Source organism: Taudactylus pleione, unplaced genomic scaffold, assembly GCF_031769625.1.
Source record: "Taudactylus pleione unplaced genomic scaffold, aTauple2 ptg000005l, whole genome shotgun sequence".
NCBI classification, from domain to species: Eukaryota; Metazoa; Chordata; class Amphibia; order Anura; family Myobatrachidae; genus Taudactylus; species Taudactylus pleione.
The window spans coordinates 17,618,177-17,906,534 of record NW_028284408.1 but is presented as its reverse complement, the minus strand read 5'-3'; the positions used below and the strand labels follow the sequence as shown (position 1 = coordinate 17,906,534).

The following is a 288,358-nucleotide window of genomic DNA, read 5'->3' as shown; positions in this document are numbered from 1 at the left end:
CCTGCTAACAATTACCTATGTAGCACCAGCATTTTATGTTGCGTTTTACAATTTGATATATATTTGTCAGTCTATTTAGTTAATTCATTTTCCTGTTGCTTGTAGTTCAATGAAAATTATTTTTTTTGGCTTGCTTATGCCTTTATTGTAAAATATATACAACAGTACATATAAAGGGCCCTAACCTGAAGTACAAATAAGAAAATCTGTAATAAAGAATATACATCTCACTGTCTACAGTATATGCTCATCAATACTGCCTCATTTGCTAAAATGTTTCTTAATTTGCATATAAGTTTCTTTGTTGACTATTCATAGGGTTGAATTCAATTAGCTGGCTTATATAATAATAGGTCCAGTATGTGGCTGACACACATATTGGGCCTATTTCAGCATGGATTGATATTGCAATAGCGTACGCAGACCGATCGATGGTGCATACTGGGCATGCGTATGCAGCGCAGTGTGTGTGCGAGTTAGCATTGTGAAAGCATTGCGATTACTCAAGCAGAATGAAAGCCGTCACAGAGTGAGTGACGGGCTGTGAGTGTTTGGGGCTGGTGACGGGGGAGTGGTCAGAGAATTGCAGGCGTGCCAGTCTGTTTGAATGCTGTTGCATGGACGTGCATAAATTAGCCACTGAGACGGCATACACAGCCTGAGTACTCACTGCATTTAACAAGACTTGCAGTTTCTGAGTAAGGTCAGTCCTGCTGTAATTGTGCGTGAGGGGCCGATGTTACTTGATGTTTCCAATGTATATGCAGGACTGCAAGGTATTAGAGATGTGAGATAGTGGTAGTGGGTGTCAGGGCTGTAGCTAGGGTAGTGCGGCCGGTGCCATGGCACAGGGCACCACAGGTCAGGGGGCGCTGTTTGGTCCTGTCACATTTCTGTTTATTATCATTCTTGCTTGTAGCTTCCTCTTATTTCATCCCCAGCATCTCCTGGCCTCATCCACCTCTTCCCTGGCCCTTCCCCATGAAGCCACACCCCTTTTTTGGGTGAATTATGTCCCTTTGAAAAATGAGGGGGGCGCCAATGCTGTTTCTGGCACAGGGCACCAATAACTCTAGTTACGGCTCTGGTGGGTGTCTCTATGCTGGTTGTGCGACGGCTTTGCAATTGCATTCATTAGCATATTTTTGCAGCAGATCTCCATGCGTAAATGCTGCTGCAATAGCGATCCATGCTGAAATAGGCCCAATATGTGCGTTAGCCACATATTGGGCCTATTATTATATAAGCCATGAGGCCCACTGTGTGGTATTTTAAACATGCATGCTACTGCAATCCACAGTATTCCATTAGAAATGAGACCTTGTATGGTTCACGACAATGCCACGTGGTAATTGTGCATAGTGTGACTTGTGATAAGTGCATGAAAAAGTGGGGAATCACCCTGAACCCAAATAAATGGAGAATAAGATTGTAGTGTAGTATAAACATGTTACTGGACATGAACAATATACAGTATTTGAAGTTTTTAAAAGATGTCAAATGGCTGATTTTTACAATGTAAAAATGATAGTAAGCAAGTGTTTGTGGCATGTTAAATAACGAGTGTTATTCCCGTTATCACTTGTTAAGTTGATACTAATCTTAAGTAGTGCTCCAACCAATCACCTTCTAACTGTCAAGATAACGGAGATTTGGGCTAGAACCGAGGGCACATAAACTTCTAGTCAGGGATAGAGGGGTTAATAAAGTTAGGAGTATGTTTTGTTTGGTTCGACAGTGCGTCGGCAGCAATGATAGGCTGATGGGTTTAGGGGGTGTGTTAAGTGAGAGGGTGTGGCGAATCTACATTGGTAATTCTGCCTCTTTGAATTTGATCTCCCATCCACCCACTCACCCCATTGTGTCTTGTGCAGTCTTTATTTCATGCAGGGAAACACCGGCAATGTTTAAGTGTCCATCTTGCGGTAGTATGAGCGGTGCACACCCCTTCAAGGCACTGGTTTGGCTGATTTCACCCTACGGGGGTCAGCGGCACCTCTCAATAGTGGGCATGAGTAGTGCAATGGCATGGGTGTCGGATACCGCATCACTTGCTTAGAAAGGGAGAGTTGGCCCTTGCAAGTTTCAATATCACACTTGCCCTTGATATTGGGATAGTTGGCCCTCATGATTTGTGACATCCTTTGCCTTAGACAAGTGGACGCTGGTGTTTGCCGTTTTTTCTTCTGCCACCATACTTATCATTGTAACAAAATAAAGCTGATCATTTATTTTGAATGGCAATTTGGTCTCCTCTGATTATTTTTAGTTAAGTATAGTTTAAATTTATGGGCACATCTATCATCTGACGATAGATAGTTTATGTGTTTGAAACTGACAATTAGGAACTGATTGGTTGGAGCACCATTTAAGATTAGTAATGAGTGATAACAAGAATATCGCTCGCTATTAAATATGCCCGTAAAGCTCTAGATAATTTTAGGATACATAAAAATGACTGTAATGTGATTTTTATACTTTTGAAAAATATTGAGAAGAAAACAACACATGTAACCAGCATCTGCAACTTCAAACACACATTTCCCATCTAGAGAATACCTCCACAAACATATCCCTCAAAATGAACCCATTTGTGAGCATTTAAGAAAAAATGGGTAGAAAAATGGTATCTTTATTTATCAGATTATACTATTTAAATTAGGGATGTGCAGGCTCGGATAGGTTCGAGTTTGCACGTGGAGTTCGGATTTTTCCCTCCAAAAAAACGGAACTCAGAAAGAGGCAAAACGTCATCTTTCATGGACGAACATCATCATTCCTGGACTTTTGTCCAGGAATGATGATGTTCATCCATGCAAGATGACGTTTTGCCTCTTTCTGAGTTCCGTTTTTTTGGAGGGAAAAATCCGAACACCACGTGCAAACTCGAACCTATCCGAGCCTGCACATCCCTAATTTAAATACCTCTTAAATGCATTATTATCAATTGGCGGGGGTTGTAGCAGAGGTTCCACAAGATACAACAATTTTACCCATCTTTTCACATAATTAAAAGCCATAATAACTCCCATTAACATGTTAAATTAATGTAAATTTCTAACTGAAGAGCAAAAGCTCAGAGAAGTGGTAATTGTGACAAATCACGGCCAATTGAATTCGGCCCATACAGTATTATTAACAATTTTTATTACCTGTTTCTTTTATGCTTTCAAACAGCTTTCATTATTGGACAGTAATGTCAGGTAGGGGTATTTGCTGAAATGTGTTGGTGACCATAAAATGAGCCTTTGGACTTTGGACTAATAGATCAGTTTGAATGACAGAATATAGCATCACCATCACATGGTGCTACTGATAATATAAGTGACATAGGCTACGTCCTCCATATTTGTACGGGTGTGATCATGGAGCTCATGTTATTATTTGAATTTCCAGCAGTTGGCACCAATGCCATGCAGACCTATCTCACGCGGGTCCGGTCGCTCAGCATAGAACATGAGGCTCATGCAGATGTTGTGATTCAAACCTGAAGCGACAGTTGGACTCTCCCAGCGCAGAGACCAAAGAGGAGATGTGAGGAGCTGCTCTGTCTGAGCCTCTTCCAACTGCCCTATTCACCTTTCCAGAGTCCAATTTGCAAATATTGCTGCCATCATGCAGGTTTTCGTGGTGCCCCAACATGTGACATTTCTACCAGTCCGTCAGGCTCCCATGTACCAATACGCTGATGATGTCTCATCCCATAGACATACTGAGGGAGCTGGTAAGTTGTGAAGCTGTGAACATTAGTGCCAGTAGTAAATGGTAATGATAGAATAAAATAAATGAAACCCAGGTAAACAGAGTAGAAATGGTCACATTGTTTAATGGTAATGGGATTAATTCAGTACAAGTGGGTATAGTTATTGTAAGGACATATTTCTATATACTGTATTCATATTCTTTGATGTAAAGATACAAACATAGAGACAACCTACAGTATCTATCCATCTAAGTGCCAAGTAGCAGCAAGGATGATTTATGAAGCTTGTTTTCTATAAGGAAACATCATTACATAATTATTACATAGTAATTTAGCCGCTATATATGTTAGCAGAACTCTTTTTGGTGATGGTTACAAATGATGGTGCCAGTCTGCCGTTATAGGTGGGAATGCTATAAGTTACATGCTTTTTGGAAACAAGAAAAAATGTTACATTCAAGATTTTTATTCTTAATATTAGATTAGACAATAGGTTAGATCTTGTATCACATTTTCATGTGCCAAATAAGTAAAAGCCACATCAAATATTACCCTTTTATGGTAAAGATAGTGCTATAAGTAGACGTTGTAAGGAAAAGTGTAAAACACACATATGCAGAGTACTGGACATAAATTAACAACAGGTACAATCTACTAAAAACAGCATTAGACAACACTAATATAAGAAACATAAACATCATCAATACTTTACTAATTGTCTACAAAAACCCACCCTAAAACCAATGCATGTGTCTGGTTTTTGGGGCATTTGTGCCTATATTTAAATGTATGTAAAACAAATAGCACATAAAGATGGCGGCTAATGTGGGGAAAAATGTAGTTCCTGCTGAAGGGATTAAAGTGGTGGAAATAGATGGATTGGAGTGTTTGTTATACAGTATGTGAATACACATTTATTTCTGCAGATACTGTAAATCACTAATTAAAACATTATGGTCTATGCATTTAAGAAATTAAATAAAGACACGTGTATCTATGGTAAATAATAATGTACTGCACCTCTGCATTTCTTTGATTTGTAGATTATCCCATTCCAGTTATTTTTTGTACTTAGCAGGGTCTGGATGACCATTAATTTATTGATTTCTTACTTTGAGATTCAGAAATGCAATCTGCAACATGTGAAAACTGTTTATTTAGTTGCAAATGTTTTTGTTTTCCCACAACTCATTCTCTTTATTTCCCATTTTTCTTTTCCCCAGGACAAACCTTGGGTGCATATGATGCCAACTATTTAAATGTTCCTCGAAATGGTGAAAGATCTGCATGGCCACTAGTGGTTTACACACAAGGTTCTTTGCCATACTATGAGCACCTACATCCAGTCACTGTCTGTCCTGAGGCCCTCCCTATGTATGGGTGGCATCAGAGGCCTCATACTATTGAAATCATTCCATATTGTCCATGTAATTCATTGGTCCCAGTACCATACAAACCCCAAATAAGCAATATCCAAGCAATGGATGTGACTGGGCATGTTCAGTACCGTGGACTGACACAAATACGGTATATACCACCTACTGAGAGTCAGGTCACCAGGGGACAAATGCAGCAGCAGCAGCGGATGCCCAGGATGAAGCAACCAGCACCAGCCCATAGGTATACTACACCTGCAAGATCTGTAATGGAGTCTCTTCCCAAGGACGTCCTTTCTCCTGACTATAAAGATCCTGATGTCTCCATGATGGTTTCCAGCATGGATTATTTCTATAATGTCAGTACATATGGAATCACAAACCTGGCCACCCCAAACAAAAGCAGTGAACCCATGTAAATAAACATTATTTGTATTCGAGTCATTCCTGTGTGGATGAATTATTTTGTAAGTAATGTTTTAATTTGTGATTGTGTTGTCCAGATGTAGAATATAAACTAGAGATGTGCTGGTTCGATTCCCAGAGAACCGACAACAACTTAATTTAGGGGTTCCCGAGTTGAACCGAGTTGAGTTCGGAATCACTGTGGAGTACCGAATTGACCCGAGTCCCAGTTTGGGTTTGGAACTCGGATTTTAAAACCAAACTCGGGTTTTGGATTGCATGTAAAAAGGTCAAAATTACATAATTTTAGCTGTTTTTTTTAATTTAAAAAAAAAATAATACAGATCCAAAACCAAAACACACGAGGGTGGTTACGCAAAACCAAAACATGAATCCAGATCCGAAACCAAAACATGGGGGTTGGCGCACATCTCTACTTTTTTATGTTTTAGCAATATTTCAGACACTTGGGGTATATTTATTAAAATCGTTTAAAATTGTTTCTGAGTCTAAATCACACATTTACTAATACTTAAAAATGGCAAATCAAAAATTGTCTGTTAGTAAATGTGCGATTTAGCCCCAGAAACACAACATCGATGTTGATCAATTTTAATTGTATAAAATCGATCTTTAGTAAATATACTCCTTTAAATTATGCTATGGTAGCTGTTTTGGATTTTGTGCCGTATTTGGAGAAAAAAAAAGGCCTGTTGAATGCCTAATTTTTACTTAAATTTTTACTTCAATTCCTTCACTTTGCTTTTCTTAGTAGCCTACCTAATGGGTATTCATGGTCATATTTATTACGGAGAGTTTGAAAGTGTCTTTCAGCATTTGCCCTTTTGCTAATGCTACTTTTGAATAACATAAATGAAACATATTTATCTTTAATATAAGAAAAAAAAAATCTTCCTCCCACTCATTATGATAGTAATATGTATTAGGCCTTCTTGCACTTGTGCACAGCTCAGCCATTGCAGATCCTCACAGAAAGGATTGTTAAGCACTGCAGAGAAATTATTTGATGCTCTCTCATATGTCCACAGACATATGAGAGAGCTTCTTACTGAGAGACCAGTCCAGGCAATTGTAAGTTGTGGAAATGTGCTGCACAGGAGCCAGAAACTAGAGAAGCTCTTAGATTCTGCATAATAATGGAAGGGCATTACCAGTAAAGTCACAGGATGACAGCTAGGAGTAATAAAACTAGCGGTAATGAAGAATAAATAAAACACAGGCCCAAGAAGAGTTTGTACCATCAGAATGTGATGCAAAATAAGTCACAGCTCTATGATAGGGCTTGCAGTATGCCATCATCCAGCACCAGAGGCGCCAGGGTCAGAGTGAGTGAGGGTTTAGAGTCTCTGATGGTGTGTCAGTAGAGAGAAAGACTGTAGGGAGCTGCTACTGTATACTCCATGCTCAGCACTGTTGATGTCACAACCACAACCATGAGGTATTGTGGAATTGGTGATGTTGCAAATGCAGCGAGCTGTGGGAATCCCACAAGTTCCTGCAGGTGATGTGGGGACCATGGGGGTGTTGTGGGAGTGGTGATGTTGCAACTGCTGTGAGTTGTGGGACTCCCACAACTCCCCATGGCTACCACAACTACCCCCTGGTTATTACAGAACTGGAGAGAGTTGTAGGAGTAGTGATGTTAGAACTGCAGAGGACTTGTGGGAAGCGGGCGACTAGAGATGTCAATGAGGTCAACTGGTGGACTGTGGTCGATGTGTTTAGTTACCCCTGACTTATCTGACAATGCTCCAGTTGGATGTTAAAGTCTGGCAAGCACCTCCAGCAGACACCATAGAGGATCTCTACTCCTGTGCAAAGGGTGACTTGTGGCACAGCAATTTCCCTCCAGGTTAGTCTCTGCAGAATGGTCTTTCAGTCTCTTTCAGCTCTGGGTTATACTCTTGAGGGGCTTTCCACACTTAGCTACTCTGACTGGATGCAACATATCCCTCACAGCTGCACATGCACATTTTTATTAACCTGCCTCCAATATCTGCTTCTCTCTCACCACTCCTACAATCCTGTCCTCTGTGGGGAGACCCTTTGAGGTGAATTTCTCTAAGGTGAGTCTCTCACTGGTGTGACTGTTCCTTTTCGTCTCTGCACTCACACTGCACCCATTTTCATGGCTCACTCTTGGCTCCACCCCTTTCTGAACCATCTTTTCAGTCCAGCTCTTTAACTCCTTTCCAGACAGACCTGTGATTGTTCTGCAGTTCGCGGGCATTTAGTCTATTTGGTCACTGTGAAGCACTGGCCCTTCTATTTTCACTCCCTCGCTGCAGCATTCAGCACAATGCAACTCCTGTTTTATAACCTCCCTCGAGCTGCTGGAAGTACTTTCCCTATGGGCCTGGTGAACAATTTTTAATCTGTTGAACCTGTTCTACACCCTTAAAAGTAGAAGTGGTTAAGACACCCTGACTACATACAAGGATTAGTAATAACTGGCATTGGACTAAAATAGGGCCAATGATTTGCCCAACAAGGATTGGTCAATCTTGGAATTTTACTAGCTTTAACAAATGCATCATATGTTAACATAGTAGGAGACCTAGAGATACTTTCCCATCCTCTTGTCCTGACACCGCTCCATGGTGTTGGATGTCTCCCCTTTATTCTGTCTGTCCATACATATCGGGCTAATCTTTCTGCTCTTCCTCAGATTCTTCATGGACCTCTTCGATAGACCCTGAGAATGTATAACCCTTCTTTACTATCATTGTTGACTGTTTTGATCTTCCCAGACAAGAAGTTTAAGATGAATCAGCACTGATGGTTTCTGGAAAATGAACATCGCTGCCTATGGGGAGATGTTGGTGGTGGTGTGACTTTACAGGACCCGCTTGCTTCTCAGGTCGCACTTTGTAGGAAGGAGATCCAGGAAGTCTTTCCACTATGACATGTAAGTCATCTCACCACCTGTTAGTCAATTTATGTTTTCCAGGAATCCCTAAATGACATATTAATACTCAATCTCTGGCGATCAAAATGTTTTCACAGACTCTGACATCATGTCTCTTTTTGTTTCATAGTCCAGACTTGGCTGAGGCTTCTTATGCAAATAGGTAGGTCACTTTTAATTATTTTCTTAATACCTCTACATATTTGAGATGGGATGTAACAGATGGTTATTGAACATCAGAGACTACAAAAGAAATGTGTATAGGTAACCTGAACATTAGAGATCCAAGTTATATGTATAGAGGCAACCTGGCCTCCATTTCAGACATCAAGGTGTATGAAGAAAGTCCGAGTGGCATATTTTCTGTTACAGTTGCTAGCCTTACAACAGTTTGGCAGACAGAAAGACAAAATGTACTTGTACTACCTCCTAGAGGGAAGAAATAGGAAAACATAGGGCAGTTTGTGAGGAGATGTTATAAATGTAACCAGCCTGGGCATTTAGTCAGACAGTGTGATCGGAATATCATGAAAAACCCTAAAATATGTCTAATCCCAACTAGAGATAAGTGGTTCGGTTTTTCACTTGGTTCTTCCTGCCAAGTTTGGATTTGAAAACAAGGCTAAACATCATGTTTTCACTATGGGGGATCCAAGAGGTTCATGAAAGATGATGTTTTGCCTCGTTTTCAGATCCAAACTTGTGTAAAGTTGGTGAAAAAATTCCAAACCACTCATCTCTAAAGCCCAACAAGGCATCATGAAACAAGTAAGGGGGACCAGAAAACCCTATGATTACTGATTTGAGAACTATGGGTAATCTTTATGTAAGCTGGATCTCCATACCACCATCTCAGCAATGCCTCCCTCATGCGGTGCTGCTGGTGTGGGGTATGTATAATGAGTGATGTATTTTAACATAAGGTAACTCTTTCTACTGATGTCTTAACTATTCAGTAAATTTTTACTCTCAGCGTGGGTCACATGGGGAGTGTTTGGGATCTGTAATCATAAGTGGGAGATTCGGAGAAACCCCTGCCCAAATATTACCTGGCCCACACACACAATAATTATCATGACACACTATAGCCTCCAGCACTGCGCAAATCCTGCTGATACCAGAAGCAGCGCCGGAGGTTACACAAATGTTATACACCCATCAAGAATAACTTTAAAATCATCTGTCTAATATTGTGTAGGTCCCACCTTGTGCCATCAAGCAGCTCTGACCCAGCATGGACTCCACAAGACCTTTGAAAGTGTCCTGTGGTATCTGGCACCAAAATGTTAGTAAGAGATCCTTCAAGCCCTGAAAATTGTGAGCTGGATCCTTCGTGGTTAGGACTTGTTTTTCCAGCACATCCCACAAATGCTCAATTGAATGGAGATCTGGAAAAGTTGAAGTCCAAGTCAACACCTTGCACTCTTTGTCATGTTCCTCAAACCATTCCTGAACTATTTTTGAATAGGGCTACTGCTATCAAGGAATACCATTGCCATAAAGGGCTGTACTTTTGTCTGCAACATGTCAAAGTAATATCCACATGAATGGCAGGATCCAAGGATTTCCAGAAGAACATTGCCCAGAGCATCACATTTCCTCCACTGGCTTGCCTTCTTCCCATAGTACATCCAGATACCATCTCTTCCCCAGGTAAACAAATGCATACACACCTCACCAATCACATGATGGGGCACCCATGACCATGTTGCCAGTTCACCGGTTGTCCTCGTTTTTACTGCTGTTGGAAGGTATTAGCCTCTGCATATTGGGAACATTTTGGAGATGTGTTGGCCCAGTTGTCTGGCCATCACAATTTGGCCCTTGTCAGAATCACTCAGATCCTTTCACCCATTTTTCCTGTTTCTAACACATTAACTTCAAGAACTGACTGTTCACTTGCTGCCTGATATATCCAACCCCTGGACAGGTGCCATTGTAACAGTTAATCAATTGTATTCACTTCACGTGTCAGTGGTCTTAATGTTATGGCTGATGGGTGTATAAGTTGGCAAATAAAGAAACTTCAGAGATGTATTTTTTTCATAAGTAGGCAAGTACTGTATACTGTATGGGCCTGATTCAGAGCCGGACGGAATTAGCGCTCGCTCGTCCAGAAAATAGGGGTGGCTATTCAAATGAACCGTTCGCTGTTTGCGGTCTGTTCACGCCTCTAGGTCTGAACGAGCGAACAAAACTTGCGGTCGTTTTTGGGAAACTACGCCCCCTGGCCGCTCGCATCCTACATCATGTCCGCTATTTATTAGATTAATCGAGTACATCGACCAGGGTATGAACTGCTCGCTATTCTTGGGGTTGGTTTTTCCAACCACAATTTTGCGAGCAGTTCTGACTATAAAATAACCCAGTGACGTGGTCAATGACGCTGCTGTTTTAAATATGCACACCCATAAAACGCCCGTTTTGACCTTTAAGCACGCCTGCGATTGGATCTCCACTCCCCGTTTTCAAACACCTTCCCCTGTTACCACCCACATACGCCTCATCCTGTCACTCAAATTAGCAGGCATTCGCTATTTTGCGAGCACATGAATTTCGGCCGCACTGACTGGTTCGCGCATGCATATAACTATCCGTACGCATGCGTAGTTGGGCAAACATCGCTCGGAGCGAACGAGCGGCCGCTTACGAGTGGCTCTGAATCAGGCCCTATGTTCCTTGGTTAAATGAAAGTGACTAAGGGAACTATTTAAAAAGGAGGCCTTCCCCCATACCTTCCACTGTGCTAAAGCATATGTTGTAATTCACCAATTTATTTAAGTACAAAGTTCTTGCAAATATCAATCAGGTTTTTTTTACAAGAATACCACATGAAGGTATGTTTTTCAGCAACACAGACTATATTCAATCTATATAAGAGGCTTTATAAGAAGAAGCATCAATGTAATTAGCACTTCCTATTTGACAACTTTTTTAAATGCTATAGGCAAGGGCAAACCCATTACTTTCTATGGGGAAGTTATTAGAGATGTGCGGGCTCGGTTTTCAGGACACAGAACCAGCGTATGCTATCGCAGGAGCTTAATTACGCATGCCCCTGTAACGGCATTTAAACACCCAGAAACACCTGCATTTCTCTGACCACCCCCCGTCACCACCCTGAAACAGTTACTTCCTGTCAATCACTGTGTGAAGACTCTGCGTACTCACTGCGATTGCTTCCTGATCGCTATGGCGGGTGTCTCATACACATGCGCAGAATGCAAACATCGGCTGGCTGTGAAGTGTGAGCTGAGCTGCGAATTGAAAAAAGTAGAAAAAATATTTTCTCCTATTGTTTGTACTATGTCTGTGCGCTGTTCCCAGTGCCTTTTTCCACATACAGTACATATAAAAGTGTTGTGTCTCCACACAGTATGAGCTGAGGGCCCGATTCAGACCCGCTCGCGAGCGCTAAGCGCTCGCAGAGCGGGTCGATGGTGCCCTAGTGCACATGCGCACGATGGAGGGAGCTCCGTCGTGCGCATGCGTGAGACCCGCATAGCAACAGCCAAGCTGTCGCTATGGGTCTCGCACCAAAGGGGGTGTGCTGTCGATGGTGAGTGACAGCACGCCCCCTTTGGTGGGCGTGCCGGGGGCGTTGCTGCCCAGACGGAGGCGTTCCCATGGGAATGCCTACCATCTGGGGCCGGCCCCACTGACATCACTAGTGATGTCAGTGGGAGTGCTTTTGGCTCTGATAGAGCCAAAAGCACTCCTGGGCTTGCGGCAGCGAGACCCTACCGCAGGGTCTCGTCACAAGCCCGATGGTCGCGATGGTCTTGACCATCGCGACCATCTTTTTGGCCGCTCGCATAAGCTGTGGGTGGTCACCCACAGCTATACGAGCGGCCAGGAGGCCGCTCCAATTTTAGGTAGGAGGGCCCTGATTCAGAGTGAGTGCTCTGGTCAGAGCGTCCGGCTCTGAATCAGGCCCTGAGTTTGTTGCAGGTGGTGGCCAGTCTTCTTTTATTTGTCTTTTATCAAAATCAAAATATTTTTGCGTGCTCTAAAAAATTCAGGCTGTTATACTAAAGTGTTTAAGAACACTAATAGTCAGTAGGTCAAGGGCCACGGCCTTAATACCTGCACAGTGTGTTTTCCATTGGTGGCTAGTTTTTTTTTTATTTGTCTTTTATCAAAATCTACATTTTATTGTGTGTATTATCCCTCATACACAGACTATCTGGTGCTTATAATGTACTACAGGGGTGTGTTACCCAATAAGTTAATACAGATAAAAAACCAAAACATGGGGCTCGGCGCAAATCTCCAGAAATTGCTATCACTGAAACATGGACCCATTACCTTCTATATAGGTAAACCAGTTAGTGGTGAAAAACTGTCATTTAAAACTGGATTTACACCATTAGGGAAGTTGAAAGTCTGCCTATGCCATTGAACATGCAGTTAATTAGATGGGAAAACTTAAATAGGCGAATGAGTGAATTGGAATATATAAAATTACAAGTGGAAGAATTACCTTTTCAATTCCCTTTAAATAGGCTCCTAAGACTCTTATGATGTAAGTAAGGTTGTGTATGGAGCAGATTTTGAATGCAGAGAGCCTTTCTGACCTATTACAGAGGATTTATTTGTTTTGTGAGACTCCATTAGCATAAAATAATTGTATGTGAATGACATTCCCAAATTTGAAATGTAAAAAGATATACACTAATGTTTGTACTAATAGTTCAAATATACATTTTTATAAAGATGACAGGTACAGAGAGGCAAACTGAAATAAATTAAAAAAACAAAACATAAAGGCTTGTTAGATAACACAAAAGGTATCTTGAGAATAAATTAGAAGGGCTACTTAAATAAGTGGTGAGAGCATTCAATTTCCAAATGACATACATAATAAGTCCTCATTGTAATTGTACGTTCTAGTCATTACATTTTCTGATTGTCATCTGTCTAAGCACTACATTGCCAAATGTAACTCTTATTCTGTAGGTGCTGCTAAGTGTTACTTAACGTTTGCCTTGTTTCCTATGTAAATTCTGAAAGCACAAGGATCCGGGCAAAGTGTTAAGTTGTAAACTGATTGAGCTTTATCAGCAGAATTCTGTGCAGTTCCCTGAGAAAGCACATACAACGACAGCTAAATAACAGATTAATGTGACACATTTCTCTGGCTTGTTGAGTTAATCACACACGTACACATTTGTCCATAAGAGACTTTCAAGGACACTGTGAACGCATGTTTCTAACAGCTTCAGGGCAACGTTTTGACATAGTTCTCAATGTTTGGAGTAATGAGCTAATTTCACAAGACCAGACTTTTCCCCCACCAGAATAAATAATTCACACATCCATAGCTATCACAACAAACCAGTCATTTCAATCAGCCATTTACATGCATGTTTAATTACGTGTCTTGTTACAGTACTACTTTAATCTTTATTGTAGCAAACCCTTTCACTATTCACATGTACTTCCCAGCATTCTAATGGGACAAAGAGGAATTGTTACACTACTTTCCTCTTCACACATACATATATGATCCCAGACAGGGACAGAACTATGGGAGACAATGGAGGCGCCTGCTGCCGGGCTCCAGCTTTGAAGGGGCACCTCCTCCATTGTCCACAACATATTCACCCCACTTAGGGCTGTAACTATGTACCTGGAGTGTACCGTCACGGCCGCCCAATATATGGCACCCCTTCCCGGCACCTGAGAAGCCACCATACACTAGTGGAGGGCTCCATGTCAGACCATCAGCTGCTGCCTTCATCTATCTATAGCCTGTCTGCATACAAAGTATTATTATTATTATCGTTTATTTATATGGCGCCACAAGTGTTCCACAGCGCCTTACAAGGTACATAACCAAAAAAGTGACTTACAGTAAAATACAATACAATGAAGGACAAGGACATGGATAATATACATTGATACATTGGTGGCCATAACACCCAATTAAGCAACAGAGCATAAGCACCAAGTGTTAGGTGTCCTAGTGGTGAGTAAGAAGTAGATGAACATAAAGTAAGGAGAAGCACAAGAGGGTAGGGGGCCCTGCTCGCAAGAGCTTACATTCTCAAGGGGAGGGGCAGACAGATGGGCATGATACAGATGGGGAGGACAAGGAGGAGGGAGCATGTAGTAGCAAGTTAGGATGAGAGCTGGAAAGCATTGATGAAGTAGTGGGTCTTGAGAGCCCGTTTGAAGGATTGTAGAGAGGTGGAGAGTCTGATAGGGAGAGAGTTGGAGCAGCACGGGTAAAGTCTTGGAGGCGGTAGTGGGAGGAAGTAATCAGATGGCATGAGAGGCGGCGTGTATTTGTTGAACGAAGAGGGCGGACAGGAGAGTGAAGGAGATGAGGTCAGAGATGTAAATGGGAGAGGAATGTGTGAGGGCTTTGTAAGAGAGTGTGAGAACCTTGAATTGGGTTCTAAAGGTGAAGGGGAGCCAGTGGAGGGCTTGTAAGAGAGAGGAGGCAGATGTAGAGCATTTGGAGAGAAAGATTAGTCGAGCCGCAGCATTGAGGACAGACTGGAGAGGAGAGAGATGGGAGCTGGGGAGGCCAGATAGGAGAAGTTTACAGTAATCCAATCTGGAGATGACCAGTGAGTGTATTAGGGTCTTAGTAGCATCCTGGGTGAGAAAGGGTGGTCTGACCCTGCTACATTACAGTGTTAGCGGCTGTGACGGGGGGGGGGGGCACCAAATTATAACTTGCCTCCGGGCACCTGGGATGAACTTACGCCACTGATGTGACTTTCACATTAAAATTATCACACGCCAAACTCACTTTATACACATATGACCGATGCGATAATATACAGATATTAGCAATTAAAGAGTAGAAACACAGGAACCCTTGAGAGCCTGTGGAATAAATAAAATGTATATACAGACTAAAAGAAGTGACAATTTTTAAAGTATATGGGGGAACTGTGCTCAGCAGTATAAATGTGCCTCCAAAAAATGGGTGGTGAGGTGTATGGGCAAGGACGCCATTCTCAAATTTGGTTAATACGGTAATGGTGTCTTAACCAGGATATATCTGCCCTTGTTCTTTAGAGGAGGTTGAGGAATATAAAGTTCCCTTCAGGCCTTTTAAGTCTCTTTTACATGGACTTTATAAAATGTGCTCTCCTGCCTCCCAATATCAATATTTTCACACTAATCTTCAAGATTTTGAGAGTGTGAAAAAGGGGTTAAATTTCTCTCACACACTGCTGCCTGTGTGTACGCTCAAGCTCTGATCCTCATTTATTACATCACCAACATAGTGACAGGAAATCACAAAGATACTCTTGTGCAAACTTTAATTGCTTCCAATGCAAATTACAGCAGAACATATGGAGTATATAAGACAAGGTTAGAGTGGATTCTAAAGCTGTACTGTGTTCTCTCTCTTTCTTGTCTGAAACTAGTAACTACTGTACTTTATTTCTACAGTTTCAATCAGGGGCGTTGGAACGATTTTATGTTGGGGGGCAATAATAATAATAATAATTTTATAGTAAGCGTATATATATTTTAGCACCCCTTAGTTGACCTCCATTTTAGCTCACTCATTGCCCCTCCAACCCCAAAGCACACAGAGCCCCTCACAGCACAGACACTGACACACTTACTGCCCACCTCACAGCACCACATATTGCTCCCTCCACCGCCCACTTCACATCATCACATACTGCCCCTTTACTGCCTGCCTCACAGCACCCCTCTCAGAAGAAACAAAGAAAGAGGTGGTCCCAGCACAGGATAGGAATTTTTATATTTTATTTATTTAGGTCAATTCTTATGGGTATACAAAAAAGGTGCTCCCAGAAGCCAAGTAGTACATAGAAACAAATTAGAAAAAGTGCTTCTCTCAGGGACACACTTGGAATATTTAGTATGATTAAAAATTATTCTAGTTTTTATGTTTGGACACACTTAGACAAACCATACAGTACATGTAACAATTGTAGACATAAACAAATACCATAATTTAGGCAAAGTGAATAATTAGGACGAATATGGATAAAATGTATAAATCAAGGGTCCAATATCACTATTGCCAATTAAAATACAAAAACGTTAGACAACGTGAAGGTGAAAATATGTAGGAGAAGTGATAATAAAGAATTACACAAAGGTTTAGAAAAAATGAAATTAAAAAACCGCCACTTCAATCTGCATGTGGCAATATACAGGTGAAATTCCACTATTTATGAAGTTCTATAGAGTCCATAAATAATAGGTAATTGAAAGTTAAGTAATTCAATTAATACATCTGCAGTACAGTACCCCTCTCAGCACAGTACCCCTCTCCCCTTAAGCACCCCTCGTCCATTACAGTACAGCACCCCTTTCAGTACAGCACCCCTCCCCTCAAAGCATCCCTCTTCCCTCACAGCATACCACCCCTTACCCATCACAGTACAGCAGCCCTCATCCATCACAGTAAAGCCCCCTTCTCCATGCTCAGTACAGCACCCCTCTCAGCATGGCACCCCTCACATCACACCACCCCTCTCAGCACAGCACCTCTCTCCTTTCACAGCACCCCTTCCACTCACAGCACAGTACCCCTTTCAGCATAGCACCCCTCACCCATCACAGTACAGCACCCCTCTTCACTCACAGCACCCCTATTCCCCCAAGTACATCACACCTCTCTCCTCACTGCACAGCAACCATCTTAGCATAGCACCCTTCACCCATCACAGTACAACACCCCTCTCTCCTCACAGTACCCCTCTATCCCCACAGCACAGCACCTCTCTCTGCATAGCACCCCTCTCCCATCACAGCACAGCACCCCTCTCAGCACAGCACCCCTCTCCGCATGGCACCACTCTCCCCTTACAGCACACCTCTCCCCTCACAGCACACCTCTACCCTCACAATACAGGCCCCCACTCCCCTCACAGCACAGCACACCACTCAGCACAGCAGCTCTCACCGCATAGCACCCCTTTCCCCTCACAGCATCACCTCTCCCCTCACAGTACAGCCCTCCTCTCCCCTCACAGCAGGGCAACTCTCTCAGCATAGCACCCCTCACCCAACACAGTACAGCATCCCTCTCAGGACATCAGCCCTCACAGTACAGCACCCCTCTCAGCACAGCACACCTCATCTAATCAGATTATTTACATTATATAATTGTTGTGATGCAGCCGCCCCTGCCCTTCCTGGCTTTTGCTATGAACTAATTCAGTACCGATCGCAAGTGCAATAAAACTGCAATCACCTATGGATCGCAGCTGCGAAAATATGCTAATGTTTGCCAAAGCACAGCCGGCATAAAGATGCCCACTGCTGCTTTGTTATATCCATCCAACCTTGCTCTTCTGCGTAAACATCGGTACCATTAACGCACATCGGCCTATCATCAAGCATTAACAACAGGTCTGACTACTTACAGAAACTGTAAGTCTTGTTGCACACAGTGAGTACTAAAGCTGCGTATGCAATCCCACGGGCTAATTTATGCATGCCCATAAAAGGCGTTCAAACCAACAGGCACGCTTGCTTTTTTCTGACCACCCTCCCGTCACCACCCCCAAATGCTGACAGCCTGTCACTCACTTTGTGATGGATTCCTCTGTGCGTCCATAATCACAATGCGATTGCAGTGCACGAGCAGTGCGGCTTATATGCATGCACAATGGCAAACAATTGCTCGATCTGCGTCGGTATTCGCACTTACAACAGGTACTGAATCAGGCCCTTGGTCAGGTGGTTGCTGGAGAAGGAGCTGTGAGCTGTCACTCACAAGCTCCGCAAAGGCCCATGATAGGAGCTGCTGCGGCTGGACATGCGCAGCAGCTTTCCCGCAGCCCTTTTACAGTTTACTGCGAATAAACTGAGCTCCGATCGAAGTAGCGGCCATCAGGGGAGCTGGCAGTCAGAGAAAACCGGCCCGGCAAAGGGGAGAGGGGAATCGCCCAGCAGGAAATTTCCCGCTTTCCCAGTGGCCTGGAGATAGGTCATATTAGAACAGATTACTGATGTGCATCTATATCTGTCTATTTACTGCCTTTCTCAATACAGAAACATATAAAATAAGCCAAACAGACATTAAACTAGTGACTTTGGAGTCTCCTTTGTAGGCATTAGTATAGAAAAATAAAATATATTGCTAAGCTTCGTGTAAGTGTTTATAGGTAGAGCTAAATATGCATATATTCGACGTGTGTATTGTCTGGACTATTCAGTAAGCCTGAGTTTTACAGTACACTGTGATACAGTTTTATTTAGCTACTGTACATAGAGATTGACTGGCTAAGCATTTATAAAGTGTGCACTGTATGTATGCCACCTTTTAGTGTGCATTAAACACTTGCCTGGCATGGTCGCATGTGATGTGACCAGCCAGAAATGCCCACTAGGCTTCTGTGGGAAGCTAATCTTCCCATAGCCGCCTATATCAGAGGGACCTACTGGTCCCTCTGCACCCTCTGATTCCCCTCTGCTGGCCACAGTTGTTAATATAGTTATTTATTCATAAGTATGCATATATGCATATCAGTGATGTGCAGTGAGGTCAATGGCTGGGGAGGCACTGGATGATTAACACCCCCCTTATAAAAAAACAGTGTAGAGTTTCCCCTATATAACAGTAACCAGCACCAGGCTGAACCAGCCAGGAGGATAATGCCATAGCAGGGGGTACACTCAGTGTGTAGTCAGCCAAAACTAGTCTGAATTCCTCAGAAAGTGGGGATCCCCAAAAAAATAAAAAGGGGCCCCCTCTCCAGAGCAACAATCAGCCCTGGTTGCAGTGGGAGTGGGGTTCATTGTTCTTTACAAGCGGCCTACTTGATCCCAGCATGCTGGCACTTGGAGAACCACAATATCTTCACCTGCGGGGCAGAGCTTTTCCACTCTTTTGCATGTCCGCCGCCTCCCCAGGGCTTCTGGCGTCTTCATCTGGGGGGCAGCGACCTTTCAGCTCTTTTGCATGGCCGCCACCTCCCCAGGGCTTCTAAAGTCTTCACTGGAGGGGTGGCTCTTTTGCACGGCCACCGCCTACCCAAGTTTTTTGGCTTTGGGAGCTCGTGCACGCCCTTTCCCCACTGGCAGACTGCCAGCCCCTGCATCGCACTGGCTTATATAAGCCAGTCGAGGCAGCGGGGCGATGATGTTGTCAGCCGTAATTGGCCCGCGGCGGTCATCTGGACTTTTTAAAATGACGCTGAGGCATTTTTTAAATTGGCAGTGCTTCCATACTCTGCAGAATGGCTAGCAGGAACTTGATCCTCTCGGATCCAGGCTTGCAGCCACTCTAGCTATCTCCGCCGGGTACCGCGCCTACGCCAGGCTGTCGCAGCCACTAACACCCGCACCTCTGCCGTATCCCCGCCGCATATCCACCCAGTAATGACAGCGGGTCCATTACTGGATTCGCTGTCCAATCATATCTGCCTGACTGACAGGGTCGTGCTTTCATGTGGATTCGCTGTCCAATCACATATGTCCTGTCAATGGGGCATTTCTATAGGTGCAGCATTCCCCTATATTTTCAGTGGGCTCTGCCTCCCATGACTGCATATCCTTGATGCATATGCTTCAACTGAAACTTTGTACATAAGTAAAACCAATTCCTGTACAGTTAAAATTACAACCCAGCATCTCTAGTAAACCATAAGCTTCTGCAATGTGACTAAGATGCAAAATGTAAAGAAAAATACAGTACGCTACACCTCTAGAGCATCTCTGTTGGGGATAAAGGCATACTTGCCGACATTCAGCTCCCTCCTTCCGGGAGGGGGCTGAATGTCAGCTTACACACGGGGGGCGTGGCCGCATGTTAATGTTGTTGCGGGGGCATGGTCAGTGTGGGCCGGGGGCGTGGCCGCGAGATCGCGGCTCCACCCCCTCTTCACAATGCCGATGTAAACGGCATTGTAAAGCGGGGGGCGGGGCCACGATGACGCGATTCAGCGCAAATCGCGTCACCGGGCCCCCCGCTGCGGGGGTTTTGCTAGTAACTCTGCTGGGGGATAGGGAGGGATGGCGGCTTGCGGGAGGCTTGCCTGCCTTTCCGTGGGGCTGGGAGCGGCACCCGATAATCGGGAGGCTCCTTGCCAAATCGGGAGGGTAGGCAAGCCTGGATAAGGGATTAGAGATGTTAATGACAGAGAAACCCCCTTTACATACCGCTTCTCAGTATGTACTAAAGGGATTTTCTCTGCCTGCAACCTGCCTGCGCAACATCACCCTGCACCTGGGTTACTTAGCGCTGCCATAGACACCTATGCCAGCGCTAAGTGTTCCAGCTGTTACAAAGGGGAGAGGTCTAAGGGGAAAGGTCACTTACCATCTGGTGACTTCTCCAGCGTTGATATCACCTCCTGTAGCTGCCGGTATCTGCTTCTCCTCACTGTAGAAGCTGGCATTGCTTGTTGTCATTTTAAAGTTTGTTGATAAAGATTTGACAAGAAAAAAAAAAGTTCACTGCTGCAGCTGTCGGCCGCCGGGATGGTGAGTCAGACACAGGCTGTCAGGGGAAAGGGGTCTCAGCTGTTACCGCCGAGGGGATGACTTAGCGGTCACCCTCCTCGGCAGGTCTATTTTTAGTAATAGCTGCGGTACCCAGCTCCTGCTTCACAGCGCTAGCAGGTATATGGAGTCTTAGTAAATAGTAAATAGACCCCTTGGCGATCTCCACTGCCTCCTTGGCAACAGCAGCTGCCACCAGGCATGGGAAACAAATGTCCTAACACAGGCTACACACCAGTGACATGCAGTGAAGTAACTGACTGGGGAGGCACTGGCTAGTGTAACAGCATGCTTAAGGGGGGCATCCACTAGACGATTTTACTCCCTGTCCAATCTCTAAACGATTTTCCCTTGATTTTTTCCCTTGAAATTTTATCTTTCAGTCTGAACGATTTGCAAACGATTTGTGAACGATTTGCAAACGATTTGTGAACGATTTGCAAACGATCTTTAATAGATCAAGTGAAATTGACCTGCATGTTCAGTCGACTGACGAGACGATCAAACGACCAGCGGGAGCGCGCATCATTGATCGTTAACGACCAAACACTGCACGATTTATAAACGATTGAACGATAACGACGTCGTTATCGTTCAATCGCCTGCTAAAATCGTGTAGTGGATGCCCCCCTTTACACATACATTTATGAACCCGAGGGATCATGTGGGCATTATACAAAGGTGCAGCGGTATATAGTGCTGGAAATTTGGTGTGTTTTGATCAGGGATGTATGGAAAAGGTATACACAGGGGCAGTGCCTCACCTCACCTGCCATACATGTTTTATTGCAGCTTTGACTATAAAAATTATTAGAATAATAAAAAGATATTTAGAATATTTTCTTTAAAGTTTTGTTATCATTTTATAGTCAAAACTATGGAGTATACCTACTGTGAGTATGATAGGAAAGGCTCTGCCTCACCTGAGCGCACATCACTGCTACACACAGCTACAGTACACCAAGCTGTCACATAACCATAACAATTATGAAAATGGTGAGTGACAATAAATGTAGTAGGAGATTTCTTTGAGATTTCTACAATGGCTCCTTCATGTTTCATGTTCCCACTTACCACTGTCTCTTCTTATTGCAACCACACCACAAGTGTCTGAATAAATATGCCATTCGCCAAAGGTTACTCTATTATTTCTGACTGATAATGCTCCTGCCTAGCTACATAATGTACTCTTTCCCCACAACAGTTACAATTGTAATCTCTACCTTAGGTATCAAGTGACCCCCAGACCTTGAGGACAGTAAGTTCATTTGGACACGGCCATATTTACCTTATACCATATAATTTGCAGTAGGGAACACGGTACTGTTGGCAGAATAACATGACTGTAGGGTCTCTCAGTAGTAACTACTAAGCCTTGGAGAGAGATAAAGTGGACGAATATAAAGCATCAACCAATCAACTCCTGTCATTTTTCAAACACAGCCTGTAAAGTGACAGTTAGGAGGTGATTGATTGGTACTTTATCTCTGTCCACTTTTTCTCTCTCCAAGGCTCAGTACATAGACTCCTGTGTTTGATTAGTGTTTGTAAATACAGATATTTGGCTTTAAAAGGCACTTGTGTGCAATGCCAGGAAGTAAAGATTTCATAAGGACAAATAGATAGATCTGTCATTACTGAGAAAAATGACTTTGCTTTGGTATGTAAGTGGCATTACAGACAACACACTCTTCCTCCTCTTTGTCTGGGTTGTCACCGGCTCAGTGCTAGATAAATTATAAATGCTCCTCGGAAAGACAGTTCATAAAGACAAATTTAAAAATAACACTGACTTTTTAAAAGTGCAAATTGAGTCAGCACAACTGAAGCAGAAAGAACAGGGCTTTGTCTCTATTATACGGTTGTCATGGCTAATATGAAACATTTTACTGCTGGCTGATTAGAAGCCATATGTTATCTCCCAGATTTTCATATCAATACTGTTTGCTAAATGTGTTTTTTAAAGTATCGAAACATGGAAAACATTTTAAGAAACTTTAAAAGTATTTCTACAACTTAGTTTGTTTTGTGTGGTAAAGAATATAAAGACTATGGGGCGATGTAGAGTTGAACGGATGCCGGTTTGTGCAGCACACCTTGCATCTTGTGCATGCTCTGGAATTAAGTGTATGCAAGCGCGAGGGATGAAGTCTTGTACTCGTTTCAGTTACATCTACACTTGTGACCAAGGAGAGGTAACTGGGATGTAATAGGGCATTCTCACATAAGGAGAGTGCAATGAGGGCATGTCAATGAACTGTGACCTATGCAGAGTTGTGCGGAAGCATAAATACACGGTCTGTATTTTGCGTCAGTAATTCACATTCTCTCTAACCTCTTATTGCAATGATAGAAATCTGTTATTGTCATAAAATACTAATAAAATATTGCTAAGTGATACTAACCATATCGCTACACTTATTGGCTCTGCTCATGGGCAACTTGGCTTTGCAAACATATGCAGAGGAACTGGAAGCCCTAACTTCAGCTTCCACTTCTTAAAAAATGAATAATGAAAAAATATATATTTTTTTATAAATCTATCTATATATATAAAATCAAATATCCTGACTGACTGACTCACTGACTGACTGATCAACGCCCAACCCAAACCCCTGGACCTAGAAACACGAATGTCGGGGCATATATTCCTTCCATGATGTAGGTGCCCACTAAGAAGGGATTTTTAGAAATTCGACTCCTAACGGGATGAAAAGGGCTAAAATGTTTTGTCCCCCTGTGCAATGTCCTGACTGTCTCATCATGACTGTTACACAGTTCATATTCATACACCAACTGTCATCCCAAGTGCTGCCAAACATCACTGGTAGTTAGTGTGGGTCCCCTATTTGAATACTGAGGGAAGGGAATGTGTTACGACAGAGGTGAGAGAGGAAAATGTGTTACTACACAGGTGAGGTAGGGGAATGCCAAATGTGTTACTATGGGGTAAAGGAAGGGAATGTGTTACAACACAGGCGAAGGAGGGGATTGTGTTACTACATAGGGTGAGCGGGTGTAATCTGTTACTACAGAGGTGAGGGAAGGAAATGTGTTACTCCAAAGACGAGGGAGGGGAATAAGTTACTACAGGTGTGAGGGAAGGACTGTATTTCTACACAGGTGAGGAAGGGAAATGCTGAATCTATTACAACACGGACGAGAGAGGCAAAGGTGTTACTACAGAGGTGAGGGAGTAGAATGTGTTAGTACACAGGTGAGGGAAGGTAATGTCTTACTATAGCAGTGGAATTTGTATGAAATGCCTACAGTCGAGATGCTGGCTGTCAATAGATTGACAGCGGCATCCTGATGCCTACAATCCCGGCAGGGGAATGGTAAGTATTGTATTATTCCCTTGCCCTATTCACCACCTAACTCTTCTTTACTGTACCCTATCACTAACCCTCCCTACCCCTCACCATAACCCTCCCGGTAAGTGCCTAAACCTAACCCTCGCCCCATAGAGCCTAAACCTAACCCCCCTACCTTAGTGCATAACCCTAAACCTCCCCCCCTAAGTGCCTAACCCTAACCCCCACTGTCTGGTGCCTAAACCTAAACCTTCCCCACAGCTAACACCTACCCGGCCCCGCTATACTTACAATCGGAATGCCGGCTATAGGGAAGCTTGCTGTTGGGATTCTGGCATTGGCATCTCCAGCCATGTAGGGATTCTGTCTTCAAACGCTGATTGGGATTCCGGCGCCGCAGGTATATTAACGGCATCCCATAGCAGTGATGCATTTCTTTAGAGTTGAAGGATTAATTTTTTGTTGGAGAAGTGAGATGGAAACAGTAAATATCTGAGGTCTACCCAGATGAAGCCGGGTAATTCAGCAAGTAATAAATATACCCTTGGGGTTAGAAAAAAATATTTATTTAAGTAAACAAAGCATTTATTTGTAGTAATAACCTAATAAATGAGACACTTTCTTTGCTGGTGAGATACTGACTAATGGTAATAACTGTTGCAAGAGTAGAATTGTTTTGCCTGCAGACATTCATTATTGTACCACTCTCCAGCCCTTTGGCTCAGAACTGGCAGAAAACAGTGGGACCCAGGTACACCCGTCTACTGTTCGGAGAAGTCTGGCCATAAGTGGTCTTCATGAAAGAATTGCAGCCAACATCCATACTGTTAACGTGAAAACAAGGCCAAGCAACTAAACTACAGTATGCACTAACACATATTAACTGGGGTGCAGTAAAATGGCAGCAGGTGCTCTGGACTGATGAGTCAAAATTTTAAATATCTGGCTGTAACAGAAGGCAGTTTATTCACCAAATGTCTGGAGAGCGGTACAATAATGAGTGTCTGCATGGTAACAGTAAAGTATGGTGGAGGTTCCTTGCAAGTTTAGGCTGCATTTCAGCAAATGGAGTTGGGAATTTGGTCAGGATTAATGGTATCCTCAATGCTGAGAAATACAGGCTGGTACTTATCCTTCATGCAATACTATCAGGGAGGCGTGTGATTGGCTCCAAATTTATTGTGCAGCAGGACAACGACCCCAAACATACAGCCAATGTCATTAAGAACTATCTTCAGTGTAAAGAAGAACAAGGAGTTCTGGATTTGATGATATGGCCCCCGCAGAGCCCTGATCTCAACATCATCGAGTCTGTCTGGGATTATATGAAGAGACAGAAGCCTACATCCACAGAAGATCTGTAGTTAGTTCTCCAAGATGTTTGGAATGGAATCAGTATGAAATACCGACAGTCGAGATCCAGACGGTCAAAATTCCGACACCTGGATTCCGATAGGGTTAACATACCAACACTTGGTGGTCGGTATGCTAACCCTACCCCTCTCCCTACCCTAACCCTCCCTCCCTGGTGCCTGAAACTAACCTCACCCCTAGTGCCTAAACCTAACCTCCCCCTCCCTGTACCCTAAACCTAACATTCCCTCCTTAGTGCCTAACCCTCCCCCTAGTGCCTAACCTTAACTCCTAAACCTAACCCTCCCCCCAACCCCGTTACATTCGGCATCCCCGCGGTCTGGGTGCCGGCACCGGGATTTTGACCGGCGTCGGTATTCTGACGCCGGTAATGTAAACGTCGGCATCCAGACTGCCGGGATGCCGAACGCATACCATTTGGAACAACCTCCCTGCCACGTTCCTTCGAAAACTGTGTGCAAGAGTACCTAGAAGAATTGAAGAATTGATGCTATTTTGAAGGCAAAGGGTGGTCACACAAAATATTCAGATTTATCATCTGTTCATTCACTTTGCATTTTGTTAATTGATAAAAATAAACTATTAACGCTCCTATTTTTTAAAGCATTCTTACTTTTCAGCATTTTTTCCACACCTGCCTAAAACATTTGCAGAGTACTGTGTATATATACAGTATATAAAATAGATACATGGTTTAAAAGGAGTACTTGGCCATAACTTCCTTATCCTTTCTTGGCTTAAATCTTTCCATGTAAATCTCTTTGTCTCTCTCACTCGCTCTCTTTCATTTCTCTATCACCGTTAGGAACTGATTGGTTAGAGCATCATTATGTTACGATTGACAATAAGAATATCACTATATATATATATATATATATATATATAAATAATTTGAAGAAAAAAGAGTGCACTCACCAGGCTTTTTCAAAAAATTAAAGGTATACTCAGCGTTTTATTCTTGCATCACATAGTCATGGATAGTCAACGTTTCGGTCCATGCGGGGACCTTTCTCAAGACCAACAACCTGCACAGCAACCACACATAATGGAGATGAAACCCTGCACTGACACCTGTGTGCTCATATACCCATAACAACAAGGCACACCTGCTGCATAATTAGCGACCGGAAGTAACCTCCTCCAAGCTCCAGCCTAATTACATCAGTGTCTTAGCTTAATATACATCATACCTTATGCGCTCACTCAAAATCGAACTCATCTAGGTCAGATAAGGCCACGCGCTGCTCAGAGCATCGCGGCATAATCACCACAGTCTCAATCGAGACCGGCAGTCAGGAAATGCAATACTAAATGGCTAAGAGGTGTGGAACGCATAACCCAGCAACACAGTGCTGCCTTGCGTTCCACCTGCATAAGGTACAATAGAAAACATTGGTCACATGAGCTATCACCAAACTGGATTGGAGGTTTGGAACGCATAACACGGCACTGGTTAGCATTCCACCTACATTAGATACAGTAGACCACAACAGTCACATGGTCCGTCACCAATGAACAAGAGAACTTGGAGCGCATAACCTAGCAACAAATGCCATCTTGCGTTCCATCACTTATAACTCAATGTAACCAGGGTCTAGAGCACACAGGTGTCATTAATCGCACCCATTAAATGCCACTTAGTACCTCTAATGTACAAACATACAATACATATGAAAATATTAAAAACATGAAACACATATAATACAATTAACCTGATCACCAGCTGTTTTTAAAGCAAAACAATTTATAGTAAAGCCAAATCCAAACATTTCAGGTATTCATTTGAACGATAAGTCCTTAGACAAAAATAGAAAAAGAGTTCATCTCATTGAGACCTTTAGGGGCCACTGTTCCTAAATGGTGCATCCACCATGATTGTATATTAGAGGTACTAAGTGGCATTTAATGGGTGCGATTACTGACACCTGTGTGCTCTAGACCCTGGTTACATTGGGTTATAAGTGATGGAACGCAAGATGGCATTTGTTTCTAGGTTATGCGCTCCAAGTTCTCTTTTTCATTGGTGACGGACCATGTGACTGTTGCGGTCTACTGTATCTAATGTAGGTGGAACGCTAACCAGTGCTGTGTTATGCGTTCCAAACCTCCAAGCCAGTTTGGTGATAGCTCATGGGACCAATGTTTTCTATTGTACCTTATGCAGGTGGAACGCAAGGCAGTACTGTGTTGCTGGGTTATGCGTTTCACACCTCTTAGCCATTTAGTATTGCATTTCCTGACTGCCGGTCTCGATTGAGACTGTGGTGATTATGCCGCGATGCTCTGAGCAGCGCGTGGCCTTATCTGACCTAGATGGGTTCGATTTTGAGTGAGCGCATAAGGTGTGATGTATATTAAGCTAAGACACTGATGTAATTAGGCTGGAGCTTGGAGGAGGTTACTTCCGGTCGCTAATTATGCAGCAGGTGTGCCTTGTTGTTATGGGTATATATGAGCACACAGGTGTCAGTGCAGGGTTTCATCTCCATTGTGTGTGGTTGCTGTGCAGGTTGTTGGTCTTGAGAAAGGTCCCCACGTGGACCGAAATGTTGACCATCCATGACTATGTGATGCAAGAATAAAACGCTGAGTATACCTTTCATTTTTTGAAAAAGCCTGGTGAGTGCGCTCTTTTTTCTTCAAATTATTTATATTAGCTCCTTCTTGGATTTACAAGCCTGAGTGTGGCACCCCAGCAAGGATGTGCATATATAAGTGAGTGCTGCTCTATTCCTGGTATATATATTTAGATATATATATATACGGGGCTGGCTCTTGGGGTGGTCGACCATTGCGGTCGAACAGGTGCGCCACCTCATAGAGGGCGCACCCCTCCCAACATCCCAATTTCAGCGGGACAGCACTGTCCCACTGTTCCACGTGTGGGCGGAAGTGTCCCACGGCTGGTCTGGTCGGGAGGTTGGGCACCAGCTGTGCGGCGGTGCTGGAGTCTGGAGTAGCTGAATGGATGCTGCACTCAAGTAATCATCAACACAGCCTGCAGCCCGATAATACATATTAATATTTGTGCTTAACATACAATAATTTCTGGTGTAATACCAAAACGAAATCAATTCCTGTCATTGCCATTCATTTGTGAAGGGATCAGTTCTACTATGTGCAAGTGTGATCCTTTCAGTACCTATATCCTACAGTAGTTTGGAAAGTATTCGCTAGACAGTATCTCTGAGAAAATAGTTTCATTGTTAGATAATCAATACTGTTATTTATTTGCATTATAATCTAACTCCGTGGTAGCACCCTAGGGACAGAAAATCACCTTCTGCAGGAATGCCCAGCTCTTCAAGGGATTTTCTATTATGCACATCAGTGCTCTCTTCCATGGCAAGTAGCAATTTCCTGATTGTTACCAGTTGTAAAGCATTTTACAACAGTCTGTAGTAGGGAATGTTGCTACCAGCCTTACCTAAACCTGGGGATTTTGTCATGTGGTTTGATAAAGCTTTACAATGAAGGAAACCTTTTAGGCCTTATGATGAGTGAATGCTACACCAGCTGGTATTGAGTATCTAGCTTCAATTGAAGGATCCAGATGACACAGCATTACATAGTCTTACAATGTCCAGAATAGGCAATGCCTGGAAGATAAGATACAAGAAAAAAACATGCTAGGTAAGATACATATACGATCCTTGCAAAATCATTACATGATCCTTGCAAAATCATTAGAACCGTGCGTTGTTCATCTTACACCAGAGAGTACTAGGCGAGGCAGCCATCTTGGGCACACAACATAGGTAGCAACATGTGAGATAAGCAAGGTATAAGACATTGAATGGTAAAATGAAAAGTGACTAACAGAATACCCAATGAATAAATAGTTCCATGTGTTCTTCATCCTGCCCATGAAAGTACCAGGCGAGGCAGCCACCTAGGGCAAACTACATAGTTTATAGTGAGCAGAATGAGCAATTCATAGAAGTGTAACATGAAGTGGGGAATTACTATAGAAACAAAAGTACAGTAGGTTGAAGCTGGAAAAGATATTGGGTAAGTGGAATTTGAAAGAATGGGGGCAAGGGAGGTATTGGTAGAATAGTGGCTACATGATAAGGCAGTAAAGAGAGACATTGAAAGCAGTCAGTGTATTGCAGACAGAAGTACATAGTAATATAGATTAATGACAGAGGTGCCATACTGAAAATCAGTGAGGACAGAACAGCTAGATAAAAAATAGAAATAATAATAGTCAACGCTAAGCAACAATGTATAGAATTACCAGGTGAAATTGCAGGAGCGTGCATTGTGGAGTAGTAACATGCAGAGGATGGAGTGCTTGAGAACTTGTGGCATTTTTGAGATTAGACAGTGAGGCCAAATCCAGTTAATATCACAAATGTCAGTTAATATCACAACTGCTATAAGATGACTGAAGGCCAAGGCATGTTGCTTTTGTTTTTCTAATCCTGAGTCACGGCAACAGCCTAATCCTGAGTCACGGCAACAGCCTAATCCTGAGTCACGGCAACAGCCTAATCCTGAGTCACGGCAACAGCCTAATCCTGAGTCACGGCTGTGGATTTTCTGCCATACAACCTACATAAAAGCATACCTTTCATGCACATAGAAGCCACAACAGAAGCAACAATATAAATCAACTTAGAAGCAACAATAAAAATCATGTTTTGCTGTTATCAGTTCATGTCCAATCACAGAGTGCAGAACAGTAACAGTTGTACTTCTGAATGGGCAGTGTTGCAGACAGGGCAATCTGCCTCCATCAAGGATCCAGCCCATGTAGATTGATGGGTTTTCTAGGCTGTCTGAACTGTAGTTTAATGGCCTTTGCCAACCTATAGCAAAATATCTGTATCAATCAATCTGTCTATTAATCAAACTGCTTCTATATAGAAAAGTCCTTTATTAGTCTGACCTTGTGTTATTGTGCTATGTTTTCAGTGGCCTTAATGCATTAAATAAATGATCAGTATATATAATTGTCCCTCATCTTTTCCAAAGCCCTTCATTTAATTTATTTGCCCAGAAAATGTACATACTGCAGCCTATTGGCAGAATTTATGGTGTTAGTAGGTGTCAGTAATGTGCGATGGACGTTAGTCCACACAGCAGATAACTTAACCAGGCTTGGTAACACAGGGTTAATGCAGACATGCACATACAGTAGTAATAGGCAGATCCAGCCAGGAGCTTGAGGGTTAATGCAGGTGTTGTGCGTAGATGGAGTAGCACACACCTGTATATGGTGGCAGTGGCCAGGGGCGCTGAGGGCCGTACCAGGCTGGAAGGAAGGGGGACGTGGCCTAATCGCTACGGTGGGGGGTGCCTGGCGCAAAGCTAGGGCGGTGCGATCAGTGTGATCACTCCCCCCACAGGCAGCCACAGTCTCCCACTGCAGCCCAGCACACAGCAGCATGTGCTGGGCTGCTGTGAGGTAAGAAGGAGGGTGAGGGCAGGCCTGTCCAGCAAGCCAGGGCCCAGGTAATTAGTACCCGCTCCCCTCCTCTCAGCGCCTCTGGCAGTGGCCCTCTAATAGTGATCATTAGTGACACAGGGGGTGATTCAGAGGTGGATGCAGTTTGAAATCTGCGCATGCGCCTGAAGCGCACTGCGCATGTGTCCTGATGTTTACCGTCTGGAGATGCAGAACAAACTTGCATGGAGATCTGATGGGCATTTCTTGGCAGTGGGGTGGCTAAGAGTCGCGGGTGTGTCGGTGTCAGTGACTGGGACTAAAAATGCAAATGCTCTGACACAGGCAGCCATTGTCATTCAGACAGTCTGCGGCTACCTTAGGCAGGTGGAATAACCGATGGTGCACCGATAGTGCATATTTGTACGCACATCGGTAGATTCCCGAATCAGCTGGTGGGCATCTCAATAGGATCCTCATCGGCCCCTGGATGCTGCCATCTCTGAATCACCCCCACAGTGAGGTTGTAATGCCTCCGCTGTGTAGCAGTCTCCGGTTGGAAGGGGCTGGTAACTATATTTATATAAAGTCGCAGAAGCAATACTGGCAAAAGATGCACACATGGACCAGCAGCATCCGACTCAGGGGTCTATTTACTAAGCAGTGTTAGGAGACAAAGTGAAATGAGATAAGGTACCAGGCAATCAGCTCCTAACTGCCATCTAACAGGCTGTGTTTCAAAAATGACAGTTGGGAGCTGATTGGCTGGTACCTTATCTCATTTCACTCTGCCTCCTAACACTGCTTAGTAAATAGACTCCTCAGAATCAGGCTCCTTGTGTCCAAGATTCACATACAGCATAAGGTGATCATGTCTATCCTGATGCGCTGATAGTCTAACCTGATGCATTTTGTGATCAATTTCATTAGATCTAGTACTATCAGTTACCAATCGGACAAACTTTCACACTGATAACTGAGCTTATTATTCCAAAAAGCACCACCCAGATGTTACTACAGTAGGTTCACAGTGACTCTTACCCTCCTATCTTGCAAGGTACTACTTTTTGGTCCTCCCTAGCTGTAAAGTCCTAAATTTGAAGGGGTCTCGTGTAATTGACATCATTGTAGATGATGGTTAAGGGCACTAAAAGGATGGGTGAGACTGGGACAAAATAACTGGGCTTATCTGGGAACCTGAGCCTACTAGGGAGACGTAACAATGCCCCCAAAATGGTGTAGACATGCACCATGTGGTTATGTGCAGCTGTTGCATAGGGCCTTAATATTCACAAAATGTTGTGGCCACACCGCCACATGTTTGGCCATGGCCCCTAGCCTAGAACCAGTGCCCGGCAGATTTCTTAGTGGTCGTCATCTAGGGGTAAATTTACTAAAGTGAGAGTTCTTAGAAATGGAGATGTTGTCCATAGCAACCAATCAGATTCTAGCTATTATCTTCTAGAAGGTGCTAGTTACTGTAAATGTTAAGTAGAATCTGACTGGTTGCTATGGGCAACATCTCCACTTCTAAAAACTCTCACCTTAGTAATATACCAGCTAGTATTAGAATTTAAAGACATACAGTATGTGACACAAATAGATTCACTCAGAACATAGGGCCTGATTCAGACCCGCTCGCTCGGAGCTTGCAGCAAAACGGGACGTTTTGTAGACGGGTCGGGGGGGTGGCTGCACAAAAGGAGGCATTCCCGAAGGAACTCCTGCCATTTGTGGGCGGCCCTACTGACATCACACGTGATGTCAGTAGTGAACTTCCTGCTCTATTAGAGCAGGAAGTTCACTGGGGCTTGCGGTGGACGAGACCCTACCACAAGCCCAATGGTTGCGATAATCGCGATCATCGCTAGGCCGCCCGGAGCTATGCGAGAGGCCTGGCGGCAGTTTTTTATTTTTAAAAATCCGCCCTGATTCGGAGTGAGCGCTCGCAAATAGCGAGCGCATCTGAATCAGGGCCATAATGATGTTTTTACATTGCAATCCGCATGTGTTCTGTGTGTTATTTTTTTCAGATTCCTCTTTCCAAAATGCATCTTAATAAAAGAGAAAGCAAACAATGTACAGAGGGCCTGATTCAGAGACGGATGTTCGCTCTGAATCAGGGAGGTTTTTTTTCGTTTTGGAGCGGCCTCCTGGCCGCTCGCATAGCTGTGGGTGACCACCCACAGCTATAGTGAGCGGCCAGGTTGATGGTCGCGATGGTCAAGACCATCGCGACCATCGGGCTTGCGACGAGACCCTTGTGGTAGGGTCTCGTGGCCGCAAGCCCCAGAGAGCTTCTGACTCTAACAGAGCCGGAAGCTCTCCCACTGACATCACTGGTGATGTCAGTGGGGCCACCCACAAACGGCAGGCGTTCGCTTGGGAACGCCTTCATTTGTGAAGCCACCCCCTGACCATGCCTACCAAACGGGGCGAGCTGTCAATCACCATCAACCCCCTTTGGTGCGAGACACAGAGCGACGGAGCCCCCTTCGCTAGCCGAGTTTCGCGCATGCGCACGACGGAGCCGGCTCCGTCATGCGCATGCCCAGTAGGCAAACATCGACCTGGTTGCGAGCGCTCAGCGCTTGCGACCGGGTCTGAATCAGGCCCAGAGACCCGAGGCAATGTACCATCTTGAACTCTATTGTTGCTAATTTGCCCAAATGTATAGCTGGCCGACATTGCTTGGAGTTGTGCAGATGGAGCAGGTGCATTATCATGCAAAAACTTGTAATCCCCACAGTATCCTTTGGATGTTAAGGGGCCTAAACACGGTACGATTTGCAAACGATCCAATCTCCTTTCTGATTCCCTTGAACTCCTGAACAAATGATATTGTGCCTACAAATGGTATGATTGTACAAACGACCAAATTATATAGATGGATCGTTAACGACTGCAAATCGTTAACGATATATCGTTTGGCAGCAAACAACCTCACGTTGCATCTGCTGGAACATTTGAAAATAGCGGAGGGGAGTGGCCAGGATCAGTGACGACCCATCGTCCATGGCATCGTTCATCATGCATACACACAAAACGATGGATGCCAAAGAGTGAAAGATAGGTCTATATCTTTCTGCAGGTTCAAGAGATCAGCGACCACGATCAGCGACAGTGGGAGCGCACCTCGTCATCGTGATCATCCCCACACGCAGCACTTTTGAAACGATTGGTACTTCCAATCGATCGAAAACGGCCAAAGCATGTAAAAAATCGTACCGTGTGTGTGGGCCTTGAGTGTTATTGTGAGTATTTTAACTATTCCTAACCCTTTCCCCCCATAACCCTAACCCTCCTTTAGGGGTGCCTATCCCTAACCTCCCCCCCTAGTACCTAACCATAACCTCCGCCCAGTGGTACCTAAATCTAACCCCCCGTTCCCGCACCCTAAACCTAACCCTCCCGGGGGAGTGCCCTTTCCCTAACCTCCCCCCTAGTTCCTAACCCTACCCCCCCTTCCCTAGCCTAACCCTAACCTTCTCCGGTGGGGGGGTGCCTAACTCTAAGTCTCCCCGGGGGTCCCTAAACCTAACCCCCCCATCTCCGGGCTAAGTGATCCACTTACCCATCGCATACAATCGGGATGGCGGGGGTCAGTGTACGGCATCGGGATTAAAAAAGTCGTCGGTATTTCGACGCCTATGTTAAATCCCTTGCCGGGATTACGCTGTCGGGAAGCTGGCGGTCGGCACTTCGACCGCCGGCTTCCTGACCGCATACTGCAATGTTATATATATTAAAATGAGAGAGTTTTAAACTGAAATTTCTCCACTCCCGCTGGTGCATATTCTTTGTTGAGCAGAAGAACCATGTTTTCAGATCCCTCATTGTCTTCAACAAAATTACTATCAAAACCCATTATCTTCTTTCATTAATATCTTAATAAATTAATTACTTCAGTATTTACTAAACTTCATTTGCAGAGTAAGGCTCTTATAAATTAATCCGGATAATGTGTGTGGATGAGTGTAAAAGAACTTTAAATATTTGGCATGGAACTACGGGCCTGGTTCAGACCCATTCGCTAGGCTGCGTTCACACGTAGACGTAGACGTAGTGTGCGAACCAGTCCATGCGAAGCGATCGCACCCTGTATAAAGATGCTCCGAAAGCATGAGTGACAGGGTGTGCCGCTTGTGGTGGTGACAGGGGGTGGTCGGTGGAAACGGGGGTGTGGTGGTGCGAACGCAGGCGTGCCTGTGTGTCTGAACGCCATTCCAGGGGCGTGCATAATTAAGACACATCATCAGCATACACATCACATGGCTGAATTATACACTGCAGCACTCGCTGTACTTGCTGTAGGGTATGGTCAGCCACAAGTGCTACGTATGGGTCCAATGTTACCGATTGTGTAATACACTTCCTGGAGATGATGTATGACGTATGCGTCTAAATACATTCCGCAATTGCACGGCAAGACATAGTGGGCATGCTAATGTCTTGCTAGCGATCGTGGGATTTGCATACTTTGGCTGCTGATGGCTGCTTGCGAACACATCCTAGCGAACGGTTCTGAATCAGGCCCTAAGTATACAGTATCTTGTCATGGGGTTCCAGTCAATAGGTAAGAAGGTCGACAATGTCTACATAGACAACAGATGTTAGACAGGCAATAGGTCGACAGGAACAAAAGGTCGACCTTAATAAAGGTCGACAGGTAAAAAGGTTGACATGATCAAAATGTCGACACACAAAATGGTCGAGATGCTTTATTTATTTTTTTGTTAGGGTTAGGCACTTACCGGAGGGTTAGGCACTAGAAGGGACAGTTAAGGTTAGGCACTTTCCCTGACATTTAGGGTTAGGCACAATGAGGGAGGAGTAGGCACCAAGGGTCGGGTAAGTGTTAGGAAAAAAAAAGTGTCAACCACTTTTTGTGGCAACCTTTTGACCCAGTCGACCTTTTGTACCTGTCGACCTTTACTGTGTCAACATTTTGTTCCTGTCAACCTTTTGTCCCTGTCGACCTACTGCCTGTCTAACATCTGTTGTCTATCTAGACATTTCCTATTCGTGTCTATTTTTCTTACCAAACCCCTTGTGATGTCTTTCAGCCTCTAATGCTCAATTAACAAAATATGTTGTGATATTTTTGTTATTTTAATGTTCTCTACATAGCTATCCTCTCATAGGATAATGTCAATAAGGTTCTTGGTCACCTATCAGTTATCAGAGCTTTGTTCTGAATGCACAGCTCCAACTTCTATTTTGGGACATATTATTTCTAGCTCGTGACATCAGAGGGATGTGGAAACGGTGCCAGCTTTCCTTACGTTAGCCACTTTCATTTTGATATTTCGTAGTTCTGACAATTATTATTGACAATTGCTCCTGATTATTGTTCCTGCAAAAGAATATAACAATCCTCACCTATTTGTTGAAGGTATAAAACAAATATATAGTCATACTGATAGACTTGTGTCATTGTGTCCACATGGAGTTGTGAACTGAAACCAGAGGTAAAGTTACGTACATATGTCTCTACCTTGAATGGTCTTGTTGATTTTGTCAGGGATTATACATTTGCGCAGAATGGGTCCTGTGCATGCGCAGTTTTCCGATAATCTGAAATCTACGTAAATAGCGCCGATAACATCTGGACCTGAATCAGGCCTTTAGATCAGTTGGATCATTGTGTGTAGGATCTACAGTGCAAAAGTATTTATTTAGTGCAATTGAATTAATTTGGTCAAATAATCTGATGCTGTGCCCCTATCCTGGATAAAAAAAAATATTCAACAAATCACTTCAAGCCTAGCAGTGTGTGCTCGTGGCCAGGCCCGGCGACAGGGGGGTATAACGGGTACTCTTGTCCCGGGCCCGAAGGTTTTGTGGGGCCCCGGGGTTCCAAACAGGGCTATAGTGCCAGCAGCCCTGGCGTCACTGACGGGGATCTGCTGGTGCAGGTTGATGGGAATGTCTCCTACTTAGTATGTTCGGAGCTGTTGCTGCTGCTGTGTAGAGTGCCGGTGGCTGACCCTTGCAGGGGTTGAGAATGGAGGTGCTGGTGACTGTGTTATAGTGAATCTTCCTGGTTGCAGTCGGGGGGCCCTCAGAGACATCATTGTATCGGGCCCCAAGACTTATGTTGCCGGCCCTGCTCGTGGCCATTCTAAAAGATAAGTAATATAAACACGTGCCCTTAGTTCCTTCTTGTCCTCCTCTGTGAGTGAAATCACCCTAATAGGTGCATGTTATAAAGTAGGCATATTTTATCATGTTATATACTAGCACCCCTTCAGGTATTCCCATTGACTGCTCACCTTTACTTTTCAATTTGATAAGTTTGACATTTCAAACTTTTCAATTTGATAAGTTCAGCTAATAAATAATAATTGTGCATTCAAATATGCAGAAATATGTCATATTAAACCTTGCAGAGTATTTTCATGTAGAACTACGCAAGTGGACAAGCTGTGCCCAAACCTTTGCACACAACGGTAGATGCACCTGTTTTACTGCAAAGTGACACTTAAAATGTAATTCAAATGCTGCCGCTTAGTTAAATTCCACAAGGATTAATGCATTGTGGAGACATGGGAGCAGATACAACATGTCCTTGCAACTAAAACGGGATTGAATACATTTTGGTCATGGAAGAAAAGGTCAGAAAAACAATATCTATTCAATCTTACTTTGCCAGCCTGAAGATTATATTTATATATATATATTTTTTCTATTCATTTATGTTTCGCAATCCTTTACAGCTTAAAACACAACCTAAAAATCAGTGTCCGGGCTGTTTGCATTTCTGCCGGCTGCTTATTGTAGGGCTGGGCTAAAGCCCAGCTGCTTGAAAATCCCAGGGGGCTCAATTCAATTTCCCAAACACACCAACACAGGATTGCCTATAAAAAGAAATGAAATGTGAGAAATGCACCAGCTAAGTGCATTGTCAGACAAATATAATAACATTTCAAGCCACATTGTTTTTCTTGAATTGTAAGCCTTCATTTTCCTGGTGGGAGTCTGCACATTCTGAAAGCTATTATACGATACACTAGGCTTTCCATGGCTGAGGCCTTCTGCAGTATGGTGAACCTGTGAGGATTAAAGTCAAGTTAAAGTCATGCATGTTTGTACTACCTTAAAAGAGGCTTATCACCATCTTATTTATATAGTCCATTAAAGCATTAATATTTTTTTCTACCACTATGCTTTGGAGTCTATTTCTGCTCCCTGTATAATAACTATTTATATGACTATCCTGTCTTAGAGCAAGAGTTGCATTTGGTGCTTCCCCATTCTCTTGATTGGCAACTTTTATGTGATAATAGTGAGCATGAGCTTAAGGTTCAGGATGCCAGCATTGGATATAATAAGTATTTATCAAGCTGCTCGTCAGTATAGAGTACAGCGGCTTTAAAGCAACAGATAAGTTAGAAACGGCATATTTTTTGTAATAATAGATTAACTTAAAGAGATACGACTATATGGTAAGATGGACATTTATTTAATCAATCCTTTTAATATTTTTCTAGAAATCTGAACACTGTCAAGAATAGTGCGACTGGGATGAATAATCGCATTTCCACCTAAGTGACAGTAATTATATAAAAAATAGGCATGTCCTAGAAACCACAGGGTTTGATTACAAGAGCCCAGCTTCATTCACCATTGTCCTATGTCATCACCCATTCTTCTAATCTTTCACACCTCAGTTTCTCCTGCTACATCTCACTTTCCGATAATTATTATACCTGTTCCCAATCCGTCTGTTGTACAAAAAATTAGTCATGGTGTCTAAGGAATGCTTTGATGGAATTAGAAAGTAAACTGTAAGGCTGGTAACCCACTGGCATTCATTCACTATGCTGGACTTGCATTTTCAATGAAAGTGCAATGCATGCAAACACAATAAAATAAAACCCATCTCTTCCTATACTGTAGGGGGATTCAATTAGCATTGATGGCACCGACTCTAGGTGCCAGCGTTCTGACTGTTTCTCTGGCAGCTCATGATTGCCAACATTAGAGTTTTTCTCTTGCAACACATAGAGGTACACTGGAAAATGTGCGATCTTGGGATACCAGAATAATCACTGATGTGTGCAGCCGGACATCGCAACCATTGAATACACCTCTTATTTGTCCATACTCATTTACGTTCATATTTGCCATGTGGCAGGTTTTGGTTGAAAGTATGTCACTGTACTTGAAAAAGCAACTTGAACTCTATGGGGACGCATTGTGTACATACCAATATGGTTTATAACAAGCAATTTACCGTAACTAGTTTTATGTTTTATTTCCCACCCTTGCTTTCTATGGTGCATTAATTCCAATAGCACACATTTGTGCACTACATGTAGAACCTCTTTAGAAAGGAATGGGCCATAGACATGAATGGAGCTCTACAGTATAATCAATAATCTACTGAAGTGTGATAAAAGCAGGATGCCCGTCAGACTTCTTTTACTGCCAGCCATTCACATAGGTACTAGCATGGGAAAAGGTTTTGATTGGTTGAATCTTTTTCGTATTGCAAATAGAGCAGTATGTGTCTTTTCAATAATGGGGATGATTATTATTTTTCTTTCCAGTGGACTATAAGAAGAACATTCTATTATATTTCTCTTTGTATAAAAATAAGAAGATTGGTTCTGAATTTGTTTTGAACCCAGATAGCAAAGGGCAACTCGGAACAATAACAATAGTAATGTGCAGAGGAGATAATACTGAGATTCAATGGAGACAATGAGAGGGGATTCCTCTGGACTACTGGAACCACCAGTGTATATGCTAGTATATACATGCAGAGTATAGAGGCATTAGTTGGCAGCTGAGTAATCAGAAGACACTGTCGAGCAGGTGACTAACCAGCAGAGTATCCACAGGAGCCACTGGAGAGCAGGAGGAAATCTGGCAGACTATCTACAGGAGAAGGTAACTACAGTAACAACTGCAGCAGTCAGGTTGGCCGGCACATGTGCAGACAAGGATCTGATACTGCTGTGCAAGAGAGGGGTTCTGTGTTGAACCACGTCCTGGCTCAGATCACTTTGGGGTCCTGAGTAGAACCGACACCTGACTTGGGCCTTCGTTCTTAGGCCCCCATTTAGTAACGAGTGTTATCACGAAAACGAGTGATACATTTCACTGTGTATGATAAATGGTGCTCCAGCCAATCAGCTCCCAACTGTCAACTGTTAGAAAAATGACAGTTGGGAGCTGATTGGCTGGAGCACCATTTATCATACACAGTGAAATTTATCATTCGTTTTGGTGATAAAACTCGTTACTAAATGGGGGCCTAAATGAGGCCCTTAGTTTGGATCACAAAAATAGATCTCACGTGTTTTGGATTGTATGTACAGATGTGTCCATATACATCTATGCTCCGTGCGCTACAAGTCGCGCTACACAAATTGCATAAGCACCGTGTGACTCGGTAGCGCAAGCATCTTTTCATGCAACTTTTGTCCCTTAAAATGCACAAGAAGCTTATGCTGATTAAAATGATATGAGGCATGCCTAAATTCTGTGTGCGACTGCGGCTGTATCTATATGTGAAATGCTACGTTACAGTGTTAGCGATTGTTTAGCATGCAAGGAGCTGTATGTATGGACACATCTGAATGTCCCACCCTCATAATTTCAGGTGCCATTTCACACAGGAGAGTATATGGAGAAGGTGTGGGCTGTAGTTCATACTGAAATACTACAGTACATACTAATCGCCACTAGAGAGAAAACCAGAAGCAAGACCGAACCCAAAACATTTGAGGGTGGTTTTGCCAAAACACGATGATGCTTTAGATCCAAAACCAAAACGCGAGGCTCTGCGCACATCTCTAGTTTTAAAAAAGGGTGCCCTACTAGGAGGGAGAACACCCAATGGAGCAAGGCAAACCATCAGGCACTCCCCCAGAGACTACTAGTAAGGGCTCCAGCAAGATGGTGGCCACTAAAGGCCGAACTGAATAGTAAGGTGCTGACAAGATGGTAGTGTCCAGCAGGGCTCTGCTGGAGGAGAGACTCTGGCTGGGCGCTCACCATGGAGACCAGCATGGGATGCTGGCCAAACCCCAAGAGACCATTAGAGAGACCTCCTTCCCCTGTGACACACTTTCCTAATGTATTTTTTTTACTTAATTGAATGTTTGAATTAACCCCATTTGAATATTTAGCATTCTTGTGATTTGCAGATGCAAAATTATTTTAAAATATATATCAATAAAGGTTATCACATTTTAAATATGTGATTGTGAGTCTTGTGCAGCCATGAAAAGATATCCTTTCTGTATTGTTTTTGATATTTCAGTCCAGACCAACCAGTTTAGGAGAATTAGGCATACAAGTAAAGACATACGAGTAGTGTAATACATGAACATGCCTTTAATTATGCAAAGTATAAAATGCAGGTACTTAAAAGTCAAAGTTAAATAGATTATCTCCACTGGCTCTTAGATGCTCAAATGTGACAAATGGAGGAACGATAGGGCTTTAATAATTCAGCATGAATTATTATCAGGGCCATAACTAGGGGTTTGTGAGCAGTGCCTACCGTAGGCATGACATTATGATGTCACTGGTTTATGGGGCGTGGCCAGCAGAGAGCGCACTGCCACCCTGTTACGACGCTGAGTATAATTCAAGGGACAACATTCTTCAGTAACTCCCTGACTGTTACAAAAATGTATTCACAACCTAATTTAATCATTTACTAAAAGCCAAACTAATTTCCTGCATACATATAGCAATAGAACAACCAAGTCTGTCTAACATGTGAATTAGTTTAGCCTGGAAAGGCACCCTGCTGGCTAGATGCAAAGGGTGAGCGGCAGTGCTGCCCACAGAGCTCTGCGCTCTGTGCGGCCACACTGCCCGCACACCACTAGTTACAGCCCTGTATATAATACATATGAAACAATATTATATTACATTAATTCCTTGTGGAGATATATTGGGCCTATTACAGATTTGAAAGGGAATCCATATTGGCTTCCACATTGTATGCATGTAAAACAATGAACAATAAGGATTATACTTTGAACTAGTCAAATAAATTTTAATCAATCAATGCTTGTTGGGATGCTTAACTGGGTTCTTTGCATTTCTGTGACAGAAGCGTATCTCTCAGTAATTCATTATGGTACAGTAAGTGACAGAAAGCAAACCAATAATGCTTTCTTGTCTTCCTTCATCAAAAGAATTAACTCCTTGTTTGCTGACAATGATTTACGGGAAACCATGTTAAACACGGTAACTTATGATTTTGGATACATCTTGACCACATTGAAATTTTATTTTCCTAATTCTTCTGATGTGATTAATATATAATCATGACATAAGTCCTGATTTATTCCGCAGATTAACAAATCAGTGGACAGGTTAGCAAATATTGTGATTGATGAATAAAATGTTGTCATATGTAAATGAGTTTATCAGGTAGGACATACTGTAAATGTAGATGGCTGTACTTGGTAATGATAGGGTTGTGTCTTTTATTGTTAGTGGAAAAGGCATCGGTGCAATGACTGCCTCTCAGACTTTCATGACAAGAGCGGGCATGATAAATTACTTGTTCGCTTGGCAAATACAAGTCTGGTGATCAATAAGAGGCAAGTGCAGATGTATCTCTTCCTGGTAAAAGACATTAATAAATAAATGTCAACTTATTTGATATGCTGTCATTTTTTTAGCTGTATATGCAACTAAACCAATGGTTCTGTGTGAAAAATTAGGAGACACATAGAAGACATAATTGGCAGATCTCCACCTTATAATTCCGTCTTTAGTTTTGTGCTGTAAAGGTATTTTTATAGCAGGAAGTGTTTTAATGACTTCTGTCTTAAGAAAGATTTTAGTGTATTTATTAACAATGTGGGTTTTATTATCCACTTCATCCTAACCTTACTGGTTATTCTGTTTAAATTTGCTACAAATATAGAATAACAATTTCCATACAATGATCTATGGGATTTGCTTGCAGCTCACAGCTCCCAGCACTTGACCTTCATCTTTGATAGATTACATGTCTTCAACATATATTTCGCTTCACCATTAAAATTCCCTTAATCTGATTGCACAACTAAGTAATACAAAGAAGCTTTAGATAGCATTTAAAAGTCAAAATTAGTGAAATTGGTTCTTGTCCTTGGATATGTGTTTGTAGCGATTCTAAGTTTAACCATTTCTCATGATTTGCATTGAGCAGTGACTGATAACAGTGAGACAGAGTAGAGCTGTGACTCATATATACTCTATAGCACCTTAAGGCCTAGCAATGATACATGCCTTTAACCACCGTACTGGACAGTCATTTGATTCCTTGGCATTTTGAAAGGAAGGTTGCTTTCTAAATACAGTGGGGCTGATTCCGTATGGCCACGGTAGCTTACTTACTAGCTTTTCCTAATTTGAGATTCCCGTGTGTATGCTGGGCACCCGTGCACCGCCAACTGTTTTTCCATCTACAGGCACATACATCATCATTAATATCTGTACATACACTGATTCCATGTTGAGTACAGAAGATCCCTCTGATTTAGGCGTCCCTTCTCAGTCTGCGCTCTATTGAATTATATTACATGCCCATGACACTCCCACTAGATGGAACAGTTTTGTGCATCTGCATGGTCGCAACCCAGTTACCTCCCAGTAATGCTCATTTAATGGAAAGAGTGGTCTGATCAATAGATCTGCACTTGCAATCTTCCTCTGTGTGTCTGTATGATTGCTTCGTCACATATGCAGTCACCGATTTCTTTCTATGGCACAAGCGCAGTATGCAGAAATCTGCAAGATGCATCCGCAAACCCAGTTGTATACAATTCAGAATCAGGTCCAGTATGTCGCCTCCAGCTGAAAAGCCAGAGTCCAATCTCATACCTCTCAACATCCCAATTTCAGCAGAACGGTCCCACTTTTCGGATATTGACCCACTGTCCCACTCATGGGCCACAGTGTCCCACAGGTGGGAGAAAGGTTGGGGGAGCATTTGAATACCGCTGCTCTACACCACACTAAATAGATGATGTGCTCATGCAAATGGCACTTAAACAGTGGGGGGAGTAGAGCCTGAGGCATCCCAGCCACTCAGGGAGCAGCACAGGGAGTGTGAAGTGTAGCCACAGCCTGGGCCAGCGCCATCATTAGGCAGCTTTAGGCATGTGCCTTGGGCACCGGCCACTGGGAGCGCTGCTGAGTCGGAGTCCGTCAAAAACTATAAGCTAAAGACATCCTTTCTGTACAGTGTGCTGACAGCGGCTGCGGGTCTAATCAGCGGCAGCTACCTGTCACCCCACACACATGACTTCACTACACTGGTCACTGCCAGTGCATCATCCTCCCGGAATTTCAGCGCTGACATGCACTGTTTACAAGCATGGTACCTGCCCACTGCCAGCTCTCTCCTCCCCTCATTTCCTCCTCTTCCTTTGGAGAAGACGAGGAGCAGACTGGCAGGCTAGCTAAGGGCGGCTGACTGAGATGCAAGGCGCCACAGAATAAATCAGTACATCCCAGGTATGCACAATGCTAGATAATGATCAACTGGATCATTAATGGGCATCTCAGATAACAGCTTGTAACTTGTTTGGTTATCTGCCAGATCTGCTCAATTTGGCCATCCATAAGTGTGGACATATTTGAAACTGTCATATATTGTTCAGTCAATGCTTTGGCTATTTATATAATATTAAATATATAAATGAAGTCACTTTGGTAAAGGTATAGTGGGACAGAGAAAGAGGGTGGGGGCATCCTGAGGAGATACAGCATACAGTATGCTGGATCAAACTTGCCAAATTCTGTCTGCCCCCCTAGCATGAGGCAGCCATGTCGGCACTCTGGAGGAGCGGGGCTCAATGGAGGTGGCCGGGTCTGGTACATGGCTCGGCAGAGGTGGGCTGGACTGGGGCGTGAGTACCCGAATAGCATCATTGGCCGTCTGTGTGTGCCTGGGTGGCCCAAAACCCAGAATACTTTTCCGACCTTTCCGGCTGACCAGGAGCGCCACCCTATTTTGGCCGTTCTGAAAGTGTAGGCAAGTATGTGCTGGATCCATACTTCTAATATATATATATATATATATATATATATATATATATATATAATGGCTATTAAATACATACTATATATATGAATTGTCAGGGTCTGACCATGAAAGTTAGGATTTCAAGGTACATGTCAGAAGCTTGACAAACATCTGAGGATCACTGAGTCCACAGTCTCTTACTCCATGTTTTCTGTTGTTAGGGTAACAATGTTTTATAAATGACAGTTATCCTCCATTTTGGTTGTTAGTTTATAAGTTAAAAAATGAATTAGAGGGAGGTGGTCACTGGTGCTCCTAGGGAATTTGTCCATATTGGGAGGTCTGAGTTGCATGTAGATGTTGTGAGTGACATGTGGGAGTGTGATGGCATCTTGATGGGATATTTTGGATCTGGTTCTGCCGAGTTCTTTTACAGGTTGTGTTTTCATTCTTGAAATTAAGGGCAATGTGTGGTCCTTTTGAAGTGTAGGGCCTTTGAAGTATATCAGGTTGCCCATCAGCATTTTACATCTGGACTGCAGTCTTACCAGCCAGGATGAGATAAGAGTTAAGAGTTATTATTTAGTTTTTACAAGTCTTTGAGGGGCAAGAAAGTGTGTATTGTGTGTATAGGGAGGGGGTAGACTGAAGCTTTGCCTAGGGCTCCAATATACCTAGCACCGGCCCTGGTCCCACCCCTTCCTGAGGCCACATCCCCTTTTCAGAAGCGCACACCTTCGTCGCACACATGGTCCCAAATTGTAATTTAAGAATGTTGAGAGGTATGCATTCTCAGCATCCCTTATTCTTTAGACTGTTTAGGTAAAACTATATAATAATAATAATAGTAATAATAATAATAATAATATAAGCTCCAGATGTACTATTATTAAGCTCCTTGTATATTTCACTGGAGACTATTGTTGCAGCACCAGGTTTCACAGAAAAATGCATTTATGCAGTACGCGACTGTGAGATCAGATTTCAGAAGGGGAAGTAAGTTGCCAAATTTATCAGTATCCATTGATGGTTTGAATGTTCAGATGGTGGAGTCCTAACATGGCCTGTAAATACAATGTCACTAATCAAAAAGGCACAACAACTCTTTTTCTTCCTGAGGCATCTTGTCACGGTTACAGATACTTGAGACTCCTGGGAAGAGTCAGGCTTACTAGGTAGAATGAACTGAGGTGGTTTTAGGAATGACCTTTTCATGAAATATCACTAGCACAAAATAAAAATAAATCGAATTTATTCAAGAACAAAAACTGTATGGCAAAGTTCCACATTAAATCTCAACAACACAAAGTTCATGACATGCACTAACAGGTGCAGGGGTATGCCCCTGTAAGAAACAAAGTTCGAAGTACACACTGAACTGGTGTGGGGAGAAACCCAGAGTCCAACACGAGGCTAGAGCCTCAGGATAGGATGGAAGTCAATAACAGGGTTGAGCCCTGTATCGTGATGGAGGTCCGGAACGGGGTTGAGCCCTGAGATGTAACAAGATCCGGAACGAGGTTAAGCCCTGAGACGTAATGAAGATCTGGAACAAGGTTGAGCCCTGAAACTTGATGAGGGTCCGGAACAGGGTTGAGCCCTGAAACGTGATGAGGGTCCGGAACATGGTTGAGCCCTGAGACGTGATGAGGGTCCAGAATGTGGTTGAGCCCTGCGATGTGATGAAGGTCCGGAGCAGGGTTGAGCCCTGCGGCGTAATGAAGGTCCGGAGCAGGGTTGAGCCCTGCAACATAATGAAGGTCCAGAGCAGGGTTGAGCCCTGCAGCAGGATGAAGGTCCGGAGCAGGGTTGAGCCCTGCGGCGTAATGAAGGTCCGGAGCAGAGTTGAGCCCTGCGGAAGGATGAAGGTCCGGAGCAGGGTTGAGCCCTGCGATGGTGTTCCGATGAGGATAGACTGCAACGGTGCAGTTGACAACTGTAGAAGAAGGAACCCCAATGTCCGTATGAGTCAGTTATAACAAGTAAACCCAATAGTGTAGCGTAGAATGGAATAGCAGTAACAGAGCAGGATAACAACGGAAAGACAATGGCAATGCTGAGCTCTGTAGTGCAGCTGATAACCTGTATCAGAACTTGAACCGGAAAACACGAGCAGGAATGGAGCGAGGTCCACAGCATACACCAGGCACAACGGGGATCTGGCAGGAGTCCAAGGGAGACCTGAAAGTAACGTTGCACAGACAATGAGGCATAGTTAGTAACAAGCTTTATACTAGAGGTCTGTGATCAGAGCCGGCCCTAGCCAAATTAGTGCCCTAGGCAAGATTTTGGGTGGTGCCCCCCCAAAGGATCTTAAAAAAGTGTGTGGTCTCACAGCACTGTGGCCCCTTCCCCATTGTGCTGCGCTCCCAGAACCCTTCACTCAGCACAGATCACAGCACAGTACCCCTCACCCATCACCCCTCTCCCAGCACAGCACCCGCACTGACCACTAGCTGTCGTCCAGGTGCCTCATCCCTGCAAACCACCGCTGACCGCTCACTGTTTGCTGCTGCCAGGCCAGATTGGAGCTGTCAGGTGAGCTCCGATCATGGACGCTGTACAGTGACAGTAGCAGCTGCCAGAGTCTGTGTCCAACCAGCAGCAGGTGCCCTGGCCGTGCATGTCTCAAACTGTTGCCGGCTTTAGGCGGGCTTCGGTGCCCCAAGGCATTCCAAATGCCCTAAGCATTTGCTTAGTTTGTCTATGCCTAGGACCGGCTCTGTCTGTGATCCATAGGCAGTTCAGAACATGTGACCCAAATAGAATCAGGTTTGGAATAATAAGCAATCAAGGAATCCAACAACCTGACGACACCTAAGAAACAGATGATCACTTTAACTCTCTGCACACTGCATGTGATGAACGCCAGCAACCAGGATAGATCCTCCAACTACCACAATGGAACTTTGGCAAGTGTAGTTTATCTTTATGTACTGAAATAGTCGAAGTCCTGACACATATGAGGTATGCAGGCATGAGTAAAGCCACTCTACTAAACTTTTATATATGCTTAATTGAGAGTGTTCTAACCGGCATCATTGTCTGGTATGGCAACTGTACTGCAATTGAGCGAGATGCGTTAGAGTGCCTGGCAAGAACCTCTAGAAAAATCATTGGAGTGCGATTGCCAATCATTCATGAGCTCTACAGAACTAGGGTTCTACAGAGAGCTAGGAACATTCTATCTGACTCAAGCCATCCATTTTAACAAGCTTTTTAATAAGTTACCATCTCAAAAGAGGCTCAGAACGCTGATGATTGCATGACAGTTTTTTTCTGTCTGCGGTACACATTTTGAATAGTACTCTCTTAGCTTGAGTGGTGTTACTTTTAATATGTTAAAAAAAAATTATCTGTTGTTCATTGCACTGTTGTGTTTTTGTACAATGTAAATTCATCTGTAAATTTGTACTGTATTTGCTGATGACAATAAATGCATATTCACCTCCGCTTCACTGTGCCGAGATTACCAGCTCCTCCCGGACTGCCCTTGTGTATTCTAAAAGTGGCCGGCTGCGGGGGAAGGGGAGTGGACGGTGGTGAGGAGGTGTGGGTGTGTGGCAGCTGGAAGACTTTCCCACTATTCTGAGCAGCCAGAAGCGCCACCCAATTTCAGGAGCCTCCTGGCCATTCCAGGACAGTGAGCAAGTATGGTGCAATTCGCGGCATTTTGCTGCTAGGGTGCAGGATCTAATGATACTGTGGTATCTCGGGGGTTGTAAAGGGCACAGATAAGGTACCTCACAGCTGAGATGACAGCTCCAGAGGATCTTCCTTCTCCTTTGCCAATAACTCCACAAGCTTTATCCACCTCAGGCTGTAGCAGAGAGGCTAGCCCCATACACACAGTAACATGACATAACGTGACAGCCTTGGTAAATACAACAATCAAGTAGATTTATTAAAGGGGATAGGAGGACGTAGATCTAGGTCAGGTCACTGTATGTAATATATGATTACTATACATATAACAGGAGATTGCAGCACAAAAGTGAATATAACAATTTCAACACTGTGGTTAGCAATATAGTAGTGAATAGTCAATGGGCAAAAACTGTTTCCAATAGTTAAACGGGCTTCTTTATTTTTGCTGCTGCAGCATCTCTTTGACTATAACTAGGAAAAGGGCAATTTGTTGGTTGTCTCAATAATATACTATACTGCAGACACACAATTACCCTTTGCAAAACACATTCATACAGCACTGCATACTTGCCTCTGTGAGGAAGCAGCCAGGTCAGCACAGCAGGAAGCGTAACACGGCATAAGGGGGTTGTGGCGGGGTCATGACACGGCATTAGGGGAAGAGTGGAGGCGTGATGGCGTGATTGTGTCATTGTAGCCTCATCCCATTACACAATGCCGAGAATGTGAAGCAGGGGACGAGGTTACGATGATGCAATTCAGAGCCATTCACGTCATCATCCCACCCGCTGCAGGGTGTGTATGTGTGTAGAGAAGTGGGGGTGGGGTCCGGGTGGCATGCAAGAGGGTAGTGGCTGGCCAGGAGACTTGCCCACTTTTCAAGGCAGCCGGGAGCTCCACCCAATTTTTGGGAGCCTCCCAGTCCTTCCGGGAGAGTAGACAAGTATGGTATACAGTAATAGCAACACAGATTATTACTCAGCAGATCTAGCAAAAAACTGAAAACTATTTCATAAATTCAAGATTCACGTAAATCTCTGATGTTTTTTGATCTGTGCATGGGCAGGAGCTGCACTGCGCATGTACATATCTTGTCCTGCGCTGTCGGTCGCAGTGCCACAAAAAGCTGCAGCATGATTGATATGCTGCTGGTGTTTGATGGCCCCATTCTTTGGGCGTATCAAAGCCAGTTGCTGTGTCATTGGACACAGCTTTACTGGACACGACAGGGTGATTTTGCTGGACATCCTGATTAACCCTAGGGTTACTTAGATGTCTGGTATTCACGCAGTTGATCCAATGCTGCGTCCCAGTCTCAACTGCACATATGCGACCACAAACATACAGTCCTGTTGCTCACTTGTCTCAATTTTGGTGCGTAACAACTACACCTTGTGACAGCCTCCTATATTGCAATGTCCATTGGCTCCTGTCAGAGAGAGAGGTATCACATTGTGAATAGTCCAGTTCCATCCCCTTTAGCTGCCACCTACATCTCCTCTCTGGTCTTCTCCAAGAAAGGAGATTATTAAAGTCGGTAAGTATAATCCTGCTTTATGCATTTGGCATAGCCAGGGTATTTCAGCATGGCGCTAGGCGAGTGTTACCTGTGAGGTCATTGTGGCGCGGGCTGTCTGGTGGCGGAGCTGGTGTCTGGCGGGGGGCTTTGGCTGCGTGCGTTGTTGTGCGGGCCTGTTGTCACTCTGCGCTGGTAAGGCCTGGCGGTGTCTCCATTCCGTTTGGCATGGGCGCCGCCATCTTGCCTTCTGGCCATGTGATGCGGCTGGCCAATCCTGGTGAGTCACATGTTCCCTCCGGCCAGTAACAGCACGGCATGGGGTATTTAGGAAGGGTCAGTGCCTTCCTTCTTTGCCAGTGCAATGTGTATCTCAGCCTAGCTGAGAGGGAGTTCTCTGTGCTTATCCTGTTCCTGTGAATTCGCTGTCTGTCAGTCTGCCTGTCAGCTCCTAGCTTCCGCTGGACTACCCCGCTTCCTCCATCACCCTTGCCCACACCTGAGTGCCTGAGCCTGCTGACATCCTGCGCTTCAGTTCACTACTTGTATACCTGGCTTGTTTATTTTCAGTTCACTACCTGCATACCTGGTTTGATTATTTTCAGTTTCACTAGCTGCACACCTGGACAGCTCTAATTGTTTCTACTTGGACATTAACCCTTTTACTCCCACCACAGAACTCTTGTGCACATTTATATATTCCAGGACTTTTATTTACTGCCATTATATGTCTACTCAAGCACTTATTAAAAATCCTAGTTTAATTTTCAAATCTGCTTCTGTGATCGCTCCTGCTACCACCACGGGTCCACAAACAACCCAGAACATCACAGTTTGCACTGGCCCATGGAGCCGGCCACGGATCAGGATTCAGGAGTGGATTTGTTCCTGTGCATTTCTGGTCGTTTAGAAAATCTGGAAAACATGCAGCTTCAGATGGCTCAATTTCTGCAAGAGATGTCCAAGCAACAGGATAGTTTGCAAACTTCCTTTTCTACTTCTGAAGTACCAGCATTTACATCTGCATCAGCGTCTGGGAATACAGGAGGCAGCTCATCTCCCTGCTGACATCTTCCTTTACCAAATAAATTTCCTAAATCAGTGTGACATACATTTTACCCTGCAGCCTGACAACTTTCTAACTGCAAAAACTAAAGTGGCTTATATAGTCTCTCTGTTATCCGGCCAGGCCTTGGAATGGGCTTCCCCACTCTGGGAGCTCTCAGATCCGCTGCTGGATAATTATGCAGGCTTTGTGTCATCCTTCAGGAGGATTTTTCGAAGAACCTGGGCGTACTGTATCAGCATCATCAAACATTATGACACTGAGACAAGGGGTCCATCCTGTCAGTCAATATGCTGTGCAATTTCAAATTTTAGCATCAGAGCTCAAATGGAATGAGGAAGCCCTCACCTCGACCTTCTGGTATGGGTTGTCAGACCGACTAAAGGATGATCTAGTCACTCGAGAGCTTCCTACTAATCTGAACAACATGATTTCGTTGTGTATCAAAGTTGACCTACGCTTCAGGGAACGTCAGGCTGAAAATAACAGAACTGACCGGCAAAGGTCATTTACCCCCTCCATTTCTACCCGTCCCATTCCTTCTCCTACTGAAGAGGAGCCTATGCAGGTGAATCATACACACCTCTCCAAAGAAGAACGTCAGAGAAGAATGCAAAAGAACCTCTGTCTGTACTGCGGAGAGTCCGGTCACCTGCTGATCTCCTGCCCCCGTAAACCGGGAAATGCCAAATCCTAACTGACCCTGGAGACATCAAGTTAGGAGTTATGAACCCGTCTCCAAAAATTAAAGATTTCACGATTACCCTAGCCTTGGATCTTAAACCCAAACCTGTCTTTGCTACTGCTCTACTCGACTCGGGAGCAGCCGGAAATTTCATAACGTCTAGTTTCATAGATAAATTTCAGATTCCTTGTTTGTCTCTCAACCATGCCATCTCTCTGACCTCTATAGACGGACGCCCTCTAACTAACGGGATAGTCACCAAAGAGACTCAACCAGTATTGGTCCGAATTGGGGCACTTCATTCTGAGTCCTTAAAATTCCTGGTGATATCAGAGGCCTCTCAAGAAATTGTTCTTGGTCTACCCTGGTTACGTCAACATAATCCCAGGATTGATTGGAGTTCTATGCAGATTCTGTCATGGGGTATGGACTGTCAGAAATCCTGTCTTCCAAAAATTCGACCTGTGAGAAAGACAGTTCCATTAGTTTCTTCTGCCATTCCCAAGGAATATCAGATGTTCGCCGACGTTTTCTCTGAACAACAAGCAAATATCTTACCCCCTCATAGGGAATGGGACTGTCCAATTGAATTGATATCTGATAAGATACCACCTCGTGGTCGTACCTATCCGCTGTCCTTGCCTGAGACTCAAGCCATGACCGAGTACATCCGGGACAACCTGGCAAAGGGGTTCATTCGCCCCTCTACTTCACCTGCCGGAGCTGGGTTTTTCTTCGTTGGCAAGAAGGACGGTGGTCTAAGACCATGTATTGATTATCGAAGCCTTAATGACATTACTGTAAAGAATCGATACCCTCTTCCCCTGATTACTGAGTTGTTTGATAGGGTCAAGGGCTCTGTCATTTTTTCTAAATTAGATCTAAGAGGGGCTTACAACCTCATTCGTATCCGAGCTGGCGATGAATGGAAGACCGCTTTTAATACCAGAGATGGACATTTCGAGTATTTAGTAATGCCTTTTGGATTGTGTAATGCCCCTGCTGTCCTTTCGTTAATGAGATTTTCCGGGATCTGTTATATGTTTCGGTTGTTGTCTATCTGGATGACATACTGATTTTTTCGCCCTCTGTGGCTAAACATCAAGAACATGTTAAAGAAGTTCTGACCCATTTGAGAGAAAACCACCTTTACTGCAAACTGGAGAAGTGCGTCTTTGGAGTACCCAGTGTACCTTTTCTCGGCTATGTAATATCTGGCTCCAGTTTAGAAATGGACCCCAAGAAGGTACAAGCAATTCTGGATTGGACCCGACCTCAGACACTGAAGGCCATCCAGAGATTGTTGGGCTTCGCCAATTATTATAGACGCTTCATTAAGGGATTTTCTACACTGCTGGCTCCCATTACAGCCTTGACCCGCAAAGGTGCTAATCCTGCCCAATGGTCACCTGAGGCAGAGTCTGCCTTTCATCTTCTAAAACAGGCCTTTATCTCAGCACCAGTTCTTCGACAACCAGATCTGGACAGGCCTTTTTTGTTGGAAGTAGACGCATCATCTGAAGCTGTGGGAGCAATCTTGTCTCAACGTTATGAGGACAACAGAGTCCATCCGTGTGGGTTCTTTTCTAAAAAATTCTCACCTGCCGAAAGGAACTACGCCATAGGTGAGCAAGAACTACTAGCTGTAAAGTTGGCGTTGAAGGAATGGAGATATTTGCTAGAAGGCGCCAAGTTTCCATTTACTGTATTTACGGACCATAGAAATCTCCTATTTCTCAAAAACCTCCAATGTGTGAGTCCTCACACATCCTGGCGGGGGCTTTGGCTGCGTGCGTTGTTGTGCGGGCCTGTTGTCACTCTGCGCTGGTAAGGCCTGGCGGCGTCTCCATTCCGTTTGGCATGGGCGCCGCCATCTTGCCTTCTGGCCATGTGATGCGGCTGGCCAATCCTGGTGAGTCACATGTTCCCTCCGGCCAGTAACAGCACGGTATGGGGTATTTAGGAAGGGTCAGTGCCTTCCTTCTTTGCCAGTGCAACGTGTATCTCAGCCTAGCTGAGGGAGTTCTCTGTGCTTTCCTGTTCCTGTGAATTCGCTGTCTGCCAGTCTGCCTGTCAGCCCCTAGCTCCCACTGGACTACCCCGCTTCCTCCATCACCCTTGCCCACACCTGAGTGCCTGAGCCTGCTGACATCCTGCGCTTCAGTTCACTACCTGTATACCTGGCTTGTTTATTTTCAGTTCACTACCTGCATACCTGGTTTGATTATTTTCAGTTTCACTACCTGCACACCTGGACAGCTCTAATTGTTTCTACTTGGACATTAACCCTTTTACTCCCACCACAGAACTCTTGTGCACATTTATATATTCCAGGACTTTTATTTACTGCCATTATATGTCTACTCAAGCACTTATTAAAAATCCTAGTTTAATTTTCAAATCTGCTTCTGTGATCGCTCCTGCTACCACCCCGGGTCCACAAACAACCCAGAACATCACATGGTGTGGTGGGGGTCATAGCAGGGTTTTTATTAGCGGTGTGAAAGCAGTGTCATCACCCCGGGTTGCAAGGACGTGGGGGCGGCACCGTCGCTGCCCCACAACAGCTGCATTTGGCTTTCACGGTACCTGGAACGGCAACCTGCCTCCAGTAGTTCTGCAATAGGACGCTCTAAGTGCTATACTTCATGGTGCTGGTGGCCTTGCCACAGAGGTGTGATATCATGTGTTCAGGGGCGGGGCTGGCACAGGGCACAAAATCGCCATGCTTTGGTACTGGGTAGGAGTGTGAGGAGATTGTTCCAATCGGATCTGGCAGTTAATGCAGAAATAGAATAAATATGTAAGTAAGTATAGATAACATTTGAAACAATACAAATGTAATTTGAGGAACACTAACAATACGTAGCCTTGGAGTGAAAGAGTTTATATTCCATAATCCAAATGTCAAAACAGATATGTGAGGAATGACAAACTTGTGACAGAGAATATGGAAATAATATACAGTATATAGCGTGAGCCTTGCAAAGCTGGGATTTACAAGTAAACCCGGGTAAATTTCACAGTGATGTCAGAGGCAGCTTTCATGCAGAAAAATAATACCTTATAAAAGAAATAGTGCCCATAACACTGCATATGCAATTTTTTTTAATCATTCAGCAAATATTCTATCATACAGTATTCACCACTAAATGACTAATTTGCCTTATATTTGATATAGAAATCTCTGGTTACAAATTGCGCCTGTAAGGGAAACCAAATAAAGTATGTATCCAAAATAAAGTAGTAGAAGCACTAAATAAATTGAAAACAAGTAAAAACCATACAAACACTTATTGTATTTAGTGATTCTATTACTTTATTTTGGATAAAACATACTTTATTTATTTTCCCTTACAGGAGCAATTTGTAACTAAAAATTTATATTGCTAATTTAAAGGGACTGGGTACTTTTTACCTACAAATTTTGCTGCCCAAGCAATAGACCCATAGGTGGGCACGAGGGATATAATATAATCATATATTTGATATATTCTAAATGGCTTTCAGTGTATTCATTTAAAATTAGACATGATAAATGATGTAGAGTGAAAGCAAGGTTATCTCTCTGCAGTATTCACAAAGTACAGTCCATTTTTACAACACCCTATGGAGCAGTATCTTAGGAGAAAACCAGAAACCTTTTATCAAATGAAAGAGGGCATCTCTAACATGGTAGGTGGTTGCGCTTTGATGTGACGTTTATAAATTACGCAGAGCCCCTCTTGAGATTTTACCACCTCTCTCTACTCCAAGTTAACTAATAAAAATCATACACAGGTTTTGCCACATTATCAGCCGTAATATTTCAGACATGTTTGATAAAATAGTATGTTTTAAATAAAATTATTTTTTTTAAGGATGTCGTTGGCTTTAAACTTTGCATTTGTTTTGTACCAACTATTTAAAAGTTAAACAAAAACATGTTTGAAGAATAAAACAGTTTTCTTTTAAATCAATACTACAGAGACACCTAGGCCATTCTATGCTGGCATTGCAGCGGCTTTTAACTTCATACACATATTTCATCACTTTTACTTTTGTACTTTCAGGTCTAAATAACAATGCAGTGGTAATGGGAATTATTCGATAGTTCTTTTCTTTGTCTTTGATTGTAACCTCTGACCCCTGTGTTGCATGTACCAGCTGTCTGAAGTGATCCCAGGTGAAGCTGAACCAGATGGTGCATGAAAGTTCTGGTAGTGCCTGCTCTAGAATATCATTTCCTCTGCTCAGAAGTCTCACATCTCCGAGGAGGTAAAATCCCACTTGCATACTGCAGAAAATAACAATAAATACTTGAGGAGAAAAGTCAATAAAATGATCTTTTTTTTTGTAAACTTTAAAGAGATTTCCTGTAATGGAAACAAATTGCACCACAGCCACCTTCAGTAATAGAATCTGAAAACACAATATCCAAAGTCAATTGCTGCAATTTCTTTCTGCATTAAATATAGCGATCCGAATTTCAGGTTGGTCAATCTGATAACAGAATAACAAGCAGCATTGTAGATAACAAAATGCATTCAATTATAATGTATATATGAAAAATACAAGTAAATAGCTATCAGATTCTAAATTGAGTAATTTGATTTTCCTGTCCACATTTCTCCATCTACAGTAAAACAGATATTTATGAGCTAAACTAGATTTTCTATTATACTCTGTATTTTCTTTGCCTGCTTAAAATGTGTTTGTTATAAAAAAAACATGCAAAAAGCATCACATGTAACCAGAACAACTGTTAATGATGGAAACAAATAAACAATATTCTAAATGCCCAAGACAGAAAATTAAAAATAGAATGATAATCTGCATTGGTTTCAAAACTAATAAGAAAATAATTTTCTTGTTGCTATATGGACAGCAGCAATGAACAGAAGTGATGGGATGAAACTGAAAGTGTGGTCTACAGAATCCAAGAGTTCTCTTGTGCCTCCCCCCACCATTGGGACAATTTTCATGCTCTGCACATGTGTAGGCATCGCTGTGCAAGTAAGCGAACCGGCCTCTGCAATCGGGAAGCAGTTCAATCAAACAGTGAATGACAAGTAGTGACTGTTTATGGGTGGAGAGGGGGGGTGCTTGGCGGAACGCAGCGTGCCTGTGCGTTTGAACGCCATTACAGGGACATGCATAATTAAGCCCCTGCGATTGGATACGCTGGCAGAGGTCTAGATGGCGACAGGAAGTTTAGCAGTTTGTGAGATAGGGTCAGGGCAACCACAACTGTGAAATTGGTTCCGATGTTACTGATGTTTTCGATGACTTGCTGATGCATGTTATGGGAAGTCGGCAGCTTTATATAGTGATGGGCGTCTTGGTATAGTGCTGCGGTTGCCGTGCGATTGCATTCATTACCATATTTCGCAGCTAGTGGCTGTGTGCGAACGCAGTCGTGTGATCAACCTGAATAAGGCCCTAAATCCCTCATTCCTTCAGGCTATCCCACAGTCTGCATTGCTTCAAGCAGGCACTGAAAACCCACCTGTTCATAAAAGCATATCCGTTACACTCTCCAGGTCTCTCACTCTTGCTTCCTGCCCTTAGCTCCCCTTTATTGGTTCACTCCTTATGTCTTCCATTTGACTCCCCCTTCCCTTTAGACTGTAAGGTCCATGAGCAGGGCCCTCCTCCCTCCTGTTCTCATTACCTACTTCTCTTGCACACCGGTTACACTTTATACCTCCTCCTTGGGCTCGCTGTCCCTGGTCTTTCCTTTGTTGTTTTAGTTTCTTTAGACGACCTACACCCGTTTTCTGCAACCACACTTATAGGTACAGGTTTTGGCTGAATATTTCCATTGCACCCCTTTCATCAGCAGCTGTGTTGAGATTTGTAGTGTTAGTTGTTACTTGTCTAGTGTATTGTATTGTACTGTTTTACCCTGTGCTGTCTTATTGTTTTGCCCTATGTGCGGCACGGAGGACCACTTGTGGCGCCCTATAAATAAAGTTTATTATTAATAATAATAATAATAATAATAATAATAATACAATACTGTAGTTATAGAGTCAAAAGTCAGAAGGAGAGAGAAGAGTCACATTATGTCAGCCATGGTACTATACAGGTCAACAATGACAAGTACAAGTACAACCTCTTTATACATTATACATATCACATTGTTTCTTTTATGAAGGGCACAGCATGGCAATGTCATGGGTTGTCTTGATTTTCCACATTTACAGATCTTTAATGACTGCGGGAAACAAAATTTGATATAGCATTAAAATGTAACATTCCACAAGTGTTCATATACTTCTGCTTATATATACGTTTGCATTACTCTAGTAGCTGTAACCAGATTTTCCAAGTAACTTGTAAGTGTCTTTGCAATATAAATTATTCTAAGGTACAGGTTGAGTCTCCCATATCCAAATATTCAGAAATATGTTATTTTTTTAGCATGACTGAGATATGAAACCTTTGCTTTTTTAAGGTTCAATGTACACAAACTTTGTTTAAGGCACAACATTATTAAAAATAAAGTATAAAATTACCTTCAGGCTTTGTGTATAAGATAAGGTGTATATAAAACATAATTTAATTTCATGTATGTACACAAACTTTGTTTGAGCCACAAAATTATTGAAAATATTGTATAAAATGACCTGCAGGCTGTGTGTATAAGGTGTATATAACACATACATGCATTCTGTGTTTAGATTCCCATTCCCAAGATATCTCATTATGATATGCAAATATTCCAAAATACGGAATATTCCGATATCCAAAATACCCCTGGTCCCAAGCATTTTGGATATGGGAGACTCAACCAGTACTTTCATTTTCATTCAGAAAACTAGAATTGATTTAATTTTTAAATTAATATATAAAAATGTATATGCCAATAATTAGATTGGTATATGGTCATTATTTCAACATTCAGAATGTTGACATGAACAGAACATTGACATTAACAGTGTTGAGAAATAAAGTGGGCATTGTGAATGTCAACAGACAGACTGTCGGTTTTTGCAGATTTTAGTGTTAGGCTGCAGTTAGGGTTATTTGATCTGCCTATGGAAAACTGCATTGTCCACATTCGCAATGTCGATATTATGGCAATGTGTGTCGACATTGTGAAAGTTGACATTTAACATGTCAACATCCCATCCATGTCGACATTCTGATTGTTGACTTTTTGTACCGCACCTATTGGATTAATATAACAGGTAAAGTTATTTTTTATGTGTGACCAATGAAATTTCAACAAACGTGATACAAGTTTTTACACAAACTAGTGCTGTAACTGATTGTCAATGCACCACAACCTATGCTGCTCTAACACACACTGTGACAGTCACCTCCAAGCCACAACCTGTTCTGCTATTATATATACTATGAAGGGGCCACAAGCTCTCTTCTCACCTGTTGCTGTGGATCTATTTAAACTTAGCTGACACCTTAGTCGACAGTCGGTATTATGACCGCATCCCGTTTGCGCATGTAAACTCAATTTGAAGCACCCCTTTGAGATGCGCCGTATCTCGGGTTAGTCAGATCTTGAAATATATTAACTAGAAGACATAAGTTTAGAACATGCAAGTTTTGTAGTTGATCATAGTGTGCGCATCTTTGCCTGGGCGCATCTGTACAATAACTGTAAGGGCTCACATATCTTGCGTGTATCGGATGTGCAAATGCACGAATACAGATGCATATCTGCTTGTATGCAAACAGGTGATCTTTACATTCAGTCAGGTCCATAGTTCACATTTATGTAACCATATACAGGAACAATGTAGAATATCAAATGCAAATAGGTCACAACAGAGATTGCTTACTCTACATAAAGGACCACAATTGTTTCTCGGGTCTGAAACAAAATATGAGAAGCTCCGTAGTGCTACATGTAATCACACATTTGGCCAAATGTAATAGGGTGAGAGTTTAGAAAATGTGAGAGTTTAGCAGTAGGAATACATACGAATTACCGCCGGACACAAGTCCGGCGGTTCAAACCCCGGCAGCGGCAGGCCAACACGGCTGAAAATCCAGATCGTCCTCAGGTAAGTATGTTCTAACCTAACCTAACCCCCCTAACCCTAACCCTCCTTAGGGGTGCCTAACCCTAACCTTTCCCCCAGTGCCTAACCCTAATCCCAACTCTAAGTGCCTAAACCTAACCCCCCCCCTTCCCCGCCGCCTAAACCTAAGTCCCCCGGGGGGTGCCTAACCCTAACCCTCCCTCCCCCTAGCCTAACCCTAACCTCCCCCCCGGAAGCTCTAAACCTAACCCCCCCTTGCGGCTGTCCGCAGCGGTGCCCGGCATCACTTTGATCGGGATGCCGGGCGCCGGTCTCCCGGCGCCAGTAAAATGACAGGCGTCTAGATTTAGCTGCCTGTCATTTAACCCTTGCCAGAATGAAGCAGTCGGGAAGCCGGCAATTGGGCTTGCGTGCGCCGGCTTCCCGATTGCATACCTAGCAGTAAACTCTCACATTGGTTGAATTTTATCTTAATCATGGGAAAACATCTGGATGAGAGTTTAAATGGTGAGAGTTTTTGAGTCTAAAAACATGCAAGTGTTCATGTTCCTCTATTACATTGGCTGAGTTTAAAAAGTGTGAGAATTTACTACTAAACTCTTAAATTTTCTGAACTTTCACCTTATTACATTTGGCCCATTATGTTTTTCTGGTCACATTAACTCTACCAATTATCACTTACTTTCAACATGATGTTTCCTCTACAGTGAGATGTTTATCAAATAAAATTGATTCAATCATTTCTGCTAAATGTAATTAATAAGTAGTCATTACTATCTCTGAATGTCTAGATTATTTGGGCAGCTACATGATTTAAAATGTTTAAACTAAAGAAAGAACATGTCTCTAATTGCATATTTTTAAGCATGAAAGATTTAACTCTGTATAAAAAGTGCTACAAATGATGTGTTGAAAGGTGTAATTTGGAAAAGTACTATGTACCAGACATTTGCCTCTTCTCAATTTGACAAGAATGAGTGACAAGAAACCTTTCTAGCATAGATGTCTCATAGATACAATATACACAGTGGTAATTATAGTTGCTAAGCTATCGTGTAATGCATAAAATTAGTAAACTTAAGCTGTTGTCATTGATTTCTTTTATCCAAATCCAAATGTTTCCAATAAGAAACTGGAAGTTTTTGGTTTACAAAATCAATAACTATCCTATACTGTACCTTGTTCCTTTAAGTAAAGGTACAGTAACTGACCCATGACTCTGTAGTTGTACATAAAGTAACATAATAGAAGCGAACTACCCAGGTTTATACAGATGCTGATTTTTACAGATTTAACCCACATTGTTTATTATTATACAAGCTGGGACACCCGGCATTGCCTGGGTTGAATACTGGACCCTGAAGTACACCTGCAGCCTTTATTTGTTTACATTGTCCTCACCTATATCCCCATTTACTGATCTGAAAAGGATCCCACTCACGCAGACAAGGTGGGCCGGTCCAATCAGAGCCATTGAGGGGGTCAGCAAAGTTGATTTGGTTCTGACCCTGACAGACAGTCATGGAGAGACAGTGTCGCTGGTCACAAGGCAATCAGAGCTTGTGGACTGGCAGCCAATCAGCAGTGGCGGCTCCTGATTGGCTGCGCCAGTGCCAGTTTCAAATTGCACCAGTACTATCTATCCATGTCTGCTGCTGGCTGCCGGTGTGGCAGCTGCAATTAGCTGGCAACCTGGCCCCAAATCCACACCTGCTGGCTGCTGATGGCACACAGGGGGAGACAAGAGGCTGCTGGAGTGACACGGGGAGGTGAGTTGCTGGGGGGGTGGGGCACAATGTGTAAGGGGCACTACTATTGTGTGGAATAATGTGTTATATGGGGCACTACTACTATGTGGCATAATTTGTAAAGGGCATTACTGTGTAGTATAATGTATAAGGGGCATTACTTTATGGCATAATGTATAAGGGAACAATAGGTAGGAACCTGCGCTTCAATATTACGGATGCTGCACTTCAATCCACTGAGGTGGTCATACAACACCTCACAACATAGCATAAACAATAAAAAATGGGAAAAAAGGCGCAACCTTCTAGAATATAATAAACAATGAATATGAATAATCCCAATACAAGTCCACAAAATCGCTAAAGAAGTGAAAGAAAATGTCCTCCTTCAATTTTCAGAGTTGGGTAATTCCGACAAATGAGATCCTCGTGGTAGACATGCAAAAAAAGGAGAAAATCGCAATATAGCGTAATATATTGATTTTAATCACATAAAAATTGACACAATATCAAAGCAGCGTACCAGAGATGGCGGTGTATAATGCACACCCATTCACGTATAAGCCAAACAATCCAAAGTCTCCCGGGTACAACCTGTAATGGCAGCTCCTGGATGTGTACTCTTCCCTTAGATGTTAAAAATCCACTAGTGCTGTGTTCCTTTCACCAATGCGTTTCAACTCCTATCTGGAGTCTTTTTCAAGGTGTATGTGGTTGGTGGCTTAGTCAGTACCTTAAATATCCCCTGCTACCCTCTGATAGGTTTAATCTTGGAAGGAGTCCAATAATAACCAACCAAAATGGGGCAAATTTGGAAATATGAGCTCAAAGGAAAGACAAGCTGTATTAAATCTGAGTGAAAACTCAGATATTACGATAAAACCCGCCGATAAGGGAGGTGGAGTTGTAGTTATGGACTCTGTTAAATATGACAAAGAAGTTATGAGGCAGCTCAATGACAGAGAGACGTATGGACCTTTGAAAACTAATCCTAGTGACAAAATAAATAAAAATCTCAAAAGTATGTTACAAAAATATAGAATAGAAGGGGCTATAACGGAAAATGAGGAAAAATATATGTATATTGAAAAACCTACTATTCCAATATTCTATATTCTCCCCAAGGTCCATAAAGACTGTACCAATCCCCCAGGACGTCCAATTGTGGCAGGTACAGACTCTGCCACTTCGAATCTGTCCCATTTTATTGATTATTGTTTACAGCCGGAGGTTTTAAAGATCCCATCTTATTTAAAAGATACCACTGACGTTTTAAATAAATTAAAAGAAGTAAAATGGAAGGATAATTATATATTGGTCACAGCTGATGTTAGTTCGCTCTATACTATTATTGACCATTCCCATGGTATAGAGGCTGTTAAATATTTTCTCACTAAGAGTGATACTTCGTTGTGTAAAATTAACTTTGTCTGTGAGGGCATTAAGTTTATTTTGGAAAATAACTTCTTTTGGTATAATGAAAATTTTTACCAACAGCGGAAGGGAACAGCCATGGGGACACGTTTTGCCCCTGCATATGCAAACCTTTTCATGGGATGGTGGGAGGAGCATTCATTTGTCGGAATTACCCAACTCTGAAAATTGAAGGAGGACATTTTCTTTCACTTCTTTAGCGATTCTGTGGACTTGTATTGGGATTATTCATATTCATTGTTTATTATATTCTAGAAGGTTGCGCCTTTTTCCCCATTTTTTATTATAATGTATAAGGGGCACTACTACTGCGTGGCATAATGTGTATAATGTGTACTGTGTGGCATAACCTGAATGGGATCTGTGTGTAATAATCTGAATGGGTTCTGTGTGGGAAAATGTATGGGTTTTTTTTACCTCTGGGGGGGCCTTATTAAGATCTTGCTAAGTGGCCCACAAAGTTCTAGTTATGCCCAGGAGTGCCAAGAGGGAGGGCTGGCTACTAATTACAAGGGTCTGGGCTTGTTGGAGGGGCCCGGCAGGGGCCCAGGTTCAACGCTGCCCCTCCTCCCTCTTACATGTCAGCAGCCCAGCACATGCTGCTGTGTGCTGGACTGCAATGGGGGACTGCTTGCTGCTGCAGAGCAGCAGTCTCCTCTGCATGTGGGGAGGAGCGATCACACTGACTGTGCCCCCTCCTGGATTTGTGCTGGGCTTAGGGGCACACAGCGCCCACCTCCTCAGTGCACAGCACCACTCTGAGCGCTACAAAAAAGTTTTTCCCTAAGAGGCAGAGCCGACCCTAACCAATATGGTGCCCTAGGCAAGATTTTGTCTGGTGTCCCCAGTAGAAAATCCCAGGTTCTCCCCTCGCAGCACACTGCTGTAACTAAAGAGACAAGGGACAGGTTTTAGGAGACAGTTCATTATACCCCCACCTCAGAAAGCATTCTACAGGGCAAATTCTCCCCTCACAGCACTCCTCTTCCCTCACTGCACTGCACCCCTCACCCATCACAGCACGTCACCCAGCACAGTACCCCCGACAGCACAGATTACAGCACAGCATCCCTCGCCAAGCACAGCACAGATTACAGTACAGCACCCATCACCCCTCACCCAGTACAGTACCTCTCTCCCAGCACCCATCAGCCAGCACAGATTACAGCACAGCAGCCCTCATAGCACAGATTACAGTACAGCCCCCATCACCCCTCACCCAGTACAGCACCCCTAACAGCACAAATTACAGTACAGCCCCCAACACCCCTCACCCAGTACAGCACCCCTCACAGCACAGATTATAGTACAGCACCTCTAGCCCAGCACTGATTACAGCACAGCACCCATCACCCCTCACCCAGTACAGTACCCCTTCTCCCATCACCCATCACCCAGCACAGATAACAGCACAGCACAGCACCCCTCGTCCAGCACAGCACCCCTCACAGCACAGATTAGAGTACAGCACCCATCACCCGGTACAGTACCCCTCTCCCAGCACAGCACCCCTCACAGCACAGATTAGAGTACAGCACCCATCACACAGTACAGTACCCCTCTCCCAGCACAGCACCCCTCACAGCACAGATTACAGCACCTCTAGCCCAGCACTGATTACAGCACAGCACCCATCACCACTCACCCAGTACAGTACCCCTCTCCCAGCACCCGCCACCCAGCACAGCACCCATCACAGCACCCCTCACAGCACAGATTAGAGTACTGCACCCATCACCCCTCACCCAGTACAGTACCCCTCTCCAAGCACAGCACCCCTCACAGCACAGATCAAAGTACAGCACCCATCACCCCTCACCTGGTACCCCTCTCCCAATACAGCACCCCTCACAGCACAGCTTAGATTACAGCACCCATCATCCCTCACCTGGTACAGTATCCCTCTCTCAGTACAGCACCCCTCACAGCAGATTATAGTACAGCACCTCTAGCCCAGCACTGATTACAGCACAGCACCCATCACCCCTCACCCAGTACTGTACCCCTATCCCAGCACCCGTCATCCAGCACAGATTACAGCACAGCACCCCTCACAGAACAGATCACAGCACAACACCCACCACCCCTCAGCCAGCACAGCACTCCTCGCCCAGCACGGCAAAGACAGCACCCATCACTCACAGCACAGGCATACCCCCACACCCCACCTACTCCCCATTTGTCTTTATCTCCCACTGCCCCATAGCAGTAACTATCATCAGCTCCCTGAGCCCCCACTGCCCATATGTCTTTGTCTCCCCCTCCCATAGCAGTGTCATCAGCCCCCACTCCCCATATGTGTCTGCCTCCCCTCATCCAGCTCTTACCTTTATGCTGTGTGGTGGGGCAGGGTCTAGCAGCAGCTCCGCAGGTGTTGCCTGGCTTCTCCTCTGCACAGCTAGATCCCCTTCCGTCCTCCTCTGCAGTCTGCAGCAGCTGCCTCATGAAAGTGAAAGTAAACATTTCCTGCTTGTGTGAGAAGTGTCCTGCTGCTACTACAGTCTCCTGACTGGCTCGGGTTGCCGCACCGAGCCAGCCCTAATCTTGGGATGCCCCCTAGGCATTCCTGTTGCCCCTAGGCATTTGCCTATAATGCCTATGCCTAGGGCCGGCCCTGCTAAGAGGGCATGGTCACACCTCCGGCAATTAGGCCATGCCCCTTCCTTGGGCCCAGGGTGGCTCTCTATGACCCTGGTAATGCCCTTGTATGCAAACACAGAGGCTCTGGATTTAATATGAATTTACATGAGTCATCAAGTTTGCTCAGAGGTGAAAAGGATACTTTTTTTGCAATCTCAGGTTTTTGTCAGACTGCCAATTTCCACTGGAGCCAGCTCTGGAACCTGTGTAATTTAAGAGTGTCCCTATTTTTAGGAATTGTGTGACAGTGTGCGGCTCTAACGAAGTTGGAACCTAGGCAAAAATCTAATCCTGGTCAAACTACACCACCATATCAAAATTGGCCGAGTTAGGTCCAAAACTCTGGCCATGTATAAAAGTCAAAAAGCTGGATAGACAGACACGATTTTCGCTTATTATATAGATATTTTTTTCTAATGATACACTGCCCTGTTTTTTGTTTAGTTTAGTGAGCAGGTTCTTATCCACAGCATGTGTCAAAACTCTGCATGCTCTTAAAATTTACAGAAGTAAAGTAGACAAAATTAGTTTATATTGTTTTATTATCAGGTGAAGTGATCATGTTCATGTCATTTAGATGGGTAGTGTCTGGATTTGCTTTTAAAAAGGCTCATGTACATGGCTTGGAGTGACTCAGCTAGTCTGGATGTTAGTATGAGGCAGGTTTGTGAGTGACAGACCTTGGCATATTATACTAGTGCCGCTGCACAGAGCACAGGGATCTGTGGGCAGTAGCGCAGACAGGGGGGGTTTCTGAGTATCCAGATAGATGAGAGAGCGAGCAACATGTTTATTAAGACCTGCCCCCTCACGTCAAAATGCTGCAATTCACAGGTCAATGGGGAGGAGGCAGAATCAATATTACACTATTCCATTAGATTTGCGGCCATTTGGCCCCACCACTCACGATTGCACCGTTTCTTGCAGCATTTTCCCCTTGGAGTGAGGGGCCTAATTACATGGTGCCTGGTCTTGACCCCATCTGCTACCTGGCAGCACCCGGCTCCTAATCACCCCCCCCCCCCGACTGCAGAGGATGGAGCTCACTCCTGAGCTCCGTCTTCCGGGTCCCGCAGTGCACTATGGGAGTGACGTCACGACGTCACTCCCATTGTTCCGAGGAGCAGGCACCGGGGACGGACAGCAGCAGGCACTGGTGCGGGGTTTTACGTAACTGGTTTTTTTTATGTGTGTGTATGTGTGTGTACAGGGGGGAGCTCACTACTGGGGGCATTACAGGGGCCGCACTACTGGGGGCATTACGGGGGCTGCACTACTGGGGGCACTACAGGGGGCATTACAGGGGCCTTACTATTGGGTGCACTACAGGGGCCTTACTATTGGGAGCACTACAAGGGCCTTACTATTGGGGGCACTACAGGGGCCTTACTACTGGGGGCATCATATGGGGGCACTACAGGGGCCTTACTACTGGGGGCATCATATGGGGCACTACAGGGGCCTTACTACTGGGGGCACTACAGGGGCCTTACTACTGGGGGCACTACAGGGGCATCATATGGGGGCACTACAGGGGCCTTACTACTGGGGGCATCATATGGGGGCACTACAGGGGCCTTACTATTGGGGGCACTATTTGGAGCACTACAACTGGGGGAACTACAGGGGCCCTTACTACTAGGGGCACTTCAAGGGCATTACTACCGGGGCACTGCAGGGAGCATTGCTACTGGGGACACTACAGGGGACATTACTACTGGGGGCATTACTACATGGGGCATTATTACTGCTGGGGGCACTGCGTAAGGGGCACCATTTCAGTGGGCATTGCATAAGGGGCACCATTACAAGTGGGCATTTAGTGTTTTAGGGGAACTACTACTGTGGGCATTGTGTAAGACCTATGTTAGGGGGGCCCCTTAAAATTGTTGCTATGGGGCCCAAAAAGTTCTACTTACGCCCCTGATACTGTGTATATATATATATATATATATATATTAAAAACAAAAAAATACCAGCACTCACTTGTTGCAGAGCCTTCCAAATGCTTGCTGGGGTGCTCGCCTTGGGGTGTGGTGCCCCTCCACATATATATATATATATATATATATACAAGAAGTATGTGGCACTCCCAGTCCACATACTCCGAGAAAAAACAGTGTGCTTGAGAAAATGTGATTGCACCCTTTTTAACTAGTTATCTAACTTGTGTCAGCTGTTTTCCTAGGTGCTTTGCAACAGGTGTGCTTGGTAACTGTCTCACATTTAAAAGCAAAGTTGCTGTGAGCTTTAAACCTTGATAGCATACCCTGAGTTTAACACTAATGTGATGGCTATGTCCATGTTATAATTCTGAGCAATAGAGTAGGGACTTGCAGTAAAGTGGGGTCCCGTGACGCGGGCTGCAAGCTTAAATGCATTGATCAATTCATGAACCAAAACCCCACTGTTTATTATGCCTATTATTATTATTATTATTATTGTTAGTTATTATGGTGAGTGCAGAGCCCCTGTGATTTCTATAAATATATATATATATATATATATATATATAATGAAATGGTAGACTCTGTCTCAGCTAGTGACCTGCTCAATTCCCTACCTGAACCCTCTTGGAAAATTCTCTTCATTTGATCTCACAAACGAAGATGAAGTATCTACACTCTTCTCATCCTCCTACTCTATTACCTCTCCTCTAGATCCTATACCCTCACAAATCAGTAAAGCTCTGTCTCCTGTGCTTATCCCAACCCTAACTAAAATCTGTAATCTCTCTCTCTCTACTGGCAACTTTCCATCACTGTTCAAGCACGCAGTGATTACTCCCATTCTGAAAAAACAAAATTCTGGCCCTAATACCCTCTCAAATTACCGTCCTATCTCCCAGCTCCCATGCCCCTCCAAGCTACTTGAGAGACTTGTCTACACCCGCCTCACACACTTTCTTAACTCACACAACTTATTGGACCCACTTCAGTCCGGCTTTCGTTCCCAACACTCCACAGAGACAGCACTGACTAAGGTAGTAAATTATCTTGTCACTGCCAAGGCTAAAGGCCATTACTCACTCCTAATTCTTCTAGATCTCTCTGCTGCTTTTGACACTGTTGACCACTCTCTTCTCATACAAACACTGCAATCCCTAGGTCTTAATGACACAGCTCTTTCTTGGTTTTCTTCCTACCTATCTGATCGCTCTTTTACTGTTCGTTTTTCTGATTCTGCCTCCTCTTCACTACCTCTATCAGTTGGAGTACTGCAAGGCTCTGTCTTAGGTCCTTTACTATTCTCAATCTATACCACCTCTCTTGGCAAACTAATCCGCTCTTTTGGATTTCAGTACCATCTGTATGCGGATGATACTCAAATCTATCTATCCTCTCCAGATTTATCTCCATCTGTATTGGTCCGTGTCACTGAATGTCTTTCTGCCATTTCATCTTGGATGTCATCTCGCCACCTGAAACTTAATATTTCTAAAACAGAATTAATTATATTTCCACTGGCCAATAACAGTTACCAACCTGATCTCTCTATCACTGTTGATACCTCGACCATCCACCCCGCCCCACAAGCTCGCTGCCTTGGTGTCATCCTTGACTCTGAACTGTCCTTTGTTCCCTATATTCAATCTGTCTCAAAATCATGTTACATACATTTAAAAAACATATCCAAAATTCGACCATATCTCACACAAGACACTGCAAAAACTCTAATCCATGCACTTATTATTTCCCGCATTGACTATTGCAATAACCTCCTTACTGGTCTTCCCAAAAACAGGCTATCACCATTACAATCCATTATGAATGCAGCTGCAAGGCTTATCTTCCTTGCGAAACTTTCTTCTTCTGCTGCCCCGCTCTGTCAGTCCCTCCATTGGTTGCCGGTTTTCTACCGTATTCAATACAAAATACTTTCACTTACACATAAGGCTATTAACCAAACCACACCAACATACATCTCTTCACTCATCTCAAAATATCTCCCAACCCGACATCTCCACTCAGCACAAGATCTGCGTCTCTCATCCCCATGCATTACTTTCTCCCATTCACGGTTACAGGACTTTCTTCGCGCTGCACCCACTCTATGGAATAACCTACCTCGCACAATAAGACTTTCCTCTAGTCTCCAATCCTTCAAGCGTTCCCTGAAAACTCACCTCTTCAGGCAAGCTTATCAGATTCCGGAACCTCCCACATAACATTCATAGCTTCCATATCTAATTACATCCCCTTTTACAGTCCACACACAATCTCACACATCGTCTTTCTCTCACATCCTCATGACATTTGGTCGACATTCCTGTGTGACTGGATCATGCAGCCAACCAAGAAACTGTGCATTCTGGCTGGACCAAAATGCAATATATAGCACCTATCCTTGTGTATCAATGCCTATTTCCCTTAAGATTGTAAGCTTGCGGGCAGGGCCTTCCTACCTATATATCTGTTTGTTATTACCCATATTTGTTCTATTAATGTTCCAATTGTAAAGCGCAACGGAATATGCTGTGCTATATAAGAAACTGTTAATAATAATAATATATATATATCATTACCCTTGAGGAAGTCTGTGGAACAGACAAAACGCGTTGGTGAGCTCCATACCTGCCTTACATGAACTTACCTGAGAGACTTAGGGGTCTATGTACTAAGCAGTGATAAGTGACAGAGTGAAAAGTGATAAGTCTGTGATAAGTGCCAGCCAATCAGCTCCCAACTGTAATTTTTCAAACACAGCCTGTGAGATGACCGTTGGAAGCTGATTGGCTGGCACTTATCACAGACTTATCACTTTTCACTCTGTCACTTATCACTGCTTAGTACATAGACCCCTTACTAATAAGATAAGCAACGGGCATTTTACCATTGATCTGCATAAACTTGCACAAAAATATTTACTATGCTTAGTTTAAAATCCCTCTTTTAAATATTGATTTTTCCTGCTGTACTGTGTTTATTTTTATGCCATATTATTTGTATATAATACTGTTCTTATTAATTTAATAAATAATGTTAATATTTTTTATATTTTTTTATATACAAAGTTGATGGGTCTATAATTTTTCATTGAAATATATACTGGATTCTGTTTACATATAGAGATACATGCTCTGTAGCGTTATTTGCAAATTTTTTGCATTGACACTTTATCTATATCAGATACACCTTTTTAGCATATGCACTTAATTACCAGAGAATATTTTCAAGGATATACACATAGCCTTGATTATATATATATATATATATATATATATACAAAATAATTACTTCAAGGGCGCTACAACACACTTAATAATACAGACAATTCTTATATTCTTCATAAATAACAATCCCTTCAGGGTTTATAGGCTCCAGTTATTTCTGTTTTGTGAATGTAGATAACAACTTTCGTGCTCGCTTTTCAGAGCTGATCGGAGAGTTCATATGACAAAATTTGTTTTAACGTCCGATACCCTCATACCAGAAAAACACCCAAGATAGGCCAAAAAATCTCTTAACAAAAACTGGAATATCCTTCTGATGGATCCTTTACTCCAAAAGATCCTACCGACAAAACCACAGATTATATATAGAAAATCAAGGAACTTAAAAGATTTACTGGCACCGAGTATGCTGAGGGATAAAGGAAATGAAAGACCAACTATGAACACTTTGAAGTGCAATGGAAGCTATAAATGCGGACATTGCAATATTTGTAAATTTCTTCACCCCAAGAGAAAAACATTCACGAATTCGGACGGATCTAAGGAATACACTATAAAGAATTTTATGAACTGTAACTCCACATCAGTGATATACCTGTTAGAGTGCACATGTGGACTCAAGTACATAGGAAAAACCAAGAGACCACTAAAAATCAGAATTCAGGAGCACATTAGGAACATTAGAAACAGAGTTGAAGGACATGCAGTCTCCAAACACTTCTCAATAAAACATGATTCGGATCCCGAAGATATCACCTTCAAGGCAATAGAACACGTTACTCTGGGAGAAAGAGGTGGGGATTTGGGCAATCTGCTATCAAGAAGAGAGATGTTCTGGCTGTTTGAACTGGACACACTGGCACCTAAAGGCTTCAATGAATACTACGAAATTGCTCCTTTCTTGTGATATGCTCCATTCCTATCTACCAATATACCCCCAGGTTATGGAGGGGCCTGAGTAGTACCCTGAAGGTTCATCTTCTGAGGGAAGTCCAGGTTTGGTAGAATATCTGGCATTATGGACCATCGAAATATGTATTTGCTGCCATACCATCATGTGTGAGCCCAATCTCGTCCGATCTTGGAAGCAAAGCATGATTGGGCCAGGTTAGTACCAAGGAAGGTAACCCATTGAGAATACCTGGTGCTGCAAATTCAGCCGGCGGTTTGGAATATAACCAGGCTAGAGAATGATAATGCCTAAAAAGGGAATTATAGCATATTCACAATTGCAAGCCTTAAGGCCAAGGAGTGATTAATGATATCAGAACTTTACAATTCTAACTACCCAATTGAATGGAAAGAGGTGGATCTTGGGTTTGACTTATATGATTATCCAAGAAATCCTTAGAGTCTTTGGAACCTCCCCTTCAAGAAAAAGAGTAAAAGAATGATCCCCATACTTCAAGTACATCTTAAAACCGATTGTAACTATCTAACTGGATGAAAAGAGGTCGTTTGTCTGAGTCGGACCAATATGAAAATCCAAGGAATTTTTCAGAGTCTTTGGAACCTCTTCTTCAAGGAAAAGAGTGAAAGAATGATCCCCATACCTTAAGAACATTTCACAACTTATTATATCCCTGAATTTCTGCTCCTCTTGGTTGAACTTTTAAAGAAATTCCTTTTTGGAATAAATATCTAAACAATATCCAATATAATTATATACATAAAACAATTCAGTACATATTCATAGTGTTTTTAGATCAAACTATTAATATATTATTATTCTAATATATATTTATGCCTAAGGAGAATGTTATACTTAGACTAATCATTTAATGATCTAACCTATATATCCAGCATCAAAACAGATTACCCTCCTTAAATGGAATGCTTATCCTTTATTATTTTAGTTTCAGATAATATGGAAGACACCACCTACTCATTATTCACACTTGGGCAAAAAACATACTAATTCTATAGACAAGAAGGGCGGAAGCATTAAGTCCGGAGAAAACAATGGGGCGGAAGAGCTCAACACATCTATTAAGTAAGGGCGGAAGTGATGTGCCGCGTCCTGGAGCGAAACGACAGAAGGGTTGGTGGAAGTGACACGGCTCACCTCCGAACACGTCAACACACGGCGGGCGGAAGTGACGTGCCCAGTTCGGAACACGAGGAAGAAAACGGAAGTGCTTGATCGCGCGCTATGGTCTAACACAGCTGCCGGGAACGGATGTGACGCTCCAATTAAGGGCAGAGGCCAGTTCACAAAGGGCGGAAGTTGAACTTAAAAGATCGCCGTTTGACTATTTATAACTAACATTTCTTTATGGGAAACCCTGTAACACAAACTATTTTAAATGATGGCTTGCTGAATTATGAAATCGCTTGGTTTTGAGGTCTCCCTAAGACAAAGGAAGTAGGGTGAACACCTGACTCTCATTTGAACTCAGTGTGGTATGAATACAGGACCACCACACTGAAGCAATATCCCCTTGATGAAGTCATAGTGATGAAACGCGTTGGGACTGTTGGCTGCCTCATGCACTGTGGAGAACTACCTCTCTCCTTCAATCAGATAAGCTGCTTAAAAATATCAACTTTCCTCTACTTTGTTTTTATCTATTTACTGCCAGTCGTAGTTTTTATGGTCATATTTATTTATATATTTTTATGTGCAGTTTTTCAATAAATTGTCATAATTTTTATTATACTTGGCACTAGCACTTTGTTTCAGATTCATTATATTTTTGCACTAGCACTTTGTTGTCTATATGAGTTCAACAAAAAATTATTTTTTTTTTTTTATCTAGATGTAATCAGATATATCATATTTTGCACTAAGCACTTTGCTATTTATTGGTTTATTATATTTATTAATTAGCGTGAAACACGCCCCTCTATATGGTTTGAGGTATAACTACATTTGTAAACCATTAACTTATCTACTGTACATTTTACTGTGTGTGAATCTACACATCTAGCAAACTAGTCGCCTGATTGTCAATTCTCTTGTTTTTCACTTTTTAAAAATACTCACACTAGTATTACACTATTGTCTCAGAGCGGACGCCGAAAAAAATAATAGGCTAAGTTGCTATACATTTGAATATTTATTTGTTTCACTCAGTAAGTCACACAGGTAGTGGCGCTGTACCCATCTATTGCTTGATACTTCTTTCTTTTTGGTGTTGATTGGGGGAATAGCTGCCTATACTTGTTTAATATGTTTAGAAATAAAGATCGTGTGAATAAAAGGAGTGACCTATGCCAAAGAGTGTTCAATGAAAACACCCCAATATGTGAAAATGTCCCCACACAGAACATGGATAATATGTTCTGGGAAATGGAAAAAATGCTCACAAAAGAAGTAAAGGCATGGTGGGACATTAGGGGACTGGAACACTATTTATCTGTTAACAGAATCCCAAGAGGTCTAAGACTTATTAAGAATCCAACGTTTGGACTGGATAATTCAGATTTTTTAAAAAAATGGGATGACATTTTACACAAATGCTCATTAGAGCTTATAAAACTAATAATTGAGGAAAAAAAGGCAGTACTCTCAAATTTAGAGAAGAAAATCATTAGAATGGAACCCCAGATGGAAGAACACAAAGAAAAAGAGGAATTCAAAGAAAATGAAAAAGTACTACTTAGAAAGGTGGAGAGAGTAGAAGAATCAGTCATGAAGAGCAAAGAAAAGAAGTTTATTAGAGATAAGAAGGACTACGAGTTGAATAAAGTTAAGAATTGGACGAGATTCCAGAAAAAAGAGAGAACCAACACCAGATATGAGTCTGGAGAAGGACCTAGCTGGAAAGTAGCACCCACAAGAAGGTTTAGCTACAGAAGAAACAGAGACCCCACTACTTATACTGGCCCAATAGGACTTAAACCTAGAAATAGGTTTTCCACATTACAACATCTGGACTCAAACAGTGATAATGAGCTTTTTTTATCACCAGCACAAGATCATTTAAGCAACAAAAATCCAATGTTCAGAGAAACCACCAAAACAGCCTCCCCCCTGAAGCGAAGGTACAGAGAAGAAGAGGAAAACGGGGTGGCAGGAGGAAGAAACCAAAAAAGGAGGAATTTTTAATAGATCCGAAATCCAAAGGCATATTTAATTTATCCCAGCATACACTCACTAAATCTGAAATAACGTTATTAAGCAAAAGCTTGAACTGTGCCCCGACAAGAAGCATGAACAAATTTGACACTTTTATTGATTTAAACAAGTTTGTGAGAAATCTCACACTCAAACGACATTTCCTGAGAAAAGAATCAGCACCTCTAAAGAACTATATTGCCCCTAATTCAAAATCCGGTCTTAGAGGTAAATCAACATATTACCCACTGGAATCAAAAGGGACTCACATAAACGTTTTCTATGAAATGGTAAAGAAGGACCTTTGCAATAATCAGACAAACTATGCACCAATAAAAAAACAAAATCTAAGTAATAGAGAAAAGGAGGCACTAAAAAACTTAAAAGAAAACCGTGAGATAGTTCTAAAACCAGCTGATAAAGGGGGGGGTTTGGTTATCATGGATTATGCTTACTACTTAAAAGAAGCACATAGATTACTGGATGACCAAATTTCTTATGAAAAATTGACCAAAGATCCAGTTGAAGAATATACAGAAGAACTTAGAATCATTCTACTCTTTGGTCTACAGAGGAATATTTTAACCAAAGAAGAATTTCAATTCTTAATGAAATCAAACCCCACAACCCCGATTTTCTATTTTTTACCAAAAATACATAAGTCACTTACAGAACCTCCAGGGAGGCCTATAATAGCAGGTATTGACTCCCTCACATCCAACCTCTCCAAATATGTTGACATCTTTTTACAAAAATATGTTATCAAACTAGAATCTTATCTAAAGGATACTACGAGTGTATTACAGCAAACCGAAAATATAACATGGAGATCAACTTATAACTGGATAACTATCGATGTACAATCATTATATACATGTATTGAGCATGAAAAAGGTATCAACGCATCAAGAATGTTTTTAGAGTTGGATGAAGAAATTGAAGTTCCACACAAAGAGTTTTTATGTGATCTTATGTCTTTTATACTTACTCATAATTATTTTAAATTTTTAAATCAATTTTATCATCAAATCTGTGGAACCGCAATGGGTACAACTTTTGCTCCCAGCTTTGCGAATTTGTTCATGGGATGTTGGGAAAAGAATTATGTTTACAGTAATAACCCTTTTAAAGACAATATCATTTTTTATAAGAGATATATTGATGATATTTTAATTATTTGGGAAGGATCGGAAGAATCTTTTAACGATTTTTTAATTTTTATTTCAAATAACAATATGAATCTTAAATTTACATCAAATTTTAACAACAGAAGTACTGAGTTTTTGGATTTGATTTTAACATCAGAAGGTGACCAAATTTGCACAAAAATTTTTATAAAAGGAGTAGATGCGAACAGCTACCTGCATTACAAAAGCTGTCACCTGGACAAATGGAAGAACAACATACCATACTCCCAGTTCTACAGAATTAAACGTAATTGCAGCAATGCTAACGTCTGTAATGAACAACTTGATATTTATGCAACCAGGTTTAGAGAAAAAGAGTATCCGGAAGCAATCATCAATACAGCTATGCAGAAAACGAAAAACCTACAGAGAAATAATCTACTACAATATAAGACGGAGAAACCACAAAAAGAAGAAATGGTACCATTTATTACAACATATAATGGACATGAGAATCATATTAAAAAATCTCTTAACAAAAACTGGAATATCCTTCTGATGGATCCTTTACTCCAAAAGATCCTACCGACAAAACCACAGATTATATATAGAAAATCAAGGAACTTAAAAGATTTACTGGCACCGAGTATGCTGAGGGATAAAGGAAATGAAAGACCAACTATGAACACTTTGAAGTGCAATGGAAGCTATAAATGCGGACATTGCAATATTTGTAAATTTCTTCACCCCAAGAGAAAAACATTCACGAATTCGGACGGATCTAAGGAATACACTATAAAGAATTTTATGAACTGTAACTCCACATCAGTGATATACCTGTTAGAGTGCACATGTGGACTCAAGTACATAGGAAAAACCAAGAGACCACTAAAAATCAGAATTCAGGAGCACATTAGGAACATTAGAAACAGAGTTGAAGGACATGCAGTCTCCAAACACTTCTCAATAAAACATGATTCGGATCCCGAAGATATCACCTTCAAGGCAATAGAACACGTTACTCTGGGAGAAAGAGGTGGGGATTTGGGCAATCTGCTATCAAGAAGAGAGATGTTCTGGCTGTTTGAACTGGACACACTGGCACCTAAAGGCTTCAATGAATACTACGAAATTGCTCCTTTCTTGTGATATGCTCCATTCCTATCTACCAATATACCCCCAGATTATGGAGGGGCCTGAGTAGTACCCTGAAGGTTCATCTTCTGAGGGAAGTCCAGGTTTGGTAGAATATCTGGCATTATGGACCATCGAAATATGTATTTGCTGCCATACCATCATGTGTGAGCCCAATCTCGTCCGATCTTGGAAGCAAAGCATGATTGGGCCAGGTTAGTACCAAGGAAGGTAACCCATTGAGAATACCTGGTGCTGCAAATTCAGCCGGTGGTTTGGAATATAACCAGGCTAGAGAATGATAATGCCTAAAAAGGGAATTATAGCATATTCACAATTGCAAGCCTTAAGGCCAAGGAGTGATTAATGATATCAGAACTTTACAATTCTAACTACCCAATTGAATGGAAAGAGGTGGATCTTGGGTTTGACTTATATGATTATCCAAGAAATCCTTAGAGTCTTTGGAACCTCCCCTTCAAGAAAAAGAGTAAAAGAATGATCCCCATACTTCAAGTACATCTTAAAACCGATTGTAACTATCTAACTGGATGAAAAGAGGTCGTTTGTCTGAGTCGGACCAATATGAAAATCCAAGGAATTTTTCAGAGTCTTTGGAACCTCTTCTTCAAGGAAAAGAGTGAAAGAATGATCCCCATACCTTAAGAACATTTCACAACTTATTATATCCCTGAATTTCTGCTCCTCTTGGTTGAACTTTTAAAGAAATTCCTTTTTGGAATAAATATCTAAACAATATCCAATATAATTATATACATAAAACAATTCAGTACATATTCATAGTGTTTTTAGATCAAACTATTAATATATTATTATTCTAATATATATTTATGCCTAAGGAGAATGTTATACTTAGACTAATCATTTAATGATCTAACCTATATATCCAGCATCAAAACAGATTACCCTCCTTAAATGGAATGCTTATCCTTTATTATTTTAGTTTCAGATAATATGGAAGACACCACCTACTCATTATTCACACTTGGGCAAAAAACATACTAATTCTATAGACAAGAAGGGCGGAAGCATTAAGTCCGGAGAAAACAATGGGGCGGAAGAGCTCAACACATCTATTAAGTAAGGGCGGAAGTGATGTGCCGCGTCCTGGAGCGAAACGACAGAAGGGTTGGTGGAAGTGACACGGCTCACCTCCGAACACGTCAACACACGGCGGGCGGAAGTGACGTGCCCAGTTCGGAACACGAGGAAGAAAACGGAAGTGCTTGATCGCGCGCTATGGTCTAACACAGCTGCCGGGAACGGATGTGACGCTCCAATTAAGGGCAGAGGCCAGTTCACAAAGGGCGGAAGTTGAACTTAAAAGATCGCCGTTTGACTATTTATAACTAACATTTCTTTATGGGAAACCCTGTAACACAAACTATTTTAAATGATGGCTTGCTGAATTATGAAATCGCTTGGTTTTGAGGTCTCCCTAAGACAAAGGAAGTAGGGTGAACACCTGACTCTCATTTGAACTCAGTGTGGTATGAATACAGGACCACCACACTGAAGCAATATCCCCTTGATGAAGTCATAGTGACGAAACGCGTTGGGACTGTTGGCTGCCTCATGCACTGTGGAGAACTACCTCTCTCCTTCAATCAGATAAGCTGCTTAAAAATATCAACTTTCCTCTACTTTGTTTTTATCTATTTACTGCCAGTCGTTGTTTTTATGGTCATATTTATTTATATATTTTTATGTGCACTGTTTTTCAATAAATTGTCATAATTTTTATTATACTAGGCACTAGCACTTTGTTTCAGATTCATTATATTTTTGCACTAGCACTTTGTTGTCTATATGAGTTCAACAAAAAAATTTTTTTTTTTTTTTTTATCTAGATGTAATCAGATATATCATATTTTGCACTAAGCACTTTGCTATTTATTGGTTTATTATATTTATTAATTAGCGTGAAACACGCCCCTCTATATGGTTTGAGGTATAACTACATTTGTAAACCATTAACTTATCTACTGTACATTTTACTGTGTGTGAATCTACACATCTAGCAAACTAGTCGCCTGATTGTCAATTCTCTTGTTTTTCACTTTTTAAAAATACTCACACTAGTATTACACTATTGTCTCAGAGCGGACGCCGAAAAAAATAATAGGCTAAGTTGCTATACATTTGAATATTTATTTGTTTCACTCAGTAAGTCACACAGGTAGTGGCGCTGTACCCATCTATTGCTTGATACTTCTTTCTTTTTGGTGTTGATTGGGGGAATAGCTGCCTATACTTGTTTAATATGTTTAGAAATAAAGATCGTGTGAATAAAAGGAGTGACCTATGCCAAAGAGTGTTCAATGAAAACACCCCAATATGTGAAAATGTCCCCACACAGAACATGGATAATATGTTCTGGGAAATGGAAAAAATGCTCACAAAAGAAGTAAAGGCATGGTGGGACATTAGGGGACTGGAACACTATTTATCTGTTAACAGAATCCCAAGAGGTCTAAGACTTATTAAGAATCCAACGTTTGGACTGGATAATTCAGATTTTTTAAAAAAATGGGATGACATTTTACACAAATGCTCATTAGAGCTTATAAAACTAATAATTGAGGAAAAAAAGGCAGTACTCTCAAATTTAGAGAAGAAAATCATTAGAATGGAACCCCAGATGGAAGAACACAAAGAAAAAGAGGAATTCAAAGAAAATGAAAAAGTACTACTTAGAAAGGTGGAGAGAGTAGAAGAATCAGTCATGAAGAGCAAAGAAAAGAAGTTTATTAGAGATAAGAAGGACTACGAGTTGAATAAAGTTAAGAATTGGACGAGATTCCAGAAAAAAGAGAGAACCAACACCAGATATGAGTCTGGAGAAGGACCTAGCTGGAAAGTAGCACCCACAAGAAGGTTTAGCTACAGAAGAAACAGAGACCCCACTACTTATACTGGCCCAATAGGACTTAAACCTAGAAATAGGTTTTCCACATTACAACATCTGGACTCAAACAGTGATAATGAGCTTTTTTTATCACCAGCACAAGATCATTTAAGCAACAAAAATCCAATGTTCAGAGAAACCACCAAAACAGCCTCCCCCCTGAAGCGAAGGTACAGAGAAGAAGAGGAAAACGGGGTGGCAGGAGGAAGAAACCAAAAAAGGAGGAATTTTTAATAGATCCGAAATCCAAAGGCATATTTAATTTATCCCAGCATACACTCACTAAATCTGAAATAACGTTATTAAGCAAAAGCTTGAACTGTGCCCCGACAAGAAGCATGAACAAATTTGACACTTTTATTGATTTAAACAAGTTTGTGAGAAATCTCACACTCAAACGACATTTCCTGAGAAAAGAATCAGCACCTCTAAAGAACTATATTGCCCCTAATTCAAAATCCGGTCTTAGAGGTAAATCAACATATTACCCACTGGAATCAAAAGGGACTCACATAAACGTTTTCTATGAAATGGTAAAGAAGGACCTTTGCAATAATCAGACAAACTATGCACCAATAAAAAACAAAATCTAAGTAATAGAGAAAAGGAGGCACTAAAAAACTTAAAAGAAAACCGTGAGATAGTTCTAAAACCAGCTGATAAAGGGGGGGGTTTGGTTATCATGGATTATGCTTACTACTTAAAAGAAGCACATAGATTACTGGATGACCAAATTTCTTATGAAAAATTGACCAAAGATCCAGTTGAAGAATATACAGAAGAACTTAGAATCATTCTACTCTTTGGTCTACAGAGGAATATTTTAACCAAAGAAGAATTTCAATTCTTAATGAAATCAAACCCCACAACCCCGATTTTCTATTTTTTACCAAAAATACATAAGTCACTTACAGAACCTCCAGGGAGGCCTATAATAGCAGGTATTGACTCCCTCACATCCAACCTCTCCAAATATGTTGACATCTTTTTACAAAAATATGTTATCAAACTAGAATCTTATCTAAAGGATACTACGAGTGTATTACAGCAAACCGAAAATATAACATGGAGATCAACTTATAACTGGATAACTATCGATGTACAATCATTATATACATGTATTGAGCATGAAAAAGGTATCAACGCATCAAGAATGTTTTTAGAGTTGGATGAAGAAATTGAAGTTCCACACAAAGAGTTTTTATGTGATCTTATGTCTTTTATACTTACTCATAATTATTTTAAATTTTTAAATCAATTTTATCATCAAATCTGTGGAACCGCAATGGGTACAACTTTTGCTCCCAGCTTTGCGAATTTGTTCATGGGATGTTGGGAAAAGAATTATGTTTACAGTAATAACCCTTTTAAAGACAATATCATTTTTTATAAGAGATATATTGATGATATTTTAATTATTTGGGAAGGATCGGAAGAATCTTTTAACGATTTTTTAATTTTTATTTCAAATAACAATATGAATCTTAAATTTACATCAAATTTTAACAACAGAAGTACTGAGTTTTTGGATTTGATTTTAACATCAGAAGGTGACCAAATTTGCACAAAATTTTTTATAAAAGGAGTAGATGCGAACAGCTACCTGCATTACAAAAGCTGTCACCTGGACAAATGGAAGAACAACATACCATACTCCCAGTTCTACAGAATTAAACGTAATTGCAGCAATGCTAACGTCTGTAATGAACAACTTGATATTTATGCAACCAGGTTTAGAGAAAAAGAGTATCCGGAAGCAATCATCAATACAGCTATGCAGAAAACGAAAAACCTACAGAGAAATAATCTACTACAATATAAGACGGAGAAACCACAAAAAGAAGAAATGGTACCATTTATTACAACATATAATGGACATGAGAATCATATTAAAAAATCTCTTAACAAAAACTGGAATATCCTTCTGATGGATCCTTTACTCCAAAAGATCCTACCGACAAAACCACAGATTATATATAGAAAATCAAGGAACTTAAAAGATTTACTGGCACCGAGTATGCTGAGGGATAAAGGAAATGAAAGACCAACTATGAACACTTTGAAGTGCAATGGAAGCTATAAATGCGGACATTGCAATATTTGTAAATTTCTTCACCCCAAGAGAAAAACATTCACGAATTCGGACGGATCTAAGGAATACACTATAAAGAATTTTATGAACTGTAACTCCACATCAGTGATATACCTGTTAGAGTGCACATGTGGACTCAAGTACATAGGAAAAACCAAGAGACCACTAAAAATCAGAATTCAGGAGCACATTAGGAACATTAGAAACAGAGTTGAAGGACATGCAGTCTCCAAACACTTCTCAATAAAACATGATTCGGATCCCGAAGATATCACCTTCAAGGCAATAGAACACGTTACTCTGGGAGAAAGAGGTGGGGATTTGGGCAATCTGCTATCAAGAAGAGAGATGTTCTGGCTGTTTGAACTGGACACACTGGCACCTAAAGGCTTCAATGAATACTACAAAATTGCTCCTTTCTTGTGATATGCTCCATTCCTATCTACCAATATACCCCCAGGTTATGGAGGGGCCTGAGTAGTACCCTGAAGGTTCATCTTCTGAGGGAAGTCCAGGTTTGGTAGAATATCTGGCATTATGGACCATCGAAATATGTATTTGCTGCCATACCATCATGTGTGAGCCCAATCTCGTCCGATCTTGGAAGCAAAGCATGATTGGGCCAGGTTAGTACCAAGGAAGGTAACCCATTGAGAATACCTGGTGCTGCAAATTCAGCCGGCGGTTTGGAATATAACCAGGCTAGAGAATGATAATGCCTAAAAAGGGAATTATAGCATATTCACAATTGCAAGCCTTAAGGCCAAGGAGTGATTAATGATATCAGAACTTTACAATTCTAACTACCCAATTGAATGGAAAGAGGTGGATCTTGGGTTTGACTTATATGATTATCCAAGAAATCCTTAGAGTCTTTGGAACCTCCCCTTCAAGAAAAAGAGTAAAAGAATGATCCCCATACTTCAAGTACATCTTAAAACCGATTGTAACTATCTAACTGGATGAAAAGAGGTCGTTTGTCTGAGTCGGACCAATATGAAAATCCAAGGAATTTTTCAGAGTCTTTGGAACCTCTTCTTCAAGGAAAAGAGTGAAAGAATGATCCCCATACCTTAAGAACATTTCACAACTTATTATATCCCTGAATTTCTGCTCCTCTTGGTTGAACTTTTAAAGAAATTCCTTTTTGGAATAAATATCTAAACAATATCCAATATAATTATATACATAAAACAATTCAGTACATATTCATAGTGTTTTTAGATCAAACTATTAATATATTATTATTTTAATATATATTTATGCCTAAGGAGAATGTTATACTTAGACTAATCATTTAATGATCTAACCTATATATCCAGCATCAAAACAGATTACCCTCCTTAAATGGAATGCTTATCCTTTATTATTTTAGTTTCAGATAATATGGAAGACACCACCTACTCATTATTCACACTTGGGCAAAAAACATACTAATTCTATAGACAAGAAGGGCGGAAGCATTAAGTCCGGAGAAAACAATGGGGCGGAAGAGCTCAACACATCTATTAAGTAAGGGCGGAAGTGATGTGCCGCGTCCTGGAGCGAAACGACAGAAGGGTTGGTGGAAGTGACACGGCTCACCTCCGAACACGTCAACACACGGCGGGCGGAAGTGACGTGCCCAGTTCGGAACACGAGGAAGAAAACGGAAGTGCTTGATCGCGCGCTATGGTCTAACACAGCTGCCGGGAACGGATGTGACGCTCCAATTAAGGGCAGAGGCCAGTTCACAAAGGGCGGAAGTTGAACTTAAAAGATCGCCGTTTGACTATTTATAACTAACATTTCTTTATGGGAAACCCTGTAACACAAACTATTTTAAATGATGGCTTGCTGAATTATGAAATCGCTTGGTTTTGAGGTCTCCCTAAGACAAAGGAAGTAGGGTGAACACCTGACTCTCATTTGAACTCAGTGTGGTATGAATACAGGACCACCACACTGAAGCAATATCCCCTTGATGAAGTCATAGTGACGAAACGCGTTGGGACTGTTGGCTGCCTCATGCACTGTGGAGAACGACCTCTCTCCTTCAATCAGATAAGCTGCTTAAAAATATCAACTTTCCTCTACTTTGTTTTTATCTATTTACTGCCAGTCGTTGTTTTTATGGTCATATTTATTTATATATTTTTATGTGCACTGTTTTTCAATAAATTGTCATAATTTTTATTATACTTGGCACTAGCACTTTGTTTCAGATTCATTATATTTTTGCACTAGCACTTTGTTGTCTATATGAGTTCAACAAAAAAATTTTTTTTTTTTTTTTTTATCTAGATGTAATCAGATATATCATATTTTGCACTAAGCACTTTGCTATTTATTGGTTTATTATATTTATTAATTAGCGTGAAACACGCCCCTCTATATGGTTTGAGGTATAACTACATTTGTAAACCATTAACTTATCTACTGTACATTTTACTGTGTGTGAATCTACACATCTAGCAAACTAGTCGCCTGATTGTCAATTCTCTTGTTTTTCACTTTTTAAAAATACTCACACTAGTATTACACTATTGTCTCAGAGCGGACGCCGAAAAAAATAATAGGCTAAGTTGCTATACATTTGAATATTTATTTGTTTCACTCAGTAAGTCACACAGGTAGTGGCGCTGTACCCATCTATTGCTTGATACTTCTTTCTTTTTGGTGTTGATTGGGGGAATAGCTGCCTATACTTGTTTAATATGTTTAGAAATAAAGATCGTGTGAATAAAAGGAGTGACCTATGCCAAAGAGTGTTCAATGAAAACACCCCAATATGTGAAAATGTCCCCACACAGAACATGGATAATATGTTCTGGGAAATGGAAAAAATGCTCACAAAAGAAGTAAAGGCATGGTGGGACATTAGGGGACTGGAACACTATTTATCTGTTAACAGAATCCCAAGAGGTCTAAGACTTATTAAGAATCCAACGTTTGGACTGGATAATTCAGATTTTTTAAAAAAATGGGATGACATTTTACACAAATGCTCATTAGAGCTTATAAAACTAATAATTGAGGAAAAAAAGGCAGTACTCTCAAATTTAGAGAAGAAAATCATTAGAATGGAACCCCAGATGGAAGAACACAAAGAAAAAGAGGAATTCAAAGAAAATGAAAAAGTACTACTTAGAAAGGTGGAGAGAGTAGAAGAATCAGTCATGAAGAGCAAAGAAAAGAAGTTTATTAGAGATAAGAAGGACTACGAGTTGAATAAAGTTAAGAATTGGACGAGATTCCAGAAAAAAGAGAGAACCAACACCAGATATGAGTCTGGAGAAGGACCTAGCTGGAAAGTAGCACCCACAAGAAGGTTTAGCTACAGAAGAAACAGAGACCCCACTACTTATACTGGCCCAATAGGACTTAAACCTAGAAATAGGTTTTCCACATTACAACATCTGGACTCAAACAGTGATAATGAGCTTTTTTTATCACCAGCACAAGATCATTTAAGCAACAAAAATCCAATGTTCAGAGAAACCACCAAAACAGCCTCCCCCCTGAAGCGAAGGTACAGAGAAGAAGAGGAAAACGGGGTGGCAGGAGGAAGAAACCAAAAAAGGAGGAATTTTTAATAGATCCGAAATCCAAAGGCATATTTAATTTATCCCAGCATACACTCACTAAATCTGAAATAACGTTATTAAGCAAAAGCTTGAACTTTGCCCCGACAAGAAGCATGAACAAATTTGACACTTTTATTGATTTAAACAAGTTTGTGAGAAATCTCACACTCAAACAACATTTCCTGAGAAAAGAATCAGCACCTCTAAAGAACTATATTGCCCCTAATTCAAAATCCGGTCTTAGAGGTAAATCAACATATTACCCACTGGAATCAAAAGGGACTCACATAAACGTTTTCTATGAAATGGTAAAGAAGGACCTTTGCAATAATCAGACAAACTATGCACCAATAAAAAAACAAAATCTAAGTAATAGAGAAAAGGAGGCACTAAAAAACTTAAAAGAAAACCGTGAGATAGTTCTAAAACCAGCTGATAAAGGGGGGGGTTTGGTTATCATGGATTATGCTTACTACTTAAAAGAAGCACATAGATTACTGGATGACCAAATTTCTTATGAAAAATTGACCAAAGATCCAGTTGAAGAATATACAGAAGAACTTAGAATCATTCTACTCTTTGGTCTACAGAGGAATATTTTAACCAAAGAAGAATTTCAATTCTTAATGAAATCAAACCCCACAACCCCGATTTTCTATTTTTTACCAAAAATACATAAGTCACTTACAGAACCTCCAGGGAGGCCTATAATAGCAGGTATTGACTCCCTCACATCCAACCTCTCCAAATATGTTGACATCTTTTTACAAAAATATGTTATCAAACTAGAATCTTATCTAAAGGATACTACGAGTGTATTACAGCAAACCGAAAATATAACATGGAGATCAACTTATAACTGGATAACTATCGATGTACAATCATTATATACATGTATTGAGCATGAAAAAGGTATCAACGCATCAAGAATGTTTTTAGAGTTGGATGAAGAAATTGAAGTTCCACACAAAGAGTTTTTATGTGATCTTATGTCTTTTATACTTACTCATAATTATTTTAAATTTTTAAATCAATTTTATCGTCAAATCTGTGGAACCGCAATGGGTACAACTTTTGCTCCCAGCTTTGCGAATTTGTTCATGGGATGTTGGGAAAAGAATTATGTTTACAGTAATAACCCTTTTAAAGACAATATCATTTTTTATAAGAGATATATTGATGATATTTTAATTATTTGGGAAGGATCGGAAGAATCTTTTAACGATTTTTTAATTTTTATTTCAAATAACAATATGAATCTTAAATTTACATCAAATTTTAACAACAGAAGTACTGAGTTTTTGGATTTGATTTTAACATCAGAAGGTGACCAAATTTGCACAAAGATTTTTATAAAAGGAGTAGATGCGAACAGCTACCTGCATTACAAAAGCTGTCACCTGGACAAATGGAAGAACAACATACCATACTCCCAGTTCTACAGAATTAAACGTAATTGCAGCAATGCTAACGTCTGTAATGAACAACTTGATATTTATGCAACCAGGTTTAGAGAAAAAGAGTATCCGGAAGCAATCATCAATACAGCTATGCAGAAAACGAAAAACCTACAGAGAAATAATCTACTACAATATAAGACGGAGAAACCACAAAAAGAAGAAATGGTACCATTTATTACAACATATAATGGACACGAGAATCATATTAAAAAATCTCTTAACAAAAACTGGAATATCCTTCTGATGGATCCTTTACTCCAAAAGATCCTACCGACAAAACCACAGATTATATATAGAAAATCAAGGAACTTAAAAGATTTACTGGCACCGAGTATGCTGAGGGATAAAGGAAATGAAAGACCAACTATGAACACTTTGAAGTGCAATGGAAGCTATAAATGCGGACATTGCAATATTTGTAAATTTCTTCACCCCAAGAGAAAAACATTCACGAATTCGGACGGATCTAAGGAATACACTATAAAGAATTTTATGAACTGTAACTCCACATCAGTGATATACCTGTTAGAGTGCACATGTGGACTCAAGTACATAGGAAAAACCAAGAGACCACTAAAAATCAGAATTCAGGAGCACATTAGGAACATTAGAAACAGAGTTGAAGGACATGCAGTCTCCAAACACTTCTCAATAAAACATGATTCGGATCCCGAAGATATCACCTTCAAGGCAATAGAACACGTTACTCTGGGAGAAAGAGGTGGGGATTTGGGCAATCTGCTATCAAGAAGAGAGATGTTCTGGCTGTTTGAACTGGACACACTGGCACCTAAAGGCTTCAATGAATACTACGAAATTGCTCCTTTCTTGTGATATGCTCCATTCCTATCTACCAATATACCCCCAGGTTATGGAGGGGCCTGAGTAGTACCCTGAAGGTTCATCTTCTGAGGGAAGTCCAGGTTTGGTAGAATATCTGGCATTATGGACCATCGAAATATGTATTTGCTGCCATACCATCATGTGTGAGCCCAATCTCGTCCGATCTTGGAAGCAAAGCATGATTGGGCCAGGTTAGTACCAAGGAAGGTAACCCATTGAGAATACCTGGTGCTGCAAATTCAGCCAGCGGTTTGGAATATAACCAGGCTAGAGAATGATAATGCCTAAAAAGGGAATTATAGCATATTCACAATTGCAAGCCTTAAGGCCAAGGAGTGATTAATGATATCAGAACTTTACAATTCTAACTACCCAATTGAATGGAAAGAGGTGGATCTTGGGTTTGACTTATATGATTATCCAAGAAATCCTTAGAGTCTTTGGAACCTCCCCTTCAAGAAAAAGAGTAAAAGAATGATCCCCATACTTCAAGTACATCTTAAAACCGATTGTAACTATCTAACTGGATGAAAAGAGGTCGTTTGTCTGAGTCGGACCAATATGAAAATCCAAGGAATTTTTCAGAGTCTTTGGAACCTCTTCTTCAAGGAAAAGAGTGAAAGAATGATCCCCATACCTTAAGAACATTTCACAACTTATTATATCCCTGAATTTCTGCTCCTCTTGGTTGAACTTTTAAAGAAATTCCTTTTTGGAATAAATATCTAAACAATATCCAATATAATTATATACATAAAACAATTCAGTACATATTCATAGTGTTTTTAGATCAAACTATTAATATATTATTATTCTAATATATATTTATGCCTAAGGAGAATGTTATACTTAGACTAATCATTTAATGATCTAACCTATATATCCAGCATCAAAACAGATTACCCTCCTTAAATGGAATGCTTATCCTTTATTATTTTAGTTTCAGATAATATGGAAGACACCACCTACTCATTATTCACACTTGGGCAAAAAACATACTAATTCTATAGACAAGAAGGGCGGAAGCATTAAGTCCGGAGAAAACAATGGGGCGGAAGAGCTCAACACATCTATTAAGTAAGGGCGGAAGTGATGTGCCGCGTCCTGGAGCGAAACGACAGAAGGGTTGGTGGAAGTGACACGGCTCACCTCCGAACACGTCAACACACGGCGGGCGGAAGTGACGTGCCCAGTTCGGAACACGAGGAAGAAAACGGAAGTGCTTGATCGCGCGCTATGGTCTAACACAGCTGCCGGGAACGGATGTGACGCTCCAATTAAGGGCAGAGGCCAGTTCACAAAGGGCGGAAGTTGAACTTAAAAGATCGCCGTTTGACTATTTATAACTAACATTTCTTTATGGGAAACCCTGTAACACAAACTATTTTAAATGATGGCTTGCTGAATTATGAAATCGCTTGGTTTTGAGGTCTCCCTAAGACAAAGGAAGTAGGGTGAACACCTGACTCTCATTTGAACTCAGTGTGGTATGAATACAGGACCACCACACTGAAGCAATATCCCCTTGATGAAGTCATAGTGACGAAACGCGTTGGGACTGTTGGCTGCCTCATGCACTGTGGAGAACTACCTCTCTCCTTCAATCAGATAAGCTGCTTAAAAATATCAACTTTCCTCTACTTTGTTTTTATCTATTTACTGCCAGTCGTTGTTTTTATGGTCATATTTATTTATATATTTTTATGTGCACTGTTTTTCAATAAATTGTCATAATTTTTATTATACTTGGCACTAGCACTTTGTTTCAGATTCATTATATTTTTGCACTAGCACTTTGTTGTCTATATGAGTTCAACAAAATTTTTTTTTTTTATCTAGATGTAATCAGATATATCATATTTTGCACTAAGCACTTTGCTATTTATTGGTTTATTATATTTATTAATTAGCGTGAAACACGCCCCTCTATATGGTTTGAGGTATAACTACATTTGTAAACCATTAACTTATCTACTGTACATTTTACTGTGTGTGAATCTACACATCTAGCAAACTAGTCGCCTGATTGTCAATTCTCTTGTTTTTCACTTTTTAAAACAATCTTTATTAAAAAATTTGCAAATTCAGATAGATAAATGTATAAATATGTTAATACATCAACATCTTTTATACAGATAAAAATAGATTTTCCACACCTTACAAATGAATGAAGGTTTATAACATAATGTCCACCATTAGTGTAAACCCTATGCGTTTCGCCTTACGTCAAGACTTCATCAGGGGTAGATCTCGAAATACATATATTTAAGGATATAGTATGAAAGTGATCAGAACGGCTCTTGGAATCAATAATTAACCTCACACTCGTTGAACAATTGTGGTAGTGGGATTGAGAGGAAGAAGGACCTAAAAAGTGTTGTATAACCTAATGTTGATGATCTAAAGATCTGATTTATCTCAATATGTACAACGAGTGTGAGGCTAATTATTGATTCCAAGAGCCGTTCTGATCACTTGCATACTATATCCTTAAATATATGTATTTCGAGATCTACCCCTGATGAAGTCTTGACATAAGGCGAAACGCATAGGGTTTACACTAATGGTGGACATTATGTTATAAACCTTCATTCATTTGTAAGGTGTGGAAAATCTATTTTTATCTGTATAAAAGATGTTGATTTATTAACATATTTATACATTTATCTATCTGAATTTGCGAATTTTTTAATAAAGATTGTTTTACATTGTATTAATGTTGGCCTTTGGGCCTATCTTGGGTGTTTTTCTGGTATGAGGGTATCTTATAGAACCTCAAGAAGGACGTTAAAACAAGTTTTGTCATATGAACTCTCCGATCAGCTCTGAAAAGCGAGCACGAAAGTTGTTATCTACATTCACAAAACAGAAATAACTGGAACCTATAAACCCTGAAGGGATTGTTATTTACGAAGAATATAAGAATTGTCTGTATCATTAAGTGTGTTGTAGCGCCCTTGAAGTAATTGTTTTGTATTTATGTGTTGGTCCTACTAACAGAGGACTTACTGAAAGGAGCGGCTGTTTTTAATATAGCGCAGGTTGGTTTTGGTTGTATATATATATATATATATATATATATATATATATATATAAAAAGTCTGGTCTCTATTTATTTGCACTGTTATTATCACTGATATGTTTTTGCTTTATTTATTGTACTAGGACACGATAGCTTTATGATCTTGTTACACTTATAAAATATTATTTATTTATTTATTATTAAGCACTGTTGTTGCTACACACAAGTTCACTTTTTAAATAAATATATATATATATATATATATATATATATATATATAATCCAGTGAAAGAAAGGGCACTCAGAGATGACAATGGGTACAAAATCTGTGTATAAACGTTCAAACGTTTTCAGGGACACAGCCCCGTCATCAGGAACATACACATACAACAAATGAAACACACTTACCACCACCGATATATACCTCACCAGGGTGCCATCCACAGCGCTTCTCCACAGCTCACGCTGCGTGTAGCCGCCTCCCACCGGCATCAGTCACTGACGCACTTCCGGGTCACGCTACCAAGGTAGCCATAGGAACCACATGAGTGCGTTCCATCGGCTAACTGCATTCGTGCCACACGTGCAACCACAGTAGCCTACCGCCGCGGGGTCGCCACAACACAAACGGCTGATGGGTACAGCTGTGTATGGCAATCCCCGAGCTAGCCAAAACACAATAATATATAAGAAAAATACAATGTGAGAAAAGACAATACATACATATAAAACATATAACCAATAACAATGGACAGTACCATACAGGATGAAAACAATGTCATGCAGAGTCAATACATAGCATATACATATATCTACAGCCCAAGAATTCCATAATCAATGCAGAGTCTCACACACCAATGGATACACTTAATAGTACAAACTTATGGAAATAGCCTAGCAACCCCCAATTACATCAAACAATTCCAATTAATTTTGTCATTCAGCCCACCCGGTTTGGTGGTGCCCAAGCGCATAATCCACCTAGATTCTTTAAACAATAGTGACCTAGCTCGGTCACCACCTCGTAGGGAAACCGGTACATGGTCAATCATATAATACCTAAGAGAATCCAATGCATGTCCAGCTTCAGCAAAATGCCGAGCTACTGGCTGATCGATACCTCTGCCACTCAACTGCATGCGAATGGCAGAGCGATGTGCTGCCATCCGCTCCCTGAATTTTCTTATAGTCTGGCCTACATAATACAGCCCGCATGGGCATACAATTACATATACAACATGAGTAGTTGTACAGGTCAAAACAAATCTGATGTCATACATAACATCTTTGTGCGGATGTTTGAATGTTTTGCAGCTCAACATCATTTTACAAGTGGTACACCCACTGCATTTATAGCACCCAGGGCTCTTAAAGTACACATTAGGAGGGCTAAGTTTAGAGAAATCAGAGATATCAGAATGAACCAGTCTATCTCTCAGACTGCATCCCCTCTGGAAGGCAGCCAAAGGTCTCTTTTTATTAAACATAGATAATTCTTTGTCAGTACTGACAATCGGCCAGAGAGCCCTAGTGGCTCTCCTAATAATAGGGCTTGCAGTCGTGAATTCACTGGTCCATGGGATCACATTCAAATTATCCCGTTTTACTGGGCTAAGTAACGTGTCCCTCTGTATCTCAAGCACCTCCTTCTTTTGTTGCTTAAGTAGACCCACACCATAGCCCCTGGCGGAGTATTTCTGAATCAAGTTATCTAACTCTACCTCCACTTTAGCTGGATCACTGATTATGCGGGCAACTCGCATCATCTGAGAGCGAGGTAGTCCTCTCTTTAAAGCCGGCGGGTGATGACTAGATGCCATCAGAAAAGTATTCCTGTCAGTGGGTTTACGAAAGAGCCCATTCTGGATTTTACCATCGACCACTGTGATGGCCACATCCAGAAAGTTGGCACTATCAGGGCTATATGAATATGTAAATTTAATGGGTGAGTTAGATTGATTAATCCCTGTCATAAGAGACTCGAAAAGTTCAACACCACCTAGCCATATTAGGAATACATCATCTATGTATCTAGTAAACATATAAATATGTTTACTAATCTCTTGATCTTGAAAGAACATGCGCCTTTCCTGGTCAAACATGTATACATTAGCATACGAGGGGGCCACAGAAGAACCCATGGCACACCCTTGTAGCTGTAAATAAAACGACCCATCAAAAAGGAAATAATTCCGACGCAATGTTAATTCAAGAACAGATAAAAACAACTCATGGTCAAATGCAGACCTTGCCAGGTTATCATGTAAAAACTTTTTCATAGCTAACATGCCCCCTTCGTGTGGAATCACAGTGTACAAGCTACAAACATCCAAACAGCACAACAATGCCCCCTCAGGTAATTGATCTATATCAATCAATTTTTTGAGAAACATCGTAGTGTCTTTTAGAAATGTTGTCTGTAAATATAACAGTGGTTGTAATACAAAATCTAACAGCTCAGACACCGGCTGTAACAAAGACCCTCGGGCAGAGATGATAGGTCTACCGGGAGGTTTTACAGGGTCTTTATGTAGTTTGGGCAAGGTAAAAATCACCGGCACTTTCGGATGTTGAAAACATAAAGCATGATATACTTTGGGGTTAATGTAATTGTTATCTCTAGCTTGAGACAATATAGTAAACAGCTCCTTTTGATATAATGATGTGGGATCATGAGTCAACTTTGAGTAAACCTCAGAATCAACTGGTTGCAGATCTCATTACGATAATCATCAATCCCTTGGATGACAATGGCCCCGCCCTTGTCGGCCGGCCTGATGATGATATCTTTATATGATTCAAGAGCTTGAAGGGCCTGAAATTCCAAATTAGATAAATTTGGATAAATTTAACATGGGGTGGCAACATATCTGGTGACAGAGTCATGCAATAATCGACTAAATTTTTTCAGTGACGCGTTGGTAGACACAGGGTCAAAATTAGATCTAGAGGATTTTCTAAGGAAAATATCCTGAGCAGAATCCGTAGTTTGGGGACTAACATTACCATAATGTTCTTTCAATGTCAATTTTCTAGAGAATTTATGCAGATTCAATTTCCGGGTGAAATCATCGTGTCTATTGGTGGGCACAAAGCTAAGACCTTTATTCAATACCCTCATTTCTAACGAAGTGAAAACATGATCAGAGAGATTAAAGATTAGTGCTTCTTTCTGCTGGTCACTTTCCTTCCTCCTCTTCCTCTGCCCGCCCCTGCGGGTGGGAGTTCGTCTAATGGGGTTGGAGTAGCTGTATGTGCCACATCTAAAGGGGCAGAGGATGCTGTCGCTACATCCTCCGTCTCAGACATCCTGAAGTCGCTATCACTACTAGATCTGTGCTGATCTTGCTGTGAACCAGGCCCCTTCCTTTGCCACGGTCTTCTTCTTTTCACAAACATCTTATTGGATGAGAACATCTCACCACCAGACAACCACTTATACACCCTATTTTCTTCATAGTCAGAATCCACTGCCAAATTTTTAACACGAAACTTATCCACCACTCCACCTGTGCAAACTAATTTTCACCTGAGGGGCTAAATGAGTCTGGGGGGAGGGGGGGCGCATGCAGAAGTTTTGCTTAGGGTGCCTAGAAGTCTGATAAAGTCCCCCTTAAAAATCCTGCATGTGCCCAATGCTGACCCACAATCCATGCATCTGGATAGCAAGGTACCTGGAATGGCAGCCATTGTCATTGGATACTCCAGACATGCAAATGGTAGTCTGTACAGCACCCAGGAGCATCCTGAGAATGCTCCAGCAGTGCTGCTGTCTTTACCGCCACTGGCGGTTCTGCCCTCTCAGCATGGCATCATGACGCCATGCAGTCGAAAGAGATGTAAAAGTTGCTAATAGCAACAAAACAGCTTCTAACTGTAATTTTACAGACTGTGATAAATAACTGATCGATAGAAGCAAATTGGTTGCTTTGGACAAGTTCTCCACTTTATCTTCCTCAAAGGTTTGATACAATACATCTCCCCTTTTATCAGTCAAATGTAAGTCATTGAGCTGGGAAACTACAGGATAGGTTTCTGCACAGGGACATAATTCTACCCAGCCATAATACTTAAATGCACATAATGCACATAGGGCCTGATTCAGAGCCGCTCATAAGCGGCCGCTCGTTCGTTCCGAGCGATGTTTGCCCAACTGCGCATGCGTACGGATCGTAATACGCATGCGTGAACCAGTCAGTGCGGCCGAAAATCGTTTGTTCGCTAAATAGCGAATGCCTGCTATTTTGAGTGACAGGAGGAGGCGTATGTGGGTGGTAACAGGGGAAGGTGCTTGAAAACAGGGAGTGGAGATCAGAACGCAGGCGTGCTTAAAGGTCAAAACGGGCGTTTTATGGGTGTGCATAATTAAAACAGCAGCGTCATTGACCACGTCACTGGGTTATTTTATAGCCAGAACTGCTCGCAAAATTGTGGTAGCAAAAACCAACCCCAAGAATAGCGAGCAGTTCATACCCTGGTCGATGTACTCGATTAATCTAATAAATAGCGGACATGACGTAGGATGCGAGCGACCAGGGGGCGTATTTTTTCAAAAAACGACCGCAAGTTTTGTTCGCTAGTTCAGACCTAGAGACGTGAACAGACCGCAAAGAGCGAACGGTTGATTTGAATAGCCATCCCTATTTTCTGGACGAGCGAGCGCTAATTGCGTCCGGCTCTGAATCAAGCCCATAATACATAATAAGTGCAATGCACATAAAAAGTAGAATACTTCTTGGAGGTGGCTGTGCTGCTTTTTTAATGTTGCAGGCTTACCGACATTGGGGCTGGTACATGTGATCGCATTGTCACTGCCCAATTCCTGCCCTGAAACACCATATTTCACAGAAAGCCAGATCTGGCCCAATTGTGTCCAACTCAGAATAGGACAGACATTCACAAATATACATAAATTTGCTTCTGCGCATGGGTCCATTAAGGGAGATCTATCCCCGACTAGCCCACTATAAAGTAGGGGTGTGCACCGGCCACTTTTCGTGTTTTGTGTTTTGGTTTTGGATCTTTTTTCGTGTTTTGGATCTGGATTGGTTTTGCCAAAACCACCCTTCCGTGTTTTGGGTTCTGGGTTTTGTGTTTTGGATCTGTATTTTTTTGAAAAAAAAGCATAAAAACAGCTTAAATCACAGAATTTGTGGGTTTTTCTGCTCCTATGCAATTATTAACCTCAATAACCTTCATTTCCACTCATTTCCAGTCTATTCTGAACACCTCACAATATTGTTTTTATGGCCAAAAGATTGCACCAAAGTAGCTGGATGACTATGCTAAGCGACACGAGTGGGCGGCACAAACACGTGGCCCATCTAGGAGTGACACTGCAGTGGCAGACAGGATGGCAGTTTGAAAAAAGCGGCCCCAAACAGTACATACTGCAAAGAAAAAAAAGAGGTGCAAGATGGAATTGTCCTTGGGCCCTCCCACCCACCCTTATGTTGTATAAATAGGACATGCACACTTTAACAAACCAATCATTTCAGCGCCAGGGTCTGCCACATGACTGGGGTTGAAATGATTGGTTCGTTTGGGCCCCCACAAAACAAGCTGGCAATTAATGTGTCCCTGCACAAACTGGCTCTACGGAGGCAAGATGTCGTCCTCATCCTCCTCATCCACCGATTCCTTGGATAAAACAGGAAAAAGGGATTTAGGTGTCCCTGGACTGCTTACGGTCTTAGCCAAAGTTTCTGAACTTGACAGTAACTTTTTATGAACGCGTTGCAGGTGCCGTATAAGGGAGGATGTTCCTAGGTGGTTAACATCCCTACCCCTACTTATTTCACCTTTACATATGGTACATATGGCAAGACAGTTGTTGTCCGGATTTGGATAGAAATATTGCCAGACCAAAGAGGTGGAATGTTTGGTCTTCTGCCCAGGCATGACCGTGATGGGCTTTTTCATCCCACGGACAACAACTGTCTCCCCCAGAGCCTGATTTAAACAAACCACATCACCATCAGAATCCTCCTCGCCAACTTCCTCCTCAGTGCCAGTTACACCAGTATCCTCATCCTGTTGTACTTCAACAGTGACATCTTCAATTTGCATATCAGCAAGTGGACTGTGGGTGCTCCTTTCAGCACTTGCAGGGGGCGTGCAAATGGTTGAAAGAGCCATCTCTTCCCGTCCAGTGCTGGGAAGGTCAGGCATCGTAACCGCCACCACACTTGGACTCTCCTTGGGGATTTGTGATATCTTCTTAGAACGCACAGTTCTTCGCTGTGCTTTTGCCAGCTTAACTCGTTTGATTTTTTAGCGGGAGGAGGGCTTCCATCGTCATGTGAAGCTGAACCACTAGTCATGAACATAGGGAAAGACCTTAGCCGTTCCTTGCCACTCCGTGTCGTAAATGGCATATTGGCAAGTTTACGTTTCTCTTCAGATGATTTAAATGTTTTTTTCAAGGTCATTTTCCTGAACTTTGTCATTTGGCATTGTATGTGCCTTCTACTATGACATTGGGCATCGGCCTTGGCAGACGACGTTGATGGCATGTTATCGTCTATGTCATGACTAGTGGCAGCAGCTTCAGCACTAGGAGGAAGTGGTTCTTGATCTTTCCCTATTTTATTTTTATCGGAGAAAGTTTGGTCCTCTATTTATGTTATATTGATATATACGTGCGGCTAAGGCGCACACAAACACAGAAAATATTTTTTATTTTTGCTGGAGAGTAGTGCACTTTGTGGGTTACACCACCCTTTAAGAAATGAGCCAGCCGGCTCTTTACTTATGGTACACAGGCACATGCTTGGCGCTGCTCCTTTGTTGATGCACGTGCAGCCACAGTGCACACAATTCACAAACACAGAAAATATTTTTTTATTTTGTTTGGAGTGTACTTTGGGGGTTACAGCACCCTTTAACGATCAAGCCAGCCGGCCCTTTACTTATGACACAGGCGCACGCTTGGCACTACTTTGTTGATGCACGTGCGGCTACTGCGCACACAATTCACAAATACAAAAAAATATATTTTTTTATTTTGTTTGGAGTGCCCTTTGGGGGTTACAGCACCCTTTAACGGACAAGCCAGCCGGCCTTTTACTTATGGGACACAGGCGCACGCTTGGCGCTGCTCCTTCGTTGATGCACGTGCAGCCACATTGCACACAATTCACAAACACAGAAAACTCTTTTTTATTTTGTTTGGAGTGCCCTTTGGGGGTTACAGCACCCTTTAGCAGTCAATCCAGCCGGCCCTTTATTTATGGGACACAGGCGCACGCTTGGCACTACTTTGTTAATGCACGTGCGACTACTGCGCACACAATTCACAAACACAGAAAATATTTTTTTATTTGGTTTGGAGTGTACTTTGGGGGTTACAGCACCCTTTAACGGTCAAGCCAGCCGGCCCTTTACTTATGACACAGGCGCACGTTTGGCACTACTTTGTTGATGCATGTGCGGCTACTGCGCACACAATTCACAAACACAGAAAATATTTTTTTATTTGGTTTGGAGTGTACTTTGGGGGTTACAGCACCCTTTAACGGTCAAGCCAGTCGGCCCTTTACTTATGACACAGGCGCACGCTTGGCACTACATTGTTGATGCACGTGCGGCTACTGCGCACACAATTCACAAACACAGAAAATATTTTTTTATTTGGTTTGGAGTGTACTTTGGGGGTTACAGCACCCTTTAACGGTCAAGCCAGCCGGCCCTTTACTTATGACACAGGCGCACGCTTGGCACTACTTTGTTGATGCACGTGCGGCTACTGCGCACACAATTCACAAATACAAAAAAATATATTTTTTTATTTGGTTTGGAGTGTACTTTGGGGGTTACAGCACCCTTTAACGGTCAAGCCAGCCGGCCCTTTACTTATGACACAGGCGCACGCTTGGCACTACTTTGTTGATGCACGTGCGGCTACTGCGCACACAATTCACAAACACAGAAAAAATATATTTTTTTTTAGCACTTGGGGGGAGCACCCCTGACGGACAGAGGACCCCCTGGACAACACTACAGCACCCCTTTAGGACTGGGACACTGCACAGGACTTTGGAGTGGACACAGCCCCTATGGACAACTGACTGCACAACACAGTCCAGCCAGCCCCTATGGACTTTGAAGTAGTGGACACAGCCCCTATGGACAACAGCAGCACAGCGCAGCACAGCACAGCACAGCACAACACTACTCTGCACTACACTACACTACACTACACAGCCCAGCCAGCCCTAACTCCCATCCTCCCTCTTCACTGTCCACAGCCAAGTGAGAAAATGGCGCCGACTCGGGTACCTTATATAGGATCCAAAACCCGCGAGACCCGGAAGGTGGGATGATGACGTTTTGCCTCGATTTCAGATCCGAGTCAGGCGGGAAAGGTCGAGCCTGACTCGGATCGGCCTCGGATCGGGGGGGCTCGGGGGGGTTCGGATTTCAGAAATCCGAACCCGCTCACCCCTACTATAAAGGCGAATGGCTCTGCATGGCCATCATAAGTGTCTGGTTTACTGCTAATCATTGGTGTGTACTTGCTCTTCAGGGCCGGCTCTAGGGGTGTTCGACCAGGGGCGCCACCCATAGAGGGCGCACCCCTCCCCAACATCCCGATTTGAGCGAGACAGTACTGTCCCGCTGTTCCACCCGTGGCCGAAGTGGCCCGCGGGAGGTTGGGGTGCTAGATCCCAGAGTCTGAATGGATACTGCGCAATGCGTGTGGCATCCATTCAGTGATGGGAGAGGGCTGGGGGAAGCCAGCTAGTGAGGCTCCCCCCTGCCTGATGTTATTTGGAGACATCTCCAAATAAAGTCACTTTGGGGGCGTGACATATGGTAATAAGACCATGCACCCATTTTCAATCGCACGCTGGGGCGCACTGTACAGAGCCAACACAGGGTGCTCCGACCCCTGGGGCCGGCCCTGTTGCTCTTGCCGTAACAGGCTACTGCTCTACATGGGTCACATTGGCTTATACATCTCCTTAATACAGCCCCCATTCTGCCCGTATGGTTGTAAGGACTGATACATGCATGATGTTTGTAGATCTGTGTCTGTACATATACATACTTTCACTGTCTGAGTAAGTGCAGTGCGAATTCATGCATATCTGCTACACAAACTGGTGTAACATACCAGTAAGTATTTGGGTTGAAATTATGCCCCTTTCTCATGTGTGTTATACAGTACCATGGTGCATGTAAGCAACGTAGGAGAAGGCCTATGGGCGTTACTAGGCAACCAGGCAATCAGGAGAGTGACACAACTAATCTGAATGCAGGAAGCAATGTCTAAGTAGATGTTTTCTGATTCTGGAGTTAGTTTCATTAAGTTACTATAACCAGTGATAATACCAATGGTATGCAGTCCTGGCATCTTTTTTATATTAATTCTTATAAATAGTCCCAGAAATATGAGTACATTATTGCAATCAGTAGGCCCATTTTGCCTCTGTAGGTGCAAGAGCACAAGACTATGATACGTAGTCAACACGGTTGGCGTAGTGGTTATCATTACTGCCTCACAACCCTGAGGACAGGAGTTCAGTTCCTAGCCAAGGCAATATCTGTGAGGGGTTTGTATGTTCTAACAGTGTTTCTATGGGTTTCCTCCAGGAGCTCCCGTTTCCTCCCACACTCCAAATACATACTAGTAGGTTAATTGGCTTTTTACAGAAATAGTAACCCTAATGTGTATGTGTGTGTACCCATGCTGTAGGGGATATATTGTAGATTGTAAGCTCTACGGGGCAGGGACTGATGTGAATGACTGCAAATTCTCTGTAAAGCACTGCAGAATATGTGTGCACTATATATATAACTGTTAATTTTTATAATGAATATTTTTGTTCATGTGATAGGGAATACAGACTGTAACTTGTGTGCTATACAAATAACTGTAAATAAATGATACATATTGTTGGTATGAATGTGCAGTAGGGAAACACGCCCCTTACATCCAAAGCTAAATGAGCCCTTAGTGTCCAGATGTACTGTAGACCTTTGTCAGTAAACACAAAGCAAAACTGATCTTCAAAATGAATAGGAATAGATGAGAAAGCAGAACACAAACTACAATATGTAGAGGTAGGAGAAAGAATTGTAGCAGGGTCTGAACAATACGTACAAAACATAAATCAGTATTATTTACAGCTGTGTAGAAAGCGGTATATATACTTCCCAGGTTTCATAACAGCAACAATAGATGTTTTACCATGTTCATGACATAATAAATCCTTCTGTATAGGAATCATGATTTATTTGGTGCATTCATTCTTCCGATTGAAGCTGTTGTCTATACAAATAAAATTAGCAGGTAATTCTCCCTTAGTTTTGTTGCAGATAAGTATTTTTACCAATTAGGTTTTGTTGGGCAGCAAGTAGTAAAATTTCCAATAACATTTTTTCTTGCTTGAGTGAGTTCAGTGACAGGGTATAAGCACTTTACAGATATTTTCTTAGTACATTTGGCAAGGCTGTACTGATCAATTGATCTCTATGAGTCCAATTTTGGTTGTAACAAGTAAATATATTTTTAATCTCTAGCTGGAATGTTTTAGGTTTTAATTAATTACATTTATGGATATCCACAGTATGTGGTGTTTAATCATAACTTTTACCTGCATTGTTGCATAAAGTAATAGATTCCAATCCAGTATACTTAAGAATGTGTCATTTATTAATTAATTAAATAAATAGATCTAGCCCTTAACTGGGAGCAAATATCCCCCAGGGTTAATGCAGCAATAACAACGATTGATTACAATAGAGAGGTTTTATACCTTCCATTACAGTCTTTAGGTAATATGCACCCTGTACACCCACTGACATCATCATATAGACAAGCATATTCAAATATAACATTAGACAAGGTTTGACATAGTTTATTCTTATGGTCTCTTTCCTTTTGCTTTTGGTAGTCAAATAGAAGTAGATTCCTTTATGAGATGATCATGGTTTTCTGCATCTCTATATTTGGTTGCGTGAATTTCCCCTTTCCAAAATTATGCATAAATGTACACTCTTTCAGATAAACAGTTTCATAGGGAGCGGCCCTTAAAGTAATCTCATGTCATTTCTTCATTTAAGTGAGTACAAAGCAAAATGGCTGTGCAAAGGCCATATTGAATTTCATGAACTGTATTCATTATAAAGCATACAGCATATGTAAATATGGAATTATGTAAAATATAATGTTTTTTGTAAATTAGTTTTCCACAGTGGACTGTGTCTATTTTATCCACACACATTACCTTTCTCAGGAGCATTTTTATGATATCACTAGTTTCTTCATAGAACGAATATAATTGTGTAGCACGACGATATAGTGTTGTACATTTTTACGTGTGCAGAAGGGAACATGGCCAGTTCACCTCCGCAAACCCTAACCCTCCCCTCCCGCAGCCTAACCCTAACCCTCCGTACTGCAGCCTAACCCTAACCTTCTTCCTTGTGCCTAACCCCTAACCAGGGGTGTCTTTAGAGAAAAGGGGATCCGTATGCATCGCCTGTCACGGGCCCCCTCCTATCACCCTGGGGGCCGGCAGCCGACTGACGCGACTGGCCGGCCAACGCAGGATCAGTAAACACTGGGCACGTGCAGATCGCCGGGGAAATGGCGCGGCCTCCATTTTATCTGCAATTTCCTCACAGTGCATGCGGAAAACGCCGGAAAAATGGTGGCCATTTTCCGGCATTTTGAGCAGCGCTGAGACCCAATGAGACCTCGGAGAGGTAAGTTTTAGATAATATGGGTGCAGGGTGTGTGGTATGGGCCCCCTGGACCCAGGTACCCGTGTGCACCGCACACCCTGCACCCTTTATAGATAACGCCCCTGCCCCTAACCCATACTGCTGCTCACCCTGATCTTCACATGGAGTGATGAGTATTATGTGCCTTTAACAATGATATGGAATACTATTTTTTCATTTTTGAGAATGCACTTTATGCAGACTTTGCCCGTTAACACTTTTGTGGAACTGATCATGGGATCCATGACCTGTACTATATAAAGATGTTTTTTGGATTTAAGATGGTGTGCTGATCATCTGTTATTGGACTGCTGCTATATATATATATATATATATATATATATATATAATTCAAAATTCCTTGTAGGTTTGAGTACTGATTTATTCCATTAGCCTATACACGCTACTGTTCTTACATTCAGCTTGCTCACTTTATTACAGCAAAAAGTATGGATATGAATAGTGAAAATAATTTTTTGACATTTGCCTGCGCAACAGAAGCACCCTCCGCAATTCAATGTGTCAAAATAAAGCTGCGTCTCTTTTTATACCTTGCTTTTACAGGAGGACTCGCTTGGAAGTAAGAAACTTTGTCATATTCCGGAGTAGCAATTAAAAGTTTTGGGAGAAAAATGAATCATGTTATTATGACAACTACAATATGATGACAGCACAGGTAAGCCTGGAGCAGTGTCATGTAGTTTTTTTCCTAACATAAAATAAATTCACAGTGAGGGCATTTTAAACTTTGTGTTATAAAATTGACCTCAATATTAAAGAGTATACTCAACAATAAGTTGGAATTTTGGACAAAGAATGATATTTTTCCTGTACAAAGAATAGACTTATATCTAAAGACTTCTTTTCAACTTTCACACACAATGAAGGCTATCCAGGGTTAGGGGCATACAGTATGTATTAAAGCTTGATGTGAGATAAAATTGTGAAATATGTATCACCAACCAATCAGCTTCAAACTATCATTTCTTTCACAGCCTGCAAAATGTAAGTTAGAAGCTGAATGGTTGGTGATATATATCTCACAATTTTATCTCACATCAAGCTTTGATACATATGCCCCTTAGGGGCCTATTCATTAAACATAAAAATTCAATGGAGATAATTAGCTTTAGAACTCTCAAGGAGTTCTAGCTAATTATAGGTGGAATTCATCATTCCACCTCTCCATAAGTATCTATTCCGAAAAGCTGTCATTTTTGCGATGACAGCTTTTCGGGAAATAGATACTTTTCCCTGCCTACACTGCCTTATCGCATCTGGAAACAGTGCTGCGCATGCGCTGTTACATCTGTAAAACCAGCGCATGCGCAGCACTGCCTACAGATGCGTTAAGTTTCGTACACCCCCCCGACCCCCTTCGCTCACCTTCCCCCCCCCCCCCCCGACTTACCTGTCCGCGCAGCAGCCTCCGGCTCCGTCCTGCTGGTCTGTCATGTTGTTTCCCAGCAGACCACATGACAGATTAGAAAAAAAAAATGTTTTTTTCTTTTTCTAAACTTTCTTGTGCTCTGCTGGGGAGCACACATGACAGACCAGCCTCCGAAGCCTGAGGACGGAGCAGAGCGCCGGAGGGACTCGTCAGGGGACCTGCACACGCGGATACAGGTAAGTGGATTCTGCTATTCGCCACCTCACAGTGGCGAATAGTAACTGCATCAAATTCCGAAAATTGATAATTTTCGGAATTTGATGAATACCATAATTTCCACATCCCCATACTAACGTATGGGGAGTGTGGAAATTAACGCAGGGGAACTTAGCAAGGAGATATCTGTGGTATCTCCTGTGTTAAGTCTGTTCATGAATACCAAAATAACGTTATTTAAGGAAAATGTCCTTAAAAACGTTATTTTAGTGTTGATGAATAGGCCCCTTAGTCTTTTATTATGATGTGAGTCTGCTTATAAAATAAAATCACTTTGCGCCTGATGCTGAGTTATGCGCAATTCTGAGTGCAGACACATCAAGCGTTTTATAGAAAACGGCATATGCGTCGCGGCCTGCATGTGCAACATAAAGTACTTCAGAGTGATTGTGAGTCATGCACACATATGTTACTTCTCACTTGCAGCTGGATAAGTAATCCAAGGTGGCGATGGGTTGGTAACGGGCCATTCACACATAGAATAAATGCTGTGGGTGTGTACACAGAATTGCGTCCTATTCTGAGCTGCACGTATGAAGAGGATAGGCTGATGCAACTGCTGATGACAGTGGTGACAACTGCTCTCCCGAAGGTAGGGTTAGGGGGCAGTGTGGTCACATAGATGATTCCTGGTGGATGTTCGTATGGGACTTCTGATTGCAGAAAGTGGCCAGAATTACATCTGCATTATGTGCAGCTCAGAATAAGACCCTTGTCAGTCACTGCATACTAGATCGACATTCTACCTCATTTATCCTCAGAAGATGCAGCACTTTTGATTATTCTTTTTGTATTTGGTTGCTGCATTACACAACATTTTTTGCATGTAGTTTTAAGGTGCTGTGTACAGTTTTTAGCATCTTTTATAAAGAGAGAGTTATTGGATTTGTAAGATAGGTGATTTATGCATATAAGTGTAAATTCAGTTATTCACCTGATCCAAAATCCAATGAAAGCTCTTTGAGGCAAGAAGACTGATAATAGTCAGGTGCGTAGGGAGGGTGGAGCAGCTGGAGATTTGCTCCTGGTATCGGCAGAGGGTGCTGTCTGGCAAGAGTGTTTTATCCACAAGATGGTCTGTAGAGAGTCTATCAGGCTGACAGTCGGAGGGGGTGCGGTGGCACTTTTGCCAGTCGTTGGCAAGGGTGGTGCGTGAAGACACTTCAGTGGTGGTATCGGTGTTAGAGATGCAGGCTGACCTGAGAGCCAACAGTGGGGTGACGAGTGAGGCACTGACCAGCGAGAGTTCAGTGGTGAGACATTCCAGATGTGCTAGCTAACGCACCACAGACCGGGGAAGGGGACACTGAAGGGCTCAGCTGTTGCTGTACTGTTGGAGCAGGTAAGCAGAGCAAAGTTAAGGTAAAGGTGACTTTTTTTTTTTCATTTCAAATTAGCCTCTCATGCTGGCCACATAGGACACACATTCTGTCAGGGAGTGGGGGGAAGGGGTGGGGCGCCGCCATAGTGTAGACATGCTCTGGGCGCTATGGCTCCACAATTCCTTCCTTCTACTTGTAAAACTATTATTGAATATTATATTATTAATTTGTAAGTTGAAAATCTTGTGACATTATTAAATAATACGGTGTGCTTGTCAGTTGCAAAAAAAAAATAATCTACAGTTGTTGATGCTGAAGGGATTTCTTATTTAAATTCATTTCTTTACAAATGTTTCAAATTGATTAAATCAACATTGTGTGACAGAAAGTGGCTGCAACAAGTGTGTGGGAGGACATCTAGATGGAGCACTCACACAAAGCAAGCAAATCGCTATCTAATATAAATGTAAGACTCTGAGAAAAGAAATCAGGAAGCAAAACAATAAAATAAAAGCTATTAAACCATATTGTATGGCAATATGGATTTACAACCATTCTAGATGATGATGAACATATTAAGGATAGTGCCAGCACCACAATCCATAGTCCAAAATAAATACATTTTTATGTTGGGGGTGCTCATAACGATAAGAATACTATAGTCACCAAACATAACATTCCATGTCACTGAGCCTGGTTTGTTAAATTATGCATACCCTTTTTTAGTGATGATCTGATTGGTCATTTCGATTTAGGCTTTATACAGAGGACCTGATTCAGACATGGACGCTAATCTGATGGCAGCTGCGATTTCGCACAGAACGCAGCTGCGAAAATATGCTAATAGTCCCAAAGCCTACCCGAGCATAAGGACGCCCACCACTGCCTTCTCATAAGCGTACGACGTCACTTACCTGCATAAATATTGGTGACATCGACGCAAATCGTGCAGCCATCTTACCTTTGTGGTAGATCTGACCTACCGCAGTCTTGGGAAGCTCTCCAGGCAGAGGGTTCACATACTGTATAGGAGATTGCAAGGTCTAATTTATGCACGCCCATATAACGGTATTTAATTAGTTAGACATGCCCGTGTTTTTTTTACATGGACTGAAGAGGTTGCCACCCAAGGGTTGGGTAAGTATGTAATTGGTGGTTTTTTTTTAAAATAAAGTATTATAAGTATAACCTCCTGTGTCTGTGTAGTGTGGTTAATTTAATATTTTCTTTACAGATGGACTACAGGTGCAAGCGGCCCCTTAATACTGTATCTGGGCATGCTGGCACCCAAAGCCCAGGGGGTGCGTGGAAGAGCCCTGGGCTTTCAGCCCAGGACAGGTTGTTCCTTGGAAGAGGAGACCCCATTTTATTTTTTGGGGTCCCTGCTTTCAGAGTAATTCCAGCCCTGGGCTGACCAGTTTGGGGATGGTTAATGTGATGGCAAGGGGACTCCACACTGAGTGTCTCCTCCTGCTATGCCATTATCCCTCCAGCTGGTTCAGCCCAGTGCTGGTTATAGGGGGGACGTCACGCCATTTCTCCCCCCTATTTTCCAAATTAGAATAGGCTGAGAGGTCCAGGGCTAGTTACTAATTTGGGGGGCAAGGGAATCTCATACATTCTTTTACATTTTTTTTTTATTATGTCGCTGTCACAGCAGCATCTAAACTAGCAGTTTTGGAGCAGTATGTTAGTAATATATTTTCTACTAAGCTTTTAATTTTAGGCTTTTATTACTTGTTTAATGAAAATATTCTATAGGGTCATATAGTTTATTACATTGCAATCCTATCTGCCACTACTGTGCCACTATGTTTCATAGATGTGCTATATTCTTTTAAACTGCCATGTGTTTGTGCTGCTGCCCTGTCGTTTAGTTTAGCCACTCAGCTCACTGCAGCCTCTGATTAATACTGGTAAAAACAATATTGTGAGCTGTGAGCTAGTCAATATTGACTTACAATTACTGGAAATGAATGTCATTGATGTTATTAATACTGTAGGAAACAGGCCTAAATTACACAAATGTAGCTGTTTTTATACATTTTTAAAAGAAATCCAGACCTAAAACCAAAACACAGTGAAGATATAGGGGTCTATTTACTAAGCAGTGTTAGGAGAGCCAATCAGCTCCTAACTGCCATGTCACAGGCTGTGTTTGAAAAATGACAGTTGGGAGCTGATTGGCTGGCACCTTATCACTTTTCACTCTGTCTCCTAACACTGCTTAGTAACTAGACCCCTTAGAACCAAAACACAAGGGTCTGCACTAGAAACGTGCCGTTCGGTTTTCCTGAAATATAAGGAGTGGTGTAAGGGCCACAGGCAATGCCATCTCCTTTTATTATTTTTGAGAAATGCTGGGTGTTGTGCATTTGTAGCTTTTATTAAACCGTTTTCCTACTTTATATGAGACTGCTCTTTCTGTCTGTTTCATTTGCGTCCAATGCTATTTTATTTTTATTGTACTATCAATAAAGACGGGGATTTGCCAGCCTGTATATTTTATTCAACTGCCATCCTATTTTCTAACTAAGGCAGCTTTGTTTATCTGTTACATTATCTGTTGCATTTGCTGACTGCACAGTCTGTATAGCAAAGCCACAGGTAAGACCTATATGCATTTAGAACTACAGTATATAGTAAGTCAGTCAGGGGAGAACTTTGGGGCGTGGGGCCCCTTGAACTGCTCTGCCTGGACTTCTTTGGGGCATCACCATTTAACACTTATTTTTAACACTTTATATCACTCTATGGGCCTGATTCAGACCCACTCGCGAGCGGCTGTCCGCTCGCAAGTGGGTCGATGTTATGCACTGAGCATGCGCACGACGGAGGGAGCTCCGTCGTGCGCATGCGCCAGACGCGACGAGCGAAGGAAAGTCCTTCGCTCGTTGTGTCTGATCAAAGGGGGCGTGCTGTCGATGTTGATTGACAGCACGCCCCCTTTGGTGGGCGTGCTGGGGTTGTTCCCACGGGAACGCCTCCCGTCAGAAGCCGGCCCACTGACATCACTAGTGATGTCAGTGGGAGTGATTTTGGCTCTGATAGAGCCAAAATCACTCCGGAGCTTGCGGTTGAAAACCTCAACCGCAGGCTCCGGCTCGCAGTTTCGATGGTCGCGATGGTCACGACCATCGCGGCCATCAAAATGCACGCTCGTATAGGCTGTGGGTGGTGACCCACAGCTATACGAGCATCCAGGAGGACGCTCCATTTTCATGGAGGGCGGCCCTCATTCAGAGCGTGCGCTCTGCTCAGAGCGTACGGCTCTGAATGAGGGCCTATGTTTGTTTTTTTATTTATGTAACATTTTCATACATTTTCATTTTTCTAACACTTCCAACACTAAGCAGCCACTTTCACTTACCTAACACCTCAACATTTCACTGCTATTCTTATTTATGTGGTGCCCTGGGGTGGTTTGGCTGAGATGGTTTGGGGGTGCCCCACGCCCCAGACTTGAACCCCCATTATGTTAGGGACTTACCTGATGAAGGTTACCTTGACGCTGGTGGGTAAGCTCATAACTTTGTAAAAATTTATGCCAAAAACCTTAGATATGATGTATATTAATAATGGTTGTATGGTGCATCTCCTCTCCCCCTTTTTCTACATTTTCTCCCAATGTCATCTCATTGTATTAGGGGTAGGAAATGTACCTTTCGTTTGTGGACTGTAATCCGGGGAGCATATTAACTCCTAAAGGGGCCAGTGTGTAGCGTGGCATCACCTTCTAAGTGATATACGGGAAGATGGCACATGCACACAAGAGAGCAAAGGCTCTGGCACAGTTCCACAGTCTTTGCTTTCAATGCACAGCGTGATCTTCCCAAAGATGTCACTGGGCAGATGGCGCCACGGAGGAAGAGGGACACGCTTGACAACACAAGGTTATTGTACTACGGGTGCAGGGCATACTTGCCGACTATCTGGCTGCTCCTTCTGGGAGGGAGCAACCAGATCGGCAGAACAGGGGGCGTGGCTGGCAAAAGGGGACATGGCCAGGCAGGCTGAGGGCAGTTTGCGGGTGTGGCAGGGGGCGGGGCCACACGATCACGTCATTTTGGCCCCGCCCCCACTACACAATGCCAAAAAAACCAGGCATTGTGAAGCAGGGGGCAGGGCCAAAATGACACAAATCGCGTCAGTTGCCCCCCGCTGCTGGGGTTTAACAGGCACTGGCGGGGGGGAGAGGGGGGATTGGTGGCAGGCGAGAGGCTTGCCTGCCTTTCCGGGGGGGCTGGAGCTGCACCCATTTATCGGGAGGCTCCCGCCTGATTCAGGAGGGTAGGCAACCCTGGTGCAGGGTGTGTGGTGTGGGGCCCCCTGGACCTAGGGGCCTGTTGCACCACACACCCTGCACCCATTAAAAATATGTATATGACTGTCATATTGCTGATTCTTTTCAGCATTCAGCAACCAACTTCTGCAGCACGACTACAATCTGCACTGCAACCAACTAAAGCAAGAGCTAGTAACAAGGTGCAATTAAACACTTTGGGGCTGATTCTTAGTCAGACACAGTGCCCCCCATTGTGCGCATGTTTTGATATATATATAATTCCGCTGCAAGCCCTACATTGATGTACAGCCCTCCGTCAGGATGCGCTCACTTTGAGCATCTTTCCATGTTTGTGTCTACGGCCGAGTTGCATTTAACCCAGCATGAGGCCCAGAGTCATTATTTCTGATTTTTTTTATTTAGGTTTTTATTTTGGGTAAACACACATGAGACTTTAATGTTTGTTATGGCTGTTTCCACTTTGGATAAATACATGGGGGCTAATTCTGAGTTGTAAGCAAAGAAAAACAAAAGCAAATAATCTTGTACCTTGGCAATGGTGAGTCAGATTTAGAAGGGGCAGATAGATGTAGCTATGAGAAGGGTGTGTCCAAACTGAAATCTAAATTGCAATGTAAAAATAAAGCTGTTCAGTATGCAAATAATATACATTTATTTGCACCATACTTACCGACATTTATTATCTGCTCCCCGGGAGATGCCCTGAGAGCAGACACTACTGGCCACTTTGGGGGCAGGGCCTGGTCTCTATGTCATTAGTCCCCGCCCCCGCCATGGCAAACTGTCGCAAATCGTGGGAGCACGAGGAGGGGGTGGGGCTAAATGATGAGTTCTCATGTTATTTAGCCCTGCCCCCTCCATACGGAGCCGCGATTCACTGCAATTATGCAGAGATTCCTGGCTATCATCTCCCCATCCTGCCCCTTCACTAGGAAGTGGGGGGGATGTGGGAGATCCAGATACTCTTCCTGGGGTGCGGGGGGTTCCCCAAAAATTTGGGAGCCTCACGCAAATTCCGGGAAAGTAGGTAAGTATGATTTGCACCCAGGGCTACCATCAGAAATTGTGAGGCCTGGGACTGACAAAATAGGTTGGGCCCCATTTCCCCCGCTACCTCTAAGTCTCATGAGTCATGACTTACCTTATCACCTTGAAGAATGCTTCTTCTCCTCCAGGTCTGGCTGGCACTGCTCCTCACACGCCACAGCTCCTCTGACCTCTACCTTCCAGCGTGGTGTGACATCATGAAGTTATGCGCACCGAGTTGAAAGGGAATTTTTTTATTTATTGAACAAGGACAGGGACAAATGCAGGATTTTCTGGGGGGGGGTTTCTAATATATATTATATAAAGATATCATACAAACTCGGCACTCACTGCTTTTCAAACTGCAACTCCTTTGAATACAGGGAATGTTGGTTCCAAAATAATTTGTTAAGCTGACCACCACTTCACGGTCATTCCCATCTGGCCAGTCCCTACACTCAGATAAATGATCTTGGTCTGCCACCTTTGGCTCAAGCTTGCATACATTTTAAACATGAATATGGGTCCTGGCTTAAAGAGACAGGACCACACACAGGGATATCAGTTAATAAGCACCTGGAGAAAGACAAAAAGAGTTCGTCTTACATTTGAAAAACAGGGTGCCCTAGCAAGTGTGACCACAAAATCGAAATAAATTACAGGCTTATTCCACGGCACTCAACCATCTGGGGTGCCCTTGGTATGTGTGTGTGTGTGTGTTTATGAAACATTATATATATATATATATATATATATTTTGTGATAGAAGCACTGGAGAAGTCTGGGTTGGCATATATGTGTGTCCCAGATTCCTTTCATATGTGTTTTAAAAACTCCTAGGAAAAGTCTGTTATGCCAAACAGACCAGAAGTGTCGGCTTTTGGTAAAAGCCGGATAATGGGTCCTGGGGGTGTGGATGTGAGAAGAGAGGGAGTGCTCCAGCCACAGACCATTCCAAGTGTTGGGCCTGTCAGTCTGAGAGCAGGCTGATTAGTAGTTGCACCTGGAAGTGGCTCAGATAAGCTGTGTTAGGTTTTGGTTCAGTGTCTCACATATGCTGGGGAGAACAGACACTGAGGTTTGTTCAGAGACACTGTGATATTTGAAAGTGCTGTGTTTGTGTTAAGGCAGTAGGCCCTGCCACTTGTCGAGAGGGAATAACCTGTCTAGTTAGTGCCCAGATGGGCTAGGATTTATTTTTATGTTTTGTTTATTTTGTTGTTTATATTGCACAATAAAACTGGTTCCGACCAGCTTGCACGAAAACCCTGGACTGGTGTGTTGTTTCCTGGCTGCTGTGTGTAAGGAGATGTCATCTACCTCAGGAGAGGGACCCCCTACCCCGACTATATCACAAGTGGGGAGAATGTGGGCAGACACACAGAAAACTGCAGCAAGTGGAGAAGTTTTGCATTGAAAATTTAAAGAGACAGACACCAATTTGTTGTTTGGATGTCAACCTGTGTTTTATGAAATCCATGAAGGTGGCATCGGTAGATGCTTAGAGAAGCCAGATTCCTCTTCCATCCTACACCTAAAGACAACATGGAGGACATTGTTAAGGCCTTGCTCCAAGCTAACAAAACTCGGCAGGAAACTAACAAAGCTCTGCAAGAAGCTACCAGAGCTCAGCAAGTTGCCATAGAGGTAACCTGCCAGGCCTAAAGAGAGGTGGTACAACAGCTAGTAGTCCGGTCTGGAGATGCTTCCCCTGCTCTTCCAACTCACACCATACGGGCCTGTCACTTCTGTGAAAAGATGACCCAGAATGATGATGTGGAAGCTTATCTTACGGCCTTTGAAAGAACCGCAGAAAGAGAGAATTGGCACTAAAGAGCAATGGGCAAGTCTTGTGGCACCCTTCCTGTCTGGAGAACCACAGAAAGCATACTATGACTTGTGTCTGACCGATGCAAAAGACTATGTTAAATTGAAACAGGAAATCTTAACTCGATTGGGAGTCACAGTATTTGTTAGCGCCCAACGAGTTCACCGCTAGGAGTTCCAAACAGAAAAGCCTCCACGCTCGCAAATGCATGACCTCGTCCATCTTACCACAAAATGGCTACAGCCAGAGACTCTAACGGGACCACAGATAATGGAAAGGGTCATCATGGATCGATATCTGCAGTCTCTACCTGCAACTCTGCGCAAGTGGGTGAGCCATGCAGACCCTAAAACAGCAGACCAATTGGTTGAACTGGTGAAGAGGTAAGTGGCGGCTGAGGAACTGTTGAGTGTGCCCCACTGAGCCCCGATTCCGCAACGGCGATCTCCCGTGATCACTGGTAAGATTGTTGGGGAGAAAGGTGCTGGGTGATGGAATGTACTTAAGACTGTGGGTTTGAAACCTGGAGATAGGCCAGCCAGGCCAGGGAGGTTCCTACCCTATAATAGACTTGATAATGGTAAGATTCAATGTTTCCGATGTCGTGGTTTGGGCTATATTGCTGCTAATTGTTCACTTACCTCTGAACCTATGCAATGTGATACTGTTTACGTCAATCGCAGAGTGTCTTTCTTTGCACAGCCAGCCTGTACTGCTGACCGACAGGCTGAGACAGATAAACAAATGTGTGTAGTTACTGTAGAAGGCAACCGAGTAGAGGGTCTGTTAGATTCTTGTAGCCTGGTTACACTTGTGAAAGCTGAACTGGTGAACCCCTTGAAGCGTAACGGGAAAACTGTTGGTGTGACCTGCATACATGGGGATACTCGCTATTATGTTACTGCAGAGGTGAACATAGAAACACAATGTGGTTCCGTGATAGTCTCTGTGGGTTTAGTGCATGGCTTGATGTATGATGCAATATTGGGGAGAGACTTTGCTCACTTCTGGAAGTTGTGGGAAAGCCAATTTGTTATAGAAGTAAATAACCCCGACCCATTTGAGGAGGTTACTGATGTAGTAGCAGAGGGAGTTTCTTCAGAGTCTGAGGTGTTCCCCTTTTCTAGCATGATTGGCGAACCAGAGAATGCTGAGAATGATGGTGGCTTACCAAGTGATGTGCCTCCTACTGAGATGGGAAGTGTTATGGAGCCAGTTGATCGTCTGCCTGATCTTGAAGTCAGAAAAGAGCTCTTTGCCGTGGAGAAGTTAAATGACCCTACTCTGGTAAAAGCCAGGGAAAATGTAACACTGATTGATGGTAAATCCGTAGACCCTGATAGTCTTTGTCATATCCTCACATGGCAGTACACCAGGATTTTTTGTTTCAGGTGACTAAGAAAGGGGAAGATGTTGTGGAACAATTAATAGTTCCAAAGGCATATAGAAGAACCATGTTAGACCTGGCTCACGGTCACATAACTGCAGGTCACCTAGGGGTAGAAAAAACCACTGAGCGAATCTTACAGAGGTTTTTCTGGCTTGGGGTCCATAAAGAGGTTTCTGACTATTGTGCATCCTGCCCTGAATGTCAATATCATGCTCCAAGACCGCATTTTAAAAGTCCACTTGTCCCATTACCCATTATTGAGGTTCCATTTGAAAGAATAGCTATGGATTTGGTTGGACCGTTAATGAAATCTGGCCGGGGCCATCAATATATTCTGGTGATAATGGATTACGCTACCAGGTACCCGGAAGAGATACCATTGTGCAATACATCAACAAAGACCATTGCTAGAGAATTAGTCCATGTCCTTAGCAAGTTCAGAATACCTAAGGAAATCCTGACTGACCAGGATACCTCAACAGCAGGAAGTTAAGGAATTTCTTATCAGAAATAGGGTTTTGTTTTCAGATATACCAGGCAAAACCATGACATAATCACTGACCCAGGGGTTAAGATTAACCTTAAGCCCTATAGGTTACCAGAAGCCCAAAGAGAATCAGTATCTAAAGAAATAAAAAAAAATTTGGAATTGGGTGTAATTGAAGAAACACACAGTGAGTGGTCAAGTCCCATTGTGCTTATTCCAAAGCCTGACGGGAGTCTGCGATTTCCGAAAATTGAACAGTGTGTCAAAATCGATGCCTACTCAATGCCTAGGGTGGATGAACTAATTGAAAGACTAGGAACAGCCAGGTATTTAACCACTCTAGACTTAACCAAAGGGTATTGGAAAGTGCAGTTAACTGAGAATACCAAATAAAAGACAGCTTTTTGTGCACCAGAAGGGTTGTTCCAATACAAGCTGTTGCCCTTTGGGTTACATGGGGCACCGGCTACCTTTCAAAGGATGATGGACAGAATTCTAAGACCCCATAGACAGTATGCTGCTGCTTATCTAGATGATGAGGTCATTCATAGTCCTGATTGGCAGTCTCACTTGCCCAGAGTCCAAGCAGTCCATCTATAAGGCAGGATTGACAGCCAACCCAAAAAAATGTTGCCTAGGGATGGAAGAAGTAAAGTATCTTGGATACACCATTGGCAGAGGTTTGATAAAGCCACAGCTTAATAAAATTGAGGCAATACAATACTGGCCAAGACCCCTGAATAAGAAGCAGGTGAGAGCCTTCTTAGGGATTACTGGGTATTATAGGAGATTTATACCAAATTTTGCCACCATTGCAATCCCTGACTGACTTTACCAAAGGCAAGCAGAAAGTCATGGTTAAATGGAGTCCTGAAGCAGAGAAGGCTTTTCAGAAGTTAAAAATTGCATTGTGTACCCAACCAGTTCTGATGACCCCTGATTTTGACAGGGAGTTTGTTGTGAAAACTGATGCATCAGATGTAGGCATAGGAGCAATCCTGTCCCAGAGTAAAGAGTGTGAAGAACACCCTATTTGTTACTTAAGCAGGAAATTGAATGTGCATGAGAGAAACTATGCTACGGTTGAGAAAGAAGCATTGGCCATAAAGTGGGCATTAGAAACTCTCAGGTACTACTTGATGGGAAGGAAATTCAGGCTGATCACTGACCATGACCCTTTGAAATGGATGTCAGAGCAATTGGAGAATAACAAGGTGGTTCTTGGCATTGCATAACTTTAAGTTTTCAGTCGAACACAGGACAGGAAGCTAGCTGGCCAATGCAGACGCTTTGTTGTGTGTTTATTGTTTAGGGGTTGCAGTTGTTCCGCCCCACATGTTGAAACAAAGGGGGGGGGATATGTGATAGAAGCACTGGAGAAGTCTGGGATGGCATATATGTGTGTCCCAGATTCCTTTCATATGTGTTTTAAAAAAAACCCAGGAAAAGTCTGTTATGCCAAACAGACCAGAAGTGTCGACTTTTGGTAAAAGCCGGATAATGGGTCCCGGAAGTGTGGATGTGAGAAGAGAGGGAGGGCTCCATCCACAGGCCATTCCAGGTGTTGGACCTTTCAGTCTGAGAGCAGGCTGATTAGTAATTGCACCTGAAAGTGGCTCAGATAAGCTGTGTTAGGTTTTGGTTCAGTGTCTCACATATGTTGGGGAGAACAGACACTGAGGTTTGTTCAGGGACACTGATATTTGAAAGTGCTGTGTTTGTGTTAAGGCAGTAGGCCCTGCCACTTGTAGAGAGGGAATAACCTGTCTAGTTATTGCCCAGACGGGCTAGAATTTATTATTATGTTTTGTTTATTTTGTTGTTTATATTGCACAATAAAACTGGTTCCGACCAGCTTGCATGAAAACCCTGGACTGTTGTACTGTTTCCTGGCTGCTGTGTGTAAGAAGGTGTCCATCTACCCCAGGAGAGGGAACCCCTGCCCCGACTGTACCACAAGATGTATATATATATATATATATATATATATAATTGCGGGTGTATGGAGGCGGGGCTTGCTGCATTGTGATCAGAGAATTAGTAGGGTAATTGGTCCATGGGAGGGGAATGTGCGGGCTGTGCAGCGGTGGGAGGAGTAGGCGCAGGCCCCCTCCTATTCATCTAGTGCCTGGGCCTGGTACTGTTGTACTGGCAGTCCCCCCCTGATGGCAGCCCTGTTTGCACCCCTTGCAATGGAACATGGTTTGTCCAGGTCCAAAGCTTTTTTTTGCTTTGCTCCCAACTCCCATATTGAGCATGAAATTCTACAAATGAGTACACATGACATTCTTCAGATGAGTACACCTGTATTTGCCTTAATCTCAGTTGATTATGTGGATGAGGCTACACTTTAATTGATTGAATATAATGTATACACCATAGCGCTGTATTTGTTTTGATTTTACGATCTAGGGCCGTATTCAATTAGTATCACCTCGGCAAAAAAGTTCAGCCTACCAGACTTTTTGCCGCCTTCGCCTGTTTTGGAGGTGAAAACTTTTCGTGCATGCTCCCGATTTACTCTGTATTCAATTCCCAAACAGGCAAAAACGGGACCCGGCGAATGTGAACCAGGCGAAAAATGCAGGATGAATTGTGGGAATCACTCTGTACCCCAGAAAAAGATGGGCTGACTTCGGAAATAATTATGGTAGGGTAATATTTGCCCCAATTAAACTAGTTAGAATACTTAAGTGTTTTTTTGGGTGAAATTTTCTTTTTTTTGTGGGGGGGAGGGGGGGTACCAAGGGTTCTGGATGGTTTCCCAACAACTGCAAAACAAAATATAGATTTTACACTTTTTTTCTCCTGCTATTCTGTGGAGAAAAAGTTTAATCTATTTCAGTGCATTCACTTTTCGCTTAGGTGAAAACGGAATGGAATTGCATACAGAGATAAATTTTCAGACAAAATTATCTCCATAAAAAACTAATTGAATACAGCCCTAGATGGTTCAGATCTTGGATATCTTCATGGTATCTGAACATTAATGTATCTTATGCTTTTCTTATGATGTATATATATATATATATATATATATATATATAATTGCGGGTGTATGGAGGCTGTATTGATGCCCAAGAAGAGTAAGTGCAATAGCTATATAATGGATCAATCCATACATTTTGTGAAAATATATATACTATACATGTTTTATTTTTATTTCTCTTTCACTCTGCACTGGATTTCCTAAACCATTTTCGATATTCAAAAACATTTTCAGCAATCAAGGCAGCCACTAAGCCACCTTGCTGCTGCTCATTAACTTTCTGATTAGGAATTTGGTCAGTGGCGGATTTTACCTAGAGGCTGCAGGACTGCAGCCTTCCAGTAAAAAATCAGCACGCACAGGGACTGCCTACCAGTGGCAGTGACTTCCATTGTAAGTGCTCCCTGCTAATCATAGCTGAACAGGCAGTCCCAGGGGGAGGTGTTTTCTTCCCCTGGGACGGCCAGTCTGGACTGCGATTGCAGGAAGCCACTCCTCTGCTATTACGGCAGCCCTTACCAGCTTCTAGGGGCAGCAGCCAATGCAGTCCCTAGAAGCCAACTAGTTGGCTAATTTGTGCGCATGCGCATAATTATAGAGACCCCACCACGGACAGCAGGTAAGGAGTGTAAATGATATAAACACTAATTCAGCAACAAAAACAACAAGCTTACACAATAGGATGTTATCAGTTTTCTACCATTTTTCACCAAATTTCATCACTGGAGCACCACCTGACCAAACTATGGGCCTGAGGGCCTAATTCAGACCCGCTTGCGAGCACTGAGCGCTCGCAAGCGGGTCGATGTTAGCCCAGTGCGCATGTGCATGACAGAGGCGGCTCCGTCGTGCTCATGCGCGAGTTCCGGATATGGGTCTCACTACAAAGGGGGCGTGCTGTAGATGATGAGTGACAGCACGCCCCCTTTGGTGGGCATGTCGGGGGGGTGGCTGCCCAGACGGAGGCGTTCCCATGGGAACGCCTACCGTCTGGGGCCGGCCCCACTGACATCACAAGTGATGTCAGTGGGAGTGCTCTCGGCTCTGATAGAGCCGAAAGCACTCCAGGGCTTGCGGCAATGAGACCCTACCACAAGGGTCTCGTCGCAAGCCCGATGGTCGCGATGGTCTTGACCATCGCGACCATCTTCCAGGTCGCTCGCTATAGCTGTGGGTGGTCACCCACAGCTATATGAGCGGCCCGGAGGCCGCTCTAAAATTAAGAGGGACGGCCCTGATTCAGAGCGAGCGCTCTGTCAGAGCTTCCGGCTCTGAATCAGGGCCAGAGTCATTACAGATCGCTATTGCGATCGCAGCTGCGATTACGCACGCAGACCTGTTGTGAAAATATGCTAATGTTTGCAATCGCAAAGCCGGCATAGAGATGCCCACTACTGCAATCTCATCTGTAAGGCCTTGCAGACCTGCGTATACATCGGGAATATCGAGTAACATCGGCCCCTTGTACACAATTACAACAGGTCTGACCTTACCAGAAGTTGCTAACCTCGTCGCATGCAGTGAGTACTCACTAATTAATGCACGCCCATGCAAGGACGTTCAAATGGATAGGCACGCCTGCTTTTCTCCGACCACTCCCACGTCACCACCCCCAAACACTGACATCCCGTCCATTGATCTGCGATGGCTTTGTATCTGCGTAGGTGACTGGAGTTCCATCGCAATGCCAACTCACGAACGCGCACTGTGGTGCATTCACAGTACGCACCATCGGCCGGTCTGTGTATGCTGCTGCAGTTGCGATCCGTGATGAATCAGGCCCAATTTGCTACATCATACACTCTACTAGAGAGTATATGTAGCTAACCTAGGACAGTGTACAGTGTTTCACATATGTAATCCCTGAACAAAGAAACTCCACAAAAATGAATATACGGTTTATGCAATGTACATTTGCCTACATATCCTATGAGACAGTGTATAGAACAGCACAAATCAAGAATTAAAAGGTTAAATGACTATTTTGTATAAAAAAAAAATAATATACTGTACAGACTGGAAAATAAATGGCAGGTCTACAATCAAAGTGATCTGGTATTACAAAGGGATGTTTTCTGTCAGATTCCAGAATGCACTTGATTTTAAAATCACCAATAATTTGCTTCCCATTATACAGAAAAAACATTTCTGTTTTCAAAGGCTTTGACAGTAATTGTTTTCTAAATAATGGCCTTTTCCAGACTAAACTGCAGAGGATAATGGAGAGGGGTAAAAAAGTTCAGCCATTACCCGATCCATACAAGCAATCAATGCTTTCATCACTATTTCTGAGAACAGTGTTACTTTCTAAAGCAAACTTATCAAAACATTCTGGAAATGTTTTTTTCTCTGCATCCAGGGCCAGATTAAGGTTTGTGGGTGCCCAAGGGCAACTAAATTGAGTGGGCACCTACCAATATTATTGGCATTAAGATACGCTGGAAATGTTATTTAAAAGTATAATGTATAGATACTCCTAGCACCACAAATGTGTTAAACACACTGTAGTGCCCCCAGTTCTCATTATGCTACATAGAAACTCCAGTTCACATATGCCACAGTGCCCCACATCCTGGTAATGTTGCTATGTGTGGGTGCCCCCTGCATATTAGATACTGAAATTATGATTTATGTGCTCACAGACACAGGAGTGCTGGTCACATTTGATGTTAAGCATAAGCTAGTGGCCTAAGGGACTCTCACCATATACATATTTGCAAACAAAATTGAGCACTACAGAAAAGAATGTAAATATAACTAACCATGATATTTTATAGAATTTTTGGAGCTTATGCCCCATACGGAAATGTGCATCTCGCACAAAACAATACACAGATATCCTGTATGTGTAATGAGCAGTGGCGCAACTAGGGTCTTTGGAGCCCAGGGCAAGATGAAAAATGGAGCTCCCCACCAACTGTTTGCACCAAAAAAGTGGGTGTGGCCAGATGCCACATGGGGTGTGGCCACTGAAAATGGCAGCGTGTCAAAATGAGACATGAGCGTTTCTCGTCATTCTGGGAATATTAATTTCCATTCCATATGCACCTTAATGCCCCCAGTAGTAGTGCCCCTTATGCAATGCCCACAGTAGCAGTGCCCCTTATACAATGCTTAGAGTAGCAGTGCCCCTAATGCAATGCCCCCTGTAGCAGTGCCCTCAGTAGTAGTGCCCCTTATGCATTGCCTCCAGTAGTGCCCCTTATGCAGTGCCTCCAGTAGTGCCCCTTACACAGTGCCCCCAGTAGTGGCGATTATACAGTGCCCCCAGCAGTGCCCATTATACAATGCCCCTTATACAGTGCCTCCATTATTGTCCCTTATACATTGCCCCCTGTAGTGCACCTTATACAGTGCCCCCAGTAGTGGCCATTGGGACTTATGCGCAGAGCACAAACATTGCACGCAGCCGGGCGATATTTGTGCTCTGCGCATGCATATGCATCGCAGTGCACATGTGTGAACCGGTCACTGAGATGATCAGGAAGCAATCACAGTGAGCACACAGTCCCATAGCATAGTGATGGACATGAAGTGACCATTTGGGGTGGAAGGGGGGTAGGCCGAAGGAATGCAGGCGTGCCTGTGCGGGGGGTGCCGGCTGCACCAGGTTACACTATCTGAGGGGGTGACACCAAAATAACTGCTCTGCTATTTTGGTGTCACCCCGTCAGATGGTGTCACTGAGAAGCCAGAAACCGGAGAGAGGTAGGGGAGAGACTGTGGGCTGCCCAGCAGCTGCTGGCGCACTGGGTAAGCCCACTGTGTGCCGAGAACGGGAATGCCCCCAAGATCGACACACATAAGGGACATGGCTTCATGGACCATCCATTGCACGAAACCACAACCCTTTCTCACTGCGTGCACCTGCGGTGCGCAGAAGAACTCCGACAAGTTGCACTGAGTGTCACCCAGGTAAGTGACTCTGACAAGTCGCAACGGGTGTCACCCAGGTAAGTGATTCCTCTGACAGTGCCTATTATACAGTGCCTCTTGTAGTGCCCATTATACAGTGCCTACAGTAGTACCCCCAGTAGTGTCCGTTATACTGTGCCTCCAGTAGTGCCCATTATACAGTGCCCCCAGTAGTGCCCATTATACAGTGCTCATTATACAGTGCCTCCAGTAGTGCCCATTATACAGTGCCTCCAGTAGTGCCCCTTATACAGTGCCCCAGTAGTGCCTATTATACAGTGCCCCCAGTAATGCCCCTTATACAGTGCCCCAGTAGTGCCCATTATACAGTGCCTCCAGTAGTGCCCCCAGTAGTGCCCATTATACAGTTCCCCCAGCAGTGCCCATTATACAGTGCCTCCATTAAATGCCCCCAGTAGCGCCCACTGTGCTTTATACAGTGCCCCCAGTAGTGCCCTGTACACATAAAACACACACACTCACAACATAGACACACATAATTTACTCACCAGAATCTCCGCTCCCACACCCGCCACCGTCCGCTCCTCCGACATGTCGCCCTTCACCCACTGCGAGAGCTGGAAGACGGAGTTCCATTTGCTTTAGTGTACAGTGGCACGGACCACACTGCCCTGGACTGCGGGGGGCCCCCGCGCCCAGCCAGGTCTGACAGAGCCCAGGGCACGTGCCCTGCTCAACCTCCCCTTTTAACTTTATTTGTATAGCACCAACATATAATATTGCACTTGACAGAGTTTGTTTTGGTGATCACAAGCATTGGTCTTTATCTTAAAAGAGTGTCAGGGAGAACATACAAACACCGCACAGATAGTGTCCTGGTCAGAATAAAACCCATGGCAATTTATTTATAGAAATCATATGCCTGTCTATGGGCTGAACAGCAGGTGTAATAGTTATTTCTTATCAGTATGGGCTAGATGCAAAGTGAGCTCAACAATATGGGAGATCAGCAAATCTGAGATTTTGTTTTACAAGCAGGATTCTAAATTACATGTAGTAGAAGTGAAGATTATTTGCATTTGACAGCATGTCTGACTATGGTACGTGTCAAATCTGCCATCCAGAAGGTAATACCTGATTTTCTTCTAGAAAGAACAAACTAAATCCAAATGCAAATGAAAGAATGGATAAAACTGAATCTGTGCGCCCAGCTGAGAGTACAGCAAAACAACACGTTTCTATATTCCTGCAAAATGAAGTAAAGGCAGTTTTGATGTCAACTCAATTTCATGAGTAATACAATTATAAAGAGTGAACATAGTATCATATACGAAAATTGGAAAAGTACAGTAAAAGTGAATGACAGTAGGAATTAGTAGGCATTACTGAGTGATTATTTATTTTACTCTCCAGGCCATGTGCATAAAAACAAGTTTATATGGCATCCTACAAAGCATCACATCAGATGATTATGGCAAGGAAGGAATGTGTACCTACATCTGTGTTAACCCTTCCATCCATGCTTATATGCATCCACAGACCCCATAACAAAGTTTATGGAGGGCAATGCCGTTCCTTCTACACAGGGGTCCTCAAAATGTTCCTCTGAGCATTTGGGTGGACATGCTAGCACAGTGAAACTTTGCTTTCAGTTCCATTGCAGCAACTGTTTAACTGTCTAAGGGGTTGGGTATAGGATGCCGGTGCTCGGGATCCCTGCGGACAAAATCTCGATGCGGCATCCCGACGGGTGTTGGCTACTGACACCTGTCGGTAGGTATCCTAACCTTTCTCCTAACCCTAACCATCACTTCCCGGTGCCTAACCTTAACTCCTAACCCTCCAACTAACACCGCTACTTACCTTCGTGATGCCGGCGCCATACTCTAAGCGAGTACTCTAAGACTCAGCATACCACGTGCCGGGATATTGACTAGATCCCCTCTAAGGATACCCTGCACTGTATCAATGATATGCTAATAAACAACCTCCATTTAGTCTTTAAGAAAAATATTTTTCTGCTTTTTTTTGTCTTATAAAATATAAGATGTTTGGAAACAAAGATAAAGCGTAAATGTCTTCTAATCCTCTAGACCTCTGGTAAATCCGAGCAAGCTCTTTCCTTGTAATTCAGAACCCCTGCAGGGAAATTAATCTCTGTGGAATTGCCAAGTAGTTAAGAAAGGTCATCTTAAAGGATGATCTGAAAATGGTTCTTGGTCTTTCATTTGAGAAACCATCTTGAATATCAAATAAAAAGCATTACAGCACTGTACGATTTGGAGTGGTAGAAACATTTTTTTATTTTAAAAATATTCCTTTATTGATATTGGAAAGACACAAGAGTGCAATTTTACCACATATTACTCCACTGCCCGTGACGCTAAGGATGACTGATAGAAAAGAAGGCCTGTATTGAGAATTGACACAAAATAGTTATTCATTGAAATTCACAAAACTACACCTTAAAGATTGGATTGATTATAGTTTCATCAGTACCATGCTGCCTGTGTAATTATTTCAGGGATGCTGACATTTGAACAAAAGAATCCACAGAAAAGCTATTTTCTTTTGTATGTAGTCTCCAGAGCAAAAGCTTGAAGGGGAGATCATAAATACATTTCAGGAAATGGAGGTTATATATTGAATGGGAATTATGCAATGCCTCACAGAGACACAGCTTAAACCATAACATATATACAATCCTCATTCTAGAAATGGATGAATGCACATATTTATCTGGATGGATATTTCTGTTCCTCTGCCATTCGCATCCAGTGTAATGTAACCATCTGTATCAATTGTTATTTTAGGTTAAAGGGAATTGTTTTTCTGATAGATGTCTGGTGGAATCATAACACATATTGCTGTTTTCTTTCACTCTTATACCATCAGTTTTGCTAATTAGATTTCTACCTGCTTATTTGATTCAATAGTAATAATAATACAAATAGTAATGATGATAATAATAAACGGGTTTTGTACTGTATACTCCAATTGTTAGCATTTGTAGAATTATTTATATTATCTGTGTATATCTGATGCTATAATATGCACACAAAAATGTGACATACAGCAGGCTTATTTATACACCTCAGCACTGAAAGCCAGGGGCTTATACATGTAAATATAAAGCTATTAGTCAACAACTCTTTAATTCATTACTGCATTTTTTGTATTTGTAGTAGGGATGTGCAGGCTCGGATTAGTTCGGTTTTGCACGACAGGTTCGGATTTTTTCCCCTCCAAAAACGGGACTCAGAAAGCGGCACAACGTCATCTTTCATGGACAAACATCATCATTCCTGGACTTTTGTGCTAATTTGAAGTCTTTGTGCCAGTTACCTTACTTACATCTTTTGCTTGGTATACACTGATTGAGTAGCTTGCCTTTTTGTTCTCTTGGGAGGCACCCATAAGAGTTCTGCAGCTGACTTAGGGCCTGATTCAGAGCCGCTCGTAAGCGGCCGCTCGGTCGCTCCGAGCGATGTTTGCCCAACTGCGAATGCGTACGGATCGTAATACGCATGCGCGAACCAGTCAGTGCGGCCGAAATTCATGTGCTCGCAAAATAGCGAATGCCTGATAATTTGAGTGACAGGAGTAGGCGTATGTGGGTGGTAACGGGGGAAGGTGCTTGAAAATGGGGAGTGGAGATCCGAACGCAGGCGTGCTTAAAGGTCAAAACGGGCGTTTTATGGGTGTGCATAATTAAAACAGCAGCGTCATTGACCACGTCACTGGGTTATTTTATAGCCAGAACTGCTCGCAAAATTGTGGTAGCAAAAACCAACCCCAAGAATAGCGAGCAGTTCATACCCTGGTCGATGTACTCGATTAATCTAATAAATAGCAGGCATGACGTAGGATGCGAGCGGCCAGGGGGCGTAGTTTCCCAAAAAACGACCGCAAGTTTTGTTCGCTCGTTCAGACCTAGAGGAGTGAACAGACCGCAAAGAGCGAACGGTTCATTTGAATAGCCACCCCTATTTTCTGGACGAGCGAGCGCTAATTGCATCCGGCTCTGAATCAGGTCCCTACTGTTAAGTTTTGCTCTCACTTTACATTTGCATATGTGACCTCTCACAACTAGATCCACCTGGAAGTGGAAGACCACGTGTTAAAAGCACATAATTACTCATTACTTTAGTAAATATATGTGGCTGGTTCTGTTGGCTGCAGAGTTGTACAGACGTCTCTCCCACAAAAAAGATGATGAAAACATTGCTTTGATGTATTTTTCTCCACAAGGAATGTATCTGCACTTGGAAGAACTACAACTACTATCTCCTCTAGCCAAATACAGGGCCTGATTCAGCAAGGAACGCACGTATGCAGATGCACAACCCGTCCGCTGCGAGAATATGTTAATCAATGCATACGCACGGAGATAGCAGCACAAGATGCAGATACCCAGCCCCATACTAAGCCGCCCATCTCCCTTTACTCACAGCCTGATCAGCACGCAAGATAGCGTAAACATCGGTAACATTGAGAACCATAAGAACCATTAGCATAATAGTGGTTGACCTGACCTGCCGCAGGATTTTGGCCGCTTCCTGTGTACAGCTTACGGTATGGCTGCATATGTCGCCACACTGCCTTAATTATGCTCGCCACTATAACGCATTATAACGCCTGCATTCACCTGACCACCCCCCGTCACCACCCACAAACGGCAGTACCTGTCAATCAGTTTCGGAAGGGACTGCGTGTAGTCTGCATACCCTAACTCGATCGCACTGGCTAGTTCGCGCACACGCAGTGCAATGCATACGCATGCACAGTGCAAAAACATCGGCCAAGTACGTGTGTGTTCTCTCCTTTGTGTTCCTTGCTGAATCAGGCCCACAGTCTCCAATCTTTAGTATCTGGGGCTGAGCAATACATCATAGCTGAGTAACCATCTATGATACCAGCAATCTCTTAGTCAACACTAAAAGCCAGGACAAAACTTGGCCTCTGAAGCATACAGCAGCATAAACTAAAAGATTGTTTATTTACAGACACAGTAATTTGCTGGTTGATGACAATGATGACAGACAGTCTCATTGCCATCTGATTAGCAGACGTATGTCTCGTTTAAAGATATGAGCTAGTGACGATTATGACGATGAAATGAATAACCTGTGACTGATACAAGTATGGTAATATGTTATATCATTGAACCTTGGAACTACAAGGCTCAATTGCCGCTTTGGCGTATCCTTGACCATAGCCTCCAATGGCTATCAGTGCTTGCTGAAGATTGTGTAACTAATAAAGGCCCCCATACATTAGCAATTGATTGCAGCAGTCGTGCAATTTGCAATCGATTGTGTATAAAAATCTTTCCCTTTTTCACTCGATTGCAGATTGCAGAATTGCCACAATCGATTGAAAAAGGGAAAGATTTTTATACACAATCGATTGCAAATTGCATGATTGCTGCAATCAATTGCTGATGTATGGGGGCCTTAACACCAGTATGCACTTTCAGTGTGAGCCTGCTGTACCATGTAACCCCACAAACAAAACAAAATTCTTAAAAAAAAAAAAAAAGGACAGCCACTGAGAGATTAATCTTTTGTTTGAAAGAAATTCTGCCCAAAATTCCTTATATTATACTTTATTGATTTATATTGAATCATATTTGCCAACTCTCCCTGATTGTCAGGGAGACTCCCTGAAACTGTAGCAATCTCCCTGTCTCCCTGAAGAGTCTAGCAATCACCCTGATTCCACTTTACCCCCATTATGAAGATGTTATATATAAAAAACAACAGATATTTACATTCAAATGGGATCATTAGTATCATTTCCCTTTATTGGTCACAGGGCACAATGATCCCTATGGCTACATGCATTTTCTGAAAAGTATCAGTGTGTTTTCATCAAGAAGTAGATCTTACTAACTATTTTTGGACTCATTTACATTTGGATGTAAGGCAAATTTATGACAAGCCTCTCACACGCCCACTTTACCGCCACGCTCATAGGTGTTGCTTTCACAATCTCCATGAAAATCTTTTTCAAAGTAGACAAGTATGTATTGAATCCTATTTTTTTCATGTCCTAAGGAAAGGAAACACCCCCCCCCCATCCAAAAAACCTCTATCCTTCAAAATGTCTATGATGCTAATGAATGAAAAGGGGCCTGTATGTAAAGAGCCAATCAGAGCAACTTGCCTCTGACTGGATTGAGAGTAAGAAAACCACTATAATTGGCTTATAACACTTTATTAGTACTGCACCTTTATCACAAAGATAAATATAAATCATTATATGAGATCAGCAGAAACTCTCCTTCAAGCAGTTTCTAGCAGTAAACATATGTATTGTACATACAGTAAACTTACAGTAATTACTAAAATTTATATAAGTCTGCTCCCCTTAATACAGCTCATCCTCTGTGGGGACACAATATGTAAATAAGGATAAGGAGACGCAAAATATTGTAGTAACATTTGGAAACTAATAATCCAAATTTACATTGTAAACATCTCTGTTCACATATCTGTTAACTTGCCACTAAGGGTGGCATACACAGCTGATTGCAGACCTCGTGTCAGCGTTCCCTGGCATGGCTCCAAGCCGGGACACCTCTGACCAGACCTCAAACAAGGAAGTTCAAAGCTCAATCCAAGCCGCACTGTGGTAGCTGTCTGCTCACATGCAGACTGGAGATTAAATCCGGCACAAATACAAAGTAAATGACATTAACTACAAACATATGTAATTTTCCCTTTCAAAAGTCAAAATGAAATCTTTCTTTCAGTAGTTCAAATGGAAATGTCAATTACGTAATACAAATAGATGGCCATGGCTTAATATAATATATCCACAATGCAAATGATTAAGTTATATCAGTACTATAGTGTTAGAGGACAATACGCAATCAGCCAATCAGAAATGGATAGGTAGTGTTGCTTTTAGACTTTTATGTCATTGCATATTGTTACACCACCCCTCCAGACCTATTGGAGATACGCCCCCTAACATGCCACATCTAGTTGTGTCTCAATTATGTGACTATGCCCTTATTGTACTCACCTGCTCTTGCCAGTTTCTGCCGACCCTATTCCATCTCTCCAAGTAGAAAGTGACACAAGTCAGTGATACACATATAGTTGTAGGCAGGTGTGGAAATAATGCTGCAAAGTAAGAATGCTTTCAAAAATAGAGGCTTTAGTTTATTTTTATCAATTAACAAAATGCAAAGCGAATGAACAAAAGAGAAATTTATATCAAATCAATATTTGGTGTGACCACCCTTTGCCTTCAAAACAGCATCAATTCTTCTAGGTACACTTGCGCACAGTTTTTGAAGAAACTCGGCTGGGAGGTTGTGCCAAACATCTTGGAGAACTGACCACAGATCCTCTGTGGAACCACAGATCCTCGATGGATGTAGGCTTGCTCAAATCCTTCTGACTCTTCATGTAATCCCAGACAGACTCGGTGATGTTGAGATCAGGGCTCTGTCACTTCCAGGACTTCGAGTTCTTCTTTACGCTGAAGATAGTTCAGCGAGTTTCATGTTGTCATACACTTTGTCAAGGATACTACTGGGTGTTGGTGGTTCTGACAATATATCGTCTCTGCTCCAGAGAATGGGACACAAGGTCAGGCGCCACCGGCCTGGGAGCACCTATTCCAGACACCCATTGTTTTATACCATTTTTTACTTCATCACAAGCACTCCACTTTCTCTGCATATTCTATAGGGTAGTGCCATCTAAAGATGGCATTACCCACCGGGCAGAATTACAGGAATGCATTGCCGCGATGAGTGCAGAAGCCCAGGACGAGGGCCAACGCAGGTGCAGATTTTGGTGGTAGCAGCAAATATTCAAACAAGAACTTTAAAAGCCGAAGGTGAGAAGGGTTCCATGTGAACAGCAGTTCAGTGCTTAGTACATCTGAGAAATGCAGTAAAACCCCCCAAAATTAGTTTTTTTCTGGGTTTTACCGCATTTCTGTACTTACTACATTCTTCCATCTGTGTTAATATCATCCCAGAAGTTTAAGGTTGATTCATTAGATGAGAGTTAGTTAAAGGAGCATTTACAAAAAGAATAGAAAAAGTGTGTATTGCAGTTCTTGAAAAATAATTCCTTCTCTTTGAGGGTCTGCCTTATCCTCTCCTCTGGATTAAATAACCGCAGAGGGTTATTTACTAATACTGATTTTTTTTTAGGGGTGTGGCCTATTTACGTGAGGCATGGCCACCCCCCCTTAGGATAAAAAAATGTAAACCCATCATGTTTGCAGCGCTGCACGCTGGGAGGGGGGGTTGGGGCGCTGTGGACTTTTCACTCCGGTGCAAAGCCAGGGGGGGCGGGATCAATGTGATTGCTCCCCCCCACAGTCATAGGAGACTGCTGCGGCTGTTTCTCAGTCTCCCACTGCAGCCCAGCACACAGTAACATGTGCTGGGCTGCTGTAAGGTAAGAGGGAGGGAGGAGCAACGTTGGACCCGGTCCCCTCCAGCAAGCCCAGGCCCAGGTAAATAGTACCCGCTCCCCCCCTCTCGGCATCCCTACCCCAATGTGACATAGCCATTCTGTCCCCGATGTGAAATAGCCATTCTGCTCCCTGTGTGACACAGCCATTCAGTGCCCGGTGTGACACAGCCCTTCTGCCCTCGGTGTGACACAGTCATTCTTGGCCCGACGTGACACAGCCAGTCTGTGCCAGACGTGACACAGCCATTCTGCGCCCAGTGTGACACAGCCATTCTGCCCCCGGTGTGATACAGCCATTCTGCCCCCGATGTGACACAGCCATTCTGCTCCCTATGTGATACAGCCATTCTGCCCCCGATGTGACACAGCCATTCTGCCCCCGATGTGACACAGCCATTCTGCCCCCGATGTGACACAGCCATTCTGTCCCCTATGTGAAACAGCCATTCTGCCCCCGATGTGACACAGCCATTCTGCCCCCTATGTGAAACAGCCATTCTGCCCCCGATGTAACACAGCCATTCTGCCCCCGATGTGACACAGCCATTCTGCCCCCGATGTGACACAACTATTGGGCCCCCAATGTGATGCCACCATTCCACCCCCAATGTGAAACAGCCATTCTGCCCCCGATGTGACACAGCCATTCCGCCCCTAATGTGAAACAGCCATTTCTACCTGGACATGCTGATATATAAATATAAAGTTGCAATATCTTTCACTTTAATAGCTAAATGCTATCTTAAGTAATGCCCCAATTCACATTATTCTGTCAAACATATGTGCATAAAATCTGTGCTGATTTCCCTTGTGTGCAATAAAGATCTTAGAGCAATATTTCTCAAACCTAATCTTTGAATACTGCTAACAGTAGAGATTTTAGTCTATCTCTGCTAAAGCAAAGGCAAGTTAATTAGTGGTTCAGTTTGAAATCCAAAATTCTACATTGTTAGTGGTCCCTAAGGGTAGAAATTGAGAAACTGTATGTTAATGCTATGACCACTTACTGGCCCTAAACCCCTTATCAGTCAATTAAACAAATGAGTGTTATAGAATGTATTGACATTGACACTCCCTAGGGTTTTTCTTGTATGATATCTTCATGTGGAGAACATTTTAAGTTGAGTGTGATAAAAATGGATAGAACGTCATGGCACACTGTGAATAATTATGTAAGCATATAGTGTGTATGAAAGAGCCATTTCTACCAAAAATAGCTCTGCGCCTGGTGTCATGCCCACCACAGTCCCATGCCCAACATACATATACTGACTGTGCCCTGTGTAAACACATTAGTCATCATACACTTCCTGCAACCAGCTCAAATGCCCCATATCCATCAAATTCTTATGATCAACATAATAGCGCCATGCCTAAAACAATCTAAAGTAGCAAGTACATTGAGTACAGGTAATGCTGGAACTAGCATTGTGGTGGGTAAATGGAAAAAAAGACAGTGCATTTGGGCGGAGCTTTTGTGCTAGATGCATTTTGGGTCACTATAACTGTGTCTGTGCTCATGATGCCTTCATGTCTACTATTGTCCTCTATCCACATGAGTTTGCCAACATTATGCCTACATACTGTATACCACATCATGCTTATTAGAAATACCTCACTCTCACTACAATCATGTGGGCAACATATACTGCCTGTGCCCAGAGTAAACTCTTGACAGGCACCACAACCCCATTCTCCAATAAACCTTTGCACATGCTTCTTCTGGCATTCCAAGCCTAATAGCCAAAGACTAACTACAGTGTAATATATATATATATATATATATATATATATATATATACATATACACACACACACTATAATACCTACAATGCGCTACAAATAGTAGTAAAATTGTACTAAAAATATTCAATAAAATTCAATACGTTCAATACAACTCTTTAGTATAGGCTGCTACCCCAAGTTACTGTAGGTCCTTTACCAGGCCAGGAACGAAAAATTCTATGGATTGGGGGATCTTAAGGTGTCTTAAGGTTCCTGAGGCAATGGTTATGAATTGATATTCCTCAGATGTACTCAATCCAGTGAGGATGACTATTCTCAGCATGTGTGCTCAGTTCCCTTGTCAGGTAGTGATTCACACATGGAATAGGTCCAGAGTAATTCGAGTTAGATGAAAGATATTCATACATTGTGTTAGACCCTCCTGATGTGGGATGCTCGTATATAAGTTCACAACATCTATGGTGCATAGTAGTAAATTGTAAGGGCACATGTTGCGTTGATGTTATTTCTAAAGTATTTTCTATCTCTTATGATTGAGTATTTCGCCAGATATTTCCAGTGCTGTTATTCCTCTTTTTTTGTGATTGTCTTCTCTTTTTGGTGTTTGGGTATGTCACCATAGTTACGGTGTTAAGCGCCGTGTCGGGAGTGACGTGAGTCCCGGAGTCGCGCCTGGATGACGTTTGCATCCCCCACACCGGCAACACATCCTGCAGCACATGCATGAGTGTCTTGGTATGTATATAAAATGTATTTCAGTTTTGTATGTATTTGGTCCCTGAGGAAAATATTGTTTATAAAGATTGAAACGTTGGAGTTGCTATGACCTAGTGATCCAGTTATTTAAGTCCTGTGAGTGCTGCCGTCATTTGGATTTCTATACACGGAGTGAGTTCTTTCACCCCGGGAGGCAAGTGTTTTGTTATATCTTGGATGAGTGCTGGTCTGTTGGACTTTTATGTATTACATCACAAGATGTGTGACATGGCACTCCGTTATTGATTATTGACATTTAATCCTCGGCTGCTATTTTTTGCTGAACAGCCATATTTCAGCTAATATTTTTAACCTTTGTCTTGTTTTTATGGAGGAAGATATTTAATATGCACTGGCAATTGTTATAGAGCATATATCTGCATTATCCTAACAAACATTCTCACAGGTAACTTGCTACCACACATATGTACTTAAACGAGTTTCTTTCAGCATAAACCTCTCTCAGCATGGCGGAGGGAAGTGGCTTCATTAATGTAACTCTTCCCATTGGCGAGATTCATAGCTTCTCTGATTCTGAAGCGGAGAATCTCTATTTTAAAGATACTTTGTCTGACACAGCGGGGAATGACTCTCTAGAAGAGTAATATTTTTCTATCTTTAAACTCAAAAAGAAGGAGGTTGATTTTCACCTCCACGGTGTGACCCTCTCTTATTATCACAGAGAAAGAAAACTACCAAGAGGCTTTAGAAATCGTAAGGTCCCTATCAGGGCCGGATTAAGGTCTGTGGGGGCCCCTGGGCAACAAACTTGTGGGGGCCCACAGCAAAAAAAAAAATCTAACTTTTAGGGGCCCCCACAGAAATAAAACTACTTTTATGGCAGCCCCAGCCAGCACCACACTAATAAAAAAAGAAAAACAAACACATTAATAAACTCACCCTCCAGGTAGCAAACAGTACAGCCTCCGTTCTGCTCCTCAATTCTTCATCCTCTTCACACAGCAGTGGCGGCGGCGTCGACAGTCCGGAGTCCAGCTAAGGAGGCTACTGCGGCATTTCATTTCAGGCTCCCCCAGTCCCCACTCAATCTCCTCTGCAGTGCTGCTCACCTCTGGGGGGTTGCACAGCGTGCTGCGTGACCTCTGAAGTCACGCCCGCTATGCCACACAGCGCCTGCACACCACGCTGCATGCTCGCTGCCGAGGGCCGCTCTAAGCAAAGTGCTTCATGCTGCCCGGCTAAACTGTGCACTGCGCCATCAATCCAGGCGTTTTTGGCCTATGATCCCGGGATCCCCCCGATCCCGGGAATTGGCCTCTATTGTAGAGGGGGAGTGGGTCAGTGTGTGGGGGCCCTCTATGTGTGGGGGCCCCGTGACGACCGCCCTGTTCGCCCCGCCTATAATCCGGCACTGGTCCCTACTATCGGACGCCACAATGTGGATTTTTGCCGCCGCTGGGTGGCTGTGTTGAACAAATGTTCCCTGGATTTGATTCTTCTTGTTATAGAGGAATTTGCCAGGGAACTAAGCTCTATCAGAGATAAAATCAAATTATTTGAAGCCACACAACTCCCCCAACTGGCGCATGCCAAAAAATAATAAATGGATTGATGAATTGAATGCCCAGGTTGAGGCATGTAAACAAGATTTAATCAAATATAAGAAAGAAAAACTATTTAAAGTGAACAAAGATTATGAAGAGCAGAGCGTGTACTCATGGGCCACAGATAAAGCCCCTTCAAGACACCGCATCCACTATAAAAGAGGCTTTAATAAACCATATATAGCTGAGACTGATGCCTCAAGTGGAAACAACACCTCCCAAAGCGATCAGGAGAGCACTCCATCTACCTCATCCCAGAAGCCCTCTTTATGGGTTACTACCCGGGCCACACGTGGCATAGGAAGAGGCAACATACTAGACGTGGGGGTCAGAATCAGAGGAAAAAGATCCTACAAAAAAGAGGACTTAGTAGTGAATCTGTCCTCGCATATTCTCACTTCGGCCTAGACTGACTTATTAAAGCATGGACTATCTTTTGTACCCATGAACAAATTCAATGCACTTGATTGGAAAGTAGATCTGTGGAGATTTAATAGAAAACTAAAATTAAAGGAATACTTTAGTGAAGCCTCCAGTAACATCATATATACAAAAAAGAGTGCCCTGTCAAAAAGAAATCATTTTTTGAATCCCAATCCTCAAATTCCTCAAATCGTTGTTTTACTCAAATGGTAGATCTAGAAGTGCTAACTGCATCCAACAATACCTATGAATACTTCCCTAAATTACCAATGTGTCAACAACATGCCTTAAAATCACTCAGTGAAGATCATTTGATTGTGATACGCCCCGCAGATAAGGGTGACGCCATCGTCCTACAAGATACAACTGCGCACTGTAGTGAAATATATAGACAACTGAACAACACTGAGGTATAAAAAAGCCTGTCTTCTGATCCAACTTGGAAATACAAACAAGAGCTGGATGATATACTTCATAAAGCAGTGAAACTTAACTATGTCACTGAAAAAGCTAAGTCGGTGCTTACAATAAAACATCCTGTGGTCTCCCTTTTGTACTCACTCCCTAAAATTCATAAAAACCTTGCCCCTTGAAACGTTGGAGTTGCTATGACCTAGTGATCCAGTTATTTAAGTCCTGTGAGTGCCACCGTCATTTGGATTTCTATACACGGAGTGAGTTCTTTCACCCGAGGGCACCAAGGCAAATGTTTTGTTATATCTTGGATGAGTGCCATTCTGTTGGACTATATATATATATATATATATATATATATATACATACATACATCAGTAGAAGGTGCAGTACTCCCGGTTCTTCATAAACGACACAAATGCGGTATAAGATATAAAGCAACGTTTCAGTGCTCTTTTATTAAAGCACTGTCATCAGGCCTGATGACAGTGCTTTAATAAAAGAGCAGTGAAATGTTGCTTTATATCTTATACCGCATTCGTGTCGTTTATGAAGATCCAGGAGTGCTGCACCTTCCACTGCTGTTTGTAAGGTACTTTGTGCGAGGGCCGGCGGAGTATTTTTCTAACTAGGAGAGCCGGACTCCATTGACTTCTATATATTAGGGGTGTGCACCGGCCACTTGTCGTGTTTTGGTTTTGGATCTGGATCTTTCTTCGTGTTTTGGATCTGGATTGGTTTTCCCAAAACCACCCTTGGGGTCTGGGTTTTGTGTTTTGGATCTGTATTTTTTTTTTAAAAAAGCATAAAAACAGCTAAAATCTCAAAATTTGTGGGTTTTTCTGCTCCTATGCTATTATTAACCTAGATAACATTAATTTCCACTCATTTCCAGTCTATTCTGAACACCTCACACCTCACAATAGTGTTTTTATGTCCAAAAGGTTGCACCGAGGTAGCTGGATGACTATGCTAAGCGATACGAGTGGGCGGCACAAACACGAGGCCCATCTAGGAGTGACACTGCAGTGGCAGACAGGATGGCAGTTTGAAAAACTAGGCCCCAAACAGTACATAATGCAAAGAAAAAAAAGAGGTACAAGATGGAATTGTCCTTGGGCCCTCCCACCCACTTTATGTTGTACTATAAACAGGACATGCACACTTTAACAAACCAATCATTTCAGCGCCAGGGTCTGCCACACGACAGTGGCTGAAATGATTGGTTCGTTTGGGCCCCCACAAAACAAACTGGCAATTCATCTGTCCCTGCACAAACTGGCTCTACGCAGGCAAAATGTCGTCCTCATCCTCCTCATCCACCGATTCCTCAGCCTCTTCAGTGTTGTGTACATCCTAATCCTCACAGAGTATTAATTCGTCCCCGCTGGAATCCACCACCACAGGTCCCTCTGTACTTTCTGGAGGCTGGTCTCCCTGGAAGAGTTGATAATTCATTTTTATGAACATCATCTTCTCCACATTTTGTGGAAGCAACCTCCTACGCCTTTCGCTGACAAGGTTCCCGGTTGCACTAAACACTCTTTCGGAGTACACACTGGAGGGGGGGCAACTCAGGTAAAATAGAGCCAGTTTGTACAGGGGCCTCCAAATTGCCTCTTTTTCTGCCAGTACAGGTACGGACCGTCTGACATGCCTACTTGGATGCTGTCACCGATGTAATCCTCCACCATTCTGTCAGTGGTGACAGAATCATATGCAGTGACAGTAGATATGTCAGAAATTGTTGCCAGGTCCTTCAGTCCGGACCAGATGTCCAAACTTGGTCCTGCCTGCCCTGCATCACCGCCAGCGGGTTGCTTAGGATACCTAAGTTTTTTCCTGGCAGCCCCAGTTGCGGGAGAAAATGAAGAAGGAGCTGTTGACGTGTCACGTTCCGCTTCAGCTGACAGTGTTTTCACCAGCAGGTCTTTGCACCTCTGCAGGCTTGTGTTAGCCAGAAAGAGAGACACCACATAGGCTTTAAACCTAGGATCGAGCACGGTGGCCAAAATGTAGTGGTCTGATTTCAACAGATAGACCACCCTGGTATCCTGGCAAAGCGAATGAAGGGCTTCATCCACAAGTCCCACAAGCCGAGCAGAATCGCTCCGTCTTAGCTCCTCCTTCACTTTCTCCAGCTGCTTCTGCAAAAGCCTGATGAGGGGAATGACCTGACTCAAGCTGGCAGTGTCTGAACTGACTTCACGTGTGGCAAGTTCGAAGAGCTGGAGAAGCTTGCACAACACGGAAATCATTCTCCACTGCACTTGAGTCAGTTGCATACCCCCTCCTTTGCCTATGTCATAGGTGGATGTATAGGCTTTAATGGCCTTTTGCTGCTCCTCCATCCTCTGAAGCATATAGAGGGTTGAGTTCCATCGCGTCACAACCTCTTGCTTCAGGTGATGGCGGGGCAGGTTCAAGAGTGTTTGCTGGCGCTCCAGTCTTTGGCACGCAGTCGCTGAATGGCGAAAGTGACCAGAAATTTTTCGTGCCACCCAAAGCGTCTCTTGCACGCCCTTGTCGCTTTTCAGAAAATTCTGCACCACCAAGTTTATTGTGTGAGCAAAACATGGGACGTGCTGGAATTTGCCCAGATGTAATGCCCGCACAATATTGGTGGCATTGTCAGATATCACGAATCCCCAGGAGAGTCTAAGTGGGGTAAGCCACTGGGCGATGATTTCCCTCAGTTTCACTAAGAGGTTGTCGGCGGTGTGCCTCTTACTGAAACCGGTGATACACAGCGTAGCCTGCCATTGAACGAGCTGGCGTTTCTGAGATGCTGCTACTGGTGACGCTGCTGTTGTTGCTGCATAAGGTGATACATCTACCCAGTGGGCTGTCACAGTCAAATAGACCTTAGTCTGCCCTGTTCCACTTGTCCACATGTCCGTGGTTAAGTGGACATTGGGTACAACCGCATTTTTCAGGACACTGAGGACACTTTTTCTGACGTTTCTGTACAGTCTCGGTATCCCCTGCCTAGTGAAGTGGAATCTAGACGGGATTTGGAACCGGGGACACACTACCTCCATCAATTGTCTAAATCCCACTGCACTAATGGCGGATACCGGATGCACGTCTAACACCAACATAGCAGTCAAGGCCTCAGTTATACGTTTTGCTTCAGGATGACTGCTGTCGTACTTCATCCTCCTCGCTAAGGACTGTTGGAGGGTCAATTGTTTAGTAAAAGTAGTGGTGTTCCTACTTCCTCTCTGGGATGATGAACGACTCCCAGCAGCAGCAACAGCAGCAGCGGCAGCAGTAGGCGTAGCAATGCAGGATCCTCCGGAGGAATCCCGGATAGGAGAGTCAGTCATTCCAGAGACATGGCTTGCAAGACTACTTCCGATCCTGACTAAGGAGGAAATTGACGAGGAGGGAGTTGATGGTGTGGTTTGCAGGTGCTTGGATACAACAGGACAACGGGATTTAGGTGTCCCTGGACTGCTTACGGTCTTAGCCAAAGTTTCTGAACTTGACAGTAACTTTTATGAACGCGCTGCAGGTGCCGTATAAGGGAGGATGTTCCTAGGTGGTTAACGTCCCTACCCCTACTTATTTCACCTTTACTTATGGTACATATGGCAAGACAGTTGTTGTCCGGATTTGGATAGAAATATTGCCAGACCAAAGAGGTGGAATGTTTGGTCTTCTGCCCAGGCATGACCGTGATGGGCTTTTTCATCCCACGGACAACAACTGTCTCCCCCGGAGCCTGATTTAAACAAACCACATCACCATCAGAATCCTCCTTGCAAACTTCCTCCTCAGCGCCAGCTACACCAGTATCCTCATCCTGTTGTACTTCAACAGTGACATCTTCAATTTGCATATCGGCAAGTGGACTGTGGGTGCTCCTTTCAGCACTTGCAGGGGGCGTGCAAATGGTGGAAAGAGCCACCTCTTCCCGTCCAGTGCTGGGAAGGTCAGGCATCGCAACCGCCACCACACTTGGACTCTCTTTGGGGATTTGTGATATCTTCTTAGAACGCACAGTTCTTCGCTGTGCTTTTGCCAGCTTAACTCGTTTGATTTTTTTAGCGGGAGGAGGGCTTCCATCGTCATGTGAAGCTGAACCACTAGTCATGAACATAGGGAAAGACCTTAGCCGTTCCTTGCCACTCCGTGTCGTAAATGGCATATTGGCAAGTTTACGTTTCTCCTCAGATGATTTAAATGTTTTTTTTAAGGTCATTTTCCTGAACTTTGTCAGTTGGGATTGTATGTGCCCTCTACTATGACATTGGGCATCGGCCTTGGCAGACGACGTTGATGGCATGTTATCATCTATGTCATGACTAGTGGCAGCAGCTTCAGCACTAGGAGGAAGTGGTTCTTGATGTTTTCCTATTTTATTTTTATCGGAGAAAGTTTGGTCCTCCATTTATGTTATATTGATATATTCGTGCGGCTAAGACGCACACAAACACAGAAAATAATTTTTTATTTTTGTTGGAGACTAGAGCACTTTGTGGGTTACACCACCCTTTAAGAAATGAGAAAGCCGGCTCTTTACTTATGGGACACAGGCGCATGCTTGGCGCTGCTCCTTTGTTGATGCACGTGCAGCCACAGTGCACACAATTCACAAACACAGAAAATATTTTTTGATTTGGTTTGGAGTGCACTTTGGGGGTTACAGCACCCTTTAATAGTCAAGCCAGCCTGCCCTTTACTTATGACACAGGCGCACGCTTGGCGCTACACTACTTTGTTGATGCACGTGCGGCTACTGCGCACACAGTTCACAAACACAGAAAAAAATATTTTTTTTGCACTTGGGGGGACCACCCCTGATGGACAGAGCACCCCCTGGACAACAATACAGCACCCCTTTAGGACTGGGACACTGCACAGGACTTTGGAGTGGACACAGCCCCTATGGACAACTGACTGCACAACACAGTCCAGCCAGCCCCTATGGACTTTGGAGGAGTGGACACAGCCCCTATGGACAACAGCAGCACAGCACATCACAGCCAGCCCCTATGGACTTTGGAGGAGTGTCATAAGTAAAGGGTCAGCTGGCTTGACCATTAAAGGGTGCGGTAACCCCCAAAGTGCACTCCAAACCAAATAAAAAAATATTTTCTGTGTTTGTGAATTGTGTGCACTGTGGCTGCAGGTGCATCAGCAAAGGAGCAGCGCCAAGTGTGCGCCTGCGTCCCATAAGTAAAGGGCCGGCTGGCTTGTCCGTTAAAGGGTGCTGTAACCCTCAAAGTGCACTCCAAAAAAATATATATTTTTTTTGAGTTTGTGAATTGTGTGCGCAGTAGCCGCACGTGCATCAACAAAGTAGCGCCAAGCGTGCGCCTGTGTCATAAGTAAAGGGCCGGCTGGCTTGACCGTTAAAGGGTGCTGTAACCCCCAAAGTGCACTCCAAACCAAATAAAAAAATATTTTCTGTGTTTGTGAATTGTGTGCACTGTGGCTGCACGTGCATCAACAAAGGAGCAGCGCCAAGCGTGCGCCTGTGTCCCATAAGTAAAGTCCCGCCTGACTCAGATCTGAAATCGAGGCAAAACATCATCATCCCGCCTTCCGGGTCACGTGGGTTTTGGATTCTATATAAGGTACCCGCGTCGGCGCCATTTTATCACTCGGCTGTGGACAGTGAAGAGGGAGGGTGGGAGTTAGGGCTGGCTGGGTTGTGTAGAGTAGTGTAGTGTAGTGCAGTGTACTGTTGTGCTGTACTGTGCTGCTGTTGTCTATAGGGGCTGTGTCCACTCTTCCAAAGTCCTAAGGGGCTGGCTGTGTTGTGCTGTGCTGCTGTTGTCCATAGGGGCTGTGTCCACTCCTCCAAAGTCCATAGGGGCTGGCTGTGTTGTGCTGTGCTACTATTTTCCATAGGGGCTGTGTCCACTCCTCCAAAGTCCATAGGGGCTGGCTGTGATGTGCTGTGCTGCTGTTGTCCATAGGGGCTGTGTCCACTCCTCCAAAGTCCATAGGGGCTGGCTGGACTGTGTTGTGCAGTCAGTTGTCCATAGGGGCTGTGTCCACTCCAAAGTCCTGTGCAGTGTCCCAGTCCTAAAGGGGTGCTGTAGTGTTGTCCAGGGGGTGCTCTGTCCATCAGGGGTGGTCCCCCCAAGTGCAAAAAAAATATTTTTTTCTGTGTTTGTGAACTGTGTGCGCAGTAGCCGCACGTGCATCAACAAAGTAGTGTAGCGCCAAGCGTGCGCCTGTGTCATAAGTAAAGGGCAGGCTGGCTTGACTATTAAAGGGTGCTGTAACCCCCAAAGTGCACTCCAAACCAAATCAAAAAATATTTTCTGTGTTTGTGAATTGTGTGCACTGTGGCTGCACGTGCATCAACAAAGGAGCAGCGCCAAGCGTGCGCCTGTGTCCCATAAGTAAAGGGCCGGCTGGCTTGTCCATTAAAGGGTGCTGTAACCACCAAAGTGCACTCCACAAAAAATAAAAAATTCTCCTTTTTTTTCTGTCTTTGTGAATTGTTTGGGCTGTAGCTGCACCTGCATCAACAAAGGAGCAACGCCAAGCGTGCGCCTGTGTCCCATAAGTAAAGAGCCGTCTGGTTCATTTCTTAAAGGGTGGTGTAACCCACAAAGTGCACTAGTCTCCAACAAAAATAAAAAAATTATTTTCTGTGTTTGTGTGCGCCTTAGCTGCACATATATATCAATATAACATTAATGGAGGACCAAACTTTCTCAGATAAAAATAAAATAGGAAAAGATCAAGAACCACTTCCTCCTAGTGAATGAAGCTGCTGCCACTAGTCATGACATAGAAGATAACATGCCATCAACGTCGTCTGCCAAGGCCGATGCCCAATGTCATGGTAGAGGGCACATACAATCCCAAATGATAAAGTTCAGGAAAATGACCTTAAAAAAAACATTTAAATCATCTGAGGAGAAACGTAAACTTGCCAATATGCCATTTACGACACGGAGTGGCAAGGAACGGCTAAGGTCTTTCCTTGTGTTCATGACTAGTGGCTCAGCTTCACATGACGATGGAAGCCCTCCTCCCGCTAAACAAATCAAACGAGTTAAGCTGGCAAAAGCACAGCGAAGAACTGTGCGTTCTAAGAAGATATCACAAATCCCCAAGGAGAGTCCAAGTGTGGTGGCGGTTGCGATGCCTGACCTTCCCAGCACTGGACAGGAAGAGGTGGCTCTTTCCACCATTTGCACGCCCCCTGCAAGTGCTGAAAGGAGCACCCACAGTCCACTTGCTGATATGCAAATTAAAGATGTCACTGTTGAAGTACAACAGGATGAGGATACTGGTGTAGCTGGCGCTGAGGAGGAAGTTGGCGAGGAGGATTCTGATGGTGATGTGGTTTGTTTAAATCAGGCTCCGGGGGAGACAGTTGTTGTCCGTGGGATGAAAAAGCCCATCACGGTCATGCCTGGGCAGAAGACCAAACATTCCATTGATCTGGCAATATTTCTATCCAAATCCGGACAACAACTGTCTAGCCATATGTACCATATGTAAAGGTGAAATAAGTAGGGGTAGGGACGTTAACCACCTAGGAACATCCTCCCTTATACGGCACCTGCAGCGCATTCATAAAAAGTTACTGTCAAATTCAGAAACTTTGGCTAAGACAGTAAGCAGTCCAGGGACACCTAAATCCCGTTGTCCTGTTGTATCCAAGCACCTGCAAACCACACCATCAACTCCCTCCTCATCAATTTCCTCCTTAGTCAGGATCGGAAGTAGTCCTGCAGGCCATGTCACTGGCATGACTGACTCTCCTATCCGGGATTAATCCGGAGGATCCTGCATTGCTACGCCTACTGCTACTGCTGCTGCTGTTGCTGCTGGGAGTCGTTCATCATCCCAGAGAGGAAGTAGGAACAACACTACTTTTACTAAACAATTGACCTTCCAACAGTCCTTAGCGAGGAGGATGAAGTACGGCAGAAGTCATCCTGAAGCAAAACATATAACTGAGGCCTTGACTGCTATGTTGGTGTTAGACATGCATCCGGTATCCGCCATTAGTGCAGTGGGATTTAGACAATTGATGGAGGTAGTGTGTCCCCGGTTCCAAATCCCATCTAGATTCCACTTCACTAGGCAGGCGATACCGAGACTGTACAGAAACGTCAGAAAAAGTGTCCTCAGTGTCCTGAAAAATGCGGTTGTACCCAATGTCCACTTAACCACGGACATGTGGACAAGTGGAACAGGGCAGGGTAGATGTATCACCTTTCACCTTACGCAGCAACAACAGCAGCGTCACCAGTAGCAGCATCTCAGAAACGCCAGCTCGTTCCAAGGCAGGCTACGCTGTGTATCACCGGTTTCAGTAAGAGGCACACCGCCGACAACCTCTTAGAGAAACTGAGGGAAATCATCGCCCAGTGGCTTACCCCACTTAGACTCTCCTGGGGATTTGTGATATCTGACAATGCCACCAATATTGTGCGGGCATTACATCTGGGCAAATTCCAGCATGTCCCATGTTCTGCTCACACAATAAACTTGGTGGTGCAGAATTTTCAGAAAAGCGACAGGGGCGTGCAAGAGACGCTTTGGGTGGCACGAAAAATTTCTGGCCACTTTCGCCATTCAGTGACTGCGTGCCAAAGACTGGAGCGCCAGCAAACACTCTTGAACCTGCCCCGCCATCACCTGAAGCAAGAGGTTGTGACGCAGTGGAACTCAACGCTCTATATGCTTCAGAGGATGGAGGAGCAGCAGCAAAGGCCATTCAAGTCTATACATCCACCTATGACAAAGGAGGGGGTATGCACCTGACTCAAGTGCAGTGAAGAATGATTTCTGTGTTGTGCAAGGTTCTCCAGCTCTTCGAACTTGCCACACGTGAAGTCAGTTCATACACTGCCAGCTTGAGTCAGGTCATTCCCCTCATCAGGCTTTTGCAGAAGCAGCTGGAGAAAGTGAAGGAGGAGCTAAGACGGAGCGATTCTGCTCGGCATGTGGGACTTGTGGATGAAGCCCTACATTCGCTTTGCCAGGATACCAGGGTGGTCAATCTGTTGAAATCAGACCACTACATTTTGGCCACCGTGCTCGATCCTAGGTTTAAAGCCTATGTGGTGTCTCTCTTTCCGGCTGACACAAGCCTGCAGAGGTGCAAAGACCTGCTGGTGAAAACACTGTCAGCTGAAGCGGAACGTGACACGTCAACAGCTCCTTCTTCATTTTCTCACCGCAACTGGGGCTGCCAGGAAAAAACGTAGGTATCCTAAGCAACCCGCTGGCGGTGATGCAGGGCAGGCAGGATCAAGTTTGGACATCTGGTCCGGACTGAAGGACCTGGCAACAATTTCTGACATGTCTACTGTCACTGCATATGATACTGTCACCATTGACAGAATGGTGGAGGATTACATCGGTGACAGCATCCAAGTAGGCATGTCAGACAGTCCGTACCTGTACTGGCAGTAAAAAGAGGCAATTTGGAGGCCCCTGTACAAACTGGCTCTATTTTACCTGAGTTGCCCCCCCTCCAGTGTGTACTCCGAAAGAGTGTTTAGTGCAGCCGGGAACCTTGTCAGCGAAAGGCGTAGGAGGTTGCTTCCACAAAATACGGAGAAGATGATGTTCATAAAAATGAATTATCAACTCTTCCAGGGAGACCAGCCTCCAGAAAGTACAGAGGGACTTGTGGTGGTGGATTCCTGCGGGGACAAATTAATACTCTGTGAGGGTGAGGATGTAAACAACACTGAAGAGGGTGAGGAATCGGTGGATGAGGAGGATGAGGATGACATCTTGCCTCCGTAGAGCCAGTTTGTGCAGGGACAGATGAATTGCCAGCTTGTTTTGTGGGGGCCCAAACGAACCAATCATTTCAGCCACAGTCGTGTGGCAGACCCTGGCGCTGAAATGATTGGTTTGTTAAAGTGTGCATGTCCTGTTTATAGTACAACATAAGGGTGGGTGGGAGGGCCCAAGGACAATTCCATCTTGCACCTCTTTTTTTTCTTTGCATTATGTACTGTTTGGGGCCTAGTTTTTCAAACTGCCATCCTGTCTGCCACTGCAGTGTCACTCCTAGATGGGCCTCGTGTTTGTGCCGCCCACTCGTATCGCTTAGCATAGTCATCCAGCTACCTCGGTGCAACCTTTTGGACATAAAAACACTATTGTGAGGTGTGAGGTGTTCAGAATAGTTTGGAAATGAGTGGAAATTAAGGTTATTGAGGTTAATAATAGCATAGGAGCAGAAAAACCCACACATTCTGTGATTTTAGCTGTTTTTATGCTGTTTTAAAAAAAAAATTCAGATCCAAAACACAAAACCCAGAACCCAAAACACGGAAGGGTGGTTTTGGCAAAACCAATCCAGATCCAAAACACGAAGAAAGATCCAGATCCAAAACCAAAACACAAAACACGAAAAGTGGCCGTTGCACACCCCTAATATATATATATATATATATATATATATATATATATATATATATATACTCAGCAGCTGGTGCAGCACTCCTAGCGACTCATTTATACACAGACTCTAAGGCGGCACGTGGCGCAGTTGAATAATACAGGGAGAGCCGGACATCCTGTTCTGTGTGTATATATATATATATATATATATATATATATATACGAGGGCTGATTGAAAAGTAATGAGACTGCCTCTTTTTTTCTGTCCCATGGGTAGACGTGGCAACACTATGCTTGTTATTGTGAAGCTCATACATCGAAGTGTCGAAATCTGCAATTGGACTGCCGTAATCTTCTTTGTTTGGTCACAGCGAGTGGAAGATCTCCGTATGCTTCATCATGGCGGATGAGGAAGACGTGTCTGTTAAATTACATCAGAGATGTGTGATTGAATTTGTTTTAAACTTGGAAAAAGCTGAAATGCAACTAATGAAATATAATGGCAAGCATACGGTTGAGAAACAGTTAGCCGTGCAGAAGTATTTCGGTGGTGGAAGCACTTCAAAGAGAGAAATACGTGAGTGACTGATGAGGTGCGTTCTGGGAGACCATCCACCGCGGTTACAGGTGTCAACATTGCCAAAGCTGCGGAGATGTCACAAAATGACAGAAGGTTAACGTTACATTAATTTTTGGCTTCACTTGGCATCTCATTCAAACGGGTTCTGCATATTGTGACAAAGGTACTGAAAATGCATCGCATGCATGCCAGGTGAGTACTCAGAAATCTCACGGAAAAGCAGACATGACGACGAGTTGAAGAAAACCGACTTTAGAACACCGTTCTAAAGTCGGAGAGAATACCAGATTTCTTGACATTGATTATGACGTGAGGCATATCGTGGGTACGTTATTAAGATCCGGAATCCAAACAACAGTCCAGTGTATGGAAACACACAGATTTGCCTCCGCCTAAAAAATTCCATGTGATTACTTCACCGTGTAAAGTCATGCTTCTGCTGTTCTTTGATGCGCACGGTATGATCCTACAGCACTGGTTTCCCCGTCGACAGACAATTAATGGTGACTACTATGTAAACATCCTGAAAACCCATTTTTTTGTGGAGCCATGAGGAAGAAAATACCACATTTGCTGGAGAAACAGTGGTTTTTGCTCCAAGACAATGCCCGACCACATGTTGCTGCTGTTGCATTGGCAGCACTGACTGAAATTAATGGGACAGCATTCCCGAACCTTGAAAACACAACTGCGTGGAAAGAAGTTCTGAACAGATGATGAAGTAAAAAATGCCACAGCTGCAACCCTATGTATATATATGTTTTGGTTTTGACAAAACCATCTTCAATTGTTTTGGTTTGGTTTTGTTTTTGGATAAAAATTTATGAAAACAGCTAAAATCATGTAACTTGGACATGTTTTTGTTCCTATAGTATTATTAACAACAATAACATTAATTTCCAGTCAAGTTTAACCACCTCACAGAAGATGAAGAGAGAGGGACTTAAATGCAATCCAATATAGTCTAAATCTGTTTTTTAGATCCAAGTTCTGACTTGCGAGCAGAGCCGAGTCAAGACTTGATTGAAAGTGATCTGAGTTGGGATTCGGACTGTCTGGCACTCACATATCCAATGAACAATTTGCCCAGGTGTCCCAATCCAGTAGGATGCAGGATATTTCACACACAAATCAATTAAAACAGACGGCACACTGGGTCTTGCATAGAAAAGTCATTTTGTATTGATAAATTCAACAATCACATATTACGGTTATATCTGTACTCGGCTGGTCGAGTCTGGACTGAATCATTGGAATGGTTGCTGACTTGTTCACGTTACTGATTAAAAGGCTGCTCCGTGTAAACCCCCTAGAACCCAGGCTAATGAGGTCTTCTGCCACTAACAGCGACCCGCTATTCCCTTAGAACTAGAAGCATTCACTGGTACTTAAGTGGCTGGCTGGTCTTACAACTCAGAGTAGTAGCGGTTTACATGGATTACCTCTGGGAACCAGAGAATTGGGTTAGATACTGGATAAGAGTAAAAAGTCAGTGGAGCAGCCTCGGAGCCATATGTGCAGCTTTGCAGCCAGTAGTGCAACTTGGAGAATAGATGAAGAAACTAGAGAGTCAGTGGTGCGGCTTTGAGAGCCGAAGGTGCAGTTTAGAGTACCGATGGTGCGGCTTAGAGCCGATGGTGCAGCTTTGAGTGCTAACAGTTCAGCTTAGAGCCGATGGTGTGATTTTGAGCACAGTTGGTGTGGCTTAGAGCCAATATTGAGCACAGTTGGTGCAGCTTTGAGCCGATGGTGTGGCTCAGTGGTGGTGGTACAATTTGAAGAATTGATGGAGTGGCTTGATAGTGGGGGTGCAGCTTTGAGAGCCAATGGCGTGGCTTTGAGTGCCATTGATGCAGCTTTGAGTGCCGATGGTGCGGCTTAGAGCCAATGGTGAGGCTCTGAGTGTTGGCGATGCTGCTTTGAGAGACGGTGATGTAGCTTTGAGAGCCGGTAGCAGCTTGAAGGCTGATGGAGTGGCTAGAGAGCCAGTGGAGTGGCTAGAGAGCCAGTAGCAGCTTGGAGGCTGACAGATTGGCTAGAGAGCTGGTGGAGCAGCTAGGGAGCCGGTAGCAGTTTGGAGGCTGATGGAGAGGCTAGAGAGCCTGTGGAGCGGTTAAGGAGCCAGTAGCAGCTTGGAAGCTGACAGAGCGGTTAGGGGGCCGGTAGCAGCTTGGAAGCTAATAATCAAAAAACAACAGATAGAACCTAAATTAGAAGCAAAGAAATTATAAAAAATATAGAAACAGATGTTTAACCATATTGCAGCTCCCAATTTGTATCCTGGAAATGCTAACAATCAAAGAAACTATATATAAGCACAAATAAAGCACTTAGGGAGCGCTAGTAAGAATCATTTGTATATTCATTTAATAATTAAACATACATATAAACAAATAACACTATAAAAAAGCCATATAATTAAGCTAAATAATTAAAATAAATACATAAAAAATGTATAAAAAATATCAGATGTAAGATAATCTCCACTTTAGCTATTATGCTCAGATAGCATGCTCAGATTAAAACGTTATACTGCCACAACAGAGAAACGCATTAAGGGACTTCTGACAGGCTTCTCCACTAATCGCTAAATTGCTCTGGTGATCGATTTGGACTTTGGATTAATAAGTCTCACTACTGAGTACCGGATAGCGTCCTCCTTCACCACCCTGATGCAGTGTTGCTACCATGGATGAAGCTCTGCCATTATACCAGGTGGGCTCCTTTAACATCCACGGAGTGGTATAATTCACTGTGAAACAGCAATCTACTGCTGCCACTGTATTGGGATTGGATGCAGTGTTGTTCCCAAGGATGCTGCCCCATTATTATTACAGGTGGGTGCTCATCATATCCACGGGGAGTGCAATCCACAGAGGAATTACCACCTAATCACTGCTGTACCATGATTGGAATGTGTGATTGTCTCTCTATATTGGCATAATAAGTTCAATCGACGGTTGGGGAGGCTAAGTATAATATTATACCTAAAGACACTCTTTTGCCACATTGCTCCATCATTGGAACACAATCTCTCTTCATCAGCCAGTGTAAAGAGACTTTTCCTCATAAGTAAGTACCCAGAGCTTAATACCAGTACTTGGACGCATATACTGGTATTAGTATTCAAACTATGGGGATTTTTTCTATGATTCAATATAAAGAGGATTATCTTGATCACATCTGAGCATAATAGCTAAAGTGGAGATTATCTTACAACTGAGATATTTTTTATACATTTTTTATGTATTGATTTTAATTATTTAGCTTAATTATATTGCTTTTTTATAGTGTTATTTGTTTATATGTATGTTTAACTATTAAAAGAAAATACAAATGGTTCTTACTAGCGCTCCCTAAGTGCTTTATTTGTGATTATATGTGGAAGCTAATAAAGCGGCTAGAGAGCCGTTAGCAGTTTGAAGGCTGACGGAGCAGTTAGAGCCGGTGGAGCGGCTAGGGAGCCGGTAGCATCTTGAAGGCTGATGGAGCGGCTAGAGAGCCGGTGGAGCAGGATTCACAACAATCAGGATAATAATAATGCTGACCATGCAGCAGAGCCGAGAGATGCACAAGGAACTCTATAGTCGGTGAGGCGGCAAAAGGTCGGCATGCACAAATAGGAGCAGGAACTAATCATGCCGTGTTGTGGATACCACGTGCCATCCTGCAGAGTCTGGATCGCCCAGCACCAGGAACAATACTGCCAGAAGGAGGAACATTGCTGGATAGGAACAAGTCATGAGCACGACTTGTAACAGTTCAACTATTATTCTGATGTCAGCCTTGGCATTGGCCTGGTCAACTGTGATTGGTTTGCCAGTAGTTTTAATGAGGTGCTGGCTCCTGGGCCTGTGTGGGTTCCTTTGTTCTGGCTCTGTCTTCCACAGGATTCCATATCTTGCCTGGTCCCTGGTTCTAGCTGTAAGATGTCTAGGAGGTGTACGACCAGGGTTTCACGGCGTAGAGGTTTGTGGTCCTTACCGGTGAGGGCGCTGTGGCACGGTCCTTCTGGCGGGGGAGCTGGTATGTGGAGACTGGCATTGCGTGTATGCAGAAGTCTGCCAGCGTTGGACAATCCTGGCAAGGGTAAGTCTAGTGGCATCTCCATGTCACGACTGTCTGGGCGCCACTATGTTGTCTTTGGCCATGTGACATAGCAGACCAATCGTCTATGGGTCACCTGCTCTCTCTGCCCTATCACGTGCCGTCACTGGGTACTTAAGGGTGTTTTGTAGTGCCCTGTAGTTGCCAGTGCAACGTGTTCAGAGAGAGTTCTCTGCACTTCTGAAACCTTAGACATGTGCTCCGGTGCTTGCCCTAGCTCCTTGTCAGTCTCCGGCTCCCTGCATAGTCTGTACCCTCCCTGCCCACAAACGCCAGTAGACTGTCAATCACTGACAGTCTGCGTGCAGGATTGCAGACCCGTTCTGCACATGCACAGAATGGGTCATCAGGAATCTGCGTTCAGCAGTGCACTTGCATGCACTGCTGAATTAGGCCCATCGTTCTTTTTTATTTCAATCCATGGTATCTTCTCTAAGGCAATCACATCCTTCACTCTCTCTGCAGCTCACCCCTCTGTACACATTGCAGCCTCAATAATCTACTCCCCGTTTGTCAACACGCATGAGCTTTTTACTTATCTATATAAATTGACAATAATACACACAACCTGTCTACATAAAAAACCTTCATACATCTCCCACAACTATATTTATATCTCTCTCCTTCAACTCCTATTAACTGGTGACATATCACCAAATCCAGGCCCTTCCCACATGCCCCGCTCACAACGCATTATAAATGCAGCAAACCTCAGACACATCACATGCCTACCATCACCTTCCAAGCCATTAAAATGTGCCTTATGGAATGCACACTCTGGGGGTCATTCAGACCCGCTCGTGAGCGGCAGTACGCTCACAAGCGGGTTGATGTTCCCCCACTGCGCATGCGCACGACGGAGGGAGCCCCGTCGTGCGCATGCGCGAGACCCGGCGAGCGACGGGCTCTCCATCGCTCCGGGTCTCGCACCAAAGGGAGCGTTCTGTCAATGTTGATTGACAGCACGTCCCCTTTGGTGGGCGTGCCTGCCAGACGGAGACGTTCCCATGGGAACGCCTACCGTCTCAAGCCGGCCCCACTGACATCAGTAGTGATGTCAGTGGGAGTGATTTTGGCTCTGATAGAGCCAAAATCACTCCAGGGCTTGCGGCAGCGAGACCCTACCGCAGGGTCTCAATCGCAAGCCCGATGGTCGCGATGGTCAAGACCATCGCGACCATCATGGACGCTCGCTATAGCTGTGGGTGGTCACCCACAGCTATGCGAGCGTCCATGAGGACGCGCCAAAAAAAGGTAGGAGGGCCCTGATTCAGAGCGAGCACTCTGGTCAGAGCATTCAGCTCTGAATCAATTCCTCTGTCTGCAACATACTAACATCCATCCATGACCTCTTTATTTCAAACAACATCAACTTTCTGGCAATAACATAAACATGGCTCACACAATCAGACACTGTCTCCGCTGCAGCACTCTCACACAATGGCCTACACTTTACCCACACCTCCAGGCCTGGCAATAGTAAAGGAGGTGGGGTAGGAATATTACTGTCCCAATCTTTTACATAGGTACCAGAGCCGTAACTAAACATTTTGGTGCCCTGTGTCAGAGAGAGCATTGGCGCCCCCCTCCACCATTTTTTAAACAGAGACATTAGATAGTGCACCTAGAAAAAGGCCATGGCCTCATGGGGAAGGGCCAGGGAAGAGATAGGGGAAGCCAGGAGATGCTTGGGATAAAAGAAGAGGAAGCTACAAGTGAGAATGATAATAAACAGGAAAATTGACAGGCCCAAACAGCGCCCCCTGCCCTGCGGTGCCCTGTGCCATGGCACTTTTTGCACTGCCCCAGTTACGGCCCTGATAGGTACCATCACTCAAATTTACATAATTTGAAGTACATTCTATCAGGAGTTTCACTCATTTCTCTCTGTGCATTGCTGCTATCTATCGCCCACCTGGGCCACACCAACAATTTCTGGATCAGTTTTCTGCCTGACTCCCTCACTTCCTAACCTCAGACATCTCCACCATCATCATGGGTGATTTCAATATCCCAATTAACAGTCCACAATCTCCTCATGCCTCCAAACTTCTCTCTCTCTAACCTCCTCTCTTGGCCTCTCCCAATGGACTGACTCCTCTACTCATCAAGAGGGCCACTGCCTTGAAGTTGTATTTACCAGACTATGCTCAGTTTCTGAATTCACTAACTATCCTTTCGCTCTCTCAGATCACAACCTGATCACCTGCACACTGTCCTCCATTATATCAACCTCTATGTCAATCAAATCAACCAAGCCTCTTCAAACCCGCAGAGATATTAATGCTATTAATTTTCAACAACTAGCTACCTCTCTGCAACAATTACTCTCACCAATTTCTATGTTCATTTCTCCTGAGACTACTGTATCACATCTGAACCAGACCCTAGAAATAGCCCTTGATGAAGTGGCTCCAGCTACCCATTACACTCCATGTAGACTTAGACGTCAACCATGACATTCCAAATTAACAAGTCATCTACAAAAACTCTCACGTAGAACATCAGTGGCGTAAATCTCGTAATCCAAGTGACTTCCTTACATATAAGACTATTTATCACTCTTATCGTAAGACTCTGGACACTGCCAAACAAACATATTTCCAATCTCTCATCTCTGCCCAAGCTTCTAACCCAAAGCGACTTTTTAATACATTTAAATCACTTCTTACCCCTCCCTCACCCAGCCCACAAAATCTTGCTTCCTATTTCAAGGACAAGATTGATAAGATCAGAAGTTAAATGGTGGGCTCTTCCCCAGCCAGTGACCTGCTCAATTATCTACGGAACCCGCTGGCACATTCTCTTTATTTGACCCCACAAATGAAGATCAAGTATCTACATTTCTCATCCTCCTACTCTAATTCCTCTCCTCTGGATCCTATAAACTCACAAATCAGCAAAGCTCTGTCCCCTGTGCTCATCCAAACCTTAACTAAAATCTGTAATCTCTCTTTCTCTACTGGTATCTTTCCATCACTGTTCAAGCATGCAGTAATTACTCCCATTTTGAAAAAATTTAATTCTGACCCTAACTCTCTCTCAAATTACAGTCCTATCTCCCATCTCCCATGCCCCGCCAAGCTACTGGAGAGACTTGCCTAACTCGCACAACTTATTGGATCCACTTCAGTCAGGCTTGTGTTCCCAACACTACACAGAGACAGCACTGACTAAGGCAGTAAATGATCTGGTCACTGCCAAGGCAAAGGCCATTACTCACTCCTTATTCTTTTAGATCTCTCTGTTGCCTTTGACACTGTTGACCACTCTCTTCTCATACAAACACTACAATCCCTAGGTCTTCAAGACACAGCCCTTTCTTGGTTCTCATCCTACCTATCTATTCGCTCTTTCACTGTTCGCTTTTCTGATTCTGCCTCCTCTACGCTACCTCTATCATTTGGAGTACCAAAAGGCTCAGTCTTAGCTCCTCTGCTTTTCTCAATCTATAACACCTCTTGGCAAACTAAGGGCCTGATTCAGAGCCGGACGCAAGTGGCTGCTCGTTCGCTCCGAGCGATGTTTGCCCAACTGCGCATGCGTACGGATCGTAATACGCATGCGCCAACCAGTCAGTGCGGCCGAAAATCGTGTGCTCGCAAAATAGCGAATGCCTGCTATTTTGAGTGACAGAATGAGGCGTATGTGGGTGGTAACAGGGGAAGGTGCTTGAAAACGGGGAGTGGAGATCCGATCGCAGGCGTGCTTAAAGGTCAAAACGGGCGTTTTATGGGTGTGCATAATTAAAACATCAGCGTCATTGACAACGTCACTGGTTTTTTTTTTTAGCCAGAACTACTCGCAAAATTATGGTAGCAAAAACCAACCACAAGAATAGCGAGCAGCTCATACCCTGTTCGATGTACTCGATTAATCTAATAAATAGCGGACATGACGTAGGATGCGAGCGGCCAGGGGGCGTAGTTTCCCAAAAAACGACCGCAAGTTTTGTTCGCTCGTTCAGACCTAGAGGCGTGAACAGACCGCAAACAGCGAACGGTTCATTTGAATAGCCACCCCTATTTTTAAGAAGAGCGAGCGCTAATTGCATCCGGCTCTGAATCAGGCCCTAAGCTCTTTTGGTTTTCAGTATCATCTGTACATGGACGATGCTCAAATCTACCTATCCTCACCAGATTTGTCACCATCTCTGCTGGTCTGTGTCACTGAATGTCTCTCTGCCATTTCATCTTGGATGGCATCTCGCCACCTCAAACTTAATATATCCAAGACAGAATTAATCACATTTCCACCAGCCAATAGTAGTTACCTACCTGATATCTCTATTACTGTTGACAACTCGACAATCAACCCTACCCCACAAGCCCGCTACTTATGTGTCATCCTTGACTCTGAACTGTCCTTTGTTCCCCACATTCAATCTGTCTCAAAATCATGTTACATACATCTAAAAAAAATAGCTAAAATTTGACCTTATCTTACACAAGACACTGCAAAAACTCTAATCCATGCACTCATTATTTCCCGCATTGACTATTGTAATAGTCTCCTTACTGGTCTTCCAAATAACAGGCTCTCATGACTACAATTCATAATGAATGCAGCTGCGAGGCTGATCTTCCTCGCCAAACGTTCATTGTCTGTTGATCCACTCTGTTAGTCCCTCCATTGGTTACCGGTCGTCTACCGTATTCAATATAAAATACTTACACTCACACATAAAGCTATTAACCAAACCCACATACATCTCTTCACTTATCTCAAAATATCTTCCTACCCGACATCTCTGATCTGCACAAGATCTGTGTCTCTCATCCACACACATTAATTGTGGTTACTTGGTTACAGGGCTTTTTTCAGGCTGCACTCACCCTGTGGAATGCCCACCCATGCACAATAAGACTTTCCACTAGTCTCCAAACATTCAAGTGTTCCCTGAAAACTCACCTCTTCAGACAAGCTTATCAAATTCCAGAACCGCCCACATAACCTTCATAGCTTCCCTATCTAATTACATCCCTTCTTACAATCTACACATAATGTCACATATTTTCTCTTCTTCAATTTCACATCATCCTGACCATAGGTCAACTTTCCTGAGTGACTGGATCATACAGCCCACCAATAACCTCTGCAATCTGGCAGAACCAATTTGCAGTATGTAGCACCTATCCTTGTGTATCAACACCTCTTTCGCTATAGATTGTAAACCTGCTAGCAGGGCCTTCTTATATACCTTTATGTCTGACTGTTACTACCCAGTTTGGTTCTAGTAATGTTATTTCCATTTGTAAAGCGCAACGGAATATGCTGCACTATATAAGAAACTGTTAATAATAATAATAATAATAATAATAATGATAATAATAATAATAATATTACATATAATAATATTGCTAGCAGATATACAGTACACCTCGCTAATATACTACTCTGGGTAGTTCATGTGTTTTGAAATTTCTTATCTGGAATATGCTGCGCTATATATGAAACTGTTAATAAATAAATATATAAAATATAACTAAATACCCTTTTGTTGGTTGATTCATTTAAGTTGATAAATTAAACCCTTGTTTGTTACTAGCTTGTAGTGACGTTAACTGCTGGAGAGTTTTCTGGTAATCACTGATTAGGAGTGCTATTTGTATTACTACATCAACCTGCTTTAGACAAACTTCTATCTAATTTGGGAAGCTAAGCAGTAAGGGCTTGGGTGTATTCCTGGATATTTTAGGGTCATATTTACTACAATCCGAATTTTAAATTCCGGTTGTAGTGTGATATTTCCATCTAAATTTGCATTGCGAATTTCAGAAATATCACATGGATGTACTAACATCCGCATGCAGGAACAGAGCTTGCGATAAAGCTCTGTCCCTGCGAATCCCATCCGAACACTTCTCTTTGTATTTTTGTTTTAAACATAAAGGGAGAATGTGTCTGTGCATGCACCACCGCCGGATACAGCAACAGTTATCGGTGCTCTGGTGATGTCCCCTGGGGATTCAGTCAGCTGTTCTCCCGGCTCCTGCACTGTGACCCCAGCCAGCTGCTCTATGCAGCAGATGACCAGTTCACAGTGCAGGAGCCTGGAGACCAGCTAACTGGAGCCCCAGAGGACATCACCAGAGCACCAATCACCGGCCCCTGGATGCAGGTAAGTGTTTTTTTTGTTTTAACTATTTTTCCACAAAGCTGATCACAGGGGGCCGCCTCCCGCCTCTGCTCTGCCTGCCAGAGCACAGCAGGAGTCGGCGAACCGGGGGAAACCCTGGACAACATCATCTCCAGGTGCTTCCCCGGGTATTTTTTCACAATATATTTGTAGTAAATCTGGGCAGATCACATTTCCCATTACAAGTATGGGAAATGCAATCTGCTTACTAAAAATAAGTGCTCATTAGGGCCTGGAGTAGAATTTTGAACATTTTACTCCAATTGCTCTTTAGTAAATTCATGTGATACAAAAATATTGTGAAAAGGGTATAAAAACACCAGTTTTCACAGTATTTTAGTAAAAAAAAAGTTAATAAATAGACCCCTTAGTCTTTCTTGGTAAGTTTTGTGTAGTAGGCTATTCAACATTTTAGTTGTCCTTTTTTGTACAGTCTCTTATGTATTTATATTCTTTTGGAGATGTGGTCTCAAGAACTGAACACAGTATTCTAGATGAGGTCGTACCAATGACCTATACAGTGGCATTATCACTTCTTTCTTCCTGCTACTGATTCCTCTCCATATACAACCAAGCATCTGACTTGCCTTCCTCATTGCTTTGGTGCATTGCTTCCCTGCTTTCAGGTCATCTGAAATAGTGACGTCTAGACCTCTTTCCTCCTCTGTAGTTTTCATTATAGTAACCTTAATAATATATTCAAGTTCTTGGGTTTTTGGACCCAAAAAGATGATTTTGCTTTTTTTTGGTATTAAACTGTAGTTGCCACAATTTTGACCATTCCTCTAGTCTACCTAGGTCCTCAATCATTTGTTTTATTCCCCCTGGTCTGTCTACCCTTGTGCCTATCTTTGTGTCATCTGGTCATCTGCAAAAAGGCATACTTTCCCTTTAATACCAGTTGCAATGTCACCAACAAAGATATTAAAAAGCACTGGTCCAAGTACAGACCCCTGGGGTACTCCGCTGGTAACCTTTCCCTCCTGTGAATACACTCCATTTACTACAACTCTCTGTTTCCTACCCTGCAACCAATTTCTTATCCATTCAACCATTTTAGAATCCAATCCCCCACTTTCGAGTTTATTTATCAATCTACGATGTGGGACTGTGTAAAAAGCCTTACTAAAAACTAGACAAGCTACATTCACCAGTGTTTCCGTTATTTTCCCTACTACTGATGTAAGGCTCACTGGTCTGTAGTTACTTGTCGCAGGTATTGTATCAAAGAATTAGGTGCATCAAGAGCCATAGAAATTTGAACAAAAGATAGAAAACGAAGCTCTAGAAAAAGGGGCACACTCAGGATATACAGTAGGTCATACTAAAATTTTACTTTAGATTTGTTAATTAAAAAATTGAGTCTATTAAATAACAAATATAGGACCTAATTCAGACCTGGTCACTAAGGCGCGATCGCTCGCTTCCAAAAGGGGCCGGGTATGCAAAATCCATGATCGCACTGTGTAGTGTAAGGACGCCCTCTATGTCTTTGTGAGCTACTGTCGTGAGCGCACACTGATGTCTAAAGACGTCCCCTTTCTCCTCACAGCACACGTCATCTCTGGGAAGTGTATGAATAATCGGTAACATCGAGAGCAATTGGAGCTGCTCGTAGCCCTTGAGGTAGACCCTACCCCGCCGCAAGCACTGCGGTCATTGCTAGCTGAAATTCAACAAAATGAAGTGTACAATGACGCATCCATGGTAATTATGTACACCCATAAAACTCAGTTTGGACACCCAGACACGCCTGCGTTCGCAGCACCACTCCCCCGTTCACAAGCCCCTTCCCTTGTTACCACCCACAAATGGCACTATCTGTCACTCAAAGTAGCGCTCAGTCTTTGTGCTATGAGCACACAATTCCACATCACAGTGACTGGCTTGCGCATGCGCACTGCAACTTATACACATGCGCACTGTGCAACAGTCGCCTGGCAGCGAGCAATCGCGCCCTAGCAATCGAGTCTGAATCAGGTCCATAGACTGAACATGAGAAAAACAGAAAAAATACATAAAGAGCAAAATAACAATAATAATAAAAGTGCAAAGATGTGTAGTGAAAATGATGTGTTATTCCACTATTATATAGTGAAGAAAAAGGTGAAAGAGGTAAGAGTTTAGAAAATAAATAAAAAATAAAGTATATAATTTAAAATGCACCACATACTTTTATCATTAGTATCAGTGATAATTCACAATAATTTGAAAGAAAATTCCCTATATTAATCCACTCTTATAGACGATCGTATGAACAGGCAGAACCTGAGCACTTATGTGCTCAGGTCAGCTAATTCCTCAGGTGCCCATTAATTGATATGCTTGGGAGAGGTTCTGTCTCTTTAGGCCTATAGGCTAGCAGACCTACCCATGCAAAAAGCATAGTTTGAGTATAAAATCTGTGTGATACCTAGAGATAAAGGATGCAGAACAATTGGCCTGATTTTTGTGAGTCAGTATAAGGACTGACCAGAAGGGGAGACTTTAACAGAGTTAGAGGGAGATTTATCAAAGCTTGGAAAGAGATAAAGTGGAGAGAGATAAAGTACAGACCAATCTGCTCCACGTTAGCTCTCTCCAAAGCTTTGATACATCTCCCCCATAGCCAACTTAACAAATGATTGCAATATTTTGGAACAAACATTCCCTTAATCTAAATGAAACACAGTTTGGAATGCAATTAGTTGAGTGCAGAGCATGTATGACATATATATATATTTCTCTCTTTAACATTTTGCACACAGAAATATATTTTTGTTATAAATGCACAAGTACAGGAATATGCTAGCTCACTGTGACACCTTTTTAATTGCTCTTGGGACCTGTGAAATGATTGTGCATGAACTATTTGTAAAACGATCCTTACTGCATGTAAAGACTATCAATAAAAGTTGCATGAGATGTTATCATAAGCAGTTATGTTAATAAACATCAGGTCTTGAGGACTCTGTCACACAAAATGTGAACAGAATTCATTTTTTTGACAGATAGTTGCGAAGCAGTTATTACTTATGCTGAAAGGATACAAAAAGTGTATGACATTATTGCTTCATGTAGGCAACCAAATAAGTCTGTCAGCTTACGTACTGTATGTCTGGGGCAGCTGGTTTACAAATGATCCTGCAAAATCTGCAACAACGGAGTTTATGGTGCATGCAGAGCTACATAATGGCAGATCGTTAGTGTCATTAGTTTCAGGGATAATTTAAATTTTCATCTGTTTCAATTTGGCATGAAGTAATAAAATAGAGTCCCCGCTATATGGGGTAGGGGGCAGTGGTGTTGAAGTGGGGATATAGGACTAATCTAATGTGTGTTGCACCATAGTGGATTATTTAATGGACAATTGAAACAGTAACATAATTTGGGATGTAGTCAGGATGCCGGCGGTCAGAATCCCGACACAGAGAGCCCGGCATGGGACTAAAGTTTGGTGTCTAAATACCGACACCTTTCATTAGCCCCAAGTCGAAATCCCAACACCTGGCATAGGGTTAGGCACCACGGGGGGATTTAGGATTAGGCACCACCCCCCGAGTCTTAGGGTTCGGCACCCCCAAGGGAGGGTTAAAGATACTTAACAGCCGGCGTCGGGATTATGATGTCTCGGGCTTTCAGGGTCGTCTTTTAAGCCATCGGTATTTCATACCCAACCCATATATTTCAGGGTGGGAGGATTATGGGCCAGTATTTCAGCACCATCAGCTCACATCAAACGTGTCTTCATAAAGGCGGCAATGGGGTACAGAGACAGCAATAATTCAAGTTAAGCCCACTTATTCCTAAATTCCTCACAGGACACATAGCCCAAACAAGTGCCCCAATTGATTTTAGCCCTTATGCTATTATTACCAGTTATTATTATTACCAGTTACTTATATAGCGCACACATATTCCGCAGCACTTTACAGAGAATATTTGGCCACTCACATCAGTCCCTGCCCCAGTGGAGCTTACAATCTATATTCCCTATCACATGCTCTCACACATACACACTAGGGTTAATTTGTGTTGGGAGCCAATTAACCTACCAGTATAATTTTTGGAGTGTGGGAGGAAACCGGAGTACACGGAGGAAACCCACGCAAGCACAGGGAGAATATACAAATTCCGCACAGGTAGGGCCGTGGTGGAAATTGAACCCATGACCTCAGTGCTGTGAGTGCTAACCATTACACCATCTGTGCTGCCCACAGATGTTCTTCAAATCCTGCAATATGTCATCCTTATAGCCTTATCATATAAGACAGAGGCTCCCAAACTCGGTCCTCAAGGCACCCTTAATGGTCCAGTTTTTAAGGATATCCATGGTTGACCACAGGTGACTTAATTAATACCTCAGTCAATTTGATTTAACCACCTGTGCTCAACCATGGATATCTCTAAAACCTGAACTGAGGATTATATTTGGGAACCTCTGATATCAGATATGATTTTACACATATCTTTATATTTGTCTGTGAAAGTTGGCATGCTACTAGTTATAAGTTAGTTGAGAGTAAGTAAAGCTGACCATATACTAGAAAAACGTTCATTCAACCATCCAAGTAGATGGTTGGTTGGAATGAAAATCTGGTAATGTATGGGAGCAAATGACAAGCAGCCATTTGCTCCAAAGCGCCTGAAAACAGACAAATACTGTCATTCAGACAAGTTGGTTAAATGTTTGATTTGAACAATTTGTCTAAATGACAGTTTTTGTCTGTTTCTGGGGTTTGAGAGGAAATGCTGATTGTTTTTTGCTCCCATACATTACCAGATTTTCTTCCTAACCAACTAGTTGGACGCTTGGATGAAAGTTGGTCTAGTTTAACTGTGATACTCAACAAATACATAGCTTTCTTCAACAGCTTGGTCTGAGATTTCTACCCATGCAGCTGTACAGTCTCAGGTAGGTGGGGCAAATTACTATAGCACCCATATATATAATATTATATTTTCCAAATTGCACTTACTGGTGATAGATCTCACTAAAATATCAGGACTACATACAGTGGCAGATTTTACTTAGGGCTGCAGCCCCCCCAGTAAAATTGCCACCTCTGTTCCGGTCAGTGACTGCACTGGCTACACTGTGACTGGCAGTGGCTTCCACTGGGACTGCCAGTCCAGGCTGCGATAAGTAGAGAACGTGCTTCCAGTGGGAAGCCTCTCATCTGCCTATCGGGCATCCCTGCATTCCCTAGAAGCCATTGTTATGCACACTGTCACTTGTGCACCGGTCACGGCTCCTGCCTCATCCACTGAGCAGGTGCCAGAACCCGGAAACCTAGTGAGGAATTGTTGTGTCTCTTCAGTCCTCCTTTCCCATGTCAGAACATATAATTTTCAGTTAAGTCCTTTAAATATGTACAAAACATTTTTTTAAACCCTTTTACCTCATTGTCTGTTAAAAAACAGTATTTTTTACTACTGTGTTTGCTCCCTATTGTAAAGTGCTGTAAGCTATTCTATAAAAACAAATAAAAATAAATAATGCATAAAAAATAAAAGCTTAAATTTAACATAAATTGACAAATTCAGTGGTAGATTTTAAATAAATGTGTTATCGGTTCATATGCATATGAAAGCATACAAATTAAACGAATATTACATAAATATCAAATCAGCTGTTTATTGAAACACTGAATCTTTGTTCTTAGTTCTAGTTATTAATTTTTGTCATGCTATGAAAAGTAGCCAGACAGCGTAAGGATAATATACACTGATAAAATTAATTTGACCAGCCAGCGTAAATAATTTGCTAAAGCCTTAGAATGGTAATGTGTCTGAAAGCTGCCAGCATGAAGATGTGGCTGACAAGTAGCTTTAGACTCAAGGATGGTTGAATTAAATAATCGTTTTGTAAAGATGTGCTGTATCTTGCACCTTGTGCTGAATAGCTATTTGCATGCATAGTTCTTGCATTGTTTTGCATCAGTCTGCTGTGAACATTGGGCCTGATTCAGCACAGATCGCAAGTCTGCGGACGCACGCACCTGGCCGCTGCAAAATTCTGCAAATGAATGCGTTCGCTGAACGATCGCAGCACTATACCAAGATGCCCAACACTGTATAAAGCCGCCCACTTCCCAGCAGAACCTGGAACAGTCCAATAGGAGGAATCCCGCAACACGTTTCGTCCATTAAAATTTACCAGGATTTCATCAGGAGCATGATATAATTGGTAAATTTGAATGGACAAAACACGTTGAGGGATTCCTCCTGTTGGACTGTTCCAGGTTCTGTTGTAATTCCTGCTGTCCAGATAAGCTTTATAACTTTTACTTAAATGTATGTTCGGATATACACCTAATAAATTGTGTTTTTATACTTTCTAACTATATGCCATTTATTTATATGGTCTGTTACTGAAAATACAAGCTCAAGATATAAAGAATATGTGGTGAAAAATACCTAAAAGTGTTGGCAAAAATGAAAACCATTTGCCTCTACACATGGTACATGGGCATTTAATTATCTAACTAATTGCTGAGAAGAGTTTATAAATACTGCACTAGGAGGCACTTTTTTCACAATTATTTCCAGATTTTTCAACCAATGTGAAACATTGTATTTGATCACAGAGCTGCCACTGGAACCAAACGGGGAGTTCAATACACAGAAAAAGGGACGTATATATATTATATTGTTTATATTCATAATTAATTTGTTCATATAGGGTTGATTTTATGTATTAGCACCATAATCATTATTGTTTACACACACACACACACACACACACACACACACACACACACACACACACACACACACACACACACACACACACACACACACACACACATAATATATATACACTGCTCAAAAAAATACAGGGAACACTTAAACAACACAATGTAACTCCAAGTCATTCACACTTCTGTGAAATCAAACTGTCCACTTAGGAAGCAACATTGATTGACAATCAATTTCACATGCTGTTGTGCAACTGGAATAGACAACAGGTGGAAATTATAGGCAATTAGCAAGACACCCCCAATAAAGGAGTGGTTCTGCAGGTGGTGACCACAGACCACTTCTCAGTTCCTATGCTTTTTGGCTGATGTTTTGGTCACTTTTGAATGCTGGCGGTGCTTTCACTCTAGTGGTAGCATGAGACGGAGTCTACAACCCACACAAGTGGCTCAGGTAGTGCAACTCATCCAAGATGGCACATCAATGGGAGCTGTGGCAAGAAGGTTTGCTGTGTCTGTCAGCGTAGTGTCCAGAGCATGGAGGCGCTACCAAGAGACAGGTCAGTACATCAGGACACGTGGAGAAGGCCGTAGGAGGGCAACAACCCAGCAGCAGGACCGCTACCTTCGCCTTGTGCAAGGAGGAGCACTGCCAGAACCCTGCAAAATGACCTCCAGCAGGCCACAAATGTGCATGTGTCTGCTCAAACAGTCAGAAACAGACTCCATGAGGGTGGTATGAGGGCCTGATGTCCACAGGTGGGGGTTGTGCTTACAGCCCAACTCCGTGCAGGACGTTTGGCATTTGCCAGAGAACACCAAGATTGGCACTTTCGCCACTGGCACCCAGTGCTCTTCACAGATGAAAGCAGGTTCACACTGAGCACATGTGACAGAGTCTGGAGACGTCAAGGAGAACGTTCTGCGGCCTGCAACATCCTCCTGCATGACCGGTTTGGCAGTGGGTCAGTAATGGTGTGGGGTGGCATTTCTTTGGGGGGTCGCACAGCCCTCCATGTGCTCGCTAGAGGTAGCCTGACTGCCATTAGGTACCGAGATGAGATCCTCAGACCCCTTGTGAGACCATATGCTGGTGCGGTTGGCCCTGGGTTCCTCCTAATGCAAGACAATGCTAGACCTCATGTGGCTTGAGTGTGTGAGCAGTTCCTGCAAGATGAAGGCATTGATGCTATGGACTGGCCGGCCCGTTCCCCAGACCTGAATCCAATTGAGCACATCTGGGACGTCATGTCTCGCTCCATCCACCAATGCCACGTTGCACCACAGACTGTCCAGGAGTTGGCAGATGCTTTAGTCCAGGTCTGGGAGGAGATCCCTCAGGAGTCCATCCGCCACCTCATCAGGAGCATGCCCAGGCATTGTAGGGAGGTCATACAGGCACGTGGAGGCCACACACACTACTGAGCCTCAGTTTGACTTGTTTTAAGGACATTACATCAAAGTTGGAGCAGCCTGTAGTGTGTTTTTCCACTTTAATTTTGAGTGTGGCTCCAAAACCAGACCTCCATGGGTTAATAAATTTGATTTCCAATGATAATTTTTGTGTCATTTTGTTGTCAGCACATTCAACTATGTAAAGAACAAAGTATTTAATAAGAATATTTCATTCATTCAGATCTAGGATGTGTTATTTTATTCTTCCCTTTATTTTTTTGAGCAGTGTATATGTATATATATATATATATATATATATATATATAGTCATCTCACGTCCCACTCCAAGAACGAGGCGGCACTCCCAAATAATCGTGATACAAAAAACGTGTATTTAAATCGATTCAGTGACACATGTTATCGACGTTTCAAGGTCCTTAGACCTTTTCATCAGGATGGGTCACATTATGTGAGAAAACGATTATTTGGGAGTGCCGCCTCGTTCTTGGAGTGGGACGTGAGATGACTGCATGTGCTTAGGAAGGCACCCCTCCGTTGGTCTATTCATCCAGAGTGCCAGGCTTCCATGGGAAGTATATATATATATATATATATATATATATACACATACTCGTATATACACACATGCACACTATATACTGTACATATAAATATATATGTAACTTAAAGAAGTTGTGTCGCGTGAGGAAGAGGATTTGTACCTGGACAGAGGCTACCCTGGACCAGTGGCAGTTCCAGGTGGGGGCGATCAGGGCGATCGCCCCCCATAACACAACTGCAAAAAAATGTTCTTCCTCCATAAGGGGGTGTGGCTACGGACCCACAATTAGGCCACGCCCCCTTGACCCAGTCGGCTCTCTTCAAGGACACGTGCTACGTGTCAAGTGCTCAGGAAGGGCCGAAGAGCCTGAGAAGCAGGAGCAGTAGGAGGCCGAACTGGAAGAAAATGGAGCAGTCCGGCTGCAGAAATGAAGGTAAGCGGGTTGGTTGTTGAGGTTACTCAGGGCTGGAGGTTGGAATGACAGGGGCCAGGAGGGGAGACTGGATGACAGGGGCTTGGAGGGGAGATAGGATGACAGGGGCCTGGAGGGGAGACTGGATGACAGGGGCTTGGAGGGGAGACAGGATGACAGGGGTCTGGAGGGGAGACAAGATGACAGGGGGGGAGACAGGTGGGCAGAATGTTGGGGGGCTGGAGGGGACACAGGGGGCTGAAGGCTGGAATGTTGGTGGGCTGGAGGGGACACGAGGCTGGAATAACAGGTGGCTTGAGGGGACATGGGGCTGAAGGCTGGAATGTTGAGGGGCTGGAGGGGACAGGAGGCTGGAATGACAGGTGGCTGGAGGGGACACATAGGGCTGAAGGCTGGAATGATGAGGGCTGGAGGGGACATGGAGCTGAAGGCTGGAATGACGGGTTGGAGGCCGGAATGACAGGGGACACAGTGGTGGATGCTGGAATGACAGGGGGATGGAGGGGACACGAGGCTGGAATAACAGGTGGCTTGAGGGGACATGGGGCTGAAGGCTGGAATGTTGAGGGGCTGGAGGGGACAGGAGGCTGGAATGACAGGTGGCTGGAGGGAACACATAGGGCTGAAGGCTGGAATGATGAGGGCTGGAGGGGACATGGAGCTGAAGGCTGGAATGATGGGTTGGAGGCTGGAATGACAGGGGACACAGTGGTGGATGCTGGAATGACAGGGGGATGGAGGGAACACAGGGGGCTAAAGTCTGGAATGAGAGGGGGCTGGAGAGGACACTGGGCTGAAGGTTGGAATCACAGGGTTCTGGAAGCTGGAATCACAGGGGCTTGGAGGGGAGACAGGGGCCAGGAGGGTAGACAGGATGACAGGGACCTGAAGGGGAGACAGGTGGCCGGAATGTTGGAGGGCTGGAGGGGACACGAGGCTGGAATGACAGCTGGCTGGAGGGGACACATAGGACTGAAGGCTGGAATGATGAGGGCTGGAGAGGACATGGGGCTGAAGGCTGGAATGACAAGTCATTGCCGGGGAGGGTTCCGGAGGAACCTTCTTCTAGTAATTTTTGAGAAACGTAACCCATAGACTACTATAGGATTACACCATCTGGAGATGACGTTACCTATCGGGGTCAAACTACAGAATGGTAAATCTGACAGCTTTGCAGCCCGCATAGCAATCTATGGGGACTATGACTACTGTCAGAAATGAAAGGACTGCAGCAGATAACGCCAATATCTGCTGACATTCCTCCATGGTACATTCAGGGGAAACCTAATATTTGCGGGTATCCCCCGAAAACAGGTGTTTTCAGGGAGTATCCAGCAGATCTGGCATGACTTGCAGTGCCAGCATGGAAATAGTGGCTTTAGGCTGCATACAGTAGATTCAGATTTTAGCCTCCCCACGTGAATTACGCATAAATCCTCAGGTAATAAGCACTATGCATACCTACTTTTCTAACAGAAACAGTTATGTGCCATACCAAAAATAATGACAAACTGTTTCTCTTATACATCCCTAATTACTGTAGATCTTCATTTTTTCCAAGGCTAAAATTAAAACATCAAAGTAATTTCAGCCTGGGACTGATTTGTTTTTCATTATAATTACATTGACTTACATGTTGTTCTTTCTCTTAGATGCTGAGGAAGAAATAATTGAGGAAACACAGGCAAATGAACAAGCCGAAAGCCAGGAATCAGGAGGCAGTGGTGAGGAAGGAGAGCAGCCACAAATTCTATCATCTAAAACACCTCCTGCGTCCTCACAACAAGAAATACAATAGTTTCTGGAGGAATTAAAAGACAATATGCTGAGAAATGCAAGTGGACTACACAACATCAATAATAGCATTAAATAACTTCCTCAAGAAATAAGGAATGATGCTGCTATGATGACGTATGGGGCCGACCTATGTTATAGCCAATAGCATCTTACAGTAGCTCTGTTCATAAAAAGAAATTCTAGCACCACCCAAAGCCATTACCTTACATACAGTAATGAGATTCAATATATCAGTCTTTAGAAAATCAAATGTATTGTTGATAATATTGGATCCCTGTATCCTCCTATGAGGTTATATATCAATGTGGTATATACAAAACAAATCTTTAGATTCACCCACCTGGGAACTCTAATATTGGGACAGATATATTTAGTAACTGAACATTAAGGGGTATATTTACTAAAGGTTGGTTTTAATCAATTTTGATCTATTTTAATTTTGATTGATGTTGTGTTTCTGGGCCTAAATCACACAGGCAATTTTTTATTTATTTTTAAGTATTAGTAAATGTGTGATTTAACCCCAGAAACACAACATTGATGTTGATCTTTCAAAATCGATTAAAATCGACCTTTAGTATATACACCCCCAAGTAACCTGTGGAACAGACCATAATAGATGTATACAAACCAACATATACAGAAATGGTAATTCAGTTAACTGAGGTTGGAGATTTGCTTTGGATATACCACATTTATATAATCTTATTCTCTTTACATTAATATACAGTACATTAGTGATATCCCTAGTAATGCATTCAGATATTGCATTGACCAAAATATTCAGAGAGGATATAACACAGCAAGAATTTTTGTGTTTCTTTTCTCTTTCTCCTACTTTTATACTTGTTTTTAATTATTTTGCAGCAAGAATTATTGTGTATACAAAAATAATAAAAAGAGCAAATAAATACTTACCACGTAAATTCTGTAAAATACTACACACAAATCAACGAGAGATTGATATAGTGATCTAGATAATATCATATATTTTATAGAATGGTACAAAAAAAATATCAGTTTGGCTGTACATTTACAATAATCCCTAGTGTACCTTAATATTAAAGCATCATAGCTTTGGCAGCGACCCCTGGCTGAGAGGCTTCTGCACCTGCAGGCCCTGTCTCTGCACCAGCTCTAAAGAGCCCAAGGGCCTGATTCTGAATCTCACGCTATGCCGATGTTCATGGAGTGGAGAGATTTTGTGCTTCTGTGCCAAAAAAAACACAAACTCTTACGGTGCATATGTTTCACAATGTGTACGCACAGAGGTGCAGTTAAGATTGAGACACACAGTATCAGAAATGTATTGTAAATGTATTAGGAGTTCCTGGGCAGTTACTGGGAGGTGGCTATTCAGACACATGGACGGTGAGTCTTATGGGTGTGTTATGCGAGTATCAAGGGAGTGTTGCGGAAATGGTTGCATACACAGATGCCTAATCACTCACATTGGAGGCCATTCTCTGACAGAACTTCTGCTCCTACTGGTGCAAGTTTTGGTGGTGCCACCGATGGTTGCTTCTTAAGATGCATCAAGCGGCATTACAGCATATGAAGACAATCAAAGTTGGTGCCTCATTCCGTGCACAGTCAGAGGCACGGATGTACACTAGAGGATGGGCTGATACTAGCATTAGCATACAGTCACAGACAAGACTACGGCTAAAGATGCTAAAGCGGTTGCAGCAGCGAACTAGTCAAAATCAGCCCCAAGAGTGAGAAGCCTTTACCATCTGGCTCTACACCCAAAGCCTCCAATCTTCAGTCTAGGTAACTGGTGAGGAAGGACCAACTGAATATTGACCCTGGGAAAAAATAAAAATAAACAATTTAAGCAAAAACTAAATTTTGTAACATTTCCCAGGTGAGTGAATCAGGGTTGTAAGGTGGGCGGTGCGGCTCATGGCGGGTTGCCCTGGAGGTGGTAACAGCAATACTCACCGGCAGCCGCAACCCATGGCCGTATCCGACTTCTCAACTTGGGTACTGTGTGGGGAGAGACATCATAAAGGACGATCCGGGCAGCACCCTAGTTACCCGGTGCAGTGGCTTACGCTCTCCCACCCCCTGGGGCGCGGGGATATGAAGGTATGTGAAGTAAAGCAGGATTTTCTATGTACAGTTCCTTAAATTCATTAAGTTAGATATTTCAGTTACTTTGATATATTACTAGAGCTGTAGAAATATATCAAAGCCACTGTGTTTCTTCCTATATATTCACTCAATTTATTTTTACAATCAAAACTGCACCCGCTGTTTGAACTGTATTGCAAAAGGACACCAGATATGTATTGGTCTTAACTAAAAAAAATGAAAACAAAAACCAATAACTCTCCAGATGGCGTTATTATCACATTTCTCCTTCCCGGTATTTTTTCACATTTTACTTTAGTAAATATGAACAGATCACATTTCCCATTACAAGTATGGGAGATGTGATCTGCTTACTAAAAAAAATGCGAATTTAAGAGCTTGGACGAGAATTTTGCGAATTCTCCTCCAATTGCTCTTTCCTATATTTCTGTAATATTAAAATAATCTGAAAATAGTGTGAATTTTTTTTTTTCACATCATTTTAGTAAACAAAAAGATTCATAAATATGCCCCTAAATAAGGGACCACTTTTTGATGACAAAATATGAGGGAAATATGTGCTTTAGGTCCTCCATCTGTCTGTGGAAATGTTTATTTTTTTGTGTACTGTTTCAGTCATTGTCTGGTGGTCACCAGGCACTAACTACTAAGGGGACACATTGTTTGAAAGAGGAGACTCCTTTCACGACAGGGTGCTCCCATGTGCAGGCCAGTATGGGAAAAATAGGGCAAACATGATGTTTTCTTCCCCACATATGGAAAACTAAAAAGTGCTGCTAAGACAGACAATATATGCTAAGGGGGCCACATAATCACCCAAAAAACTTATTTTCCGGTTTCATTACACATGTTATAATTAAACCTAGGGCGTTGTCTCATTTCCCTGTGGATAGCATTTGGCGTGGTATTCATTCTAATACACTGTGAATTCCCATTGGAAAAGACAGCATAGAAATTTCTGGGGTAAAGGTAAGCTTGTGTTGTGGAGTGGGCGGTGGGGGTGTAAGTAAAATATATAAGGTAGATAAGATAGGCAAGGTGTCTGATGAGGATGGTATGGCTGAAGCATCAGTGTGGAAAGGTGGGTGCAGGAGGAAGGTGCGCTTAGACTTTGATCAGGTATAGAACCACCAGGCTGGATATTCTGTACCAAAATCCTAGAAGCTACCTGATATAACCTGGTATCCTCTTCTATATCATCACTTATTTCCTGCTCATCCAATGCTGATTGTACAGTATATCCCCTACCCAAGTGTCCCTTTTAGGTAAAGCAGGATAGAGTGGGGTACAAGGTGCAGTGAAGGGGAGATTTGGAACTTCAGTGTTATATGGTGATGGATTTTCCCTGTGTGTTGCAACGTTTAAAATATTGTCTAGTTTCCATTTACCTGGTTTCTCATGCATACAGTATCAGAAGTTAAACATAATTAGACCCACTTGATATAACAGGACTAACCTCTATACTCTGCATTTAAGATTATTACAAGAAGATAAATCTTACACTAGTATCTGTTCTCATCACTCGTATAGAAATCTCTTTAATCCATAAACGTCTGGCTAGTCAGACTTATTCCCACAACAGGAACCAGGGTTTGCCAGTGACAACCCAAGTTCTGTACATGTTGGGATCTGAGCAGCGTGTTACCTGGATTTAAACAAGTTCAGCAATAATATCTGAAGACAAGAATCTGGACCTTTCCCAATTTACTATTGTGTAAGTGTCTTACTGTAGGCAAGTGGGAATCACTGGATGATATCACTTGTTCACTACGTGGCGTACACAAGTAACCAATCTACAGTTATGTAAGTCATAGGAAGATCCAAGAATTTACACCTGCTCGCCTGTAATAGAATTTTTACAATGTTTAATGCAGCATAGGTCCCAAAGGTTCAATTTGATGCTAACCTTGCAGATTTCTTAGCTCACTGCTTATACTTGTGATACAAGGAATGTGTAGTCTACTGTTTTATTATCTTCACTCAGTATTACGACCAGGGACAATCAGTGCACACAGAAATAACTGTTTAGAAGACATAAATATAGTAGTACTGAAATAGTAAAATACCTGTACCATGGCATAATATTAATGCAAATGTGTCAATAAATACATAATCATGAGACAAAAAGAAAATCCATTATAAGTCTTGTAGTTTTATGCATGTTGGATGCATGTCCTACATATGTCACATTTTGTGCAATAGTAGATGTACTGTATTACAATGGTATTTATTTAGTCCATGATGTTATATTACATTTCTTTACAATAGGGTAAAGCCACATTTATACTACAGTATTTATTTGGAATCTTAATTCTTTACCAGTCAGATATCATGCTATTAATTATGCATGGGATGATCATAGCAAATACTAAAATAACCTTAGTTATAACCCATAATGACACTTGGTAATAATGTAAAGGTAATATTGACATTAAAATAAAAACACCTAAATACATATAGTTTCCTAAAACAGGATATTGGCCAGACCCACACTCCTGACGACCCCCATCTACTTCAGTATTGCAATTTATTTTTTATTATTATATTCGAGTATGGTGCAACCAGCACACCTAAAGCTGGCATGATGGAGAGTGAGAGAGAGGGGGAATTACTGGCAAAATAGTATTTCAAATACATTATCCAGTCTCACGTCAAAAGAAGCAATAGCCGGCTTCACAGTGGACACCTGACTGGCTAGGTTATTGCAATATCAAGGTGACCCATGGAGAGTATTGACAGTGGCTATCCAAAGCTTCGCAGGTGACTGATCAAATCCAGAATGCCATTAGCTAGGCTACTAAGACTTCTGCAGAACTGACAGCATAAGGGTCAACCTGACTCCTTTAATGCTATTCCTGCTTTTTTAAAATTTTTAGTCAGCTACAATAACATGGGCTGAGCTAACCTTTAGCTAGTCACATTTATTTACATTTAAAACTCTGTAGTTGCACCTGGAAAATAAGTGGAAAAAGTCTGAAACAAAGTCATTTCTCAATATGAAAAGGCATCAGTTTGGCAGATATTCAATGGTTGGTTATGTGGACCACTTGCTAATACTACTGGGCAAGCTGGTTTTTAAAGTTGTAAATAAATGTGGCATATTTTGCAACAATTCAGTTATAAGTAGATAATACAGAGGTTCTAAAACTTGGTCCTCAAGGCACTCTAACAGTCCTGGTTTTAAGGATGTCCATGCTTGACCGCAAGTGACTCCATTAGTGCCTCAATCAATTTGATTTAACCACCTGTGCTCAATCATGAAAATCTCTAAAATCTGAACTTTTGGGGTGCCTTGAGGCAGTGGCATCCATCCCCGTTGTGACAAACGATGAGGGGAGGGATGTACGCCGTGTGCTGGCAAAAGGGGCGTGGCTGATCGAATGAGGCATGGCCTCAATCCTGACAACATCACGGATCTGACTGCTGCGTTTGAAGGATGCAGCATCAGATCACGCGATGGTTGCAGCATCAGCCATCTGGGAAAGCCAAAGGCTACTCAGAATAGGCGTCTTACCTGCATATCCAAGGCCAGGGAATCTGCATATTCCAACACAGACCCTGGCCTCAGCACTACCAGAAAATGGGGGTGACATGCCCTCTTTTTATGGGAACACATGCTGGCAACACCCCCTCCATGCACCTAAATGGTTGCAGACTGTCAGTCAGGCTGAGGCTTGGAGACACTATGAGCCAACTTGCAGATAGAAACTACACATGCGCTATCCTCCCACCTTCAGACATCTACACAAACCATCGTTTTGTTTGCATGTATTTTCAAATATGTGCGTGAGCCATCCACAACTTACAGTGCTAAGGGCTTCTGCTAATAGGAAGGTCCTAACTCTAATCAATGAGAGTACAAACATTGGTCATATATTGAAATATTAAATTGAGAACAAAACTGACTGTAAGTGCTCCAGGCCTTCAGACGGTCTTCCATACAATGCCCCAACTTACCCTAAGTCAGCTGCAGAACTCCAATGAGTAGTCTATTGAACATCAAACATCTCTAGTTTTCCCTATATGTAATTCTATTCTTTTACCATTTTTCAACCTTTATATTAGTTGTAAACCTAAACACTGTGGAACATTCCACTGTGAATATCATCATAGTATATTATATGCCCTTCTCTTTATTCAAACTTGGCATTAGAAAATACTTCTATCCCGCTCTCAGCAGACTCTCCAACATGACCCCTTCCATCAGTTACACAATGCTCTGCTCCTGGACTTCCCACCTAATTTATGATTGAAACCATCTGTTTTGAACTGGTTAATTGATGAGAACAGTGTTTCACCACAGGTGGCTGTTATAATAATTTAAGTGGGAAGACCAAGAGCAGAAAAATCTGTACCTGATGGAACGGGTCATGTTGGATGGTATGTCTCAGCAAGTAGCTATGGGCCTGATTCAGAGATGTAGGCAAACCTGATGGTTTGCCATCATCTCTGATGCAGTAAGATTGACATGCTGCAGCCATTGACATGCTGCATCAAGATTGACATGCTGTGGCCATTTGAGGGTGGGGGCTTTGACATGGTCCATTTTAGAAAACAGGGGCATGCCCACCCATTTTGTAGGCATGCTGAGGCCTAATCTGCATATTCCCACGCAGATTTCCTGGCCCCAGCAATGGAGTTCCAGCAGCTTGTCTGAGTAAGCTTAAGCTGGGTACACACTAAACTATGTGTACACAGCTCGGTATCATAAGCGGCGGGACCCGGCAGGGGTGCCGGCATCGGCAAGTGCATACACACTCACTGAAGTAGAAACGATTGAGCAACTGTGGGGGCAATGTTACATTTGGGGGCATGCAAATCCGATGGACGATGCCGCTGATGTCATAGCGGGTACACACTGGCCCTTTGTGCCCGATATCGTCTGATGTGTACCCGGCTTCATGCTTACACAGATAGCCGATGGCTACAATGGTGACCTGATGCTGTGTCTTCGGATGCAACTCTTGGATTTGCAATTCCAGAAGGAGGGGTCTTTTGTCCTTGGACGCCTCCCTTAGCTATCCGGTATTGCACAACTGCTGCATACAAAGATGCTGCAGCAGTGCAATAGCCTACAACTATAAATAGGTGTTTACTGCATCACTATATACTGTATTAGAAGCCCTACTGTTCCTTATTAATATTAATATGCAGAAAAGTTACAGAACTAAGTGAATTAAACACACACTTTCTTGTAATGGAAATACATGCAGCCATAGTAGACTGCAATGTTTCTCTTGTTTGAAACATAAACATGGATCATATTTGTTGGCAATTAGTATCTGATGGAAATGGCTGTCTGCCCTACTGCTACAGTAGTTGTAAAGTAAATATCCTATGAAGGTATTATTACTGTAACAAGTGTAGCTAAAGATGTACTGTACATGGCAATGATTTTAATATTTTTAGCTTACAGAAAAATGTATATACTTTTTGAACATTCCAGTGTTACATGAAAGTTATTTTTCAGTAAGTGTTGGTACTTATGATTGTCTGTGTTTAGCAGCGCTGTTTGGCGAATTGGTTGTCTTGACTCTATGAAATCCTCTGTACTGCACCTACTGTACACATCAAATACATAATTTATACCTACAATCTGATCAGCGGGCATGTACAGTATTTACAGGACTATTTTATGACAGCTGTCCAATGCCATGCACATACAGTATCTGAAGTATTTTCTTTTCTTCAATTAAATAAAACAACTACCCTTATCCACCTGTTGGCAGCCTGTATAGTATTTTTGGTCACAGTATCTGGGTCCAAGGGCCATGGAGTGCTGCTGGGAAAAGCAGGGCTGGTTAATTTTTTATGTTCTGTTGTGCAGAGATAACAAGAGCACAAATTGCTTATCAGTTATTGGAGGCTTCCTAAATTAGGCACATCTGAGCTTACTCTGAAATTCAGAAGTAGAAATACTCATGTATTGTAGATGAATGGCCATAGCGAAGGAAACCTTGAACCTGGAACTAGATATGGAAGACAAGGGAGAAATAGATAATAGGAGGAACACAAGAAATAAGTGGGGACAAACAAGAATGATAAGATTCAAATAGATTGGGCCTGATTCAGAGTTGCGCGCCAGTCCACCCTGGGGATGGATCTCATGAGGTTTAGCAAGTTTGAATTGCATTGAAGACTGCATATGCAACTTTGAGCATCTGCCGGCAATAAATATCCATATCAGCCAGTTACCACTTAGTATGTTTAAAGGGAGGGCAACTGGGTTTAGGATAAGTGAGCCATGGGCATATCGTGGGCATGCAGACATCATTGAGGCTATTAAGAATTGTACGTATGCAGAGATGCATCCGATTTTTGATGATCTCTTTGCACAAATGATGGGGCTGGTGCAAGTCCGCACTGATACTGAAGAGTATTCTACAGCCTATCCCTAACCCTGTCCCAAACCCACTTGCAGCCTAGCCCTAAGCTACCCTCTACCGCTCCCCCCTCCCCCCCCCCCCCCCGCAGCCTAACCCTAGTCATCTGCATTCTGGGAATGACATTTTACATGGCGACTATTCAGATGTTGACATTGTGAACATATCAACATTCTGAATATGTCTACATGGTACACATACGGAAGAGAAGAGAGAAAGACTGATTGTTGGGGCTCTCTTCTTATTAAATCAATCATGTAGACAAAATAAAATATAACTTTTATTTACTTAATTTAAAATGTTGATATTGGTATCCATCAATCCTCTATGGCCAGAAACAGGCAGCGTATACGCTCTAGTGTCTACATAATGAATCTTACCATGTTAGCTGTAGACCATGTGACTGGATCCCTGGGGTCTGTGATGTTGCACAGATGGGGTCTTCTCTGAGTGCAGGCAGAGTCACATTTATTTCCAAGCACACAATGCGGCTGTGGATGCGACTAGATTGCGCGCAACTCTGAATCATGTCCATAGTAATCACAGGCAGATGATTTACTGTAAGACTGACAAAGCACAAGTATCATAGCACAAGTAGAATGGCATACAGGTAGTGAGAGCAGATGCACTACAGGTGTCTCTGCATGTTTATAGTGGGATAGCCACACACCTGTGCCCTCCTACCATAATTGTGGCTCCAAAATGCATAGTTGGTAATTTATGATTTACATGGTAATCTGTGAGGTGTAAGAGGTTTATTTGTATTGATAACATACATTATATGCTGCTCACAAGTAAAACTTGAATAACAACATATATATAACATGCAATAAAGGGATGCTCTATCTTAAAATGAACTGAACTACCAAAGCACTAGAGCTAATCGCATTTCCAAAGTACAGACAATTGAATTAATACAGCAGAAGTAAACTTTGATTTATTGAATATGCAGTGAACATCTAAATTCTTATGAGAGGCTTATATTCTAGGTACATCCTATAGAATATTAAATGTATTTACCTGGAGACACAGATATGCTTTACAAATCAGCATTGCTGTAATTCACAGTAACCAACTGCAGGGTTGGCATAACTAAATGGCTTTATATATATTCTAGGCATGCAGGAATTATAGATCACGTACAGCAAAGAAAAGCATACATGAAAACTGACCTGATTTGCCCTAGATTGTCCTCTGCTCCAGATTAATCAGGTTACTCTGGTTAAATGGCTATGCTCCATTATTGTAATTGGCTTTTCTGAAATATAAGTAACAGTAATGAAGGAAAATGTAATGCAGCACTCTGCAAATTACATCTAGCTCATTTGTCAGAAAAGTGCCACTTCTGGCCTATCATCAGAATACTTGGTTGGTTTAATAAAAAGCACATAGTTACTTACAGTAATTCCATTAATCCAAGGCTATATATTTAGAAGCTGCAGCACACATTTTTGAAAATATCACTGAGTTCTTTCCAAAACAATAATACAGCGCTGTGCTAAGGAGAAGTAGTCTTTAGCCGTTGTGATGTAATGCGACTGCTTTAGGACTGAACACATCTGCTTTCACAAGGATGGCCATTTTATTGAGCACCAAGATGTACCCCTGGCAAATTAGTCATTTCCATTGCTGCGGATGATGTGTGACCAGTGGAGATATATTTACATAACTATTTACTTGCACTACTATGGAAGTGTCATTATGCCTATACAGTATCACTTAAACAAGATTTATTTATTGTCATCAAATATTAAAAAGAGATACAAGGGCATTACCTAATGTGCATGACTACCTGCATTGATAAGATCTGATTTGTAGTACTGCATAAACAAACAAACAGGTGTACAGTGCTGAGCCTTATCACATATTCTAAAGCACAAAGTGGCATTTAGGAACAACAAGCATCAAGGGCTTTCTGTGTCCGCAGCTCATGTCCAGTACAGTCAGTGTCATTCCCCCACCATATACAGTATACACCTTACACAGTCAACTCAATGAATGCGATCATAATTATGGAGTAAGGATTTCCAGAGCAGGATATGAGAGATATAGATACAGAGCCGTAACTAGATGTTTTGGTGCCCTGTGCCAGAGAGAGCATTGGTGCCCCCCCCCCCATTTTTTAAATAGGGACATAAGATGCACCTGAAAAAGGGCCATGGCTTCATGGGGAAGGGCCAGGGAAGTGATAGGGGTACTTCTGGGGCAGCCAGGAGGTGCTGGTGATGAAAGAAAAGGAAGCTACAAATGAGAATGATAATAAACAGGAAAATTGACAGGCTGAAACAGTGACCCCTGCCCTGCAGTGCCCTGTGCAATGACACTGGTCGCACTACCCTGGTTATGGCCCTGTATAGATATACAGTAGATATATATCTATATATATTTTTATCCATTCATATTAGGGGTGTGCACCGGCCACTTTTCGTGTTTTGTGTTTTGGTTTTGGATCTTTCTTCGTGTTTTGGACCTGGATTGGTTTTGCCAAAACCACCCTTCTGTGTTTTGGGTTTTGGATCTGTATTTTTTAAAAAAAAAGAATAAAAACAGCTAAAATCACAGAATGTGTGGGTTTTTCTGCACATATGCTATTATTAACCTCAATAACCTTAATTTCCACTCATTTCCAGTCTATTCTGAACACCTCACAATAATGTTTTTATGTCCAAAAGGCTATGCTAAGCGACACGAGTGGGCGGCACAAACACGTGGCCCATCTAGGAGTGGCACTGCGGTGGCAGACAGGATGGCAGTTTGAAAAACTAGGCCCCAAACAGTACATAATGCAAAGAAAAAAAAGAGGTGCAAGATGGAATTGTCCTTGGGCCCTCCCACCCACCCTTATGTTGTATAAACAGGACATGCACACTTTAACAAACCAATCATTTCAGCGTCAGGGTCTGCCACACGACTGTGGCTGAAATGATTGGTTCGTTTGGGCCCCCACAAAACAAGCTGGCAATTAATCTGTCCCTGCATAATCTAGCTCTACGGAGGCAAGATGTCGTCCTCATCCACCGATTCCTCACCCTCTTCAGTGTTGTGTACATCCTCATCCTCACAGAGTATTAATTCGTCCCCGCTGGAATCCACCACCACAGGTCCCTCTGTACGTTCAGGAGGCTGGTCTTCCTGGAAGAGTTGATAATTCATTTTTATGAACATCATCTTCTCCACATTTTCTGGAAGCAACCTCCTACGCCTTTTGCTGACAAGGTTCCCGGCTGCACTAAACACTCTTTCGGAGTACACACTGGAGGGGGGCAACTCAGGTAAAATAGAGCCAGTTTGTACAGGGGCCTCCAAATTGCCTCTTTTCCTGCCAGTATATGTACGGACTGTCTGACATGCCTACTTGGATACTGTCACCGATGTAATCCTTTAACAGACAGACACACGCTTGTCGCTGCTGCTTTGAGGATGCAGGTGCGGCTACAGCCCACACAATTCACAAAGACAGAAAATTTTTTATTTTTTGTGGAGCGCACTTTGAGGGTTACACCACCCTTTAACAGACAGACGCACGCTTGTCGCTGCTGCTTTGAGGATGCAGGTGCGGCTACTGTGCATACATTTCACACACAAACACTGAAAAAAAGAAGATTATTTTATTTTGGTTGGAGCGCACTTTGGGGGTTACACCACCCTTTAACAGACAGACACACGCTTGTCGCTGCTGCTTTGAGGATGCGGGGGGGCTACAGCCCACACATTTCACAAAGACAGATAAAAAGAAGAATTTTTTTATTGTTTGTGGAGTGCACTTTGAGGGTTACACCACCCTTTAACAAACAGACGCATGCTTGTCGCTGCTGCTTTGAGGATGCAGGTGCGGCTACAGCCCACACATTTCACAAAGACAGAAAAAAAAGAATTTTTTTATTGTTTGTGGAGCGCACTTTGAGGGTTACACCACCCTTTAACAGACAGACGCATGCTTGTCGCTGCTGCTTTGAGGATGCAGGTGGAATCTAGACGGGATATGGAACCGGGGACACACTACCTCCATCAATTGTCTAAATCCCACTGCACTAATGGCGGATACCGGACGCACGTCTAACACCAACATAGCAGTCAAGGCCTCAGTTATACGTTTTGCTTCAGGATGACTGCTGTCGTACTTCAACCTCCTCGCTAGGGACTGTTGGAGGGTCAATTGTTTAGTAAAAGTAGTGGTGTTCCTACTTCCTCTCTGGTATGATGAACAACTCCCAGCAGCAGCAACAGCACTAGGAGGAAGTGGTTCTTGATCTTTCCCTATTTTATTTTTATCGGAGAAAGTTTGGTCCTCCATTTATGTTATATTGATATATACGTGCGGCTAAGGCGCACACAAACACAGAATATTATTTTTTATTTTTGTTGGACACTAGTGCACTTTGTGGGTTACACCACCCTTTAAGAAATGAGCCAGCTGGCCCTTTACTTATGGGACACAGGCGCACGCTTGGCGCTGCTCCTTTGTTGATGCACGTGCAGCCACAGTGCATACAATTCACAAACACAGAAAATATTTTTTTATTTTGTTTGGAGTGCCCTTTGGGGGTTACAGCACCCTTTAACGGACAAGCCAGCCGGCCCTTTACTTATGACACAGGCGCACGCTTGGCACTACTATGTTGATGCACATGCTGCTACTGCGCACACAATTCACAAACACAAAAAAATATATATTTTTAATTTGTTTGGAGTGCTCTTTGGGGGTTACAGCACCCTTTAATGGACAAGCCAGCTAGCCCTTCACTTATGGGACACAGGCGCACGCTTGGCGCTGCTCCTTTGTTGATGCACGTGCAGCCACAGTGCACACAATTCATGAACACAGAAAATATTTTTTTATTTTGTTTGGAGTGCCCTTTGGGGGTTACAGCACCCTTTAACGGACAAGCCAGCCGGCCCTTTATTTATGGGACACAGGCGCACGCTTGGCGCTGCTCCTTTGTTGCTGCACGTGCAGCCACAGTGCACACAATTCACAAACACAGAAAATATTTTTTTATTTTGTTTGGAGTACCCTTTGGGGGTTACAGCACCCTTTAACGGACAAGCCAGCCGGCCCTTTACTTATGGGACACAGGCGCACGCTTGGCACTACTTTGTTGATGCACGTGCGGCTACTGCGCACACAATTCACAAACACAGAAAAAATATTTATTTTTTTGCACTTGGGGGGAGCACCCCTGATGGACAGAGCACCCCCTGGACAACACTACAGCACCCCTTTAGGACTGGGACCCTGCACAGGACTTTGGAGTGGACACAGCCCCTATGGACAACTGACTGCACAACACAATCCAGCCAGCCCCTATGGACTTTGGAGGAGTGGACACAGCCCCTATGGACAACAGCAGCACAGTACAACACAGCCAGCCCCTATGGACTTTGGAGGAGTGGACACAGCCCCTATGGACAACTGACTGCACAACACAATCCAGCCAGCCCCTATGGACTTTGGAGGAGTGGACACAGCCCCTATGGACAACAGCAGCAGAGCACAACACAGCCAGCCCCAATGGACTTTGGAGGAGTGGACACAGCCCCTATGGACAACAGCAGCACAGTGCAGCAAAGCACAGCACTACACTGCACTACACTACACTACACAGCCCAGCCAGCCCTAACTCCCACCCTCCCTCTTCACTGTCAACAGCCGAGTGAGAAAATGGCACCGACGCGGGTACCTTATATAGGGTCCAAAACCCGCGAGATCCGGAAGGCGGGATGATGACGTTTTGCCTCGATTTCAGATCCGAGTCAGGCGGGAAAAGTCGAGCCTGACTCAGATCGGCCTCGGATCGGGGGGGTTCGGATTTCAGAAATCCGAACCAGCTCACCCCTAATTCATATATTTATATTGATAGATAGATAGTCATACACTTGGTGAAAGTCAAAGTTGGAAACTCTTCTATCAGAATCCTGAGCTTGTCCCTGGATTTATCTCCACTGTAGCTATTTCCAGACACAGATTATCAGTAATAAATGAAAGCTAATGTTTTTGTCTTCACCCAAGATCCTGCCTTAATAACTAGAACAATGCAGCATTTAAAAAGCTATTTGTTGCTTGCTAATATGCAAATCAGCTCCGTTTGTATCCCATCCGTAAGACGCCTCTCCGTGACTGCCAGTGCACTGCCTTCATGCATTAATCACATATCATGCGAGAGGGATATTTTTAGATGCAAAACTATAGGTTAGATGTTGCTACACTCCCTGCATATTATGCCAGTGCCCTTGCCGGTGTACAGTGTATGCTCCCTGCATATTATGCTCCTGTCGGTGTATAGTACATTGTGCTCTCCCTGCATATTATGTTTATGCTCCTGTAGCCGTCGGTGTACAGTTCAGTGTGCGCGCCCTGCATATTATGCCCCTGTCGGTGTACAGTACAATGTGTGCTCCATGCAATTTATGCTTCTGTCGGTGTATAGTACATTGTGCTCTCCCTGCATATTATGTTTATGCTCCTGTAGCCGTCGGTGTACAGTACAGTGTGTGCTCCCTGCAATTTATGCTTCTGTCGGTGTATAGTACAGTGTGTGCTCCCTGCAATTTATGCTTCTGTCGGTGTACAGTGTGTGTTTCTTGTACATTATGCTCCTGTCAGTGTATAGTACAGTGTGTGCTCCCTGCACATTATGCCCCTGTTGGTGTACAGTACAGTATATGCTCCTTATATGTTACCCCTGTCGGAGTACAGTGTGTTCTCCCTGCACATTATGCCCCTCTCGGTGTACTGTACTATGTTCTCTCTGCACATTATGCCCTGTAAGTGAACAGTGTGTTCCCTGCACTTTATGACCCTGTCGGTGTACAGTGTGCGCTCCCCGCATACAGTATGCCCCTATCTGTCGTTGTACACAGCGTGCTCCCTGCATATTATGCCCCTGTCGGTGTACAGTGGGCGCTCCCCGCATACAGTATACCCCTGTCTGTTGGTGTACACAGCGTGCTCTATGCATATTATGCCCCTTTTGGTGTACAGTACAGTGTATGCTCCCTATATATATTACCCCTGTCGGAGTACAGTGTGTTCTCCCTGCACATTATGCCCCTCTCGCTGTACTCTCTGCACATTATGCCCTGTCGGTGTACAGTTTGTTCCCTGCACTTTATGCCCCTGTCGGTGTACAGTGGCCCTGATTCAGAGCCGGACACTCTGAAAGAGTGACCATCAGGGCTTGCGACGAGACTCTTGTGGTAGGGTCTCATCTACTGCAAGCCCCAGTGAGCTTTTGGCTCTATTAGAGCAGGAAGCTCACCACTGATGTTAGTGGGGCCGCCCCCAAATGGCAGGCATTGTCGGGAATGCCTCCGTTTGTGTAGCCACCCCCCCCCCCGCCTACAAAACAGGGTGAGCTGTTGATCACCATCGACAGCCGCCCACTTTGTAGTGAGTCTCGTAGCGAGAGAATTTCTCTCTCGCTCCGGGGCTTGCGCACGCGCAGTGCGGGCGCTGCGCATGCGCAGGGCCTCAACATCGGCCTATGCGCTCGCAAGCAGGTCTGAATGAGACCCACTGTGTGCTCTCTGCATGGGTTGCCTTTCCTCAAGAGCCATTGGAAATAAGAGTGGCAGGTCATCATGAAGATCACAGCAAGTGCAATGGGAAATATAAATATCCTTCAGCAGTGCCATCAAATTCCCATCATACATGTTAAAATCCCCAGACTGCCGTTTTTAAGATGTATAAACCACAGTGGATTCGCTTAACTTTTATTTGTTGTTTTGATGTGATATTTTTTATTTTAGTGCCTGTATTTTTTCCCCCTCATAAGTGATTACAGCATGAAGAGAGTCAATTATTAAATGAAGACATTAGGCACTGAGATTTGTTGCAGGATGGGTCTGTAATGGAGAGATGAATGTGATGCACTGATGTATGGTAATATGCAAGTAGTACATTCCCTAGCACTACCTCTATTCATCAGTGAGCTTCAGTAGGGGGAGGCATTTGTTATTGGCTGCCTCTGGTCCTCAAGGATAACATTCCAGCTCTTTAGATTGGTCAGGCGACTGCTGCAAGATTCTAACCATCTTATTTGGATGATAAATATGAAGGCATGCTAGGAGGTGCAGGAGTGTAGTGCTCACACACCGCTACACTCCTCTCCAGTTCTCCAGCACTGACAGGCTGTATTACTAGCCCTGAGTGAGACAGGGGAAGAGGCAGAAAGTTGTGATGCTTTTCTTTACTCAGTGTTTTGGGGCAGTGTTAGATCTTATCCATTTGAGGTTCCAGCATTACCAGGCTAAGAGGGTCTTCTCCTCAGCTGGACAGTTGGTCTGTGTGGTTAACCCGACACAAAACTCAAAGGTGAGTTTGGACAGTGGATATGATAACACATTGTTATTTCCAAATATTAACATTTAGCAGTCACTTATATAGCGCTAGCATATTCAGTTGTATTTTTCAATAGGGACTATTACATTTCTTTCCCAAACTAGGGATATCCTTCCTGTTCTCAGCTGTACTATTGGTGTATTGCTTATCTCGCTGCTCTGTTACTCTGTTAGCGTGTTGTACCATAAGATGTGATTTTCAGAGCATTCATAATAGGATTCATCATTTAATTTGCATGCAATATACAACTGCGGGGCAAATGTGTTTTAATCTGGAAAGCAATTACATGAAGTTTCCTTGATGTGCTGGTGGAGAGACGCTTTGTTTACATTCTGGGATAAGTGCATATTGCTGTTGTTTGCACTGGGGGGCATTGGCTGTATGCTAAAGTCATCTGTAGCTTGAACATAGGATCATTTTATATGTGTGGCTTCTGGTGTTTACATTGAAGGTCATGATATAGCCCAAGAAAAGTTTCAGGACCCAGTTATACTGTAGGTGTTGTGGGTATATTAGTACCTGTCTATAGCTACTGTATGTACTGTACTGTACTTCAAAAACAATTATATTTAACCTTGAAAGTGTCTCGATGCTAAGTATATTTAGTAGTACTGTAGCTATACATACTGTAGTACACTATCCCTATGGCAATGCTGCTGTCCAAGACGGATGGTGCTGAACTGTGCTATGCTGAAATTCCTCCGTTATTGCCGCTGTATAGTGCCTGTGTGTGGATGGCGTAGTGATGAATTATCTGGACACGACTGTTGTCAGGAATGGATTGAGCTATAAGATTGCTTCTCTAGTCTATCTATATAGTTACAGCTAGTACATGTGTAAGGTACTGCTGCACAATTATATCTGATGTTCTGATTACTGGGAGGTTACAATGCATGTGTATTAGTCCTGAACAGTTCCTGCTTGTAAAACACTTTTTAAATAGATTCCATTATGTTGTGCAGTGAAAAAAGTTGTCAGTATACAGCGTTTGAATATGATCAAAATATAATGCACATCATAAATTATATATATTTTACTATAGGCACAACCCCTATGACTGAACTTTCATTGAGCTATTGTGCCCACTGTTGACTAATACTAGCAGTGATATAATTTGTATATATAATGTTACACATATGAATTAAGCTTTTATCTTTTAATAGTGCACATGCTGTAGTAAGAATGTCTGTTTAAAGTCTTTATTTACTAATATAATATATAAACATCACATTACATTCCATGTATCATATTCTGTTTCATTGTATGTATGGGAATGAAACTGTGTAACTAGAACACTATTAAAATCCATCTAATACTGGCCATACACGCTACAATTATCGGGACGATCCGCCCGATATCGGCGGATTGCCGTGATAATTGTAGCGTGTGGGTGGGCGACCGAGGGTTAAATATTGCTCGGTCGGGCATGCTGGATTGTCCAGCATGCCCGTCCGATGCGATATTTACCTGGTAAACTGTCGGCCGCATTGGGCAGTGTATGCCCAGCGCAGCCGACAGACAGACATTTCCTGTGTTCCTTCCTAAGGAAGGAACAGGGAAATGTCTCCGCCCCCGGGGGCGGAGCGCGGATGTCGGGCTATACACTGTGAGATTTCTCTCACAGTGTATGCCGGCGACTTCTGCGGCTGGCAGGCTGCCAGATAAAATGTCTGTCGGTCTGACCGGCATTTTATCTGGTAGTGTATGCCCAGCATAAGCAACATAGCAGCAATGTTTCTAATTCTGTTGTTCTGAAAAGACACCAGTGCGTGGGAAGCAGGTAGAGACGTAAACAAAGAGATGATGGGTGAACAAGCATGGTATATTTTATCTATAAAAATAATAACATTAAAACCTCCTTTTATTTTAAATCTTGATATATTTTCTGTTAGAATTGTCTTTTGGAAATCAAAAAGTTTACATTGATGTTCTCCAACATTTTATCATAATGGTAATTATGTGCAAATAAATCAGGATATACAAAAACATTACAGTACCTGATGTATAATTTTAATGTACAGTATTGACACTGGCCTGAAATGTATTAATAAAATATGGTTTTCAAAGGAGAAGGAACCCAAAGCAAGAAGTCAGATGTTAACTTTTATCAATTTGTCACCAGTTAGGTTGAATAAAGCTAGTATATATTTACCCATAGTATATATCCTTGCAGTGTATCCCTACAGTATACATGAGTACCATTGGAGGAGTGAGCAGTCTGATAGTGGAAAATAAACTTACAGTGTATTACCCCTTATTATAGGCTATGTGCAACAGGTTTGCGAAGGTACATGGATGCAAAAATACAGGCACTAAAATAAAAAAAAATCACATCAAAACAACAAATAAAAGTTAAGCGAATCCACTGTGGTTTATACATCTTAAAATCGGCAGTCTGGGGAGTTTAACATGTATGATGGGAATTTGATGGCACTGCTGAAGGAGATTTATATTTCCCATTACACTTGCTGTGATCTTCATGATGACCTGCCACTCTTATTTCCAATGGCTCTTGAGGAAAGGCAACCCATGCAGAGAGCGTACAGTGTACACTCACAGGGGCATAATATGCAGGGAGCACGCTGTGTACACCGACAGACAAGGGCATACTGTATGCGGAGAGTGCACACTGTACAGCAACAGGGACATAAAATGCAGGGAACACACTGTTCACCGACAGGGCATGATGTGCAGAGAGAACACTGGGCCTGATACAGAGCCGCTCGTAAGTGGCCGCTCGTTCGCTCTGAACGATGTTCGCACAACTGCGCATGCGTATGGGTCATAATGCGCATGCGCAAACCAGTCATTGCGGTCGGAAATCGTGCGCTCGCAAAACAGCAAGGGGAAGCTAATTTGATTAACAGAATGTACCGTTTGTGGGTGGTAACAGGTGCAGGTGCTTGAAAACGGGGGAGTGGAGATCCGAACGCAGGCGTGCCAAACGGTCAAAAGGGCGTTTAATGGGAGTGCATAATTAGTAAAGGAGCGTCATCGACCACGTCACTTGGTTGTCTTTTATCTGAACTGCTCGCAGTGATTGTGGTAGGAAAAACCTACCACAAGCACTGCGAGCAGTTCAGATGCCTTTCGATGTACCCGATTAATCTAATAAATACTGAAGATGACGTGTGATGCAAACAGCAAAGGGGCGTCTTTACAAAATAGCGAGCGCATTTTTCGTTCGCTCGCTCAGACATAGAGGCACCAACAAACCGCAAAGAGCGAGCTTTCAATTTAAATAGCCGGCCCCTTTTTTGGAATGACCGTCCGCAAATAGTGTCCGGCTCTGAATCAGGCCCACAGTACAGTACACCGAGAGGGGCATAATGTACAGGGAGAACACACTGTACTCCGACAGGGGTAATATATATAGGGAGCATACACTGTACTGTACACCGACAGGGGCATAATGTACAAGAAACACACACTGTACACCGAAAGGGGCATAATGAGCAGAGCGAACACTAGCCCTGATTCAGAGCCAGACGCTCTGACAGAGCGCTCGCTCTGAATCAGGGCCGTCCTTCCTGATTTTAGAGCGGCCTCACTTGTGATGTCAGTGGGGCTGGCCCCAGACGGTAGGCGTTCCCATGGGAAAACCTCCGCCTGGCCAGCCACGCCCCCGGCACGCCCACCAAATGGGGCGTGCGGTCACTCACCATCGACAGCACAACCCCTTTGTAGCGAGACCCATAGTGACGGCTTGCCCATCGCTATCCGGGTCTCGCGCATGTGCATGATGGAGCCAGGTCCATTGTGCGCACGCGCACTGGCCCAACATCGACCCGCTTGCGAGCGCTCGGTGCTCGCGAGCGGGTCTGAATCAGGCCCACAGTACAGGAATGAAGGGGGGAGGGCAGGCATGCCCGTCCTTCCTTTCACACCTGGGGTTGTGTGATGGCCAGTTAGCGGCAGCCGGGGGTGGGCAGACTGTAGAGGGTTAAAAGCACAGGGAAGGGGGGGGAGGATCATTACTTGCATGGAGCAGCACAAGAAGTACTATTGGGATTCTGAATCTGTCACTGAACCCCTCCCGCAGCAGTTTGGCTTCATCAAGCTTGGGGTAGCTAGACAGCCACTCCAGGATCCTGTTTAGGTTAACTGGACTAATTGCTTTTGCTAGTCCCTGCTGCTGTGGGTAGCTTTTGTGAGTTATTAGCCCTTTTCCTAAAGTAATCCTTGGCAGAGTGGCTGGCGCCGCAAAATGTGCAGGCGTGCCTAAACTTGCAATGCGCTCAGGCGCAACTGGACTCGTTAAAGTCCCAGCACTTAAGGTCCTGCTTTTGAGTGCCAGGTCTCCCTGCCCCGACCTGCTACCCGGTGGCACCTCTTTCTGCTAAGCCGCTAGCCTGCGCTCTGAGCCACACATCTAAATCCATGGTCCCGAAATCATTGGGTTTACCTTCCTGCGCTTGCAGTCTAAAATCCTTGTCATACCTGCACCATACAGATCCATAATACTCCTTATACACGGAATAGATAAAATCTGTACATTTTAACATACCCATACCCATTTCTCGGTAGGCCTCCATCTAACAGCCTGTATAGATGAACATGTCGCTCAACCAATGCTCCATGGTTTAATATGCCTCCGCCTGTCCCCCTCCCCTCGCTGGTCATCACACAACCCCAGGTGTGAAAGGAAGGACGGACATGCCTGCCTGCCTGCCCCCCTTTCTTCCCGCCGCTGGCCTGCACCCCTCCCCCTTATTCTGCTCCGTTGCCATTTTGGGGCACCTCCGCTCCTGTAAGGGGCAGAGAGCGACCTGCCTGCGACCTGCTATTACCCAGCTTCCCTCCCCCCAAAGAAGTTGACACAGAGGCAAAGGTTTTGGGTACAATTCCGGTCACAGCTTTATTTAGTTTACCTTAATAACATATTGCAGGGCACCGAAAGAAACAGCGGGCAAGGCTAACTCCCCCGAGTAATTTTTTGGGGCGTGCCCCACCTACCCAGTAGGCGCCGTGGCTACGCCCCCTAGGGACCCAGCCCCCTGGCGCATATCATGCTCGCCTGGCACGCAGCCCACGGGCACAACCGTCCAAAGCTGGAGCCAGGCGTTCGGCCAGTCACAGAGGATGAATCTGCTAACCTCTGCTGGCTCCTCCCATTCACTATGCCTTGTGCACTGCTTATTTCCCGCGACTCGAGGTACTCAGGCGCGCCTGAGCACTGACGCCCCAGTCTGCAATCTCATACCCTCATGCCACTTCGAGCCCCTCCTGCAGCGCATTATTGAATAGATCGATTCCTACATCAGACAAATGCACCCAATGTCCCTGTGCTGTATCACGCTACCCCCGCCGATGATGACCAACTTTCTCACTGCAGCATTTACCTTTTTCCATGCTCTCTCGATACCCACCCCCTTCCAGGCCCCATACCATGCTAGCCTGGGGAGGATACAGGACCAGACAATTCCTACATCGTTCCAACGCTCCCTTACCCATGCAAAGTCCTCCTGACTAGATCGAGGGACTTCAACTTACCCAGATCATTGCCCCCTAGATGCACTACCAAGATGTCTGGTCGACCAGCCACCCGCTCGGCCACTTACAGGGCCCGTCTCAACTCGTGCCACTTCATCCCCCTCTTTCCTAACCATAACACTCTTCCCGCCTCTGCCGACAGCCCCAGCTGCCTCCCGTATGGCCTGGTAGCGGCTCTGCTTGCTGCCCAATAAACGCGTGAATGGCAAACGATCCACATTCGCCTCCCTCCATTTTGCCCTGTAGGAGGGGGGGGGGGGGTTTGGGGAAGGAGGAGATAATTAGTTAGCTGATGTGCCCGCACCTGTGAGCCTTATGTACATCCTGTAACTATTAGACCTCCACCTTCCTAAGGTCTTAATGTCCGCTGCCGGCATCCCCTCCTCTGCTGCGGACATTGCCACTCCTATCCTGAAGGAATGGGTACCAAATTTCCCTGTATCCCATCCCAGGCTGCCTATGCACTTCTTAAAAACTGCCGTGAACTGAAACTTAGTTAGAGAAGAAGCATCCCTATGGACAAGAAAATTAGCCCCGCCCTCTGGCCTGACGCTCAGGAATGCCTTGACTGCTACCAAAGGGCAAATCACACCATCCGCCTGGCGCCTAAGCTGAACCCATCTGCCCTTGCCAACCTGGTCTATCTTGGACCTTCGTATTTTGTACAACAGCGTATCACCAGCTAAAGCCATGTCCTTATGCTGCAAGCCAGTGCCCTGTGAACTCTTGGATTCTGCTACCAGCTTGCTTACCCTGAACGCCCCGCTAAACCCCATGATGAAGGCAGCTTTAAATAACACAGCTTCACTTGCATCCGAGCATACTACTGGCACTATGCCCACAAGTTTGCTTAGCCTGTCTATGGTGACCGGCTCCCTAATATTAGGCTTCCTTATCTCCGCCCTGGCCCAACCCTTCATTATTGTGAGCACGGCAAAAGCCTTGGTCTCGTCCTTTTCTCCCTCCAACTTGGCAAAGAAGGAGATGCCAGACAATATATTACTGACCATTGCTCTGGATGCCTGTTCCCCCCTTAACTTGCCTAATAAGGCTAACAGCACCTGGCATGGCACCCTATCCTCTGAGCTTACCAACTCCTGAGACTGCCGCTACTTCTCCCATGCCACCTTGTATGCTCTCCACGTCTTAGGTGCCAGAGATCGCTCGACCAGTCCGTTCAGATTGGCAGGACTATCTGTCAAAGATGGGAGGGGCATATTAGGCCTTTTGCTTGCACTTGTGGTGCAGCAGCCCTAAAAACCTCCCATTTTTGCATAGACAATGCGTCTGCTATCACATTCTGGTCCCCGGGTACATGCTTTGCCCTAAATGTGACGTTGTGGCGCAAGCACGCCTCAACTAACCTCCTCAGCAGTCTGAAGACTGGAGATGAAGCGTATTGATTATTCATGGCCTGCACCACCCCCATGTTGCTGCACCAGAATCTGATACTCCTGTTGGCCAGCCTGTGTCCCCAGATGTCCACAGCTACCACTATTGGGAATAGCTCTAAGGCCGCCAGGTTCTTGGTGAGCCCCGTGTCCGCCCATCTGGCTGGCCAACGCTGGGCACACCATTCTCCCTGCAAATATGCCCCAAACCCGGTGGACCCCGCTGCGTCAGTGAATAACTGCAGCACATGATTGTGCAGGGCTGCTCTTGGCCACATTCTGACGCCGTTGAATTGCAGGCTGAATTCCTCCCACACTTGCAGGTCGTCCCTCAGCTCTTTGGAGATGCGTATAAAGTGGTGCTTCTTTCTAACAACGGCAGTGGCCTGCTCCAGCCGCCTTTTAAAGATTCTGCCCATGGGAATCACCATGCATGCAAAGTTGAGTCTCCCTAACAATGACTGCATCTGCCCTAGCGTAACTTTTTTAGCCCCAGCGCAATAGCATATCTCCTTCCCTAGCCCCTTGACCTTATCTGCTGGGAGTCTACATTCCATCTCCTTTGTGTCGATCTTGATGCCCAAATAGGATATCACCGCCCTTGGCCCCTCTGTCTTGTCCTGCATGACGGGGACACCAAATTCCTCCAGCATGCTTTTCAGCTCCCCCAGCAACTGACCACAATGGTCCGATTCCGGCAGGCCTGCCAGCAGGAAATCGTCGAGGTAGTGCGCTATTGCTGTTGAGCCTGTGCGCACTTCCAAGCACCACTGCAAAAATGAGCTAAACGCCTCAAAGAACACGCACACAATGGCGCAGCCCATGGGCAAGCGCTTGTCTATGAAGTAGTATACGTCAAAATGGAAACCCATGAGCTTGAAACTGTCTGGGTGCAGGGGCAACAACCTGAAAGCTGATTCAATGTCCAGCTTTGCCATAAGGGCTCCCTTGCCCTGCCTCTTTCCCAGATTGACAGCTTTGTCAAATGACTGGTACTGAACCGAGCACTGCTCTTTATCCAGGGCATCGTTGACTAATGCTCCATTGGGATAAGATAGGTGCTGGATGAGCCTAAACTTCCCTGTATCCTTCTTTGGGACCAGGCCGAGAGGCGAAATTACTAATGCTGATATTGGGGGTGCCCCGAAAGGCCCCACCATCCTGCCTAACACCATTTCTTTCGCAATTTTTTCCTGGACCACCAGAGGGTGGTCCCTGATGGATTTTAAATTCTTACTGCTATCTGCCGGGGAAACTTTTCTTACTATTGGGATTCTGAATCCATCACTGAACCCCTCCCGCAGCAGTTTGGCTTTATCAAGCTTGGGGTACCTAGACAGCCACTCCAGGATCCTGTTTAGGTTAACTGGACTAATAGCTTTTGCTAGTCCCTACTGCTGAGGGTAGCTTTTGTGAGTTATTAGCCCTTTTCCTAAAGTAATCCTTGGCAGTGTGGCTGGTGCCGCAAAATGTGCAGGCGTGCCTAAACTTGCAATGCGCTCAGGCGCAACTGTACTCATTAAAGTCCCAGCACTTAAGGTCCTGCTTTGGCATGCCAGGCCTCCCTGCCCCGACTCGCTGCCCGGCAGCACCTCTTTCTGCTAAGCTGCTAGCCTGCGCCTCTGAGCCACACATCTAAATCCCTGGTCCCGAAATCAATGGGTTTACCTTCCTGTGCCTGCAGCCTAAAATCCTCGTCATACCTGCGCCATACAGATCCCCCATACTCCTTATACACGGAATAGATAAAATCTGTACATTTTAACTAGGGATGTGCAGGCTCGGATAGGTTCGAGTTTGCACGCCGAGTTTGGATTTTTCCCTCCAAAAAAACGGAACTCAGAAAGAGGCAAGACGTCATCTTGCATGGACAAACATCATCATTCCTGGACAAATTTTAACATATCGATACCTACTTCTGGGAAGGCCTCCATGTAACAGCCTGTTTAGATGAACATGCCGCTCAACCAATGCTCCATGGTTTTATATACATCTGTCTGTCCCCCTCCCCTCGCTGTAGCTCTCTCCTTGTCCCTCAGCCCAGCTTCAGTTAATGAACATATGTCCACAAATGCCCCTTTCTCGATATCTTTCCTCGTTTGCTTTGGCAAGTGCCTCGCCACTGATTTTAGCTCACAGCCTATCGCTATCCTTTCCCACAAGAAACCACCTGTTTCTGCTGCTGTACCTGCCCCATCTGGCTCCTGACTCCCCGCAATCAATTTCACCCCCAAGAAGCATTAGCCACCTCCACTCTCCCAATGATATTGGGAGCCAGTAAACACCGTGGTACACCAGCCAGAGCTCTGCGAGTGTCTGCAGCAGTGGTCACCTTGGTGCTGTGTGCTGTCCGCTCTGGCTGGTGTACCATGGTGATTACTGGCTCCCGATGGTGTAACCAGCCCCCCTACCATATCATTGGGAGAGTGGAGGTGGCAAATGATTCTTGGGAGTCAAATTAATTGCGGGGAGTGCTGGTGATGCTCCGTACTTGTTCCGCCATTGGCTAGTCCCCGACCACCGCTATGATGAGATGAACTCTGCCATGCCATGCCATGTTGAAGCAACATAAACCCATGATCCCTGTGGCTCTCGTTCATTACCAAAGCCCCCACTGCTTTGTGTAATATTTCTTCTCCCCAGGGGAGAAGAAATATGCAGGGAGGGTGTGCTGGGGTGCTGATGGGGCTCCCAACTGAGGCTGCGCTTCTCTCCCTCCAACTCTGGGCCCCCAGTATTCTGTGGCCTCAGTTATTGCTGGCAAATCCCTTACCCCAAACAGATGTGCTGCTGCAGACTTTCTCTTAATTTTTTCCTTCTCCAAGCCCTGCGTCTGCCTTACCGACTTCCGGCCAATAGATGGAGCTCTGGCAGCACGTTTGCCTCTCTGCTGCTGCCGAACTCATCCTCTCTGCGCTGCTCTGGACTGTGCATCTTCCCTGTCCCTGAAACAATGAGGTAAGCTCCTTCTCCTCTCTGCTCTTGCATACGGGACAACCATGCTGGCTGCTGCTGTAAACACACGTGCTGCTGCTGCTGCCGGGTAGGATCAGATCGCTTCCTGTGCTGCTCCACGCAAGTAATGATCCTCCCCCCTGCCCTGTGCTTTTAACCCTCTACAGCCTGCCCAGCCCCGGCTGCCATCACACAACCCCAGGTGTGAAAGGAAGGATGGGCATGCCTGCCCACCCCTCTTTTTTCCGCCGCTGGCCCGCGGGCCACAATGCACCCCTCCCCCTTATCCTGCTCCGTCACCATTTTGGGGCACCTCGGCTCCTGTTCTCCCTGCACATTATGCCCCTCTCGGTGTACTGTACTGTGTTCTCTCTGCACATTATACCCTGTCAGTATACAGTGTGCGCTCTCCACATGCATTATGCCCCTATCTATCGGTGTACAGTGTGTGCTCTCTACATATAATGCCCCTTTCGGTGTACAGTGTGTTTCTTGTACATTATGCCCCTGTTGGTGTATAGTACAGTGTGAGCGCCCTGCAAATTATGCTCCTGCTGGTGTACAGTGTGTTTCTTGTACATTATGCCCCTGTCGGTTTACAGTACAGTGTGTGCTCCCTGTATATATTACCCCTGTTGGTGTACAGTACAGTGTATGCTCCCTATATATATTACCCCTGTCTTAGTACAGTGTGTTCTCCCTGCACATTATGCCCCTGTCGGTGTACAGTACAGTGTATGCTCCCTATATATATTACCCCTGTTGGTGTACAGTACAGTGTATGCTCCATATATATATATATATATATATATATATATATATATATATATATATTACCCCTGTCGTAGTACAGTGTGTTCTCCCATTATGCCCCTCTCGGTGTACTGTACTGTGTTCTCTCTGCACATTATGCCCTGTCGGTGAACAGTGTGTTCCCTGCACTTTATGCACCTGTCGGTGTACAGTGGGCCTGATTCAGAGCCGGACACTCTGACCAGAGCGCTCGCTCTGAATCAGTGCCCTCCTACCTTAAAATGGATCGGCCTCCTGGCCGCTCGCATAGCTGTGGGTGACCACCCACAGCATATGCGAGTGGCCAAAAAGATGGTCGCGATGGTCAAGACCATCGCGACCATCGGGCTTGCGACGACACCCTTGTGGTAGGGTCTCGCTGCCGCAAGTCCTGGAGTGATTTTGGCTCTATCAGAGCCAAAATCACTCCCACTGACATCACTAGTGATGTCAGTGGGGCCGGACTCAGACGGTAGGTGTTCCCATGGGAACGCCTCCGTCTGGCAACCAAGCCCCCGGCACGCCCACTAAAGGGGGAGTGCTGTCAGTCACCATCGACAGCATGCCCCCTTTAGTGCGAGACCCATAACGACGGCTTGGCCGTCATTATTCGGGTCTCGCGCATGCGCACGACGGAGCTCCCTCCGTCGTGCGCATGCGCATTGGGGGAACATCGACCCGCTAGCGAGCGTCCTGCGCTCGCAAGTGGGTCTGAATGACCCCCAGTGTGCGCTCCCCGCATACAGTATGCCCCTGTCTGTCGGTGTACACAGCGTGCTCTCTGCATATTATGCCCCTGTGACTGTACACTGTAAGCTCTCTGCATGGGTTGCCTTTCCTCAAGAGCCATTGGAAATAAGAGTGGCAGGTCATCATGAAGATCACAGCAAGTGTAATGGGAAATATAAATCTCCTTCAGCAGTGCCATCAAATTCCCATCATACATGTTAAACTCCCCAGACTGCCGATTTTAAGATGTATAAACCACAGTGGATTCGCTTAACTTTTATTTGTTGTTTTGATGTGATTTTTTTTATTTTAGTGCCTGTATTTTTTCCCCCTCATAAGTGATTACAGCATGAAGAGAGTCAATTATTAAATGAAGACATTAGGCACTGAGATTTGTTGCAGGATGGGTCTGTAATGGAGAGATGAATGTGATGCACTGATGTATGGTAATATGCAAGTAGTACATTCCCTAGCACTACCTCTATTCATCAGTGAGCTTCAGTAGGGGGAGGCATTTGTTATTGGCTGCCTCTGGTCCTCAAGGATAACATTCCGGCTCTTTGGATTGGTCAGGCGACTGCTGCAAGATTCTAACCATCTTATTTGGATGATAAATATGAAGGCATGCTAGGAGGTGCAGGAGTGTAGTGCTCACACACCGCTACACTCCTCTCCAGGTCTCCAGCACTGACAGGCTGTATTACTAGCCCTGAGTGAGACAGGGGAAGAGGCAGAAAGTTGTGATGCTTTTCTTTACTCAGTGTTTTGGGGCAGTGTTAGATCTTATCCATTTGAGGTTCCAGCATTACCAGGCTAAGAGGGTCTTCTCCTCAGCTGGACAGTTGGTCTGTGTGGTTAACCCGACACAAAACTCAAAGGTGAGTTTGGACAGTGGATATGATAACACATTGTTATTTCCAAATATTAACATTTAGCAGTCACTTATATAGCGCTAGCATATTCGGTTGTATTTTTCAATAGGGACTATTACATTTCTTTCTCAAACTAGGGATATCCTTCCTGTTCTCAGCTGTACTATTGGTGTATTGCTTATCTCGCTGCTCTGATACTCTGTTAGCGTGTTATACGATAAGATGTGATTTTCAGAGTATTCATAATAGGATTCATCATTTAATTTGCATGCAAAATACAACTGCGGGGCAAATGTGCTTTAATCTGGAAAGCAATTACATGAAGTTTCCTTGATGTGCTGGTGGAGAGACGCTTTGTTTACATTCTGGGTTAGGTGCATATTGCTGTTGTTTGCACTGGGGGGCATTGGTTGTATGCTAAAGTCATCTGTAGCTTGAATATAGGATCATTTTATATGTGTGGCTTCTGGTGATTACATGAAAGTTCATGATATAGCACAAGAGAAGTTTCAGGACCCAGCTATACTGTAGGTGTTGTGGGTATATTAGTACCTGTCTATAGCTACTGTATGTACTGTACTGTACTTCAAAAACAATTATGTTTAACCTTGAAAGTGTCTCGATGCTAAGTATATTTAGTAGTACTGTAGTACACTATCCCTATGGCAATGCTGCTGTCCAAGACGGATGGTGCTGAACTGTGCTATGCTGAAATTCCTCCGTTATTGCCGCTGTATAGTGCCTGTGTGTGGATGGCGTAGTGATGAATTATCTGGACACGACTGTTGTCAGGAATGGATTGAGCTATAAGATTGCTTCTCTAGTCTATCTATATAGTTACAGCTAGTACATGTGTAAGGTACTGCTGCACAATTATATCTGTTGTTCTGACGACTAGGAGGTTACAATGCATGTGTATTAGTCCTGAACAGTTCCTGCTTGTAAAACACTTTTTAAATAGATTCCATAATGTTGTGCAGTGAAAAAAGTTGTCAGTATACAGCGTTTGAATATGATCAAAATATAATGCACATCATAAATGATTATTATATTTAACTATAGGCACAACCCCTATGACTGAACTTTCATTGAGCTGCCCACTGTTGACTAATACTAGCAGTGATATAATTTGTATATATAATGTTACACATATGAATTAAGGTTTTATCTTTTAATAGTGCACATGCTGTAGTAAGAATGTCTGTTTAAAGTCTTTATTTACTAATATAATATATAAACATCACATTACATTCCATGTATCATATTCTGTTTCATTGTATGTATGGGAATGAAACTGTGTAACTAAAACACTATTAAAATCCATCTAAGCAACATAGCAGCGATGTTTCTAATTCTGTTGTTTTGAAAAGACACCAGTGCGTGGGAAGCAGGTAGAGACGTAAACAAAGAGATGATGGATGAACAAGCATGGTATATTTTATCTATAAAAATAATAACATTAAAACCTCCTTTTATTTTAAACCTTGATATGATATTTTCTGTTAGAATTGCCTTTTGGAAATCAAAAAGTTTACATTGATGTTCTCCAACATTTTATCATAATGGTAATTATGTGCAAATAAATTAGGATTTACAAAAACATTACAGTACCTGATGCATAATTTTAATGTACGGTATTGCCACTGGCCTGAAATGTATTAATAAAATATGGTTTTGAAAGGAGAAGGAACCCAAAGCAAGAAGTCAGATGTTAACTTTTATCAATTTGTCACAAGTTAGGTTGAATAAAGCTAGTATATATTTACCCATAGTATATATCCTTGCAGTGTATCCCTACAGTATACATGAGTACCATTGGAGGAATGAGCAATCTGATAGTGAAAAATAAACTTACAGTGTATTACCCCTTATTATTAGAGATGTGCGCCGACCCTCGTGTTTTGGTTTTGGATCTGGATCTCCCCTGGTTTTGGATCTGAATCTGGTTTTGGATTTTTTTCCTTGGTGTTTTGTTTTCGTGTTTTGGTTTTGGATCTGGATTTTTTTCTTAAAAATCCATAAAAACAGCTAAAATCACATAAAATGAGCCTGTTTTTGTTCCTACAGTATAATTAACCTCAAGAACATTTATTTCCAGTAATTTCCAATCGATTTTGACCACCTCACAATCATTTTTGCTTCATCTAGTTAAGGCCAAAAGGTTGCATCCAGCTAGCTGGCTGACTAAGCTAAGTGAGACATTGGGCGACACTAACGTGGCAGTTCAGCTTCTAATTTCCAACATGGATACAGTGTGTTATACAGTGTGGGTTGGATACACCAATAGTGCACTTACTGTGACAGCATTGTCGAAAGAGCGGGGTTGCTGACGGTGTCCTCAGTACACGGAATGGCAGTGCTGTGGTGCTGGCAGTGTCCTCAGTGAAGGGTACCAGTGATGACGGCAGTGCGGGGGTGCCAGCGGTGTCTTTAGTGCAAGTTTGCTGGCTGTGTCGGCAGTGTGGGGTGCCAGCGGTGTCTTTAGTGCAGGTTTGTTGGCTGTGTTGGCAGTGCAGGTTTGCTGGCTGTGTCGGCAGTGCAGGGTGTCAGCTGTGTCTTTAGTGCAGGTTTGCTAGCTGTGTCGGCAGTGCAGGGGTGCAGTGGTGTCTTAGCGCAGGTTTGCTGGCTGTGTTGGCAGTGCGGAGGTGCCAGCGGTGTCTTTAGTGCAGGTTTGCTGACTGTGTCGGTAGTGCGGGGGTTGCTGGACGGTGTCCTCAGTACATGGAATGGCAGTGCTGCAGTGCTGGCAGTGTTTTCAGTGAAGGGTACTGGTGATGTCGGCTGTGCGGGGGTGCCAGCAGTGTCTTTAGTGCAGGTTTGCTGGCTGTGTCGGCAGTGCGGGGGTGTAGCAGTGTCTTAGTGCAGGTTTTCTGGCTGTGTTGGCAGTGCAGGGGTGTTCTCAATGCAGGGTGCCGGCAGTGTTGGCAGAGCTGGGGTGCCAGTGGTGTCCTCAGTGCAGGTTTGCTTACTGTGTTGGCAGTGCAGGGGTGCTGGCGGTGTCCTCAGTGTGGGAGTGTCGGCAGTGTGGGGGTCGCTGTCGGTGTCCTCAGTATGTTGGGCAGCAGTGCAGGAGTGTCGGCAGTGGTGGATGCTGCCAGTGGGGGTGCAGTTGGTGTCAGCGGTGTAAGGCGGCAGGGTGTGGCGGGGCGCCATCTTCTTTTTATCCTTTGTGCTGTTTTCAATGGGCTTAACGCTGATTGGGTGAGAGCTGTGACAGACGGCTCTCTCAGCCAATCAGCATTAAGCCCGCTCAAAACAAATCCTCGCGACTCGGCAAAGGGGTCGTGAGGTTTTGCCTCGGGTGAGGGATCCGGGGCAGGCAGGGAGATCCGAGCTGGGCTCGGATCGCCCTGGATCCCCGAAATTCAGGTGGGTTCAGATCTCTGAGATCCGAACCCGCTCATCTCTACTTATTATAGGCTATGTGCAACAGGTTTGTGAAGGTACATGGATGCATGTTTGTGCACATTAATACCTGATTTTCCACCAAAAACCCGGGTCCAACCTGTGTTTTCAGACATGGTTTCCAACCCTGGTCAGACACCGTTTACACAGCACCATCAATCTGGGTTATTCTCAGGTCAGCCCTGTTCACACTGAACCTTGGTCTGCCCTGCTAAACTTGTGAGGTCATAAAAAGTGGGAGGTGACTGCTACACAACCACCAATCAGCTCATTTTAGGCATGACCCAGGTCGGATAACCCGGGTTGTGCCATTTACACTGCACCATTACCCAGGTCCATCCTGGGTCCGACCCTGGTAGCTACCTGGGTTGGATTGACAGGTCACTTGACCCGGGTTATTTTTCAGGGACCCTTTTACACTGAGCTGCGACCCAGGTAGACCCAGCAATAACCCAGGTTTTTGCTCTGCTGTAAAAGGGGTATTAGTAAGAATCACATATGTATGGGAGAAATTCAATTAGCTGTGGCAAATTACCCCTGGCTAATTAATCCCCTAGGACTATCCAATTGGCCCTGATGCCAGGAGTCATCTGGGATATTTTTTCACCTGCCTCAGTGGTGGTTAACAAGTGCCGCGACCCTATTATCGTATGAATACGTGAAAATTTCATGGTGTGGGTTAACTCCCGTTAACCCATGTTAAAACTTAACATGGTACTTTCATGGGTGAATTTGGCAGGCTAATTGAATAGCCCTGGACATTATTTTTTGCTACAGCGCATGCGTCAAGTCGCACTATTCATGCGTCTGATTGTGTCCGCACAAAGTCATAGCTGTGGTTTCAGCCACACACATGAAGTAGTGTATTGAAAATGTAGTGGGCATTCCTTGGTGATGAAAGGGGTGACTTAGAGCACGCTCAAAGATGGTCCATCTTATAGGCAAGTTATGGGTGTGTCATGGGCGCTTCGGTGAAAGTGGTTGAATACATAGACGCTCAACTGCTCACATAAGAGGCCATACTCGTATGGAGAAACTGCATCTGCCATTGGGCTGATGCAAGTTTCGATGGTGAGTACAGTGTGTATGAATGCTGAAAAGTGTTGCAGTCCTTGCACATATGTGTACCAGTGAAGGACTGTGTAGCGCCATTTGCATAAAGTTGCAGACTGGCAAACGCCAATAGATGCAGCCGAAGTCGCTTCTGCATTTACCTTTGACTCCGTTCCCCAGTGTGTACAAGTAATTTCAATTGTAAATAAAGTTTTATACAGATTTTCCTAAGGATTTCTGTAATTGAGTTAGGAAGATTTATACTGATATAATATTTCTACTGCATGGCTTTCCATACCTTTTGCACTAGTGTCAGTGACAGAAGGTAGATCACCAGCTATTTAAAAACTGTATTTGCCTTTGTAGAAATCGCCTCCCACTCCTTGCAAGTACAGGAATATGTTTATCTAAAAGGAGTCAAAAGTAATAAGTAACAACAGGAATGGTTACCTTAATAGTATAGAGACAAAGAGGGGTATTCAATATGAAATGTTAACTTCACTGCCGAAGTTAACGTTTCATATCGGAGTTGTTCTCTGTGTTAAGTCTGCTGTGCGCTCCCGCTTATCCCCGTATTCAATATCAAATTAACGAAAACGGGAAACTCCGAAGTTGGATTTGCGTAAAGTTACGAATTTTTCCTTAAAATAATTGTAAGACCCCCCCTAAAGGTGTAAAAACATGGGGGAACACTATGGGTACCCCCGTTTTAGCCTTTAATTGATAGTCGGGTATTTAAATAGCCGCAGCAGGTGTTTTTTCCCCGACATTGAAGAAGTGATGCAGAAGAGCACTTAGGTTATTTTTTTCATTTTTTTTAGTGGTCCCATCAAATTTGGGGAACATGAAAATGGGTACTAGCATATTTTGATGTCCCAAAAGTACATTTTTAAAAATTCTGCATTTGTGCACCTGCCGCTATAATTCTATTCTAGAAAACATCTGCCGCATACTTGCAGAGTAGCCCTGAACCTATTTCCCTATTGTTAAACAATTTTTTCCCATTGTTTTTTTTTTTGCACCCCAATTTTTAAGTTAATTTTTTGGGGTGTTCCTATTTTTTTTTTTTTTTACTTTTTTTGACACAGTTCTTTTTTAAATGTCATTCTCAGGGGTGCAGGCTATTTTTTTTAAGCCTGCACCCCTAAACCCCAATTCTGCACTTTTTTTCGACACCTATTCAATGGTGAAAAGTTATCCCCGTTTTTTATCAAACACTTTTCAAAACTGCGATAAGTCTTTGAAATTGAATACGGTGTACAACTAAAACCTGCGATATTAACGCAAAAAAGTTTAAAAGTGCGATATTAACGCAAAAAACTGACTTATCGCACCCATATTGAATACCCCTAAAAGAATATTGCTCCATTGAAAAAAGTTTACTAGGAATTGAAGAAAAAAAGGAATTGAAACAATATGAAACACCATAAAATATAACTGTTTTTCCCCATAGTAACTTTATGGTCCTCCCAACCATCTCTACGATCTAAATGTGTGGCTCTGTGCTCCGCGTGCAGAGAGACCAATCTTTAGAAGGTCACTGTGCAGAAGTGTAAATCATGGGTGTATCTAAAATGATTGCAGGGTGCCCGCAATGCACACCCTGCACCCATTTGTGATATTTACCACTCCATCAGCGCTGCAGATAACATTGAGAACATGGGACCTGATTAAGGCCTGCTCGCTAGAAGCGTTCGCTCACAGCTGGCGATGGTTTGCAATGTGCACATGCATATACATCGCAGTGCGCATGCGCAAACTAGTCAGATCGATCAGGAAGCGTATGCTCGCCGAGCATAGACAGCCCAGCTGAATGAGTGACAGGACAAGCCATTTGTGGGTGGTAACAGGGGCAGGCCACTACAAACCGGGTAGTGGAGGTACAAACGGAGGCGTGCCTGAGTGTCTTAACACTTTTTTAGAGGCGTGCATAATTAACAGGCAGCGTCATAGTACACGTCACCTAGTTGAATTTTACACTGAATTGCTCACAGTGCTTGCGGTAGGGTATAGTCAACATCAAGCGCTGAGAATGCATCCGGTGGTACTCGATGGTACTGATGGTTGCATACATTTCCAGGAGATGACTTGCGCAAGTTGGCATCTTAAGACAGGCAGGTGGGCGTCTGCATACACAAAGCGATCACACGCCAAACCATAGTGGGTGTGCTTATGCCTTGCCGTGCGATCGCTTGCCTTGCTGTCACTTAGCCGAATTTGCATAAGCTGGGAGCAAGGGTACGCATCTAATGAGCGGGTCTGAATCAAGCCCATGGTGTGGATGCCATGTTTCCGGAGAACTGCAAATGCGCACTACAGAAACCACCAGGAAATGTCACCAACACCATTTTCCCAAAGATTGGCGCATTCACAGTAGACAAATGCAAAGTGCAAGAGTTTACTGGGATCATGCACCGACTTGAGAGAGGGGGCCTCAATGAGTCTGCACATGGCCTCCTCCTTTCCTGAACCACCTAAACCTCCACCACCCCATTAGACTTTTAATGGTTTTCCCTAAAATACAGCCCGGTTTAGCCTTACTTTTGGCTTAAATAAAGAATAAACTTTTTATTACATTGATTTAATTGATTCTAGAAATGTTCTTCTTTATTAAAGGCTGGCAGAGATTCGGTTTTATTCTATACTTTTTATGGACCCATTCAGTAGAAAAGAGCATTTGCAGACTTATACTGAATATATTGCCCTTTGTAAAACAAAAATAAATAGAAAATTAAAACTCAAGCACCTTGCCGCTCTTTCCAAATCCTCAAACAGCTCCATGATAAACAGCTTTGACTTGTTGGAAATATAAAAGGACAATCACGAGCATGGGGTCCTATTGCAATAGAAAATATATATAAATGTTACCTGCATTCCCATATCTTTTGATTTGTAGTTCGCAAATAGTAGTTATATCAAAATTGTAATTGTAAGCAATTAAAAAAACATATCACTCAGCACATCACTAATACATTTAGCTTAAATGCATTTAACTTAAATCCATTAGAATTTTTAATATCTAAGAAATCTCATTGTATCTATGTCTCACTGGCATGATGCCTTTGTTCACCCTGGATCAATGCTGAAATATAACTTCAAAAATTGGAAATTTAAGGTGGGGCATAGGGGTTTTGTTTTCCTGAGTCCTCATATTACTTTATCGGGTTGGGTACAGGATCCCGGCGGTGACAATGCCAGCTCTGGAATCCCGATGGTCAACATCCCGATGCATCTTGGTGAGTATTCTAACCCTTACACTAACCCTCCCTCTAACCCTAACCACAACCACTCCCGCAGCCTAACCCGAACTGTCCCCTTTGATAGCCTAACCCTAACAGTTCCCTCCCACAGCCTAACCCTAACCATCCCTTCCCACAGCCTAACTGTAACCCTCCCCCTAGTGCCTAACCCTAACCACTAGCTTTAACTCTAAAACACACCGTCTGGATTCTGACCAGTGAGATGCCGGAACCGGTATTCTGACCATTGGGATCCTGAGCTCCGAGATGCTGACTACATCTCTACTTTATCATATGATTTTATCTTATACAAACAAAAAATCTACTTTTACAAAGAAATGGTCACCAATTTCACGGCGGCATTAGCATATTATCACACAGCCGCTGTGTGCAAAGATGCAGCAGCTGTGTGATATTCTTCCATCTCTGAAACAGGCCCTTAATCCCAGGGGAAATGTAATAAGTGTTTTCCTTTTATCATAAAATTAATTTAGCACAAACCTATGCTACTAGGTTCTATTCTACTTTTAGCTGAGGGTGTTTATCCCTTACCATGCAGGTGTTTTCTGTTATTTGCACAAAATCTCAATGTTTGATCTTATTTACATCACAATAATTGCAGTCCACGGTCTCTTATACCCCTTTCACATTTGCTCCAGTAACCCGTGAACGCGCGGCAACCCAGGTTACTGGGCAGTGTGAAAGGGACAGGTTGAAATAAGCCGGGCATGAGAAGGGTTGAACGCATGTGCAACCCGGCTCACAGGGCAGTTGTGAATGGGTAACCCGGGTCGATGTGACCCGGGTCCCGTTCACTGCATAGAAACGCCGAAGGACGCAAGCCCGAATGAGGTAAGTCTGGGGCGCCCTTAGCGTTAGCCACGCATTGGGGGAGGGTTAGGTTTAGGGAGCGTAGCGGGGTTAGGGTTAGGTTTTGGGGGTGGAGGTTAGGGTTCGGTACCCCTAGGGGGGATGGTTAGGGTTAAGCACCACTGGGGTGGTTAGGATTAGGCACTAAGGGGGGTGGGGTAGGTTTAGGCATGAAGGGTGGAGACTAAAGCTGCCCACACACATAGCGATATTTTACCCGATCTGGCCGTAAATCGTGAGTCCCCACTCACGATCATGATGCGATGTGCGCCCCCGCTTGTCGCACATCGCATCATCAGATCTGCCATGCAGTAGGGCAGATCTGACAATCTAGGACACGAAGCACTGTGAAAGTCTGGATAGAGGAGAGATCGTAAGAAGATTGGACACCAAATCGTGTGCAGATCGTGTGGAGATCATGTGCAGAGCTGCCGGGGAGAGTTTCAAGGGAAATCCTACATAAATCGTACACATTGGCTGATCGTGTGCAAATTGCTATGTTTGGGTGCGGGGTGGGGAGAATTAGGGTTAGGGTACAAAAAGGGAGGGTTAGGTTTAGAGGGGGAAGGGTAAGTATACTTACATGACCCCTGTTGGGATACCAACCATCGGGATGCCGCTGTCTGTATTCTGACAGGAGGCATCCCGACAGCCGGCATTACATACCCATTCCCTATAATACTGTTGCATTCTGCAGCCAGTTATGTGTCCCATCATGGAAGGAAATAAGCCCATTTTGTCACATAAAATCTTGAATCTCATTTGGTGGTTCTCTAAAACTGTTGGCAAAGCCTCAGAAGCATTTGGAATATTTGAGTGTAGATTTGTTTCCAGTGCATATAATGAAATAGTACTCCATCAGTTCTTTTAGCACATTTATTCCAACAGTTATAAGGCAGTAGTAATATTAGAAATGGGGGATCAGGTCCAAGGCGATACAGACATATAAAAAAAGTAAAATCAAACCCCAATGTTGTCAGGCGACTTCTCCCTCATAATGAAAATATACAAAAACAGAAAAAGGCAAAATGTGAAGTACAGCAAAAATTCTTTATGCAAATAGTTAGAGAAATAATCCCGTGTAGAAATGGAGCAGTGTAGCAACTGTAGAAAATCCAAAGGATAGAGCCTCGCCCCCACTAATGGAAGAGCTGGGCGTACCATAAACTCACATACATTTATGAGTGGAAATATATATAAAGGTATCTTTACAAATAGGCATACCCCAACTCACGTAGTAAAGGAGTGGTGATCCACATATAAAGGTATCTTTAGATTTCTTAATCTGGTGGTCTCTTTAATCCAATAAAATCCACATACTCAATTGTTCAAATTGTAGAAATTAAAAAGGTCACTTTATTCCAATAATTATTAAAAAAAGCACTAGGTACTATCAGCAAGATCTCAAATATCCAAGTCAGAGGAAACAATAAATCCAAAAACAAGTATGAGGTCCGGACTTAAAATAGGTATCGGACTCACTGTATATCCTCCAGATCAAATGTCCTAGTCTCTATGACTGTCCTTAATGCCCACTAGTCTCAGCACCAACGCCGTTTCGATCTCCACAGGATCTTTATCAAGGTGTAGTGAGACAATGAGTTGATGGCGCTATTTATCCTTCCTAACAGGAAGTGATGTATCAAAATCATATCTGAAGTGCATTAAAGAAAAAAGCAAAAAATGACCTTTGATCATATGCATTCATAGATGTCCCTTCCATATATTGCGTCCAATAAAGGATCTAAAATGCTAGCGCATAGGTTGGGGTGGAAAAAAGCTGGAGCATAACCACGGAGACGCGGACCGGAAGTCCTCCGTTCCACAAGCGTTCCAGGGCTTCCGGAAATCACGTGACCAGTAAGACGCGGACCAGTAAGTCCTGCGTGTCATAAGCGCTCCACTGCCAAATCTAAAGATACAGGAGTTTCATGTGCATTCCGGGGCCTCTGGGAATCACGTGGCTACTAAAACGCGAACCAGGAAGTCCTGCGTGTCATGAGCGTTCTACAGCCAAATCAGAATTAAATGGTAAGGGGTGCAGGGCGGAAGTCCTGTATGTAATGTGTGCACCAAGTATAACACACATTATAAATCACAAGTAGGTTATAACCTGGAGATCAGGCACCCAATGCTCCAAATTAAGCAGGTGGGATGCAATAAAACCTCCGGTGGGACAATTCCCTTTAAGATATGTTCCTAGATACCCTTATATCTGGTTGGATGAATCTATAAAGTGCATATGCATAATAAAGACAGATCAAACACATACCAATTCATAAATAAATAGATATCAATTCATAAACACAGATCAAACAGATAAACACATACTAATTCATAAATAGATAGAATTACAGACTTAAAATGTTCATAAGTATATACAAAAAAATAAATTCGTAAAAGTGCATCAATTTAAAATTTCACTTGGATTTTTCCCAAATTATAAGGGTGTGTTTAGAGGCTGATTCTTCCATGTACAAAATGGCATGTGCCAAAGATTATTAAGAAAACCTTCTCACTAGTTCACCCACCATGCGGTTTGTAATGAGATCATCCCCCTGGCTCAGGTATGTATAATGTATAAGGCAAATAGAGACATACACTGATTAAGCACAGTTTTAGAGTTATTTCCAGTACTTGGCTGCCAAATCCATCTGTGCCAGGTATGTACATAAAGTAAAAGGTAAATATTGTATCAGACAGACAGATACATAGCTATGAGATAGATAGATATGAGATAGATAGATAATTGAATTAAGAAGAGTTTTGAAAGGTGAGTTATTGCTACTGTGCAATTACGTCCATCTCTGAATCAGGCCCTTAGGGTACATCACCAGCATTTGAACAGGAATGTGTCTAGCAACAAGTGTCTACAGTATACCATGTTACTTCATTTGTACACAACATAATTATATAATGGCAATGTCATATACAACAGAGAGAATAGTGTCTTGACACCATTATTAATAATTCATTATTAATAATTGTAAAGGTGCATGTATTGGTTTTGGATAAAAATTACAAAAAATTTATTAAAAATCGATAGATTCAATAAAAAAAACTACAAAAACAGCTAAAATGTCCGCGACCAAAACCCCAATTCGGTTTTTAAATTCGAGTTCCGAACTAGCAAGAGATCTAACCCGGGACCTGGCTCTACTCGGAAACCCTAAATTCGGGTGTGTTCCTATTTCAGAAATCCGGACCCGAACATCTCTACTACAAATATAAATAAAATTAAACATCTGTCATTTTCCACTTTACAAATGAAACAGGAATCTTATTACCTGCTGCAGTTCAGCTGGAAATAACAATTAGGTAATAGTAATATATGAGCAGGGGCGTATCTATAATGGGTGCAGGGTGTGCGGGGAACACGGGCCCCTGGGTCCTCTCTGGAGTCCCGGTTTGGCGCAGGGGTCCGGCGCTGTAAAACAACTACAAAATGGCCGTAGTACATGTGCAGTACAGGGAAAATGGCCGCCGTGGCCATTTTCCCGGTGATCTGTGCATACACTATAGACAGTGGGCACACTCTAGTGCCCAGAGTCTATAATTCTGGTGTTAGCCGCGCACAGCTCAGTGCGCTACCGGCCGCCGGGCGGAGAGGAGGGGGCCCGTGTAGGAGACTGCACACGGGCCCCCTCCTCTCTAGAAACGCCCCTGTATCTGAGCATGACTTTGTATAAATAGCAGACACACTAATGATTTATATACTGTCAAATGGAGAGGTCACTTTTGCAATCCGCTAAGATAGTGTTTCTGATTATCATTATCATAACCATCAATTTGCATAGTCTTCCAGCACACACAAGAGAGATGTATTTCCATAGGTGCCTGTATCCAGGTACTTTAGTCACAATTAGTTATTTTCTGTAATTGGCTTATGCTTGCACATCCCTTTCTCCCACATTATGGGGTCGGGATGTTTTAAAAAAGAGGGGGTCCGTGTGCAGACTCCATGCAGGCCCCCTCCTCTCTCTGGTGGTGCTGCGGAGCAGTAGATTCTGGCTTAGTGCCAGGGTCTATCCAAATTTTCCCGGAGACAGCAGTACTGCGCATGCGCGAGTCACCAGGAAAATGTCCGCCACCATTTTCCCAGTGATATTTGCTGCCCTGCAGCGCTGGCTCTGCTCTGCAGAGCAGCACTCGGGAGACTAGGGACAGGTAAGTATAAGACTATATGGATGCAGGGTGTGTGTTGTAGGCTCCCCTGGACCCAGGGGCCTATGTCTGCACCTATTATAGATATGTCCCTGTATGGGGTATATGTATTAATTACTGGGTTTTGGATCCGATAATTAGATTGTATTATTGAGACATCGCAGCAAAAGAACTAAAGGTTCGCCATGTATTAAAAAACATAAGCAGAGGCTGGGCTCCCTTAGGAGCTTGTCCCTGCGATGTGTAGTAGTAAAGAATTCACTAATGCGATCACTTTATTTCCTGGTTCAGGGGCCAGTCTGCTGTCAGTGCATGTACCAGCAGGCATTATTAGGGGATCCAGGGGCGTAACTAGGTATTTGAAGGCCCCATAGCAAATGTTTGTAAGGGCCCCTATGTATGACCCAATGATGAAAAGGTATATAACACATGTAACTCTGACAAGGAATATAGGCTCCCCTCAGCTCTGGGCCCCATAGCAGCTGCACCCCTTGCACCTATGGTAGTTACACCCATGGCAAGATTCCTCTCCACATGCCAGTGCTTGGTATTATAAATTCAACATTTTAGCAGCTCTCATAAAAACCTATGGTCGCTGCTTTTGAAATATGAAATATAGGGGATCACAGCAGATGTCTCTAATATCCTGCATTCCCCTGTACATACATCAGGGTATCCTATATGTTTGTGGGTATTCCCTGTATTCAGATGTTTTCAAAGGATATCCCACATGTCCCTTCAAGTCTACCTACATATTATGAATGTTGAATACACAATTTTGTTGCACATGCACAGTAAGCCCTACTCTACACAAGCCTCTTAATTGTGAAATATTTCATTTGTAATATTTCATTTATATTGCTTTCCTATGTTGGATTTGTGTGTACATGTTTGGTTTCTATTGAAATTCTAGCATAAGTAAACCACTGTACATACAGTAGTACAACACTTTACTCATTTGCACATGTAAACAGCTCTGCAACAGCTAATATATGCCTGGATTACTCAGTCATTTCCATTTTAATTGACTTAAATATCAAGTTCCATCAGCTATGAGGAGTGTGACGGGCACCTAAGTGACCACCCTGATCTGCCCAATGTGCAGCCAATTCCTATTAAAAAACAATCAGAAATGTACAAATGATCCACCTTTAGAGGTGCACTGATGTCCAAGCTGTTTAATGTAGGCTTTTCTGTGCTTGTGCTCTTTATTATTATTATAAATGATTAAACGAAATCTCTTTTATTTCTGCTATGCTTAAAGCAGCAATTCCACATATATGTTTTTTCTTTAAACAGCAAGTTATCTTTTAAAAATTAATCTGATAGTTATTGTTTTTAGCTATCATACTATGAATCATTACCTTTCAAAATATTTCTGGAGTCAGTGGCATACCTCCCAGGTACAAGACAGGGATAGAGCGTTGCAGAAAAATGCTGCAATTTGTAGTCTGCTGCCTGTAGCATTAGAGAGGCAGCATTTGGGCTTCACATTGGCTGCACAAATCGTGTACCTGTGCATCGCAGCCCCTTGTGCCATTCCCGACTTCCTGACAGGGGCGGATTAACGTTCATACGGACCTGGGGCTGAAAATGATCAAGGGAAGTGAAGGAGGCGTGACCAGTGCTGCGTGGGTGTGGTCAGTGCCATATGGACATGTACATCCCATACACTATCTGCTCCAATGTCTTCCTATGTATATATAGAAATAAAATGTCAGTACTATGATTTATGGCTGACCCTATGATCAGCTGTGTGGCTGGTCATCGTCATGATGTCAGGACGATGGGTCTTTTTTATGTGGAGGCCTGGAGCTGTAGTGCCACTTGCCGATGGTTAATCTCCCCTGGTTCCTGAGATAAAGGTTAAAATATGTAATATATTTGCAATGTTACGTATTAAAAAATACAGTAAATTCCCCATTCTATTACATGGATACTTCCTGAGAAGTCAAGGATCTGATTGAAAGGCTCTGGCTTGGGATTTAAAATAGATCCTTTAAGTTTTTCTTTTTTTTAGTAGAATTCAGCAAACTGTGCAAATATTGATCCAATGTAGGAAAGTCATTTTAATAGACCAGGCTCAATTTCCCACATTCCCTAATCATCATATTTTTTGTTATTATGTGTTTTGTTCTCATTTCCCATAAGAACCAAATGCAGCATGTCAGTATTACTGATGGCATCATTTCACTTATTGAATTTCTACTTTGAGTATCACTTTCTGTAGAATAAGAGTGAGGTCCATTGGAAGGCTGCATGAGAAGTGCCAATACAGCATGATGTAATATTTCATTTCTCTAAGTAGATTTTCAAATAAAATGCCAGTCAGTGTTCAATTTACACTCTGACAGTGCTTGCTGCATCTCCTAGACATTTACCAAGGCCAGAAGTCAGTACATTAACCTTGGCTTGGGTGCAGAAGAGTTGAGCAGTTGCCCCTGTGCATAGGGCTGTTAAGAGTACCCAGGGACAAACTACAGTATGACAAATATGGTTTGTGGGCATGTACTAAGCATACACAGTTGTCAGTATTGTAGATATTTAATAAACAATGACCTAAAAAATTGCTACTCATGTAAAAATAATCTAAATCATGCAAATCAACAACAAGGACATAAGAGTGACTGTGATTAAAGGCCTGATGCGGAGTGACACATGATGCCAATGTTACAGAGTTGAGCTATTTTTTTAGCTACTTGCACGAAGAACCCTAAATACTTTTACGCCACGTGTGTTACACAGTGTGTATGTACAGATGTGCAGTGTGACTGAGATGCACGATATCACAAATGTATTGGAAATGTGCTGAGTATTCCTGGGTAGTGACTAGAAGGTGACTATGTGCAAAAATGGTCCATCTTATGGGTGTGTTATGGGAGTGTGGCGGATGTGTTGCTGAAGTGTTTGTGCACACAGAGGCTTCTTCATTTACATTGGAGGCCAGACTCAGCCGGAAAATCTGCACTTGCCATAGGGCCACACTTGCCAACATACTGGCAGCCCACTCCAGGAGGGGACAGCCAGGTCGGAAAAGCAGGATGGCGTGACGAGGTAGAGGAGGGCACAGCAGGGGACACTATAATGGAGGCAGAGCGGGGGGCGTGGCCACGGAATCACGCAATTTTGGCCCCGCCCCTGCTACCCAAAGCCAAGATTTTCGGCATTGTGAAGCAAGAGGCGAGTTCACAATGACTCGATTCAGCCATCACCCCCCACTGCAGGGATTTGTCTGGGATTCGCAGGGGGGGGGGGGGGCGGTGGTCGGCTGGGAGGTTTACCTACTTTTCCGGGGGAGGGGGGCGTAAGTGCCTCCCAATTTTCAGAAGGCTCCCGGCCAAATCGGGAGAGTAGGTAAGTATGCATAGGGCTGATACAAGTTTCGATGGGGCGTCTCAGTCCTTACACACATATGCATGGATGTACACCACGGAAGGGCTTTCTAGCTGCACTGCATAAAATCACAGACGTGCGAACGCTACTAGATGCAGATTCAGATGCAGCTGCTTTCTACTCAGAATCAGGCCCAAAATTACTTCATTTTAAATGTGTTAATGGATGTTATGAAAAGTTAATGTTTTCTCTCTCTGTTTTATAGAATGGGAATCAGCCAGGGTGTGCAGACCCAATGTGGCTATATAACATCAGTCCCATATAATCAGCCAGGGTGTGCAGACCCAATTTGGCTATATAACATCAGTCCCATATAATCAGCCAGGGTGTGCAGACCCAATGTGACTATATAACATCAGTCCCATATAATCAGCCAGGGTGTGCAGACCCAATGTGGCTATATAACATCAGTCCCATGTGGTAATATAAGGGGCTGCTATAGGAAATTAGAGCTACTGTACTGCTACTAATTGTTTTAAAGAGCATTGTGACAAGGGGAAGGCTATCACAGCTGCAATTATTTATCTTTAAAAATAGATTATAACTAACCCTTTGTAAATACATGTTGAGTCCAGATAAATACTGTAGAATTTGAATAGTACAAACAGGCCATATACAATTTGACAGGCACAATCCTTCCGTTACTTATGAATTGCTATGTCACAGTCCCTCCTGTTGATATACTGTAGGCTATTGGGATGGTGGTCACAATAGGTGCACAGCGGGTGTAAAAGTGATTGTTAGGCCACACAGAGAGTCCTTAACTAGGATGCTGGGTTTATTGGTAAACAGCAGGTAACAGTGTAGCAGTGGTAATACAGGAACACAGTGGTAATTAATAGCAGTGACCAGAGGTAATACAGTGGTGGCTATTGCAGGTAACAGTTTTCTCACCTTCGGGAGCTAAGTGCTGGGCGTCTGTGGTAGTGCAACCTGTAGCATCCTTTGAACGCTGCAGACAGGCACCCTGCTACAGTATGTGTACAGCTGCATGGAGTGTCTTCAAGACGCACTGATACACATCGGGGTAATGGCCGCCCAGTCCCCTATGCACAATGTTATGATGTCATGAGCAAAGAGGGAGGGCCTGACACAGGACGCTGTTAAACCCTGTTACAGCCCTGTGTGGGCGTATAAGCCGTGCTCATTGCTACTGTGCATATGGAGATGGGCGGCCTATTTCAGGTGAATCTTCTGCCCCCATAATAGAGGGCATGCAAGTCCCAAAGCTAATGATGATGGCACAGATGGAAAAAACAGTTGGTGGGCCTTCCGCATGCAGATACATGGATCTTCAGCATAGATGGGCAGATACTCCAAATAGAATAAGATAGCATGCAGGCTGCCGCTGCCCTAGGGAAAGTGTCTGCAGAAGTGTCCGACTCAATATCAGCCCCGCACTATGTACTGATATGTTACAGTCCATCCTGTATATACATATTGGTTTGTAACAATCAGGGCTGCAACTAGGGGTGTACGACTGGTGCAGCCACACACGGTGCAGGGCTCTGTGGGTGCCTTTGCTTCTAGCTAGCAGGATGCCTGGAACGGCTCACTGCAGTCAGTAACGCTGCCACCTTGAGATGATACAGGCACTCTGCAGTGTGTACAGCTGCCTGGAGCATCTTCTAGATGTTCTCTGTACTGCCGCGCTTCTGGGTGCTGGCTGGGCCAACTACCTATCCGTGATATCATGATGTAATTCACAAAGGGGGCAGGGCACATTAAAGTGCTGTTATGGCACTGGTTACAAATCTTACTATTGTATTATATACTATTTTATGGCGACAGAAAATCAGTCAGATATTATTAAAAACCATTAGCGCACTTTTGTGACATCGTTTTTTTTACATCCCGGTATGTGTACTAATCTGCAGCGGCTGGGCTCCATCCTCTCGGGTCTCGGGCTGCACACAAGATATTGCATTGTTTGTGAGATCTCGCACATGCACAATGGGACAGGTCAGGAGGTTAGATACAGTGCATCAGCACTAGGCTAATGTGCTGTGGGTCTAGCAGGGATCACCAGAGGTGGTAGTTTTCTCTTCCCCACTCCAGCGGCCAAGATGTTAATACATCCCAGCTTTATTGCTTAATGCTTTGCCTCCATAAGAGGCAAAAGAGGCAAAGAGGCAGAGCTATAATGGCACGAGTACATCTGCCCCTTAGTCACCTACTGTAGTCCCTTTCGGGACTCTGGCCCTCATTCAGAGGCGGTCGGAGGATGCAAGCGGTCGCTCAGAAACTGGGCAGCCGCTTGCATCCTGACCGGCCGCCTCTGTTTCGGTCGTTAGGCTGTGGGTTTACACCCACAGCTCTAATGACCGCTAGGGTGATGGTCGCGATGGTCTATGACCATCGCGACCATCGGGGCTTACGACGAGACCCTAGGGTAGGGTCTCACTTATCGTAAGCCCTGGAGAGCTTCTGGCTCTGTCAGAGCCGGAAGCTCTCCACTGACATCACTAGTGAGCACTGGACAAACATCAAGGCGGCCGTGCGGTCGTAGACCGTACGGCCGCCTCTGAATGAAGCCCTCTGTGTGCTTCCCCATCACTAGTGATGTCAGTGGGGCCTCCCCCAAACGGCAGGCGTTCCCATGGGAACGCCTCCGTTTGGGCTGCCACTCCCCCGGCCTGCCTTCCAAACGGGGCGAGCTGTCAATCAACATCAACAGCTCACCCCCTTTGGAAAGAGACCCGCTACGACCAGCGCTGTCGGTCGTAGCCGGTCTCACGCATGCGCACGAAGGAGCCGGCTCCCTCGTGCGCATGAGCACTGGACAAACATCAAGGCGGCCGTGCGGTCGTAGACCGTACGGCCGCCTCTGAATGAAGCCCTCTGTGTGCTTCCCCTTCATTGCGTATAGACTCATTGAGTGCTGAACTGCCTTTCCTTCCCAGTAACACTCCTCTGCACGAGTTCTCTAACCCTCACATCTTATCCACATCCTACCCAGTTTGTTGTTTAATGCTCTGTGTTTTTCCTAAGATATGCAAATTTACATCTATTGTACCTATGATATTGCAAACTTAACTGTTATTTTGTATAACGCTTGTATAGTGCTGCAGTAATTATGTTGCGCTTTAAAAATAAAAATATAATAATAATTCCTGTACATTTGTGCTGTTTCATCACAACTTTCTGTACACATATACTAGAATATCACAGCAATTCCTATACATACAGTATATACTGGTATGTCACAATCCTTTCCATATGGATGTATGGGTATGTAACAGTACTTCGTGTACATGTGTACTGGTATAGCACAGTCTCAGCTATATACTTAAACTGGTACATTACAGCACATTCTGTACATATGTACTGGCATGTTACAGTCCTTGTACATATGCATCAAAATGTCACAGACTTTATTGTACATACTGTATGTACTGATATATCACAATCCTTACAATACATAACATATATAGAGGTTTATCACAGTCTTTATTGTACGTGTGTACTGGTATATTACAGTCCATCATGTACATATATAATGGTATGTTAAATCCTTACTGTACATATATAAAGGTACTGTATGTCACAGTCCTTACTGTCCATGTGTACTGGTACATCACAGTCCATCATGTACATACAGTGCAAATACTGGAAAGTATTCACAGCGCTTCACTTTTTCCACATTTTGTTATGTTACAGCCTGAGGCCCTGAGTCAGAGCCGGACGCTCTGACAGAGCGCTTGCTCTGAATCAGGGCCGTCCCTCTTACTTTTTGGAGCGGCCTCCTGGCCGCTTGCATAGCTGTGGGGGACCAACCACAGCTATAGCGAGCGGCCAAAATGATGGGGCTTGCGACGAGACCCTAAGGTAGGGTCTCGTCTGCCGCAAGCCCCGGAGTGCTTTTGGATCTATCAGAGCCAAAAGCACTCCCACTGACATCACTAGTGATGTCAGTGGGGCCGGCCCCAGACGGTAGGCGTTCCCATGGGAATGCCTCCGTCTGGGCAGCCACGCCCCCGGCACGCCCACCAAAGGGGGCGTGCTGTCACTCACCATCGACAGCACGCCCCCTTTGGTGCGAGACCCATAACGACGGCTTGGTCGTCGTTATTCGGGTCTCGCACATGCTCACGACGGAGCCGCCTCCGTCGTGCGCATGCGCACTTGGGCAACATCGACCCGCTTGCGAGCGCTCAGCGCTCGCGAGCGGGTCTGAATCAGGCCCTGATTCCAAAATGGAATAAATTAATTTTTGTCCTAAAAATTCTACACACAATGCACCATAATGACAACATTTAAAAAGTTTTTTTGAGATTTTTGCAAATTTAATTAAAAAAAAGAAGAAATCACATGTAGATAAGTATTCACATATGTAATGGTACGTCACAATCCTTATTTTTCATATATAAAGGTATGTCACACTCCTTATTGTACATGTGGTACATCACAGTCCATCATTTACATATGTAATGCTATGTCACAGTCCTTACAGTACATATATAAAGGTAGGTCACACTCCTTATTGTACATGTGTACTAGTACATCACAGTCCATCATGTACATATGTAATGGTATGTCACACTCCTTATTGTACGTGTGTACTGGTACATCACAGTCCATCATGTACATATGTAATGGTATGTCACAATCCTTACTGTACATATATAAAGGTATGTCACAGTCCTTATTGTACATGTGTACTGGTACATCACAGTCCATCATGTACATATGTAATGGTATGTCACAATCCTTACTGTACATATATAAAGGTATGTCACACTCCTTATTGTACATGTGCACTGGTACCTTACAGTCCATCATGTACATATGTAATGGTATGTCACAGTTCTTACTGTACATATATAACGGTAGGTCACACTCCAGGGGAGTCTTTAGAGAGAAGGGGGCCCGTGTCCATTCCCCGTCCGGGGCCCCCTCCTCTCTTCCCGGCAGCCGGCCACCGGAACATTAGTAGACTCTGGGCACTAGAGTGTGCCCGGAGTCTACTGCGCATGCACAAAATGATGGAAAAATGGCCGCGGCGGCCATTTTTCTGGCTTTTTGTACAGCGCTGACACCCGGCGCGGGACCTCGGACAGGTAAGTTTTAAACATTATGGGTGCAGGATGTGTGGTGCGGGCCCCCCCCCTGGACCCGGGGGCCCGTGTGCACCGCATACCCTGCACCCATTATAGGTACGCCCCTGTCACACTCCTTATTGTACGTGTGTACTGGTACATCACAGTCCATCATGTACATATGTAATGGTATGTCACACTCCTTATTGTACATGTCTACTAGTAGATCACAGTCCATCATGTACATATGTAATGGTATGTCACACTCCTTATTGTACATGTCTACTAGTAGATCACAGTCCATCATGTACATATGTAATGGTATGTCACAATCCTTATTGTACATATATAAAGGGATGTCATACTCCTTATTGTAAGTGTGTACTGGTACATCACAGTCCATCATTTACATATGTAATGATATGTCACAGTCCTTAATGTACATATATAAAGGTATGTCACACTCCTTATTGTAAGTGTGTACTGGTACATCACAGTCCAACATGTATACATGTAATGGTATGTCACAATCCTTATTGTACATATATAAAAGGTATGTCACACTCCTTATTGTACATGTCTACTAGTAGATCACAGTCCATCATGTACATATGTACTGTTATGTCTGTACATCATGTACATATGTACTGTTATAGTTATGTTATCATCTCATACATATTTTTCTGGCATGTCATCAGCCTTACTGTGCAAATTTACTTCTGTATATATATATGGCTTTTCTGTGACTTTAACCAGTGGCATATTTACAATGGAATGGTGCAACAATTTCCGCTTTTGTGTTTAATTTGACTCACTGTAATTTCAGAATCTGTAATATTAGGAGAAAATTATGTCTTCCTTATCCATTATGAACAGTGTTTTGATCAATCCAACTGTCAACAACTTGTGTCTTTTCAGCTCTGCATAAAGCTGGGCCAATAGTCAGCCAAAGTAATGTGTGCTGAGATTTGTTTTATCACCTCTATACACAAGATGCAATCATCCTGCACTAGGACTGCATCACTCCGGGAAACAACTGGAACATTTCTCTGGCTTCTTTGTACTCTTTGTACTGTTATAAATCATGTTGTGTAGAGAGTTTCTTGCAAAGAGAAATAACTTATAAATATTTACATTAGGTGATTCTTCATTCTAACCACTGATTCCCTTCTTATTGCTGGGGCCGGGACTATATTCACGGTGATCATGGTAATTTGAGTTTATATCGGCTGCTGTGTGCATTGTGACTTTCTGAGACCTTTAACTTTAGGTCATCTAATCACAATCTAAATTCAAACTGGCCCAAATCCTTTATGTGCTGTTGTTAGACAGGGATCAGTATGAATTAGGCAACATTCTGTTATAAAGATGGATGCAAACTGTTACATATGGTTAAGTAATTTTAGTCTTATGTGCATTAATAACATTTTTAAAACACATTTTGTGATGTTAGTATTAGTTGAAAACAGGTTGCCACCTTTTATAATAGTGCTCTCCATGTGCTGTATTTGTATCAGGTCTAAAATAAATATATTACTTGTTGCTAGGTGAATACTACTACAGTATGAATAGGAAGATGTCAGAGAAAGTGGTGGCCGCAAAAAAGGTCCACGTAATGCAAAACTGACTGGCCTGGCCTATGACATAGGAAGATAATTCATTATTATGATTTATTTATTTATTTAACGTCATCATATTTAATGATTTTCAATAGGGAATAAATAGTAATAAAAAATGACTAGGTATGAGCAGCAGGGGCGTTTCTAGAGAGGAGGGGGCCCGTGTGCAGTCTCCAACACAGGCCCCCTCCTCTCTGTCCAGCAGCCGGCAGCGCACTGAGGTGTGCGCGGCCAGCTCCAGAGTTATAGACTCTGGGCACTAGAGTGCACCCAGAGTCTATAGAGTATGCGCTGGTCACCGGAAAAATGGCCACGGCGGCCATTTTCCATTTGTTTTTAGAGCGCCAGACCCCCGATTTGACGTGGGACTCAGGAGAGGTAAGTATGCTATGGGTGCAGGGTGTGCGGTGCGGGGCCCCCCTGGACCCAGGGGCCCGTGTGCCCCGCACACCCTGCACCCATTATAGATACGCCCCTGATGAGCAGACAGAGAAGTAATAGACCCTGCTCACAAGCCTTCAATGCACAGATGTGTCCAGCTACATTTTTGCCAATCGCGCTACAAACGTGCACACGCATCGCGCCATGTGATTACCCGCAGCAGCATACACTACGTTACACTATGAGGTGCTCTCCGATTGCACCATGCAATCCTATGGAGGCGCGGGTGCGAAAGCAGTGCGCATATCCGCTCTCGGCCGCATGCCTCACGTCATGCGTGGCGTGATTTACTGCATGCGCAGCAACGATGTAGCTGGGCACATCTGTATTGGAAGATAGTTGATCAGATAGACTTAAAGCTGCAGGTGTATAGGAATTATGTATTTTCTCCAATGATGTCTTACAATTGCTTGGGTTGGCAATTTTTTTTTGTATTTACCATTCCGCATAAAACAAGTCACTTCATATGCGATATGCAAATGTAGTGCAAGATTTCATTGAACTGTTAGCCTGAGTCCCCTCATCACCGCAATAAATAATCATTACTAGTTATTAGAAGGCCATATAAAAGAGATATAAGCTAATTTATATAAAGTATATAGATTTTTTTTCCTTTTGTGGGCTGGTCCTTTACTCCAATAGCGATTATATATTATTTATCAGGCATTGTACCCAAGTGAACTGCTTTTTGAAAGATTTTATGTCACCCTTTGCTTTATTAATAAAGAAAGTATGTGTTTTGCCTGAAGTGCTGCTAGACACACTGTCTGCACTATTACAAATCATGCGTTTAAATTGCTTTTTACGTTTGTTATGTTTACTCATAAGTGTGTGATTTGCATTAGAAACAATGCTGTAAAAGTCCAATCTGTGCAGCACTGTGTTACTATCACAAATCAAGTTATTCTAAAAAACCCTTCTAAAGTTCATCCGTCAGATTAGCTTTCACAAGTGGCTGTTTGCTGCTAGTTGCAATTTAAAATGCAGCTCATGGACTAAAGGAAAAGGAATATATTATAATCAGGGTTGGACTGGCCCACAGGGGTACAGGGAAAAACCCTGGATGATCCCATGCCTGTGGGCCTCATCCCCTCCTCTTATATCAATCAGTTTCTCTATTAGAGGGTCAGTTACTGTACCTGGTAGAGCAGGAACATGGATGAACATGGGGGCTTTTCTTGTTTCTATAGAAACTATACCAAGATTCGCTCTTGTGCCAATCAAAATTAGCAGTTGGGTTAACAGATGTTTCATTGTGTGAAAATAACATTTACAATATAGCATCCTACTAACTAAGAATGTAATTGTAACAAAGAAATAAACAAAAAAGTAAGCAACACTTAAGAAATCCCAGTGGTAATAACTTAGATCAGTGGTTCCCAAACTTTTTCACTTCACGGCACTGTTAGTGTCACATCAGTTTTTTTTATGGCACATCTAGGCCAAAAGAAAATACCTAAGGTTATAACATACACAAATAAATTGGAAAACAAACAGTATTCTGGGCCTGATTCATTACGAATCGCAATTGCAACAGTGTATGCAGTTTATCACTGCCCACACATTGATTCCTCTCCCATTTTAGTCACTGCCCAACCCACATCCTCCTCTTACCATCTTAAAGCTGTTATGTGCATTTACCAGTGCTTCCCAGGGCCGAACAACATATTTCCTCTCTAACCATATCTGCAGCTAGATTAGCCTCATTTATAAAGTTCATCTAGAACTAACTAAAACATTTTGCTATTTGCCACTCCAAGACAGGCTCCAATCTTCTGCCAGCTCCTTCTACTCCAATTCATACACTGATTGGTTCACAGCAGCTAACACGACTGCAGTTATGTCAGGATGAACAATCCGCTTACTACTCAGCACTGCTGCCAACCAGTGTTCCCTGACTCATAACACGAAATGTGTAGTAATCAAGGGGCTAACAGATAACATCTACAATCTCTCTTCGTGGCTGCTGGTCATAGCGGGCCTGTGGCGAGGTCTTGCAGGCCATGGGAGGTCACCATTTGGGCACAGTCTTTATGCTTTGCATCTCTGACTTAAAGTATCTGTTCATATGCATACTCTAAATAAGTCCTGGCCACTTGGAACATAACATCATTCAAATCATTGAATCAGAATATAGAATAATTATATATAATGTAGTATAGAATATTGACAAATTATATAATCAGGATATATTTATTTATAAACATTTACTTATATTGCACCAGCATGTTCTGTTGCTCCTTATACAGTAATTACAAATAGTGTAATCAGGATATAGTACAATTACATATAGTAAAATCAGAATATAGGAAAATGTAATAAGTGACGTGAAGGTCACAATTTCTTATATCATGTGGTAGAATTAAACAGCATGGGAATTGGATTGCAAATAGATTTATGAAAGCAGAAAGAGCAAATGCCTTGCAGCCCAACATCTGTCATCTAAAAGAGGACCATATAATAAGCGTAGCCTAAGTATTTCCCAGAACTGAATGGCTAATTCCAATCCATATCACACCATGTGCTCCCCTCTTATACACAATGTGGATCATTTACTACAGACCGTATTATGCAAAGGAGCGCAAAAGACCTCTCCTCTCTGCAGGGCTAGTTCGAGGCATGTTCGACCAGTGTGGTCGAACAGGGGCGCCACTCCATAGAGGGCGTAACCCCCGCAATTCCCGCCCCCCCCCCAATATCCCGATTTCAGCAGGACAGTCCCATTTTTTGGGCACTGCCCCGCTGTTCCACCCGCCTAATGATGTGTTTCGCGGGCGGTTAGGAGGTTGGGCACCTCCACTGCCTCAGCTGTGCCGGCCACGGAGAAGAGGAATGGATGCCGCTTGCATCCATTCAGTGTAGGAAAAGGGGTGGGGGCTACCCAGCTACTGACGTAGTGCTGGACTCGCCCCCAGCCTGACGTTAACACTCCCCCAAATAACATCATTTATCATTTATTAAAGATATTTAGAACTACATAAATGCCCCAGAGCGCACCACAACAATTTTTCACCTTTACATTAATTTATGGGGCGTGACCTATGTTAATTAGGACGCGCGATTATGGGGCGACGAGTTGTCGTCATACACAGGGCGTGGCTCCCCCTGGAGCCGGCCCTGCTTCTCTGCGTCATCATGCAATGGCTTCTATAAAATGACATATGTTTGCATATGCCTGTTATAGAGACAGGGTAAACTTGAAGAGATAATAAGTACTGGGCAGGATTCCATTATTGTAATGTTTGCTGAGCCATAGAGTTAACCCCTGTTGTCAACGGTGTGCAATTTACACAACCTAGCCACTACAGCTATCATAAGAAATATACCAATATGATGTGCAGTCAGGTGAGGCAGAGCCTTTCCTGTCATACTTAGGTATACTCCAGAGTTTTGACTATAAAAATTATAAGAAAAATGTAAAGAAAATATTATAAATATCTTCTTTGTATTCTAATAATTTTTATAGTCAAAACTCTGGAGTAAAAAGTGTATGGCAGGTGAGGCAATGCCTCCCCTATCTACCTTATCTGCACATTCCTGATTAAAACACACCAAATTTCCAGCACTATATACTGCTGCACCTTTGTATAATGCCCACATAAACCCTCGGGTCCATATATGTATCTGTAAGTCTGGCTCTGATACTAGCCAGTGCCTCCCTAGCCATTTCCCTCACCGCACATATATGTAATATACTTTTAGAAACTTCACACATATGGTATTGAAACAGAGGCAGAACCATTCTTTCATTCATTTCCAGAATTAAATAATACCTCTCTGCATGCCATTTGGAAGCCTGTACATATTCATGTGATGATGGAAGTTGTTTGCAAAACATAACACAGATAAGCCTTAAAGATTTATTATATGGTACGCAGAAGGCACTGCACATACAGCACCAAGCACTTTATTTACTATTGTGGCACTTTATCCCCACCCCTTAATCTACTGTTATGCAGTATCACACAATTGTGATATTTCTTCTATGCTGCTATACTGGGGTTCTGAGTGACTGAGATTGTGATGACATCACCCATATGAATTTGAAAGTCACAAAGGCCAAGTACTGAGTGGCGGCAACAATATATGAAAGACAACACAGATAAGACTTGAAGATTACCATCTGGTACGCAGACTTGAGATGACACTTTAAATGTTCTCCTTCACAGTCATCAAAAGGTGAGCCAAATGATAAATGGACCTTGTATAGATTTGATATAACTGAAATCATACTCCAGCACCAAAAACACCAGAAAATACCTTCGTGTAGTGTTTCAGGTTTAATATAAGAATAAGGGGAATAAGTATTCGTACATGAATAAAATATAAATTTGCATATCACATAAGATCACTCATCATCCTGAAGTCCATCCTACACAAGTTGGGTAATCTTATGTGATATGAACAATTATGAAAAATATTGGGGGGGGGGGATTATGTACAGTAGGGAATCTGCCCCTTATCTTGGAAATCAGTCCCCTTATTGAGGATTCAATTCCACAATAGGGGCAGATTCAGCCATGCTTTGTGTTGCACGGTATCTTCTCCAGGCTAAAATAACTGGAGCTATTATATTACAGACTCACAATAAACCCACGAGCAACACTGAGGAGGTGTAAGCCAAAATAACTTATACTGCTATCCCAGTCCCAGTGAATCCAGAAAAATCTTTAATGCTTGGCCCAAGAACCAATCATACAGGTGCATCATACATGGGTAAATTGGAAACTTATCTATTTCAATGTTTGGGTCCAAGTGTGTTACCCTAGGATGGAACATAAAAAGAAAACAAAAAACATTGTTTAGTCCTAAACAACGATGGTCTCTGATGTTAGCCAATATTTGTACTTGTTTTAAGTAAACTAACTACTTAACACTCCAAGCAAGAGATTTCAACATGAAACCTCTGATGCCATATTCATTCTCTTAACATGTGAGCTCAGTCATTGTATTTATTAGACACATTACGTATTTTGCTATGTCTGGGTCTCAAACTCTTAACCTCATGTACTACAGCAGTCAGACACCTAAAACATGGTGCTACTTGCTCCTGCGTAGGAAGCCTTGTAATTCTAACTATAAGAAGATACTGTAGTTGTAATTGTCAGTTTAACCATTGCAGCTTAGCAGATCTATGTAGAGTGCAGCCACACACTACTGTACCTAGATCTGCTTCGCTGAAATGGTGTAAACTGGCTTTACATAGTTACTGTAGAATCCTATGCAGGAGCAAACAGCTCCATGTTTTAGGTGTCTGATTGCAATAAGTGAGGTTGAGAGTTCGAGTCCCGGATATGTCAAGCTGAACAATGTGTGTTTTAAATAGAGGGGGATGTAACTGAAGACATGGAAGATAATCATGCAAGACAACTTGCCTGCCCCAGATCCATCCATACATCGGTAGAACAGAGGAAAAAAACTAGAGATGGTGAATCGGAAACCAAAACATTGATTTTTCCAATGGAACATCATTTGATTTCCATCCCTTGTGTGACCTGCATAAAGGATAATGAGATTAAATGCAACATATTTCTTAGCAGTATACCAGCCAGACTCATCCACAGCACAGAAATACTATTTCTGTGCTGTGGATGGATGCATAAACACTGAAAGTCTGCAATGATGTCCCATATTCCTCCATTATAACTAACTGAGCTTTGGAACAGAGATTGGTGGCCTTCACGGGAGCTTTGAGCCGTGTTCTCTATTCATCTTACGTTTAATAACTGACCTGGAACCAGTTTTCAGTTGACTCAAGGTTTCTAGAAACCGGTGCTGCTGAGAATGATTGCTTTCACTGGCAGATGGCATAGAATCTATTACAGCACAACATATTGCATCTAATTTCTTACATTTATTGGTTCTGATGACTAAGGGCCAGATTTATTAGATGCGTTCTATTTCTTTGACAATCTTCTTGCATGTTTGCATATCATCATAAATATGTGCAGCACAACAGTTTCCTAACATAAAGCATAAACGTGCAAGGCTCTACTAAAACTTAGACTTGTGCCAACAAATACAAATAAAATGTATTTTAGAAAATATATTATGTGAATATCAAGGAAACAAATTATTTATACTGTAATTACATGAAGGAATTTTTTGAGCAGTTTTGCATTTAAAGCGCCATTTTTCGGTTTTGCCTTGAAAAGTTTTGCTGCTCTAAATTCTGCAGCAAAACTGGACAAATAGCTGTACGTCGGCCAAATCGGAACCTATTCCTTTTGTCTGATAGCTTTTTTTATCATTTGTACAACTATGCAGAAAACGGAAAAAAAGATATTTAGAACATTTTACATGAAATCAAAAAAATTCAAAATGCTGGAAACCCAAGGATGCCCATCAATTACACAAAGAGAAAATATTTCTGGTTGGGTAGAGATGGGCATGCTTTACATGGGATATGTTTAATATGTCGGAGGACGGGATCCCGGGCATCAATATCCCGATGCCCGGCATAATGCCAACGCCGTTATCCCGAAGACATCAGGATACCGACGTCAGAATCCCGACCCCCACCTTTCCAAAGGTAAGTAAAAGGGTAAGTATTACTTAGCCCAGGGATGGGGGAGGTTAGGTTTTGGGACCCCAAGGGGGAGATTAGGGTTAGGTACCCGCCAGGGAGGGTTAGGGTTAGGCTGCGGGGAGGGAGGGTTAGGGTTGGGCACAGGGATGGACTGGCTCACGGGTACAGGGGAAACCCCCGGTGGGCCCCACTGCCTGAGGGCCCACTCCCTCCTTTAGGGATCAAGTTCCAGACTGTGCACTTGAATTATACATTATACATATGTTACTTTATACTGCACTGGAATATGGTGTATTTTCTACAATGCATTGATGTTATTAATCTCTGTGGAGGCTGGTCACAACCCCTCTGAATGATGGTCACACCCCTAAGTATGGGCCCCTATAACTGCATTCCCAAGGTGGGCCTTTCATGCCCCAGTCCGAAACTGGTTAGGCACCACCATGGGGAAGTTAAGGTTAGGCAGCCCCCGTGGAGGGCTAGGTTTAGGGTGCGGGAAGGGGTGGTTAGGGTTAGGCACCACCGGGGGGAGGTTAGGGTTAGGCACCACCAGGGGAGGCTAGGCACCACCAAGGGAGGGTTAGGGGAGAAGAGGGGGAGGGTTAGGGTACTTACCGCCCCTGTTGGGATTCTGCGATTCTGCACCTTCGGGCTTCCGGCGTCGGGATTTGAACCGGCGGCAATTCAGCTGCGGCTATTCATACCCAACCCCTTAAAACGTATAATAAGAAACAGACCAGCTACCTTCAGCACACTATAGCAAATTGCCATCTATCAGGCAGTACCATTTTAGCCACCATAGACACATGTCCGGCGGTTGGAATCCCGACACCAGCTTCCCGGCAGCAGTAGAAAATCCTGATCGTCCTCAAGTAAGTATTAGCTAATCTAATTCTACCCCATAACCATAACTCTCCCTTAGGGATGCCTAACCCTAACCTCCCCTCCAGTCAGGCCCGCCAAGAGCCGCGGTGGGCCCGGGTAACGGGGCGTGGCCTAATTGTGGGAGACACTGCTGAGTGGGGGCGCTCTGAGCCCCCTCAGCCCTGCTCAAAGCCAGGGGGGCACGATCAGTGTGATCACTCCCCCCCAGGTATAGGAGATTGCACGAGCAGTCTCCTACTGCAGCTCAGCACACGCTGTGTGCTGGGCTGCTGTGAGGGAGGGGGGGCGGCACCGGGCCCCTCAGGAAGCCCGGGCCCGGGTAATCTGTACCTTCTCCCCTCCCCCCTCTCGGCACCCCTGCCCCAGTACCTAACCCTAATCCTCCCTCTAAGTGCCTAAACCTAACCCCCCTTCCCCGCTGCCTAAACCTAAGTCCCCCGGGGGGTGCCTAACCCTAACCCCCCCTTTCCCTAGCCTAAACCTAACCTCCCGGGGGGTGACTAACCCTAAGTCCCCCCCGAAGCCCCTAACCTAACCCTCCCCCCACCGCAGTTATCCGCGCTCGGCGTCCCTTCGATCAGGATGCAGGGCGCCCGGCTCCCGGCGTATGTCTAATGACAGGCGTCAGCATATCGACACCTGTCTTTAGACCCTTACAGGGATATGACAGTCGGGAAGCCGGCTGTTGGGATTAGATCTGCCGGCTTCCCGACTGCATACCTACTACAATATCTCTCGCCAGGAGGGAAATTTAATGGAGTGCGATTTCCTAAAATTACCAGTTTTCTGAAATTTTGGGGGTGAATTACAAACAGCTGTATTATTTACAGGCAAATTCAACAGAAAACCACCTACAGAAAATTGTGATTTTTAAACACAAATCACCAGCAAATCACCAGACCAATTTCTTTTAATGCAAATCACCAGACCAATTTCTTTTAATGTTCTTAATACTAATTGTTGGATTTATTAAGCTGCAGTTTCACAAATCGGTAGTGATCCTGCCAAAACAATCACCAGAAAAAGATGTGCCTCTGACCAGCAAGATTACTTAGGTTGCATGCAGGTTAAGCTGCCTGTGTGGCCAGAACATAAGAAAGAGGCACAAGTAATGTATGTATAAAGTTGTCACTAACAATTAAGGGGACCAAAAATGGCTAAATATATTTATGGGGCACAGTTATTCATTAAATTTAATATTTGGTGGCAAATTCATAATAAATAATAGAAAAATAATAATATATGTGGATAATATAATAGTTAATAAATATAAAGGAGACGACATTTTTTAATAATGAGGGCAATTACATTTCATTGTTTATTCGAGCCATAATAATTAATTAATGATGGACTTCCCAAATTTATAACACATTTGTGGCACTGTCATCTGCCAGCATGCACATGCCTCCATCATTAATATGGTCCCAGTTAACATATACATTTTATTTCCCCTCTCGTAATTTTGCTATGGGACTACTTTATTTCTGGTTACATTAATGTTTGCTGAAAGGAGTGCGCTCCTGCGCTGCCTGCCTCCAGCCCTGAAATAGACAAATCTCAGGTGCACAACTCCAAATTATTGATAATATATAAATGCAATAAAGTTTTGCAATCAATAGAGGTTTTTAGCATAATCTTGGCCAAGGTTATGAGCCTACCCACCATATCCAGGTAACCTCTTTAGGGTAGGTCCCTAACATACTAGGGTTCAAATCCAGAGCGCAGGACCCCCCAAACTGGTCCAGCTAAGCTGCCCCAGGGCACCGCCATAGTAAGAAAAGTGCAGTGTAAAGAGAGAGTTAAGAGCAGCCACAGCTGCATATAAAGAATGAAAATAAAAAAGTAAAATACATGTATAATAAACAAACAGTGAAGGGTTAAAATGTGTTATAAAAGAATAATGTGTTATAATGCGGTGCCCTGAAACAGATCAACCAAAGCAATCCAGGGGGACCCACGCCCCAAAAATAAACCAAAGTTGCACTACAGTATATAACTTGTACGACTTACCTAGAATTGTGCCTAATACCAGTGTACATATACTATACCAGACTCCATGCTTTTAAACCAATAAGGAAGGGTGCTAATCCAGACTGAGGGCATCTCCTTTCCCTCAAGTGTGAAATAAAGCACATTGAATGGAGTATATGGGAAAGATTCCTGGACTGCACACCCTGAATATATATAATGGGAGGTGCTACCTGATGAGACTAATTGCAGGCACAGATAAAGACAAATCTCAGGTGCACAACTCCAAATTATTGATAATATATAAATGCAATAAAATTTTGCAATCAATAGAAGTTTTTAGCATAATCATGGCCGAGGTTATGGGCCTACCCACAATATCCAGGTAACCTCTTTAGGGTAGGTCCCTAACATATTAGGGTTCAAATCCAGAGCTAAAAACCTCTATTGACTGCAAAATTTTATTGCATTTATATATTATCAATAATTTGGAGTTGTGCACCTGAGATTTGTCTGTTTCTGTGCCTGCAATTAGTCTCATCAGGTAACACCTCCCATTATATATATATATATATATATATATATATTGTGATAGGATCACTGGTAAAGTGGTCTGTGGCAGGTACATTTGTCCCAGATTCCTGTCTTTTGTGTTTTAAACCCCCAGGAGAAAGTCTGCAGTGTAGCAGGCTTGAGTTTCGTTTTTTTTGAAAAGCCGGTTTGGGACCTGGGGGTTGTGGGTGAGAGGAGAGGGAGGGCTCCACCCACGGCCACTCCAGGTTTTGGTTCTCGCAGCCTGGTAACAGGCTTGTTAGTTTTCCACCTGAGAGTGGCCAATATAAGCCTAGTGTGTTGAGGGCTGATTGTCTCAGCTGGGAGAGCAGACAGGGAGTTTGCTCAGAGACACTTGGAAAACCGATCTGTGAGTACTGTGCTGTGCTTTGTTGCTGGCGAGGGCATTAGGCCCTGCCAGGTTCTGGTAGTGAGGGAACTACCCGTGAAGTTAGTGCCCCGACGGCTAGGATTTATATTTATGTTTTCTTTATATTTCTGTCATTGTACAATAAAGACTGGCGCCGACCAGCTTGTACTTGCATCCAGACTGGTGTGCTGCTTCCCTGCTGCTGTGTGTGTGTGTAAGGAAGGAGTCCTCTACCCAGGAGAGGGACCCCCTAACCTAACTGTGTCACAATATGGTGGAGAATGCGGGCACCCACACACACTGAAGTTGCAGCGAGAGGAAAACTTTCCGTTTAAAAATTAAAGGGACAGACACCCAATTTGTGAGTGTGGAAATAACACTGTGTCCTTGGAGTCCCATAGAGGAGGCGTCAGCCAATGCTCAGAGAGGCAAGGTTCAGCTTCCAACCTACACCCCAGGACAAAATGGAGGACATTATTAAGGCCTTGCTCCAAGCTACAGCAGCTCAGCAGGAATCTACCAGGGCTCAGCAGGAAGCTACAGCAGCTCAGCAGGAATCTACCAGGGCTCAGCAGGAATCCACCAGGGTGCAACTGTTGGCCTTGGAGACAGCCCAGATGCAACAACAGGTCGCCATCGAGGAAACCCACCAGGCCTTAGCGGAAAACAGCCAGGCCATAAAAGAGGTGGTACAGCACCTGGTCGCCCGGCCCAGAGATGTTAATACTGGTCCTCCCACCACCACTCACTCCGTACGAGCCAGTCACTTCCTCCAAAAGATGACTTCGGGCGATGATGTGGAGGCCTATCTCGCCGCATTTGAAAGAACGGCCGAAAGGGAGAGTTGGCCCCAGGAGCAGTGGGCAAGTCTGGTGGCACCTTTTTTGTCTGGGGAGCCACAAAAAGCATATTTCGACTTATGTCTGGCTGATACCAAGGACTATAAAAAACTAAAACAGGAGATCCTAACTCGCTTGGGAGTCACCACCTTTGTTCGTGCCCAACGGGTCCACCGCTGGGAGTTCCATAAGGACAAGCCTCCACGTTCACAGATGCATGACCTCGTCCATCTGTCCTCAAAATGGCTACAGCCCGAGACACTGACGGGACCACAGATTGTGGAAAGGGTCGTGATGGACCGTTACCTGCGATCATTACCTGTGACTCTGCGCAAGTGGGTGAGCCATGCAGACCCTAAGTCCGCGGACCAGTTGGTCGAGCTGGTGGAGAGGTACGTGGCGGCTGAGGAGCTGATGAGTATGCCCCACCGAGCCCCGATGGCGCACTGGCGAACTCCCAGAGACACTGGTAAGACTGTTCCAGGGGAGAAGGGTGCTGGGCGGTGGAATGTACCTAAGACTGAGGGTGTAGAACCTGGAGACAGGCCTGCCAGGCCGGGAAGGTTCTTGCCCCGTAAACGACTAGACATTAATATGACTCAGTGTTTCCGATGTGGTGGCTTCGGCCATATTGCCGCTAATTGTGCACTTACAACTGAACCTATGCAATGTGATACTGCTCATGTCTACCGCAGGGGGTCTTTCTTTGCACAGATAGCCTGTACGGCTGACCGGCAGGCTGAGACTGATAAGCACATGTGTGTACTCATTGTAGATGGCAACCGAGTAGAGGCACTGTTAGACTCTGGTAGCTTGGTTACACTTATAAAAGCTGAGCTGGTGAACCCCTTGAGGCATACAGGGAAAACTGTTGGTGTGACCTGCATACATGGGAATACTCGATATTATGTTACGGCCGAGGTGAACATCGAGACACCATGTGGCTCTGCTATAGTTTCTGTGGGTTTGGTGCATGGTCTGGTGTACGATGCAATATTGGGAAGAGACTTTGCTCACTTCTGGAAGTTGTGGGAAAGCCGTTTTGTTCCAGAGGTGAACAACCCCGATCCATTTGAGAAGGTTGTCGATGTAGTGGAGGAGGGAGTTTCTTCTGAATTAGAGTTATTCCCTTTTTCTACTATGGTTGGCGAACTAGAGAATGCGGAACGTGACGGTGGCCCGCCAACTGATGTGCCTCCCATTGAGGTGGGAAGTGTTGTTGGGCCAGGTGATCATCTGCCTGATTTAGAGGTCAGAAGAGAGGTCTTTGCCGTGGAGCAGTTGAATGACCCTACTTTGGTAAAAGCCAGGGAGAATGTAAAAGTAGTTGATGGTAAACCCGTAGACCCTGATAGTCCTTTGTCCTATCCCCACTTGGCAATGTGTCAGGATTTGTTATATCAGGTGACTAAGAAGGGGGAAGATGTTGTGGAACAACTAATAGTTCCCAAAGCCTACAGAAGAACAGTGTTGGATCTGGCCCATGGTCATATAACGGCAGGCCATCTAGGGGTAGAGAAAACCACTGAGCGAATAATGCAGAGGTTTTTCTGGCCCGGCCTTCATAAAGAGGTATCTGACTTTTGCGCATCCTGCCCTGAGTGTCAGTATCATGCTCCCAGGCCACATTTTAAGGGTCCACTAGTTCCATTGCCTATCATAGAGGTGCCGTTTGAAAGAATAGCGATGGATTTGGTTGGATCCTTAATGAAGTCTGCCAGGGGAAACCAGTATATTCTGGTAATAATGGATTACGCTACCAGGTACCCTGAAGCGATCCCGTTGCGCAATACGTCAACCAAGACCATTGCCAGAGAGCTAGTTCATGTCTTTAGCAGGCTGGGTATACCTAAGGAGATACTAACTGACCAGGGTACACCGTTTATGTCCAAAGTCATGAAAGAGTTATGCCGCCTGTTCAAAATCGAACAGTTAAGAACTTCGGTTTATCACCCCCAAACCGATGGGCTGGTCGAGAGGTTTAACAAGACGTTAAAACACATGCTTAGGAAAGTGGTCGACAAGGATGGTAGGGATTGGGACTACTTATTGGCGTATTTATTGTTGGCCATAAGAGAAGTTCCCCAGTCCTCCACCGGGTTTTCACCCTTCGACTTGTTGTATGGGAGACACCCAAGGGGGTTACTAGACATTGCCAAAGAGACATGGGAGGGGCAGTCTAGTCCTTACAAAACGGTGATTGAGTATGTTTCTCAAATGCAGGAGAGAATTGCTGCGGTAGTGCCGATAGTGAGAGAGCACCTGGAACAGGCTCAACAGGCACAGCAGAGGGTATACAACCGCAATGCTCGGTTACGCAGCTTTGCTCCTGGGGACAGAGAGTTAGTATTGGTTCCCACTGTGGAAAATATACTTTTGGCTAAATGGCAAGGGCCCTTTGAAATCTTAGAAAGAGTGGGGCAGGTCAATTACAAAGTTTACCACCCGGGGAAAAGAAAGCCGGAACAGATATACCATATAAATCTGTTAAAGCCCTGGAAAGATAGAACGGTACTGTCGGCCGTCCGAGACCCTCCAGTAAGTCCAGGGCCCTTAGTTCCCGAAGTGACAGTGGCAAAAACCCTGTCGGCAATTCAACAACAAGAGGTCAAGGAGTTTCTGATTAGAAATAGGGTGCTGTTCTCTGACGTACCTGGGAAAACCTCGGTCATTGAACATGACATCATCACTGACCCAGGGGTTAAAGTTAATCTAAAGCCCTATAGGTTGCCAGAAGCACAAAGAGAATCGGTGTCGAAAGAAATTAAAAATATGCTAGAGTTAGGGGTTATTGAAGAATCACATAGTGAATGGTCAAGTCCCATTGTGTTGATTCCAAAGCCCGACGGGAATGTGCGTTTCTGCAATGACTTCCGAAAGTTGAACAGTGTTTCAAAATTCGATGCCTACCCGATGCCAAGAGTGGATGAACTGATTGAGAGACTAGGGACGGCAAGGTATTTAACCACTCTTGACCTAACCAAAGGGTATTGGCAAGTACCGTTAACCGAGAGCGCCAAACAAAAGACAGCTTTTTCAGCGCCAGAGGGCTTGTTTCAGTACAAGATGTTGCCCTTTGGGCTACATGGGGCACCTGCTACCTTCCAAAGAATGATGGACAGGATTCTAAGGCCCCATAGACGGTATGCGGCTGCTTATCTGGATGACGTGGTCATTCATAGTCCTGATTGGCAAACTCACTTACCCAGGGTACAAGCAGTGTTGGACTCCATCTATAAGGCAGGTTTGACAGTCAACCCAAAAAAGTGTTGTCTAGGCATGGAGGAAGTAAAATATCTGGGATACACCATTGGCAGAGGCCTGATAAAGCCTCAGCTCAATAAAGTTTATGCCATACAAAACTGGCCATGGCCTCTAAATAAGAAGCAGGTGAGAGCCTTCTTGGGAATTACGGGGTACTACAGGAGGTTTATACCCAACTTTGCCACCATGGCAGTCCCACTGACTGACCTGACCAAAGGCAAACAAAAGTCTTGGTAGAATGGAGTCCTGAGGCAGAGAAAGCTTTTCAGGAGTTGAAAGTAGCGTTGTGTTCCCAACCAGTCCTGATGACTCCTAATTTTGAAAGGGAATTCATAGTACAAACCGATGCATCAGAAGTAGGTATAGGAGCGGTCCTGTCCCAGAACAAGGAGGGCGAGGACACCCTATTTTCTATCTTAGCAGAAAGTTGAATATACATGAGAGAAACTATGCCACAGTGGAGAAGGAGGCGTTGGCCATAAAGTGGGCGTTAGAGGCTCTCAGGTACTACTTGGTCGGAAAGTTCAAATTGATCACTGACCATGCCCCTTTGAAGTGGATGTCTGAAAATAAGGACAGTAATGCGAGAATTACAAGATGGTTCTTGGCGTTACAAACTTTTACATTTTCAGTGGAACACAGGCCAGGAAGCCAGCTGGCCAATGCTGACGCGTTGTCACGCGTTCATTGTTTGGGGGCTTCAGTTGTTCCGCCCCACAGGTCGAAACAAAGGGGGGGGATATGTGATAGGATCACTGGTAAAGTGGTCTGTGGCAGGTACATTTGTCCCAGATTCCTGTATTTTGTGTTTTAAACCCCCAGGAGAAAGTCTTCAGTGTAGCAGGCTTGAGTTTCGGCTTTTTTGAAAAGCCGGTTTGGGACCTGGGGGTTGTGGGTGAGAGGAGAGGGAGGGCTCCACCCACGGCCACTCCAGGTTTTGGTTCTCGCAGCCTGGTAACAGGCTTGTTAGTTTTCCACCTGAGAGTGGCCAATATAAGCCTAGTGTGTTGAGGGCTGATTGTCTCACCTGGGAGAGCAGACAGGGAGTTTGCTCAGAGACACTTGGAAAACCGATCTGTGAGTACTGTGCTGTGCTTTGTTGCTGGCGAGGGCATTAGGCCCTGCCAGGTTCTGGTAGTGAGGGAACTACCCGTGAAGTTAGTGCCCCGACAGGGCTAGGATTTATATTTATGTTTTCTTTATATTTCTGTCATTGTACAATAAAGACTGGCGCCGACCAGCTTGCACTTGCATCCAGACTGGTGTGCTGCTTCCTTGCTGTGTGTGTGTGTGTGTGTGTAAGGAAGGAGTCCTCTACCCAGGAGAGAGACCCCCTAACCTAACTGTGTCACAATATATATATATATATATATATTTAGGGTGTGCAGTCCAGGAATCTTTCCCATATACCTCCAGCACTGTACAGGTAGGATAGAGCTGGCGGTCACTAGGACCCATCGGAGCTTAACTAAAAGAGTTCTCACATCTGACACGCGCTACTGCCTCACTGAACTTTGCCTACATGAGAACGCCCAATCACACCTCTTCATTCACAATTGGAACATACTTGCCGACTTTAATTTACTCCTCTCCGGTGGAGAAGCACGAGGAGGAGGTGCAGCTGACAGCTTCGGGGGCTGACTCGCCACCTAATTTTAGCCCCATCCCTCCATACGGATCCGCAAATTCCCCATATAATCTCCCCATCCTGCCCACTTCATAAAGTAGTGGGCGAGATGCGGGAGAACCGACTACTCTTACGGGGATGCAGGGGACTGGCAAAAAATTGGGAGCCTCCTGCAATTTCCGAGAGAGTAGGCAAGTATAAAGTAGAGATGTGACCGGAATACGACTGTGCATTGCCTATATTTGCATATGATTGGTTCTGGAACACGCGCACTGCTAAAACACAAAAACTTACCAATAGGCATGCATTCAACTCTGCAACACACTCTTTCCTGTCCTTTAGCCAGTACTTTCTCCATTACAAAATCATTGAGTCAAATCCAAAAATTTGTGATTTACATTGTTGAGACATGTCATATCATAGGCATGGTTAAAGCCCATCCTGATCTACCGCCTTAGGCCCGTATTGAATTTGAAGCGAAAAGCCGTTTTCACATGTTTTTGGCGAAAACTTTTCACCGATGACATAATTTTCACCTATTTTGATGTTACTCCGTATTCAATTTGGAAGACTTTCCGACACTTAAGGACACCCCAAAAAATAATTTTGAAAAATGTTGGGGGACAAGTTAAAAACTAGCGAACGTGACTCTGCGGGGGTCCCCAAGTATGCCCCAGGTGTTTTTATCATTGCAGGTGCTTGCGGAAGGTTTATTTTTCATGATTTTTTTCAACTTTAGCAACTTTTAAATATGCTGGCCCCCATTTTCAAGGACCCCAAATTTGCTGGGATAAGTTATTTTTTGGCAAAAATACTTCTGAATACTATACTGCACCACGTATAGAAAAACGCTACTTAGCAGCTATTGAGCCCGTTTAAAAACACCAAATACCTTCAGCAAGTCAAATTGGGGGCACCATAGGGAACCCCCATGTCAGAGCATCTTTTGGGGGGTGTCAGGCTCATTTCCCCAAATTTGACAGTACTTTCTACCTGTTCAGGTTTCGCCGGGTCCCGTTTTCGCGTACTTCCATATTGGATACGGGGTAAAGCGAGCACTGCCGCGATACTTTTCCGCCTACAAAAGACGCGATGTAGGCGAAAAGTCTGGGAGGTGGAAAAGCATCGCGGATCTGCTCTAATTGAATACGGCTCTTAGCTGTGGTCTAAAAAAATCCACTAGGTTTGTTTGAAATTGTTATTATCTCGAAGCAGCAAATCCATTCTGTCCCAGATGCTGCCATTTGTTTGGCTCAAAAAAGTCAGCAATTCTTTTTTTTTTCTAGAAGAGATTCCATTTATTTCACTACTGTTGATGTGATTTATATTCTTCCTTACTGCCTGTTGTGTGTATTGGAATTACATTTGCTATTCTCCTATAACCTGGACTTATACTGTGCCTTTCAGCTACAATAGGTTAAAAAGCTTGTTTAATGGTGCTGCAAATTCTTCTAGTTCTTTTATTACTCTAGTACATAAACCATCTGGATCCATTTATTACCTACTTTTAATCCTTTGTAGTAAATATAATTGTGCCCACAGTACCGTTGAAATTTAAATAGTAAACACATAGCAAAAAAAAGTTATTTGGCTGTCTGCAAATTCTTTGTCCTTTTCAACAAATTCACTACCTCCGGTTTGTAACCATATTGTTCTTCCCTACCATTGTTCAGTCTTTTCTCCTGTTGGCACTTTAGCATGTTTCATAATGTGTTTAGAGCAGGGGTGTCTTTAGAGAGGAGAGGGCCCGTGTGCATTCCCCGACGGGGCCCCCTCCTCTCTTCCCGGTGGCCGGCAGCCGACTAACGTGGCTGGACGGCCACTGGAGCGTTAGTGGACTCTGGGCACTAAAGTGTGCCCGGAGTCTACTCCACATGCGCAAAATGCCGGAAAAATGGGCACGGTGGCCATATTTCCGGCTTTTTGTACAACGCTGACACCCGACGCGGTACCTCGGAGAGGTAAGTTTTAAGTAATATGGGTGCAGGGTGTGTGGTGCTGGCCCCCCTGGACCCAGGGGCCCGTGTGCGCATGTCGACATATTAGTGTCAACGTGATAAATGTCGACCTTTTGAATGTGTTGACCATTTAACCCTGTCAACCTAAATACATGTCTACAGCATGTCACACCAAATAAGAGAAAGAGGTCTATATAAGGGTGCTCACACTCTAATATCCTAAATTATTAAAACATAAAGTTAATTGGGTATACATTAATAAGGTTGATTATAAGTACATCACCTCTACTATAAACAAAATTTAATTTAACACAAATAATGTAAAAACCATATTAATATTCCTCAAAATAGATGTTCTGACCATACAAACAAAAGCAAAATATAAAACATTGATAATAGAAAGTGTAAAGTGATTACTATGTAAGTGCATTAAAATAGCTGTTCCTTATATACATAACACTTAACTGGATACACTGTTGCTGTGCAGAGTATGATATTTGATACTAGAGGCCAGTGGTTCCCAAACTTTTTTGAACAGTGGCGCCCTAGAGTATTAGAATTGTTGTCAAGGTACCCCTAAGACAAAAGTAATTGAGAAATTCAGAAAAAAAATGTAAAGCACTGTAATAAAATGAAGTGAAATGTGCTTTTACTTGTTATCCTTAGGCTCAGTTATGTGGTGGAGGACAGGTTTGCGCTTCTGTTTGTCCACATATTTACATTACATTGACCAAAAATAATTTGAATTGGTGCTGAACCACCAACCTAAGGCACCCTTGCAAGTGTCCCAAGGCACCCCAGGGTGCCACGGCCCACAGTTTGGGAACCACTGCTATAGGCTCTATTCATCATCACTTAATTTCTACAAAAGCAAGTGAAAATGAACAGTAGTGTCACTGTGATACAAATGAAAATACCAGTGGTATTTATCAATACTTACCCCCCTCCCCCCCCGGCAAGTTCCAGCGAAGTCCTCCTTCACTTTCACCAACAATTGTAGAAATTAAGGGGTATATTTACTAAAATGAGAGTTTTTGGAGATGTTGCCCATAGCAACCAATCAGATTCTACTTAACATTTAACTAGCCCCTTCTGGAAGATAATAGCTAGAATCTGATTGGTCCCTCCGCCCCTGTCCAGCTCCTTTCACTGGATGTCGGTGCTCGTGTGCGTATGCGTGACCTCTAGGTGACGCATGCGCACTTTTCTCACTGATTGGGTCTGATTCAGCTTGGATCTGTTGCTAATCCGCACGCAATCAGCCGATTGTTGTGTACTGAGCATGCGTATGCATCACAGTGTGCGTGCACGAACCAGCCCCTGCAATCGGGACTGCGATCGCAGAGACTATGCACACCCATTGCAGAGTGATTGACAGGAAGTGCCGTTTGGGGGTGGTGATGGGGGGGCGGCGACACGCAGACGTGCCTGTGCATTTGAATGCCGTTACAAGGGCATGCATAGATTATCCACTGTGATTCCCTACGTAGCCTGAGGTCTCATAGTGAGCGATGAAGTTAGCAATTTCTGAGTAAGGTCAGACCTTGTGCAAGTGTGAGTGAGGCTCCGGTGGTACTCGATTGTACCGATGTTTTTGCAGTCTTGCTAAACATTACAGATGTGTGTAAGGTGAAGTGGGCGTGCTTATGTAGTCCTGCGGAAGCATAGCTATCGCAATGGATTAGCATACTATCGCAGTTAAACTGCGTGCGTAATCGCTATTGCATTTGCAGTTGCGAACGGTAGTGAATCAGGCCCATTATGCAATGCTCTATATTAGTGCCTAATAATACATGATGATTATGCAATTATCCAGCACTCTGGCCCTGATTCAGAGCCGGACGCTCTGACAGAGTGCTCACTCTGAATCAGGGCGGGAGGCAATCGGGAAGCCGACTGACTAAATACCGGCAGCCGGCTTCCCGACTGTCTTATCCCGGCATGGGTGAAATGCCGGGCGTCTAGATATAGACGCCCGCATTTCCCCGACGCCGGGAGACCGGCACCCGGCATCACGATCGTAGTGATGCCGGGCGCCGCGAGTGGACAGCTGCGGGGGGGAGGGTTAGGTTTAGGGCTCCCGAGGGGGACTTAGGGTTAGGCACCCCCCCGGGAGGGTTAGGGTTAGGCTAGGGGGAGGGAGGGTTAGGGTTAGGCACCCCCGGGGGGAACTTAGGGTTAGGCACCCCCCCGGGGGACTTAGGTTTATGTAGCGGGGAAGGGGGGGATTAGGGTTAGGCACTTGGGGGGGAAGTTAGGGTTAGGCACCCCTAAGGAGGGTTAGGGGGGTTAGGTTAGTGGATACTTACCTATCCACGATCGGGATTTCCAGTGCTGTCGGGCTTCCGCTGCATCGCATTTTGCTTCTGTCGGGCTGCCGCTGACGGGAATCGAACCGCCGGCCATGCGGCCGACGTTATTTCATACCAATTCCATCAGGGCCGTCCCTCCTTTTTGGAGCGGCCTCCTGGCCGCTCGCATAGCTGTGGGTGACCACCCACAGCTATAGCGAGCGGCCAAAATGATGACCATGATGACCATCGGGCTTGCAACGAGGTCCTTGCCGCAAGCCTTGGAGTGCTTTTGGCTCTATCAGAGCCAAAAGCACTCCCACTGACTTCACTAGTGATGTCAGTGGGGCCGGCCCCAGATGGGAGGCGGTCCCATGGGAACTCCTCCGTCTGGGCAGCCACGCCCCCGGCACGCCCACCAAAGGGGGTGTACTGTCACTCAACATCGACAGAACGCCCCCTTTGGTGTGAGACCCATAACGACTGCTTGGCCGTCGTTATTCGGGTCTCGCGCATGCACACGACGGAGCCGCATCCGTCGTGCGCATGCGCACTTGGGCAACATTGACTCGCTTGCGAGCACTCAGCGCTCGCGAGCGGGTCTGAATCAGGCTCTCTGTGTCCAAGCTATGGGCCTGATTCAGCAGCGGATGCACTGCCAATATTTACGCAGTTTGAGCGATTGTTTACCATTGCTCATACATAAAGGTTTGAACTGCTCATACGTCGTGATTTGTATTACGAGTACACATGTACAGAGGATCCATTCGCAAAGTGAGTGACAGGCAGTCAGCATTTGGGAGAGATAACGGGGAGTGAGTAGAAAAAGGCAGTCTTATCAGACCGTTCAAAGCCATTTTAAGGGCGTGCATAAATTAGCAGCTTGCGGCTTCCTACGCAGCATGAGACCTCTCTGTGTGTCAGTACAGCCACTGATTTTAAGACAGCTCAGACCTGCAGCAAGAGCAAGATGGCCACTCAAAGGGACCGATATTTACTCTGCAACATTGGACGGATATAAGGCAGCAGTGGGCATCTTTATACTGGCTGTGCTTTGGCAGGTATTAGCGTATTATAGCAACTGCGATCTGTTAGCGGTTGCTGTTGCGATTGAATTTGCGTCTGCTGCTGAATCAGGCCCTATTTCTGAACCATTTTGTCAAGTCTTAACACTGAGCACTGTATAATCAAGTCCACATTAAATCAAACTCCGATAAAGGATCGCAACTGCAATTACGCACGCAATCGGCAAATTGTTGCGTTCTGCGCATGCATAGCAGTTCTTGTGCGCGAACCAGCCACTGCGATTGGGACTGCGAACTCAGTGACTATGCACACACATCTCAGAGTGAATGACAGGAAGTACCGTTTGTGGGAGGTCATGGTGGGTGGTCGGCGAAAAACAGGCGTGCCAGGGGGTTTGAAGTTTGAACCCTGTTGTAGGGCGTGCATAAATTATCCACTGCGATGCCGTACACCGCCTGAGGCCTGATAGCATGCGCTGAAGATAGCAATTACTGAGTAAGGTCTGACCTTGTGCAAGTGTGTGTGAGGCTGCGATGGTACTCGATTGTACCAATGTTTTCGCAGTCTTGCTAAACATTACGGATGTGTGTAAGATAAAGTGGGCATCCTTATGTAGTGCTGCAACGACATAGCGATCACAATGGATTAGCAGACTATCGCAGTGAGACTGCGTGCGTAATCGCTATTGAACTGCGCCTCCTTACTGAATCAGGCCCACAGAGCACTATTGTGTAAAATAGCTCTGGCACAGAGCATCATATGATTGTGTAAACACAATCAATATGTAGAAATCTATTTAGGTCGACATGGTTAAAATGTGGACACGTTTAGAATGTCTACATTTAACATATCGACACCAAAATGTTGACATATTTTTTTTTATTTGAGCCTAGCCCTAACTCTAAACCTAACCCTAACCGGGTGTGGCATGAGCTTGTCATCAGTTATGTCAACAGTCATTAGCTCAGCATGAGAATGTCGACATGATTAAACTGTCGATTCACCACATGTCGGCATGGTCGACATGACATATGCCCTGAGGAAGAGACACATTCTCAAAACGTTTTGGTGGGCAACAACTCCTTGGACTCCTAAAACTGAGGGAGTGTTTTCCTGATCTAGTACTGCTTGGACGATAACCTGAGAGTCCAGAACCCAAGAGTTATATACCACACGTAGAAGATCCTTTTACCTCACTGATACTTAACTTTTATTGGATTTATTCTTCACTGATATTTGACTTTTATTGGATTGTTGACTTTTTATACTGTATATGTTATTGCTCTAATACAGATTGTTTGACCTTTTACTATTGTCTCAAAGTGCATGTTTGGTTATATACAGTACTAAAGTAGACAGATCTATTTAAAGCAAATTCATTTCAATTGTCAAACAGTGTTGCACTATGATATTTTATCTTTATGTCTTGACATAATCCTGAATCTGGTCAGATATGAACAACATACTGAAAAGGGAAGTTTTAGCAATCTTTTTATTCATTTTCTTATTTGTATATATACCTTTTGCCTATGGCATACCATACCAGCGCCACTTTAAAATACCCCATCACCGTTTATGTTGAGAGTGACCATGTCAGCATTCATCATGTCTCCATGGATTATACTGTATGTCGACATGATGAACTGTCAACAAGCAGTCCCTGATGGCCCAGTGGCCACTTACCTTCTCCCTGTGGTGGCTCCAGCGTCGTCTTCCGGGTCTCGGTGACCATGTGACAGACACTTACGGCGCAGACCTGTGATGCTCCAGCGTTCCAGCAAGTACTTCTCCCCTTATCCCTAACCCTGATCCTTAACCCTCTCACTAGTGCATAACCGTAACCCCCCCCCGCCCCCCCCCCGCAGCCTTACCCAAACCTGTCCTACGGCGCCTAACCCTAACCGTCTGCATTCTCAGCATGTCAGCATATCACATGGCGACAGTTTTGATGTTGACATTGTGAACATGCCAACATTCTGAGGATGTCAATATGTTGCTTGTCGACCGTTTGAAGCATGTTGATATTATATTGTCGACATTGTGATGTCGACATTATGAATGTCAACATGGTTACTGTCTACCTTCTGACTGGAAACCACCTAACCCTAAACCTAACTCTAAAAATAAACAAATATGTTGACATATTGGTGTCAACATGGCAAATGTCGACATTTTGAATGTGTCAACATTTTAACCATGTCGACCCAAATGCATGTCTACATATTGATTGTCAACTTAATGACCATATTGACATTCTGACTGTCGACATTCAGAGCCTGTAGATATTCTGGTGTCTAACCTTCTGAATGTCGATAAGTTGACCGGACTCCCTGGCCCTGTATTATACTAATTGTCCAGTGCTGTGTTTTCTTGGTGCCTTGCAAATAAATCACTAGTTAGAGCATAAGGTGCACACACACAACGATTTTTTGAATGATTATCGTCAAACGATATCGTTTAACGATAATCGTTTGAAAAAATCGTTCACTTTCTGAGTCAAACAATGAATGATTATCGTTCATGCACGTTGACGTTTGTAGTTTGTAGTTTGTAATTTGTAGTTCAGTCAGACTTGTCAACTGAACGATTTTCAGTAAGTTAATATGCAAAAATCGTTTGTAGTTCTAAAAAATCGTTCATTACATTTAGTAAATGAACAACTTTAGTAAACGATTTTAGTTAATTTTTTCAAGGGAAAAAATCGTTTACTAAAATCGTTCATTAACTAAATCGTTGTGTGTGTATGCACCTTTACAAAGAAAAACCTCACTGCAACACAGGTGGTAAATGGCATTTGTGCTGCTCCACCACATGTGTATGCCAACACACCAAGCAGTGCTATTATGTACTGTATGTGTAACATGTAAAGTTTGAGTATGTTTTTGAGTTTCGGATGTGTGATTTAATAAACAAATACATAAAAAAAGAAATCTACAAAATGTAATGAAAGAAATCCCAGGCCAGATGAACCTCAGCACAAAAATTACAGTTACTGATTGCAAAGCGGTCTCATAAAGTACTTTTACTGTATTCCCCAAATAACGTCCATGTTTAGTGTGTATAAATCAGTCTGACTTTGGAGGTAGTGACTGGGAAAGAAAAGAAACAGTGACAGGTCTTCTTGTATAAAGTGAATTATCCAACTGATGGATGGCTCATCTGACTGTGCTACGTTTATCATTTAGATTTGCCGTACTCTCAGCAAAGTAAACAAAAGACTAAGCTATTAATGCATAATGAACATGGGAGGGAAATTGTCAGTTGTGATTTTCCACACAGCATGTACAGCTCTAAATCAACTGTGAAATATCAATACTACAGCTGCAAATGTAAGCTCATTTGTGCAATAAGGATTAACTTGCATTCTGTTTATTCAGAAATAAACTGTATTCGGTACCCATGCAGCTACTAGTGGGATATTGTATTCGCCAGATAACAATGCTGCATTACATACAGTAATGGTTAATGAAACATACATCTCATCATACATGCCAGCAAACATTTCATATCGCTATAGTAGAGGGACTTTAATACATTAGCTTTAATAAATAACTGCAGCAGAATGACAATTTCTTATGACTCTCAACTTACTATATGTAAATATTAAAACAGTAACTATAAATTATTTTATGTGACTCACTCTTTCCTGCAAGCTAATGATAGCAAACTGATACACTTCCGAGGCCACAATGGAAATCCATCCATGATAAAATAGCAGCAGCCATTTTACACAAGTATTACAAGTTAAGAAGTTTGTTTTCTGTTTATTCTTGGCTATCTTCACATTGGGGATACTTTTAAAGCAATTAATAAGATTGTGGGGTATATTTACTAAACTGCAGCCAATCAGCTTCTACATAACATTTATCTAGCACCGTCTAGAAGATAATAGCTAGAATCTGATTGGTTGCTATGGGCAACATCTCCACTTCTAAAAATCTGCACTTTCGTAAATATACCCCTTAGAATATGACTAATAACTGTATGAACATCAACATTGCAAAGAATACTGGTGCATACACACGGAACGATCGCCAACGATAACATTGAATGATCTCCCGGGTGTGCTGGATGATCGATATCGATCATCCAGCACACCACCAACCCACCAACGACAGTCCCTATAGGAACCTGGTCAATATCGGCCAGGCTGGCCTGCATGCACAGTCGATGGACGATATATCTTTATCGTCCATACGTGCCGCCGCATCGCAGGTCATTGGTGGGTTGGAGGTACCGAAAAATGCACGATATGAATGATAACGATATGAGCTTAAGCAGCAGTAATACTGTATCAAGTACAGATGTGCCCTACATCTAGTGGTAATACGTCATTTCGTCTTTTTCTTTGTTGAGGTGGAATAGGAATGGTCATTTTACGATGGAACTGCTTTTCCCATTATCTGTTAGTAGGATGAGATGGAGCTGTGTTACTGTGTCTTCTATAATCTGACAGGCAGATATTCCCTTATGGAATGTAAATCCTATTTCTTGCTCTCTGAGGCAGGTGAAGACTGAGCAATGGTGATTGAATTAGTCTAAAAGCATCACTGTCCATAAATGTGATTGTATTGTCATTTAGAAAATGACTGTTTCTCTCACATTGCATCAAATCCAGTTTGTTCAGTACAATAGCTGCAGAATACCCACAAATATTATTAGCACTTAGGTAAACCTAATAAAATGTCCAGATTTAGTCACTGATGGATTTTGGAACATTAATAGCACTAGTTACACTTCCCTTCATTCAAATCCTCTTTTGTTTAATTTGATTTGAAACCATACTTGTACAATCCAGATGTAAATGCTGTATCATAGCTTGACATGGCACGTTGCTTTATTAAAATAAATGACAGTGCTGTGAGTAGTTCCAGCATTATATCATGGTTTATTAATCTAATCTGTGATTATCCTAGAGATAATGACAAGAAATGCATGAGCACAATTGGTGTAATCACTTTGTTTACTATTTGGATTGATTCACTTGGAAATCTACCAGACCTGGCCGATGAGGAGCATTTAAGGACACTGTAGAAACAACTGTGCTATGAAGGAATATTGTAATAATTCTATTAAGAAATTCATTAGAAATAAACATTATGGAGTTGATAAAGAGTGAGTCACTTATGTGAAATTGGGTATTGCTAGGCTCTCTGGTCCTTACACTGAGTTAAACACAACTTGGCCATAGATGATCCTGCGTGGTGTCAATGTAAGCTAAATCTGTATGATCACCCGTGTCCTCTTCGCATTCTGACCGCACATATCTGCACGCTTGGTTTGCTACTGCTACCCATCACCTTCATCAAGGCGCAGTTGCTCCGGCCTACACTGATACATCTGAAATCAGGCATATTAATGCTTGCGTCCAACTCTGCATAGCCTGCGGTTCCATCAACATTTTCTCGCAAAATTTTGTCTCTGTAGGAACATCCCATTACAGCCCACTTACACATCTTCAGATGGACACATCCTCGGCTAATCTGGTCTCCCACATCCTGGTAGCTGCCCAATGTCTTAATGCCAAGACATAGAAGCAATGCAACTCACCCTACATTTCTTCCCTGAGATCCTACAACAGCTTGATTTTAATGTTTAAGAATAACTGGTTAATAAACAAATTAATTGGTGCTCTAAAAATATTTTCTACAACAAAGCTAGCAAAGAGCAAAATAAAAGCACAGCTATTTCACTGTGAGCAAACAAAGTGATTATGGCAAATTATACATACCCAAATTATCCCCTCTTCTGTTAATACTGTAGATCTGTTAATACACTATAAATTCAGCAAAATGCACATTTAGAAACACAGTTTGAAGTTGGCCTTCTGTGGAGTCATGAAACGAAAATAAAATTAAAAGATTTTGTTCCAGAACTTTGCACCTATGGGAAACTACATAATCTGGCTCAACATTCAGTTTACCTGACATTTCACCTAAAAAATTGCTCTTCTCTATCTACATATGTTCCCGGCTCTATCATTTACCTCTCTACACTAACAGCCATAACACTGCTAACCTCATCCGCAATCCGTCTTATTCATAAATCTAACCCACCAATTATTTTATTGCCCGTCTTTAACAAGTTTACCCCTATTCAAGGCTTGTTCATCTCCAGACTGCTGGCTGTAATTGAAACCTGGCTGTCTACCAGAACTCCTGCACACACCCTATGGAGATGTGGACCTCGGGTATACTCCAATGACTGTAGGCAAAGCAGACAGCTACTGATTCTAAGCTTCCTTACTACTTCATATTGAATCTCAGTAAGCACTATCACATCCACTCACAGAGATGAACCTTCATAGTCCAAAGTCTTTCTCCAACTTGTGTCCATGTCCCCATTATCTTACATATGTGCAGGTCAGGCAAATGCAGCACTAACTGCTTGCAGGTAATTTTTGTAGTGTTAGGTGACAAGATGTCACCTGCCACTAGTAGCTACTATATTAATTGTTATTCCTTTACCTTGTGTTCCAAAGCTCTTGAATTGTCAGTGTGTTTTACCTTCTGCTTCACGCTATAATTTGTCTACATTATTAAGTGTACATGCTGCAAATATGTTGTGATTTATATAAAAAAGATAATCATAATGATAATAACTCAATTATATTCCTGAAAATAAATGTCATATATGCAAACAAAATAGGAAGACACTTGTTAGTGTTATCACTATTACTGTGTGCATATAGTAAATAAAAGCATATGGATAGATCTCGACTGATTATTATAAATACTGTATATTATTTCTTATATATTATAATTATATACCTTTATGATAATTTGTGCAGAAAATATTTTTTTACAAATATCCTGGAGGTCCACAATTCTCACTTTAGGGCAGGGCCGTAACTAGGGTGGTGCTACATGTGCCACTGCACAGGGCACCGCAGGGCAGGGGGTGCTATTCGGGCCTGTCAATTTAATTATTGTATATCATCACTGCAGCCATTTGGATTTACACTGTATTTTGCAGTGACACCTGGATAACAGTGGTACAACGGGACTGGTACCCCTTTATCTTTGTCAAATCAGATATGTCATACCCCTTACCCATGAGGCCACGCCTCTTTTTCGGGGATGTGTCTTATGTCCCTATCTGTGAAAATGTAGGCAAGGGGGCACCAATGCTCATTTTGGCCCAGGGCACCAAAAAGTCTAGTTACGGCTCTGCTTTAGGGGATATGTATCAAGCCTTGGAGAGAGATAGAGAAGTTGCCCAAAGAAGCCAATCAGCTTCTAACTGTCATTTCATAGACTGTGCTAGATGAATGACATTTAAAAGCTGATTGGTTGCTTTATGGAACATACAGTATCCCTCTTTTCCTGTAGAAGACTATCTTATTGGGTCTAGTTATACAGTACAGATACAGGAAAGTCATTTTGGTGGAGGTCCCAATATGTTTGCACTTCTGCATGGAGCCATACTATTAATGACCATTATTTTTGGAATTGGACATAGAGATTCACAGCAGAAGTAGTACTAATGAATTACAGATGTGCCCTCCTTCAACCATCTTTTTTGCTCCATATGGCACAAGAGGAATGGCACTTAGAGGCCTCAAAACGGTTAGCAATTCTCGGACTTTCATGCTATATTTTAATGTGTCGCATCACAGAAGCATCCAAAGTCGCTTACAGTGTACTGGGTGCTTAGGTTTAGTATTTATGTAGCAATGGAGTTGGTAAAAAGCCGCTGTGTGGCGGGATACTCTTAACAGTCCTTTGTGTATTGCCTTTTTCCCAGGTTAGCATCCGAGTCACACACCGCAGCTGCATGCAAAGCCAGCGTCAGTGTTCATGGTACTTGTGCATTGTACTTTTGTCACAATCATAGTGCAAATCATATGTACATTCGGTGCAAAACTATGTGGCAGGAGTGGACACATGGCACAATTTAGTCACATAATCTGTGGTGTGCCAAATGGCACTATTTGGCGTGATTTGTTAGTGAGGAAACATCTGTAGTGAAAAGGTAATTTTTGTGCCAAATTCCAATGCTATTCTGAAGAAAATCAAGAAGCTAAATTTGTTTGCAATATTCATAGTTGACCAATTTATGGTACTAATTTGTAAGATTAATATACTTTTAGATGGGGGCTATAAAATCAGCTATATGATAAAAAGAATGAACACTAAAATGAGCTCCATCATTTACATAAACGTACAATAAAATTTAGCATAAAAGCAGCAGTTTAAACATTGAAAATATCCATGGGGTAAAACCTTGTTGTGTTCACGATTTTAGTGTTTCTGGTGTGAGAAAAAATAAATCCCAAAGCTGAAATATACACCTTTGTGCCTAAACCATATAACAGGCACGTATTCAATTTGGAGCAAAAAATCAGTTGCCGTATTTTTCGCCGTCTTCGCCGCTTTTCTGTGCGAAAAAGTATCATGCGCGTCCCTGTGTATTCCCGTATTCAATTCCAAATTGGCAAAAACGGGACGCAGCCAAACTCAAACAGGCGAAAAGTACTGTCGTTTTTGGGAAAATCAGCCTGACACCCCCCAAAAGATGCTCTGACATGGGGGTTCACTATGGGTAACCCCGATTAGCCCTGCCGAAGGTATTTGGGGTCTTGGAATGGATTTTATTTCGTGAAAATAAGTATTCCCATCAAATTTGGGGTACATGAAAATGGGTGCCAGCATATTTTAAAGCTACTAAATTCAAGCATTGAAAAACGCCAAAAACGCACCTTCAGCAATCACCTGCAATCAAAAATACACCTCCCCCATACTTCCAGAACCCCCAAAGGCTATTTCATTTTTTTTTTAATTTTGCACCCCAAAACCCTGATTCTGCACTTTTTTCCACCGGGTGTTCATAGGCGAAACTTTTTCGCCTATTACATTGCATTGCGTTATCGCGCTGGCGAAAAGACGCTGAAATTGAACACGGGAATAAATTAAATTGGGGAAAATTACGTCATTGGCGAAAAAGTTTAGCCGAAAACGGCTTTTCGCTCCATGTTGAATGCTGCCCTATGCGTCTTATATTGTTAAAAACACAAAAATTTGATAAATAATAAAGAATATGTTGAGATATATTTATAGATCACTACTACCGTAAATTATTTTCAAGTTGCTGTGTACGAAATCAATAAAAATATATACTGTATATTTTTTCAAAATATATTAATTTACTCTACAATAAGAAAACACTATCTTTCCAAAAAACAAAATCAAAGATACTTTAGTAGATTACAGGACAATAAAAAGATGTGCCCCCCCCCCAAAAAAAAAAAAAAATGGTACCATTGCAATAATATGAAAATTGGCTTGGTCTCGAGGGGGAAAACTTGCGAGACATAAAGTTATTAGAGCAATTTCTCTAATAGACTAATTGAAACATTTCCTCTTGAAAAATAAATACAAATATATGTTTTTGCAAGGTTAACCCGTTTACTAGACACTGCTCATCTGTCTTCTGATTTACGCTCCTTGGTGTCAGTGTCAGGTTCTGCCCATTGGGATTGGCGTTAGCTGACACATGATGCTTGAGTGATTTCTATTATTAGGGTCATTTATTACTACAAAACCAGTGGCCCTGCAATGCTGCAAGCATAGTTTAATTTATATCTTAAATCAATAATGAGAATGAGAGGACATCGGAGGAGTGAGAGGACAAGTGACATGTCATTTCTGTATGTTTGAAGATTTTTAATGATTGTAGTTGAAGTATGACTAAAAATTTGCTTTACACAATAACTACAACTGGATGGTGCTAAGTGTGGTAACATTAGGTATAGGGACAAGATCAGAGCTACAGGACCTAAAAGATGGAGGAGAATGCAAGTCTTTTTGTAGGGGAAAGAAGTTGTGTACCCTGCCTCAAAGCATGGAACACCCTCTACTGTACTCTCTACACCAGTTTATCTTATTTAAATATTTTTGTTCCACAAAATGAAATCTTGCATCTGGATTTTGGTGCAAAACTAGGTTGTTTGTGAGCCTACTGGACATTTACATGTAGCAATCTGCCATCAGTTTATACAAACTTTTACGTCCCCAGAGACATGGCCCACAAATTCATGCTCTTCCTCATAAAACAAGGAACCCATTTACTAAAGTGGGTGTGAGCACAAAACAGCCCTTGTGTTTCACTTTTGCCTTTTTTCAGCTTTGTGAAAATATTTATTGAACAAAAAATATATAAAGTATCAACCTATAATATCTGCATCTAGATTTGTTTGTGTCTTAGACCACCAGCCCTTTATGGCAGTAGAGGTAGAACTGGGGCGGTCTGGTATAAGTTCAGTCCAATAAGGACATATACACAACAAGTGTAGCATACACTGGAGACTGGATCTAATGAGATTTGGATGCATCCGCCCACCATGTCCCCCCTCCCCTCACACACAAATACTTTTTAGGAGATGTAGCTTAAGTGGGTATTGGAGGTGCAGATACATAGTGAAGATAAAGATGATACCAGAAGCACTATCTTGAGGAGATGTGTGCAGACCCCTGTGTTTTGTTTTTGGCAAATGTTATGGTTTTGGCAAAACCATCCCCATGTGTTTTGGTTCGTTTCTGTTTTGGTTTGGATTTCTTTAAAATTGATTTAAAAAAACGCTAAAATTTGGACCTGTTTACATGTAATCCAGAACCTGAGATTCAGTTTTTAACTCCGAGTTCCGAACTAACAGCGGACCTGAGCCAGGGCTTGTCTCTACTCGGAATCCCAAAAGTGATTAGAGCCAGGACTCAGTTCAACGTGAAACCCCAAAGTTCGGGTGTGTTCAGTTTTCAGCTAAACTGAACCCCACATCTCTATTATCTAGACCAGTGGTGCTCAAACTTGGTCCTCAGGACCCCATACAGTTTACATTTTCCAGGTAACCAGCAGGAGCACAGGTGTACTCATTACTCACTGACACATTTTAAAAAATCTGCAGGTTGAGCTAATTATTTCACTTGTGATCCTGTTTGGAGACATGGAAAACATGCACTGTTTGGGGTCCTGAGGACAGAGTTTGAGAACCTGTGCTCTAGACACTTCTGATTGACTGTTTGTGTATTGTTGCTAGATCCGATAGCACTTCTTCCATTAGCATCACAGCTTTGTTATTTCCCCTTGGACTGTTGCAGGTGAAGGTTTATTTTTTTAATGCAGAAAACAATGGATGTTTATATTTCATTATATTTGGCACGATACTGGGGAACCCATGGGCTATCTCCCTGCTACTGTACGATTCATGGCTAATACTTAAGTTAATCTAAATGCAAATCATCAATAGAATCACCAATAGGGCATTTCTCAGAAAGGGTTATAAGTTATAACAATCACACTATAACAGTGCAGCATCATTTATTGTAAATATTGGGTTGTTGGATTCCAGTAGCAGAAATACACTGTACAGCCTTTAGTCAAAATAGGTATTCTACCTTTAAGTACAGAGAATGTGTTTAGGAACTACCCATGTGATACTATGTCCAGGCACTTTCAAATGATCCAGCACCAGCAGCAATGGTAGTCATCATGGAGCCAAGGATCAAACACAGAAATGCAGCCAAGTAATAACAATATGTGCAATGTTGGCTCAAGGAGAAAAATTACAAAAAAAAAAGTTGCAGTGTGTTTTTCTAGGGAAGCTGCTTATATATCTCTGAAATATGAATCAGGTGCTAGCATGTCATTACTAACAGTAACAGCAGGCCATTAGGTCATCCTCTGATGCAGGTTTACACAGAAAAGAGGAAACATATGCAGCATGTTATTGATTGAGCCTGTGGCTCACTGCACTGTAGCAACCTACTGTATAATGTAGTTGGAAGTTCAAGTCCAGCAGTGGTGGCAGTCAGATGGTATGGGAGACCCTGTGTCTACGGCAGAGGAGCAGCCACATCATTTTCGAAAAGAGGCTTGAACCTAAAGGGTAACACCTGCAGTGACTACAGTATTTCAGAGCAAGTGCGACTTGTGGACCAACCCCAGGTTAAGTAAGGGATTAAATTAGCATGGAACTTGACAGAAACAATACATAATGATAATTAGTCTCTCTATGTGCAATTCTTGGCACAGGCTAGTGGCAATAAGGCTACTTCTCATCTTCTGATGCAAGGCAGCAGTCCTACATCAAAGTCTGTCTGCTTCCAGTGGGTACACAGATAGCAAGGATAAAGGAAACATACCTCTAAAACTCTCAGTTCTTCACTTCTTAGCAGTTAAACAATAACCATAACCCATAGGCAGTCCTATATTTAAGCCTCCACAATCTTCATATCTAATTTAAGACAACTGGCCTTTTCTTCAGTTTCCACACTTGTAGAGGGTGTGTGCTCCTTTTTTTCACTCCCAGATTGGCGGCATTTATATTTTAGGGTTTGGACTGGTATACTGCCCACCAAACTGTGGGACCCCCTACAAGCTCTGGGCTTATTACCATTGCTGGTAGAACTCTGGATGTATTCCCAATACCCACAGCTGCTCTAGGTCCAGTCATTGTGGGTGACTCTGCAGTAGCGCTAGTGGCTCCAGCATGCCATTCCAGGCACTCTGCAAGCCACATGCAGGTGTCGTGGGGCAGCAACAGTGCGGGGGCACCACTCGCACACCCCCTAATTACGGCCCTGCAAATATACATACATGGGCAGTATGGTTTGTGTAATGGTTAGCATTACTGCCCCATAGCACTGATGTCTTGAGTTTGATTCCCTCCAAGGCCCTAACTATGTGTAACTTGTATGTTCTCCCCATGTTTGCATGGGTTTCTTCCAGTTGCCCCTGTTTCCTCCCCCAATAGAAAAACATACTGGTAGGGTAATTGGATTCTGCTAAACCAAAACATTAACCCTAGTGTGCAGATACTGTATGTATGTGTACATGTAGCAACGAAAATAGACTGTAAGCTCCACTGGTGCATGGACTGATGTGAATGGACAAATATTAGCTGGAAAGCGCTGCAAAATATATGTGCACAATATAAAAAACTAGTACTAAATAAATAATAAATAACAAGGGAAAAACATAATTTTATAAGCTTTTATACACCAGAAAGTTGTGTAACTCAACATACTAACATCAGTGCTATATGTATTGTTTGAGACAGACTTTTTACATGTATGTTCAGTGCCAAAAATGATGCCTTTTATAGCTAACTAATGAAGGGGATGTAGTCAGGAAGCTGGCTGTCGAAATGCTGACCTCCGACTTCCCGACAATGAAATTCTGTCATGGGACTAATGATAGACGACTAAATACAGATGCCTATCATTAGCCCCACGCCGAAATCCTGACGCCCAGCATAACGAACGTAGGTAAGCCGGGCATCGGGAGGTGATAGCCGTGGGGGGGAGGGTTAGGATTAGGGACTCCTGGGGAGTCTTAGGGTTAGGCACTCCCCGGGAGAGGGTTAGGGCCAGGTTAGGGGAAGGGGGGGTTAGCATCAGGCACCCCCGGGGAGGGGGTTAGGTTTAGCCACCCCCCCGGGAGGGTTCGGTATAGGGCGCAGGGAGGGAGGGTTAAGTTTAGGCACTCCTGGGGGGAGGTTAGGGTTAGGCACTAGGACTAGGGGGGTAGGTTAGGGTTAGGGACCCCTAAGGGAGGGTGAGGGTGGGGAAAGGGGAGGGTTAGGGGTCTTACTTACCTCTGTAGGGATCTTCATGTGCCGGCTTTCCAGCATCGGTATTTCATCCACCGGGCTTACGTCCGGAGGTAATTCATACCGATTCCCTAAAGAAGTACTGTAAACAGAATCTAGCAGTTTCACAGACCTATAACTAAGAAGCCAAACAAACTAGAAGAGTCTCACATATCCAAATATTCCAAACTACGGAATATTTTTAGCATGACTGAGTTGTGAAACCTTTGCTTTCTGATGGTTCAATGTACACCAACATTGTTTAAGTCACAAAATTATAAAAAATATTGTATAAATAACATTCAGGCTGTATTTATAAGGTGTATATGAAACATAAATGAATTTCATATATGTACACAAACGTTTTTTGATACACAAAATTATTAAAAATTTGGTATAAAATGACCTGCAGGCTGTGTGTATAAGGTGTATATAACACACAAATGCATTCTGTGTTTAGATTTGGGTACCATTCCCAAGATAAATCATTATAGTATGCAAATATTCCAAACTACGGAATATTCCATTATCCTAAATACCCCTGGTATCAAGCATTTTGGATATGGGAGACTCAACCTGTATATACATATTTAAAATCTAGTATAATCTAGTTAGACTCTACCACCATTTTGTGCCAAGATCCCTGTAACCTTCATGTATGTTGTCTTTAATTTATTTTCTATAGTATATGTTTTTATAAACTGACCCCTGTCCTTTCTGTTGACTTTAAACAGACCTAAAAAATCACCAGGGCTGCTTCAGTAATCAGTATACTTAAGATTAATTAACTATAACTGAAAGTGATTGTTCCCATAAATCACAGTTTGCTTTTAAGCTCAGACAAAAGCTCAGTTTATTGATATTTATGCTTAGGGCAGAACAAAATCAATTGTGCACATAATAAAAAGCTTCCAATAAAAAGATTGCCCTGCTTACAAAACCCCTGAATGTAATGACGGAGAGAGTACTCTAGGTAATTTCTGATTTTGTGCTATCAGCGTACCAAAAATGCAAAACAAGTTCATTTAAGTTACAGAGAGTACTGAACCAAGGGGTGTCATTAAGACTATGGCAGCAGCATCATTATTCACATAGTGTTGAAATCAGGGCCGGATTAAGGTCTGTGGGGGCCCCTGGGCAACAAACATGTGGGGCCCTCTATTAAATGTAACAAACTGGGGGTATGCGCAATGGGGACCCCAGTAGTGTCAGTGCCCACAGTGGTAGTGCCCCGTATGCAAAGCCCACAGTAGTGGTGCCCTTTATGCAGTGCCTCCCAGGAGTGGTGCCCCTTATTCAGTGCCCTCTATGCAATACTCCCATTAGTAGTGCTCCCAGTAGTCATGCCCCCTGTAGTAATGCCCCCTGTGGTTGTGTCCCCAATAGTAATGCCCCCTGTATAACTACCCCCAGTAGTAGTAACCCTGTAGTTGTGCCCACAATAGTAATGCCCCCCAGTAGTCATGCCCCCTGTGTGTGCCCAATAGTAATGCCCTAGTAGTAATGCCCCCTGTATAAATTCCCTCAGTAGTAATACCCCTGTAGTTGTGCCCCCAGTAGTAATGCCCCCCGATGTAGTGGCCCCAGTAATAGTTCCCCCTGTAGTAGTGCCCCAGTAGTAATGCCCCGCCTTCAAGTAGTAAAGCCCCCAAGAGTAGAGGGCCCCAATATTAATGCCCCCTAAGTAATGCCCCCAGAAGTGGTGCCCCCAATAGTAATGCCTCCCAGAGTAATGCCCCCAGTAGTAATGCCCCCCCCGAGTAATGCCCCCAGTAGTAATCCCCCCCCGAGTAATGCCCCCAGTAGTAATCCCCCCTGAGTAATGCCCCCAGTAGAAAAGCCAAACGCACTTAAAAAAAAAAAAAAGCTAATACTTACCTTAAGCCCCGCTCCTGCTGCCGTCCACATCCATTCCGCCAGGCTGCTCCTCTGCACTATGGGAGACACATCATGACGTCTCTCCCATAGTGCACTATGTGAGCTGGAAGCCGGAGCTCACGAATGAGCTCCAGTCTCCGGTTCCGGCTGACACTGCGGGGAGGGAGGCGGGCGCCCGCTGGCAAATAATGCCTCCCTGCGGCGCTGGGGTTAGGTTGGCCGGAGGAGGCGGAACTGGTTCCGTCTCATCCGGTTCACATTAACCCCGATGGGTGTGGGGGCCCTTCAGGTGTGGGGGCCCAGGGACGATCGCCCCTGTCGCCCCCCCCCCTGGATCCAGCCCTGGTTGAAATCCTTCACTTAGCACTCATTAACACATTGGCATTTCTACAATATATTTATTTGCCTGGTATTGGTCTTGGAAATGTTATTTTGTTGTGAATTAAAAGCAAGAGAGAGATGTATCAAACCTACTAAAGAAGACAGGTGGGATAGCAACCAATCAGCTTCTACCTATCATGTTATAGAATGTACATAATGAATGATATCTACTTAAATTCATTCTGGCATTTCAATGATACAGCAGGTTCTTAGAAACCATAATCTATCTTACAGGGCCGTAACTAGGGTGGTGCGACCTGTGCCATGGCACAGGGCACCGTCGGACAGGGGGCGCTGTTTGGCCCTCTCAATTTTCTGTTTATTATCATTTTCACTTGAATATTCCCCTTATTTTATCCCAAGCATCTTCTAACCTCCCCTATCTCTACCCTGGCCCTTCCCCATGAGGCCATGCCCCTTTTCCGGGTGCGTTACAGTATGTTCCTATTTTAAAAATAGAGGGGCACCAATGCTCTTTCTTGCACAGGGCACCAAAAAGTCTAGTTTCGGCTCTATCTTACTTCTACTTGGCTGGTACAGATAGGAGTGTTGTGAATGTCAGCTCATGTGTGAGGGGCATCAAGAGCAGTTTTAAACGGGTCCTCCTATGTTGGGGAGCACCGGGCAGTTGCATAGTGGTAGAGCTGGACTGAAGGTAAAGAACCTTTGCATATTATGTTATCTTAGTGAATCCCACCCAATGCTAATTTTTTCTTTATGGTGACCCTTGTGGTATGACCAAGGGGCATATTCAGTTAGCTGCAGGGCTTACATTACAGCAGGTTTTTAGCAGTTCCTGGGGCCATTCAATTTCAGGCTCCACTTACCGCGGATTTCTGGTCGTACTCTCCTGAGGTGCGAGAGGATGCAAACAGAAAAAGTAGGGCTTTTTTCAATTAACGCAGCTCCCACAAGTGCATTAACCTATAACTCTAGGCACTTAACCTGCAATCTATGTGCGTTAGTTGTGGGCTTACCTCGGGAGGAAATGGGCTTATAATTGAATAGCTCCAGGCGATAAGGTTCGAGGCTATCCTCCCACAGGAAGCCCGGCGGCTGATTGAACATGCTCCTATAGCTGAAGGGCAGTCCCATTTTTGCATCAACTCACAATTCTTATTTTCCCAGTAAGTAACTGAATCCTCAGAATAAACAGGTCAGGGTTATAGCATTTTTCTCTTTTTGGGATCTAAAAGTAAGTAGACTTCGTGGCCAGAGCAAACTTCAGGTCACATGATTTTCCCAATTCGTCATTGCAAATTGATACGAGCCCTCAATATGAATATAAGTTCACAGCTCACATGCTGGGGAAAGATGAAAACACAAAGCTTACATGCCATTGGCTGAATGGATGCTTTCCATACACAGAAGTGTGACGATCGTGTGAATGCTAATTGTGAAGAAACCCTCACCAGTGTTAATTGTGTGATTATTACAATATGGTAGCACAATCCAATGGGTTAGCAATAAAATAATACAACCCCTTTTTTCATGCTCCTTAAGTCTAATACACACAGTTATACCCATACATGCGTACCCTCCCAGTTTTCGCGGGAGGCTCCCGATTTTTCGGGTGACCCCCCGCACCCCCGGAAGGGTAGGCATTTCTCCCGCATTCTGCCCACTTCCTAGTGAAGTGGGCAGAATGAGGAGAATACCTGCGGCGATCGCGGGTCTCCGTGAAGGGGGCGGGGCTTAAGATGTGATTCTGCATGAATCACAGCATTTGGCCCTGCCCCCTATGTAAATTTTACCCAATCGCAGCCGTTTTCCCGCGAGGGGGCAGGGCTTAATGACGCAAATCATTAGGCCCGCCCCCATCGGCCCCCTGCTGCTTCTCTTACCCGGGCTTCTCCCGGGAAGAGATTATTAAAGGTAGGTAAGTATGGTTATACCTAAGAAGGCGCATCATTCAAACATTAACTTTTTAAAAGCTTAACATGTAAGTAGTAATTTGTCCTACCCCTTTTTACTCTCACTGCGGTATTTACTGTTCCACAGAGACTCCGTGTCAGTCTGTCTGTCTAACAGCTCATAGCATTTGCACTTAGATAATTGTTTATTGCCTTCTGGAAAATAGAAGCTTTTGTTTCGGTGCTAACAACATAGTTAAAGTCTAATTTTTTAAAAATGATCTTCGAACAGCTGCGAATTTAGACATCCTTATATACAATACATCCATCCTAGCTGGCCAGAACGTGGCCAGATCTGTCTTTCCAAGAAAAAGGGATGGGAACTGGGCAGTGGCAAAGCAATCATATGGAACCACCCTGATATGTGGAAGTGTTGTGGGAGTGTCATGCTTCTGTATCAAAAGGGGATGTAGTCATGTGACCGGTGACCGCAAGGCCGCCGGTCACAATCCCGACAGCGGAATGTCGGCGCTGGAACGCCAAGGATGACATCCCTAACAAGGTTAAGTCCGGGGCGCCCTTAGCATTAGCTGCGGGGGGGGGGTTAGGATTAGGGAGTCTAGCGGGGTTAGGGTTACGTGATTAGGGCTAGGCAACCCTGGTGGAGGTTAGCGTTAGGCACTAGTGGAGGAGGTTAGGGTCAGGCACAACTAAGGGAGGGTTAGGTTTAGAGGGGGACAGGGGAGGTTAGGGTACTTACCTGCCTCTGTCGGGATCTTGATCCTGTCGGGCATCCGCTGTCTGGATTTGAACTGGCTGCTAAACAGCTTCCATCAAAAGCTCTGTATTAAAAGCTCGAAGTCATGTGTATGAGGATGGGAATCCTGTTTCTGATATATCTCTTGCCCCTAGAATGGGGCTGGTGCAAGTGCATATAGTTATGATGACACTTGTGGCCAGTGTAAAATCAGTGGGCAGCACTGGTTTCCACTTGCACACACAATATTCCCCACATCAGTTGAATGGATTCTCGCATTAGCATAAGATAATAAATCTGGCTTCCACAGCTGCCCACAACCACAGCTACTTTGTCTCAGAGTCAGCCCTTCTGCATCATGTAGTAGAGGGCCTGATTCAGAGTTGTACATAAACTTAATGGTTTAAGCACAACTCCAATGGTTTTCTATCGGCGCATGCGCAGGATCTGTACTGCGCATGTGGCCATCTCTGTCTGTGACCATGGTCCTAGTGCCCCCTAGGCTGCATCAATAAAAATAAAAACAAAAAAGGAGGCTTGTTTAAATAAAGAGTTATTAAATTAATAATAATTGGAAATCAATAACTTCAATAATATTATGACTATCATAACTTATTAGTGAAAAGGGGTATGAATATGTATAAGTTTATAATACTATTAATATCCTTATTATAAAAAGTTTTTTAAATTGTATACACACATATATAATAAGTTTAAATATTATGGTGTATTGGAGTAACTGTGACATTCTTTAATTTGTTTATATAGTTTTTATTTATTTTATTTATATATTATATTTATATTATGTTAATATTTAATCTGGATAATAATATGTATTGGATAAGATAAATCAATAACATATTGTAGGTCTCTGCATTAAAAACTGGAGTTTTACAATAGATATATGTGCATTTAAATCCACTATATGAGGTGTTTTAAAAAGGAATCGAAAACATTGCACTAATTGAATACAGGTGCTTTGGATCAACTAATTATTAATTGGAACTTGGAGGAATAAAAGGTGGCAGAAATGCCTGTATCTTTAGTCTTGAGACAGTCCCGGCATTCCACGGGATGAAACGCGTTGACAAACAGACACTGATTCCTCCAACCACACGCAGACTCCGGTCGTTGACCTTGGCACTTGGGACAAGATTGTGTACACTTCCCGGTACCAAAGACTGATTTACGGCAGTGGTGGGCTACAACAATACCTCCAGATCACGCCCGCCTATTATCATCCTGCAGACACAGGAATCGTTGTTATCAGGCAGGTACGGGAACTTTGGTAATGGGATGACCACGCTATCCTTCAACTGACGGGTGAATATTGACACAGAAAATATTTCCTTATCTTTTCACTGCTACACCTTGACCGATGATTTTATCTGCTGGATGGAAACTTGAAACAGTTTAAGTAAAGTATTGCTACAGGTATTAAATTAGTTACATGAACTATATGTAGCAGATGTTCCAACTAAATTATCAGCCACTTACAGTGATACATTGTTCTGGACATTTACTGGAAGCTGTTTTTTATACAAGATCAACTTATTGGGTACTTATTGTATTAGATTATTGTTGCTACTGTGTAATTTTGTGTAACAATTATTCTGATATTTTATTCACCATTTTTAAATATGTCTTTTTTATGTGTATAATTAATAAACCTATATTTGGTATGATAAACAAGCCATCTGCCTAATAATAGAGAGCACTACCTTTTACCATATGTATTTTTGGCACCAGCGCAGTAATTATTATTTATAATATAGTTCTTGTGATCTCCTAAGCAGCATGAGAGCCCCCTGCGTGTCAGGAGAGCTGTCGAGTCTGCGGCTGGTCAGATCTTCCGCAAGGGCAAGATGGCCGCTCGATGTGCGTCAATGTTACTGATATTTACACAGGTAAGCGACATCGTAAGCATATGAGAAGGCAGTGGTGGGCGTCCTTTTTCTTTGGAGCCCTTAGTATATTTTCGCAGCTGCGAGCCGTGCGAAATTGCAGCTGTGATGGAATTATTGTCCATCCCTGGATCAGGCCGTATGAACATTTCTTATATTCAGGTTTAGAATTACACACTTTTTTTCAGTAGATGTTTTTTCAATAAAAATGTTTTCCTTTTTGACCTATTGTACTATAAAATATGGCATTCTTAATAATGGCTGCATTGCTACATGGATGACTTGAGGAATGACAGTTTGTTTAGAAGTCAGCCCCTGCCCCTTCTTTGCTCTGCCAGTTCCATTTAGAAGGAGATGGTAGCTGCCATCACGACCTTGGAAGTAGTCAGAATAGCTTTTGAGAAAGACTTTAGATCTTGGCACAGCTGAGGCTGATATTTTCGTTCTGCCTCGTCGGCTCATCGTACACTACATCTCTTGGCTGGCAGTGTGGAACTAGCTCAACAGAGAGCTGTCCATCTATGCTGAGTGACAGCAGTACAGATACGTACACTCTGACTTTAAAAAGAAAAATGACTGAAATACTGTAGGCACTAAAATACATTACAGTTAAATCATGATTGATGAGATGCTGGGCGAGAAGACCCAAATTTGCTTTTATTCTATTGCATAATTATATTTGTAGACAATATACTGTACAGAATGCAAAGGCATGAGACATAGGTTTCATTAAACAGAAGCTTGCAGTAAAATAGAATGTGTTTACAAATAAAGCAATTACTTAATTGTATGTAATGTAATGGTGAAAAGAGTCCTTTTAAGCATAGTCATTCAAATAGCTACAGTATGCCATGCAGTTATTTATGGTCTCATACAGACTCTGTACTGGGGTCAGCAGGATCTTGCAGCGCCATCTTCCATGGGTTCAGGAGCTGTGGTGTAAGCCTCTATCTCATATGCTAAAGTTCTTGTCTCTTGGTGGCAAAATCTGAATTGCTACAGTATGATTAGGCATAAGCATTGGTGGAAGTGGGCCTGATTACAGTGCTTTGCTGTACCGCTACTTAAAGTTCTGCTTCAGTTGTATCACTATCTAATTTCATTCACTTATATTATACATACAGTCATATATTATACATTTTCCTTTATGATCACTGGGTATAAGGTAATATACAACATTTTGAACCGCATTGTTGTACATGAGTTATTATGCAACTCCCAATCTGTTGCTATCAAATATCCTACTTCATTTATACATCATGGTCTTTGGCCGTTTTACATCTTTCCTGCAAAGCTACATGTTTATTTTAAAGAGACACAATTATAAAGTTTTATAATTGATGCTTTTAAGCATAGTGAAGTGTATTGATATCAATATAATAGAAATAAAATGAAATGTTTCTGCATTATTTGGATTTGAAATCACCATGGCTTATTTACAAAACCAAAACCGCCCTGCTTTCCTATGTATGGTATGGAAGTCCTCCATTTTAAGGTGCTCAATTCATGGTCCTAGAAATGTCCTTATGAAATCGATTTGTGCATTGATTCATGTTTGTGGTTCTGCCTAAAAATAAATGACAATGGTTGACAAAAAAGCATCTGCAGTATGTAGTGTTTTTGCCTTTTTGTATATGAGCCGTAGGGCCTGATTCAGAGTTGGGGCTACAGTGTCTGTGTGTGCGACTTTTGGTGGTTATGCTTATGCTACTTTATGCTAATACCGCTACAAGCCCTTCCCTGTTGTACAGACGTGGGTCTGAATGTGCAATTACTGTAAGTGTCTGTTTTTGCAACCACCTTAGTGACATGCCTTAATGCCTGCGACACTCCCAGAAGAGGGACCATCTTCGAGTCTGAATAGCCACCAAAACGCACAGCACATTTCCAGTATACTTCAGATGACATGCTCATTCGCTTACTGTGCCTCTGTGCGTACACACATGGGATGGTATGCACAGCTGAAAAACATTGAACATTTGCACAAATATTGGCATTGTGTGCGACTCTGAATGAGATCCTTACTGTGCTTCGGCTGTAGACTTCCACACCAGAGGTCTAATGTGTTTCTACAGAACCAGAGGTCTATTGTGTTTCTACAGCAGACTTCCACACCAGAGGTCTAATGTGTTTCTACAGTAGACTTCAACACCAGAGGTCTTATGTGTTTCTACAGCAGACTTCCATGCCAGAGGTCTCATGTGTTTCTACAGTAGACTTCTACACCGTGTTTGTACAATAGACCTCCACACCAGAGGTCTAATGTGTTTCTACAGCACACTTCCACAGCAAAGGTCTAGATGTCTACACCAGAGGTCTAATGTGATTTTACAGTAGACTTCCACACCAGAGGTCTAATGTGTTTCTACAATAAACTTCCACACCAGAGGTCTAATTTGTTTCTACTGTAGCCTTCTACATCAGAGGTTTAATGTATTTCTACAGTAGACTTCCACCCCAGGGGTCTAATGCGTTTCTACAGTAGACTGCCACACCAATGATCTAATGTGTTTATACAGTAGACTTCCATACCAGAAGTCTAGACATCTACACCAGAGGTCTAATCTGTTTCTATAGTAGACTTCCACACTAGAGGTCTAATGTTTTTCTACAGTAGACTTCTACACTATAGATATAGATTGTAAGCTTGCGAGCAGGGCCCTCTTACCCTTATGTATGTCATGTATGTATGTATGTATGTATGTCTTTTACAACCCAGTATAATGTTAATGTTGATTCAAATTGTAAAGCGCAACGCAATTTGCTGTGCTATATAAGAAACTGTTAATAAATAAATACACTAGAGGTCTGATGTGTTTTTATAGTAGACTTCTACACCAGAGGTCTAATGTGTTTCTACATTAAACTTCCACACCAGTGGTCTAATTTGTTTTCTACTGTAGCCTTCCACATCAGAGGTCTAATATATTTGTACAGTAGACTTCCACACCAGAGGTCTGATGTGTTTCTACAGTAGACTTCCACACCAGAGGTCTTATTTGTTTCTACTGTAGCCTTCCACATCAGAGGTCTAATGTATTTGTACAGTAGACTTCCACCCCAGAGATCTAATGTGTTTATACAGTAGACTTCCACACCAAAGGTCTAGACGTCTACACCAGAGGTCTTGTGTGTTTCTACAGTAGACTTCTACACCAGAGGTCTAATGTGTTTCTACAGTAAACGTCCACACCAGAGACCTAATTTGTTTCTACTGTAGACTTCCACACCAGAAGTCTAGACTTCTACACCAGAGGTCTAATGTGTCTTTACAGTAGACTTCTACATCAGCTAAATATTATGCAAATTATGCTACACACTATTTGAAATGAGTAACTAAGAAAAGTGGTGTATCATTGGATAATGTATATGAAGTAACACAAGTGTCTTATGTAATTAAATATGGCCACCATGACATTTTATAACTGCATTAGGACACTGTATCAAAGATGTGGAAATGACTTAGGGCCTGATTCAGACCCGCTCGCTAAGATGCATACTCTTGCTGCTGTCGATGGTATGCAGTGTGTATGCATTGTTCGCATGCATCGCAATGCGCATGTGCATACCTTAGCGAACAATCACAATTAATTAGCTCGCTGCACATAGACAGCCCAGCAGTGTGAGTGACAGGTGAAGCTGTTTGTAGATGGTAACAGGGGCTGGCCATTAAAAACGGGACAGTGCAAACGTAGGCATGCCTGAGCATCTCAACGGCGTTTTAGAGGTGTGCATAATTAAAAGACAGCATCATAGTACACGTCACCTGGCTTGTTTTTACACTGAAGTGCTCACAGTGCTTGTGGCAGGGTATGGTCAACCTCAAGCGCTGCGATAGCATCCGGATGTACCGATTGCTGAATACACTTCCTGGACATGACGTTCACAAGTGGGCGTTTTAAAACAGGCTGGTGTGTGTCTACATACACTATGTGATCGCTCTCTAAGAAATATTGGGCGTGCCAATGCATTGCTGTGCGGTAGCACTGCCTACGCAATTTGCATACATATTGTGCGAGCGATCGCATCTAGCGAGCGGCTCTGAATCAGGCCCTTAACTCTGTAGCAGAATAGGAATGTAATACTTTACTTTTTAACACAGCTGCAGTGACAAATCAGATTTATACTTTCAGGTTCATATCTAAAAAATTTAATTTTTGGTTTTAAAAGTCTTTTCTTGCAGGTTTAGAGACATCTACATGAAATCCTTTTCATAATTAAGTCGAGTCTCATTGAGTTACCCCACAATGCTCAAGTACAAGCCCCCAGAATACGCTACTGCTGAGTAAAGTTGCATCATGCTACTTGTGGGATAGACATTTATCCTTAGCACATATTGCCATACAATGGACAAGATGAGTGCATTATGTATTTCTTGCATATATGAAAATTAGATTTAGTCCTTTAATAGTGGAAACTAAAAGCAGGGTTGGTCATTTATACTTTCTTAATGGTCTGCACTATGATAATATACAGCCTCCTTTAATCAACCTGAGTGTTCTAGTTCTGTGTATTTTCTTTTACAGCATCAAACTCTATAATTATGAGTAAAAAATTAGTATACTGAGTTATTACCCTCGTCATATCTAGTTCTCTGCATTTTATTTCTAGAAACAGTCGCTGGCATTAATCACTGCCACCAATCTTTCACACTGTGCTAAAATTTCTAATAAAGATGACACACTAGCTCCGTATAAATTCTCCTCCAATGACAGGACTATAACATCCTTTAATTTTTGGTGTTAAGAAAACAAATGAGTTGACCCCTATGCAATCTCTAATAAGTATCACAGGTCAGTAATCATTCATATGGCAGGAGGAATGGAAATGAATTTCAATAACAAGCAAAATCTCTAAATCATTTTAATTTCTCTCCAAGACTATAAGGCGGCAGCTGAAAAACGTGAGTTTCCTGGCAAGACGCTGTAAATCCATAGCTACATATAGGAGGAAATTGTTGTTTGTACATGAAGAATTACAAAGTAATAAAATATTTTCTTGTTAAATTAAACATTTAGGGGCTGATGAGTTCTGCGCATGTTGGCCGTGACTGATCCCACATTGTGTGCATGAAGAAAATTGTGTAAGAGTTGTATGTATCACCACGTTCGCTTAGCCTCTATCTGGTTTCATAGCCATCATCATTATCAGTGCGCAGTGTTACCAGCCCTAAACCGGCGCAAAAGATCGGGCTGAAAATGTGCGTCATTACCCATAAACACAACTCTGTATAGCCTGCATCTCTGACCTTTGCCAACGTGCAAACGCCCAGTTACCACCCAGTAACCCTTTCTGCCACCAGTGCCCATACTTCCATTCTCTCAGCTCTACAGCATACACAGTACGAACACCCGCAAAATACATCTGCGAAATGGCATTGCTTTCCCCACTGTGTCAGCCCATTCACTGCTAAATGTTATCACACATCTGGTTAACAAAGGCTGGAGGAGAAAGCTGTGTCACATCATATATTACACAAAATGCTGACTTATTAGTAATTTGCTCATTAAACCATTTCATACTGTACTTGGCCACTGAAACCAGCCAATACGGCAACAATATGTAAAACTTTCTTACTTACGATTTACAACTGAACTAACTGAAGACCTGGGCACTTCTCTTGAATCTGCAACACACACAAAAACATAGAAAAGACAAAAAAGTAATAACCAGAAAAGAATACAAGTGTTATGAATATATGGAAAATTTTGTTGCTTCAACAGTTTGTGCTATAATCTGTCGGAAATGATTGATACACTCTGTGCCTGACTCCACAATCAAGCTACTTTATTTTCCTATAGATCAGGGTATTGTTGTTGCCTTTGGAATGATAACAAATTAGTTTAGGTCTATGCTCTGTATACAATTGTATCTATACAGTTATATTGTCGCTAGCTATTGTGGCAGCCATGTAGCCTTATGTCTCCCTATGTCTCTTCAGGCTCATGCCCCCTGTGTCTCTCCACATCAGCAGTATCCTTCTCCACAGTGCCATCTTCCCAGTGATATTCGGGAAGATGCAGCAAGGCGCTGGCACAGTGCCAAAGACTTTGCTTTCACTCTGCGGTGCCATCTTCCTGGAGATGTCACTGGGAAGATCGCATAGGGGATGAGTAGGGACCCGCTGGCCGGCACAAGATAAGTATAACTCTGGATGCAGGGTTTGCAGTGTGGGGCCCCTTGGACCCAGGGGCCTGTGTGCACCACACACACTGCACCCATTGTAAATACGCCTATCAATGCAACCAGTGGCCTGCACTGATGTATGCAGGTATGATGTGAGTACCCTGTGTGACTCTCACCCTTGGCAGTGTGTGGCTGTAATCGGGGAGGAGGGGGGCAAGGCCGCATTGTATGTCAGTCTAGCAGCTACTAAGAGCTTTGAGGGGAGCAGGGCCTCCTCTCATCTTTAGTACGCTACTGCTAGACTGACATTAGGCTGCTTATATTATAGATATCTTAGGTCAAACTCCCCATTTGTTTGTAAGTTAGTGCTGTCTAAAGGTAGAGCATGTTAAACCTTTTACAGTCATCTCTGTAGAGAGTAATAATACCAGACAGTTGATATTTCCATGAAAGCACTGATACATAAAGTAAGCTATTGCCATCTGTTTCATTGTACCTCTAAGTCAGTATATTTGTATTACATATATGGGTGCTTCATTAGTGACATTTCTAGTAAACGTTAGAACTATGACAATTTAATATTTTCCTACAGCTGTCTCCCACAGCCATTCTCAGAAAAATCATCCCATGCCATTATCTCATGTTGTTAAATTAAGCCTCAGAATTACTTAACATAATTAAAAGTATTCCTGTGATCCTGGTGTTAGTAAATCTCTCACATAGTGGCTGATAACTTAATTTCTGCTGTGGATACTGAGGCTATGCCAAAGAGATTGTCTTTATCCAAGAGATTTTACAAAGTCCCATTAGCATATGCAGGGAAGATATTAAATGAGACATGAATGCAAAGATTAAAAGGATTTATATTTCTTGTCTTTGCATATATAGCAGGGAAATATGTTATCTGTTGGCAGGAGTTTGGCGTTAGATCTCCGGCTTATGGCTTCAAGGCATGAATTGTGGCTCATATTTGTTGGTGGTTACGTAACTGTAGGCAATAGATTCTCTATCTATACTGCCAACAATTTTAAGAAGATACATTTCACAGCTTGCTAATAACATAATGTGACACACAGCAAAATTTGGCATAGAACTATAAATTTGTGACTTTACAGAAAGATGACAAATTCCCTTAGATGTAAGTGCTAATACTCAGAATATCACCATACTGTTGCATTTCAAAACTGGAATAAGTATTTTCTTACTTTATTCCTTTGCAATTTAATTGTAACAATACATATAAACTGCATTTAATTTAGAAGCACAGCAACCATTTTTTTTTATATTTTTATGTCTTTTCTATATGTTTTCAGATCTTGTCATCAGATTATCATATCTTAGTCTCATTCCTATCATTCTTTCTAAAGACATCCTCCTTATTTATAATTCCTATGGGTATGGGACAGTGAAGGATATTGTTTAATTTGGGCCATGATATATTGATATGTTGTTACTAGTGCATGTGGCAGCTATGAAAAGCTATAAAATATAATTGTCTGATTCTGAGCCTCATGCTGGTCCAAATGCGATGTATCGTATGAGTTTTAACAAAATGTACATTGCGCCTTTTAGGAACCTATCCATCTTTGTGTATCTTCAGGCAATACTGATTCGGACAGATCTGAGATGTTTCTTTCCATCCAAGAAACGGGCATTTCTTGGTTTGTACACATAGACCAGAACCATCTTGTGGGAGTGTTGTGGGTGCTTAGTGGGTGTTTTGCCAGTCACACCATATTTTTAGTCATGTGTATTTCAGTTGTAACTTTTGCACCTAGCATGGGGTAGGTGTAAGGGATAAGTGATAACGATGATCTCCCATAAGGAAAAAGCGGGGTGGTGGGATGTGGACACATTATGAGTGGTTAGTCACATTAGCGTTCCGCCTGCAATTAATCCACATTCCAAATGTAGCTGCATTCAGACCTCTGTGCAACTCAGAATGAGGCCCAATAAGAGCAGGCAAAGTACAGACAACAAACTCCTAATTAGGATTGGAATGGAACCTGTAACAAAAGATGGTATATATAACTGGTATATCCATTAGCTTGTACTAGAAAATAACATATTAAAGGTTGGAGAGATAAAAGCAGAGTTGATGACACCACACAGATAATGATCTGTTCCCATTAGAATGCACATCTAATACCATGCATTCTGCTACAGTATTTTAATCACACATAATTGGCGTTGATGATTGAGTTTGCAAACTGTGCTATGATGCTTTCTTTCTGAAATATTTGTTTTGTGCCGACTGAACAATGAATTCTGTTTTTACTACTATCATTTGTAGGGTATATTATATATTGTTGCTAATGCATACAGTATGTTGTTTCACAAATGTATCTCAAATAAAAGGCAGTATCATTTTGGCCATAAAATACTGTAAATGATAGAGGAAAGAATTTTGGAAAACCAAATCTGCCAGGGGGTATTTGTGCCCTGACATTTAGCGCTGATTTCCTGTATAGTTAGCTATAAACAGTGTGACATTTAACTCATATTGTCAATAAAAATACACGTCATGTCACAGCTTAGTTCATAAATAAAGAATATGATCAGTGAGGCTTAATAAGAACTTAACTTTAAATGAAAATCTTCCATACTATCAGGCAGACAATCAGAAACAGGAACATATAATAAGTGAGTGGTCAGAGTTGTTGTATTTATTATAATATATATTTTTTAAATGCATATAAAATACTAACGTCTTTGAGTTTTAAAAGGTAAATGCTCCTAAATGTATGTAATTTTATTTTATATTCTCTTGAAATGTATAAACCAATATATCTTGAATGGATTTAGATAATCAATACTTCATTATACATGATATGAGTAGTGCGGTACATCCACTACAGCCTTCGGATACCATTTTATCTATTTATTTTGTCAGTTCAGTGTGTACACTGTATTTGTCCGCCTGTCAAAAATGTTGTATAAGCTGCACCTGGCCTAATACACAAAACAAACTGGATGCATACTGCAAATACTGTACATTGGGTATATACTAGTGCGCTCTGAAGCACCCATGAAAATGCATGGCTATGCATTAAGTTGACCAAACACTGCACAATCAGTGCAGACGACCCGGCAGATGGATGAGGAGGAACAACCTGATAATTGGAGCTCCTCGTTACACTGCACAATGTATGGAGGCAGTCTATTCAAAGAATAAATTTGGCTGAACGACGGTCGGATGCATATGACAGCAGAGGCGTCAACAGGTCTGGAGACACCTGGTGAGCACTCTGGATACACCCTGCGTGCCGGAGGAACTCCTGGCAGAAAAGGGATGTGGCCTAAATAAAGGGGCGTAGCTTAGCAGGGGATCCCGATAACATCACTCCGGGGGCAGCTCAATATCACCGGGCTGCCCCCGGAGACTGGGCAATCTGCATTGTCGGCTCCTCTTCTATGACAGGAGTCAGGTGCTGCAGGAGAGTGTCACACTGCAGCACCTGGCTCCTGTCACCTCAGAGGAGCCAGCATTTTGGTGTCACCCCCTCCGAGGGTGACACCCGGGTGCGGCCTGCACCCACCTCATGACGCCACTGTAAGACAACAAATGATTTTTCAGCTGTTTTCTGGTTGTTCAGGTCCATACACTGAATGATAATCATTCAAGCCAGTTGATTGGTCGGCTGGTTTTCACGATTATTGTGAAGTGTATGGACAACTTTATTCTCAGGAGACAATTCTACAAACTAAAAGGTATACCATTATACTGTACCAATTTATGGAGAGGTTAAAAAATCTCAAGAGGATACTGTGCAACAAAACATGTAAACATGGCAGGCCTGTCTCAGAGTCGCATGCAATGACGATGTTCACATAGTTGAGTGATTATTTGCAACTACGCATGTGGGACAAATTCAGAAAACCTCTATGTCGCATGTGTTACACAGAGTGCACGTACAAGATGTTGTTGCGATCGGGACAGACGGTATCAGAAATGGGACGGCAAAGAGACAGGCATTGCTGTAGGTGACTGTGAGGTGGCTAAAAGTGAATGCAATGAGTGTTATGTAACTGGATGCTTGTAATGACAGCTGTGGAGTCAGGAGCATAGTGAAATATAAACTGTTTATTGAAACAAAAATATAGTCCAGGCAATGCAGGAACACCAGGAGTGATACTTGAACCAGAATGGAACCAGGTGAACAGAAACTTGAAGGTATACAAAACTTGATACAAACAATAATAGTATTCTGCAGAGTGGATGGGTCAGATTCAGATGCAGCAATAGGAGGAACAGTTTGCAGGGGCCCAGCTAGCTGGAGCTGCACAGATTACAGGCTGGAGATAGAAAGACTGGATCAGGCAAAGGCAAAATGCTGCAGAGTAGATGAGACAGTCTCACAGGCAGCAGTGGAGTTGCAGTTTGCAGAAGTCCAGTAGACATGAGCACAGGTTCAGGCCATGGAATACAATCCAAGGAAAACAATAAATGACCAGCAAGGTGCATGGTAAGGGGCAAGAATAAATAGTCTGTGAGGCAGGTGCAGGTGATTAAACTGGGGAGTGAGATTAACTCCTTCATGTGAGGAGAAGATATCAGAATACTGTACATCAGCATTACCTCCGGTGGCACAGAGGTACTGCAGGCCAGATATAAAATAAAGGACAGAGGGGCTAATTCAGCATTGCACACTAGTGCAATGCTGAATGCAGATTCACGATTATTGGGAATCTGCACGATTGCAGGCCCCATTCTGTGCATGTGCAGGACGAGTCCTGCATGATTGCATGCAGCCCCTGCTATGCCTCTGCCTGATTGTCATGCATTTAAGGGGCGGTGCTGGGGCGGGGACAGCCAGCGTTCCTGGAAACGGGTTTTTCAGACCCTTTTTACAGGAATGGCAGGGCCAGAGGCTGCAACCATGGATGCAGTTTCCTGGCAACGCAAGCTGTCCAGCCTCCGTAAGCTGAGGCTTACTCTGCTGGCCGGCAGTGTCCACCATTGCGACCTTGGTTGCAGTGCTGGAATTAAAAATGCAGGAGGGGGTGCTACACACCTCCTGTTGTATTTGCATATTTGCAAGGAGGGAATTGCAAAGCTGCTTGTGTGCAGCTTTGCAATTCCATCCTGTGCTAAATCACCCCCAGTGTCCTAACAGAGTCATGGGCCTTTTATGGGCATGTCAGTGAAAGAAACTACTTTCCCAAATGCAAAGCCACAGCAACAATGGATATAGTCAGATGGAGATACTTTACCTGCCATGGGGTGGGCATAGGATGGTGGTGTCTAAAGAATCTGAATCTGTATACAAAGTGCTACAATGTAGTGGCCACAGATTTTTTCATTCCAAGTTCCATTGTGCTTCATATAAAGACTCAGGTGCACACAGATATGAAAGTGTCACACATCTAATTAATCAGCACAGTCTGCTGGTGCGTCCTAGCCACATCTCATTTTCAGCAAAAAAAGATGCCCAACACTAGCAGAGTTGCACGGGACCTGGCGGCTCACTCACGCCAGGCAAGTCGCGTTGTGTGGTGTATTTGGGCTAGATGTATGAGGACACATCTGTAGCTAGAGGTCTGTGCTATTCTGAGTTGTGGGTATGGGGTAGGGAAGCCTGTTGCTGAGGGATCACTTGCACGTAGCCTGGAGCTGGTGCCAGCGCTAATACAAATGATGACGGTGGAGGTTGTAGACGGTAAAACAGTGGCGGAGCTGATTGCTGAACCTCGCATTAGCCCTACAAAAACTGATATTAGCATAATTCGGCATCACACAGGCACAGACACTCTGTCTCCCACTCAGAATCAGCCCCTATGTGCACAGCAGGACCAAGACTAATTTATTTTACTTCTTCAATTGCGTCCACTTTTTACTTTAACTTCTATTACTGGGAACAGAAGCAAATTAGGCAAATTGATATTTAGGGAGCATTGATGATACACAGACATACAATATGCAATATGGCACCCTATATTTGTATTTACAGTACACAGAGTATTTAAAATATATTTTGTAGGTCTCTAATAATTGTAAATTAGTTTAACCAGTGGGAGGGAAAAGGCCAACATATAACCAATCCAATCATTATGTTAATAACAGCACATAGTAGCAATGTGTCACGCATGTCAGTTGGTGCTACTGTATATGTACCTCTGTACAGAAGGAACTGTGTCCGTGGTACAGCATGCAGTGTTTGGGTATTTTATAGTATGATGTAAAGTGCAAGTTAGTCAAATGTTTCCACATAAGTCAGTGAAGATACTGATAAGTCAGCTGCTGTCCCCCCACATTCCAACATGAGATATATACTGTAACTGTAGCTACTAAAGCCGTTTCCTATTTCTCATCTTTCTCTTCACCCCCATGTAAGTTACATGTTAGAAGCTGAGGACTTAATTGTGGTGACTAATAACATTAGCTCTGTAGAAAGGAATACCTACAAGAGACCAGCAGCCATCCAATGGTCAGACAGCAGCATCCCGATGCTCAGAACCCGACAGAGGCTCGGTAAGTATTTTAACCCACCCACCTTCACCCCCTAACCCTCCCTTCCTGCATCCTGTCCCTAAACTCCTCTGCAGCCTAACACCCAAACCCTCCCCATTAGTTCCTAAACCTAATCCTCCTCCCTTAGTGCCTAACCCTAACACCCCCTCCCCCACCCGGTGGTGCCTAAACCTAACCCCCCTCTGCCCACAGCCTAACCCTCCCCATTAGTTCCTAACCCTAACCCCCCCGGTGGTGCCTAAACCTACCCCCCCTGCCCACAGCCTAACCCCAACCCCGTTTCCCCCCCGCAGCCTAAACTGAACCCTCCCCGGTGGTGCCTAAACCCATCTCTCCCCTCCATGGCCTAAACCTGACCCGCTCCGCTATACTTACATTCGGGATATCGGTTATCGGGATTCCAGCATTGGCATCTCAAGCAGTGGCGTAACTAGGGGGGGTCGGGCAGGGTGCGTGCCCTGGGCGCCGTGGGACTGGCAGCGCGGGGGGGGGCACCGCCGGCCACAGTCCGGCCTGCCCTAGTTAGCCACAAGTGTAGCGCCGACCGCAGTGATTGCGGTCGGCGCTACACATTTACACAGGACCGGCGCTAGGCTTCCAGCGCCGGTCCTGTGCTGCACGCCTGAGCCCGTTCCCTCCCCCTGAGCACTTGCCCAATAGCGCCAGGAGGCGGGCTCAGGCTGTGCATAACACACGCATCGCCGCCAGCGCTGGCGGCGATACGTGTGTTAAACAGCAGCCAATGAGAGTCAGATAGACTCTCATTGACTGCAGCAGCACCCACTGCAAGAGCCGGACTTCCGTCCGTCTCCTGCAGTGGGTAATGGGACTGACGTCATGACGTCTGTCCCATAATGCTGAGTGCGCCAGCCCGGGAGGACTGGTGGGCGGCAGCGGGAGCGGCGGCGCGGACCGGAGCAGCAGGTAAGTATGTTTTTATATATATATATATATATACACATATTTTTTTTAACCTATCTGCACAACGGGGGAGGGGGGTGGCTACTACTGGGAGGACCTTTACTGGGGGTGGGGGCACCATTATTGGGAGGACCTCTACTGGGGGGGCTACTACTGGGGGCACTTAATCGGGAGGGGGAACCTCTACTGGGGACTACTACTTGGGGGGGAACTACCGCATTATAAAAGGGGCCTACTAGTAGAGGCACTACTCAGGGGACCACTACTGGGGGCAATAATAGGAAGGGCCACTACAGGGGGCACTGGATAGGGGGGATCACTACTGGGTGCCTGCATAAGGGGACCACTACTGGGAAAACTGCATGGGGGGGGGACTACTGCTGGGGGCACTATATAAAGGGCACTGCATAGGGGGGGGCACTACTACTGGGGGCACCATATAAAGGGCACTGCATCAGGGGATACCGCTACTGGGCACACTGCATTGTGGGGACTGCTACTGGGGGCACTACATAAGGGGGAACACTACATGGGGCACTGCATTTGGGGGGACCACTACTGGGGATACTGTATAAGGGGCACTACTATGGGCCTGCATAAGAGGGACCACAACTCCATACTGGGGGTACTGTATAAGGGGTACTACTGGGGTTAAGGTGCATATGGATAGGAATGTTCAGTGTGAAAATAAAGGGGTGTGTCATGTTGACACGCCCCATTTTTAAGTGACCACGCCCATTTTTTCGCCGCCCGCGCCTTAGGCGCGCGCACATTGGGGGGGCTCCCTTTTCAAATTTGCTCTGGGCTCCAAATACCCTGGTTACGCCACTGATCTCAAGTGATGTCGTGATTCCGGGGGCAGTATTCTAGCCGCGGCTCGGGATTCCGGCGCCAGGATGTTGACTGCCGACATTTCGACCGCCGCCATCCTAACTGCATCTCCTGTACATCTATAGACTTGCCTTTGTATGTACAGCAGTATAATCTACCAATTAATTTTAATATCAATTTACAGTTTCCTAGTGGATCTCTGTATTCTGTTGAATCTGTTCACTTATAGCTGTACTGACTGTAAATGTTTAAGGTCATCTGTTAAATAAGAACTGCAGCCTATATTTGTGTGTTTTTTTTTCACTAATGGAAACTTTAAAAAAAAAAAAAAAAAGCAATTTACAATGTATTTTGCAAAACCAAAGCACAGTAGCATCGCGGATTCAATCTGCAAAGATTTATAGTTTAGCACTCCATGGTGACAGATGTACTACTATGCTATTGCAAAAGCATATTATTATCATAATTACATAGCGATGTGGTCAATCCAAACATCAAAAAGAAATGATTTTGTCAAAGCAGAAATGAGACTTCTGTGCAGTTGCATTTGGTCTTTAAGATTGTAGTTATCTCTAAAGGGAAAGTACATGAAGAAAAAAATTATGTTTGCAATAAACCTCCGTCCCTCATCTCCATCATAGAATTCCTGCAGTCAAGAGAATCTCCCACTGACCAGCTCCTGCAGTGACATGATCCTCTATACTGTAGCTTCAAGCCTGTAAATTGAAAGTAAACTGTAGTAGATGATGAATTCCAAAGCATCTAGTGCAATCCGCTGTGTCAGCAACTTCCACATTCAAAAGTTTGCATATAAACAATGACAATTTGCCCCTCAGTAGGCTGCAGGAACATCAGGAAAGGCATCATACAAACAAAATCAAGGAATTCTTAAAGATTTCGGTGCACGTTCCTGTCTCTCTTATTTCATCCTATTGTTTTCCTTTCTACTTGATTGGTAGCTATAATATACTGTATAGTTTCCTCTGTGAATGTCTCTATAAATTCTAGCTAATTGAATAAAAAAGAATGCTTTTAGGGCTCAATCTGATTAGGAGCATGTTTGTGAAAGCGAGTTTGTTTCATGAAACACACATATATCGCACACCTGAGAAATGGGAGATACAATTAGAAATGTCAGTACGCGGGAATCACGGTGAGGGTGTGCGATTTTTCTATAAAATGCGACCTGGGAGAAGTGCATGAAAAAGTGGGGAAACCATCCTGGACCCCCCAACTGAGACAGCACAACCATATAGGAGGCTGTTTGTGGCCATAAGGAAAGTAATGGAGGTTTTTTGCACTTTTTATTGGTGAAAAAATGATAGCAAGCAAGTGTTATTCATCAAATTACAGCCTTACCAGGATTTGGGTGTCTGGTGTTGTATTGGACAAATGCTGTGACCTATAGATCAGATGTTGCTGTTCCGTCAACCTTGGAAATTTTCTAAGGGCTGGATTCAATTAACCGCTGTAAGATTTCGTGTGAGGAATATTACAGCGGTCCCCTGTGAGGAAAAGGGCGGAAGCCTCTGACTTTTACACCTGAGACTATTGAATTACATTTCCTTTTCCTTGCGCTGTAAAATTGTGGGTAATGCATGTTATAACCCATAGGTTCCGAGATAAGTACCTGGAGCTATAGGTTAACGTGTTTGCGGCACACGTGACAAGGACACTTATCACGGATTTCTGTTAGAGCCTCACACAGTCTTGAACAGAAATCACATTAAGTGCAGCATGCAGACTCTTTACAGGCTGCTGCAGGCTATAATTGAATAGTCCCAGCTGACCAATTATCCGGCGTTCTTTACTGCTGCAAATTGAATCTGGCCTCAAGCAGTAATGTATGGAGAACACAATCTGTGGTTGGGTATATATGCCAATGATGAAGTTCCAAGGAAGGAGACCATCACTGTTCTATGAGATAAGAGCCTACTGTATTCATCATCCCTGATGGGCCCTGAAACAGTTGTTTCCACATGTATTAAGTAATTGCCTCATTAATCATTAGGACAGGAGCCCAATGTGGCCACCCCTTATTCTGCAAAATCTGAATACTGGTGGAGGAAATTGATGCCATCTTCAAATTTTAGGAGTGTGAAGAGTGAGCCAATCTGATTCCTCTGGCCCTAAGTCACCTTCGGCAGTACGCATGCGTGAACTAAGGTTGGATTAGGCAGTGTAAACTCCACGCTACTAATTAGCAGTGGAATCAGTTGTGGTACTGTAAGTATTGCAGGGATGACAGCTATTCGGGACAGCAGTCCTTGCACTGGGGCAATATTGTATTGCTCCTGTATTTTAGTATCCACCACGACAACTTGCTGTGAGATAGAAACTTAATTATTAGGGGCTAATTTGCCCTGGATAATGAACAGCCCCTTGGAGAGAAGGCAGGGAAAACTCCATTTAATTGCATTCCTTTTCATGATTGTTTTGCCATCCCTGACATACAGTGTTTGTCACTTGCTTAATACAGAAAATATTTTTCATTAGTTAATTTATTTTTCCCCCTTTTGGGTAGTATACAGACTATGAGAATTTCATTGAGTTTGCTGTTGTCAGTATAAAAATGAGAACAAGAATATCTGCTGTTTATGTGCAAGTTTATTAATTGTTTTGGTCAGGCATTTAACCTACAAGAATAACAATTAATACATTGAGAATGGTTAAGGAAACCTGCTAATATATTAAAAAATATAATAAAACATACGGTGCATTATTTACCATCAGACCACATCTGGTTGTATTGCCAAAATTTTTTTTTTTGGTACATATTTCATGCTGGTGACTAGTTATACTGGACAGATGAAACATTGTACTAAACATTTAAGATTCACATAGACTGATAATTGATAGTCTGATCATTATTGGGCATTGTGTCCATTTTATATAGTTATACTGCTTGGCATTGAACATGTAAAAATACATTAATTTTAAGCAGCAGCTGCAAAAGTTAACAGGCACTTTTGTCCTTTATCCCATCTGCTGACCCTATTGTAGGGCATTCATAGCTTTATATGCTGTGTAGTTCTGACATAAACAGACACACCAAGGCATCCATTTAGACTGCCATTACCATGTGAATATCTATTTACAGTAAAGGGGGGCATCCACTAGACGATCTACTCCCTGTCCAATCTCTAAACGATTTTCCCTTGATTTTTTCCCTTGAAATGTTATCTTTCAGTCTGAACGATTTGCAGACTATCTTTGAAGCTGCATACACAATGATTTTTTGAACGATTATCGTTAAATGATATCGTTTAACGATAATCGTTTGAAAAAATTGTTCACTTTCTGAGTCAAACGATGAACGATTATCTTTCATGCGCGTTCACGTTTGCAGTTTGCATTTTGTAGTTTGTAGTTCAGTCAGACTTGTCAACTCAACGATTTTCATTAAGGGAATATGCAAAAATCGTTTGTAGTTCAAAAAAATCGTTCATTACACTAAAAAATCTGACAGATATTCTGACAGAAAATCGTTCATAAAATCGTTCAGAAAATCGTTGGTAACAAAATATTTGTGTGTGTATGCAGCTTAATAGATCAAGTGAAATTGACCTGCATGTTCAGTCGACTGACGAGACGATCAAATGACCAGCGGGAGCGCGCATCGTTGATCATTAACGACCAAACACTGCACGATTTACAAACGATTTTTAAATGATTGAACGATAACGACGTTGTTATCGTTCAATCGCCTGCTAAAATCGTGTAGTGGATGCCCCCCTATAGATAGAAAAAAACAGAGGTTTATATTGGTCCAGTTTGTAGAGGACGTTTTTATTTACTTTTTTTATTTACTGAAATGGTCAAAAATATATTTGTATCCATTTTTTATCTTGAAATTACATAATCTGTATTCTTTGAATATTAAATTAGTAATTTACTTTTTAAGTGTAATTTTCCTACCAGAGCATTATTCAGTTTCTTAAGTAAAGTTTAATTCTGCAATCTGTTATATTTCTTTAACGTTACTGAAAAGAGATTTTCTTTACAGAGCTCTATATGTTGCCTTGTAATATAATAGTTATGTTAATCTGTATTATGGTAATATCAAAAATTATTTAATTTTATAATGTGTTCCATTTTGGTATCCCATAATGTTTGTTTATTGATATTGTGAATCCAATGCCCTAATTAGCTTAAATGGTGATTGGATAATGGAAATATTTTGCCATTGGTGTATAAATTCATAACCACATCCCTCTGGACAGAGGAGGGAATTCCCACCAATTTAAGCTTGCTGAAAGTAGCATCAAGCTATAACACTAGGGGCCTGATTCAAACCCACTCGCGAGCGCATAGGGCTCGCAAGCGGGTCGATAGTGGCCCAGTGAGCATGCACGGTGTGCGCCACGCGTGTGTGAAAGCCCCGTAGCGAGTGAGTACTTCACTCGCTCTGGGGCTCGCAACAAAACGGAGCGGCTGTCGATGTTGATCGATAGCTCGCCCCATTTTGTAGGGGGGTGGCTGCACAAATGGAGGCATTCCCGAAAGAATGCCTGCCGTTTATGGGCGGCCCTACTGACATCACTCCGGATCTCAGTAGTGGACTTCCTGCTCCTGCTTCCTGCTCCTCTCAATGCTGATGGTCACGATAATCGCGACCATCGCCAGGCCGCTCGCACAAGCTGTGGGTCTGTGCGAGCAGCCTGGAGGCCAGAAAAAAAAAAGAATGCCCTGATTCAGAGCGAGTGCTCGCAAACAGCGAGTGCCTCTGAATCAGGCCCTAAGCCCTCCTGTGATGAAACGCGTAAGAGTATGACTTGGCACAAGTTCTTATTTCATAATCCTCTTCTGTTCATGGACTGTTTCCTTCAATTCCTTCATTCTCTTTATAGTAATACCATCAGCCTATTTTCAAAAGTTCACTGTAATGTGTAGTTGATTAACATTGCTTTTCATTTAATTTCATATGAATTAAGATTGTGTCATATGAATATTGTATAAAATAAGTCTATTCCACTATGAAAGGCTCTGTTCTATACTACTGTATCTGGCCCACGAATATAGGGGTTTTAAAAAGGAACCTACGGGCCTTATATTTTTTCTTAGGAATCAATAATGCAGTCCCTGCACTGTGCACAAATGTACATTCATAGGAATTTTACCTCTTTTTGAAGAGATACACTACTTTTATTTATATGTTTCTTTATGATCTATTTATATATATTTTCATATATTGCTAGGTTTGTTTGGCACATTATATAATTTGGATATATTAGCTAAATAGGTTAGCCTTCCTTTGGCATACAGGCTATCATTCCTGCCCAGGAGGAAATGGCAGAACTATACTCTGACGTTTTCTTAATCCTGACTATTTATATTAGGATTATCAGGCCAAATAATTTAACATAATAATAATAATAATAATATTCTATTATTATTATTATTTATTTACATTACACTAGCACATTCCATTGGGCTTTAGATGGTATAAGTAAAAAAAAAAATCAGATGTGTATATAAATCCATCCATCTTGTTTATAAATATGGCCACTTTGTAAAAGTATTGCCAGGGATAACAAAAGTTTATTTTCAGGGGAAACTGCAATTTAAATCAAGCCTTGCCTCCAGTGGTGGCTCCAGAGTTGCCTCTGACTTGGAAAATGTGTTTTACCTTGTCTGTAGCATCAAGCACCTACTAAACAACATGTTTTCCTATATCTCATATGTCACTTTTCAGCTCCCTGCTTATTTATAAAGTGTGTGCTTGAAGTTCTCCACATTAAGAAAGTAATGATAAACACATCTTACCTTGTCATTATTTGCTATTAGCTCCCCTCTTAAAGGTTAATGAATTATGCTAAAGTAATTACCAGATTTAATGGTTCACTAAATGTGAATGTTGAATCATCTCCATTTCTCCAAAGAACTAATGTATTAAAGTTAACATTTCCAATTCTAATTTTCAAATTCATTTTAAAGGAAATTTTAAAATCATCTTCTTAATAGAAACATTTATAGTCGTAGAGAGCTTAAGTACCTTGACTCATGCCAATAGGTTTAGTAGAATGCAAGAGAAAGTTCATTATTTTTAATTAGTGTAATTGCTAATGTTGCATTAAGAGTTTGGTTAGTGGAAGTAATTACAGTAAGTGTATTAGATGTGAGTATTGGCATTCATCTTTTGACATTATTAAAATTTCAGAGATGAAAATATCCCTGGTGGTTTGCAAGCACTACATTGTTTACCAAAGGGTGTTAAATTAATCATATTGTCAATTCCCACCAAGCAGGCAAAGAATAATTATATTTTAGCAAGTTTTCCTTATCCAGGGAATGTCTTGGTTGGTGTTATTCTGCTGTGTCTGGCTGTGTATATTTATCTGTGCTGATTAATAAAATGAGAAATTCTGTATAGAAAGCATGTACGTTATACTCTACATATTGTAATGGGGAGGATACCTGGTCATGGGCATCTACAGTATTATAATTAATTAGATAAACTAAGAAGGTCTGAAATGTTAATAAATAGATAATAGGCTGTTTAATATTACATAGTTATAGAATATCTGAAAATCTAAATGTAAATTCAAATCACACTTACTGTACTTTTTTTTTTAAATGTGTCCAACAAGTCGGTTACACCTAGGAAAGTACAAGCTTCAGACCACACAATTCATGGTTATCAGCTGGTAACTGTGTTATTACTCTTTAGTAATAACCTGCATGTTCTTCGACATTGTACCTCTGAGTTAAATTGCACATAAAAGGCCTGATTAGAATCGGGCATAAGTCCAATCGTGTCATGTAAACATGTGAGTCCTGTGTATTTTATACTTACAACCACTTGTACTTGAAAAGGTGGGTCAGGGGCATCGATGTGCAAATTTATTAAAGTATGGGCATATGGATGCAACCACATCCCTTAGGGACTTTGATGCAAATTTAATGTGTAGTAGACCTATTTTGCATGGCTCACAAGCCTGGTGAAATATATCAAGTTGATGATGATGATCACAATTTACAGCATACATACTGTACAGGGCTGTTAAAATTAAAGTATCCCAACTTAGAGAACTATGGAGCAAGTACTTAAGGGCTTGCAATGAAGAAGAAAGTGGACAACAGGTACTTCAGAGGATGCACTAGACACTTATTGCAATATAAAACACTTGAAAAACTGCTGTTGCTAAAGCAACACATTATCATTAAATGGATCATCAGCCACTACTTTCAGACACCTTGGACACCCCATTCACCGGTTCTCACCCAATGTAACTTTTAGTAATGGGCTTTTTTGAAGAACCAGGCATATCAGGAAGGATATCAGCCCTGTCAGATCTGAAAGACAGCATTTGACGTCATGTGTTAACTATTCCACCTGCTATGTTACATTCTGCTGTAGAGAATTTTGTTTGTCAAATGGAAACTGTTGTTGACCTCAGTGGAGGACACAATGACCAAATAAGCATGTAGCACGATATTCCTGGTTTGAGTGGCATCTTTTCTGTGATACAACTAGGACGCCAGTGGCAAACACAGAATTTCTACAGACAGGTTTCCAAATGCTTGATTTTAAAGCAAGTGTGGCTAGTCCATGAAGAAGGCATAATCAGCACTTAACCAACTATAATATACATCAAACAAAGTATACGGTATGTAATAATTCAGACATATACAGGACCAGCGATCACAGAATGCTATTATATGCGGCAGTAGGTCCATCCTGTCTGAGAGGAATGTTTTTATTTCAGATGTGGGCACAATTCCAGATAAAGTTTGGGAATCTGGGGGGGCAAAAGAAGAACATTGCACTGCCCTGGACATAGCTGTACAGATTGGTCTCTTATGTACTGGATAGTGTATTACTATACAGTATTAATAATGGGGCAGCACAGATGGTGTAATGGTTAGCATTACTGCCTCACAGCACTGAGGTCGTGGGTTCGATTCCCACCATGGCTCTAACTGTGTGGAGTTAGTATATTCTCCCTGTGCTTGCGTGGGTTTCCTCCGGGTGCTCCGGTTTCCTCCCACATTCCCAAAAATATACTGGTAGGTTAATTGGCTCCCAACAAAATTAATCTTAGTGCGTATGTGTGTGTACATGTGATAGGGAATATAGATTGTAAGCTCTTCTGGGGCAGGGACTGATGTGAATGGCCAAATATTCTCTGTAAAGCTCTGCGGAATATGTGTGCGCTATATAAATAACTGGTAATAAATAAATAACTAATTGACCCTATAAATAGTCTATAACAGTGCACGTTTTCCAGATATCCTAGTTGGTGCACAAATGTATTCATTACTGGCTGATACATTTTAAAACATCAACAGGTGGTGGTAATTATTTCATTTGTGACACTGAGGGGATCTTAAAAACATGCAACTTTAGTATTATATGCTAATTCTATTGTGGTCATCATGGTCTGGGCTAGGGAGAGGGGTTTCCAGGAAACCGTAAACCCAACTGCGTTTGCCTATGTAGGATGCACTAGCAGAGTGTGCTGATCAATTTGATTTGTGACACTGTTATATTTGAGCAGGGCCGTAGAAAGCCGGGTCGGGGTAAGGGGGTGTGGCTTAATCACGGGAGTGTGGTTATACCCCCTTAGAAAAATAAAAATAAAAAACCTGGGTGGAGGGCGCTGTGATCTCCTCAGCCTGGTGCAAATCCAAGGGGGGGGGGTGCGATCAGTGTGACGCTCCCCCCACAGGCAGAGGAGAGGAGACTGCTGCTGCTAAGCTGCAGTGAGCAGTCTCCCTGATCTCCCACTACAGCCCAGCACACAGCAGTGTGTGCTGGGCTGCTGAAAGGAAAGAGGGTGGGGAGGTGGCGTTGGATGAGTACGGGCCCAGGTAATTAGTACCTGGTCCCTCACATTGCAACTTAGAAGCATTCTCAGCAAAAAAAAAAAAAACGCCCGGCACTAGCAAAGTCTCACAGGACCAGGCGCGCCCAGGGGGGCTGTTTGGCATGACTGCAGTAAAGCCGAGTGAGGAAACATCTGTATATAGGCCACTGTTCCTTAATTGTCTTTGTGTGTCTGTGTATTTTAAAAGCTTTACAGTTAAAAAAAACAACTTACAAGATGAATGGGTCTATTTCCAAGATTAAGGGGTCTATCTCCTTGTATGGAGATAAAGTGAACAGAGATAGCCAATCATTTTGTAACTGCCATGTCACGGGCTGTGTGTGAAAAATGATAGTTAGGGACTGATTGGCTGGAACTTTATCTCCGTTCCCTTTATCTCCATTCAAGGCTTAGTACATAGACCCCTGAAGGCTGCTTCAAATATCTTAGGATCCGATAAGCTTCTGCAAGTCTTACATACAGTATGCATTTCTAGCAGTACTAACTATTTCATATCAATCAACTAGTATTTGAACTTTCTCCTTTCTTTTTATTCCGAATGTCAGGTAAGCACTTCCAAGGGAGGAATTTATATTTATTTGTTTTACCAAATATTACATCAATACATTAACAATTGCATGTAACTACTGCATTAGTATCCTCTAAGGTATGTGAGCTTCTATAGGCAGACTAGGCTTTGTGCCATAGGCACCATTACCACAGAAGTATCTGTACCAGACTAGCACATACAACATTGTTAGATAGTTATTCTCCTTTTAAGTTTTTAACCAACCTATATCACAGTGAAGACAACTGGTTTTGTACTACTGGTCATTAAGAGATTAAATCTAGCTTAATGCAGACCACTCATACACAAACCTAAATTAATTTCAGCCATTCCCCTCAGGCCTGATAAAGGTCTATGATGAGGTAAAAAGAACATTAAAAATGACTGCAATCTGTTATCTAGAAAGGTTGTGTGAGATCATTGTATGCGTTATTTGTGTCACTGTAGTGCTGTGGTTTGCAATTAAACTTATTACCATGTCATGCATCATATGTTTTCCTGATACAGACAGTTACAAATAAAATAAATTGTCTGCCGCAGATAAAGACGTATTAGCAGAGACTTTATTGCACAATTCCAAGCTTACTACAGCCATTGTGGGATCTAGGAGCTGGTTTTCTTGCAGCATCTGCTTTTATACACCTTTCTGTAACAATTATCATTCATTTTATGTTTATTTTATGTTCCACTGCTTCTGTGCTCAGGGATTGCACAAAACATGAGTGCTATTGCCTATCTTCTACACTCATTTCTTTCTCTTTCAGAATGTTACAAACAGATGTGCGGTCCCTGAAGACTCCTCTCAACAAACCACACATCATCATTGCCATGAAACGCTCCATGATACACAGCTGACTTCTTGCACTTGCCCTTTGTTCGCCTGTAAATGGAAAGGTCACTTGGAGGTTGTTATTGCTCATTTGACACAAACTCATACAATTAACATCCTGCATGGAACAGAAATTGTCTTTCTTGCTACGGACATGCATCTGCCAGCGCCGGTGGATTGGATAATTGCACATTCATGCTTGGGCCATCATTTTTTACTTGTTCTCAGAAAAAAAGAGAAGTATAAAGGATACCCACAATTCTTTGCTACAATGATGCTGATTGGCACACCGACACAGGCAGAGAATTTCAACTACAAACTGGAGTTGAGCAGGAACCGTAGGAGACTGACATGGGAGTCCAGTCCCCGCTCAGTCTTAGACTGTGTTGACTCTGTGATTACAGACGGTGATTGTCTTGTGCTTAATGCATCGGTGGCTCAGCTCTTTGCTGACAATGGAAGTCTGGCCATTGGAATAGCAATTACTGCAAGCAAACTTTGTGCTACTGAAAGTGAAATGTAATAATATAGACTTCGATGAATGGAAATACAAACTGAAGAGTTATCTATCCTGACTGGGCTTGTACATAAGAGAAGGGTTGTTTGGGCAGAAATGTATGCGTAATGTTCTTTTTAAATGTATTTAGATTTAGTTTCAGTGACAACTTTTTGACTCAAAACAAACTAATATATTGTGTGATGAGATCTGTATGTTTTATGTGTGCCAATGCACATATTTATACATTCATATATATGTTTGCCTGTTTATATATTTTATAGCTATAAAGCTAATATTAACCCGACCCAGTGGACAATGAAAAGTGGATGCTGAACTTATACCAGCTTTATTCTATTCTAATGTTCTCCGACAAGTCACGGGGTCAAAATTTGTATTATTTTTATGCAATTCACTTACACAAGTTTAGAATTTTGAAAGAACTGTAATTCTACGTTCCTGCCATCTTGACAAAATATTTATTTACCAATCTACTTCTTTTTCTTGTCATCCTTTACAGCAAATCCCAGATTGATAGATATCACCAAAAGACCAAAAACTCCCCCAAATTTCAAACACATCCTTTTATATTTACAAAAACAATTGTATAATAATTTTGGTAAACATTAAATGAACAATTGTAACAGAAGACTAAAGCATTAAACCTGCCATGAATTGACTGTAACATTTTGTCTCCCCACAGTCCAGAATCAACATTAGCAGGCAATAACATAGTTGCGATATCTACTATAAGATTTATTCGCTGGTCTTGGATAATGTTAATATTACAAACTAATGTCAATATAAGTTGGTTTGTTTTTCCCGCGTCATGTACAGTTTGAGAACCTTAAATAAATAAAGAGAAGTCAAAGGAAAGAGAACTAAAATATACAATAAATAATTCCATTTTGTATTTTGAACGAATGTATCTTTATTTGATGATCAATGTCAATTGTAACATTTATATACGTGTAACAATTTATACAGTATATACAATACTGTGCAAAAGTTTTAAGCAGGTGTGGAAAAAATGCTGCAAAGTAAGAATGCTTTTAAAAATAGAAGTGTTAATAGTTTATTTTTATCAATAACAAAATGCAATGTGAATGAACAGAAGAGAAATCTAAATCAAATCAATATTTGGTGTGACCACCCCTTGCTGCATCCCAGGATGTGTGGTCCAGGAACTGCTCACAAATAAGGATGCAGATTTAAGTGAAGATAATCACTGGTATCACTTTAGTTGCTCTTCGTCTGCACACTCTCCTACAGATTCCTGTAAGGAGACAACATCACAGCCATGTAGGGCGCTATCCTAAACTACGGTGTGTCACTACTACACTTCCTACAACACAACAGCAGCTCTCAAACTCACCAGCCTTACAAACTATAACTGTGTATATGCAGTGTAAGACAACCTTTGATATACACAACCTTTAATATACAGGTGTTGACACAATACACATCACTAGAATTCTTCTCTAATGCAGGGGTTGTGGCAACTGCTGGCGAGCAATGCTATGGAAGTGGGGGCCTGATAGCCCTCTACTTGAGAGGGAAAGGATACTACCGGAGGGTGGAAGCTGCACAGCTGCTCCCACTCAACCCTTCTAAATGGGCTTACTGCCAGGTTTACCAGCTCGGCACGTTACAATTATACGGAGTCTGATGCCCAAACCTACCAATAGGTGTTCTATTTGTTTTGAATAGCCGCGGCCTAATTACCAGTGGCCACGGGCCTTGTACCAATCGAACTTTTACACTGTGACCTAGGCCTACTGCCCAGTCACCTTTTTTATCCGCCTCAGGCCTTTAGCCTGTCTAAATATAACTAGTGCCCTGAACATAATGCCCAGGGCCACTTACAGGGGGACCGAATGCCCAGGGTAATAACATGGGCCCCGGGCCTGTTTAATAATCAGCGACCTGGGCATAATGCCCAGAGTCACTTTATTATATTGCGACTCGAGATCTTGAGCCTGCCTCACTAGACTTACAGTGCCCTGTGTCTAATGCCCACTCAGCGGCACTTAACAGGGCACAGGCCCGAGGCCTGACTAACCCCACGGGCCTAATGCCTGAATACCCTGGTCTAGAGAGGGGTTAACATTAGGCCTCACAGAAGGCCTACCTGTATGATGGGAGAGGCTGCAGTGGGGAGCTTCATTAGCTATTTTGGTTTCCCTACTAGCAGCATTCTTCGGTCCTCAGCTTCTTTCTTCTGCTATTGGCCCATCTTAGCCAGCAGTGCCGCCTCTTCTTCTCAACT

The 288,358-nt window shown here is 43.1% G+C and overlaps 1 protein-coding gene, 1 long non-coding RNA gene and 4 pseudogenes across 3 annotated transcripts; 5 read left to right on the top strand and 1 right to left on the bottom strand.

The window, feature by feature from the left end:
- Positions 1-55,263: 55,263 nt before the first annotated feature.
- LOC148543242 (uncharacterized) lies at positions 55,264-193,860 on the bottom strand. Of its 2 annotated transcripts, none has more exons than XR_015878996.1 (3): positions 193,638-193,860; positions 176,743-176,828; positions 55,264-56,133 (listed from the first exon to the last, which is right to left on the bottom strand). It is a non-coding gene; the product is annotated as an uncharacterized LOC148543242 (long non-coding RNA). The 2 variants fall into 2 exon arrangements; XR_015878999.1 differs by lacking the exon at positions 193,638-193,860 and adding an exon at positions 193,569-193,637.
- LOC148543246 (5S ribosomal RNA) lies at positions 71,881-71,999 on the top strand (annotated as a pseudogene).
- Positions 77,310-77,428, top strand: LOC148543245 (5S ribosomal RNA; annotated as a pseudogene).
- Positions 82,742-82,860, top strand: LOC148543244 (5S ribosomal RNA; annotated as a pseudogene).
- On the top strand, positions 88,176-88,294 carry LOC148543243 (5S ribosomal RNA; annotated as a pseudogene).
- A 2,014-nt stretch (positions 193,861-195,874) lies between the features above and the next one.
- Positions 195,875-286,975, top strand: SIAH3 (siah E3 ubiquitin protein ligase family member 3). The gene is made up of 2 exons (XM_088477470.1): positions 195,875-196,149; positions 285,529-286,975. The coding sequence occupies exons 1-2, from the start codon at positions 196,015-196,017 to the stop codon at positions 286,114-286,116; spliced, it is 723 nt and encodes a 240-aa protein (XP_088333596.1). The 5' UTR covers positions 195,875-196,014; the 3' UTR covers positions 286,117-286,975.
- The last annotated feature ends 1,383 nt before the right edge of the window (positions 286,976-288,358 follow it).

Excerpts from the sequence above, each read along its gene's own strand:
- SIAH3 (XM_088477470.1), top strand. The coding sequence starts at position 196,015 with ATGCTTTTCTTTACTCAGTGTTTTGGGGCAGTGTTAGATCTTATCCAT. Across the intron at positions 196,150-285,528 it reads ACCCGACACAAAACTCAAAG|AATGTTACAAACAGATGTGC; the intron begins GTGAGTTTGGAC and ends TTTCTCTTTCAG.